We start from the raw sequence: 221,615 nt of genomic DNA, 5'->3' as shown, positions 1-221,615 counted from the left end.
CTCATATTTAACTGGCTGCCTCAAAGGCATCTTAATTGCTTTGTCCATTTTAATTATTTTATAGAACCAAAAAAATGGAGTACGTTAAATAAAGCAGCCAGGGTAACTTTAGACAGCACTGAATTCCTGTAGCATTTCCAAAGGCAGTGTCAGCAGAAGCTAGGCTATAGATATTGTAAGAAATGAGATGTGGGAGCCATAAGCTTTTCAGTGTGGGGACAATGTCTTTGTGTGTCCCTGCACAGTATCTAGTGAAATGGTGTCTCAACTCTGATTGGAGTCTTTGGATGCTGGTGCAGTACAAGTTCAGTATTATTTAATATGCACGTTATGATGTTTGTGTATTTGTGAAGCTTTCATAAAACGCAGTGCTCAATAGTTCCCAATGATCAGTGCTGTAGTATAATTCTATGATACATTGGGCTATGATCAGAATGTCTTTGTATGGGAGTCTAAAGCTCACAACCTCTGAAAAGATTTTGCTTACTCTACCCCTCTCAATTTGTTCATTTAAAGCATGTTTACCCTGAAATAAAAGACCCATCGCATGGTTGCGGCTGGCCTGGGTCAGCTGGCTCAGCTTCACAGGGTTCAGGATGTGGGAGCTAAAATTGTGGTGTACACATTTGAGATCAGGTTGGAGCCTGGACTTTGAGACCTAGTGAGGGGTTTGTGTCTCAGAACCCAGCTCCATCCCGAACCCAAATGGCTACACTGCAGTTTTTAGCCCCACAGCCCAAGTCAATTGACCCAGGCTTTGAGACTTGATGTTGCAGGGTTTTTTTACTGTGATGTAAACATACCATATCTACACCTCTGAAAGACTAACTTCAATGTGGGTGATTCTGCAGCCACGTGTGTTGCCAGTAACCATAGGTGTGTAATCCATAAAGTGGTGGTTGTAATGCTGCAGTGATGGGTAAAGTACACACAATCTGTTCATCCCAAGAAGCACTTGTGATGCTCTTAAGAGCACAGATATCTTTATAGTAGAATCATAGGTTTATAAAAGCAGCTATTCCTTTAAACTGAAAAAAGAATGAAATGGGCACATTTAACAGGGCCCAAGAGAAGAACAAGTGCAATGTGATACTTTTACCAGAACCTAAAATATAAATGGATTTTCAAAAGCTGGCCAGACTCCTTTTAAAAAGTCCATTTAAAAAGTGTAGTGAACGTTTGTGGATTGTAGGAATTCATATTGATGGTTAAACAATCAATCTGTTAAGTAATTCCCAACCCTATGTACCTGAAGGATTCTGACAATGATGTATGTTGACTTGGGTCCTAATATGGTGTATAGTGTAGAAGAGTCTAGACCTCAAAGGTTGCTGACCCCTGAAGTGGTGTGCTGAGTCTTCATTTATTCATTCTAAATTAAGGTTTCGTGTGCTGACACATTTTAACTTTTTTAGAAGGTCTCTTTCTGTAAGTCTATATTATATAACTAAATTATTGTATGTAAAGTAAACAAAGTTTTTTCAAAATGTTTAAGAAGCGTCATTTAAAATTAAATTAAAATGCTGATCTTACACCGCCAGCCTGCTCAATTCACTGCCAACCTGGGGTTCTGTTCACCTAGACTGGCAGCAGGCTGAGCAGGGCCTGTGGCCAGGACCCCAGACCTGGGGCGGGGGGAGTTCAGGGGTCGGGGCAGAGGGCTGGGGGAGGGGGTTCAGGGCAGAAGGCTGGGGTGGGGGGGTCTAGGGTCAGGGCAGAGGGCTGGGTGTGTGTGGGGGTCAAGGGTCAGGGCAGAAGGCTGGGCATGGGGAGGGTCAGGGCAGAGGGCTGGATGTGTGGGGGGTGCAGGGCAGAAGGCTGTGTGTGTGTGTTGGGGTAAGGGGATTCAGGGCAGAGGGCTGGGGGACGTGGGGGCTGCAAGGCAGAAAGCTGAATGTGTGTGGGGGGTCAGGGCAGAGGACTGGGGTGCTCTGCTCGTAGGGGTGCTCCCAGCCCCCTGCCCTGAGCGGATCATTGCAGGGGGCTGGAAGGGATATGCCTGTTTTTCACCCCCCCCCTTTCCCCAAGGCTCCGTCCCTACCTCTCTCTGTCTCCCCTGGGGAACTGCCTGCACGCTGTTGCTCTTCCCCCTGCCGCCTCGCTAGGGCCATCAGCTGATTGGCGCAGGGAAAGGGGGGCAGGAAAGAACCACGCTGGGGGAAGAAGTGGGGGAGGGGGAAGCTTGGCTGCCGCAGAACCAAGCTTCTGCCTCCTGCCCCCGCAGGGGAGAGCGGTGGGCGTGGGGGCTGATGGCAAGGACTGTGGTAGGCGGCTGCATGCTGCTCAAAATCGGCTCGCGTGCCATGTTTGGCACGCGTGCTGCAGGTTGCCGACCCCTGGTCTAGACTCTTTCCTGTGAAAAGTAAAGACCCATTACCTCAGCTTTCTGAGTAAGGTACATTGGTGGTGACCGAGTTCCTGAAGCTGTGTGAGTGGAAGTGTCTGTCTCCGACATTTTTGGTTTTTTGTAGACTGGTGTTAGTAAAATTAGTGCTGCTCAGGCAGAGGCGCTGGAACAATTTGTATAGTTGGGGTGCTGAGAGATATTGAACCGAACTGTAAACCTTGTATATGATGGAAACTACTTCAAGCGAGAGGATGTGGTAGCACCCCTAGTTCCAGCTCAAGAATGGGGAAATGGTTCTGCTGCACCTAGAGTCAGCTCCCCCAATGACAGCAACCAGAATTCCCTGTGAGGCAGAGAGTGTGACTTCAGTACAAATTGGTGATCCCTCTGAAGGTTGGTAGTTTTTGTTTAACTGGGGCTCATGTGAACATTTTCTTGCCATCATCTTTTCTTCCAACAAACTCAAAACGAAACAGTCAAAATTGCTGAGTCAAGCCAGGCTTTGACACTTGATCATTAACCAGTCAAGTTCATGCAAACACTTAGATAAACTTCATCTGAGTTGGTAACAAAACCTGAAAGTTGGGAAAAGGTGAGGTTTGGGTTTGGTTGTGAATGTTTCATACAGCCATAGTGCTGAGTGACTCTCTGTTCCTGTGACTGGGCACCCATCACAGAATATCAGGGTTGAAAGGAACCTCGGGAAGTCATCTAGTCCAACCCCGTGCTCAAAGCAGGACCAATACCAACTAAATCATCCCAGCCAGGGCTTTGTCAAGCCTGACCTTAAAAACCTCTAAGGATGGAGATTCCTCCACCTCCCTAGGTAACCCATTCCAGTGCTTCACCACCCTCCTAGTGAAAAAGTTTTCCCTAATATCCAACCTAAACTTCTCCCACTGCAACTTGAGACCATTGCTCCTTCTTCTGTCATCTGGTACTACTGAAAACAGTCTAGATTCATCCTTTTTGGAACCCCCTTTCAGGTAGTTGAAAGCAGCTATAAAATCCCCTCCCCCACTTCAGAAGAGAAGAATGAGACTAAATAATCCCAGTTCCCTCAGCCTCTCCTCCTAAATCATGTGGTCCAGCCTCCTAATCATTTTTGTTGCCCTCTGCTGGACTCTTTCCAATTTTTCCACATCTTCCTTGTAGTGTGAGGCCCAAAACTGGACACGGTACTCCAGATGAGGCCTCACCAATGCCGAATAGAGGGGAATAATCACTTCCCTTGATCTGTGGCAATACTCCTATTTATACAGCCCAAAATACTGTTAGCCTTCTTGCCAACAAGGACACACTGTTGACTCATATCCAGCTTCTCATCCACTGTAACCCCTAGGTCCTTTTCTGTAGAACTGCTGCCTAGCCATTCGGTCCCTAGTCTGTAGCAGTGCATGGGATTCTTTCTTCTGAAGTGCAGGACTCTGCACTTGTCCTTGTTGAACCTCATTAGATTTCTTTTGGTCCAATCCTCTAATTTGTCTAGGTCCCTCTGTATCCTATCCCTACCCTCCAGCATCTACCACGCCTCCCAGTTTAGTATCTTCTGCAAACTTGCTTAGGGTGCAATCCATGTCTCCTCCATCCGACACTTAGGGCACTCTGCTTGATACCGGCTGCCAACTAGACATGGAGCCATTGATCACCACCCACTGAGCCCAATGATCTAGCCAGCTTTCTATCCACCTTATAGTCCATTCATCCAGCCCATACTTCTTTTACTTGCTGGCAAGAATGCTAAAGTCAAGGAATAACATGTCCACTGCTTTTCCCTCACCCACAGAGCCAGTTATTTCATCATAGAAGGCAATTAGGTTAGTCAGGCATGACTTGCCCTTGGTGAATCCATGCTGACTGTTCATGATCAATTTTCTCTCCTCTAAGTGCTTCAGAATTGATTCCTTGAGGACCTAGTCCATGATTTTTCCAGGGACTGAGGTCAGGCTGACTGGCCTGTAGTTCCCTGTATCCTCCTCCTTTTTCTCTATTGTCTTTTATTGCCAAGTTTATTCTCTCCACACTCTGCATATTTTGTATTTACTCTTTGTAATATTCTTTAAATGTAGTAGGATTCCTGGAGAAAGTATTAGAAAATGGAGGTATTAGGTTTATTCCAGGTTGAGTTTGTTGACCAATCGATTCTTTAGGCCAAGAGGTGAGAGATTAAAGATTTCTGGGTTTTTACAGATAACATGAATTTTGATTTTAGTTTTAAAAAAGAATTGATTTAATTTAAATTTTGTAGGTGTTTTGGTGAGTGACAGGATGGCCTTCCGGTTGGGACATTGGGCTGGGTCCCAGAGGATCTGGGTTCAATACTTTCTTTGCCACAAATTTTCTGTATGACTTTGGGCATACAGGAAATTGACCACAATTGATCCAGACTGTAAACCTTGTGTAACGGAAAGCACTTCAAGCCAGAGGGTGCAGTAACATGCCCAGCACCTATATGCTCAGAAATGGGGAAATTAAATGACATTGGGCAGTCACTTAATCTTTCTGTTTCTCAGTTTCCTATCAATAAAATAGGGATAATACTTCCTTTCTTGTCACCCAGCCGTGTGTCTTGACTAGGTAGATTGTAAGCTTGTGGGGTATACAAATAACTGTGCAGCTCCTCTTTCCTATTGGTCAGTGTTTCCACATTGCTCAGTGGATCACTTGCTGGTAATCTGCAGGTGCTAACTCCTTATTTCCAACTGCTACGCGACATTCATAAACAGTTAAATACATTTTACATGCTTTCCTAATATTACTTGAGTTGTGTGGTAGTTGCTGTAGGGTTGTCATTTGTTTAATGGAAGGGGAATGTTCTCCCTACTAAAGTGTGGTCCATGCTATGGAAAAGTTTTGGGAGCCGCCTCATTAGGTTTCTGTCTAGGGGTTGGGAGGGCACCTTTTCTGACTGTAAAAGTCAAGGAAATTTTCACAAGCTGAGGCAAGCGGAGAGAGGTCCCAAAGCAGGCCATTCAGATATGCATGTAAGAACCGGAAGATCTTTACTGTTATAAACTTTTTTTCTTCTTCCTGATTGTGTTTCATGTATTTTTTTCTCTCTTTTTATAATAAACCTTGTGTTCATTAAATACAAATGCCCCACCTCATTGGTGAAATTCTAAAAGAGCAGCACAGAACACTTGCACCCACCGGGGCTGCACTGTATCAGGCAGATGGCATGGCCTAGGGGTATCTTGGAGTTAGTCAGGCATGCTGAGACTCCCTCTCCCAATCCACCCCTTATTTAAACAACTCTTGACATTTACAGTCACTATCCTCTCTTAACCTAAGACACTTAACTAAATAAACTGACTGAGATGAAGGCCCAAGTTCTGTCCCAAAGACCTTGATTCTGTAACATGCTGCATGTGGGCTGACCTCTGCACCAGAGCAGATTAATTGTGCAGCACTGGGGCAAAATTTTGCCTATCCGTGGAAGGAAATGGCAAGTAGTAATACTCCAAATGAAGACATGAGAGATTTCTCCCTTTTCCTGCAGTTGTGGAAATGGCATATTTGGGGGAATTGGAAGCATTTTCTTATTAGCAAAAATTCCTTTTCTGTGTCAGATACCCCTCATTAGGTGCATCAAGAATATAACCTGTATATTCCAGTAATGTCCGATAACTGCTCTAAAAGTGTTAAATCTCTCAATCATCTCTTTGTGTGTGCCTTTTTTTTTTTAAAAAAAAAAGTTAGTCTCTCCTGACCCATCTGACTTGGTTTAAAATTGCATAGCAGAAAACTACTACGGAGACATTAAAAAAACGCACACCATGACCAGAGAAAACCTGAGATAAGGATTGACTCAGATACTGGAGTAATGGGTCCCATAGAAAATCCAGAGGTAGCTATAAATGGCAGATAAATTCATGAGTGGTAGCAGTTTGCTTCTCTAAGAGAGAACGCTTTCTCAGTTTACAGTATCAGACTCAAGTGGAATCCTGTAGAAAGATGATTTCAACATGCTTGGCAGGGAAAAAAAAAGCTTGTTTGAGCATTTCACACACAATACTATAATTAAGAGATGACTGATAACTGCTGAAGCTAATACAGGTTGTGCCTCTGTTTTTAGGGGTTGTGCATGCTGAATGGCTGCAATCTGCTATCCGTAGCTTTGTTTTTTCCCTCCCCCGACCTCACCCCTGAAATTCTCATGCATTTCCAGCCTGATCTGAGAGCCCCACTCCCTTGTGTGTGTCCTTTGTTTCCTCTTTTTAATGGCAATTCCCTGCCTTTTGGCTCTGATGCTCTTCATGCGAAATTAATTCCAAGGCTGTCTTGAAGGCGGTCTGGATGAAATTTCTTCTGCATCATCCTTTTGGGGATAATTGTTTATGATGTGACGTCAGTCCAATTGATTTTTCTCTTGAATGGCTGAGAGAGAGAGGAGAGATCAGCAGACGCTAATGTGATGCAAAGCTACAGCCTCTGTTTCAGAGAGATACAGAAACTGACATTCTGAATGCACTGATATTAGAATGTAATTGCACTGAATGGAGGGAGACATACAATGCTAGTAAAATCTGATTATTTATTCAGACTTGATTTTTTTTTTTCAGTCTTGCTTATGTGCACATTTCACGGCAGAACCCTCTCTTAATCTGACAGTGGCTGATAATTAATCTTGTTCGCCCAGCTGCTGCAATAGGATTATAAAGAGGGGAAGTGCGTCACAAGGTACGAAAAGGGGTTATGCATTTGGTGAAAGTGGGGAGGAAAAATGGGAAATGGGTTCTTGTGTTCTCGAGGGGTATTGTGTCAGGAGATGCAAGCAAGCTACCATGTGACGAGGTACAGAGCAGGAGGGATTGGCTGAGATGCTGGCAGGCGTGTGAGCCAAGCCTGCTCTCTTTCTCTCCCTTTCTCTTTCAGCATCCTTCTGTGATACTGTAGGTGATATGGATACAGCAGCATCCATGGCCTGCTTTTTGCCTTAGCATTCTTTTTCATTTTGCTCTGGCTGATGTACAAATCAGGGATCTAAAGCATTTATTTTAAGGACTTACATTAAGCATCTGGTAACTGGAATAGAATTTTCCTGTATTTTTTCAGGCTTCTTGGAAATTGAGGAATGCAATTCTGCCACCATGATGGAAGGTAGGTTATTTTCTGAGTATGTCTTGCAGTATTCCTAGAGTTTTAAATGCATTAATGGAGGGGGCAGGAAAATGTGCTCTGTGTGTGTGTGACGGAATTGTATATTTCTCCTAAAAACCATCTGGAAGCTTTTTCAAAACTGGCATGTTGCAAATGATGATGATATAATATACAGCATGTTTAGATTATTGCAGTCAGATCCTCAGTACTGTGTGTGGTGTTCAAGATGTGCACATTTCTGTTTAACCTGATCCTCTCAGGGTGATAAAATAGATAAAATTCACAATGGTTCATAGTAGTATAGAAATGTCCTGATCACAAAATAAATGTGAATATGGGGTATATTGCATTAAGCTCATTTGATTAAGTGTTAATTGATCACTTACATGGAAATTCATTTTCTGAATTTGATATTGGCACAAGGCTGGTCATTGAAAATGTTGCCCAGGCCAGATTCTGTAGGTTTTCTTTAAAATTTATCGGGATAGGATTTTGTTTGCCCACAATCTAGTTTTAAGGGTATGCAGCTGAATTGTTTAAGGGGGACCAAATGCATTTGAACCAAAGGGGGTGTCTGCCATGAAGTGTCTCTGGATTGAAGATGCAGGCTTTTTAAAATGTTTTTAAAATTATTTTTTATTTATGTATTTGAGACTCAAAGGAAATGTGGCCTGCTGCAGGACATAAGATACTTATAGGAATTTCGTAAGGATGCAAATCTGGGCGTATATGGCAAAAGCCTCATGTTGTTTCTTGAACATATTTCAACCTGTCGTTTTTTATTCAACCATATATAAAGCTGTTTTTATGCTTTATTGAGCAAGCTGCTAGGAAAAGGAACTATAAAACAGTAGATGCTTCATGGTCGTTAAAATGAGATTTTTCTTAATCACTTTACAAGCACTTGGATAAAGATAGGAAGAGACCACCTCCCGATACTGTAATTGATCAGGACATATATTGTCAGCTGTATTGAGACTTCAATTCTTCTGGTTTTCACACCATACACATGCAATGGTGTGAAAATACTGGCCTCTCTAAGGGTGACAGGGAGGATTTTGAATCTAGAATAGGTTTAACTATAAAGATTACAATCTGCTCTGGTACTCGTATCAACAATGAAAATAGTTATGTAGTTATCCTGCATATTGAATAAAGATCTTGAGGACTGATTTTTAAATATTTACTTTGAAATTTAGAGAAATTGGATCCTATAGTGCATATTGATTTGCACATAATACATATTTTGTTCCATAACTTTTTTTGGGGGGTAGTTAGCTATTAAAAGAATTAAGGTTATTGTTGTCTGATTCTTTAAAATATAGATATAAACTAGTATCAGGTATAATTTTAAAAAACACAGTCTTTAATGGCCTGAGGCTCAAATCCTTTCCATTACCTCTAATTCATCTATGGGTCATTGGTTTTATGGTTTGTGTTTTTTGCAGGGGGGAGTGTGTGTGTGTTTGGTAGTGAGACACTTAGGCTGCTGCAGGATTGAAAAAATGTAAATTTAGATAATTTGCTGATTACAACTTATGTATGTCACACAAGTGTGGCTTAATTTCAAGAAGAATTCATAGGAATAAATAGAAGTTGTTCAGTGTTACTACTTTCCTTGTATTGTTTAGCAAATCTCATGATTGTCTTTTCCCCCTGGCTATTTGTCTAGTGAATTATATGGTTAAAGTGTGTTTCTGGAGATGATACTAATGTAACTCTTTGATTCCCCTTATAGACTCATAGGTCAGAAGGGACCAATATGATCATCTAGTCTGACCTCCTGCACAAGGCAGTGTAGTCCACTGTGTCATCACAGACTGTCAGTTCAGTCCATTCTGATAAGCTTATCAAAGTGCTGCCTAAACTAAAATGTGGAATTAAACGAAGTCCTGTATTGAGCTTTATGGACAGCATTAGTATGGATTTAAAAGATGCATCCTACACAGGTTGCTTACCTTGTGCCTTACAGAGAAAAGAGAAATGAAACTGTAAATATTAGGGGGCTCTTGTTGACTCTATTGAGAGAAGAAAACATTTTATGAAACATTTCTGCATTTAGGGAAAAAAAAAAGGAATTAAAAATTACCGGTTGGATGTTTGTGACTCCTTATGAGATTTCTTACTGTGTTTTTCAATTACCTTAATGCTTCAGGGAGTCCAGAAAGGAAGCAAGACAATAGAATTAGTGGATACAATCATTAACAAGATTGATTAATTTAATAGTTTTAAAACAAGAGTTCTATTTAAGGACTACAACAACAATACAATCAATATCCTAATTCTGAAGACCATCATTTTGCAAAGAGTCATGTCTTGGTACCAGAACATTCTTAAAGTGTCACTGTCCGGTGAAACTTGACCTGAAATGTAGGTTTTATAAAACCTAAAACCAAGCTGTTTCTTTAAACTACAACTTTTTTAAGTTCTCTTAAGTCCTCTGCAGTGTTTGCCACCATGACATTGGATAACTGTGCTAGTGTCTGAGAACCTGAAAGAGACTTTAACTAGAAAGAAAAGTGAAATTTACTAATCGATTTTCATTATCCAAAGTGGGAAAGGGGCAGAGAACAAATGTGGCTCACCTCTAGCTAATAGCCCCTAGATTTAAACATCTGGGAGCCTAATTTCTTAATGGATGTTCCTGGGCTCTGTAATGTTTTCCTCTACCAGTAAGATAGAACCTAATTCTATTGACCTTTTTTGGTACAGTGTCAGACTCCTCTTCTGACTCTTGAGTGGGTGTCTTGCTGGATTTATTTTAAACAGGCAAAAGTTGTATTTATATATTTTAATCATATTTATTAAACTGTTGCGTGTGTGCCTGACATGTAATAGGGTACATTTGCTATATCTAAAAATACCTGAGGAAAAGCACGTATATTTCACAGTATGCTTAAAAATCATAATGAGCATCTTAAAAAGCAGCCAAAAAAAAAAATCCCAATATGGCAGCTGCCTTCAGAGAACAGTGGATCCTGAATATATGCCATAGAATGTCTAGGCTAAAAGGCACTGTGCAAACATGTAGAAAAGGACAGTCTCTTTCTCAGAGCATATAATCTCCTGTAGTTTGAAAATGTTGAGAGAAAACACACCTGTAAGAGAATTGCATCATGTGACACAACTACACGAATTGTATTCAAATGACTAAAAACCAGATGTGAAATTCCACCTTCTCAATAGTCTTTGGTATAATGGTTTGTTATAGAGATTTGGATCTTCACACTGAGTTGTCAAGTAACTCTGGGCCTGATCCTGTAACTCTTACTCAAATAATCTGATTGGATGGCGTAACAGAGGTAAATTGTGTGCTCCCTTTTCTCATAATACAAAAACAAGGGAACATTCAATACAATTGAAAGGCAGTGAATTAAAAACTTATAGAAGGAAATATCTTTATACAAAACATAATTAACCTGTGGAGTTTTCTGCTACAAAATATTACTGAGGCTAATAGTAGGGTTCCAGAAGGATTAGGCATTTATATGGATAACGAACACATCCACAGTTACATTAGACTGGATAATTTTTTTTATAAGGGATAGAAAACTTCATTCTTAGGAGCTGGTTTATTCCCTGATCTGCAGGGAGTGAGGGGAAAAACTTCCCCTCTGGACATGTTATTCCATAATTGTATACTACAGAGTTTCTTGCACCTTCCTGATGCATCTGGCACTGGCCACTGTCAGAAATAAGATAGCTAGAGTAGATGGATGGATCCAGTATTACAACTCCATTGTTCCATTGCCTTCAATGTGTTGCAGCACTTGCAGGACCAGACTTTCTTACTGTCATGCTGAATATACAGAATTAGGACTGCAGGTAATTAACAGTAGTTAGTAAAGTCTCCCCTTGGTTACCAAGAGGAGAACCAAGAACGATGCTTTCACTATATTCTTAGATATTGATGCTTTATTGTTCCATACATGAATTCCTCAATACTAGCAATCCTAAGGGCTCTTACATGGAAGTGTCTTTATGTGCGGTTTTTGTTTTTTTTTGTCTTCTGTAGTTTTCTGAGCAAAGCCACTGGTAGGTTTGGGGTGATAATTGATGCAACAAGTTCAGGCAATAGTAGCAAAAGTTATCTGGAAAGGTGTAAGGACTGAATGAGTAATGGTGACCAACAGCAGAACAATTGTGTATGCACAAGCAATGCTTCTCACAATTTTGCTTGGCTGATGGTAACTAGTCAAATACTCTGGTTTCATGAATAGGCTGGAAAATATTACTAATAGGAACACTTGTTGTTGTTGTTGTTGTTATGCATAGTAAGATATATAAAGGGCATTTTTCTAGTTTGCTAGTGCACAACTGATAGGAGCTGCAGTAGCCGTCTCTAAAATTTCATAAATACATATTTAATAGTAATGTTGTACACTAACAAAACATAAGAGTGCCGAATATAGCCGCAGACAAACCAAAAGATCCTTCACCCCTTGATTATGGGAATGTTTGGAAGTGGATCTATATCTGGAATTTGTTTCATGCTCATTCATAATAAAAACAGTGTTGAAAAACAGTTCTGTTCACAACTATTATATCTGTATTTTGGCACCTTACTGTTGATACAGAATGTTGTATGTTACGCCTAGGTCTTCTACAAAGATATTAGAGAATCACACTATACTTTTAGGGTTATGCATTCCAACCAAAACCCTTGTTCTTTTCTAATGTGGCATTGAATCTGTGTGACCTCTCTAAACTACTGTTAGGTTTTTGTAGATGTACTGGCTGTTTAAAACAGCCTTGTAAACAATATTAATATTTTTACTGCTTGTGAGCATGTGGTCTATGTTGTTTCCCAAATGGTTTGATCAGTCACTATCCAAATCAATAACTAACCATCATCTGCAGTGGATAATTTGGTCCATCTTCTATTCTTTTGGAAGGGATGGTTAAGAGATGTATTTCTTTTCACTTCCATTCAGTGAAGATACTGCATTTGCAGGTAGATACATACCTACATTTCGAGTTTGTGTGGTATGGCTCTTTTAGTCATTGCATCCCTAGGGTCAAATGTGTTCAACAAAATATATCCAGGTTAGTCTCCAACAGAACAAACAGGTTTATTTAATCTAGTGATTGATTAACTATTTAATCTCCAATTTGAATCAGAGCATCCCCATCTCTGGAGGTGTTTTGGCTTTGATGTTCTGAGTGGGACCGATATCAAGATGCACTAACCTTGAGTGAGAAATTTGGTGTGAGGGGATGGCTAGTTAGAATATTCTGGATCAGGCCCAGCTATGTACAGTCTGGAGGAAATAACATAAATTTCCCTGTATAAAATAATTCTGCTTCTAGGGGTTACCCAAGTGAAGTAAACTGATTTTCCCATAGCTTGTAAGGAAAGGCAAAGCCAACTTGTGAGTCCCGTCTTATATGCATAGTTGAATCCTTTCACTGTTGGTTTCTGTTCCTCTCCAAATCAAAGTATTGATCCGTCTGTCTAGACCAGTAGCTTGGCAGATAGTCAACCTACTATGGTAGGGGAACACATTAGCAGAGAATGTGAGCTTCTTTTGATGTGGGATGGGACAGTTCTGTTTGGATCCTCATTTCCACTCTTCTCTCAAGCCCCCATGCACGTACACACCCCATTGGCCTTTGCTGCAAGGATAGTGTAGTGGGTGTAACTCATGGCTGCAGGGTCATGAAGAACCCTCAGATAGGTTTTTAAATCCTGAGACACCCACAAGCCCTATCAGGATAAGCAACTGAGGCTCTGATTTTCTAAGTGTTTCCCCTCTGCAACTTCACTTCATTGGAAGCAGCGAATCCCCAGCACTTCTGGAGATCCTGGGCAGAGTGGTCACATAAAATTAATGAGCACTTCTGAAAACATTTGGCCTTACATTTTGTGACTGTTGTGCTTCTCCTGCCACTTACAGTTTTTTTAGTCTATGTGCATAAAATCTTCCTGGTGGGTCTAGGGCAAGGGTGAGCAAACTTTTTGGTTTGAGGGCCACATCTGAGTATGGAAATTGTATGGCGGGCCATGAATGCTCATGAAATTAGGGGTTGTGGTACAGGAGTGGGTGAGGGCTCTGCGGTGGGGCCAGAAATGAGGAGTTCAGGGTGTGTGTGTGGGGGGGGCTCTGGAGTGGGGTGTGTGTGTGTGTGTGTGGGAGTGAGGCTGGAGATGAGAGGTTGGGGGTGCAGGATGGTACTCTAGGCTGGGACTTAGGAGTTCAGAAGGCAGGAGGGAGTTCAGGGCTAGGGCAGTGGGTTGGGGCACAGGAGGGGGTCAGTGATGCAGGCTCTGGGTAATGCTTACTTCAAGCAGCTCCTGGAAGCAGTGGCATGTCCCCCTTCCAGCTCCTATGCAGATGTGCGGCCAGGCACCTCTGCGCACTGCCCTTTCCACGAGCGCTGCCCCTGCAGCTCCCATTGCTGGGGTTCCCAGCCAATGGGAGCTGTGTGGGCAGCATTTAGGGTGGGAACAGCATGTGGAGCCCCCTGGCTGCCCCTATGTGTAGGAGCCAGAACGGGACATGCCGCTGCTTCCAGGAGCTGTGCGGCGCCATGGCATGCATGGAGCAGGGTAAGCCCCAGCCCCCGCCCCCTGGTGAGAGCTCGAGGGTCAGATTAAAATGTCTGAAGGGCCAGATGTGTTCCCTGGGTTGTAGTTTGCCCACCCTTGGTCTAGTGTTATCTTCTCCCCAGCAAAACATTACATTTATTGTTATATTTCAAAGGCTTTGGAAGAACCTTCATGAGGTAGGGATTCAAGTAGGTCCTGGCAGGTATGGGTTCATCAGAGAACAGGGGGGTATCTTCCAGAACAGGTGGAGAAATTCATCCCCAATTCAAACACTGTTAATTCTGCAGCTAGCTTGACATTTTATCATAGTTCAGATAGGTGAATGTAAAATAATACTTTTTAACAGTCAGTAAGATTTATCAAAGAGTGGGTCAAAAATGGACCTGGGACTGGCAGTTCAGGAAAGGTACATCTCTTGCTGGTTAAATTCAGTATTTGTGCCAACATGCTACAATTTATATACCTAGGTTAATGATTTAATGATTTAAACCCAAAAATATTAAGACGGCAAAAACTCATCAGTATGCATTGCACCTAAAGAATAGATATGGTGGCAGAAGCAAGCATAATGCAGCAAAATCCATTGTTTGTCCTTCAGGCAAGACAGCATTGTGCAAAGCGAAGGTAATGCAGCTGACACAGTATGTAGTTCAAATGGATAGTATCTCTCTTGTAGTGTATTCTCTTCTCCAGCCAAAATGGGCTGTTAACATATCTTTATTTGCTGTCCTTTGTACGGCATGTCACATGTTGTTAATTTTAATCACCAATCTTCAATTTTAAAGGCTTTGTGCCCTTCTAAAGCCTGAGGGGTTGGCTACTGTTAGAAGTTGGGTAATGGACTTGATTGTCCACTTTTGAGCTATGTCCTTATATATAACTGAGGCTGGCCTAGACGATACTTGATTCTATTCACGGCCAAAGATGATGGAAACCATGTGACTGGTAAAATGCATTTGGGGGGCTCTAGATTCTTTATAATAGCGTTCACCACCATAGCATCTGAGCAGCTAAAATACGTCGATGAATCTAGTCTCTCAATACTCCTGTTGTGAAGTAGTAAAGTTTTTTTTTATTACCATTTCATCACTGGGGAGCTGAGGCTCAGAGATTGTGACTAGCTCAAGATTATACGGGAAGCTTGAGGCAGAGTCGGGAATTGACCTCTGATTGCCCGAGTCCCAGACCAGTGCCTTTACCCTTTCCAAGACTAGCTTCCTAAAGGCTTACAGCAAATTTTTTTTTAAATGACCGCTGATTTTGGATTCCCCCCCTTTTTATTATTCCTGACTTGAATTTCAGATGTTCTGAGCATTATTGGCTCCCATCAACTTCAGCTGGCATTGTGGGGCTTAGCACTTCTGAAGATCAGGTCCAGGTTATCTTAAATTAGATGCCCATAAATTGGCATCCCTAAAATTAGTGGCCCCTCTTGAAAATGTTGGATTGCAGGTTGTACAGCTCTAGAACCATGTGAAGGACAATCTTGGTGTAAAATGTGTACAATTTTTTTAATTAGACTTGCTGCGCTTATCAATATGTGTTTGTGTAACAAGATAAGGGGCCCTGCAAGCCTAGCATGGAGTCAAAGAAGGAAGGAAAAACAGCTCATTTCCTCCATAGTGATGAAACCGGTCAGATGCTCCAGTAAAATGACATTTCAGAGGGAGTAATTTCCAAATGCAAAGCATTTGATCTTCACAGTAGATTCCCTATTGGTCAGGGGTGCTGGAACTAGGGGTGTTAGAGGAGCTGCTGCATCCTTTGGCTTGAAGTAGTAATAACAAACACCAAGTACATGATTTCCATGGTTTCCATAGTCAGCACCCCCACTACAAAGATTGTTCCAGCACCCCTGCTATTGATCCTAATACTCAAACACATCTGCAGCAAAGAGATAAAGATAGAAATGAAAACTCTATTTTGCATTTGCCTTAGTCTATTGTTTAGAGAGTTACATTTTGTATAATGTGAGCAAAATCACAAACTACCTTATTTTTCAATAGTGGGACATGAAAATGCCTGCTACCTATAAACATTCTTGCTGACTTTTGAGCACTTAGGAAAATGACGTGGTTTTTGTGTATTTTGTTGTCATTAAAAGAATTTGTTCTGGATTTTCAGTGGTGGTGCTGTGCATACAGGAAAGGTAAACATATAGCAGCGCTCAACAATGGCACAGATACCAAAGTATATGCAAGCTTATAAGGACCATTTTGTTTGATAGTTGGGCCCAGCCAGAACTCTGTTTTGGGCATATCTGATTTGGATCCAAACTTTATGGTTTAGGTTTCTCTGCTGAGTTTGAAGGCTCCTGCATGCTCTCAAATTTCTTTTGCGTGATTTCAATTTTAAAGTCACTTTGAATATGTTACTGCTTAAAATAATAATTTTTCCTATTTATTTTTATCATGTGAAAAGTATAAAGAGTCAGGTAAAACAACATGGACATGTGCAATAGTAGGTGTAAAGTAATAGTAGTATGAGCTAAGCTGTATCTTGCTATTTCACACTAATATCTGGGATTCCTAGTCTCCAATGTAAAATATTAAATACACATAGAAAAGCAAGCATAGTGCATCTCCAAAACACATTTGGTTCATTTATTTTGATAAGTTTTTGTTATTTACGGGGACATTTTGAAAGGCACAATGGCAGCTAAGTGTCCAACTCCCTTTGAAAGTCAGTGGAAATTGAAATTCAACTAACTCCCTTGTGTGCCTTTGGAAATTGCTAGTTTTGTCCTACCTCTCAGCTAAGATTTAATAACGGAATCTGTAATGAACTCATATTACTAATATAAAATGAATTATTTTTGAAAAATCTACATTAGCATAGAGTGAAGCATAGGGAAGCAATTGTGAGTGCAGGGCTCATAGAGCATGTGAGTTGGTAAAGTGCCACTATACTCTAATCTGATGGTCCCCAACCTTTCTGTAGCCAGTAGCACATTCATGTTTGGCGGGCGCCAAAAATTACTCACGTACAGGGCCAGCTCCAGGCACCAGTGGAGCAAGCACATGCTTGGGGCAGCACATGCTCCAGGGTGGCATTCCGTCCATTCTGCAGAGTTGGAGCATTTGTTTGTTTGGCGCCAGTTCTGGGCAGTGCAGAGAGAAGCTGAGAGGACAGAGAACACTGGCGCCCGCAGCCTGCATCCCCAGAGTACTCTGTCCCCAGCAGGCGTGGGCCCCAGCTTCTCTCCCCTGCTGGGCACTAGGCAGGCCCCACGCCTGCTGGGGACAGAACACCAGGGCCCGCAGCCTGCAGACCCAGAGTTCTCTGTCCCCCCCAGGCACGGGGCCGCGGCGTCTCTCCAGCTTAAGCCGCGGCTAGGTTGACCAGACAGCAAGCCGGAAAAATCGGGACGGGTGGGGGGTAATCCGTGCCTATATAAGACGAAGCCCCAAATATCGGGACTGTCCCTATAAAATCGGGACATCTGGTCACCCTAGCCACGGTCCCGTGCCTGCCAGGGACCGAGAACATTGGCACCTGCAGTCTGCAGCCCTGGAGAAGTCGGAGAGAAGCCGCAGCCCTACGTCTGCCAAGGACAGAGAACACCGGCGCCTGCAGCCCCGGAGTTCTCTGTCCCTGGCAGGCGCAGGGCCACAGCTTCTCTCCCCTGCTGGGCACTAGATGGGCGCACATAAATGCCCTGCTGGGTGCCATGGCACCCACAAGTACTGCGTTGGGGACCACTCTCTAATCATACAGCTCCAGGAATACAAACAAAATAACTTCAGCCATCTTTTCTATCTTTAAGATTATGCTGCCTGAAAATCTTTCTATCTCTCTGCAGTATGTCTTTCAAATCTTTTTGCAGACTTTCATTTTATTAGACCAATATATTTGAATTTCAACAAATAGAATAATAGCAATCAAACCACATTACTGATCTGAAATTTTGTTTTTGTTAGCTGAATATATTAATCACAGATGATACAGTGGCATTCCATTTCACCTAGTTTGCTTAGTAATCTATTGAGCATATTCCCCTATTTCCTTTACGATTACATGTTTAATTTTACTGACGTTCAATCACTGGCTGATTTTTGTTTAATGCTAGGAATAGGAAAGGCTGCCCCATTTTGTAGAATGGTTACAGTTTTTACATTTAAAGCCGCATAATATTAACGGGATGGCATTTTTTAATTTGAATATGCTTCACAGATGCTAAGAACAGCTATTATGATAAATTCCCATTTTAAATTAATGTATTTAGGAAAAAAAGAAAGGGAGCAGGAACCAAATGCATCACCAAGTTTTTTCTATTGATATAAGTTGGCAGAACTCTACTAAACTCAACAGAACTGTGCCAATTTGCAGCAGCAGTAAATTTTGCCTATTATCTACAAACCTGGAATAATAGGGATCCTGGCCCGAACATGGGAATGCACTTAAGCATGTTGGCATGTTTTCCTGAATCAAAGCTCCTGTCTGTAAATTCTGGTCTAATTTACTGATGTAAATTGACTTGCTTCCAATGCTGTTACTCCAGATTTAAGCTAATGTGAGATCACAATCTGGAACCCTCTTTGACATTTTACTTACTGAAGCACATATGGCCATTCAGTGAAGTTCCATCTGAGAAATACAAATACAATATGTGGTGTTCTTATTGTAGGCTCCAGGCATGCAGTTCATGTACCCTGACTGTTGGTGGAATGCACATATATTTTCTTGTACTGAAAATGGCATGCACAATGGTCTCTAAAATGCACAACGCACACACCATGTACATACATGTGGAACTACAAGGCTGAAATAAACATGTCATCACATGATATGATCACATTCTAGTTTTGCAAAACCACCCCTATTTTGCTCATTAAACCTCATTTGTGGCTTCTTATTGTGACAGCTTTGTGTATTCCTCATTAAGGAACATTTTCAATGTTGATGTGCACATAATCCCTTTTGCTGCAGTAAAGGCTGTGACTAGATAGATTGCTTAACTTGAGTGATTATGACATCTAGACCAATCATAGGTCCTTTTTAGTAGATGTTTAACTGCCATATTGTCAAGATATGGATTTCAGTGCAATTGCCTAAAACAATCTGTGTGATTGCTCTATAAATGGTCCAAGTGAAGAATGGCAGAAGATAACAAATTGTTTCAAAAAATTTAGGAAGCTCAGAAGGAGTGGGATGTCTCCTGGATTTGAATCTAGTTCAGGTTTCACTGGCTAATACTCTATGGCAGCGGTTCTCAAACTTTTAGCAATCCGAGGGCCCCCATTTTTGGAGGCGTGAGGCTGCTAGGCAAGGTCACTTGTCTCCCTATTCCCTTATCTCAAGACCCTTCTTGGCAGGGGTTAGGAAACATCCTGACTTCCCTAGTCAGGAAGAGAGCTTTTCCTCTAAGCCATAAAGAAAGGTATTGCTCCATTAGGCCTAGTGAACCTTTAGGCCTTCCTTACAATCACTCAATAGAATGATCAGCTCCCAATTCCATGGTTGCTATGGTGCTACCAGGCTTTGTGGTTTACTTAAGTTAGGAGAAGACAGCCAGCTTTCTTTTTCCACTGATTTTGGAAGAACAAGACCTGAAGCCATGGGCCTTCTGTGGTCAGGCCATAGGGGTGATGGATCAATGGCTTCACCTGGTGGCTCCCTGAACATGAAAGATGTGGGAGAGCAACCAGCTGGTACATTCCAAAGATTCAGGGCAGAGGGCACTGCACCAAATAGAGCAGAAGAAAGGGAAGAAGGCTACAGGGCATTCCCTCATAGCAGTAAGAATAAATAGGGAGTGGAGGTCTTGAGTGATGGGGGTGGGAGAAAAATGGGTTTTAGTGATATCTATGACATTCCCAACTCTGCCAATTTCCTTTACTCCAAAGATTGGCAGAACATGCTGGACCTGGAACTTAGGATCTAAGTTCTCTACAAAGGTCTCTCTCAACAATACAAACAACTTGACAGAAATGCCCTTCAGATTGACCAGAATCAAAACTAACTGATGGGAAGGAAAGAAGCAGCAGCAAACTAAATGTGACAAAATTTCTAAAGCTCTGACACTTTGGGATTTACATTCTTTTCTTAATAGAAGTACAGTCTGAGGTGGTGAGCAACTAGGAGACGCTTTGAGAGTCATTTTTTTGGCCTCTCTTTTAAACCTCAAATTAATAGGAACAATGTAGGGGAAGGAGGGGAAATGTGAAAAAACATCTGCTATAAACCTCTAAATGTTTCAAAGATTGCTCTGTTTTTTTCATTTTGCAATTTATCCCAGATCCATTTGATGCTCAGTAACTGCTGGTTTCCACTATCCTCAGCAAAGTGGCTGTTCAGACTTCTGATAAAGCCTTTGATGGCATGGCTTTTTCTTCAGAAAAAACACCATCTTGCAAAGGATAACATCTGACAATTTAAAAAAATAATCAGAGATTATTACTGTTTAGGCCCACAGCAGTCATAAAAATTATTGCTATTAAGTGCAACTCTTTTTGTAGATAAGTTATTGAGAAAAATACTTGTAAGTCCTACACCGACATGCTGTAGGGAACTTAAAACATCAACTTGAGAATTAAGCTTCATCAAGCGTGGGATGTGTTCGAGCACAGTTTGAAATAGGCTAAATGAAGAAAAAGCAGCATCCTATTCAGAAGGAATATGGAAGGCATTTAAACATCGTGTGATTGCAGCAAGGCAGCATTTCACATCTTTTTCTCTCTCACCCATTTGCAGCTGTCAAGAAAGCAGATTTAGGATTTGGTATCCTGACCAAGGAACCTTCAAAATTATGATCTGTAGAAGCAGGATGTGAACTCATTAAGCATGCACACTGCTATGCTGTTGAATAAATAATACACATGCATGCGGTTAAAGCATGCCATTCATGTATAAATGTGGTGTTCAGTTTTGTGATTTCCCAGAAACAACTTTGAACATTACATCTAATATCACACATTTTCTGTACATAAATATTTAATTACATTAACCATGTTTCATTCAGTGTAATTTTCAGTTCTCATATTCGGTTTCTTCTGAGTGTCTTCACCCCATCCCCCTACCACATACTCCACTCTCTCCATGATAATAATTGAAAACAGATATGTTCATAAATAGTTTCATCTCCAGCTTTTATGTCACCTGAAAGTAAAAATAGATTATGGCATCATGTGATAGCACTAGTAAAACACTAAAGCCTTTCCAGAAGCATTCAAAAACCATGCTGTGGCATGATTGGCAGAATTATGTATGGAATTGAAGAGTGGCCTCTGGATATTTTATTTTCTCTCTGCTGATGAAGACTGAGCCTCTGATAGACTCTACAGATGAATTGGTAGACACTGTCTTTAGTTCTGCTTTGATCATTACCAACATGTAATAATGGATGTGTAGGTGGTTTTAGAGATGTGGTAAGAAGTTATTTTTTTTCTTTCTTCTTAGCTATTCTTAAATGCCTGAATTTAATATACCCATTGAAATAACAAGAGGTTTAATCCTGAAAGTTTTACTCAATGCAAAACTTTCAGTGTATTAAAATGGGATGAAGATGATGTGGGAAGAAAAATAGTGACCTTATACTGGAAAAATCTCTGGCAGTGGCAGAAGCCCCATCCCCTGCGTTCCTTAAATCTACACTGGAAAAAGAAGATTCCGTGAGGATCTGCGATGGCATGGTATGAAATGCACTATTGGATGAAACTTTTGGATGAAACTTGTTTTGCCAAAAATGCAAATTCAGGCTGACTGACACTGATTAATTCGTGTCAAATTCAGGCTGATGAATTTGTGTTGATTTCAGCAAATTTCCAGTTGAATAAATTCACAAAATAGGAGGAGAAGGAGGTGCCCCTCCTCTTATGGATAGTGGTTGGAGCACTCAACTGGAATGTCCCTGTCCAAAGTAGGGATTTGAACCTGGATGGTTAGTATCCTAGCCATTGGGCTCTTGGGTATAAGGTCAGCTCTTCCTCCTTGGTTTTTGCATTTAGCCCTTCAGTTTCTGCTTTTATTCACTGTTGTTAATAAAGGGTTACTGGCCAAAATGAAAAATTTCAGACCTCTCAGTTTATGAAAAAAATCAATTTCTGGTTGACCCAAAACAAACAAACTTCTCAGAACTGCCAGAGAACTAAAAAATCAGTTATTCACACAGCTCTAAAGAGGATAGGCAAGAAGATAACAGGTCTCTTCTGTCTCTAGCTTTTATAACTTGTCTCCTTTTTACATTTTTAATCCATTAGTATAACTGATTAATACATAAATTCCCTAAGCATTAATTCTTAAGAAACATTTATTAAAAAGTTTTTTGGATTAAAATAATTCCTCTAACAATTGTTCTTAGTAGAGCCTTGTCATTTCAAAGGCAAGGTAGGGGCCAGCTGTATCTACAACACACTGATTTAGAATGTTCCCTATCTACGTCTAAATGTGTAGGATCTAAAACTCACTTCAAGCTTCTACCAGAAAGTAACAAGGAAAACACAGGAAAAACTTTGTATAGTTTATTTGGCTGGTATATGATGTTAAGATTTTAAGCACCGCCTCTTTTTTAGAAAGTATCAGTCACAACAATTTAAAAAGAGAGCATGGCAAATAATTCATACCAGTTCATTCCAATTTTGTTAAAAATTATGTGGGAAATTATTTCTGTGAATTATTCATACTGCTTAAGTTGTTCACATAAGTTTGTTGCAAATAGTGAATATTTGCACCTTTTTGATGAGACCTGCAGGTCAAAATGGCATATTTCTATTCCCTGTTTGGATGAGTCTATCTCTTATTTCCGGGGTGAATCTGACAATTGTTCTGCAACATTTGCTTAACATGTAGTTTTGGTGAATGTTCTTTATAGCAAATGAATATAAAGCAAACATACAGGAGCCATGAATGCAATAAAAGAAAAATGATTTTTTAAAATATGGATTTTTTTTTTTTAGTTTTTTCTCCCAACTTTGGCTAAAATCTTGTTACAGAACATGAAAAAGTGGCTTTTTTGCATTAAATATACAGCATCAGTGTCTAACTCTACAATAATACAACTATATAATGTTAATACTTTGCTTTTATAACTTTCCTTTCATCTAAATATCTCAAATCACTTTAAAGTTGGTAAGTCTTCCTACTCTACTGGTGGGGACATGGAAGCATAAAGCGATTTATTAACTGTTCTGAGATATTTAGTAGCAGAGTCTGGAACAAAACCCTCGTCTTTCGGCTCCCAGTCTCCTGCGCTATTAGTTAACTAAAGTTTAAAGCAACAGTGTTATTAGGGAGTTGGTATTTGATGATGATGGAAGAGAGGCCACTCAAAAGGCTTCGAGGAGGAGGAGGAGGAGGGACAGGCCAACCCTACATTATCTTGCTGGATACACCATATAAAGAAAAGCCGAATTTTGAGTTGAACATTCCATTATGCTTTAATGTAAATAGTGTTCAGTCATCACAGAAATAATGAATTGCCCTGAAAGAAAGCTTACTAGCAGTCTACCAGTGTAACGGACAAACCCTTTTAGAATAACAATGTTAAGCCCAGATTTTAAGGCTATTTGGGCATCTGCGCTCAGTGTTGCAATGCTTAACTGATTTAAGAGCCTAAATCTCATTTTCAGAAGGGATTTAGGCTCCTAAATCAGGTAGGTGTTGCAACGCTGAGCACAGCAACACCTAAATAGCTTCAAAAATCTGGGCCTTAATGTCTTGATAACTCATTTCTTCCCTTTAGTCTATAACCACCCAAGTTTACTGATCATCAGGCTGTGCTTCAAGGTACATCTTGTCTGTCTGGCTCATAGGGAGTTGGTGTGGAATGCTCTGGTGTTTTCGTTTGCTTGGGAGTCAGATGTTTCTACTCATGTTGTTGCTGGGTTATTTGACTTGCTCATGGGGTAACTGACTGGGCCATTTGTTTACATTTTCAAAAGCTTTTTTGTCAAGGGCAAGCAACCATAGCATCAAATGGACTCTCAAATTGTAGAAGACTAAAAGTGTAAATAGAAATGTGTGATCTCTGTTGGTACAAAAGGGTGAAGGGCACATGGATGTGGAGTCAATGCTTAATATGTCTCTATTTTTCACTTTATAATAAAACTAAAAAGTCCCAGCCTCTGGGCACTCTTGACAATATACTGAAAAATATGCAACATGCACTTGAATAAACCAGACTGCCCCTGGCAGCAGCAAAAATTTCAATTTTACAGTGAGATCCCAGCCAGAGTTGACTTTCTCTAGTGAAATGGTTGTCACACATGCCTCATGCAAAAAAAGTCCCTTATTAGAAACTGGGCAGAAAAAAGATAGTAAAGGGAGCCTGTCATAAACGGATAGTTAAGAGTTAATGGAACAGAAATACTTCATATCTCTTTTGCCTGTAAAGGGTTAACAAGAGCAGTGAGCTAGGCTGTCACCTGACCAGAGGACCAATCAGGGGACAGGATACTTTCAAATCTTGAGGGAGGGAAGTTTGTGTGTGTGCTGTTAGTTTTTGGTGGTTGTTCACTCTGGGGGCTCAGAGGGACCAGACGTGCAACCAGGTTTCTCTCCAATCTCTCCAATACAGGCTCTTATAAGTTCAGAATAGTAAGTACTAGGTAGATAAGGCGAGCCAGGCTTATGTTTGTTTTCTTTATTTGCAATTGTGTATTTGGCTGGAAGGAGTTCAAATTTGTATTTTGCTGAAAGGATTTTAATTTGTACTTGTATACTTAGGCTGGGAGGGTATTCCCAGTGTCTATAGCTGAAAGACCCTGTAACATATTCCATCTTAAATTTACAAAGATAATTTTTACTGTTTTTCTCTCTTTAATTAAAAGCTTTTCTTGTTTAAGAACCTGATTGTTTTTTTTATTCTGGTGAGACCCCAGGGGACGGGGTCTGGATTCACCAGGGAATTGGTGGAAAGAAAGGAGGGAAAGGGGAGAGAGGTTAATTTCTCTCTGTGTTAGGATTACTTTCTCTCTCAGGGATAGTCTGGGAGGGGGATTGAGAAGGAGGGGGGAAGGTGAATTTTCCTCTCTATTTAAGATTCAAGGAGTTTGAATCACAGTGATCTTCCAGGGTAACCAAGGGAGGGGAAGCCTGGGAGAGGCATTGGTGGGGGAAAGGGTTTACTTTCCTTATGTTAAGATCCAGAGGGTCTGGGTCTTGGGGGTCCCCGGGCAAGGTTTTGCGGGGGACCAGAGTGTACCAGGCACTGGAATTCCTGGTTGGTGGCAGCGCTACAAGTACTAAGCTGGTAATTGAGCTTAGAGGAATTCATGCTGGTACCCCATCTTTTGGACGCTAAGGTTCAGAGTGGGGAATTATACCATGACAGAGCCACAGAAGGATTTGGATAGAGGGCACTTTAAAAACTCTGTTTTTATCATGTGTTGTTTTTTCAATTTTGTAATGTTTTCATTCAGTCAGTTCTACTCCTTTTTTTTGTTTGTTTTGTTTTTTTTGCTTTTCACCTTCATAGCCCAGCATAAACTGCCATTAATACGTACAAAACCTTTGATCCTTAGAAAATAGTCCACAAACCCTGTTAGCCCAAACACAGTTCAATTACAAATGTTCATCAGCATAATAGTACAGTTTTTTGTTTTGTTTTAATGTTTTATTTTAATAACACCCACATTTCTTTATTGCAGTGAGACTGCAAGGGGCATCATAGAAATTTCTGCTGCATCTAGCACAGAAATTGAGTTTACAGGCCGAGGGTATCAAATTAAAAGAGAGAGTCTGTTAGACCTTGTAACTAGCCAAGGATCCCAAGTTTAACAGAAAGAAATAGAACATAAGAACGGCCATACTGGGTCAGACCAAAGATCCATCTAGCCCAGTGTCCTGTCTTCCAGCAGTGGCCAATGCCAAATGCCCCAGAGGAAATGAACAGAACAGGTGATCATCAAGTGATCCATCCCCTGTCGCTCATTCCCAGCTTCTGGGAAACCGAGGTTAGGGACACCATCCCTGCCCATCCTGCCTAATAGCCATTGATGAACCTAGCCTCCACGAACTTATCTAGTTCTTTTTCTGAACTCTGTTATAGTCTTGAAAAATACTGAAGTATTTGTGTAGTATAAATACTAAGACTTCTAAAATAACCAGTTCTGCATTGATGGTACACTGTGAAATTATCCAATCTATTTTTAATCAATAATTTTCAGGATTATTCATTGCTCGGTCTGCAGTACATGTATGTAAAGGTGAATGTTTGTTTGTTTTTTTTCTTTTCTTCTTTTTTAAGCAGTCATATCCCCTAAAGCTATGCCGTAACCAAAGAGTTAATTTTGGTTATGAGTACTGTGGAGAAGATTACAAGGATGCTATTGTGTAAGCCCAAAAGTAATGTCAGATCCATTGAAAAAGAAATGAAAGGTTTGCAGCATTCTTTTCAGGAGATATTGGCATGTATATTATAATGTGCGTGGGTGTCTGTAGATAGATTGTGTACAGCAAACGGCTCATCAGAAAACAGGCCAAATAAAAAATGTGTGTTGCAGCTCTTCAGCAATCTGCTGAGATGATGCACAGCTCAGTTCCCAGAACTGCCTCCCAACAGAAATGTGACCTGTTAAAATCTCAGCTGAGTATTAGTGATTGTTTTCTGTTAGCCATGGGGATGCGGGGGATTTTATCAGCTTTGTCCAGTTAGGATAGAACAAAGTTATGCTGATGTTTTCTCACATTGAAAGCTCCTTGTCTTCTCTTTAACATAAATCTGGAATCTTTAAGAACTTGATCCTTCCCTCTGAAACACGGATGTGCATTGTTGTGTATCTAAATCAGTTGCATCGCAGTTGATCCTCCAAGCAATGCAGTGATAGCACATGCTTGCTATCAGAGGTCAGGGCTGAGAATTTGGACCTGACATTTTACAGATGATTAACTGGGGGTGAGGAGCAAAGAAGCAGGGTCTAGCAGTTAAATAAAGGACAGAGAACCAGAACTCCTGGGTCCTATCCCTTCTGTTTTTTCTGTTTAACGCTGGTGTATTGGCAAATCACTTAGTATTACCTTTGCCTCAGTTTCCCAAGGTATAAAGTGACCTCACAGAGATGTTGTGTCTTTAACGTTTTGAGACCTTCACAGGAAAGGTGCTACATTGCTATTAGGTATTGTCTCAAGTGGTTAATTAGTCAACAGGGAAGAACAATAAAGTGAGTCTTGACCAGAGCTATTTAAAGGAGAAAGATCCTGTTCTATACTATTACTGTTCTGGGCACCTTTCTAAATAACACAAAACCTTTGAAAAAGGCATTTGATCTCTCTTATGCCAGCAGTCAATTAAATTGACAAACTTTATCCAAGTCCAACTTATTTTCCATAACGATTGGGCCACTTCTTTCTCTTGCAGAAAACAGGCAGGGGAAATCCCTTGGCTGCTGTGTGTACATACTGTAAGACTTTACATTAAAAAAAAAAATCTAATCTGCACTGAAAGCAGGTATTGAGCATTTGATATAATTACATTGATGAATAAAAGATGGGAAACAATTTATAGTTGTTCTTTATTTAATGCATTAAAACATGAAATTAATTGCAGCACCTTTATTGTTCACATAGACTGCTGCTCTTCTTAATTCTCTGTTAAATCTTATAGTAAGAAAAAAAATCAGATAGTCATTGGTTCCCCACTCCAGCTTACATCTGCTTCCTCCTATGGACTTTTAAAAACAGATGGTAATATGGTCTGCAGTCAAAATATAGCAAAGGACAAATATAAATCTTAAATGTGTCATTCAAATGTGTTTGATTACATTAAGCTCCCAGGCTTTCATAGATTTTAGTCAAGTGATTGCAATTCAGCCCCTCTGAAAACAAGAAAAATGCCACCCCTGTACTTGTGACCCCCAATTGAGAAACGTTGATCTAGATGAGTTGACGTATCCCCGGAAAACCTCTGCATACCCCCAGGTGTACATGTATCCCTGGCTGAGAACATCAGTTTAGTGGGTAGGGAAGCATTTTAATCCTAGAAAGCAGAACACATACTGACCAGGGTGGATAAAAATCAATGATTTAAAAATAAATCCACTTTTAAAAATTAAATTAGCTTTATTTTTTAAAAAACAAAACATATTTTAAAATTACATTTGAAATTGGAATTTGTGTTGGAGCCTATACTTACACAATCCATTAAAACCACTAAAATTAAATACAAAAATATTATTAAGTAGTACATGTTTGGCAAGTTTTTAAAGAACGTCAGCCCTCTGAATTGGTGGAAGTTACTGGCTAAGTACCTAGAACCGGAGTTTGTTGAAGTGTTAAATCAGCTTTTGGCAGCAGTGACCTCTTCAGCAGGTGCAGAGAGGTTTATTCTACATTTTATTCTACAGTTCTCTGAAAACATCCACTCGATGTGCGGCAGCAGTCAAAAAAGCTAACAGAATGTTGAGAATCATTAAGAAAGAAAATAGCATATTGCTTCTACATAAATCCATGGTATGCCCACATCTTAAATACTGAGTGCAGATGTGGTCTCCTCATCTCCAAAAAGATATACTGGATTTGGAAAAGGTTCAGAAAAGGGCAATAAAAATTATTAGGGGTATGGAATGGCTACCATATGAGGAGAGAGTAGTAAGACTGGGACTTTTCAGCTTGGAAAAGAGATGACTAAGAGGAGATATGATAGAGGTCTATAAAATCATGACTGGTGTGGAAAAAGTAAATAAGGAAGTTTTATTTACCCTCATAACACAAGAACTAGAGGTCACCAAATGAAATTAATAGGCAGCAGGTTTAAAACAAATAAAATAAAGTATTTTTTCACACAACACATAGTCAACCTGTGGAACTCTTTTCCAGAGGATGTTGTGAAGGCCAAGACTATAAAAAGAACTAGATGAATTCATGGAGAATAGGTCCATCAATGGCTATTAGCCAAGATGAGCCGGGATGGTGTCCCTGGCCAGAAGCTGGCAATGATGATTACCTGTTCTGTTCATTCCCTTTGAAGCCCCTGGCATTGGCCACTGCTGGAAGACAGGATACTGAGCTAGATGGACCTTTGGTCTGACACAATATGGCTGTTCTTATGTTCAGTTTGCTTAACAATCTCTATTCAAAACTTGTTCATTCAAAGTTAAGACACAAATTGGAAATTGAAAAAGCAGGAAACCTTGTTTTCCTCTCCAATTTATGAATTAAAAACGGGGTGTGAGAAGACGAGAGCTACTTGTTTCTGGTCACCATGTGCTTCAAGATTTTAGAACTATCAGCTCAATTCACTAATTACAGATAACACTTCCTTTTGTTTAATAAATCAGTTAGCTTTGAGTGTGAAACTCTCTCTCTATATATATTGTATATAGAGAATATATTTTAAAAGATGGCACATTGAAGGTGTAATTTTAGCTACAAATTCAATTAAAATGCACAAAAATAGAATTGTATTTTGTAGTATTTCCATCTGAATGGAGCTTGACCTGAATCATCTAGTAAATAAGAAATGTGCCATTCACCTTTTCTAAAATAATACATTTTAAAAATCAGAATCTGAATAAATGTAAGTTAAGCCATAAAATTGTTTAAGTAAATGTGTATAGTTTTAGTGAATCCTCTTGGATAGCAAAAAAAAGAACCAAATTTAGTGTAAAGTCTACATTTAATTCAAAGTAACATGTTTTAATAATTCCCAACTACTGAGAATCAACTTTCTATATTAATATAACTAAAGTACAAATGCAAAACATGATTCAAGTTGATGATGTAAATCAGTCCACCCTGATACCAAGGTACTGTGGTCTGAACCTGCCAGCTGCGGAGTGTTGAGTGACTATCTGCTAAAATTCAATCCGGGGATAGACCGAAAGTGGTGAGGCACCAGCAGGTTGTGTGTAATTCCCAGACTAACAAATGGCACTTCTGCCTAATCAGAGTTCATAGATAAGAGAACACAAAATAGTCAGTCTTATTTCCACTCCCAAATGCAGACACAATCCATTCACAAAACCCTCATGATGCACTACATACCTTGTGGCACTAGTGCAAGTGGCACCTTATCTTGAAAAGAGTAACGTCTAGAGGAAAATACCCCAGAGGGGATTGTTAATTCGGTTCCACTTTTCATTTGGAAAGAGTTGCTTAAGATTTAGTTCTAGCACCACACTTTCCTTACCCTTCCTCCGCCCCTTGGTTACCAACGGATATCCTAGAAGCTTCCTTCCCCTCTCCTCACAAATGGATATGCAGTCTTGGTTGATCCAGCACGATTGTAAGTTTTAAGGGGGTGGCTTGGTGTCCTGCATATTAAATCTGCAGCCTCTCAGCTCACACCTCCAGTGGAGATGCTAATTGGCACAAATTTTAAAGTTTCGTGATGTAGATCGTTGGCCATTGGGAATTGGACTAAGACAACCTACTCGCTTCATGTAGACTACCATAAAGCTGATGTATGGTAACAGCTCTTTGTTATGACCTGATTTGGTTTTGAAACATTGACCTAGTCCCTTTAGCTATCTGGGTCCCCTCTCACCCTTCAAATCCAGGTTTGTTATAAGTTGTGTTATCCTAGTTTATGCCCTATAGAAAATGATTGTTTAGATATTTCATGGTCTCCCACTTCTTCTGCCTTTTTGCTCTGTCATGCACATCCTAACCATTGATTTGAATTAATTTAATACTTATAACAGATGTTTGCCTCTGTAATAAATGAGTTTTATATGTGGAGGAATATAAACGTTTCAGTGTAATTTTTAAAATCTTAGAGACAAAATAATGTAGATGGAAACACATGTTATCTGACAATTGTTTAATATTCTTTGTGTGCCGTATAAAAAAAATCACAGAATATGAACATTTTCAATATTCCTCTGTAAATGCTATATAAATAAAAAAAAAAGATGAGTTCATAATGCATGTAAATATTTTACTGCAAATGGAACTATCTAGATAGCGCAACTTAAATATTTTAATGTAAAATTAGGGTCAACAATTTATATAAAAATCATAGTGAGAGGCCCACACCAAATTAACTCTCTTCCATGCATATGTGCCTTATAATAGGTATTTTATCATATAGTCATGTAATGTGTATGTAGTGGCACAGCATGCTCATTTGGTAAAATTGAATGCATTACTCAGCTACATGCATTCACACAGGGGTGTGCACAAGGGGAGCCAAGCAGGAGCCATGGCGGGGGCACAGAGATCCTCCAGCCCCCAGGCCATGAGTGGGGCACAGAACGTGCCCCTCCAAAAACAGTCAAATTTAAATTCCTGTGTGCGCCCCTGCATTCACATTTACAAAAATTCTTGGTGTTAAAACTTGTTTTGTGGTGACATCTCTCCCATTTCCTACAGCACCACTTAAGTCCTTGTTGTCTTGGTGATGGAAGGCTTTATTGAGATGCTTCTGTGGCTGTTTTGCTATGGTCAAAAGGTAATGAACTTTTCCAATGGCACTGATATGAAGCACCAAAGGATAAGCAATTTGGGTGCATGAAACTGTGCTGGGCATCTGTGGGCATCGCTACTTGTCAACACTTAGAAAAGAGCTGCTTCAGCAGTTAAGGGCTCAGGTCCTATCCTCAAAATAGAGTGGGAGGAGTTACTTGGACTGGATTAGACCTTCAAAATTTCTGGCTCAGTTTGATGAGTGTACAAAAGTTTTTTTTTTTTACCTCAATTCTTATTTTCTGAGTGAACCAGTGTCCCTAACCGTAATGCATACATGCAATGTAAGGAGGTAAGGTTAATATCTTCGCTAAATATATCCTATCCTGATTTCTTAACACTTAAATAGTTTACCTTCACTTTGTACCAACGAAGGCTTTGTGCTTTTGTTTTGAAAAGGAAAGCAGGCAGATGTGGCCAGAGGGAGGGTATAAAAATGCATAACCCCTAATTGGCTCATTACCACTGACATGTTCCTGACTCATCTCTCCCCTGAAGGTGCCAAACCATTCTAAATCTGAAAAGTGAATGATGGAAAAATAAACTGACTGTGATAAATTTAATAAAGAAGTGGGGGTAGAAGTGTAAGCAAAGCTGCATACTGTGTGCTGTGGGAAACTGAATAGCAGCTGAAGTCTGGGGTATAAAAGATTAATGTATTTCTCATTATTACTTTTTCCTTTATAGTCTCCCACATGGTACCAACAAGGCTCAATTTTGCACAGGTTGTAAGATCAGATAAGATCTGTCACAATGTGTGGTGCTATGGCTTCAGAAAAATGATCTTGTTCAAGTTTTTGTTGGGGGAGCAACTGAATTAATAGATTCTAAGGCCAGAAGAGACTTCTGTGGTCATCTTGTCTGACCTCCAGCATGGGGTTTCCCCAAATAAATTCTGTGTCAAGTCTAAAAGTTGTGTTTGAGCCAGAAGAGTTTTTAGGAAAAACATCCGTTCTTGATTTTAAAATGTCCAGCGATGGAAGTCCTCCACAACATTTAGTAAGGTGTTCCATTGGTTAATTACCTTCACTGTTGAATATATGTGTGAAAACTCTTGAGTACAAATTCCTTGTGATGAAGCTAAGCATAATGGTTTAATGATTAAGTTTACTGTCTAGACAGTGATTTTATTGTTGGCTAATATTAAATATATAATGCTGCAAAAACCAGAAAAGACCAATTATGCCATGAGCCTATTGCACTGTAGATGGTTTTTAAGGTTTTGCAAGTCAAATATTTATTTTTAAAATCACTTTTTGCACATTTGGGTACATCTTAAAGCAATTAGCCTCCGGCAGGTGAGCCCTCTGGACCTCACAGGAGCTTTCTCTCATTCTAAAAATATATCAGGAGACCCAATGAATTGTGACCTCAGTGCTACTTGACATGTGTGCAGGGCTAAAGCTGGATTAATTGATTTTAGGTGGCTTGTTAATGGTCCCTGAGGTTTCTCGTGATGGAAAATAACTTTTTAATACAATTTTCAAATTTATTTGCTTTTGAAGTTCCTTATAAAAAAAGGAACATCAAAACAACCCTCTTTTCTGTTATTGATTATATTAAACAGTTATGTGGATGCTACAAGAGTCACATGGTCTAGTCAACTGCTCACAGCACTGGGAATTTTGATTCTAAATCTTTATATTCTGGGTTCTAATTTTGGAACTGACACTAATTTGTTGCATGCCTTAGGTTAGTCACTTCACCTATGCCATTTTCCCCAATCTGTAAAATAGGCTAGTAATTATCAAATTCTTAAAGATGTTGGGGATTAATCAGTCCATGTTTGTATATGTATTGAAAATGTGAATTCTGTCTGAGCAGAAAGCATTGCCATTGATTCCAGAGGTGCCTGTACAGAGAGACTGAATAGGCAGCTACCTCATCCATCATGTCCCAGGAAGATATCATGATTTTGGGAAGAGTTTGACTGTAGGAAAACATCGTATAGTCAGAAGGAACACCCCCATGCATTGGGATTCTGTTCACAAAGTATGGGTTGCAAGAGAAGACTGGCTATCAGAAAGCAAAGTTCCTCACCCTAGTGGAGAGGCTGTGGAAGAAAAGGAAGAAAATAGGCACGCCAGTGGAAGGAGCAGGGAAGAAAGAGAGTTTCTTAAGTTATCTGAGGGTGAGGGAAGTTACCAGAAGTGTTCTAAAACACCTGTAAGTTATGGCTAGTCCTGGAGTATGAGTGATCCTTACAATCAGTTACATAGATACACATATTGCCCCAGAGCTTTTCTACACTGGCTGGCTCCCCACTGAATACAGAGTCAAGTTCAAGGTCCTAGTTTTCATCTGTAACACTCTCCATAGTACTAGTCTAAGCAAGAGACTACTTCTCTGAGCCCACTGTTTCCTTGGACAGCTAAATTCCTGAGGAACTATCCATTTGTGAGAGACTGGGGACACAACTTTATTGGTAGTTTGTCCTTCAGAAGCAGGTTAGAATGGGCATGGATCTCTCCGCTTTCCAAACAAAGCGTAAAACAGCCTGCTTTAGCTGTCCCACAGTGATCAATATAAACAATTTTTAAAAAAGGAGGATGGGGCAGAGCATGGGAAATGGGTAGGAAAAGAAGGAAATTCCTACCTCCAGGAAAGGAGGAAGGAAACTGAAGCACATGAGCAGCTTTATGCTTTGCCTAAATTAATCTGTACTAAAGATGAGTACTATACAATGTCTGCATGCACATACAGTATATCACATCAGAAATGGACTCCCTCATACAACTCCAGTAAACTTTTAGAAAATCAATGTACCTTTCTGAATACTCCTTATTTTCTGTTTGTCTAAAATGTAGCACAAGCCGCTTCCATAACATGACCAGATATTTAGCTCTTTGTTAGGAATTGGGAAAGAAGAAATGTCTCTCAATCTTAATTTTCTTGGGATTTGCTGTGTATATATTAGCCAGAGCAATGTTTACTGTAACTGTTTGCAAGAATAAATGCTGTTCTTGCAACCTAATCTCTAAAAATTCACTAATGCATGAAAAATCTCAGTCTGAATATTAAGTCTAAAGCCTATTTGATAACAGTATAAACTGATCAGGCAGTGGGATGTGTGAATTTCACAGGTAAGACTTGCTTTTAAAAAACATCACATTCAGTATTTTTGAGAGGTGCCAAATAGAGAGGCTCAGAGATCACATTCCTTCCAGCGGTTGAGTAATTACAAGCTTCCTCTCACTGTCCCACTAATGTGCCTGTATCCTGCATGGACCACTCTGTAGAAATAAGGGAGTTAATTCAGTTCCTCCAGTCTTTGACCTCTCAGGTGAGACTGTGAGCCAGGGTGCGACTTACTATTCTTTTTGTGATAAGGACACTTGTTCAATAGTTACAAGATTGAAACCAATAATGCATATCATGCAGGGACATCTTTCAACTGATTTTTTTTTCTTCTTCCTTTCCCTTTCCATCCCTCACCTTCCTCTCCTCCCATTCCCGCCAAAATATGACTTAGGCTTTACTTTGCCCTCAGATCTGTACTGCTGAATCTGATATCTGGAATAATCTATGCATTAGGGAGCAGCCATCAACTTCACTGCTAAACTGCCAAGTTTTTTCCATCCTTCAAGGAGAACAGAATTCCAGATCTGCATGTTTTCCACATTTAGACTTCCACTTAGTTTACTAAAATTGAAAGATCGGCATGGAGTGACAAAATAAGGTAAAGTTATCAAAGCACACCAGCTTTTCTTGTGCTATTGTTTGAAACAGGTGGACTTGGAAGAGTCCCACAATGTATGTATTATGTGACTCTTGCTAATAACATATGCTCTGTCTTCGTCAGTTCTATAGTCGACACAAAGCCATCTGTTTAAATTTTGTAATATTTTTCTATCCATTACAAAAATACAAAAGCTTTAATTTCAACTAGCTTTAATTAAACATATTCTTCAATCAAGTTGTGTGATGTGGCCCAGTGGTTGCCTGAGAGATCTAGTCAAGTAGAATATCAATTAAAGAGAGTAGTTTTGTCATATCTTTTCAAATTCACTAATGAAAATTGCAGGATTCCCGTTCTAAGGTGAAAAAGGAAGAAGTAAGGAAAGCAGCAACACTCACTTAACTTTATTATGCATCTGCCAGCTGTATCCCTGACTCTCCCAATCTTCCTAAATTCTCCCCTTTTTTAAATTACATCATATCCTAGCAATGTATCATGTTACGTAAGAGAGAAAGTGGTGAGAGTAAATCTGGTAAAACCAGTATATAATATCCTCTACTAGCAACTTGGTAAACCCAGGTCAAATTTCAAAAAGATCTAAGGCCCTTCTTCAGATATGGTTTAGGAGCCTGATGCTCATTGAAAGCCCATGGGACTTTGGATCCTAAGTCAGAAAAATTTGACCCTGGTTCAATTTAATGTAAAAAATGCCTTACTTAGATCATACAAACTATATTGCTACATATGAGCAATTTTTTATCAGTATTTACTGATTTCCTGCCTCCTCTCTAATTCTAGCTTTTGTGGTAGATTCTAATAATCAAAGTGCAATACTACACCGTAGCTTATGAAAATCTGAGGGTTTTTTAAACTCTTTTGTTTTCTTAATTTCTTTAGGTACACAATACTTGTTTCTCACTGCTCTCTTCATGTCCTCTGTCTGCCCCTGACTCAGCACTCATATCTTTCCTGCTACCCCTTGAACGGTTTCCCTCTCCCAGTGTACCAGGTTCCTTCCCTCTATTTTTCAAATCCCTCCTGAAAATTCCCCAAAGCCTGCTAAGGTTGGAATTTGACAGCCCATTGCCATTGCATTTCAAAACAAAAATTAGAATTTAACCTATACAACCTCAGTCTCCCCTTTTGATTCTGAGACTGCAAGCTCTTGTTATGGCACTGGTTCAGTACTTACTCACAAGGAAGAGTGCCTGGAGAGAGATGGTGAGCGTATGTAGCTCTCATTTAATTCAGTGAAAGGGCTCGTCAACTTTCAGGATCAGGCCTTCAGAATCACTTCCTGCTGCACCAGGGGCCTTATTACCCCCAGCTTCTATGGGATATGAAGAACTCCCATTAACTACAAATAGTAATGCACATTAGTTGTATCCTGCAATGGGACCAAAGGACCCCTAGGCTCTCATTTAAGGATTCTTGTTTTAAGTTTTGCCATGCCCTCACCCTGCTTAGCTCATGAAATTTGAAAGGTTACGATCTTAAGTGAAAATTGCACATCTGTCTCTTCTCGATCTTTGTTGCTGAAAGACAAATTCGGGACATTATGTGATAGCACTGCTTAGTGATTCACATTTAGACAGGCTTGGCTTCCTTTGAGAATTGCAGTTTTATTCTCACACTTGCCAGTAGATTAATAATGGAATTCTACTTGCTTCATTACCAAATGTAGCCTTCATTCTCTAGCCACATGCACAGCTGAGTCACATCTGAAGTATTAATCATATTCATTGCTACTTGAAACTAAGAATTAAAAATCATGAATATGCCAACAAGCTGCATAGTCAATGTTGGTCCAATTCTCGGCTTAGCGAGTGGGCATTGGTGCCATAGTTTTTGAAGAGAAATTTTTCAAACTAAAGAGCCTGCTAACTTTCAGGCTTCTTAAGGAAAAGGTGTTCAGTCATCAGCTTCTTTGACTAAAGAGACTTCACTGGTGAAAAGTGGGCAAGCAACAAACACCCCGGATCTCTCTAGGCAATGCAACTCCCTGTATCGCAAATGTAGCATTGCTTCATTCTTGCATTGCATGAACCTTCAGAGATGCTGTACACATTCAAGCTACACAAGATGGGATAGCTCAGTGGTTTGAGCATTGGCCTGCTAAACCCAGGGTTGTGAGTTCAATCCTTGAGGGGGCCATTTGGGGACCTGGGGTAAAAATCAGGGGATTGGCCCTGCTTTGAGCAGGGGGTTGGACTAGATGACCTCCTGAGGTCCCTTCCAACCCTAATATTCTATAATTCAAACATTTTCATCTCTCATCTTACCAGCATTTTATAAAGCTGTTGATCAAAATTAAGAGATCTCTACAGGGGAGAAAGATGGTAGAGGTGTGTAAAGCTCAAATTGTTGATCGCTGTTAGGCCATGTAGTTATATTTGCTGCAGTCCTTGCACTAGATGGTAATCAGTAACATGATGTAATAAAACTTTTTAAGGGTTTCTCTCTCTCTCTCTCCCCCCCCCACCCCCCGATGGGTGTATTATTTTGAAGCTGTTAAAGTAGTAAAGGTGTTTGCAGGAGTGAGTCTAATGGTAACATGTAGAAGACTGTGGCTGTTCAGATCCCATGGTGATGGGCATGGAATGAATAGATGAATAGAATAGGAATAGTGATCAACAGGAATAACCCACATTGAAAAATAAATTACCATGGGATGACTTGTTTTGGAAATTTTCCCCTTTTGATTCCTTGTTGGGAGGTGCCTTGTAGAATTCTACTGCAGTAAGTTACAAGACAACCCTGAAATTTACACTTTTATGTCTATAATTTTTTGTTGGTAGCTAGTCTCAATCTATAGCCTCAACTCCCGCTGAAATGAGAATGGTAAATGTCAGATAAAATGTAAGCTGATGTCACTGAGCATGTTGGACCTTCCTTCCCTCTGCCTTCTGCTTCCACTCCCCAAGCTTTAGCCCTAAGGATGGATGTTTCAAATATATGACTGCAGTGTGAGTTTTGTTCTCATGCTTTTTCTTTGCCAAAGAACAATGGTCCAGTTTATCCTTTTAACAGCTGTTACATTTTTATAGACTGCCTTTATATACAAGAATCAATAGATAAATTGTAAGAACTGTGCCTTTTCATTAAATGTTTAAGAGTATTTAAAGCTGATGGAGAGCGGTAAAATTCAAGAGTCTCCTCTGAACACCCATTATTTGATTTACAGCTAGTATAGGTAGTGCACCAAGTGTTGAATAATTCTTCCTGATTTACTGATTCCATCACCTGAAAAGCTCAGGTTGGTCAAACCATAATACTTGATGTCATATCTTCTAGGTGCTTGTCATCACAACTCGTGTGAAAAAATCGTTGATGCTTGATTAGAGAAAATCTAGAAGTCTTGACACATACCCAAACAAATTTCACAAGTATGAGTGCTCGGTGGGCATATGAAGGAAGCCTATATAGGTGATGAATTGTTGCACTTACTGGGACAGGGAGTTTGAATATGTTCTGGGAAATAATAAAAAATAAATCTAAATGTGGTAAGAAAAGGAAACTTTGAGAAAGAAGGGAAAATTAAACAGCCAGTCAAGTCAACAAGACATTTTTAAAGTAGCTCCTCAAGGGGATAACCAAGGTAATTATTGACGGAGAAGATAGACACTGGTAAAAAGAAATATAATGAATTATTTATTTCAGTCTTCACAGAGGAAGATAGACAGCAAATGCCAGACATATTTTCTTCTTCCTTGACTAGGAAATATGTCAGAGGAAATAAGGCTCATGCCAAAACAAATGGAAAAATATTTGCAAAATCTGAAGCCTGATAAAATAATACTGAAATTCAAATCAGAGACATCTCTGAATTCTTACAAGTGACACAACAAATTGGCAGGGGTAACTGGGGTTACCATTAAAAAGTCCGCATTTGCCAACAGTTACCCCACTATCGCAGCTGAGACACTAACGTTTTTAATTATACTTGGAATATAACTGTGACAACAGTGATGGCAATTGTATGTTGTTGATTGGCACTGTAGACCTTTTAATTAGCAGTGTAGCCTTGAAATCTGAAAATGTATTGAATGATACTAAGGCAGGTTGACTTAAAAAGCAGTTTACCCATAGGGAATATCCAGGAACTACAAACTGATCCGTTTTGGCTTCAGCAATGATGAAAGAAACTGGGAGAACTCATTAGGCGCAGAACAGAGGTGTCAGCTGCATGTAGTGATTTTAATACAATTGTGTTGAACTGTAGTTTCCATAGCACAATATCTGTTGCCGGTGAACCACAGGAAAGGCAAATAGTTTAGTAAGACAGAGAACATGCCTCCACAATTACATAACACTTCTTGAGAGTGTAACACAAGAGCTGATGTGGGGGTGGGGAAGGGAGAGCAATGAGCATAGTGTACCTACACTTATGAAAGCTGCAGCGTTACACAAGGTCAGTAAGATGGACTGGAATAAAGAGTGAGCTGCTTGAATGGAGAAAACTACAGTCAGCTGGATGTATAAGATAGTGACTACATGCAACTGGAAGCAGACTGAGCTGGTCAATAGCTAATCTAGTGCTACAAATGTTAGGATGAATTTTTGGTTTGTTGGAGTCATTTAGAAGAAACAACATGAAAAAAGGTAAAGAACTTTGCTGATTGCCTCTAAATGGTGGAGAAGGGAGGGTGAGTGTAGTAGTAATCACAGGGATAGTACTTGACACTTCTGTAGGACCCCTCCTCCCACACCATGGACTTCTAACGCCTTGTGAAGCTTTAATTAATGTTAACAAGTTCAACACTCTGTGAACTAGGTAAGCATTATTAGCTCCAATTTGGGGAAACGGGCACAGATTAAACCCATGACAGAGCTGGAAATAGAGCCCAAGTCTCCTGACATTCTGTTTTCTAATCACTAACCTCAGGGGGCGGCGAAGTCGTTATTTAAGCATTTCAGTGTTGTATAAGATAATAGGGTTCAGGACTCTTTAGAACAAGTGTGTGTGTGTTGGGGTGGTGAATACTCTTCATGTGGTACTAATACACTGAGCTGAGAGAGAATCTAGAAGATAAGAGGTTAAAACTAGTTTTGATGGCTTTGGTGTATGTTTTAACCAGAAATAATTTAAAATATGGAAGTAAATCCAATCACATAGCTTAGATAAGTAATATTTGTATTTGCATATTACAGCCTCCCTCCCCCTCCCATTCTGGCACTTGTGTAATGATTTTTTTTTAATGAAAATGGTGGAGTTTTTGGTTGGAGGGTGGTGATGGGAGAAAAGATTAATTTGATAGTAATTATATGTTATATATAGTATATACTTAAGCCCTGATCACACAAAGAGATCTGCTTACAAGACTGGGGCCATGCACAGTATTTGTCAAATGATAAATTCAGGTTGATGTATGTCTATGTAAATACACACACTCATGCACACAGTATCTTCCAAGTGCATCGCTTGGGTAGAATTTTGAAGACTGCTCAGAAACTTCTGCCCATGCAGTCAAGCCCTGATCTGTGGTTTTAGATGAGTTCTTGACTGTTGATCCATGTTTCTTGTCTAGAAAATGTAACTGAGATCACACATTCATTCCATTGTTTTTAATCATCTTTCTTTCTCTGACCCTCGTTGTGTAACATCTGCAATTATACTTGTAAATGAGTTCAGTTATAAATTGACTGTATCAAATTGCCATGTTCACTGTTTAGATCCTGATCGTATTTTTGGTATTTTTTTTCAGTTAATAAGCCCATTAAAGAGGTCTGGTTACATGATTCGATCCAAGGATTGGCATAGATCCATAATGGGCCGTGTCTTTGAAAACTACGGAATGAGTAAATCATTGTGCTATTTAAATTAGGTATATCTTCATATATTATTAATTAATTTATCTCACAGAACTGGAAGGAACTCTGAAAGGTCATTGAGTCCAGCCCCCTGCTTTCACTAGTAGGACCAAGGACTGATTTTTGCCCCAGATCCCTAGGTGGCTCCCTCAAGGATTGAGCTCACGATCCTCAGTTTAGCATGCTAATAGACTCATAGATTTCTAGTGCTCAAACCACTGAGCTATCCCTCCCTGCCTAAAAATAGAGGGCTGCAGTATCTTAATTTCTGAGACCCTGGCTTTCCACCATTAGACCCTGTCATAGACGGATAGTTAAGAGTTAATAGAACAGAAGTACTTCATATCTCTTTTGCCTGTAAAGGGTTAACAAGTTCAGAGAGCCTGGCTGTCACCTGACCAGAGAACCAATCAGGGAACAGGATACTTTCAAATCTTGAGGGAGGGAAGTTTTTGTGTGTGCTGTTAGAATTTGGTTGTTGTTCACTCTGGGGGCTCAGAGGGATCAGATGTGCAACCAGGTTTATCTCCAATCTCTTTGATACAGTCTCTTATATGTCCAGAATAGTGAGTAGTAGGTAGATAAGGCAAGTTAGGCTTATGTTTGTTTTCTTTATTTGCAAATGTGTATTTGGCTGGAAGCAGTTCAAATTTGTATTTTGCTGAAAGGATTTTAATTTGTACTTGTATACTTAGGCTGCGAGGGTATTCCCAGTATCTATAGCTGAAAGACCCTGTAACATATTCCATCTTAAATTTACAAAGAAAATTTTTACTGTTTTTTCTTTTTAATTAAAAGTTTTTCTTGTTTAAGAACCTGATTTTTTTTTATTCTGGTGTGAGATCCCAGGGGACTGGGTCTGGATCCACCAGGGAATTGGTGGGGAGAAAGGCGGGAAGGGGAAGAGAGAGGTTAATTTCTCTCTGTGTTAGGATTACTTTCTCTCTCAGGGAGAATCTGGGACGGGGAGAGAGAAGGAGAGGGGAAGGTGGATTTTCCTCTCTGTTTTAAGATTCAAGGAGTTTGAATCACAGTGATCTTCCAGGGTAACCCAGGGAGGGGAAGTCTGGGAGAGGCAACGGTGGGGGAAAGGGTTACTTTCCTTGTGTTAAGATCCAGAGGGTCTGGGTCTTGGGGGTCCCCGGGCAAGGTTTTGGGGGGACCAGAGTGTACCAGGCACTGTAATTCCTGATTGGTGGCAGCACTACAGGTTCTAAACTGGTAATTAGGCTTAGAGAAATTCATGCTGGTACCCCATCTTTTGGATGCTAAGGTTCAGAGTGGGGATTTATGCCATGGCAGACCCTGAATTAGGACAACCAGCTGCGCTGTCTTCCTTGCTACAGTATTTGAAAGTCTGCTTCCAAAATAAATAGGACATGTCCACTTTTTTCAGTCATAATATGTTTATTAATCTAGAGCCTAAATTTACACTGGATGTAGAATAAGTCATGATGCAGTCCTTTTCTGTGCAGGTGGTGGTCAGCATTCACATAATCCAATCCACCTTTGATGCACTAGGCCTCCTGTTGCCAGAACAGAAAATAGAGTTTATTAGTGTGGTCTTGGACTTGACGATGGCTAGGGCCTTACTATCTCAGGCAAGGTGTCATGCAATGCATAGCCTCATTCTGGACTTAAAGGCTTGTCCTCTCAGCATGGTGAGAAACTGTTTAAGGCTTCTGGGACACACTTATGTGGTCCAGTACACCAGACTGTAGCTCAGACTCCTTCAGGGGCTGGGTGGCAGAGATCTATACTTCTGAAAGCGGTCCACCACTTGGGGCTCAGAATATGCTTGCAGATCATCTGTGTAGGTTATTGGTGGATCACCACAAGTGGTCCCTTTGTCCAGACATATCAAGGCCTATTTTCAAGCTGTGTGGAGCTCCCCAAGGGGATCTTGCCCACACACCATTCTTACTATACTACCAAACCTAGATAGCTGTAAAAAATGTATCTAATTCTATATTTTAACCTTCCCCTAGAATGAGGAATGTGAAGGCCCTTGAGGCAAATAAATGGAAGTGGTCATCTTGTGCTCCCACTATCCCAATCCATAGTCAATGCATTATCAAAACAATTTTAAGATTTTCTTTTTTATCTTCCTTGTTCCTTCGCTATTAGTCTTGTAAGCATTCCTTCCTGGAACTGTGTTGGGCTATGCTCTTTGAAAGTGCCTGAGTAAGCTATTTTGAATACAATGCAGGCAGACAATGTGAAAACTTTGTCTTCTCATGTAACCAGATACCATGAAATGTCTCAGGATATCTTCCTTCACTTTCTCAGGTGACCCTTAGTTGTATAGTTAGCACACAATCTTGTAAAGGGGTTAGACACTTGTAAAGGAGTTAGGCTTGGGTGAGTTAATCTCAGAACGTGTAACCTCTATCAGAGAGAAATGGCATCCAAAATCACTATTTTAGCCTTCTTCCAAATGGGAAGATCATAATGCAGACTCCCATTGCACTTCCTTCATTATATTACTTCTAATTCCCTTGAATTGCAAGTGGGACAGACTGACCCTGTTCACTAGAATTCATGGGGTTCCCCTTCCCAATAGCTGACATATTCCCTGGGACAGTTGACAGGAGCAGAGGAGGAGTCTGTGGGCAGCAAATATCTGTAGATGACGTCCCTCTGTAGATGACGTATTTGTATTTTTCTTTTTTCTGCAATGGTCATTTAATGAAAAGAGCTAGTCTTCAGTTTTTCCAGTCTCCAGCATAGTTACTTTACCATATCTAAAAATATTGCTTTTCTGCTGTGAAGGTATGAACCAAATAACTATGCCAGAAGCAAGTGACAGTTTAGTGCTGCAGCAGAAAACCATATGGCCTGAGACCTTACCTCAGTCAGGATTAGCTGATTAAGTAACCTCGAAATGAAATAATCAGTGGAATGGAAGGTGAGTAGCTTAAAATACCTTCATGCAGCTAATCTGTATGATAGCTTTGGCATAGGCTTTGAAAAGAGAGCCACCTCCATGCCTGCTGGGCCTGCCTTCAAGGTAGGGTGACCAGATGTCCTGATTTTATAGGGACAGTCCTGTTATTTGGGGCTTTTTTCTTATATGGGCACCTATTACCCCTCACCCCCTGTCCCGATTTTTCACACTTTCTATCTGGTCACCCTACTTCAAGGTAACCATGTGTCAAAACAGGTGTCTGTAGCAAAGTGGGTAAAATGAAAGCCTTGCATTGTGTGTCATTACAGGTAAAACCCAACTGGGAGGAGGGACTTTTAATGGGTCTTGCATTTCCTATAGAACAAATAAGATGATCTTAATGTCAGGATAAACATTAAATTGTTGTGAGGGGAAGGAGGCACAGACTGTAGCCAGTAAGTATTTGACAGGAGATTTCAAATTAAAAATAGCTAGTTTGTGACCAGAAATAACATAAAAAGGGGAAAGGGAAAATCAAACAAATATGGATTTGCCTCAGCATGCTGTCTCCTGAGCAGGTTGCCTATCAAGTAAGGGCTGGGTAAGTTTGATTGGAGAACATGCTTCAACAATGCCATTTTCTATTTTAGTCTTTCATTTCATAAACCTTTTTTGCTAACCTTTATCACTTTATGCAGACTTTAGATAGTTAACCCACTGTGTTAACTGAGCAGAACACTAGGTCTGAATATTTAGTCAAGTCAATCATTGAGGTCTATCTTGACTAAGAATACAGATCACTTTGCTAAACTTTTTTTTCTTTCCAACCTTTAATGCATAGAGGATAAAGTTATGTTTGTGCAGTGGGATCCTTGTAAGTCTCACCTAGCTATTAACATACTCCATTATGAAAGAAGTTGACCTTAAACCAAAAACCAGATACGGTATAAGCAGTGCCTTACACTGAACAAATGCACAAAATCAAGGAAACTGAGTTTAGGTTGCCAAAGCAACTGTAACAGTTTCCTTTATTCAACTGTGCCTGTGCTCAGCATCATACTTGGTGTATGTAAGATCACACTGATCTGAGAATCTCTGCAGCCCTACATGATCAAACTCTTATGTAATATAGTCATTATGGAAAGATGCAATAAACATGTCTTAGAATGACTGACCCAGACCCAGAAGTAATTTTCTATGTTTAATGGTGGTATTATTTTTTTAAAGTACAACTGCAGAGAACAATCACAACAGAAAAGGCCTGCCTGTAAATATATAGATAGCATCCCATATGCTCCTCAACAAAGAGTGGGGGAGGGGGAAATGAGCTTTGCAGTGTGCCTATGCAGTTAACAAATCTGGACCTACAGCAGGTGCAGTTTCCAAAACTGACAACCTCTCACACACAGTCCCCTACCAGCAGCTCCTTCTCCTTTAGATGTGGGGCCAAAATGTTTTGTATTCAGAATAGTTGTAATTATTTGCATAAAGGACAAATATATTAATTCCCCTATAACTTCCTAGTGCTATGTAAAGAGCTGTGTTATGAGAGCCGCCTCTTCCTCTTTTTTTAGAATAGCTTTCTCGTGCCCACGTTCCTACCTTAGGCAAAACCTACGGTGTGTGGTTTCCAGAAACAGTAAGGAGATTTATTTTCCCTTTCACAGTAGAGAACAACTGTCTCAGAAGTTTCACAGTGTAGTAGAGTCCATGGGCATATTCTCAAACTCTACTGAATTACTCCTCAGAAAGGTGTTCTTCACTGTACTGATGTAATTTTAGCGCCCTTGTGGCTAAGCTGGAGTCTGCTCTGCAGGCAGCTCTGGCCAAGAGAAGCCGCGCGCAGGAATGGAGCAAGAAAAATCCCTTCCACCCCCAGGCACCTGTTCCAACCCTCCCCCACCCACACCAGAGTGAACACACCCACCCACAGAAAAAGCACAATGGATATAAGAAAGGGAAATATTTATTTTCAGAGGGATGAGAGGAGAAAAACAACAAGGGAAATATAGGGGGAGCAGTAAAACTGATTTGTCGTCTATAGCCCAGTTCTCCAGTTTATTCAGATCCCTTTGAATTTTAGCTCTATCCACCAAAGTGTTTCCAACCCCCTCACCAGTTTTGTGTCGTCTGCAAACCTGATCAATATGCTCTCTATTCCTACATCCAGGTCATTAATAAAGACGTTAAATAACATCAGACCCAGAATAGATCCCTGTGGAATCCCCCTCAAGACCACCTTCCAATCTGACATCATTCCATTTAATAGTTACTCTTTTTTTGTGGTTGTTTAACCAATTACGTATCCATTTAATGGTGGTTCTGCAAACCTGCATTTCTCCAGCTTACTTAACATAATGTCATGTGAGACTGTCTCAAAAGCCTTGCTAAAGTCCAGGTATATTATGTCCGCTGCATTCCCCCTATCCACCAAACCAGTTATTCTGTCAAAGAAGGAAATGAAGCTGGTTTGGCATGATTTATTCTTAGTAAATTCATGATGAGTCCTTAGTGCACTGTGGGAGACGTGGATTCAAAACTTGATGTAGGGGTGGTGGTTTTCTTTAAAAAACAAACAAACAAACAGATTCATATCACCTGTAGTATCATATTGTTGCTGCTTTTGTTTCACAAAATGACTATAAAATATTTTATTTACCCCATAGGGTAACTTAATAAAATCAGGGTTCCAGTGTCCTTCCTATATGCTAAGCAACTGTCTCATTGGGGCCCCTGCACAAGTCCCCTCTCTCACACATAAATATTGAAGGATTTTATAGTCCTTGCCTTGAGCCCTGAAGGTTGACAAACTCATTCTGTTGGATTAGAAGGTGCAAATTCCGTAGATGCAATCCTTCAGTTTTAGAAGTCCTGCCACCTGGGCATCAGCAGCAAAAGGTCCTGAGCACATCTTAACTTTCATGGTGGAGCACTAAGGAGAAGGCAGTCTCTCAAATACCTTGCAAAATCCATGTTCCATTGAGTCAATGGCAGAACTTCAACAGTAGGTGCCAGGATCTCAACCACAAGTTCTAGACTTTTCAAGTTAGCACAAAACTTAGTGTCTCATATAGAGTAGTACTGAAGTGTGGTAAATGCTGTTTCCTGTCATTGGTAATGATGCTGTGTTTTAAAATGTTGAAAGTAGGCTGATTTTTATACCACTGCAGTTCTTGAAATCTGTCACCGAGAATACTAAGAAATTAACTTAGTTTCATTTTGATGATAAAAACCAAGCCCAATGCTAGCCCATGTGATTTTGACATTATGCAAAGAAAACTAGTGTTTAGACATACTCACTGAAACTTGTAACAGCAACTATCAACAAATGTGCAGAATGTCAGGGAATATTGAAATGAATTGCAACTGAAGGACACATTCAAAGTAAGCAGTGTAAAGAAAAATAAAGCATCAATCATATGAGTTGAAAACAAGCACTTTGGCTTGTAGAATGAACATAATAAAAGCATTCCTTGGCTGGCTCTGCGCATCGTTCTCTGCACTAATTTTGTCATTTTAAATATGTAAAGATTAGATAAATTGAATTGGCTTCTGCAGAATCATTGTCAGGCCTTTCCTTACAGAAGAACATTATGTGACACACACACAATATTTGAGAACTGGATATGAAGGAAATGGTATCAAGAAGGGTGAATAAGATGCTAGAGTCTTTGGCTATCTGACAGTAGTCAGGAGAAAAACATTTCGTACAAAGAAAAGAGCAAGTGGCATTTTACTAAGGTTTGGGATTTCTCCTGCATGCCATTCACATCAATATCTGCACAAAAGGACCTGACGGCTATTTTTTAGTTCTCAGTTTTGTCACCTATAATATTATTCTTGATTCTCATATGTAAAATACCGCAGATATGCACAGTGTTTTACAGTAGAGACGAAAAGAAAATTTTCATGCCCCCAAGGGGAGTTAGTGTAGTGGGACTTATCAGATTGAGGAGGTGGGTGGGGAAAAAAAAAAAAGAAGGAGCGTGCCTAAAGTTAGGCTCCTACATCTATAGTCAGGTGCATAAATTTATGGCCAGGTTTTCAAAGGGAACTGTAGGATGCTCAGCATTTTTTAAATCTGGCCTCGTATTTATATGCCTGAATATGGAACTAGGAGCCTACATTTTGGCTCTGATTTTTGACAATCTTAGCCTATCCATCTAAGAGACCTGGCAGTAGTATGCAATAGGAAGTAACTCGCTGTGTCCAGTTATGGCACGTGTAATGTGGGCTGTGACTTTACTACAGTTCAGGTCTGTTTGTTGGAACCTGGGTTGTGCCTTCTTCTGTACGTTAGGGTTGCCGCCTCTGAGATTCAAATAACTGGGACATCTGGGACAATCCTGAGCCCATAAAACTGGACAGCTGGCAGTGTATACTGAGCACCCTTACAGATTTCCCAGGACAGCTACCTCGAAAAAGGGATGACCCTGGGAAAACCCAGAGAGGTTAGTGTAGCGGGGTGTTACCTCAATGTCTGGTAAAGCTCTCAATACAAAGGCAGCAATATTTATTAGAATAATCCTGTAGTTATGACATAGGACTGGAATCGCTAGATCTCCATTAAATTTCCAGCTCTGCCACAGATTTCCTGTGTGATCTTGGCAAGTCATTTAAACTGTGTACCAGGGGAGGGATAGCTCTGTGGTTTGAGCATTGGCTTGCTAAACCCAGGGTTGTGAGTTCAATTCTTGAGGGGGTCACTTAAGGAACAGGTAAAAATCTGTCTGGGGATTGGTCCTGCCTCAAGCAGGGGGTTGGACTAGATGACCTCCAGAGGTCCCTTCCAACCCTATGATTCTGTAAAATGAGTATAATGGCTGTATGCCTCACAGGAATACTGAGATGCTTGGATACTAATTATTACAGAGACTCTCATAAGTACTTTAAACAAGTTGACAGTCTGAGTGAAGACATGAGGAGGAAGGATGGTGAATATTGGTGTAGGGACAGAAAAGACAAGAGTTTACAGCAATAGGATTGCTGAAGCTGGTAATAATGCCATTAAGAGTCATATATGATTAACTTCTTTGTGAATTAATTTTGAAGTAATCTATTCTTTTGTGTACATGATTCTGCATATGCACTAATGACTGATTTTATTTTTGCTGAAAATGTTTCAGGACTATTTTAATACCCAGCAAAGCAGCGTATAATTATGGCTTCATTCATTATGTGCTGTTGGATTTACCTCCAGTTACTCAGTTCCCAAAGGTGATCATTATCATGTCATTTCCTATTTACTGGCAATAGCTTAAGTATTTTTATATTCCTGTATGCTGATGGGAATGAATTAGTGTTGAATAGCATTCTGCTACAGTGGTGTCCAAACATTTTTCATAATGTCAACCTAATTTTCTCTGAGGCAATCTCTGTATCAACACGTCATCCTATTTGCCATCCCATAACATTCTTGAGCAACTATAGCAATTACTTAGAAAAGTAAAGTTAGGGGGAAGCAGAGAATATATTTTTACCTGTATTTTAAGGCATCTTAGGAGCTGGAAGTAAGAAGGAAGAGCTAACTCCATGTGACCAACTGCCTCTCCTTTTGACTACAATAGACTCATAGACTCTAGGACTGGAAGGGACCTCGAGAGGTCATCGAGTCCAGTCCCCTGCCCTCATGGCAGGACCAAATACTGTCTAGACCATCCCTAATAGACATTTATCTAACCTACTCTTAAATATCTCCAGAGATGGAGATTCCACAACTTCCCTAGGCAATCTATTCCAGTGTTTAACTACCCTGACAGTTAGGAACTTTTTCCTAATGTCCAACCTAAATCTCCCTTGCTGCAGTTTAAGCCCATTGCTTCTTGTTCTATCATTGGAGGCTAAGGTGAACAAGTTTTCTCCCTCCTCCTGATGACACCCTTTTAGATACCTGAAAACTGCTATCATGTCCCCTCTCAGTCTTCTCTTTTCCAAACTAAACAAACCCAATTGTTTCAGCCTTCCTTCATAGGTCATGTTCTCAAGACCTTTAATCATTCTTGTTGCTCTTCTCTGGACCCTCTCCAATTTCTCCACATCTTTCTTGAAATGCGGTGCCCAGAACTGGACACAATACTCCAGTTGAGGCCTAACCAGCGCAGAGTAGAGCGGAAGAATGATTTCTCGTGTCTTGTTTACAACACACCTGTTAATGCATCCCAGAATCACATTTGCTTTTTTTGCAACAGTATCACACTGTTGACTCATATTAAGCTTGTGGTCCACTATGACCCCTAGATCTCTTTCTGCCATACTCCTTCCTAGACAGTCTCTTCCCATTCTGTATGTGTGAAACTGATTGTTCCTTCCTAAGTGGAGCACTTTGCATTTATCTTTATTGAACTTCATCCTGTTTACCTCAGACCATTTCTCCAATTTGTCCAGATCATTTTGAATTTTGACCCTGTCCTCCAAAGCAGTTGCAATCCCTCCTAGTTTGGTATCGTCCGCAAACTTAATAAGCGTACTTTCTATGCCAACATCTAAATCGTTGATGAAGATATTGAACAGAGCCGGTCCCAAAACAGACCCCTGCGGAACCCCACTTGTTATACCTTTCCAGCAGGATTGGGAGCCATTAATAACTACTCTCTGAGTACGGTTATCCAGCCAGTTATGCAGCCACCTTATAGTAGCCCCATCTAAATTGTACTTTCCTAGTTTATCGATAAGGATATCATGCGAGACCGTATCAAATGCCTTACTAAAGTCTAGGTATATCACATCCACCGCTTCTCCTTTATCCACAAGGCTCTTTATCCTATCAAAGAATGCTATCAGATTAGTTTGACACGATTTGTTCTTTACAAATCCGTGCTGGCTATTCCCTATCACCTTACCACCTTCCAAGTGTTTGCAGATGATTTCTTTAATTACTTGCTCCATTATCTTCCCTGGCACAGAAGTTAAACTAACTGGTCTGTAGTTTCCTGGGTTGTTTTTATTTCCCTTTTTATAGATGGGCACTATATTTGCCCTTTTCCAGTCTTCTGGAATCTCCCCTGTCTCTCATGATTTCCCAAAGGTAATAGCTAGAGGCTCAGATACCTCCTCTATTAACTCCTTGAGTATTCTAGGATGCATTTCATCAGGCCCTGGTGACTTGCAGGCATCTAACTTTTCTAAGTGATTTTTTACTTGCTCTTTTTTTATTTTATCTTCTAAACCTACCCTCTTCCCGTAAGCATTCACTATATTAGACATTCCTTCAGACTTCTCAGTGAAGACCGAAACAAAGAAGTCATTAAGCATCTCTGCCATTTCCAAGTCTCCCGTTACTGTTTCCCCCTCCTCACTGAGCAGTGGGCCTACCCTGTCCTTGGTCTTCCTCTTGCTTCTAATGTATTGATAAAAAGTCTTCTTGTTTCCCTTTATTCCCATAGCGAGTTTGAGCTCATTTTGTGCCTTTGCCTTTCTAATCTTGCCTCTGCATTCCTGTGTTATTTGCCTATATTCGTCCTTTGTAATCTGACCTAGTTTCCATTTTTTATATGACGCCTTTTTATTTTGTAGGTCTTGCAAGATCTCGTGGTTAAGCCAAGGTGGTCTTTTGCCACATTTTCTATCTTTTCCCAGCAAGCTGAGCAGATTGCACAGGCACTGCTTTGTAGATATTCTATCAGGGAGCAAGGTGAAGGAGCACTTTGTGTCTAGGGGTGGAATGAAGGGTATCTTTGTAGCAACAGAAGTCTGAGTACAAGAGGGTTGAAATTACTCCCTACCTAAAGCATCCTTCATACAATGTGGCAGGTTGGATACACAAACCTGGTTTTTTGGTTGTTTTCTTTGATGGCTAATTTACATTCTATAATACTTGTAATACAAGTATCTACTGTTCTTAATTTGTGCCAGGGCTGAGCCCCGACACCTCTAGGCTTGGCAGTTCATAGCCCTGGCACCTCTGGGCTTCCTGCATCAGTTATGAAAGTAAAAAAAATTACTTGAGCCCCGGCATCTCTATCATTACAAATTAAGCACTGACCATACAGAATGATGTATAGTATATTGATCTATTTGCAAGGCTGAAATGGTAATTGTGTATGGATATTTTTGCTTCCATGTGGCTTAAAAAAACAAAACTAACCCACTCCCCCTTCCCCCCACGTATAAAATGTTACTACGGATATATGAAGAGCATGATGTTGGTAGAAGTATTGTGTGCTCTTCTGAACTTCTGATACAAGCTAGTTTGTAAACTAGTTTGAGCATTTTACTCCTTAAAATGTATTTCAGTGGTCTTATAATCTGTCTTGGTGTACTGCATTTTTTATTGAAATTGTCTGTCTGTCTGTCTGTCTTAATACCAAAAATTAATATGATGATTAAAACTATTGACCATAATTGCTGAGTGACATGTGATGTTCAATAAATATGGAATAAAGTAATAGATATAGATGAACTGGTAAAAGGTATGTATTAGCTATAAAGCCCTATCTGTTTTAATTACAGCTGCTAATGGAGCATGTGACCTTTATTTTAGCATTATTTATTTTAGGGTGATATTAATAGCTCCCTCTGAGTCATCCTCATTTTGTTCACAGGATTGAAAAAGCGTACAAGGAAGGCCTTTGGAATACGGAAGAAGGAAAAGGACACTGATTCCACGTAAGTCTCTGCAATACAACTTAATGTATTTGTGAATGACTGAAATGTTTATACTAGGACATTGTATAAGTGCTATATACACTTGTCATATGTTGTATACATTACTATTCAAAACTGGCAGTGCAATATTCAACAATATATTTTAAAATATTTCCCTTAGCTAAAGGACAATGTTGGCACAAGAACAAATGGGTATAATCTGGCCATGAATAAATTTAGGCTGGAAATCCAGAAGAAGGTTGCAGAACAGCCTTTCACTAGGAATAGTGGGGTAAAGCAACCTAACTTACTTGAAGGTGGACCTGGACAAATTCATGAACAAGGATTATGTGGCAGGATTGCCTGCAGTAGCAAGAGACTCAAGGAACCAGGAGATCCATTCTAATCCTACGTCCTATGTTCATGTTAATCTAGTAGCCAAATGAATGTGATGCTTGTTTCCATCTAATGTTGTAGGGACAATTTAGTTTCATGCACGTTTCCAAATAGTGGCAGTGATGGTGTGCAAATTAGAGGAATATTACTGTTGTGAGTGTCTTTGTCTAAACTACCAACTTGCATGTTGTCTGCTGAGAATCCTCTTTAGATGCACCATCCATTTAAATATGCTGTTTTAACAGGTCAAGGCCAGTCCTTGGAGTAGTAAAACACTCAACTGGCTTTGTGTTTATGGGCTTTCAGAAGTAGTTATCGCTCAGGGAGAGAATCAAGGTGATGTTTCATTGCTGGGAGTAGGTGGTGATCATGCATAATAAGATTACCAGTTCTTAAGGGTTCTCGCTCTTAAGATGGCTTGTTCTAAGTACTGTTTTCGTGGAAAACATTCAATTTCTGAAGTCACTTGGGGAAGTGGCATATATTTTAGTGTACTCCTTTTCAAGTATATGATTTTGTCCTAATGCTGCAACATGCTGTAGGGTTCTTTGGAAAGGGATATACCATTATAATAAGTGTATTTTGGAAAAGTTATAATTGAAAACATACATTGTTCAACTAGAATCGTAAATGAAAGAGCAACAGAAGACTACAGAAAATGTAAACTGCTGTACAATTGAGCGTACAGCAACCTCTGAAGGAGTGATAAACTTATGGAAGAAAGTGTGGGTGGGTGGGAGTAGGGAATTAAGGCTTCTCAGATGTGCTTAGCTTTTGACAACGGAGAAATCCATATCTTTTTGCCCAAATAAAATGTGCCACATAAGGTTGCTACCTCTGAGGTACAAAAAATAAGGAATATCTGGGATATTCCTGAGCCCATAAAATTGGACAGCTGGCCATGTGTACTGAACATCCTTACAGACTTCCCAGGACTGTCACTCAAAGGGATGATCCTGGGAAAACCTGGATGGGTGGCAACATGAATACCACAGTCATTTGGTTGCTAAATTATCTAATACCGATGTGACCATCACTGGAACACTGTGAACATATCCAGCATTTCCTGGACAGATTGTACTTTTGATTACAACATCCTCCCTCTGACTTCCACCTAGTGAGGACCATTTTAATCTGCACTTGAGGCGCCAGTAGGAACCCTGTTGCTGAAATCTGCCCAGCTGATTCAATGCATCCCCAGCTACCCTGGCTATGTCCCCTTTTTAGTCACTGTCATCTCTTTAGGTGGTGCTGACCAGCTTCCCTGCTCTTTGATGAAAGGGAGGTTGTGGATAATTAGCGTCCCGGTGTAGCCCTTTGAGCAGTCTTTCCAGAAGACAGCTGACAGAATCTAGCCCCTATAGGTAGTTAGAGGGCTTTGTGCTGCTTCTGCTTTTGCCAGTTCTCCATTTCTGCTTAATGTTGCTGTGTTACTGAGATGCACATCGAAATGGGGCTAGTTGTAGGATTTTGCTGCCATAGGCAAAGTGGAGAATAATAAATATGTTGTTTCCAATTACATTTTGATGCCGCATGCAATAGCCTCTTCTGCCTTCAAAAAGAGGAGGTAAAGTTCCCGTACATCTTCATCAGTAACCTGAAAATACCTGTGCAAGCTGTTAATCTCTGGAAATCTGTGCTTCACGCAGAGCAAAAAGGCCTGTATTAAAAATAAATAAATAAAAGAAAATTGGGCCATTGCATCAGCAAAGTGGTAACAACTGTTATATTGCAACCTTTGCTTGTGAATGTTGCTTAGCAACAGATACCACAGACTCAAACAACTACTTAAACTCATTGAAATTGACTAGGGAACAGCATGTGAGCCGCTGAGCTGTCTCAAATAACAGCTATGAGGCAGGTGAGCAGGGTGACCAGATGTCCCAATTTTACAGGGACAGTTTCGATTGGGGGGGGGGGGGAAGCTTTTTCTTATATAGGCACCTATTACCCACCACCCCCTGTCCTGATTTTTTACACTTGCTATCTGGTCGCCCTAAAGGTGAGGCAAGTCGAGAAGAGATGGGATGAAGGCAAAGAGATGGGGAGGTAAATGACAATAGTGAGAAGGGGAAGGGAACAGACAGATAAAACTAAAGAACTGGGAAAAAAGCAAGTAGCCATGAGGTGGTAGAGGGGGGCTGGAATGGGTAGAACAGAAATAAAAGGAAAAGGCAGTGAATAAAAAGTGGATTGGAGTCAGAAATAAGAAAATCATATGAAAAATGGTAGATGGGTGGTTTAAAAACACAGAGAACCTAAAAAACAAAACCAAACCTGGAGTGATTTAGTAAGAGAACATGAGATGCATACTTAAATGCCTATTTGTTAGCCAGCCTAACTACGAAGACACCCACATAGGTCATATATGTAGTTTCATTTATAATTTTTCATAAAGATATAGGAAACAGACCATAAATATTTTTTGCTTAAAGAAAATCAATGAAACCAACATCTAGTTACTACATTGTATCTACCCAGTTGCACAACATAATTTGAGCAATTAATTTCAAAAGATGTATTTTTATAGAGACTGTAGGAACGCTGATGAAAGAGTTAAGATAATTAATCCTGAAGAGGATGTTTTTGATAATGACCTGGTAGGAGAGACTATATTAGGGAAAACACTTTAATTAGCAAGCTACGGAGGTGGCTTATCTTCCTGCTTTGATGGGGTGGGAGGGGTGATTTTTTTTTTCCTTTTGTGGGGTGGGGAGGAGGATGAGGGTGCCATAGCATAGAAGTTAGTAGGATGGAAACAATGGCAACCATAAGCAGTAATTATGCTAATACAGGGGTCGGCAACCTTTGAGAAGTGGTGTGCCGAGTCTTCATTTATTCACTCTAATTTAAGGTTTCGCATGCCAGTGATATGTTTTAACGTTTTTAGAAGGGCTCTTTCTATAAGTCTATATTATATAACTAAACTATTGTATGTAAAGTAAACAAAGTTTTCAAAATGTTTGAGAAGCATCATTTAAAATTAAATTAAAATGCTGATCTTACGCTGCCAGCCTGCTCAGCTCCCTGCCAGCCTGGGGTTCTGTTCACCTAGACCGGCAGCGGGCTGAGCAGGGCCTGTGGCCGGGACCCCAGACCTGGGGGGGGTGGGTTTCAGGGGTCAGGGCAGAGGGCTGGGGGAGGGGTTTCAGGGCAGAAGGCTGAGGTGGGGGGGTCAAGGGTCAGGGCAGAGGGCTGGGTGGGTGGGGGGTGGGGTGTTCAGGGCAGAGGGCTGGGTGTGTGGGGGGGTCAAGGGTCAGGGCAGAGGGCTGGGTGGGTGGGGGGTGGGGTGTTCAGGGCAGAGGGCTGGGTGTGTGTATGGGGTCAAGGGTCAAGGCAGAGGGCTGGGTGTGTGTATGGGGGTCAAGGGTCAGGGCAGAGGGCTGGAGGGTGTGGGGGTGCAGGGCAGAGGGCTGTGTGTGTGGGGGCTGCAGGGCAGAAAGCTGAGTGTTGGGGGGGTTGCAGGGCAGAAAGCTGTGGGGGAGGTTCAGGACAGAGGGCTGGATATGTGGGGGGTGGGGGGGTTCAGGGCAGAGGGCTGGGGGGGCGTGGGGGCTGCAGAGCAGAAAGCTGAGTGTGTGTTGGGGGGTCAGGGCAGAGGGCTGGGATGCTCCACTCGTAGGGGTGCTCCCAGCCCCCTGCCCTGAGCGGCTCATGGCAGGGGGCTGGAAGGGATATGCCCTGTTCTCCCCCCCTTTCCCCAAGGCTCCATCCCTACCTCTCTGTCTCCTCTAGGGAACTGCCTGCAAGCTGTTGCTCTTCCCCCCCTCCCTCTCGCTAAGGCCATCAGCTGATTGGCGCAGGGAAGGAGAGTGGGCAGGGCAGGAAAGAACCACTCTGGGGGAAGAAGTGGGGGAGAGGGAAGCTAGATTGCCGCAGAACCAAGCTTCTGCCTCCTGCCCCCGCAGGGGAGAGCGGTGGGCGGGGGGACTGAGGGCAAGGACTGCGACAGGTGGCTCCAAATCGCCGCTCCAAATCGCCTCACGTGCCGTGTTTGGCACGCGTGCCGCAGGTTGCCGACCCCTGCTATAGAGTCAGTAACAGGCCTCCTGTACTTAGTCATATACTTATTAATATGGACTATCATATCTGAAGACCCAAAATCAATCTAGCTAGCTAGGGTCTGACATTGGTGCCCATCACCACAGTGTCTGAGCTCCTGAGTAAAAAATTACAAGAGTGAGATCAAGTATTCCTTATAGATATTAAATAACAGGTTGAGTGTCTCCAGCTGAAGAGGCTCGGAAGATTCTAATTATGTCTGTAACTGCTTTGAAAACATATCACCCATGGGCTTGAGCAAGCAACGTCAGTGAAAACTTGGATGAAGATGACAACTCAAAATAGGTGACTTTAGTATTAACTAAGTTCAGCAGTGCTTTAGTAATCCAATTTGCTTTATCATGCTAGTTTTTTCTATAATTATAATCAAGGATTAATGGAATGAAATGTATATTTATAGCTAGATTTATTATAAAAGAATCCTGTTAACATTTCTTAAATATAACTGTGGATTGTGAAGGGATAATTAGCTCAGTCTGCAACAGCACAGGTAACAGTGCACTGGGGACAAAGAGCAGGTGGCTTGACCTTGCCTGCATATGCTCAAATAAGGAGGAAAGTGGAGATGTCAATCAACTCCAAAGTTTCCAAAAGGGAATGAAGCCATAAAAAGGGACAAACTCAATAAAGTAGAACTGCGGAAAGGAGAGGAAACTGAACTGATTGCAATATTTTAAGCTGAGGACAGAAGGGAGACAGGAATCTGTTGGCTGTATTGACATTGAATGCTGCTATTAGTGTAGCCTATTCTTTTATTTAAAGTGAATTTTGTAATGTGGTAGTGGGTTCGGCTCTGGCGACTACAGTTTCAAGCTTAACAGAGGGAAAGTCACCTCTGCTACTTGCTTCAGAGTTAGTCTGTCATAAAGATCCAAAGTAGTGACCACACATACATTCACAAGTACAAGGTCTAGATTGTTTTACAAGTTTTAGTAAAGTTATGATCATCCAAGCATATAGAAATTCTATACAGACCTATTCACTACAAATATAGTTATACATACATCCTTAACAACAGTGTTAGGGTCTGATGGGTCTCTCATGGCTTGATCATCAGTAGAGGCATGGTTCCTGCTGGAGTCTCTCAGAGGGAGCTCAATTTTCCTGTTCTGGGCATCCCCTTTTTATAATGTGATTCGGCGTATACCTACATTCTGCACATGTCCATGAAAGTGCCAACCTTCTTATTGGTTTGTGTCCCCTGGAAACGTAAGGGACCCCAGTTTTCTATAGACTGTGTAAGTTCCCTTTATTCTCAATAGCATTGACACACAACCTGTATTCTGTGGTTAAGATACATATCAGAGACAGATGTGCCTTTACAGTACTTTTATGATCTAATATTAATCTGGGTAACTGTCAGGGGCGGCTCCAGGCACCAGTGCAGCAAGTGCGTGCCTGGGGCGGTCTGCCGGTTGTTCTTAGGGCGGCAGGCAGGCTGCTTTCAGCGGTGCGCCTGCGGGAGTTCTGCTGGTCCCACGGCTTCGGTGGCGGGTACGCCGATGGCGCAGCACCGGTGGACCTCCCACAAGCACGCTGCTGAAAGCCGCCTGACCGCCATGCTTGGGGCAGCAAAAAACATAGAGCCGCCCCTGGTAATTGTTTGCCATCTTACTAGTTGGTTTCTCTTTGCCCATAATCCTAGAGCATTGGGTTATTTCCTGGTCACTTATGCCATCATTTCTTGTCTCCAAGGCCTAAAATATCTAAGCTAAAGTCTTGCAGGCCTCAACCTACAGGTTTTTGCATTTCAGCTTGTCTTACTCATATCTAATCCTTGGTTCTTCTAAATACTGATCAATCTTATACTTTTATAATCCTTCAAATTAGCTCTAATTAACATACAATAAATATATGTAATATAACATATTAATCATAACATCACACAATAAATAAATGATAAACTAAAATAATTGGCTACAGTAGGCAGGAAGAGATGTCATTTGGAAGAACATATAGGAATTGTCCATTGGAAGAAGCTGCAGCAACAGCACTGATTCTCTTACCATAGCCATATCCCAGGAAGACGTATGGGTGTGTCGGCAATCAGATACAATGCAGCTGTCATGGTTTCAGGATAATTGCATTTGTGTTTTTCCCCTCCATGGTCCGTGAATGGCACCCACGTACAGATTTCCAGCTCCCGGCCATCACCTCTCTTGGGGGCAGACCTAGGCCTCACTCCCTCCTCACCAGTTGTTTTAAGGCTACACAGCTCCCTGGAGTGCACTAAACAGAATGGTGCCCGTGCTTTGCTTTCTCTGAAGTTCTATTGCCTGCAGTTGTAAGTTACCACACAGCTCTTTCTAAGCAAGCACATTTATTTTTAAGGTAAAAACATTACAGAGAAAATACATTAAAACAATAAAAGATCCTACCGGCCTGCTAAAAAGCTTAGCGGAGGTCACCCCAACCTCTCGTAGTTTTCAGTCCTTCAGAAACCACCATTGGATTTTTCCCCATAATTACAAGTTCGTATCTGTCTTAGATCCAAAACCAGAACAAAGGCTGAGAAGAACAGCCATTTCTTTTTACAGATTAGGCTCATTAGGTTACCAGCAGACAAAAAGCCTCTCCTCGGAGCATAGCGTCAACAGGCTGGGTTTTGCATAATCCATAGTTAGGTAATTTTCATTAACCTCTCACAGGGATTCCCCAGGAAATCCACTTAAGGCTTATTGTCCCAAAAGTCTATACTTGTCTGGCACATTTTCAGAATAGAGTTTTGAACTTCCAGTTTTTTCATTGGTCTCATCTCTTCCTCCCCCACGAGAGGTTACATACAATCCTGACCCACAATTAAATTTGTTTTATACAATAAGGGTTTTCAAGGATACTGCAGGAAATTGCCATATTTGTCTCAGCATCCAACAAAGATACTGAAGCACAGTGAGCTTACATAGAGGACCAGAATCTATATTAATGGGACAAGTTAATTCCTGGAGAACAGGAATTCTGAAATAGCACAGATGTAATCCAGAGGAATTTGCAAAGCCTCCACATTCAAGAGCTTTAAGCTAAAGAAGAGAACGCATCTGGATTCAGATGGTCGCAGAGCCAGGAATCCAATGGGCTGCCTTGAGGCCATCAGGTCAGTGAACTTTGGAAACCAGCACAGATCAAGAGAGCATATGAAAAGCCTAAGGAGATGGGAACATTTGCTTGAGTGAGTGAAGGGAAATGGAATTAGAGGGAATTCTGAGACCAGGAAAAAACTCTAAAGTTACTTACTTAGTTGATAAAATAAGCTACTTGTCTGATATGGATGTGCACAGTGTTCATCATCCTAAGCTAATTTGAAAGTCACATTTGTTTTAATTGTAAGCGGGGACTCATCATCAAATGTGTGTGTTTCTAGTGAAGTCCTGCAGGGATTGGTTCTTGGCCTTACATTATTTAACATTTTTATCAATGACTTGGAAGAAAACCTAAAATCATGACTGATAAAGTTTGCAGTTGACACAGAAGTTGGAATGGTAAATAATGAAGAGGCCAGGTCAGACAGATCTGGATTGTTTGGTAACCTGGGCACAAGCACATAATATGCAGTCCACTAATACCTCTGAAGGAGAAAGAATTGAGCCATCTCTGCAGGGATTCAAACATGCAGTTCTAGGGAATCTAAATATTCCCTATCCAAAACCAAAATCACTAAGCTTAAGGAACACATGTGGAATATGGAATCTTATATTACATCTGCTGCTTTAGAAGAATATTTGGGGAACCTTGTGAAATGAGCAAAATTTAAATATTAAATCAGAGAATAAGAAAAGGCAAATACATAATAATTATCGAGCGGTGCAATGAAGGACATTGGTATGTTTAATTATCCTTGAGTTGGCAGTAGCTGCCTGTAGATTTTCTACAATGTCATAAGTCTTGACCGTCAGTCTTTGGAACATCTATAGCACTAGATGAGACTGAAGGATGTGGGGTGGGAGAGGGAAGAGCGAGGGCTGGATTTAATAATTACTTTTATCTTTTCACTCAACACTTGATCATATTTATATAAACATGACTGTCGTAGCTGTTCCATGTTTGCTGTAGGTTAAGGCCCAGTTCTGCAACGCTACTAAGCACAGACCTTAATATGATAACTAGTCCTGCTGACTTCAGTGCAGTTACTACTCTCAAAGAAAGGACTATGTTCAGTAGAAAGTATTTGCTGGTTTGTGCCCTAAATTGTCAATGTATATCTATTTCTACTGTGTCTTCTAAAAGAACATGAAACACGTCTCTAGTAAGGTTTGGGAGAAAGGAATATCAGAATGTGAATGTAAAGAACAAACACTGAAAACAGAAGTCCACATTTCTCCATAAGAAGGGCACGGTGTACAAATCCAATGAAAGAGATATTAAGACCTATGAAAATGTTACCACTGCAGTCCTGTGGTTCTTATCAATTGGAAGGTGGGTGACAGCAGCTGACCATAAAAACCGCAGCTCATGTGAATTAGCTGAGAAAATTGTTCCCAAAGGTTAAACAGCAAAAGCTGCATTAGACTGTTTTTTGACTGATATGTATTTTCTCTTTGTTGCAGAGGATCACCAGACAGGGATGGAATTGTAAGTACTGAACTCTTCTTATAAAATTATTCTTAATGGTATTCAGTCTGTGTCTGTCTAAAAGCATTGCCCTTTGCAAATCAGCATAAGGAAGTCGTACACTTTCTCTCTATTTCCATTTAATGTAGTAAATACATTAAAAATTCTCTTTACAAGATAGCTATTTGTTTAAATCAGAGGAATTCAGTCTGGGAAGATTGTTTTTGTCAAAAAATAAGCAGCCAATATGGATGCACTGCCAAAATCATCTGTGCTGTACATACAGCCACTTTATAAATCCTGTATAAAAATAGTTCAAAGGTAATGTTAAATAAAAACAAGCATTTAAAAGCTGCTTTTTTATTATGAATGTTTTACTTTTTATGGAAAAATGTTGTACAGCATTTTCTGCACAAAATCTGAAAGGTTATTAAGAGAAATGTGACAAATTTGATTATTTTCTGTGCAATTTTTATTTTCTATATTAAATTGAAAATAGGAGAGTCGTTACTTTACAATTGCGGCTGCTTTAACTTATGGTTTTAGGAATGAATGTCCCTACTAAAACTGGACTTTAGAAGGGTCTTGATTCCTAAATTTCCAGTTTGCAAAGAAGTATGTTGGGTTCAGATATCAATTTTACTGTAAGTCATGTGTTGTTTTTTTAAAGAGATTTTGTACTCAGGTTTAAAAAGGTCATGCCTAAAATAAAAATTAGGAACATATTCAGAAGGAAAACTGGTGCAGCTGGGAAACAGTTTGTAGTTGCTCTGCATCCTACTCAGAGCTCTGGAGTGGAAACTAAACCAGTCATTAAAAATATCATGTGTGTCTCCCGTAAAATCACACAAAAATCGGATGGCCTAATTACCGCTTTAAGAGTCTTTGGCATCTGACCCAAGATCCTTAGCTTCATGATAACACTGCACTCATACAGCCCTTTGTCATTAATTGTTAAGAAATGTCAAGAAATGAAGTTCAGAATATAAACTTTGAGTAACACTTCAATCAAGGCTCTATTCATCAGAAAAAAAGGGGGGAAAAATGAAGCTTTCCAGATTACATGAAACTGTGGAATGTACAAATCTGTCTTCCATAGTCTTCAACCTCTGTTTCTCCTCTTCTGCTCCTTTTCCTTTACTTTTCTTTCTGCTTCCTTCTGTCCTCTGCTTTCTGTTCTGCTGCTCTCAGACTGTTTCTTCTCTCTTTTCTATATCAACTGCAGTCAGGGATTTGCCTTATCTCTTCTCTGTGTGCAGTGCTCCTCGGGTTTCAAATGCAGTGCATCTTTCCTTTTCTCCCTCTGCAGTTTCTGAGGCCTCCTGTAAATGGGACGTACTTACCCAGAGATAGTGATATGTAGGGGAAGTCTGTTCATCGCTGTGTCATGTAGACAGACATAACCACGCTGTGCTTCTTGAAGCAAGAAAAAAAGTGTAAAGTGGATGCCCCCTATATAGGGAGTCTAAGAATAAAGAGTTAACTTAATACAGGGGTGGCCAACCTGTGGCTCCGGAGCCACATGAGGCTCTTCAGAAGTTAATATGCGGCTCCTTGTATAGGCACCAACTCACTGCTAAACCCCTGGCTCTGCCCGCATTCCACCTCTTCCCCTGAGCCTGCTATGCCCTTGCTCTGCCCCTACCCCCTCCGAGCCTCCTGGACACCATGAAACAGCTGATCAGGAGGTACGGGGAGGGCTGGGGAGGCGCTGATGGACTAGGCTGTCAGTGGATGGGAGGTGCTTGGGAGCAGGGGGGAGCTGACGGGAGGCTGCTGATGTATTACTGTGGCTCTTCAGCAATGTACATAGGTAAATTCTGGCTCCTTCTCAGGCTCAGGTTGGCCACCCCTGACTTAATAGTTAAAAGACCTTCTGAAACCAATGGCAAAACTACTATTGATTTCTGTGGTAGCAGGATTGGGTGCCAAAGTTGTGGGTAGCTTGTCAGACAACATCATGGTTTTTTTGTTGTTGATGCTAAAGAGTAGCAGAAGTAACAAATGTTGTCATTAGATCTAGTATTACAGGCACTCGCTCCCTAGCAGGAGTGTCAGGCTGAGGGGTGGGGCAGGGCAACCGGCCACATCCTGACCCCATTTCCCCAGCAGGAGTGCTGGGGAGGGACCTGGGAGGATTGCAGGCAAAAGGGCTGAGGAGGGGCCCCCCACTTGCTCTGGCCCAGGGCCCCACAAACCCCTAATCAGCCTCTGCAGGTTTGTAAGCTAATGATTGAGCTAAAAGTTCTGAGCGAGGGCCTTCTTCTCCCACTTTCCCTGCCCCCAGCCATTTTGCATGAGCTCTCTGATAAGCAGCCTCTGAACACTCCTAGTGGATTGGGTCCTGCAAGTGAGTTAGGCAAAGGAACACCTATCTTCCTCTAGTTTGTGCATCACATTGAGAGTACATGTGCATAGAGTACATGTGCAGTGGCAGAAACATAGGCACCTAGTAGGGCTGCCAACTTTCTAAATGAGAAAACCCCACCCCTACTCTGAGGCTCTGCCCCTTCCTCTCAGCCCTCCCCCACTCACTCCATCCCCCCTCCCTCCATCACTCGCTCTCCCCCACCCTTGCTCACTTGCTCATTTTCACTGGGCTGGGACAGGGGGTTGGGGTGCAGGCTCCAACTGCAGGTGCGGGCTCCAGGGTGAGGGGTTTGGAGTGTAGGAGGGAGCTCCGGACTGGGGCAGAGGGGTTTGAAGTGTGTGTGGTGGTGAGGGCATGGCTGGGGTGCAGGCTCTGGGGTGGGGCCAGGGATGAGGGGTTTGGAATGTGGGACGGAGCTCAGGACTATGGCAGGGGGGTTAGGGTGTGGGAGGAGGGAGTGGTGTGGGCTCCAGGTGGCATTTACCTCAGGCGACTCCTAGGAAGCAGTCGGCATGTCCCCTCAACTCCTAGGGGAGTGGTGGCCAAAGGGGCTGTGCAGTTCCTAGCCAATGGGAGCTGCGGAGCTGGCTCTTAGGGCAGGGGCAGCATGCAGAGCCCCCATGGCCAACCCCTGAGCAGAAGGGACATATTGCCACTTCCCAGGAGTTGCGCAGATCCAGGTGGGGAGCCTGCCTGCACCACCAACCAGATTTCTAATGGCCCAGTCTCTCTTTGACTGAGTGTTGCAGTCGAAAATCAGACACGTGGCAACCCTAGCACCTAGGGAAATGTTTACTGTGAAAACTTAAGCACTGTGCAAGTTTAGGAGGCTGCAGAGTTTGATAGAAGCTGAGTGGGGGTATTGTGAATCCCAGTGAGACCTGATGCTGCAACTTATGCACCTAAAGTGGCAGTTATTCTCGTAATTCCTGTTGTGAATCTAACCCTTGGTGTAACCTCTCTCAGTATGCTGTCTTCACGGTATGGTCATGAAATCCCAAACTACAGAATCCCAACCATTCTGACTGTATCAGTTGTTGACATGTGCTGATCATTTTTTATAGAGCAGAAGTTCTTGGGTTGTGGTCTGTGGACAGTTGGTGGTCAGATGGTGCTGACATCTCCTTCCCCATTTCCAGCTGCTAACATGCATTAATAGATAGGCAAAATGTAGTAAATCCCTTCCTAATATTACCTTTCCATGCAAACAACTGCTGTAGTTTCCACAGGAGTGATATGGTGATTGTAAATGGGAGGGAAGGTGGTCTGTGGATCAAGTAGAGCGGAGGCGTCCATGAGACAGTCAAGAAGGGATGTTTATTAAGAAGGAATACACATTACAAAAAGTGTGAGAACTTCTGATACGCTACCTGGTTCTTCCTGCCCATTTTACAGATTTAGGGCCTAATCCTGTGAGATCAGGCCCTTTAATCGCTTGCTGAACCAGGAATAGGATCTGATGCATCCTTGAGATACAAAATATCATAAAGCCTCTGTAGCCCAATATCCACCAAGCCTATTGTCTGGTGAATAGAGCCCTGGTATGAGTCCCAATGTTTCCTTTACACTTAAAGGAGCCAAATTTGGCCAACCTTTTTTAAACTGTATAGTATGTTTGCTAACTCCTTGTCATTCTGTGTGTGATTAAAACCCTCCCAATACTTTAACACTTTTTCTACAAAACCAAAATCCATTCCAGCTTCCCAGCCCTCATCCTCATGAGCCACCCTTCAATAACAAACCAGAGTGTGCACGTGAAGGAGGAAAAAAAAATTCGGTAAGGAAACAGATTTCAGTTTAAAGCTTCCAAAGGGTAATAAAAACAGTGAGTAACAAAATGTTTTAAAAATTGTTGAACAAATTAGGAAAAATACCTTTCAGACTCCCATATAGTGAGAGAATTCTGATATGTTAGCTATAAATACAAATTTACTACTAAAAATGTAAAGATTAACAACTATGCAGAGCACATTCAAAGCTCCATTTTTACTCGGCCTCTAAAATAAGGTACTTAGTTCTGCATTTAGGCGCTTTGATACTACAGTGATGAGCATGATATAAAACCAGAAGGACTTAGGGCTTGTCTACATGAACAGCTGGCACCAAGTTGGGGATGTGACTCTACCCCACACTGGCCTGCCATGGACTAACTATGGGCGTGGATCTTCTGGACACGTTAATAGTTTATTAATGTGCTTTGATTAGTCCTGTTTCAAAGAGGGTTAGTGTAAAAGGCATTAGAGAACTGTTAATGTGCATCAGCAGGGTCCACACAGACAGCTGGTTTGCGGGATGCTAGTTCAGGGTAGTGTCACACACTAGCTTGCTGCGAACTAAATGTTCATGTAGACAAGCCCGTAGGTGCTTTGTGGCCTGATCCAACTCCAACTAAAATCAATAGGAGTCTCTCCACTGATTTGAGTGGAGGTTGGATTGGGCCTTGAAATGTGGGTATATGAGTGTCCTGGTGCTACTGTTAACCCAGTTCCATTCTGGGTGCTGTCTAATTTAGTTGCCCGAGTTTGAAAACTGGGCCTATATTAAGTATCTAAATTAGAGGATTGTTTAAACATATTTAGTGCCTTAAGTGTGGCCTGACATGTTTAGCATGCATAAGTGTGCTTAGTTTGACATCTCTCAGACTGGTAAACACCTTGTTGATTTGAAAAGAGATTGGTTTGCTGCACATACAGTACATTTTAATTGTAGAGACTTCTTTGGCATTTTTTATTATGTGGCGAAGAGACAGTTGACTTTGCTGTAAGATGAACCTAACCATAGTGACATCAGAAATGCAGCGCAATTCCTGTCTGAACATTATAGTGGTCTTCATCTGTGCTGCTCTGTGGAAAGGTGCATTAGGGTTTTTTTTATAAACTCCTTTGGGTAAATGTTTTATAACTTTGCAATTAAAATTTACATTGAGAGTACAGGTTCTCAGGTTAAGGACAGAACTCTGCCCAGCTATCAGTTTTTGGTTTTGCCCTGGGTGGGGCTTGGGGGGTGTGTGTGGTAAATAATAGCAGGGTTTGACCCTAGATCAATCTGAGCCTCTTTAGACTTCCAGCACACACCCCAGGTGGAAAATTAGTCACTTTTGCTGTATGATTTAGCACCATTTCTGCAATGAATATAGTTTACTGCTTATAAGAAAGCAACATTACTTTCTGCAGAAACCAATAATACCTGTTGGTATATCATGATTTTTTTCCAGAAAAGACTAACGCAGTGGATGATGACTAAGCAAGGAGGCTCATTATATAAATGAAACATTACTTTTGACAGGGCTTTCTACATGTACACATACATATGTATCCCCAAAACTACTACTGTTACAATCCGAAGAAAGCTATGTATACTCAATAAGTGAAGGTGTTGTGGATTTCTGTCCAATACTTGGTGGTGATGAACCTGTAGTACTATAAATGTGCTGAAGTGTCTCAGCACAGCACAGTGAATTAATAATTTTACTTCTCTTCCTCACAGGAGTGTTGTGGATTTCAATTAATGGTTGTTTATAAAGGGCACTGAAATAGACGTGGAAGATTCTACAGAAATGCGAAGTATCATTTATTTGCTGGGCTGTGGATTTTGAATCGCCCTATTTGTTACCAAAAATCAGTCTTTTACATTATCTTAAAATTTGTATCATTTGTATGAAATAGCTGTTTGTTATATAGGGACATCACGATCATCTAACCGTACTGACCAGTTTCTTTAGAGGGTTGTTAGTCTGGCCATTCTGTGACAGATTTCAGTAGTTTGCTCCAGATAGACATTGTGTGATTCTTAGCTTTTCAATTTAAAATTTGTAAATTTGTTCTCAAATGTATTACAGAAGAAAAGTAATGGAGCTCCAAATGGATTTTATGCAGAGATTGACTGGGAAAGATATGTAAGTATCTCGATGATCTCTTCCCCCCATTTAATAGATGTCAGTGTTATGTGATGGGAAATTCATATACCTTCATATGCTGCAGGATTATCTCACTCTGGTAGACATAATTGTTTTCACTGATCCAAGTGTGTTTTGCTTCCTTGGCAGCATCTTCATTTCACTCTCTCCACTTCAGAATGAAAATCACATCCTGGAGTATTCACAACTCCAGCCTGGTTCAAATGTTACTATGTATTTCAGGCAAAGACTCAGTTTTCCTTTCTACATACTTTGTTACGTGGAAATGACTATTACTAGAGCAAGTGGGGGTGACTGTCACATTGCAAGGCACACTTCCCTCAGAAAATTTTTGCCTGTTGTTATGAGTTACACCTAAGATTACTGGAACTGGGAGTGATTCATCAAAACATTATTATCTCCAGGTTTTTTTTGTTTGATGTGAATTTGACAGTGTTTCATGTGCTGTCGATTTAACTATAGGTAGCTTCCCCTGTTGTTCATGTATTCTGCAGCAACAGGGAGAGAGAAAAACCTGCAATAAAAATAGGAAAATATAATTGTAAAACCACAAAAATTGATATGAGGGAACTATCCCATTTTTTTCATGCTGAGTACGCCTCTTTAAGTGATGGAGTGAATCTTACTGTTGAACTACATCACTGTGGAGAAAAAACTGAATTCAGCTATTTCATCACCCTACAAATGTGCAGTTGAAACCTAACCTTACTCTGAAATATATTTTATATCCGCATGTTAATTAGATTGTGTAAAATTGTCCAGATACTGGGGAGCTCAAATTACCCATTAAGTACCAATTACCCTGAGTAATAAGGAAAGGTCTATTTGAGACCGATTATACCATCAATATGGAATATGTCAAAGCTTAATTGGAAAAAAAATAAATTTCAATTGAACATTGAGAACATTTACTTGCAAAGAAGCGAACAATTTGAAACTATGTTAAATGCACCACTAATAACTTCTGCCTTAATTGCCTATGTGTCTGATTCTATAGCCTGTTCTACAGGCTCAAAGGCCTGCAGAGTCAAATGCTATTCTGGAATGTATGGGTTCTAGAGTAGAAGTCCTTCCCTAGAATGATTGTGTTTCTATACTATATGGCTTCTTATTTTTGGTGCCTGCCTTCCATTGTTTCCATCTCTCTTCCCAGCATTTTTAACCTGCCTAATTCTGTGGACCATATTGCAGTAGTTTCTGCATCCACCCAACCGAGACTGTTAAAGTCCTGTGTTATTCCTACAATCCTGCCTTTCTTTTCTCTCCAAACCCTTACACTTGCCAGGTCATCTCTGTGCAGTGGACTTGATTGACACTGCCAGAGTTAACAGCAATATCATTTACCTTGGCATGGTAGGGTAGTTTATAGATACTAGCAAGTGCATCTCCAGCCATGTTAAGCCTCCTATAAACAAGCCTTCTCTTCAGCTTGCGGTATTTCTTTCTAATTTTGGGTAAAGCTCACTTACTCAGCCTTTGACATATCCTCCTGGCAGAAGAACTAGAGTAAGCTGCTCTTTAATAAAATGTTTAACAAGGACTTAATTACTTTGCTTTGTTTATACCCCACCCAGAATTCACCTGAGCTTGATGAAGAGGGATACAGCATCAGACCAGAAGAACCAGGCTATATCCTTTATTGTTCGCCTTGCATCTCAGTTTGCAAACAGTAATATGATCATGGGTTCATGGAGTGGTCACTGAAATTTTCCTCTGATTTTTCTGTACACTGTTATTCCTCATCTAAAAGTGAAGCCCAGTGGAAAATCGCCTGATACAGTTAACCAGAGGGCACTTCTAATTGCCTTGTTTTATTCATAAGAAATTAATAGAAAGGAGTAAGTGAATAGGAAGCGCACTGAGAAATAATTATGTTCAGTTCATGCCACTAAAACAGATGTGATAATAATCCTTACAGTGAATAGAAGCAGATTTCTAGCCCTTTTCTCTGGGTTGGCAGAAACTAGAAGGGTTGCAGAAGCAGTGTGTTCATTCATTGGAGGAAAGAAGCAGTTTACATCTCTCTGCAGAACGCCGTTGGCCTTGTAAGAAAGAATTAAAACTAGAGGAGCTGAGCAAATGTTACATTTATGAGTCTTGAAAAGTAAGAATCATCATCTAATGGTCAGAACCCAGATCTCTAGATTCTCAATCCTGTTTTCAGCTCTGCCATAGACTCACTTTGGCAAGTCACCTAACTATTCTTTAGTTTCTCCATCTGTAAAATGAGGGTTCTACTACTTTCCTTCCCAACAAACTAGTGAGTGTTTATAAATCATGCTGTGATTCTCTGATGGAAGTTAATATAGAAATGTGCAAAGTACTGTATTTAGTCTCCAGCTTGTTTATGCTGAGCTAATAGCTGTTTAATTGTTGACACTCTTCCTTTCATCCATTTAAATGGACATAAGCAGGAGCAAAAGGAGACATCTTCTTTTTCTAAAAGCAAATCTAAGCACAAATGAATTTGCCTTTTGAAAATCGCCATCCATTTACATTGATGTATAAGAGGCTGTGAAAGTGTAGATACATTTTTTATTTAAAATACATGTGTCTACGGTGTGATAAGCACCATAGAAAACCCTTAAGATAGTTGTACATTTTATTTACTTGGTACAGAGGAGCCATACCATTTTAGATATCCTCAAAATGTAGAACAATATATACACACTGGCCCATCTACTCCACTATGATGCACAGGAATGAGGTGTGCAAACGAAGGAGGCTGAAAGCTCACATGTGCTCTCCCTTCATCCTCCTCCTGCTGGCCAGGACCTCTGCATTTTGTTTGAACAGACTGAAGAATTCTCTCTTATTCCAGGTTGTAACACACAGCTGAGGACTGGTGCAGTGAAGGCTAAGTCCCCTTTCCTCCAACCATATCCATGTTGCAGGGAAAGTTAGTGGCATAAGATTTGGTGCTGCTACAGCCTTTGCATGGGGGTGATCTCCCTTACTGGCTTTGCTCACTTTACAGGTAGTCTGTGTCAATGGTGCGATACAAATCAGCCACGCTGCATACAACAATCTGGCCTGTGCCATGAGCTGCCTTTAGTAAGTAGACCGTGGGAAAATAGGCTCATAACTTCGTCCTCTGCTGCCACTGAAACTTCCTGGTTATGTGTTACTGTACAGAGAGTAAACTGGTACAGTGCTAACTGGTGGGAAAAGACTACTCGTAAATTAATGCTATCCCACAGTGCAGTTTTACCTACTTTTATGAGCAGTCAGCAATTTACATTGTGTGTGTGTGTGTGTGTGTGTGTGTATCATATACAAATACGACAAAATGGAATAGGGGTGACAGGATTGGCAAAAATGTGTATCCTCTGTTACCCCTTTTTTGCTGGTGTACAGTTGGAGTAAAATTTTCAAAAATATCTAAATCCCATTTTCCAAAGTGACTTAGGAACCTAAATCTTACTGGAAAATCAGAGGGATTTAGGCTTCTAAGCACCTATGTCACTTTAGAACATGGGCCTAAGGCACTTTTTGAAAACTTTACTTTAGGAGTTTGAAAAGATGGGGATGGGGGTACTCATTTGCCTCCACTCTGTATAAAAAGCCTACCTCTTAGCAGAACAAAAAATTCTTTAACTGTGATCTACCTACCAAAGGAAAGCACTTTTATTCCTCAAGCGAATCAGAAGAAGAAGAAGAGTCACACAAGAAATTTAACATTAAGATTAAGCCTTTACAGGCTAAAGACATTCTTAAGAGTGCAGCAACTGTAGATGAATTGAAAGCATCAATAGGCAACATTGCACTTTCTCCATCTCCAGTGGTGAGTGCCTTGTGTTTTAATCTTTTACACAGTTGGGAGAACAATAACATCCTATCCTGGTTAATTGTATTAGTACTCAGCAAGTCTGTTAATTGAGCATCAAACTGATTTATAGTTAAATACAATTTTTTTGCACTTTGTCTAGTTTAGACACCATTTCTTAGTTTAGTCACCCAGCAGCCACAAATAGCTCTGGGAGATTTAGTCTCATGATTTTTTAATAGATATTTTAGTTCAAAATGTGCTAAAATATTATAAAGTTTCCTAAATATGTTAAAATCCTATGAAGAGTCTTCTTATAACAACCTCTCTATGTACTCTTTTATTTTAGCGAGCTTCACACATCTCCAAATGACCAAAACCCAACATGTATACTTTTTTCTTATTTTCTTATTTTAAAAATTTAGTACTTGCTATTACAGTAGAATCTGGACAATCCAAACTCCAGTTATCTGAAACTCCCCATTATCCAAAACAGGGTCACTTTCCCCTCATATCTGTTAATTGTGTGGAAATTTCCCTCCTATATCGAAACTTATTAGGGCTTGATCCTGCCAATCTTACATTGGGCAGTTCCGTACAATGAGTCTCCTTATTGAAATCAATGGGATGGATAATTCCTGTAAAAAATTACTACTCAGCATGGGTAGGGGTGGGAGAACTGGGCCCTCGGTATCTCTTATGACACTTGACTAACTGAGATTGTTCTGTAATAGCAATAAAACAATAAGGTGAAACTCCACTGAAGTTGTTGGTGCTACAAAATGTAAAAATGGCAAAAGCAAGATCAGAATTAAGCCTCGTGTGTTTCCCTGCTTTTACCTTCCTCCTTTCAGCCTCGCGTCTTAATTTTAATTTTTGATTCATTTTCTGCTGTACATAAAAATCCATCAGAACGACCTCTTGTTTTGATCCGTTACTTTGCAGGTCACAATCACACCTATGCATCTTTGTAATAACACTGATACACAATGTTACATGTACATTCCTTAATGAAGAAATAAATCTAGATTTCTAAAAGGAAGGACCATATTTAATTAAACTCTTACTCTTTTTCATTCCATTAGCATGTATCTTTTTCAAAGCTTACCAAGATCTGACTTGCTATCCCAATCTATTCAGCTGTGCAAAGCTCTGTGATTTCTCTCCATAGGTAAAGTTTTAAATGTTTTTGAAGTTGCATGGATTTGCAAGTCTGGCATCTTGCTTTGAGTTTGGGATGAGAATACATTCCAAAAACTCAAATTGAAAATGAACCAAAACTGCAGTCTTCGCCATCCCCCTTATTCTAGGCCAGTGCAACATCACTAAGTTTTGTGAGTGTCTAAGTAATGCCATTTAGCCTTCCCTGAAGTGGGGAGTTTTAGATCTGGGATGAAACCCAAACTCTGATGATAACCTGTCTGTATGGTTTCTCTATGGAAGTTTTACTCTCATAGTTGGCCCATTTTGTGATTTTTAAATGCTTTCTCCCCATTGTGACCAGGGAGCTTCCTGGAGTTTCACATTCAAAGCCCAGAACCTGTATTAAAGTTCCTAGGATCATACAACATTGTTTAAACCAAATCTGTTTGTGATTCTCTTTGCCACATCACAGCCACAGTAGTCCAATGTGCATATGTCTGTGTGTATCTATATAGGTCAAGGTATCATTTTGTGGGAAGAGGAAAAATGCAGGAAAATTTAAAAATAGAGAAAGCACTAAAAATATACCAAAGGGATCAACTGTTTACTGTCAGGTGCAGATATAGGGACAAAAAGATCTAATGGTCTTCTTCAATGTCTGATTTCTGCTTCTGGGATTAAAATATTTATCCTCATTTTAAGCAGCAGAAACTACAGTACTGCTATTCTTCACAAGTAGCAGGTGCTCTATGTAGAATTTTAAATCTATAAATTGGAGCAGTTAGCCCACAATGCAGCCCCCATTCTGAGGTACGTCACCCTCACTAATAACTCATGTCTCCATGATTCATGACTGTCAGATGGGTGGTACTAACTCGTCAAGTAATTCTGTACTTTGGTCATCTAATTGCCCTAAAGTTTATGAATTTGGGGTTGATCTCATCTGAAGAATATTAAGGACCATGAAATATGTTTGCAGGCAAATGAAGATACATTAAGAGAGTATCAAAATGTGGTCGGTTCTTGACAATCACATTTTTCTTAGCTGTTACCCTGCTTTTATAATCTTGAAAGAAAACTCACATGAAGCAACATAAAAGGAATTAGGCTCATGTGGCCACTTGCTCTCTTGTGCCTTGTGTTCCTGAAATTTGAAATAAGAAAAAAAAACTTAAATTCCACAGAATGACACATTCTACCAAATACACTGCAAGATCAAAGCCTGTTTTCACTTACAAATTAAATAAAAGTATCTGTTTCCTAGTTTCTGTGATTCTTTTTCCACTGAATGGGAGTTTTGCCTTTGATTGATATGGAGCAGGATTTAGTCCCTTTGCAAACACATTCATGTTTGTTAATTTGCTGCTGCATGAAGCTCTTCCCTTTTGCATGCAAACATGTCAGAGTTTGGTTTGTGGCTAGTCTTTGTTCTAGTGCGCTGACTTGCACAGTTATGAAACCGTAAAGATGCTGCAGCTGGCCTGGAGGCAGGACAGCAGTGTATTCTGTTGCTGAGTGCGGAAGCTGAGTTCAAGAGTCAATTTGGGACTCTCATTTCCGGGGCTGTGGGGACTGTAAATCACACAGAATGATGGCTTTATTATTATGTGAAGCATGTGGCTTCCTGATCCACTGACACTGCCTGGAAGAAATTAGACTTGAGGCTAGTTGCTGCAATGCTGATCATAAAAGAGAAATATGTGAATTAGAAAGAAACAATAGGCAGAGATGAAATGGGAGAAAGATACTAAAAGCCTGATCCTCAGCTACTGTAAGTCAGCATAGCTCTATTCAGTTCAATGGAGTTACACTAGTTCACATCAGCTGGAGGATCTGACCCTAAATATTAACATTAAATTAACTGGATTATATGTGGCCTGTCTGAAATGGGGGATCACTCATGGAATTATCTAAGGTAGAGGCATAAATCCAGATTCGTGGACACTCCCAAAATACATGCAGCAGAAGTCAAGGGGCAGTGTGCACAGCTGGCATAAAGCACTCCTTTGTGCTGCTCTGATTCTGGTGCTATTTTTAGCAGCTACCACCATATGGTGGGTTAAACTTGCCTGAGGGCTGGTTTTATGTACATTGGCCTATAAGAACCATGAAGGGCTGAATACTTAGGCCAGGACTGGATAGCAGATATGTGTTCTAACTATGTCCCCCTTTCCTGATATACTGAAAAAGGAAGGCATGTGTCATGTAAACCCTATGGTGGATGTAGCCCACTGCAGGATCAACCCTGCACACTGGTGATCTTCCCTGGCTCGCTTACTCAATTTCTGCAATCTTAGAACAGTGACAACTTGGCACAAAGCAGACACAGTGCACCTGGGCATCTGGCACATATAACTGAAGCCAGTGTCACCAGCATTGAAGCAATGATCATCACGCCCCAAATTTGCTGCGGTGGACATTGTGTGCAGATGCCAGATTCTCGCCTTCCAAAACAAGCCCACTGTTCTCAGCTCACCCATGGTCAGAGATCCCTTGATGATCAGAGTTCATGCTACAAAGACACACTGACAGTGTATCTCAAGAAAACTGATGGACATCACAAGATGGGAGGAGCAAGCCACCAACCGACCTCAATGGCACTGCATCCTCCTCCAGGCAGCGGCCTGATTCAAGGAGAAATGCCTTGCCCTCCAAGCTGAAAAGAGAGAGAGAAGAGGAAGGAAAAAGAAAGAACTTTCTCCCAGCAGGCAGCTGACCCGCTAGGAAATGTCTGTACCTACTGCAGGTGGATCCTGAGTCATCTTTAAACCCATATGTAAATCTCGAATTGAGAGATCACTGATGATGATGACCTGGGGATCTGGTGCATATACTAGAGCCTTTTTCTGGTTCAATAACTAGGTACACTTCCTTGAAAATGTAGCTTTATTTACGAGATAATATTGACACAAGTGTAGATGCTTCCGCATCCCCTGACTTGAAGTGGTTTCAATCATATACGGAGTTTACAGTTTAGTTCAATGGCTCTCAACACCTCCACTATAAAAATTTGTTTCAGCACCCCTGAACACCAGTGCATGTCCACAAAGTGAAAGGATTTTAGCCTGCATTCAACCAAACTATCTTCCTTTTAATCTCCTGCTACAACTTGTCTGCTTCACTCCAATGGGCAAACACAGTATCGAATTCTGTCAGTGCAATTCAGGGAAAAGAACACTGTCAAGTTAAAAATGCATGTATTGTAAAAGTTGCCTTAACAAGGTTGGTTTGTTTTTTAAAAGCTAACTTAGAGCAGTGTGGCCTAGTGGATTGAGTGCTGGAGTGAGACTTATGTTATATTAGAACTCAGGGTTCTATTCCTGACTCTACTACTAGCCTGCTGGGTGATCTTGTGCCTCAGTTTCTCCAACTGTAAAATGAGAGTAATGATACTGATTTCCTTTATAAAGTGCTTTAAGATCCACTGATGAAAAGCATTATATAAGTGCAAGGAGGTATTATTTTCAGAACTGAAGAAAACTGAACTGAACCTATACCATGGCGTCCTTGTACAAATGGATAAAACCCTAATAGTGACTAAACAAAAGTAAACTAACTAGTCTATTTTCCTTGTCATAGAACAATAGGGTTAGACGGGAATGCAAGGGTCAACCACCCTGACAAGATGCAAGATTTGTTGTTGTCTAAACCATGTAAGACAGATGGCTACCCAACCTCCTCCTTTTGAAAACCTCCAGTGAAGGAGCTTCTACAATTCCCTAGCTCCAAACTGTTAAAGGGATAGGATGCAGGTAAATATCATCATGACAGGATATCGGGGTGATATTTACTGTCAGGATGATATTTACCTGCATCCTGTCCCTTTTAGCATTTGGAGCTCTGCTGAAATGGTCTAAGGGGGTACAGTGGGAAAGCAGGAAGTGGGCTCAGGAGGGTCTGAAAGAATAATTAGACTTGTCTAGAAACACAAATATAATCTATAGAAATAAAAAGAACTGTGCAGTCACTAGGGAATGAAGCTGGAAAGTTAATTGCCACATTTTTCATAATGAAAAATAAAACTGCAGCTACTCAAGTAGTTCTAAGCTGTTACATTTGCTGCTTTGAGGTGAGAATCACAGATTTTAACAGTGGGATGTTGTCCTGTCAAAGAGCTAGTCTACACTGGCGGGAGGGGGGTCGATCTAAGATATGCAACTTCAGCTATGTGAATAGTGTAGCTGAAGTCGAAGTATCTTAGATTGATTTACCTTGGGTCCTCATGGCGCGGGATCGATGTCTGCAGCTCCCCCGTCAACTCCGCTACTGCCGCTCACTCCGGTGGAGTTCCGGAGTCGACAGGGAGCGCGTTCGGGGATCGATATATCGTGTCTAGATGAGACGCGATATATTGACCCCCGATAAATCGATCGCTACCCGCCAATAGGGCAGGTAGTCTGGACATACCCAAAGTCAACTGTATCCTTACAGAGATTCCAAACAAAACCTTCCTTGGCTGACCACAGCAGAGATGAAACTTCTGCAGTTATTTGGTGAGAGAACAGCTGAGAGCCTCCTACTAAGTTTTAATCACTCTGTTTTGTCAGATTATCAGAGGAACTGTTCTATTTGCACGTGTGATCGCTCAATTCTGTTTTGTTAGAATCTCTCAGTACATAAATATGGTCAGATAGATTCTGCTTTCTAGCTTGCTTGAATACACCTATTTTTTCCTGTTTGGAAGTAATTTATGTTTCTTTACTTGTTGGGATAGCTCATGATGATGATGCAACCTGATGACATCAGATACTATATCCCCATGCGCCAGAGTTTTACATCCCCAGCCTCCTTCCATTTTTTTTTTTTTTTTTTTTACTGGCAATCCTTGCCATGTTGCCTGCTGTTTTTACCACAGAAAATCCAGCCCTGAGTAGTAAGGGTATTTTAGTGGTCTTAAGCAATGTTCATTTATGCTAAAATGAGTATATTTTATAGTACAAGCTAATAAGTTAGGGTCCTGACCTAAATTTATGCATGCATGCTTGAAAAAGATAGAATCCCGATTCAATATTTCAACAACTGAATAAAAGTGGTCTGATTTTTCAGAAGTGTTGAGCTCTCACAGATTTTATAGATGACCCTGGGATGTGCAAGTGTTCCCTACCTCTGAAAATCATGTCACTTTTTTATTTAGGTGCCATGGCCTTTTATTCATATGTAGGGGAATAATGACCTGAATAAATCACTTTTTTCTGAACCTAACATCCTGGTAATATTTAAGAAAACCGGAGCTACTCGGGGTGACCCAATAAGCTGTCAGATATTTTTACAGGAATAGTATTAACTTTTTGAAACTGTCAAAATCATTAGAAAACTTTTGAAATCATTATTTTCATTGCATTGGAATCTTCGGATCTTTGTAAATGAACCATCTTTGCTAGAGAGAACTTGTTGTTAAGCCCAACGTGCAGCCATGTGCTCCTAATAAAAGAGAAATTCACCATTCACTGTAAAAGTTAGCTTCTCGATTTAAAAATTAAAACTCAACCATACACAGTATTTCTTCTATTTCTTGCACAACTGACCTCTGAACTTCAAGGTGATAGATCACCCTATTTGGTGCAGTAACATAACCACCCATTAAAACCTAACAGCTCTGGTTGCCTTTTCCAGAGTGGCCACCAATCAGATACACCTAGGTTGGAAGACAATACCTCATTTAGAGAGAGGAGGTTTTTTCCCAAATGTAATTATGTTTCATAGCTGCTGCAGCAGCCAGTCATGGCAGCACATACAGCGGGTTGAGTTGTTTCCGGTAAAGATTTACCATATTTATGACATATAAATAAATGTGTATTTTATGAGAGGTTGTTTACTCATTTGGGGGAACGTAGAGTGCATTCTCTGAGGTCAGTAACTGGTTGACAGACAAGAAATAAAGGGTAGGAATAAATGGTCATTTTTCAGAATTGAAAGAGGTAAATAGTGGTGTCCCACAGTGATCTGTACTGGGATCGGTGCTGTTCAACATATTCATAAATGATCTGGAAAAACAGGTACGTAGTGAGATGACAAAATTTGTAGATGATACATAATTATTCAGGATAGTTTAAGTCCAAAGCAGACTGTGAGGAGTTACAAAGGGATCTCTCAAAACTGGGTGATTAGGCAACAAAATGGCAAATGAAATTCAGTGTTGATAAGTGATCTAACTTAGTTGTACCAGTCAAGAAAAAGATCTTGGAAGAATAAGGTCATGGAGGATAATTGTGGTCACCTCCCTTGTGTCATGCGAGGCTCTGTTTCTCCATCCCAGTGGTCCCCAACATTTTTTGTCTGGCAGGCACCAGACAACAAGCCTCAGAGGACCATGGCGGTGGACGAGCATCCGCCAAAATGCTGCCGACAAGTGGCGTCATCTAGAGGCGTCGCCGCCGAAATGCCACTGAATTTCAGCAGCATTTCAGCGGATGGTCGTCTGCTGGCCAGTATGCGGGTGCACTTAGATGCCCCAGTGGGCGCCATGGCCCGCAGGCACCATGTTGGGGACCCCTGCTCCATCCCCTGCCTAAAATGCTAGAGTGCTGAGCTTAGGAGCAATAATTTTTTTAGAAGCCTGCAACTTTTTGAGATTGGATCCTTTCATCATTCTTGCATTTGTCAAAGCTTGTAGAGTATGGCACTTTATTTTCTTTTCATATAAACCCTTTTAAGAATTTAAACTTTTAATTGAAAATTAGCTTTGAGTATAGTTAGAAATAGCCAACTATGCCAGTAGCATGTAATCATTTCTGTAAATGGTTTAAATAAAAGTGCTGTGTTGTTATATATTATTTTTCACTATAATCTTATGTCTACCTGAATAATATTCAGACTATTTGTATAAAATATTACCACTTTGTGTCCATTTAACAGGTAGGCTTTTAATGCTGCTTTCCATAGATGTAGAACTTTTGTTTTTCCATGCGTTAATTACTTTTAGAAAATATCTTATTTTCTCATTTTTATTTTTTTTTATTTTGGCTGCATTCTTGTAGAGGAAAAGTCCGGTAAGAAATAATTTGCTCTTTTTCTACCTTTTTATAACTCTTTTTTTTAAAACAGAATACTTTGCTCTGGTGTTTTTTCTGTTTCCTCTGTCCATTTTTCACTTGTCTGTAGAACTGAGATGTAAAATGCAAATGCTGTATATCATTGTTTACAAATGATGGTGTCTATTCTTTCTCCTGTGGATTTAATTCAAAGGTATTTTTTAAATGAGCTAGGTTTGGCTTCCATTACATTTAGTTATTTTCCCTTTTGGCTTGTATGAGAAGAGGAAAGTTTGAGGGTGTTTTTTGCCCAAAGATTTATGGGATGAAATCTTGTTCACAATGTAGCCAATGAAAGTTTTCCCATTGACTTGGGTGGGCCAGGATTTCACATGTGGTATGTTTAATGCACATTACATTGCATGTCCAGTTATCAGATGATGGGGAAACCAAAAGTTCTATAGCATGACCTTTGCTGCTGTAGTAACATTAACAATATGAATGTGTTCTTGCCAAATACTTGGTTATAAATTTTGATGCCATAGTGTGTAGGCCTATACGGAGTTTTGAACATTAAATGAGTTGTGTGGTCTGAGCACCAGATCTCAAGAGAGGAACTTCTAAATTCTAGTCTCATCTCTTATAATTACTCCTCCTATTGCCTTGAGCAAGTCCCTTGAACTTTCTGCCTCATTTGCCATCTGTAAAACAATGATTCTTCCTGACAGCCAGGAGTCTTGTGAGTTTTGTTGGCGAATGTTTGGACTGAGAAGTGGGTTGTAAGATAGGCTGAGTGATAAGTTCTAGTTATTTAGGCATATTAGGTAAATGTTCTGAAGACGAACTCTCCTTTCTTCACTTTGCTACCTTACAGTATCTCTTATTACTTACGTTTTCTTGTGGCATATGGTAAATATTTTTTCTACTAAAATAGTTTTGAATAGATTTGAAGTAAAGTAAAAGTCCACTTGTTTCATCATTAAAAGAAACCAAATGTTTAAGAAATTTTAGTATCTTAGTATTTTCTTCCATATTAAAAATTACCTTGATCAAATAAATCAACTATAAGAGGTCTTGCTAACTAAGAAGAACACTATGCAAATTGACCTTGTCATTGTAGAAAAAAAATGTAGGGCCGGATCCTTAACTCACCTAACTTGGTAGTGCTCCACTGAAGTTGGTGGAGCTATTGCATCTTACTCTGGCTGAGGTTCTGGTCTATAAATGTCCCACTGTAACAGAAATACCTTTCTGATTCATTTTCTCCATACCACTGCAACTTCAACTTGAAGTTAATTAGTAAATTTTAGGCGGAACTTTCCTGCAGTGTGCCTGTATTCCAGGTGATGTGTCTGTATTGATGTGGCTTTTGTTCCTCTTCCAGAAATCTGGGACTTTTTGCTGTTAGCTGTCTGCATAACCATTCACAAATAAGTCAAGTTTATTAGAAAATCTAAATTCGATTTTGAATGCTCTCCTGGCTTTTAAAAAAACACTCATGCCTTTAATTATCTAAGATACTTTTATTTACCCAGTGACCCCATGGGCTTTGTCACTGGTCTGTTGAATTTCACATGGTTTTTTTTCCTGCCTTACTTATTTCCCTTGCTGGACAGTATAGACAGCTGCATTCATACACATCAAATGGCCTACCTGCTGCAAAATGAGAGATGACTGGTCCCATGGTAGGATAAATGAGCTAACCAAAGATACAGAGGTCTGGTCTAATCTTCATTGTGCACATAACTCCCATTAATCTTAATGGAAATAATACGTGCAGAACAAGGGGAGAATATGGATCAGGGAAAAGACCAAAATATGAGATGGCACTTGGATAATGGGGAGTGGAGGGTTAGGGGGATGGAGAATGAGAGAAGCACTCTAAAAGGTATGCAATGGAGGTTTCAGTTAAATCTGACTATTTGTTATGTAAAACCACTGAAGTGCTCTCTGTTTTTTAAACAAATAAAATTCATCTCAAACTTGCAAAAATACATAAAATTATGACTGTGGAGCTTTGCAAAACAAGAAGAGTATGCCCAAGGCAGTTGTGGTTTTGACACATCTGACTGATAGCATGTGAAGTTCCAAAACCCTACACCATCTGTTTGCAGAACACCTAGATAACTGAAACACAAGTCTGAGGTATGTCATGAGTAACTTCAGTTTTGATTTACACATATGGGGTGATAGTAAGTTGCAGTTGTTTATTACAGGAAAAAGATTTTTACCAGTTGGCTACACCAAAGGAAAAAACAAAAAACTCCTCAAAGGCAGATTAGGAGGTTTCTTGGAAAACTGTGGGAAAATGACATGCATCCCTTCATTTACTTTGGCATAACTGGCCATAATGGCACATTTACCATGGCTTTTCCAGTTTCTTTTTACACAAGAACCTCAAACACTGAGAAATGTGAACATCTCAAATCCCCGACCTTATGTGGCAGCGAGGTCATAAGAAATTGTATGGTTCTTGATTTGGAACATCACAGTTACTTCTAAAACCTTAGATGAATTTAATTGTACTTGATTCCAGATTACAGGTCCCTGAAAAATACCCCCTCCACTTCTGATGTGACATTTGACATTAAGAATATGTGTGTGTATTGGCAGAGAAAAGGGAGATGTCCTTGCCCCAGTTCCATAACTGTCGATTATTATGTGCAGTAAATACACCATATTCAGCTTAGCATTGTCTTCAAAAATGGTTAATGGTTTTGAAGAATATGTAGTACCTTACTCTCAACTTTATCACTGATTTCATGACACTGTTAATTTTATCCAAACGTTTTAACGTATCTCTGCTGTAACACACATGCTGTATATGTATATACACAGGGCCAGCTCCAGGGGTTTTGCCGCCCCAAGCAGCCAAAAAAAAGCTGTGATCGTGATCTGCGGCAATTCAGCTGGAGGTCCTTCGCTCCAACTGGGAGTGAAGGACCCTCCGCCGAATTGCCGCCAAATACCTGAACGTGCCGCCCTGCTCTGGGGTGGTCGCCCCGAGCACCTGCTTGCTAAGCTGGTGCCTGGAGCCGGCCCTGTATATACATTCAATTATATACAAGCGCACACAATAGGCCATATGTTCAGCCTTCCTCTGGTTGCTTTGCTCTGGCAGCACACAACAGCCAAAAACCCCTGCCAATCCAGCCCTCTGTGGATTCCTATGTAGTAGCTCTAGGAGATGTGGACAGGAACACCAGTGTGCTCTCATGGTTCCCAGATACTGGTACAGCACTTAGGAGTCATAGACAGCTAGGAGCAATTTAAAGGATATCTGAGGTTGCTGGAGTTCCTAACCCCAGGATCAGGGAGCTTCAGAGTACCAAAGCATACCCCACCTCCCACCCACTGCACCAAGCTTGTCAGCTGCAGCTGAAGATCTATGCTGGTGGCATATTTATTGCTTGTATCAGCAGGTAAAGTTATAGTGATACCAAAGCAAATCCAAGCCAAAGAATTAACATCCTGTGTTGTCCAAACACGGTCTGTGAAGCTAGTAACTTAGCTGATGGGTGCACACATAGGTTCTCATTGGGACTTAATGTCCTTTAAATAGGGAAGGGATTTTCATAGAAATGTAGAAGTGAATCATAGAAAAGTAGGACTGGAAGGGACCTCAGTAGGGATGTCTGACACCCTGGACATCTAGTCCAGTCCCCTGCACTTAAGGCAAAACTACATAATAACTAGACCATTCCGGACAGGTTTGTCTAACCTGTTCTTAAAAATCTCCAGTGATGGAGATTCTACAACCTCTCTAGGGCTTTCATATTCATTGGAAGACACTTAGGAGAGAATACTGATGGACTCCATGTATATGTACAACTTTCTACCCCATTATACTCTGAAGCATACACTAAGGTGTTGGCTTATTATATTCTTTTCTTGTTCTGCTACTGAGTTGCCTTTCTCTGTACACTAGTAAGGACACAGGAGTACCCAGAACCACAAGTTCAGACTTTTTTGGGGTATGTGGGGGTAATTGCTACCCCATTATCCATTCTTCTTGTGCTCCACCTCTGGCTGAGTATTCTCACTCACTCTTTTTACATTGGCTCACATTAACAAGTATTTTTCCTTATTGGTAATAGGTCATCATTCAGCTGGGACAGCTCAAACCCTGTGATTTTCATTTCAATCAACTGAAAATTTCCAAGGAAATATTTCCTCTTTCTGTTAATGGCAATTGTTTCTCTCCTGAAAATAACCTTTTGTAGAGTTTTTTCTTTTTATTCATTGTTACCTTGGCATTCAAAACCAACTGCCTCTTAGTCCATTTCTGTTTCTCAAATGCATATAGAATGTACTCATCACCATAGTATTTAGGTGCCACACGTTTTGAAATAGTTGCTGGTCTGCTGCAGTTTCTTTATCCTCACAAGATTTGGGTTTGAAGAAGCTCTTCCCAGGGAAGGTCTTGTCGCTTGTTTTTGGCAGTGTTCTCAAAGTTTAAAGACAACTCAGAGTGAGACGACACCCTGCATACATGGCATAACCCATTAACCTGCCTTGTAGAGTTGGATGGGACTTGAGGTGTCTTTAAAACACGTGGGCTCCATTTGACACCTGACTTAGCACCCAAAAATACTAATTTCTTTTAATAAAAGGCTTCCTGTAGCCTGGTAAATTAAATATATTTTTAAATAGGGAAATGTCACTTCAAATCTTTTGGGTTTATGCTTATATTAATATTTTTTTTTAAATCCTGTTTTTCCCCCTCCTCATGGAAGGGTCCTGTGAGCTCCAATGATGCCTCTTCCCTGATTTTTCCTCTTGAGAAGAAACTGTCAATCTTTCAATCATCATCAATTGCTTTGTAGCATTTTGTGATTTACAAATGTGGATTAAAATTAAACCAGCCAGCTGCTGTTCATTTGGAATCGACTCCAGATGTCTTGAGCTGAAAGGCTAGTGCCCCAAGCTAGATACTCGGTGCTTTTTATATCTTATTTTAAGCTTAGTGCTTCAGTGGGTTGTTGGTCAGAGATTTGAACTGTGACATACAAGTGCCTCTAACTCTAGCTTATTAGTCTCATGGTGTAAGGGAAGCTGAAGTGGCTGAAAATTGTGCAGAGACAATTCCAGATGCTACAGAAACCAGGAACAAAATGAGCTTATTCTAATAGGGCTCACTAGGACACGCTGTTGTTTTTTCTGGCAGATATTTTTACTGTAACAGAGCAACATGACCTAGTGTTCTTAGTTTCTGACACTTTAAGCTTGGTACTACTGAATTCTAAAAGCAGCTCATCAGGACTCTGGGCTAATCATGTGCCTGCAGTCCTGCAGTGAGCTCCAGTGACTCTAATATTGGCAATACTTAGCATTCTTACATCTCAGCTCAGAGGGAATTAAGGTTGCTCAGCACCTCAGAATCATGCCCTAATCCTCTGTCTCTCTTTATTTTCTGTAAAACTTGGATAAGAATATGGTACCTCCTTCCCAGGTGCACTGAGCATTGATTGTGACGCACTTTGAAAAATGTAATATATAAAATGCTCTACACATGTTGAGTATTAGCTATCCCCTGTAGCGCTAATATTACTAGCTCAGAGGGAGAGAGAGATCTGTATGTCTGGACTGTGCCTGCCCTAGAGCGTTGGTCTTCTTGAGACAAGGACAATCTGGAGGGCATTGTATGCACCAGTGTTCAGTTCTCTCTCTTTCTCACTCTGTAGTTGTGATGACTCTCAACAATAATTAAAATAGTGCATTTGATCATTTTTAATTTGCCTCTTCTTGAAAAATTATCCATTGACTCAGCTTTATTTTATGGCATGGTCTTAAAGAACTGAGAAGTTATTGCAAGCAAGAAAGACAGAACAAGAGGAAGGGAACTTGATCTTGAGATCAGATGCACACCTGTTAAGTCTCCACAGGTTGGATACCATCTCTCAGGCTTCCTCAAGAAATCTCCTGCGTTTTCTCCCATGGTTTTTCTCTTGAAACTGCTTATGTGGGTGGGTTCAGACAACTCTTCTCCATTGTGCACTCTCCCAGCTCCTCTGCTCTCCATGAGCCAGTTGTATTGTGAGGAATATGGTAGCTGAGAACAGAGGAGCCTGGAGGACAACATGAGCAAAGCAAATCAGCCCATATGCTTGCCCATTACTCCCGAAAGTGGGAAGGTGCTTGTAAGGAGGTTTCTCACTTCAGAACTGAGTTGTGAGGAGGAGAACTCCATTGTCATGGAAATGAGGGGAAGGAGAAGATGCTCATAGAGATGCCTGAGGGATGTACTTATTACACTTAAAGTTGGGAACTTCAGGCACCCTAACAGACATCTTCCATCCCACTGTGATTCTGGAGCCTAATGTTTATGTAGTTTACTCTCAAAATTCCTGACAGCCTTGTAAATCTCTAAAAAGGGTATATAAAGCAGGTTCAAGGTCATCACCGTTAATGAGCAAAACCCAAATTTGGGTGGGAGTAGGGGTGCGGGAGTTCACTTTTCAAAACACTGTATTTATTTAATTAGAAAAATCTCATATTACCCAAGTCTGTTTACTGATCTGTCATTCTCTGACTAGGTGTCTGTTCTCTCTTCCTTCTTGCTGATCACAGAGGCGCAGCCCGGTAAGAACTCTTACAATTTTGTAGTCCTTACGTTTGTTGTCAAAATGGCAGACTAGTTGTTGGGGGGGGTCTGGTTTATTTAGCCTTAAATCATTTTGTCCTGGGTATCTGTAGTGAAGTAAATGAATATAAACTTTATTTGGTGTAAGGTTTTTGTTTGTTTGTTTTGTTTCTTTAATTTAACCTTCTGAATGATGTATCAGAGATAAGTCAATATACATGTTTCTTTGTTCAAATACATATGTGTTTGTATTAGTCACTCTGGGTTCAGTCCAGCAGCAGTGTGAATGAGTTATGGCTATGAGAGCAGGCCTGAGTCATCAGTGTTTTGTTATTGGGCTGCTGAGCATGGTGTAGTGTTGTTTCACAGTCCAACAGGGTGAAGAAAACCGAAGGGAGAAGGTGCTTCAGGCTAATTGCAAGAACACTGTGCCCAGCATACACACTAAAGCATTGAGCAGCTTGTAGTGGAAGATGTTCCATGAGAGCCTCCTGAAGTGTTCTCCCACGGCTGCCCCTGCCCTGTTGCTTAAAAGCTGGCCTTAAAAGAACACAGGAATAGGTGCTACCCCGATAGGTGGTAGGAATAAATGAAAATCCTGAAAATGGCTGTCATTCATATCAGTTGCATTTAAGTACCTATTCCTCAACCATGCCCTATCCTTGTCTCCCCTGCCATTCTCTTCAGGAGCAAAACTGATTCCATAACGTGTACATGAGTGTCATAAAGGTAATTACCAGCATAGATGGTGGACTGGAGTCAAATTTCATTTACTCCTTAGTATTGATGCTTGTCTTCTCAATCAAATTGAGATGTCAGCTTTGTTACCTGTTTTAAATATAAATTATGCTCATCTGGTCATAAACCTTAGTGTTTGTTTCTAATTCCAGGGTGCAATTAAAAGGAATTTGTCCAGTAAGTATATTTTTTTAGCTTGCAGGAACGGATAGTGTCTCAAGAAGACTGATTCTCTCGTGAACTTTAAAGAAGGCAAATTTATGTCAAAACATGTGCTCCTCTATGTAGTTTTCAAAGTACACTTAAACTTTCATTTCCCAAAGAGTAACTCTTAAAGGAGAACTCTAGGTACTATATTATTAATGAGTGAATCCTTGAAATGGATGGGGGTTGCAGTGCATGTGCCATTGAACTGCTGTACGTAGTGTTCCACCCTTCAAGAATGTGTTTCTTACAAAATTAACTTAGTCTATTAATGTAGGGTGACTGGATGTCCCGATTTTATAGGGACAGTCCTGATTTTCGGGTCTTTTTCTTATATAGGCTCCTATTACCTCCCACCCCCTTGCCGGTTTTTCACATTTGCTGTCTGGTCACCCTACTATTAATGTAATATGATGCCCCTAAAGTCACATGGAACATTCAAAGTTGGTGGCATACAGCCCTGTTCAACAGACTGTATTTCTTAGAATGTCAAATAGTCCCAACCACAAAATTTTTAATGAGGAATAAAGAAGGAAAAGCCAGTGCTTATGCCTTTATACTCTCAGGTCAGAAAAAGTAGATAGCAGACAATTAGATTCTGCTTTCTATGCAGACAGCTATACAATGGGCTTGGTATGTGGTGATTTGCTGAGTTACACACATACTGTAAATCCCTGCATAGAGAGATGAGATTAATATATCTGTATGTATTGGGGATCTGAATTACACTTCATCACCTTATTATAGGTTGAGATCACTCAGCCTCTGACTTCTATGTCATAGTGCCCAAGTTTAATTTTTAACATGTAAGTGCATGCTAGTTTCATGTAGTTGATGTGACCCACATCTCTGAGTAGTTCATGTGAAAAAGTGAGATAGAGAACTCAAGTGAGAACTGATCTAAACAGAACTATCATATGCGACAGGTGAAGAGATAGCAAGACCTAGGCGTTCAACACCAACTCCAGAACTTGTAAGGTCAGTATGAAAGAAATTGTAAATTAATCTAGATATTGCACAAATGTTAGTCTGGGATCCTTGCACCAAAGGTAGAGATGAGCAGTTAACTTATTACCTAACCTACAACTACTTTGGGAGTGGATACCCTGTTCGTTTGTACATGAAAATCTGTGAAACTATCTAGATTTGATACCATTCTTGGTAGCAACTTCAGGAAAGAAGCATTTCTCAAAAACACCATCTCCAGCATTTCATCTTACTTCCTGGAACCAATCATAATTGTAAGAATGGATGTAAAAAAATGGAAGTGCCCTCCATGAAGTAAAGTAAATCATATTAATATATTCTCCTGCCCACTGGGTCAAGATGACTCAGTGCCAGCCTGAAGAGTTCACTGTGTGCTTTAAGGCTGATAAAGCTTTCTTATTTATCTAAATTTAGCTCCCTACCTGTGACAATTTAGCTGTCTGGTTATCACTAACACAGCCACCTTCCATTTCACAGGTGGCTTTGCTGTATTTCAATGATGGGTGTCTTGTGTGTAATCAGACTTTTGCCTGTCTTGTTTGTAATCCATTTACCAAGCTATATTATTTGGGACCTTTGGCTGAAAGGTCAATCAAATCTTATATAAATGTCAGTGATTGTATTTATTCATGATTCTTCCTCTCAAGCTCACTATAACAACTTTGTAAAGATATCAGATGCCATGGTGATAGGCACTGTATAAAAATATCAATAGATATAGAAGCATACCAAAAGCAAATGCAGAAATAATGGCCTGCTGAGGCCATTTATATTAGTTTTCTTTATTCATGTTGGGATGATGCCATGATACTATAAAACAATCAGGTCTTTTCTAATCTTTGGAATAAAGCTATGGAATGTATGGAATGAAACAGAAAAAAGATAGCCAAGCCAAACATTTAATGTTAAATATCACCCTAAGGGTAATGTTCTGCCACTGATGTGCAGGTAATTGATATCCAGAATAATACTTATTTGTATTAACAGGCGTTATCTATGCAATCTGTCAATATTAGTTATCTCTCTAGTGCCTAGCTCCTGTGACACCTTAGAGACTAACATATTTATTTGAGCAACAATCTAATGGTTCCATGGCCACCAAGGTTTGGCACCTTTGCTATAATAACACAGATCCTTGTCACCTGAACTAACTAAGAATCTTCACATTGGCTGTGTCTACAGTGCACCTATGGGGTGTGTGTGTTTGTGAGAGAGAGAGAGAGAGAATCGCAGCACACATTGAAATGCTGCAGTGCTCTGTAACTGCCCTGTGTGGACAGTGCAGGCATGAACTAAAAGGAACCTAGTTTGTATTAGCATAGTCCTTTTCAAATAGGACAACATTAACGCAAACCAGGTACTTTTTAGTTTGTGTCAACAGCATCCACGTGGGTCAGTTACAGCACTTTGGTGTGTGCTGCACCTCCCACCCCAGAAGTCCAAACGACAGGACAGTACAGACAAGTTCTCAGTAGACCTAAGAGTTTTCCTCTTCTCTGTGGGTCAGCGGCTTGCAGGCTATATAGTCAGATACTTGATCAATGCTGGCAGTATCTCCAGTAAAGAGTGTGGTATGCATGCTAGTTAGCCCTTTAATCCCACACATAGCACTGAGAGGCTAACACCTCAGGACCTCTTCATCCTTTAAGCCTAATTACAGTTTGTTCTTTACATTTCTTATGCTAATATTTGTATTACCTTGCAGCAAAAAAGCCCCAGATGATCCTTCAGCCCTTGCCCCACTGTTTGGCCCACCACTGGAGTCAACATTTGAGGAACAAAAGTTGGAAGGTATGAAAATTGACAGAGGGGTGGGTTGCTTGCTTGCTTGTTTACTAGTGTGGCTATTTTTTAAAAATGGGAAGCTTAGTTTGAAATAAACCTTTTTAAAAAAATAAGTAAATTCTGTAATAAGGTCATATGTGCAACAAGTCTACTTGATCACTCTCCCTGTGGTTGAGACATTGCACCCTGGGTAACTCCTTCCTGTACAATACATAGAAACTGGCACAGTCTGCAGATTATAAATTGATGATAAACATTTAACTAGTAGTTACAGTGCATGCAAAATAATTACCCTCTCGCAAAATAAAATGTAATCAGTGATCAGTTTTGTAAGTAACTTACACTTCTGATACAAACCAAACCATAGTCATAGGGGATATCATATGCTCTTGGTGTAGGCCCCTCAATCCAGTATACACAGAACGACAAGGGATATAATTTCCTGGAGAGTATCTCTGTTAAATATAAACATCATCCCAGAGGATGTAACATCATGGCATTTTCTCTGTGAATGTGATTTTCTATATTAAGCAGATAGACCAGGTGTTTGAAACCCTTTTAAAAGGAACATCAGCTCCAGCCAGACATTGAGTCAGGGAGAAGCATGTGCCAATCCAAGTATCGATGAAATGTTTGTATCTTCTATCTGGTAGAAATTGATATTCATAATTAATTAGTGGATTCTATAATTGAAATTAAGTATTTTATATTGCTTTGGTGTATGTGATTTTACTTTTGTATTTTTAGCTCCTTTAGATCAGACAGAGATATGGGGTTCTGTCCAGCCAGTGAATTCCAGTCTAGATTCTCCAAAGCTACCAAGACCTTTTCCAACTGGAAGTAAGTTAAGTGTAGATTATCAGTCTGAAAAATCAGGTGTTTCATTTTTATTATCTGGGCTAGGTATACTATGAAATATATAGGTATACTAAAACACTGTAATCATGTGGCAAGTTAGTTTGTTTTTACTGGACTGACTTTAACTGCAACAGACTAGAATGGAAAAAGCTGACATTAGTTTAATAATGTATTGGATAGACAACTTTCAGAATGAAGGAGACAATGCACTTCATCCCTGGGGAGAGAAGCTTCTGCCTGTTATGTATCTGAATTTGCAAGGCTAAATTTGACTCTATTTATCTGAAGACAGAGAGAGAGAGAGAGAGAGAGAGAGAGAGAGAGAGAGATCTAGGAACAAATACAGCATATGATGGAAACTATAGCTCCTGCTTATCTCCAAGAAAGATCCCGCTATCCTAAATTTGATTCACAGTTATATCCCCAGAGGAAATTGTAGAAATGTTGGGTTGGAAGAGACGTTGATAGGTCATCTACTCCAGCCTGCTACACTGAGGGAGGACCAAATATATCTAGATATCCCTGACAAATGTTTGTCTAACCTGTTCTTGAAAACCTCCACAACATCCCCTGGAAACCTATTCCAGTACTTACCTGTCCTCAGTAGTTTGAAAGATTCTTCCTAATATCTAACCTAAATCTCCCTTGCTTCAGATTAAGCCCATTACTTCTTGTCCTACCTTCAGTGGACATGGAGAACAATTGATCACCCTCTTCTTTATAACAGCTCTTCATGTATTCAAAAATTATCAGGTCCCTGCTCAGTCTTCTTTTCTCAAGACTAAACATGCTCAGTTTTTTTTTTACCTGTCCTCATAAGTCAGATTTTTCTGAATCTTTTATCGTTTTTGTTGCTCTCCTGTGGGCTCTCCAATATTTTTCCACATCTTTCTTAAAGTGTGGTGCCCAGAACTGGACACTGTACTCCCAACTGAAGCCTCACCAGTGGTGAGTAGAGCAGGACAATTGCCTCTTGTCTTACATGTGGCACTCCTGTTAATACGCCCCAGAATGATATTACCCTTTTAGTAACTGCATCACATTGTTGTATTATGTTTCATTTGTAATCCACTGTAACTCCCAGATCCCTTTCAGCAGTACTACTGCCTAGCCAGTTATTCCCCATTTTGTAGTTGTGCATCTGATTTTTTTTTCTTCCTAAGTGTAGTTCTTTGCACTTGCCTTTGTTGAAGTTCATTTTGATACAGATAGCGGTGATGCACACTAATTTCCCTATAATCATCATTTAATTATGCAAGAATTTTAAGATAATCTGCCATGATAAAAAGCAGTCATAGTCCTATCTCTGTGCCACATTGCTGAATCTTGGGACAAGTGTGCAATTAATTTTTACCAACTCTGCACCTTCAATGGCATTAAAAAGAAGACACCCTGAACAGGGGGAACCTACAAAGAATCAAACACACAGTTTTTTGTCAGGTTAATGCATCTCTTGAATTTATATTCTTTCCTCTGACCTGTTTTTCAGCACCTCCACCACTTCCACCAAAAAACATTCCAGCTACACCACCTAGGACTGGTTCTCCCTTAACAGTTGGAATAGGTAAGAATGAGGTATTACATTTATTAGCTCATGAAATAATACTGCATAAGATATATACCATGCATAACTGAGCATGGGTCTGTAACTACTGACTCCGGAACGCCCCATCGACTTCAGTGCAATTTCTGCATATGTAAATGCTTACAGAATCAGGTCCATTCTGAGGAAATCTGCATAATGCCCATGTATTTGAACGTACTTGTGTATGTTTAACTCACATGCATTTTATGTTTCCTTTTTATTTCTGCTATTTTAGCATCTATTGTGTTCAAAATTATACCACCTAAGTCCTACATACAGAGCCCTTGGTTTTTGAATGATTTTGTCATCTTTACTATCTGTTGGTTTACTTCCTCTCCCACTTTTTGGTTCTGAGCCATTTTAGTAAAGAAATGTGACACTAGTTCTAAAGTTATACCTGAAACTGTTATAGTAGCTCTTTAAATTGGCTTTTCATTTTCATTTTGAATGTATTTTTAAGGTTCAATTCTTGTGACATATGGGTGAAAAACTAACATTCCTTTTTCTAAGAGCAATTTGGGGTCTGATCCTGTAATTCTTGCATCCCAAACTCCTGTTGCTTTTCAATGGGAGGCTTGGGTGCGAAGTTGGGATTTAATCTAGAATTAGAAAATCTCAGTGCTGTTCATGCAGAGGTATGCCAAATAGCTTTGCTAACTATAATACTTGTAAAGATGTATGGTGAAAGAAATCTAGGCTATGTGGAATGCAACAGGAGTAAATGAGGTGCTTATAGCCATATGTGGCTAGCAGACATAAATTTATCAACTAAAATCAGAACTGTATGTTTAAATAAAGAAATGCAATCATTGTTCTTTGAAACAGATGCATTGTATGGAAAACAATAGTTACATTATGCAACATGAACATTCAATGCAAATGTGGTATATTACTGAGCCAGAGCCATTTAGTCATACAGAATCTCTATGCAATGAACTTAGTGCTCTATTCATCAATGTCTTTATTCATACTCCCGTATCTTCATTTTTCCATTTTATAGCTGTGCAGTCAGACGGCACTTGTCAACCTGCATAAAATAGCATTCATCAACAAGAGCAAATGAAATATGCAGCCATGTGTGACTATATATTTGCTGGCTTTTGGCTTGCAGCATATTTCAGTATGTGTATCAAATGTGGTAATACAGAAAGGTCTCTTTTAAAAATTAATACATTTTACTCCCTAAAATACAGCATGAGTCCTCTGTGACAACAGAGTCAGAAGATGGTTTTCTAAACTCTAAGAATATGCAATAGATGTAGATGGATGTACACAGGAGGGTATGTAGTCATTATAGTAGTGCTGTAGTGGGTATAGCTGGGGACTCCTGAGTTGGACCATTTTTTGCCACTGACTTTGAGACTTTGGACAGATCACTGTGTTAATCAGTGTACCCCTTCATTAAATAGGTATAATACAATCTCCCTGGGATGTGGTTAGGCTTGCTTAACTTTGAGATCTTCCATAAAAGATGCTATACTGTGTAAGTGTCAGGTCTGATCATCAGTATTCCACAGTGAGAAGGACAGACAAAAATCTGAGTACTAGAGGAATATGTGGGGCTTGTTTCCATTGGCTGCAATACAGCTTTGTTGATGAATTCTATTTCCACATTGGTTACAAGGCTAGATTTGCTCAAAAATTAACAATAAATGGTGCATGATGACTCAGTTCATGAGTAAAGCCTTTAAAAAACCCTGTATCCACAGTAGGTTACAACTGAAATACACTCTGTATGCTACAGTATATTGCATGTACATTGCCAGTATATAAGTGTTCCAAAATAGCATATGTGCATGTATAAATATGCAGGTTATCTCAAGTGAATCTCAGGTTACTGTGCTGTGTGTGTATTTTTAAAATTTAGTAATAATTCACACAATGTTAAGTTATTTAGACAATGCATAATGAACATCACTAGCCAATTATATATTACAGCAGGATGCAGATATGATGTAAAGTAATATACAAGAAAGGTATACATATGGTGTATATAATGCATGCTTTTTTCATATAATGTATATATTTTAATCCCATATGTGCTTTTGTACATTGTGCACAACCGTATTATGTAGATATTTTCATGCACATGAACCATGTCTCGAATAGCTAGTAAGAAAACATGCTTTTTAAGTATCTCTGCTGGAATGTAGCTGACTTTGCAAGCCCCGTATAAATGTAGAGTATAGTGCAACTTCAGCTATGCCATCAATATTAAAGTTTAAAATAAACTACTTTGACCACAGGAAGTGACCAGACAGCAACAGAGGTCAAAAGTGACAAACTACCATCAATCAATGACTTGGACAGCATTTTTGGCCCAGTATTGTCCCCCAAGTCTATTGCTGTTAACGCAGAAGATAAGTGGGTCAATTTTTCTGATCAATCCCCGGAAAACGTAACAGCAGAGTTGACTTCAAGGGAAAAAGTGGTGTCCCCACCTGTGGCATCAGATATCCCAGCTGAATCTCCAGCTGTTGAAACCTCCCGCAATGTTCCATCACCTCTCAATTTAGAAGAGGTTCAGAAGAAAATTTCTGAGCAAGCCCACCTTAAAGATGATAACTTAGAAACAACAGCATCTCCTAAAGATTTTGGGTTGGGACAGAGAGCTACACCACCTCCCCCTCCACCACCTACCTACAGAACAGTGGTGTCATCACCTGGACCCAGCCCTATCAGTGGCACAGGCAGCACCAGTGGTATGTCTTATGGCTTGAGTGTGCTTCAGTGTGCCCATGAATGCCTTTTTGCTGCAGTGTGAACACAACCGTTTAGCTGCTCTTAGCTGGCTTTTAAGCATCAGTCCTTCCCTTTTGTTTGATTGTACTGTGCCCCCAGTGGCGTCGTCTTTTCATATAATGCACTTGTGGTCCGAGTCGAGCTTGTACGCTGGATATCATGTTTCCTTTTACCTTGTCATTGTTGAGTGTCTGACATGAGGGGGAGTTGTGACTCTGCAAATCAGACTCCAAGGTGTAAATCTAGACAGCTTTTCACCAAAGATCATGTTTATTGCCTTAAATAAGTGCACGTGCTCAACAGTTTGAACTTCTCTCCCAGATATCCACCTGTGATACATGGGTATTTGCAGGGCCCCAAGCTGCTGACAGCCCCAAACTTCAGCACAGTTGCCAGCCTGCCATAATATCCTCCAGGAACTGCAAAATGAACAAAAATAGTGGAACAACAGACAAATCTTTGCTGACTTTTCAGAAAACAAAACTGTCACTTTTAAGTAAAGCAGGAAATTCTTTGAATTCACTGTCTGTTCATATGAGGCACTGACAGCATATGTGCAGCCAAGTCACCTTAAAGGCTAACAAAGCCAAATAAACAGAAGCCCTGCAGATATAAGCTGTGATGCAATTAATTCAGTATATCTCTCCTTCACCATTCTGAGAATGTCCTTGAGAATCCTAGATGGTGCGAGGCTGAACTAGGCTTTGATAAATGGCTTTTTAAAGTTAACACTGTAGAGTAAAACATGGATTTGTTTGAAGTTTGCTGGTTGATTGGCTTCACCAGTTTAATTCTAAATTGGTATACGTCCATTAGGTCAAATGACCTTGTTGGAGGTTGGTTTTCCCAGTGTCTTTCATGTTGTTCTCAAGAGGGGTACAACTTGATCACCTTATTTGTAATGACTTAAAGGCTCATCTACGTGGGGAAATTTACTGGCAAAACTATCCTGGTATAAATATACTGCAGTAATTATACCAGTACCTATCTCCACAGGGACATAACACCATAAGCTAACCCAGCAAAAGGCACTCTTTTCTTGGAATAAGAATGTCCACATGGGAAGTTAAAGCTGTATAATGACAGAAATATAATTATACCAGTGTAGTTCTGCTGATCAACTTCCCCATGTAGACAAGCCCTAAGCAAGATAGAAGTTATTGGTATTTGGAGAAAAAGAATCGCATGTTTTACCCTGGGCACTGATGCTAGTACTGAACATGTTGTTTTGAAATTCTTTGTTTGCATTAGTGCATTTCCCACTTAAAACAGATATTTTCTAATTACTTTAATTAGGCCATGGTTTTAATTGTATGTATAAGCTTTTCTGTGGTATTCAGCAATGTAGTTAGTATCTGCGGGCATGAAAAACTGGAGAATGCTCCTGAGTTAGATTTTTGCATCCTTTTCACATTCTCATCTTCACGTGGCAGAATGTAACTCTCAATGAAATCCCCCAGGTGGGGAAGGTTTTTTTTGTTTGTTTTTTTGTTTTTTTTGTTTTGTTTTAAACTAATCCTGACTTCTGCTCTGGAGGTGAGCATTTCAGTGGTGGGTAAAGTGATTTTTCTGTGTTGGGTTTGTTAAGTGCTCTCTACTGTAAGGTACTGATCACACTTGATGTCTGTTGGAGTTGAGGGTGCTCCACACTTTGTGAGAGAGGGACCTTAGTCACTGGTGATATTTTTGTTTAGCACCAGCTGTTTCCTGAGCTCTGTATAATGCACAGAAATACAGACGCTCTCTGCTCTGAAGTGTTTGCACTCTAAAAGCAGACACACAGAAGATGTAGCCCATCAGAAAATGTGGGACTACCTCCTGTAATAATTATAAACCCCTTATAAACGCTGCAGAATTGAATTTTTAGGATGGATTTCTATGAGGAGAGGGTGGTGGCTTGCGGGGGAGGCACCAGCACACCAAGTGTGTCTCTGGGACAGCAAGCTGCGGGGGGCAGCCTGCCGGTCGCCGTGAGGGCGGCAGTCAGGCTGCCTTCAGCAGCATGCCTGTAGGAGGTCTGCTGGTCCCGCAGTTTCAGGAGCAATTCAGTGGCGGGTAAGCCGAAGGCACGGGACCAGCAGACTTCCTGCAGGCACGCCGCCGAATCCCTGTTACCAGCGGACCTCCCACAGGCGCGCCACTGAAAGCCGCCTGACTACCATGCCTGGAGCGGCAAAATTCATAGAGCCGCCCCTGGTGTCTTGACGGGCTGGGATAAATAGGATGTTCCACACATGAGGGGTGAGGGCGGGGGGGGGGGCGGCAGCATGGAACATACTATGCAGATGGGAGTGAGAGGAACTTAAAACCACTGTCATCTGACAGTACCCAGTGATGACCATACTAATATGGGGTAAGGTGAAATTCTGAACATGCCATATATATGGTCATTAAACAATGTCTTCCTTAATTTTGCAGTGGTTTTGAAGATCCATCCTCTTTTCCCTGATAGCTTTTGTGGTGGCTTTTGTGTGTGTGTTTAACTGACCACTATTCTTGTAGCATGTGATCAGTCAGCATATGTCTGACCTCCTTGATAATGCTGATGTGGGAAGCCACCCTACAGGAATGTAGGATGCAGAATGCCTTGTGTGACTTTTAAAGGGCCAGCAGTTGGGAAGATTACCATTGGTGGAGGGCAAGTTTGACAGTTTGGGTTTGTATAAGTCCTTTCCCTACTCATTGCAGCCACATCCTTTTGTTCTCCTGACTTGTGCTATACTAAGTACCTCTCCAAACTCTGAACAGGCCTTTCTCCCACGCCATTCCAAATCCTGTGGTGATATTCCTTTAGTTACCTGGTCTGCTAGGCTCTGACTAACTGGGCATTCAGGTTCCACCTGCTTTGGGATGTCCTCTGGTCAGAGCTGTCCCCAAATGTTTTGTCTTTCTATTCCTGGGAAGTCCTGGAAGCTGTGAGATTTGAATACAGCAGCAGGGACTCCTGGCTCTGCTCAAACACCAAATGGAGGCCTGTTGGTGGTCATAAGAGGAAAAAATGGAGAGGTCCTTACCTCAGCCATCTAAACCTTTAAAAAAAAAAAAAAGGCCGGGGGGGGGGAAAGACGAGGGGACAGGGATTTGGCTTCTGATCCTTATTTGAGGCAGATGATTGGGTTGGTTCTTTTTGCTCCAAATTAGTTGGCTAATCTCTAATTTTTAACCCTTTCAGTAGCTCATCAAGGAAACACACACATGTGCTCACCCATGTCTGTTATGCATATCTATTTTTTAGTTTCTGTTTATGCTTTACTTTTAAGTAGAGTGATGTTAGTTGGATATGTTCCAGAGCTATAAAATGGTTTGATGGCAGAACATTTTTTTTAAAGGCAAAGAATTCTGTAGCTCTGCAGCTATAATTGGATTTTGCAGATGTGGGATTGCATTCAGTTACATGTTGATTAGTGGAATTCTGCTGCATATACTTGGTGCAGAAATGGTATAGAAGCGCAGTGGAATTCAAAGGATCCTGAATGTTTCAAGAACAAATATCTTCCATTTAAAAATTCTTATATCTATAATATTAACAGTTGTTGCTTCTCTAACTACTTAAAACATTAATATGGATAAATACAAGTTTTAATCCTGTCCCCTTAGAATTCCTGCAGTCCTGTTAGAATAATTCCCTTCTTGAAGGCAATAAGTTTTTTATGGTCTGAAGTGGAAAATTTTCAAACACAGGTGCCTCAGGTTAGTCTCCTAAAGCCACTTTTAAGCTCCTAAATAGAAGTGGCTTGATTTTCCAAAGTGCAGAAATTGGTGGCCAACATTTTAAAAAAGCAGAACCTAACTTTTGACTCAAGATTTTATGTAACATAGGGGCAAATTTTTGTATTTATAAATTTCATTTTCAAACTTCCATGTTTTTAAACTAACCAAATTTTAGATTCTTATGGCAAATGACTGTTTTAAATGGAAAAATGAAAAACAAAGCAGCCCATACTAATATATAGTTAGAAAATTAGACAGTACAGTGCCAAACAGAATGTGTTTTCAAGTATTCTGGAAAACTCATTAACAGTCCTGAAAGACCTAGAGTATGTGTCCTTAATCTTAGGGCTTTTCTATTTAGAGGTGTCGGTTTAGGGGTTGAAGGAGTTTTAAAGATATTTTTTGCACAATACACTATAAAATGTACTTTTGTACAATATCAATTATTGCTGAACTTATCCTGGTATATTAATTTTCTTAGTTAAATCAAAATAGTATGTCAAGTATTCTGGTAAGTACCTCATCTCATTCCTTTTTATTAAGTTGCGGCTAGTCGATCTTCACAGCAAGGTGACAGTGATCAGTGACAAAATGAAACATTTGAGCTCCACAGTTAGCTACTTAAAATTTCTTTTATGGTAACTATATATTTTTAAATAATTTTCTTAAATGGATTTTTTGGGGCTCCCCAGAGATCTTATAATATTCTGCACTTTCCCCATTTTGGTCCTCACTCTTGTTTAATGATTGCCATCTTACAATAATAGGCAATGAAATTAAAATTAAAAGATTTGTGCAAGGTTTGTCCCCATCAAAACCACTTCTACCAAGGACTCTGGGGTTTTTTTTTTGTTATTTTTTAAACCAGATATTCATTCAGAGTTAGTTATTTTAAATGTCATCTTTGTTAACCTCAGCCTCTATATCAGTTGTATAACCAGGATTTGATAGAGCCTCCCTGTAATTTTGTAACAAAGATCAAAAAGGAACAAATCCGAAGTAAGACTTGAATATATCCTGTATTCAGCATCAAGAATTAAGCCCAATCTTACAAACTGTTATGGTCACCATAGTGCCTACTGCAGTTATTTCAATCCCCTCCAAACTACTGTGCTTACAATGAGAAAAACTGAGAGAAATTCAATCTCTCCAGCTATAAAATAGGATAAATTCTTCCCAGTCACTTATGTTCTGGCCACCATACTAGCAAATAATGCTGGCTGAAAACATTTTTTTAAAGCTGTTTCGTAGCATGGACCTTCTCCCTCCCACCCACCCACCCACCCTCTCAATGGTTTGGACAGTGCTACTGTTTTAAATGTTCAGTGAATTCTAAGAAAATGTGTCTCTCTCCTGCCTTGCATTTACGGTCTTTCATGTAAATCCATGAAGATGTCTGAAATAACAACTGTCTTACACCAATGATAATGCTTGAGAAAAGCAGGCCCCCACTGCATGTACATACGAAAATTGTCTCCTTACTACAGGAAATATATTAGTAAATGTCAATTACTAAAAGTTTTTTCCCTCATCCAAAAAACATGTGAATGTATCAACATTATGAATTTAAAACATTCAGAGGTAGAGAAGGGAGACTTGCATACAAATAACCAGAAGAGGAATCAGGGGCTAAGGGAAGAGATTGTGAAAGTTAAATTGAAAAATATTGTTGAGCTATCAGTAGTTGCTTCTCATAGTAACTCACTGCAATAAACAGAAGTACAAAGCAACCATTTGCTCCCAAACTGTCAGCATGTAGTTTACAGACATGATACTGGTGTTCATGAGAGAAGATTTAAAACTTCTGATACTTCAAATATAAAAATGAAATTTTTCACCATGGAGCAAATTTTAGCCTCTGATTTTGTGTTCAGAAAATCACACCAACAAAGTCTGCATTACCATGTGCATGTGCAAATTTAGAGCTTGGTATGAAGTCAGCTCAAACCAAAACTTTCATTCTGTAATTCCACAGCAGATCATTGAGTTTTGGGTTTTACTCTGGCCTTCTTGGTTATCAGCTGTAACTTACTCTTCCACACTGCCACGTTTATAGATTGACTTGCAATGCGGTAGCTGTGAATGTGACTTGGAAGCTGGATTAGTGTTTGTCTGCTTGATAGCACGCAGTACGCTATGGGGAGTTCAGTGCTGAGAGAGCGGCTTGAGCTTCATCTTGTATTTATAGTCTGTGTTTATTTCAGGTTCTTCATCTCCGGCTCGCCCAGCGACTCCATTGGCTGCCTGCAGCAGCCCCACGCCGCCGCCGCCTCCACCTCGGCCCCCATCTAGGCCAAAACTGCCTCCAGGGAAGCCTGGAGTTGGCGATGTGGTATGTTCACCCTTTTCATAACCACTAATGAGAGAGGGGATTCAAAATTAATAGAACTGAGCAAATAATTCATAGCAAATAAATGAGTCTGCAAATGGTCCCTGACCAGTTCAGTTTTCTATAATTTATTCATCATTCGAAATTACACATGGGAGAATTTCTGTGAATGATTCTTGATTTGCTGATGGCTTGCTAACCGTTCACTGTGAGTATTCAGTATGTGCGGTATGAGCTGCTTGGTAGTTTTGATTGGACACAGTAGACTGTCTGTCTGTTCCCTGATTTGGATACACCCTAACTCTTAGCATCAGGATTTTTGGTGCAAATACTCATGTTTATGAATTCAAGATTCACTTTCCTAACACGTTTTCTGACATTTTCCTTAAAATGTGCTATTTGTTGAAACATTCCTGCCACTAAATTTGTTCAGTAGAATGTTTGCAGAAAGCCAACACGAAAGGACACCAGTGCAGCCCAAGTGAATTATTTTTGAGTTAATAATTTTTTTTCAGTTAATTATTCAGTCCTACAGGTTAAAAACCAAGGGTATCCTGCAGTAAAGTGTAGATTGTCTTTAAATAATGGAAGATGGCACACTCACGCACATGTTTTACATATCCTAAAACTTTCATTCAATTGAAGATCCTCAGAAATAATCATGTGATTATAATAAGTTGCTGCTCTTGTACCAACAGAATTAGCAAGTATTCTACTTTGCATGGGACTTAGTATCGTTCTTACAGTATTTTGCTTAAGTGTCTTGTCATAGGAACACTGGGAAATCCTGATTGGCTGGTGAGGAGGGGAAGATGTGTTCTAGTCTTGGTGATATATCACACTACAGTAGTTATCCTGTGTCCCCATTTTTAAATGCTGTATAAATAAGAACAAAATGTATCATTTAAAATGGTATGATTTGTAATGCTGTAAAATGTTGCTACAGACCTTCTCTGTATTAATGAATTGTGGAATTAAGGCCCATTCCTGAAAGCACATTGCATGTAGAACTCTTAGTACTGTTTAGAACTCTACTAGCCAGCGACAGTTTGGCCTGCAGAAGGATTCCAGAATCATGCCCTGAAAAAATTATTTTTTTTTCTTTCTTTGAATTTATACATATATCTTTTCATCACAGTGAGTTGGCTCCACTAGGACCTAATGGACACTTACTGCTTCAAGTGGGTTATCACAAGGTTTAATGTGTGTGAATCCAGCCACACGTGGCAACTCATTAAATATTTACTTTGTGCAGTATTTACCCATGACATACCATCCGTCCTGCATTTTCTAGCCTTAAATTGCCATCTCGTAGTTAGATGGTGTTGCGGGGTCTGAAGCAAACGCTGGGCCTTCCATGTCTAGAATTCTCCCATCTCTCTCCTGCTTGTTTTAAAATGTTATAGCACTGCCAATTTTTTGAAAATTGTAAGAATAGTTTGTGGCCTGAGAGGAGAAAACAAACGTCGAGTTGCAAGACAGAATTTTTCATCGATTTTCCTAGGCCCTATCTTCTTTAAAGCCTCATTTGTATTAAAGGTGTGAGACCCATTAAGATCCACATTATTTACTGCGGGTGAAGAAGGTATTAAAATTACTGGTGTATAAAAGCCTTATGTCTGTGTTCAAAGGCATCTGTTTATATTTGGTGTAAATGTTACAGTATGTATATTTTTAATCTTGCGTTATTTTATGTTTTTCTACAGTCCAGGCCTTTTAGCCCTCCTATTCACTCATCCAGTCCTCCTCCGGTAGCACCTTTAGCCCGTGCTGAAAGTACTTCTTCCATATCATCCGCCAATTCCTTGAGTGCAGCCACTACTCCCACAGTTGGTAAAAACCACAGGTTTCTTTTGTAATCTTTTATAGAGTTGAATGGCTTTTTTAAACATTTGAGTCTCTGAAACCCTTTGCTTTGTTATATCATTATTATTTGGTAAAAGTAAAAGATATCACCAATGAGGTATGCTGTTAGTTTTAATTGATATCTATAAACGTAGTTAAAAGAAGAATGGGAACATTTTCCTTTCCTTTTTGGCGGGAGGCGGGTTGGGGGAGCCAAGATTTGAAATTGGATGGTGGCATCCTGGAAACAATTACTCCTAAACCATGTCGAGTTTTCAGTCTGATATTTGCCTTTAAAGTGGTAGACAGCAAAACTTTGGGGTCTTGCAAAAGCTTTAGAACTTTTCAGAACAACTAGGGTTTCTGATACATCTTAGAACTTGGAAAAAATTGTGCAGTTTCCTTCTGGGGGAAACTAAAACACTCTTTAAAAACGTGATTCACTTGCTAAGTAGATTAGGTAACACTTTCTGTAGTGTGAAAAAATAAATACCAAAATGATTGTAAGGCTGACAGCTCCTAGGTTTGGATGCTTTTGAGTCATGGCTTTCTTCCTGTGGGTCTCCTCCCTCCCCTTTCTTGGTACAAGAAACTCTTTTATTCTCTCTGTCTCTACCTCTTTCTCATTTACGAGGTTTTTGCTCAGTCTCCTCATATGGACTCTTATCTGCTGCAGACCCAGGTCTCTCTCTCTCTCTCGTGTATCCCCTCCGTCTTCATCAAGACATCTCTCTCTCGCTTCTGTAGATCTTCAGTCCCTTTTCTGTTCCAGGTGTTCTCCTAATTTTCCATTGTTTTTGCCCCTTATCTCTGTCCCACTGTCATCTCCGCCATCTGACTGAACTATGTCTCACCAGTTCTCCTATCGCTTGCTTCTTACAGTCTCCATTTTCTTTCAGGACGATTTTCAGTTCAATTACTGTATGGGATTTGCTTCATGGGGGAAGGGGACTTGCACTGCCACTGAAATTGTTTTTCCTGGTTAGTCTGAAATAAACAGTGTAGCTGTCTCCCATGGAAGCCAATTTGCTATTGTTGGATGTTCAAACCCAGAACATCTGAAAATGAAAATTAATTAAGTGTGTGTGTCGTCTCCACTTTGATATTGAATGGCATTACTTTTGGAGAGCTTTAAAGTAAAACAATAGGCTTTATTCCTAGGCTTTATTCCCAATACAAAGAAAGGATTTTAGGAATCGTTTGTTTGAAAATGGAGGTAGTTTGAACTGAACCCTAGATTCAACCTTTCTTCTCAAACGTGGAGAAAGTCTGGATCTGAATGTTTGCAGTTTGCATCCGTCTCTGGCTAAAACCCAAGGGCATTTTCTTTTCTTATTTATTGTTTGCTGTAGCTTTGATTTATTAAGTCTCCATTCTACCTTTTTCACTTTCCACTTGCCTTCTTTACGTTTGTATCCTCTATTCCCACTTCCTGGTGATCACCATTACATAGTAGCATGTCCCTGAAATAAATGCATTTCAACCAGTCAGCATATAATTTATTAAATCCAAATTAGAATGTATTTTCCTCTAATGCACAGAGCAAGGATCCATGCTCTGTATGTACATGAGGACTAAATGGCAAAAAATGTGTGATTTGTAATTCTCATATAGCATCTCTGAAATTGGTATTCATTAACATAGATTTTCATTTAATATTTGGATCCTTATCAGTGAGCACACCTTTGAAAATAGAATAGCAGATAGCATAAATAAAGCAAGAGTAAATAAAGAACAAGCTGATTTGTGTTTCAGATATGCTAGGAAAAGTTTGAATGAAATTTAGATGAGTCTCCCGTCAGGTCAAACTGTTGAGATAAATATGGTATGTTTTACCAAAACTTCAGCATTCATGAACAATCTTTTCCAATGTAAGAAAAAAAATGCTTCCCCTCAGTAATCATGTTGAATTCCTTTCTACTTTATTTAATTTCCTGGACACACATACTTCGTCAGTGGAAAGAAAATCTCTCTGCTTCTCTCATATATGATTTTCATTCCATTCCTTCAGTCGGTATAGAATGTACCAGGAGGAGAACACAGGACAATGTTGCAAAAATACTTCCTTTAAGGTTCTAGCACAAAAAAGCAGCAGGTATTTAATTACCCTTTTCACTGTTGGATTGTACTTTTGGGGGATGAAAGCAATACTAGTTGAGGTGAAGGTTACAGCTTTGAGCATCAGAATCAAAGTTATTGGGGTATAACTTTGGTATGAGTTAATTACTCTGAGTGATAGGTGAACTGCAAAAGGTTCAGAGGTTTGATCAGAGCAGCATCCGAAAATGAGATGCTTATTATAACCATCACTGAAATATCTAAACTTCTTTTGTTTAAAAATCAGGTTGTTAATCTCACAAGAAGTAAGTAGCTTTTGTCTGAATACAGGATTTAGAATCTGATCTTCCTAATCTACTGAGATAGTTCCCACATCAAGATAATAAATTAATTTTTTCTTGTGCACTATGAGCACACACTACAATTACCTTCAAAATAAGAGAGCCTGCACAACTGCATATCACAAGATCTATGGAATGTTCTCTTGGGTGCCATCTTGGATTTGTTCCTTCAGAAAATTAATCCCTGTGGCTGCTGCTTAAGCTTTTAAAGTGTTGGGTTTTTTCAGTTTTAGTAGAAGTAGGCAATGCTTCCAATAAACAATATTTAAATTGCTTTGAAGATGCACCCTTCTAAAAGCTGCCTAAGTGACCCTGGGCACTGACACTTCACCTGGAGCAAATTGAAAATTGTGGCTCCTATATTGCCCCACAAAATTCCACTCTGTCCTGTAGGATTTCAACACTTTTAAGAGGTACATGTGCAGGGAAGCTGCTTCCTTTTTGGTAAAGCAAGTGCAGAAGGAACAGTTCTGTCAGGACTCTTCCCTCCCTTGCCCCTCCCATTTTTTCTAATGGCCCCTGTGTATGGTGGATCTCTAATTTGAAAGAAGTAATATTTTTGCAGCAGGGAGTATACATACTAGAAAGGGCAAGTCTAATTCCTTCATCGGGGGCTCACTCAGCCAGTCACAGTATATCTCTACATACCATGGCATCATTACAGGGTTCCTATTTTAAAACAGATGAGTTGTTACTGAATAAATTCTTCAATGCACTAGCCACAGGCAGGCTTTTCTTTAGCATTGGGAATGAATGTCTTCTCCCTTCATCTTTTTAGTATACAAATGTATTTATTGTAGTCGTTAACAGGACAACCATGCACTCCATTTCACATCCTAGTTCTTCTGTGTCCATATGAACCCTTTTCCTGAATAGTGCTGGAGTGTGGAAGCATATTCCTCAAATATACCTTTGTTTTGCCAGAGTCCCTCACATTTGTCCCGTGTCACGTGGGAATGCTGATTGCCTTCTCCCAGAAGCAGAGTGGTTCTGAGGGGTGATTGAGATTATCTGTTCATTTCAAATTTAAATGTATCCTTGTCATGTTACCTGGAAGCGTGCACAGATGTTAGCACAGAAGGCAGAGGTAGGAGGTTTTTTGAGACATAGCAGCAGTTCAGAAGCATGGTTAAACCTTTCACGGATTAGTGTGTTGTCATTTCATATAAAAGTGATTCAAGTGCCACCAGAAAACAACTGCAACCCACCCCAGAATTCCCCAGTGTAATAGAAAGCTTAATGTGTGACTCTCTCTATGGCAGCTGAATATGCCATTGGCTGCTTCCATTTTGACTGGATGTTGATGTTTTTGCTACAAATTAAGAGGGACAGAGGCAGCGGGTAGGCCTGTGCTAAAGCAAATAAAATTGTATGTTTTTGCTGCCAAAAGAGTGTTGAATAAGAACATAAGAATGGCAATACTGGGTCATATGAATGGTCCATCTAGCCCAGGATCCTGTCTTCCGATCGTGGACACAGTCGGATGCTTCAGAGGGAATGAACAGAGCAGAGCAACTATCAAGTGATCGTCCAGTCTCAGCTTGTGACAGTCAGAGGTTTAGGGATGGCCAGAGTATAAGCTTGCATCCCTAGCCATCTTGGCTAATAACCATTGATGGACCTATCCTCCATGAACTTATCTAATTATTGTTTTTTAGCCCAGTTTTACTTTTGGCCTTCACAACTTCCCCTGGCAATGAGTTCCACAGATTGACTGTGTATTGTGTAAACTCGTACTTCCTTATAAACTGCAGCAGAGAGGCAAGCGAACAGTGGTTGGCTTAAGGCAGCTATGTGTCATCAAGAGAAAAGAGCAGTAGGTGTGGAACATTCATAGCTCAGAGCCTACATTAGCAGTGACTCGTAGTCAAAGCTACATCTGGCCACTCCTGAACTAGCCTCTTAGAAGGGGATCTCTGTACTTACATTTGACAACCCCACAGGTTTACCTTGTGGCACAGTAAGAGTATTGGACTTGCACTGTGTTGAGGAACAGATGTACTGACTGCTCTTTAGACTCATAGCCATAAAAAAGACATTCCCTGTCCATTTGTCCATCCACTTGAAATACATATCTGTGCAAGTCCAAATATAGTAATGAACAGAGCTTTTAACTAGCTCCACTATGCTGTTGTTTCAGAGTTGCAAAGATTATACCATTTGATGGCCCTTATGCAAAAGAATATTGAACGGAATGATTTTATTTATTTGTGTCTTCTTGTGATTTGGTTTTCTTTCTTTGTTGTCGCTTGTGCAGTTTGAATAACACATTGTAGGAAAAAAGACTCCATTGTTTCTATTTCAGTGATCTTTAAACTATTTTTCTCATTTAAGTTCTTGTATTTTGTTGATATAGTGCACTGCTTGATTTCATTTGGGATTTGTGTTTTCATTCTTTTGTCTTTTACGTTTCTTTTGCTCATGGTATCAGAAGATGATGCTTTTATTGACAAACTGCCCACGTTTGAAAGGCGCTGTGAAACGCCTGCAGGTACTGTATTAGCAGAGTGATTTCAAGAAATCTGGATTAAAACTCCAAGCCATTGTCTCATAAGAATGCCTATAAAATTTACGGACATGCTTTCTCCTCAACCACCATGAATGTCCAGTGCATATGACATACATATGTTTAAAAATGGAACTCGTTTCACAAAAAATAGCAGCACATTGCATGACAGTTTCTCAGTGACCAAAAAGATTAAGAGAGGTGATATGCTACTGTTTTGTGAATTTAAATTGAAGGAATAAATTTAACTGTTCAAAAATAGATTTTAAAATTATTTCAACAATAAATAATATTTATAAAGTTTTGTTCTCCGGTACTTTCAAGGTGGTGTGAGTCCAAGTAAACTGGTAATTCTGGTGGAAAGGGTAAAAAATTCAATTAGAACTTTCTACTCCAGGTGCTCGACCTGGAATTTTATGTCCTAAAATACAATTAAAAAAAATACATACATTTTATGAAAACATATTTTTAACACTAACAGACAATGCAAAGTACAGCCTCCTGCCCAATACAGTTTGCTAATCCTATTTAAGCACCATAGAGACACCACTGGAGATGAAGAGGATAATGCTAGTGACAAAGTTTGTCAAAACAAGTGCAGTTAAATATACTAACCCAGCCTGCATGAACAGGAAGCCTCTTCTACTCCACGCATAGGCAACTACTATCAAGCCGGCAAAAACACCCCTCCATCTAGTCTTCCATAGCTTGCTTTTTGCTTTCTGTTTTCTAAACCAAAAAACAGTTTTAAACACCATCCCCCTTTTCCTTGCACGTTAACGGCTTGCAGTGCTTCTTCCCTCCCCAATAGTGAGATAAGTTACCTGCTCTGTGACTCACACTGTGTCCTTCTCTCTCCCTCTCCTTAACCTTTCCCATCCCGCTTCAACTCCTGGCCATACAGAGAATGAACAGCCTTCCCTCGTTTGGTTTGACAGAGGAAAGTTTTATTTGACTTTTGAAGGTAAGTAGTACATAGCATACCAGCTTGTAACTTACTCCCCTTTGCTCTTACTATTTAAGTCCTAGGGTTTCCTTCAAAAGTTTCCCTCTAACTTATTGTATGAAAATGCTATGACTACTTAGATGACATCATATCACAAGTTCAACAAGGATCATTTAAATTTGATTTGTACATTTGTCTCCCTTCAATTACTTTTTTTAAAGAACAAAAAGAGACTATTCTTGTGTAAATCATGAATATATTCTACAGAACAAAATCACTTATATTGCCAAAGAACTTGACTCTGTCAACCAGGGCTTCTTTTTACACACTTCTGCAAACCACTTGGTACACTAAATGTATCGCTACACAATATGATGACTGAAACCTAAATTACTATTTTATTTTCTATTGGCCTTTACCCTCTTCTGAGTGATTTAACTAGTATTAGCACACTGCCCATTTTAAACTTCCTAGAAAACCTGTGACATACTTAAGGTATATTGGAGAGTAATGTGAAAATAACATCTATATGATTATCTTGATGGTACTACTCGTCATTTTGTAAAAGTAGCAAATCAGGAAATGCGTCCTACAACTGCTGTACAGAATTCATCAGCATCTGCGTAATCCCAGCATTGTATCTAATTAATTTTCAGTCAGTCTATAAAATTGAGTTATCCTTCTGAATCAGAGAGCTGTGCAATTAGTCTGTTCACTTTGAATTACCAGTAACCTTTACCAACTCTTGTATTATTGCTGAGTCTGTAAAATCTGTCCCTTATAAATTTCTGCTTTCAGAGATTTATTTAAGTTAATTTTAAAAACTCACTTGAGGCTAAAAATGCAATCATTTATCCTGGGAACAAATTAAAACACAATCTGTTTGGCCTTTAAGTTTTAAGTGTGTGCAAAAGAAAAAAGTCCACTTGGCTGGTCTGGGTGGTTTACGTGAGTTCATTGCTAATAAGAATTACCAGGTTGACAGCACTGGAGACTGAAGTCGTCTGTCTATAAAGAGAATAGGCACTGTGGGCAAAAGGAGTGCAAGCTGCTCCCTCTACTAAGGATCTGAAGCTTGACCTGGTGGGGGACTAGCTTTAAAAAGTGAAAGAGTAATTGAGTCTCTGTGCCCGTTCAGCATTTAGTCTGCCATTAGAGATGACTATACGTGGTGACAAATGTGATGGTGGCTTAGTGAATTGAGCACCTGTCTAACAGAGAGTGGACTGAGTCCATCAATTCTCCCATAGGCAGCAGATTAGCCATCAGATGGTGGTAACTGTAGGACACTAGCAACTTAACCAGATGGTGTATCTATGGTTAATTTGAATAGAACAGGATTGAGTAATCCTCTGAGCCATCCAGTTCCTCGCTTTTTGATATTTAAAAAGTTTTGGCTGAGTTATTAACATTGGAATATCATCTACTGCTTACACATCATGCCTGTTTTACAATAAGACACTAAAATGCCTGCACTACAAGTTTTATGGTCTATTTGCCTACTTGGATGGGGGCAGTCTTAGTGCTTTTAAATTATGCTGCAGAGATGTGAAACTTATGGTGCGGTGTTTAGGGAAGTATATCGATTATATTTTAACATTAGTTCTTGAGCTAGAATGTGGGTCAGGGAGATGGGCAAGGAGGGATAAAATCCGATTCCTAACTTATGGCAAGCTTCTCAACATTTCCAGGGTTTTAAAATACAATTTATATAGTACTTATACACAGTATTTGAGAGGAGTTTTAGTCCTTGCTCAGCATTTTAGAGGCGGGCATATTCTAGCCAGGACTGAGTCCAGTTCAGGAGCTCTAAGGTAGGCAAAGGGTGGTAGGCAAACAATGGACAGTGCGTCTATAACCTCAGTAAGTCAATTCGATTTTAACTAAAACTAGGAGTATCATTCTTAAAATCTTTTCACCTGAACATAGATTGGAAGGTGCCAAAGTTAAACTCCTTTAAAGTTTACAAAATCCGTAATGGAACTATTTCCTTCCTTCTGCTCATTGACTTTATCCCAAAGGTTGTCGTATCAGTGGGTATGTGAGATCTGGCATCTTATTCTACAGTTGTTTCCAAGTGTCTGGATTAGAAAACATCCAGAGTGAAGACGTGCCAAGTCTTGTTTCTTAAATTAGAATCCTCAAAAAAAGGATAATAAGGAGGAGGCAGATCATAGGAGTCTCATCACCATCTTGCTATCTGAAGTCTTCTGTGATTGTGCTTATGTTTGCTGAAGCTCTCTTTCCTGCTAGCTGCTTCTTTGAATTCACTAATTCTTGAACAGATCTTTTCACCATCAAGGAGCCAAGTATTTGGGGGAGTTACTACTTTTTTTTGTTTGTAGATAACTTAGAAATGTTTCCTCTGAATCAGAGCCAAAAAGCATTCTCTTTCTTTTCCCTCTAGTAAAAGTTCCCCAAACAGAAAACTCTTTGGCTTCTGTACGTACTATTTCAGGTTTCTTATGTAGTAACTCTACTCTAGGTAAACAATCCTTGAATCTGCTTTCATCACTCAGCATTTAGATTGTTGCACACATCAGCTGGCTTTCAGCATCTTCTATGATTAGAGTTATAGCTGCCAAGCATTTCCTTTAAGCTGCTAATATCTTGAATAATCTGATGTGGCTCAACTGAGGTAAAGTGCCAACATTCCATCTCCTACCAGATATTTTCTTAATGATGTTGTTGCCCATATAATGCTGAACTGGTTCTGAAACAAGGTGTGTGTCTTGGAACAGAGAGTATTCAAGAAGGGGGGGGCTGCAGTTACCCTCTTGGCTAAAATCAAGTGCAGTATACAATCACTAGACCACTGTTAAAAATTCAGGCAGATTGATTATTAAACATTCCTAGTGGATCATCCCTAAATTGCACAGAAAAAGGGTTTTGATAATTGTGATCCCTTAGCCTTGATGTTTAGTGACATTCTTACTTTAGGTAACAGTTCTGTACTGGGAAAGGGAATGGACGCAATAGCCTAATGGGACTTCCCTGATTGGTTTCTATGATGAAACATCAGAAGGGTATCCATGTTAGTCTGGATCTGTAAAAAGCAACAAAGAGTCCTGTGGCACCTTATAGACTAACAGTTACTCTCTTCACTTATATGAAGACTGACTACAAAGTTCTAAGGTGTATATTCTGCCATTGTCATTATTTTTTAATCCCTATTAGTTTATTTTCCCCCACTCTCATTCTTGATCTTCAGTATTACAACAATTTTCATAATCTGATTTTTGTGTGCTTTCTTATAGTATTCCAACATACTTTAACTTGTAAAAATTCATTGAAAGAAAAACATAAAATTGTAAAAATGAAGAATATTATTGCTGTCACAAATACTACATATGTGGATCAATGTAATCTCCTAACTGGTTTATGGAGACCACATCATCTGTTTTTTCCCCTAATAGTACAAAAGCAAGGGGATAGCCAGTGAAATGGAAAAGCCATGCATTTAAACCTGCATTTACACAAATCTAAAGCCAAAGTGTTAAGACCACCACTGACTGACTGACAGGGTTTAGGAAGAAATTTCCCTATGGGCAGGTTATTTCATAATTGTCCATAACGGGAGTATCTGGCATCTTCTTTCAAAGCATTTGGTATTGGCTGCTGTTGGAGACAGGATACCAGGCTAGATGAACTACAGTGATGCAGTTCCTTTTTCCTAAATTAGAAAAGGAAGAAGAAAATCCTGTACATAGCTCCCCTTTGGATATACATGTCTGCAGATGCAAGAGAATTACATATTCCTTCAAAAGTTAATTGTTTCTAACATTTGTGAAATTGGCTCAGTAATCCCCAAATTAGAATACAATACATGACTCAGCCAAGTATCTTGGGCCATTTCATCTGGAGATAATAGATTGGCCATCATAGACACAGAGAACATGCAGGCTTGAAGACTCACATTTTGAAGAGCATGGCAGAGTTCTATTGGATCAAAAGTTAAGTGCTGCTGCCAATCCTATACACACGCAACCATTCGGTTATTCAGGTAGTGTGGTGGAGCTGTTCTGACCAGCTGACAGTTTGCTAAATATCAGATGCCTCTGTTCAGAATAGTCAGATCATGTTTACTGAGAGAACTTTCCCTTTGTTTCATCGACAAAACTAGATGTGGCCCAGTCATGGAGCTGGATTTTGGGGGGATTCGTGTTTGGAGGAGACTATTGGGATTTCTTCTCTGAAGCAACCTGGCAGATTTCCTCACCTTGGTTCTCAATGGGCTGAGGGGAACCATAGTCTGTGGCCTGTGAGGTGGATCTATTGTGGCTTGTGAAAGCAATTGAGGTATTGGGTCCACTGACGTTAAACAGAGTTGGCTTCCTCAATCTGTGTGAGGCAGACATGTGCTTTGGTTCCCCAGATATCCTCAGAAGGCCTTCAGCATGTAGGCCCTATGATTCTACTCTGTCTCGTGGACTCTTATTCATTTTCCTATCAGCAATCCCCTTCCTCAAAGAGAGGGTGTTGGTGGCATGGATGGAGGGGCTTTGTAGATATGATGGTACTACTTTAGGCAGTATTGTATTTTTCCAGAGATTCTCTGCTGGTTGTCGATAGGAAAACCATGTACACATGGTATACCCATGCCCCAGTCCTTGATTCACTCTCTCTCAAACTAGTAGGGTGGCAATGTTTCAGTAACAGCTGACCCACCCTTGTTCACCCTATCCCTGTTCTACATGCAGATCCCCACTGGGTAATTTGGACCTTTTTGTATATCTTGGTGAGTACCTGCTGGAGATAATAACATAGGTAGTTTGAAATTAATACAATTGAATAAAGCAATTGCACTTCCACACGTTACAGCTCTAATTTTGCAATATTCCTTTATCTATCCCTAAGTTTTGGAGTCCTGATTTATTTTTGGATTTGACTTATGAGTTGTTCTATAATGGTATAAAAGGAGATCTATAGCATTTGGAATTTGTTAGCACTATTAACTCAGTGAATGATACACCAGAAAAAAAATGGATTTCTTGCTAAAGATGAAGTCAGCTGCTGTAGATTTGGGAATCAGGTGATATATGAAAGGGTTCTGCATGATTTTGTTCTGATGTTATGCCATCTCATTGTTTGTTCCAAGTTGACTATATTGGACTATCCTGTTTGGAGACAGTATATATTCAAAATTATGTATTCCAGTATTCCAGCAATTGCAAACAGTGGTGCAGCTCAGTCATTCTTACCTATGTGTCATGAAAACCCATTTTCTCTACCACTTACAATGTTGCTACCAAAGTTACAGTTGTTGAAGGTTTGAGTGCTTCTTTTTGCTAGTGTAGACAAGAGTAGGGGAACAGACAGGAGGAGAGAGAAACATGTATGATTCCTTTGGAACTTGTATGGTGCTGGTATACTCACTGGATGAGTGTCAACTAGATAGGGAATATGGTCTTCTGATTAATACTCAGGAATTGGTGTTGGAAATCTTGGTTCTGTTTCCGCCTATGCCATGGATTTTTTGTGTGACCTTGGCTTAGTCATCTGAGCATCAGTTTCCTTATCATAGAAAGGGAAATAATATTTAACCCTCAGAACACTTCTGTGAGGTAGTTAACTCATTAATGTTTGTAAAGTGCTTGGAGATCTGTTATATCAATTTAAATGGAATATATGGGCCCTAAAAGTCAAAGGTGTTAATATGACCCTGTCACTGTCCAATGTTAAACAGTGTTAAACAAGTTTCAGGGTTTGGTATGTAGAGACTTTAGTTCCATGGGGGAAACACCACTAAAATCTTTGTGACCCTTTATTAAAGATACAGAAAAGAAGGAAGAAGAGTTAAAGCATTTGACATGTAAAGTATTAAATAAGACTTTCATTTTAACAGCATCCCTTGTTCCGTTAGCTGGAGAGAATGTTTAGAAGGGGTGGGGGGAACCTGGTCTGACAGTCTCTTAGATGGCAGTAAAGGTTGTCCTTTTGGGGAAACGAGAGAAGTTGGTTGAGCTGGGCTGGAGATGTGCTGTTGCTGTTGTTAAAGTCCAGTCCTGTTTCCTAGAAGACTAAGATAAAACACCCAAAAGGGGAAAGAAAAGAACAAAAAAGATACAAAATGCAGCTTCTGTCTCTGGTATTGACTCTCACTTGCAGCTTTGCTTCTGGAAAAACACAGACTGTGCACACAGTCTGATTAGCTAGTCTGAGACCTGGCAAACTTGTGCTGGTATCGGGCTATTCAAGACATTGCTTTTAGCTGCCTTTCCTGTTCACAGGCTTACAGCAATGTCCCCCCAAAAAACCCAAACAAACAGAAACAGTTTTGGCCAGCTAATTTCTATTCTTATTAGATAAAAGAAAAAAAGAGAGAGAGAGAACTAGGGAAGGAAGAGACAAAGTCTCACATGCAGATGGTCTTTGGGATTGAGCTGGTGAAGGTGGCAGTGCCACCAGAGATGTCTGGTCAAGACATCTCTCAGGATTAGGATGAAGAAGGTCTAGGGTCTCAGGAGAGGTGAAGCTCACTCCTTCCCCTTCTTTCAGTCTACCAGTATCATGATAGCCTCTGTCCATCTGTATTTTCCCCTCTCCAACTCTCCCTTATTTTTTTTAAGAACCCCAAAAGCTAGTGATGGGCGTAATAGTCTGTCCCCTTGTTAGTCTGTCCATCAATTAGACCTGATTTCTAACACACCAGTTTTGGTTCATTAATTTCCAGTCCCACACTTTCCTTGTTTACTATGATCTTAACACAGTCCTTGAGTTACATCAGTAGGCCATTTTGGTTGGACTAATTCAATCTTTCTGTGTTCCTTTATCCTTCGACTTGTGGTGTTATACTTTATAAACTGGTGCTCATTTTTTACAGTTGAGCTCACAATTAGGTAAATTTGTTGGCCCAATTATCACAACAGATGCTTAGATGAAAGGTGCCACGTTGTGTAAGCACAAAGTCTTATTATTTATTATCCAAACTAGTTAGACCAGCTGTAGTTTTTCAATGCTTACTTCTCCCTGAGTGCTACAGAAAGTTTGTAATACGGTTTTGTTATGAAACTGGAATGCTAAATTGCAGATATACACCTGCCAGTTGTATGTTTATAGTCCTGCCAGTTGATGTTTGTGGTTACCAGTTTGTTGTAGCTAGAGTCAATCTAATGGCCAGTTAGATTGAGCAAGAGTGTGGAGCTGGGCTTTGTCGGTCACGATCCAATGCTCTGAGGCTCTGCAGGACTGAACCCAGAGTTCCATGGCAAAACACCGCAGCTTTATAGTTGTAATTTCCCATTTGAGTCCATGCATTTTGCAATGTCATCCTGTAATCATTAGTCCTTAAGTGGTGTTAATCTTGGGGTTCTTCTTCGAGTGATTGCTTATACCCATTCCAGTTAGGTGCGCGCGCTGCGCGTGCACATTCGTCAGAAGATTTTTACCCTAGCAACTCCGGTGGGTCGGCAGGTCGCCCCCTGGAGTGGCGCCGCTATGGCGCCTGATATATACCCCTGCCGGCCCGTCCGCTCCTCAGTTCCTTCTTACCGCTGTGTCGGTCATTGAAACTGTGGAGCGCGGCATCGCTGTCCTCCATGTACCTAGCTTCTCCTTGTTCATTTGTTCTATATAGTTATTGTTAGTGTATAGAGTACTTAGTTCTTAGTTGTCAATTAGTTTTTGTATATATAGTTTAGCGGGTTCGGGCTCTAGTCCTTCCCCGCACCCGGTGCCCGGGCTCATGCCATGGTCGCCGGGATTCAAGCCGTGTTCAGCCTGCAAAAAGCTGATGCCCACGAGCGATCCCCACGACGCCTGCCTAAAGTGCCTTGGGGAATCGCACATATCTGAGAAGTGCCGCATTTGTAAGGCTTTCAAGCCGCGGACCAAGAAGGAGAGAGACCATTGGCTGAAGACTCTCCTCATGGAGGCAGCTCTCAACCCTCCTTCTTCGGCACCGAGTGCCGACACGGCGCCGGCACCGGACTGCGCCGGCACCGCAAAGACACTTCGGCACCGACCTTGCCCGGTGCCGGGTCCCGACAGAAGAACATCAGCGGCTTCCACTCCTGCGACGCAGACTCCTGCGGACCACCCGGCACCGAATCCTGCCGCGGCCCTGACGCCAGTAATACCGTCGACTCCGGGCCCAAGAGGTCCGTCGAGTCCGGTCTTGGTGAGCTCCCCGGTGAGACCCGTGGTAGAGCTGATGGTCCCATCTACGCCAGAGACATTCTCGTGGGCCAGGGACTGATTGCGATGACCGAGTCTGCTCTGCCTCAACCCCCGGCACCGCCGGTACGGGTTCTTCAGTCGAAAGGCAAACCAGCAGCCATGAGACCTCCGTCCCAGGAGTCGACGAGCCGGCACCGATCTCCACCTAGGTCCCGGCACCGCTCCAGGGCCTGTGGAAGATCTCAGTCGAGGCGCCGCTCGCAGTCCCGGCACCGCTCACCACGGCGGTACCGGTCATACTCGTGGCGCAGATCCACCTCCCGGTACTCTTGGCACCGTTCTGGTTCTAGTCATCACTACCGGCACCGAGACTCCCGCAGCCGCTCGCGCCGTCGGCGTTCCCGGTCGACCTCCCAGCACCGAGCTGGTGGCAGGTCCCGATCGCGGTCTCGGCACCGTTACGACTCCCGGTACCGGTCTCCGGCACTGAGAAGGTCTCCACCAACGGGGACAAGGGGCCCGTACCAACCTCGATCGGCCCGCCCCCGGCTGTCTCGCCAGCCGTCTGTGTCCTCCCAGGCAGATAGCCTATATGCCCCGGACACGGATGTCCCGGCCACGTTGTTCCACGAACCCCAGCCCCGAGAGCATGAACCGCAGCAGTGAGGGTTCTGGACACCTTGGGCGTACTATCAAGCCCAAGGCCTTCAGCCGGGACCCCCACGCTCCAATGTCTCGGAGCACAGGGTCCCTGAGGCCACGATTTCCCGTCCTCCTCCTCCTACCGCGGAGGAAAGGTTGTCCCAGCCTCAAGACCCTGAACCCCCTGTGCAGTTGGACGCAGTCCTTCAGGCAGAGCCCTCCACAGACCCACTCCTCCCGGGTCTCTCCTCATCATCTGTCTCCTGACGAGGCTGTGGCTGGGACATCATCTACCAGCCCGCCTCCACTTGACCTTAGGGCGCACCAGGACCTGTGTGTTGCACAGAACATGAACCTGCAGGCCGAGGAAGTCTCGGAGATACAAGATCCAGTGGTGGACATATTGTCAGCGGATGCCCCCACTCGGGTGGCCCTTCCGTTTATTAAGACCATCCAAGCCAACACCACTACCATCTGGCAGTCTCCGGCTTCTGTTCCCCCCGCTGCGCGAGGGGTGGAACGTAAATATATGGTCCCCTCAAAGGGGTATGAATACCTGTATGTCCACCCTTCCCCTTGTTCCCTCATCGTCCAATCTGTGAACAAGAGGGAGCAACATGGTCAGCAGACCCCAGCCCCAAAGTCCAAGGAGGCGAGACGCATGGACTTACTCGGCTGCAAGGTCTACTCTGCGGGGGCCCTCCAGCTCCGTGTCTCTAATCAGCAGGCCCTCCTTAGCCACTACAATTATAACACCTGGGCCACAGTGGACAAATTTAAAGAGCTGCTCCCTCAGGACGCACGTCAGGAGTTCTCGGCGATCCTGGATGAGGGCAAGAAGTTCGCGAGAACTTCCCTGCAGGCTGCCCTAGATGCTATGGACTCAGCCGTGTGTACTCTGGCATCTGGCGTTACTATGCGCCGTATCTCCTGGTTGCAGGTCTCCGGCCTTCCCCCGGAACTCCAATATACCATCCAAGACCTCCCATTTGAGGGCCAAGGCCTGTTCTCTGACAAGACTGACCCTAGGCTACAAAGCCTAAAAGACAATAGGGTCATTATGCGCTCCTTGGGGATGCATACACCTGTAACCCAGCGCAGACCCTTCCGGCCACAGCAGCAACGCCGGCCCTTCCCCCAACCCCGGCAGAGGCAGGACTTCGCCAGGCGGTGAGGCAGGAATGGTCGCTGCAGACAATCCGGCAACCAAGGGGGCCTGAACCAGAACCCCTCCAAGTCTTCTTCCGGGCCCAAACCTTTCGTTTGAAGTTGCGCCCGAGGGTGTTATACCAGTTTCGTTAATGGATCCATCCCCTCCCTTTTCCAACCGTCTTTCCCTTTTCCTCCCTGCGTGGTCCCAGCTAACATCGGACCGCTGGGTCTTACGCACGGTGGAATCTGGATACCGCCTGCAATTTGCTTTAACTCCTCCCTCCCACCCCCCTCCCTTGTCCCTCTTCGGGGACCCCTCTCACGAGCAACTCCTCCTACAGGAGGTACGAGCGCTCCTTGCCAAAGGAGCCATAGAGGAGGTTCCCGAGTTCGAGCGGGGCAAGAGGTTTTATTACCGATACTTTCTAATCCCCAAGGCCAAGGGAGGTCTCAGACCTATTCTCGATCTAAGGGAACTCAACAGATACCTACTAAAGTTGAAGTTCCGTATGGTATCCCTTAGGACCATTATCTCATCCCTGGATCCTGGAGACTGGTACGCCGCCCTCGACATGCAAGATGCCTACTTCCATATAGCCATCTTCCCACCCCACAGGAGGTTCCTCCGGTTTGTGGTCAACCGGCAACATTTCCAATTCGCGGTCCTCCCGTTCGGCCTACCTACAGCCCCAAGAGTGTTCACCAAGTGCATGGCTGTAGTCGTCGCCCACCTTCGCCGCAGTTGTATTCACGTATTCCCCTACCTGGACGACTGGCTTATCCGGGGGACTTCCGAGGCGCAAGTCCTCAGGCACATCCGCAGGGTCACGAACCTGTTCGTAAGCCTAGGCCTACTGATCAATGTGGAGAAATCAATGCTAATCCCCACACAGCGGATAGAGTTTATCGGCGCCACCCTGGACTCCACTCTTGCCACAGCCTCTCTGCCTCCCTCGCGGTTCCAAACTTTGGCAGCCATCATACGGAGACTGCAAGCAGCGCCCCTAACCTTGGTGCGCACCTGCCTTACCCTCCTGGGCCACATGGCGGCCTGCACTTTCGTAACGAACTATGCAAGGCTCTGCTTAAGACCCCTCCAGTCCTGGCTCAACGCCCAATACCGTCCGGCCAGAGATCCAATCGACATGATTGTCACAATTCCGCAGGCGTCTTGGACTCCTTTCAGCGGTGGCTGGACCCTTCCGTGGTGTGTGCGGGGCTCCCGTTCCATCCACCCCAACCCTCGGTGTCCCTGACAACAGACGCCTCCTCCCTGGGTTGGGGGGCTCACGTCGGGCTCCTGCAAACACAAGGCCTGTGGTCACCTCGCGAACTAGCCCTCTACATCAACGTCTGGGAGTTGAGAGTGGTCCGCCTTGCTTGTCAAGCATTCCGTCACCATCTGCAGGGCCGTTGTGTCTCCGTGCTCACCGACAACACGACAACCATGTATTATATAAACAAGCAGGGCTGCACAAGATCCTCCCCCATGTGTCAAGAGACCTTGCGACTTTGGGACTTCTGTATAGCCCATTCCATTCACCTCATCACATCCTTTCTCCCGGGGGTGCGGAACACGCTGGCAGATCATCTCAGCAGGTCCTTCCTGTCCCACAAATGGTCCCTTCGCCCAGATGTTGCTCTTTCGCTCTTCCGGAGGTGGGGGTTTCGCCAAATGGACCTCTTCGCATCCCGCGGGAACAGGAAATGCCAGATGTTCTGCTCCTTCCAAGGCCTCTCACCGGGTTCGGTGGCGGACGCCTTCCTTGTTCCATGGACGATGCACCTGCTATATGCCTTTCCACCGTTTCCGCTCGTCCACAAGGTCCTATTGAAGGTGGGCAGGGACAGGGCCCGCTTGATCATGATAGCTCCAGCGTGGCCTCGGCAGCACTGGTACTCCATGCTGCTGGACCTTTCCATAGCCGACCCTGTCCCGCTGCCCCTTCACGTGGACCTGATGACTCAGAACCACGGCAAGCTCCGTCACCCGGACCTTCAATAGCTCCACCTCATGGCGTGGCTCCTGAGTGGGCTGACCCGGTCTGAGCTCCGTTGCTCTAGCCCAGTGCGGCAAGTGCTCCTAGGCAGCAAGAAGCCTTCCACCAGAGTGACGTATTCAGCCAAATGGAAATGTTTCATCTGCTGGTGTGCGGAACGAAGTTTCATTCCCACCGAGGTCTCCATTGCTCAGATCTTGGACTACACATGGTCTCTCAAGCAACAGGGCTTGGCGATTTCATCTCTCCGGGTTCACCTGGCAGCCATCTCCACCTTTCACCCAGACGGGGATGGCCGCTCGGTGTTCTCTCACCCCATGGTGACCTAGATTCCTTAAGGGCTTGGAGCGTCTCTACCCCCGGGTTCGCCGCCCTGCCCCTACCTGGGACCTTAACCTGGTTCTGACCCGGCTCATGTCCCCTCCATTTGAACCTTTAGCGACTTGCTCCCTTCTCTACCTCTCATGGAAAACCGCTTTCCTGGTGGCCATCACGTCAGCGAGAAGGGTCTCGGAGCTTCGAGCCCTCACGGCAGATCCCCCATATACCGTGTTCCATAGAGACAAGGTGCAGCTGAGACCACACCCAGCCTTCCTCCCCAAGGTCGTATTGGGTTTCCATGTTAACCAGGAGATCTTCCTACCTGTCTTCTTCCCAAAACCCCATTCGTCTCGCAGGGAGCAGCAGCTACACTCGCTGGACGTCCATAGAGCGCTCGCCTTTTACATAGAGAGGACTAAGCCATTCCGCAAAACCCTCCAACTCTTTGTTGTGGTGGTGGAACATGTCAAAGGGTTACCCGTCTCCTCCCAGAGGATTTCCTCGTGGGTAACGTCCTGCATCCACGCCTGTTATGAATTGGCGCACGCCCCTCGGGCCACGTGACTGCGCACTCCACTAGGGCTCAAGCCTCATCGGCTGCTTTTCTGGCTCATGTACCCGTTCAGGAAATATGCCGGGCAGCAACCTGGTCTTCTGTCCACACCTTCGCTTCCCATTACGCCCTGGTCCAGAAATCTAGGGATGACACAGCTTTCGGCTCCGCCATGTTGCACTCTGCGACGTCTCTCTCCGACCCCACCGCCTAGGTAAGGCTTGGGAAATCACCTAACTGGAATGGATATGAGCAATCACTCGAAGAAGAAAAGACGGTTACTCACCTTTGTAATTGTTGTTCTTTGAGATGTGTTGCTCATATCCATTCCACACCCGCCCTCCTTCCCCACTGTCAGAGTAGTCGGCAAGAAGGAACTGAGGAGCGGGCGGGCCGGCAGGGGTATATATCAGGCGCCATAGCGGCGCCACTCCAGGGGGCGACCTGCCGACCCACTGGAGTTGCTAGGGTAAAAATCTTCTGACGAACGTGCACGCGCGGCGCGCACACCTAACTGGAATGGATATGAGCAACACATCTCGAAGAACAACAGTTACAAAGGTGAGTAACCATCTTTTTTCTGCTCTTATCATTTAACGGTTGTTGTCGGGCTTCCCATTGTTATCTTCTATTTGTTGTCTCGCCTTCAGGGGTGCCTGCCTCACCTCCGAGGTTGTTAATGCTGCTCGCATGTTTAGCATCAGATAAAATGGATGTTTTCTGATTGTCTCTTGGTTTTTCCAAGTCTCCCACTTTTTCTTGACCATCTGGACATTTGTGATGGCTTTCACACCTTATCTTTTCCTGATGCCTCTATTCCTCATTCACTCAAACAATCTCTTACAGAAACCTTCAAAGGTATACAGACAGCAGTATTTTATATTCAGCAGAATACATTATAAATCAAGCCTTGCTAAATCTTATAGCGAAAACAATTCACATTGGGGCTTCAGGCCCTTAACATTCCTCTAATCTCCTTAACATAGATACAATACAAGATCCTGTCTCTCACTAAAACCTTAAAACAAAGAAATGTATATTTAATTAGAGTGCCTAATTTGTAATACATACAGGGAACCATAGAAGACGTTATAACTTATCCTAAAACAAAAGGGTGACCACAATCAATCAGAAGGGTTGTTCTGGTCTGTCATTCCTTTCTGTTGTTCAAAAAGGGTGGCTGGCAAGATGAAATCAAATCATACATTAATTCTCATAGTACAATTATAAAATCCTGCTCCTACATTATCATATGGTGATGACAGCACTCTTTCCATTCCACTAATCTCTCTGGAGGATGTTAAACATAAGCTACTAAAGGTAGACATTTTTAAAATCACCAGGTTCAGATAACTTGCATCCAAGAGTTTTAAAAGATCTGGCTGAGGAGCTGGCTGGACCTTAATGTTGATTTTCAATAAGTCTTGGAGCACTGTTGATGTTCCAAAAGACCGTAAGAAAGCTCATATCAACTTTTTAAAAGGGCAAACAGGATGACCCAGATAATCAAGTCAGCCTGACATTCATTCTGGGCAAGATAATGAAGCATCTGAAACAGGACTCAGTTAATAAGGATTTAAGGGAGGGTAATGTAATGAATGCAAATCAACATGAGTTTATGGAAAATAGATCCTGTCAAACTTATCTGGATATCTTTTTTTTGATGATATTCCAAGTTTGGTTGATAAAGCTAAAATACTATATTGACATAATATACTGGAAGGCATTTGACTTGGTACCATGCAACATTTTTCTTTAAAAACTAGAATGAAATAAAATTAACATGACACATATTAAACAGATTTAAAAACTAGCTGATAGGTCTCAAAGTGTAACTGTAAATGGGGAATCATCATCAAGTGGATGTTTCCACTGGGGGGCCCACAGGGACTGATTCTTAGCCCTACGCTATTTAACATTCTTATCAATGAACTGGAAGAAAACATAAAATCATCACTGATAAAGTTTGCAGATGACACAAAAATTGGTGAAGTGGTAAATAATAAAGAGGACAAATCACTGATTCAGAGCGATCTATCGTCTGGATTGCTTGAGTAAGTGGGCGCAAGCAAACAATATGTGTTTTAATACAGCAAAATGTATACATCTAGAAAAAAAGAACATAGGCCATGCTTACAGGGTGAGGGATCTATCCTCAGAAGCAGTGACTGAAAAAGATTTGGGGTCGTGCTGGATAATCAGCTGAACATAAGCTCCCAATGTAATGCTATGTCCAAAAGATCTAATGTGATCCTGGGATGTATAAACTGTGGAATCTCAAGTAGGGGCGGAGAGATTATTTTACCTCTGCATTGGCACTCATGCAACTCCTGTTGGAATACTGTGTCCAGTTCCTGGTGCCCACAATTCAAACAGGATGTTGATAAATTGGAAGGGGTTCAGAGCCATGGGAATGATTACAAGATTAGAAAGAAGCTTTACAGTGATTGACTCAAGGAGCTCAACCTGTTTAGCTTAACAAAGAAGTGACTTGATTGCAGTCTATAAGTGTCTACATGGGTAATAGGCTCTTCAACCTACCAGAGAAAAATATAACACTATCCAATGTTTGGAAGTTGAATCTAGCCAAATTCGGACAGGAAATAAGTCATAATTTTTAACAGTGAGAGTAATTAGCCATTGGAACAATTTTACCAACTGGCATGGAGTATTCTCCATTGCCAACAATTTTTCAATCAATATTGGATGGTTTTCTAAAAGATACATTCTAAGAATTATTTTGGGAAAGTTCTAGGGCCTCTGTTGTACTAGGTTAGATCACAGTGGTCCCTTCTTGCCTTGAAATCTATGAAAAGAAATGGAATGGAATGCTATAAAGTCCTCCTAAAAATGGATGTTTTTCATCTTCATTGTCAGACGATCCTGCCAAAATGAAAAGTTGATAAAATATGGACCTTGAAGCAACAATTAAAATTTCTGGAAGGGATGCCACAGTACGTATATTAGCTAGGCCTTCCCCAAAGCCCCCAGTACATGAGTGCATTACTGATATTAGTGCTTAAAAATATGTTAAAGCATCATTAAACTTGAACCTTCTTACATAAAAGTAGGTATCTCAAATCATTAATAGAAAAATCTTATAGATTTGTACACAAAGTAGTCCTTTTAAAAATAATCTAAAACAAGAACCTTGAATCCTGTGATTTTGGTTCAAAGTTGAATCTAAAATATGATGGAATTTATTTTCTTATTCCTGTTCAGAAGCACCTGAATTCAAAAGGGGACTCTTATTCTGAGTATTGTGCTGATAATTGTGGAAATATGGGAGGAGCTGATTTTTATGTGATTTTCACTCTTCAAGATGAGTGAAGTCTCATAAACTCATAAAACCGTGTGGAAATCTCATGAGATTGCCTGAAATCTTGGGGAAACACCTCATGAGATTTTGGCACCATCAAACCTGAGTCCTCATTCTGACTTGGTATCAGACCCGAGCCCAATTCAGATCCAGTCAATGGGATTTAAGCTCTTAACTGCATAAACCATTTTTGAAAATGTGATTTAGGCTCCTAAATCAGTTAGGTGTTGCAACACTGAGTACAGCAATGCCTACATATTTTTAAAATCTGGGCTTGCCTGCTCAGTCCACCTCTGATTTTTCAACCAAATGTTTGGAAACACTGTTGGGGGTCAATCCTGACAATAGTAACAGGAACGAGCAGTATTCTTTTGAAGGGACAATTCATATGCATAAGAGATTGCAGGATTGAGCCCCTGAATGAGGAAAGTGTTTCCAACTATTTTGTGACAAGTGACTTGTGACAAGACTTGATCTGAGGATTCTCTGCACCTCCAGCTACAGTTCATGAGGTCCATGAGTGCAGGGACAGAAAACTTGGCAGCTAAAAGGCTTTGTTTCACCCTTAAGGAAAATGCATCTTGTCTGGAGTTTAGAAAAAGAAAAGATGTACATTATCTACTGATTTAACTTAATTCTATAGGTCTCCACACTGTAGTCTCTTATAGATGTGTACAGAATGGAATATATAACCTGGAATGATTAAACAACTGAGGTATGCCAACAGCTGGTTGATAGAGAAGATGATCAGTGAAGGAGGACCAAAATATCCCTCCTGTCCATAAAAGAAACACACACATGCTTTATGCAACCTGGATTTACCTATGGCATGGTGTGACTCACTTAGATTCCTTTAGACAGACAAAGCCACTCTGGTTCTTCTAAGCATACTAGGAAGAACATCCTCTATGAGTACATTGTTCTCCAACTATCCTGACTATTGTTCAGTCTGCTCAAGTAAATGTCAGAGACTCCTATAGCAGAATTTATGTGGAAAGCAGTTCTCATTAATAATAGTATGGGATTGTATAATCTCCTCCTGCACTGCAATTTACTAATGCCTCTAGGATCTGTTGCCTATGAGCAGAATCTACATGCTACTTAACCCATTGTCTAACAAATGAACACACACTAGTTTCCATTGTATGTATGTAAACCCTCAGCGCCAGAGTCTTAAAAATGTGCAAAACCTTACTCCTACTTAATTTTTGGTGTGGTTGATCACTGATGGTTTGGTGGCCCAATTATACCCTTCTCGACATACACATTAATTGAGTTACTAAAATAGATGGCCAGATAAATTACTCAAAAAATCTTTATGCCATTAATTATCTTGCTTCCCAAGTGCAGATTGTTTTTCTTCAAGGGATAACAATTGCATGATAGCTTCTGCTTCTTAGTGGCTAAAGAGCTTTAGTCCCTCTTTTCCTGTCAAGATATTTTTGATGTTTCTGATTCTGACGCCTGATAATATTTTTCAAATGTGTGTCATATTTGTATAAGTATGGTGGGGATGTTTGCTGCTATTCTTATGTGAGGTTTTACAAACCCATACTTGTTGCTGTTGTCACTGCTCCAGTTTTGAGGGACCTGAGCTGAATTTTCTGGTTTCAAACAGTAAGATTTCCTCTGTTAGTGCTCTCGATTTATCCTGGGTCCTGTGTCAACCTGAACAACAAGTGAATTGTTCCCTGCTAGGTGTTTGCATGAAAATAAATTATAACAAAATAACATCATCCACACTCTACAACCCTCTGGTGGCCACTATTGCCTAAAATTAAAATGTTTTTTGTTGATTCACTGTTGGTTCTCTGTACCTTTGTTATCGAAGCTGTCGCTACCTCCACCCACTCTACTGTTTTTATCGTTCCCTTTTTAGAAAGTGCTATATCAGTGTGCAGGCTGCTAATAGAATAAAGGTAAGGATCAAAGCATGTTGACTGTTGTCAGTAAAGATAACAATAATGTTTTGACCAGAAGGTCATCTTTCAGAATAACTTGTAGGTGGACTGGAGTGCGCAAAGGGGTTGGTAATAGGAAGAGATAGCCCTACTCTAGAAATGTCACAAATTTTGTCGGACATTGACTGTGTCATGAGGAAAATAACTGCAGAAGGCAAATGATCGATTTTATGGACAAATGATAAAGCACAATTGGATGACCTTGATTTTGCTGATGACATTTTCCTGCTTAGTTCAACATATCGTTTAATGGAGGAAAAGACTCAGCTTTTGGCAGTACAGCAAAACCAGCTGGGGAAGGTAAAAGATCAGTGTCACAAAAGTAACCATTAGAGGGGCCGAAGAAATACTAAGAAACAAGTAATTTTACCTATCTAGAGTGTGAGATGATGTCCCATTATGATGACACCATGCTAGAAATCAAATGACAAATATAAAAACATTGAACAACTTTCATAAACTTGAAAAGATTTGGAAAGGCAGCATGATTGGCACTGACACAAAAATACAAATTTTTAACACTAACATCAGGCCTGTCCTCCTTTATGGAGCAGTGTCATGGAAATTGATAAGATCAACTCATTCCAATGTAAATACCTGTAGAAGATCTTCAGAGTCCATTGGAAAGAGTATCTTGCAACATCAGATTTCTAAGTAGAGCAAAGCAATCTAAAGCATCAAATATGGTGTAAGAAGACGACAAACATATTTTGGACACACTTTAAGGATGTCCCCAACACAACTTCCACAGGAAGTGATAACATAACCACCACCTGGGAAGGGAAACATAGAGAAACATTATGCAAAACAGTAGCAAAAGAAGGCAAATCGAACAGCAGAACACTCAGAAGCCTGAACAGACTAGCACAAGACTGAAAAATGGCATAAACTGGTGGATGCTCTATGTTCCTGAAGATGCAGGATGAGAAGAAAGAAAGAGAAAGAAAGAAAAATGTTGTAGAGCTGAAATCTAATCTCCTATCCCCATCCTGACCAAACCAAAATCCCAGATCAGTATACCCCTGAACGCTGAGTCTCCTCACGCCAGGTCTGATTTTTATAGTTTGATTCTATCTGTAATAATAAGCTCTGTGTAGCTTTTCACTAATATGCCACCAGTTTGAGTCCAGTGGAAGACACTAGTGTATAGAGCAGGGCTAATAATTTTCAGCAGATCAGATATTTGATTAACTTTTTGCCTCTTTTTTGTTTACGAATTGTCTGTGAAAAGCTTACAATTGTCTGAACTGTATTCAAATTATTCACAGAATTCTAAATCTGTAGCTCATTTGCTGCAAGCGTCTTGACTGTGAATATTAAAAATGATGTTTAGTTTTGATTGGACATAGGGTGTATTTCTGTTACCTGGTTATATGAGGTTAACTCCTAGTGACTATTCATATTAATGAATTCACTATTTGCTTTCCACAAACATTCTCCCCAGTTCACTGAGAGTTTTGTTTCAATGAACATTCCTGCCGGTAAACTCATCTACTCAAATAGTCACAGAAGATGAACACAAAAGGAGATGTGAAAACAATCCAAGAAATTCATTTTAAAATGTGACTGAATATTCATAATTGTTTACAACATTCATTCACCTTACTCTGTGACTGAAAGTTGTTGCCAGCTAATGGCTGTTCACTGGGCTCTGTGAAATGAGTTGATGGTCTCAGTCCAGTTCCTGGTGAGCAGTTGTCCATATCACAAGAACTGTATCTTAATTGGCATTTCTGTACTTTAGTTTTCGCTAAGAGGACAAAGACTGAATGGATATGGAAAGACTGAATGGGCATGGAATAAACCCTGTTGATCCTAGAAGATGATCATTTCAAGCCAGACTTCAGGCACGTTAGCTGGGGAAGTCTGGGGGAAATTGTATTGTGGATACTCATGCTGAACTGGTTTTGAAAATTAGTAGAGAATGCACCAAGTTCACCAATAAACATCAGTCAAAGACTAGCATTACATCATTTTTATGTTTAGGGACTGCTGAAAATCCAAACGTAGAAATGTGTAGCCACTATTCTCAAATTCACAAAGCATCATTTATATTTAAAGTCAAAGATAATCTGCTTTTATCCTACTTTATCATTTTATATACACACCCAAAGCTATTCTAAAGATATCAGAATTTCACTTCCAAGAAGTTCAGTTCTTCAGCTGTAGTATCAATGTAAAAATCTTTTTACAAGTCTAATTTCTTCCTCCAACAGAACTTTGATTTTTTACATTATGGAACATGTTTATAATAAAAGCTGTGCTTTGGAAGTTGGAATAAATAATAAGGGGTTTAGAATTAGATGTGCAGAGATATTAAATAATTTCTACCCATTGAAAACTAAGATTTTGGAAATAGGAAATTAAGTGCTATCCTAGTTCTGTATTTATCATTATATATGGAAGTGGTTTCCGCCAAATGTAAGCGTAACTCTTCATCATATTGCAGCCCTTCAGTATCCCATTATTCTACCTGTTTCATCCCTATTCTAATGGTTTCACATGAGCACAAATAACTCTCTGTGCTGCCTTCATGAATGTCATAACAGATACTTGCCTAGGATGATTTGGATTGATGCAATGCCCAGTTCTCTCTCTTCCTAGGTATCTGGATATTTTAGATCTTTTTATTGTTCATTCTTCGTTTCAAATCCTGTCTATGAGTACTGTCTATGAAAGGAAAATGCTATTAGTAGACATTCCTTCCTTCAGGTGCAAGGGATCTTGTGATGTGTCAGCCCATCTGCTTTCCAGATCTGGCTATTCTCTATGATGAGGATGGGGTCTCATACATTCACCTGTAATCTTCTGTTCCAAAAATGTTGCTCAGTGCAGAGTTGCCAAGTTGGAGATGTGTGTGTGATAGTGTAGGGAAGCTGGAGCTGCCACCCACAAGATTACTTAAGCAGAAATAAAATATCTGCCTTTAAAATGAACTCTGCAGTCACAGACTCAAAACAGCGTTTGGGTCTGCAAAATGCTGAAAACTAGGGAATGTTTCCTCATGACCAAGAAAGGTTTAAGCTTTAAGGATCTAGCTGCTGCTGTTCAGACTTTTTTCTCTGTATCTAGCTGCAGAGATTTTATCAGATCTGTTACCTGCTTGGCTGGTATTAGGGATGTCTGGACGGGTACAACATATCTGTTGACTTCAGTAGCACATCGGTAGAATGTGGCAGCATGGAATTTTGAATGAAAGTGCAGAAGTGAAGTTTGTGTGAGAGTGCAAGAGGGCTTGTTTAATCTGCACAGCAATCATTTTCTGCAGTGGTTGTTATTCTAGTAGATATAGCGTGTTATCGCACAATCATGCAGTCTTCACACTGCATTGGAAAAGCCACTCTGTAGTTCAGTATGATGTCTGCTTCGGAAATCAAATCTTTTGTTGAATACTTGTGAATATATTTGCTTTTAGGGATGAATTAGTTTGTCCAGAAGGGAACAACTGGGGATTTTTACTTAGGCCTAATTATGGACTCAGGTTTACATGGTGGATCTCTGAATTGTGGGTAAACTCATTTAAGGAGCTTCTAGCACCTTTGCATTAAACTGTAAATGCACTCGTTTTCTGCCCTCATCCTAAAAGAATCATATTCAGATGTGTGTTTGATGCATCTTTCTGCACAGTGCATGTGTATGTATGTGTGGTTAACAAAAAGTGGGCCAATTATCCAAATGTCTATTCTGCTTGTCCTATAGACTGAAACAAGTTGATCTGGTGCAAATTTATTGAACATCTTTTATTTCAGACCTTTGCTGAAATAACCGACTTCCTTGAGCCTCTTCAGAAGTCCAGTCGAAGAGGAGATGCCTGGCTACCTTAATTTTTACACACTTTTAAACTATATTAGAAATTAAAAGGGAAAATCCCAGCAATCAAAATAAGCAACGGTCATTTGTTCGTGTTACTTAGCTACCTAGTGGTGTGCCTTAGGTACAGGGTATGAGGGAAATGTCTAAAATATTTTAATATTTTCTTATTGAACATATGTTGTCTAAATTAAGATATTTGTTTCATCCCAAGTTTACTTAATTATTCCTTTAATGTTAATCTCAGTTACAATACTATTCTGATCCAGGTTGTATTGTAAGATTTGCATAAAGATCCAGATTTGTGGGGAGTGGTGTCATATAAATATATAATCAAACCCATAATAAAAAAAATGGGTTCAATCATAAGTGTTTGAGAGAAGTGTGGTCATGATGAAAACCCCTGCTTACATTCAGATCCAAGGACAATCAAAAGATACAATGAAGGTATAAATGTGTTTGCTTATATAGCGGTTCTGGACTAGATACGACAATAAATGATATTTTAAAAGCAGTTGATAGAGCCTTGAAAACTTTTCACATACCTTTTCTTCAAGAAGGATAGACTCAGACTCTCATATTGTTCCTACAAAGGAAAAGAAAGCTTCAGATGAGCACAGCATATAGTCCAGTCTCCTAAATTCCATATCCTCACTCAGTCCATTGAATAGCTGAGGACATTGAGCCTTACAAACACTCCACAGTCTCCAGTTCTGAAGCAACTTTGTTCTCCCACTTTTTTTTGTTTGGTTTTTAGTCACAACATTCTGATGTTTCTCAGCAATGAATATATGCCTTTCAGTTCAAAGTCTGGAATAAACCTGTGGAGGTGTATCCATTTCTAAGATTCAGAAAAGCCAGGGTGGTGGGTAACGAATCTACCAGCTGATCCCTTGCTGTACCTGTTTTGTGTTCGCACTGATAGGTAGATCTCTGGGCCTTTTCATGGGGAGGAGATCTAAAAGCTACAGCTATCTGACCTGTATTTCCCTTACTACTGCTGCTTCTGCATGGGTTTGATCCTTTCCCTCCTCAAGAACTCTAAGTCAAAATGCAGCAGTAAGGATAACTGTTCCACATGGATGATACAAGCATTTCAATGGCAGACAGGCACTGGAATCCTGCTCCATACTAGGATGCTTAAATCTAGTGCTGCCCCCGTTTGTCACTTTATCCCTATATCTCAGCATCTCCGCTCAGTAAATTATGGGTGGATTGAAAACTTCCAGGGATTTGCTGCTGCATTTACACTTGCAGCAGGTGAATGAATGACCTAACCCATTAACCTTTATTGCATCAAGGCCTTGGAAGCTCGAATAAACTGAACTGCATTTGCAAAATATATTAATGCCAGCAGTGCACAAACTTCCTACTGCAAAATAAAAGCCCCAAGGTTTGGTAGGCATGGTTTGATATCTATATTTTAAAATCCCATCTCTAAAACACAGCCTTACCTTTGAAATAATCCATATTGTTTTTTGTTTTTGGGAGAGATTTAGCCAGGGCAGGATAGAGAACTTAACGGGCTGATTTTAGTTAAAAGAAAAAAAATACAAAGCTTGCTTTTAAGAGATGTGCTGAGCACCTCCAATTCTAATTAAACTAATGGGAGCTGACTGCTCAGTACCTTTGAAAATCAAGCCAATGCTACATTCCCCACCCCCCACATGCTGTCCCCATTCTCATCCCTAACTTATTGATTTGCATAGTCTATCACGATACGGATTGAAGGTTTGAACATGCATTCAGATTACCAGAGAAGGAATGAAAGGTGTAAGGCATTCATTATTATTGTCTCAAAGCTTTAGTATGTCATGCCATTAGTAAATGACTATTAATTAATGTCATTCTAATCTATTAGAATTTCCATTGAGAGAAACTAGATCTTTGCCAAACAATATTTGATGCCCAAGGCACTTGTTATTGGAAATACTCCTTTCTATTCTTGTTTTCAGTAAACAAGGCACCTTCGTTAGCTGTCAGTGTGGAAGGTAGTGTGTAAATTTCCGACATGCCCATCTTTGATTTATATGCAAATTCTGAATTCATCTACTCTTTTCCCCTAACATTACTTTATTCAACTTTTACCCCTTTGGTGCTAATTCAGGATTTCTTACATAGAAGCAAGCTCATTGCCAGCAAAGGAAAAATCAATGGCTGCAAACACCCAGGGGTTAGTTATTTTAGTGTTCATGTGAGTATGCCTGGTGGCAGCTCTCTGCATAGAATCTCCATTACAGAACATGCAGTGTATGATTGGAGCAAATATCTTAGTATATTAATCACTGAAATCTTCATTTCTTCTCATTTATATGACTCTCCTGAATTAACTGCTGTGGATTTGCATCCCTGCATTTCACTCTGAATTTAATTTAAACCCCAAACTCAACCTAAACTGCCAAGTTTTGTCTGATTCCGGGTTGAATTCAGAACTTCGTGTGGGTTCCACTAGTCTTGCTTGTAAGTGGGCTTAGCCATTCCGAAAGGATCACCCAGGCTAAATTGTATCCTCCTACAGATGTGCCTATGTCGGGGAGGGGCTGGAAATTCCCTGAGGTGAACGTCAAAGGCCCCAGTTCAGCAAAGCACTTAAAGCAGATCCCTATTTAATGTCTTCAATAGGACTTAAATATGTGCTTACGGTTTTGCTGAATCGGGGCCAGAGTTTCTCTGAAATATTCCCACAGATCTCCAAGACCCAAAAGGAAAGTAATCCTCATTGTCATGGAAGCTTGGACTCCTGCATTGTTGCTCTAGGTTACCCCTCCTCTGTTGGCCATGTTGCTATGAAAGCCTGGCTGCAGCTGGGCAGGCAAACAGTGCCTGTACAAACCTCCAACTCAGAAAGGCATGCAGGTATTTAGTCTGTGTGAACGCTGCTTGGAGAAACGTGTATCTGCTTCCTGCAGAGGAAAGAATGTTGCAGACAGCAGCTGCAGTTAGGTTTGGGTAGAGGTGGGTGGGAAGGGAACTGCAGAGCCAGTGCTGCCTTGGAATAGATGCAAAGGTTTGTGCTTCCCATGAGACACAAAAGTGAGAAGAAGGCCTTGGGCCTCATCCCTTCAAAACAAAATGGTGCCAAATGCTTTACTGTAAATTGTGGGGCGATTGAGCTTTTTGGTTTAAAAAAATCACCCAACTCTCTTTTGTAGAACACAGATATGTACTGCACAAACTGTCATGCAAATACTGCCTTATTCATAAAGCATCAAAGTTCCTACAGATGTGTGTCACTACCTGTGTTTTTCTGCTTTCACATGCTGTTCACAGTAAAGAACTTAAATTATTTTGGTTGTATAGAGAGTAAATGACCATCTTTAAACATATTCAGTTCCATTCTGAACACCAAGGGGACTTTTACTGCTCTCAAATAAAAGCAAAATGCCAGACTTGACTTCTTATTTTCAGTAAATGGTTCTTTATTCCCCCACCCCAATACAATTGGCTTTGAATAATTGTAATGTTTTATACGCACATAACAAGTGAAAGTTTTTCCTCTGTTGCAGGCTCTTCTAGGGGACCCAGTCCATTGACGATGGGAGCACAGGATACCCTCCCCGTAGCGGCAGCATTCACAGAAACTGTTAATGCATACTTCAAAGGAGCGGATCCTAACAAGTAGGTACCCCACCCAGTGGAATAGTCAACTTCAGGTACAAATCTTTTCAATGTAATGTCTGGGTCATTAGTCGTTATTTCCAGAGCTTTCCAAGGCCATGAGTCAACTTAAACATCTAGCAGGGCTCTAGCGCCTCTGGATGTGTGTAAGTCCCATCAATGTTAAAGGAAATTATAGGTGTAAATCAAAGGAAAATACCTTCTTTATTGATGGTTTTCAGTAAAACTTATCAGTTACTGTGAATGCATCTTATTGTTCAACTAGTTAGTGTGTGTGGTTTTTCTAAAAGGTGAGTGAAGAGTGGAGTGGTGTCATGATCTGAGCACAGAACAAAGAGCCAGGGAAGGGTATCAGCACTGTCTCAATAACATGGCTGACTCTGACTCGCTGTGGGGCCAGGGGCGGCTCCAGACCCCAGCACGCCAAGAGCGTGCTTGGGGTGGCATGCCGCAGGGGGCGCTCTGCCGGTCACCGGGAGGGTGGCAGGCGGCTCCGGTGGACCTTCCACAGGTGTGCCTGTGGAGGGTCCGCTGGTCCCGCGTGGCCTCAGTGGAGCCATGGGACCAGTGGACCCTCCGCAGGCACGCCTGCGGGAGGTCCACCAGAGCTGCGGGACCGGCGACAGGCAGAGCATCTCCCGCGGCATGCCGTCCTGCTTGGGACAGCGAAATGTCTAGAGCCGCCCCTGTGTGGGGCCTTGGGAAAATCACTCAACCTCACTTTCGCTCATTTTCCACACCTATAAAGTGAGGAATATGTTTGCCTGCCTGCCTACTTTACAGGAATGTTCTGACAATTGAGTCTGGATAGCATTTTGAAGGTCACATTTTATATAAGAATCTTGAGTGCGAGCTCCAGATGCTCATCACCTATAAAAATCAGATTGTAGAGTGCTACATGTTGATAGGTGCTAGGTAGAGCTATACTCAAATACACAAGTTCAAAAAAGGATTTAGGTATGGATGTATCTGAATCTTCCCCAAAGTCAAAGGGCATTCAGCTCTGGGATTACATTTTATGCCCATTTCTAGCTGAAAGTATGCCAACAAAACAGAAACACACTGTTCTTGAGTGATGATTTTATTGGCTAGATAGGAATTGCCAAAGTTACAAGGTCTAGGGTAAAATCCTATTTTAGCAAAGTGATTGATTTCAGTGGGGCCAGGATGTCACCCCTCGTATCTGTGTCTAGAATAGATTTCCCACTGATAATGGAGATTTTATACAGCATGTCTATACTGTAGACAGAAATAGACCATCTTGTACTGTTGTTCACACTGAGAGATGTGACTGCTATTACTTTCACTTCCTCAAAGGTAGTGCATAACTTGTCTTTGTAAAGTTTAATGGGAAATCTTCTACTATCCCTGAAAACCTGGGTAAGTATCTATCTCTCTTTTTTATTTTGGACAGTGAACTAGAAAATCAATTTCAGTTTCTGCTCTGTCTCACTCTTCACTGATGTCTCTTATCGCAGTGGTTCTCAACCAGGGGTCTGGGGCAATGAGCAGGTTTCAGGGGGTCCACCAAGCAGGACCAGTTTTAGACTCACTGGGGCCCAGGGGAAAGCCTAAGCCTGCTGCACAGGGATGAAGCCCAGGGCCGAAGCAGAAGCCCGAGCAGCTTAGCTTCATGGGGGCCCCTATGGTGTGGGGCCCCAGGCAATTGCTTTGGTTGCTATCCCTTAACGCCAGTCCTGGCTTTTATATGCAGAAAACAGTTGTTGTGGCACTGGTGGGCCGTGGAGTATTTATGGCATGTGGGGTGGGGGCTCAGAAAGAAAAAGGTTGAGAACCCCTGTCTTATCGGGTTCTCATTTGGCCCTTTGTCCATTTCCACAAGACAGGTAAGAGGTTGTTGCTCCTGGGATAATGCTTTTTAAAAGGAAACACTCTTGAAGGGCATCAAATGTGATTCTTTAGGAGAAGAGAGAAGGTCAGGCTAAATGGTTGCTTTTAGCTTCTGTGATTCAAGTCTGGTTTTTCAGCACAAATGAACACTGGTGGGTGTGGGAGAGAACAAAAACAAACACTACGGGAAAGAGAAAAGAACAGCAAAAGATAGGAAAACTTAACTTCTGTCTCTGAAGCTCGCAGATTAGTTGCTGGGAAACTGCAGCACAACTCATGTCACACAACCTTATTAGCCATTCTGTGTCCAGCCAAGCTTCTGCTGGAATCAGGCTGGTAAGGCATTGTTTATGCCAGGCTCCCTGTTCACAGCAAAGTGTTGCATGGTTAGACAGAAGGATAAAAAAGACAGGGGAATAAGGATGAGCTAGAAACATATATTGTCATAGAGACAGTGGTGCAATCTGGTTCCCTCATCTCACCTGATAATGCCCAAACATCTTTCCGGATCAGGTAAATGACTTACCGATTATGGTACTCCAAGTCCTGTCATGCTGGTCAGAGTGATGGTGCTAATGTTCCAGCACCCTGTCATTCTCAGAACTCACTGCCATGTTCATGTGTATACATTGCCAAAAGTTTCTCAAAAAATAAACGTGCAAAAAGGGCAGAATTGCTACCCTACCACATCAAACTGCCTAATCAAAACTGACTTCTGATTGTCCCTGAATGGATGGTTCCTCTCATTTTAAGAAGGTTCTGGTCTGTTATGACTGTTTTGTAGCCTCACCAGAAGCCTTGAAACCCCCTGATCAACAATTCTTTTAGCTCTAACAAGCTTAGTTTAACACTTCTCTGTCTGTTTTATGATAGTCTAACAACAATTCTAAATAATACAGTTGCAAGTAAAAATTAACTTTCTTCCACCTTTCACCCACGTTGAACAATTTAAAAATTCAACCTTTGGAATAGGGTTTAATACAACAGGTATAACTGAGTAGTTTTAAATTCATTATTTAATTGTTTTATCAATATAATTTATGTGGGCTAGTTTTAATGTACTTATATACTATGCACATTAAATATGCAATACTGGTTATAAAAGATCTTACAGATAAGAGTGAAATAATATTCTCTTAAGGGCTATTCGTAGGCTAGAGATGCACAGATAATTAAATTCTCTTAATAGGTTTGATTTTCCAATGATAAGAAGATAACCAGTTTTCTCATGCCCACTAATAACTAGAGAAAAGTTCTCCTTCTGTGTTTATCTGTTTTATGGCCTGAAAAATATTTTTAATTAAAATCTATTTCTGTTCATCAAGGAATTAATTTTAAATGTAGTTACAGAGAGCACTGAGTGGAGTGGGTAAAACTCAGACAAGGTGAGGCATGTTAGTTTCCTTTGGTAAGTTCATTGATATTTGCGATCTGGCTCCCAGAAACAACACTTTCTAGTATCTTCTGTATTCCTCTTTCAAAATAACTATCCCAGCATTTTGGACATTCACTGTATCTGAACTGGACTCATTCCTTTTCCTTGCTGATTGACTGCGGGAATGGGCTGAGCTGGAGCTGCTGCTAGTAAGGGTGCTGATGGCTGCCCCCCACCCCTTGTACAAGCAGAGACACTGAAAGTGGGCTGCTTCTGCAGCCACAAGCCAGCAGTAAATATGTCTGGATCAGGACCTGCAATGAAATTTACAGCTCAGTTCCAGTTCCCTGGGTCAGAGAGCAGAAAGCTAGGGCTGTCCCAAGCAAAATTAGGCTGTTGGCAACTGTTCAATTTAAGATGGTTGGTTTTGTTTTTCGGTTATGAAGAGAAAAGCATATTGTTTCTAAAAGCAAGTCCAGAGGCATTCACAGAAAGATCACATTTCCCATTTTTCTCTATTCAGACTAATGCTGTTTTAGGAAGAAGATGATTTTCTTTCCAGTATAATAGGAAAGGAATGAAATGTCACCATGTCCATCATGCCTAGCTTGATCCAGATTATTCATTTCCTGGGCTATATTTTAAGCTGCTTTCTGTCTTCTCTCCCTTTGTCTCCTTTTATTTGATTTTGCAGATGTATAGTGAAGATAACTGGAGAAATGGTGCTGTCGTTTCCTGCAGGAATTACCAGACATTTCGCCAATAATCCAGCCCCGTCTGTTCTAACCTTCCGTGTGATAAATTACAACAGGTTAGAACACGTCCTGCCAAATCCCCAACTTCTCTGCTGGTAAATATCATTTCACAAAAACTTTGTAGAGACTTACAAGAAATGTTACTCTGCATTAGAAGGAACATTTCAAGGGAATAAAATACTGCGATCCTATGGAGGTTTAAACCTTGACCTGTGGAATTGTTCATAAAACCATCTCTCTTAATAGTATTGAGAATAAGGCTAAATAGGATACAGTCCATTTTAAAATAATATTTTAGCTTGAATTTTTTAGTTATTTGAATAATGCCTAAGATCAATGAATCCTCCATTTCTTGTTCATTTGCTTTGCGCATTTGACAAGACTTAGTTTATAGTCAATTTGGCAATTATCCTGGATATGGATCAGATCCTCAGATCTTGGCAATCTGCACTCTGTGCAGGACCCAGCCACCTCTCTGCTTCTCTAATTGTGGGGCTGGCTACCAACCAAACTACCCCTCTTTCCCCCCCCCCCGGGCTTCATTTAGAAGAGCCTCTAATATTGTTGATGTTAAACCAATTTAGTGCTCTTGGTTGGAGACTGCATATGGAAGAAGCATTGTGATACTGCATTAGGCTTTCACCACTGGTTATGGGTTCAAAACTTTAAAGTAAATTCAGAGGTCAGTTATTAAAAGCATCTAGATGCCTAACTCCCATGGAAATCAAAGGGGGATTATGCACCTAGGTGCTTTGGAAAATCCCACTAGGTGCTTTTCTGCATCGTTAAGCACCTAAGTCACTTTTGAAAATGGAACATAGGTTCCTAAGTCACTTGAGTACTTTTGAAAATGTTACCCTGGCAATGCTGCAGTTCTCTCAAGCACTAAATTCACTTTGGATATGTGTCCACTTTGAACTGAGGATGCAATTCCCAGCTTGAGGAGACCTATTCTCACTAACTCTCATCCAAGCTAGTGCGCTAAAAATAGAATGTAGCCTGTCCTGCAGTGCAAGGTAGCCACCCCAAAGACATACCCGTCTGACAGATGAGTAGAAGATTTTAACAGAGCTTTCTCTCACTATGTCCAGCTCTAGCCAGTGCTTATTAGGCCCTCATTCTCAAGAGAAATTAATTTACAAAGTTATATATACATAATACATCTGTGGAGATGTTTACAGTTGAGGCCAAGGGAGAGTTCTCATGAAGCATTTCAAAAAATGGAAGGGCATTGTTTTGTAAGTGTAGAATTAAATCCTGTTATACAATATGCCCAAGATTATGTCCTCTGATCATTTTGAGAACTTCCTTTTACAGAGTCTGTTTATGAAAATAGCTCATCCTTTACCTTTTTATAAACCCATAGTGACAGTACACAAACTGATACCAACACAAAGGAATTCTGGGTAAACATGCCAAATCTGATGACTCATCTAAAAAAAGTGTCTGAACAGAAACCACAAGCAACATATTACAATGTGGATATGCTCAAATACCAGGTAAGCTCTTTTGCAAAGTAAAATTTTGTCAAAAATGTAATTAACATTGTAGCATTAATAGAACCTGTCTCTAGTACAAAAAAAGTAAATTGCCTGAAATAGTACAGGAATTACAAGAAGTTTTGCACAAGTCACTGGACTGGGTGTGACCCGAGTCCCTTACAAAAACTTTCTGGGGAAGTGCGGGGAGTTCTCTGCTCTAAAATCAACATTTATATTTATAGATGCAGATTTCTCCCTCTATCCTTGAGGAAACTAAATATTGTTTTTCTGTCATTTTCTAAGGTATCTGCCCAGGGTATACAGTCTACTCCATTAAACCTTGCAGTGAGCTGGCGGTGTGAATCTACAAGCACTGACCTTCGCGTTGACTACAAATATAATACAGAAGCAATGACTACACCAGTAGCTCTAAACAATGTCCAGTTCCTAGTTCCCATAGATGGAGGAGTAATGAAAGTTCAAGCTGTGCTTCCACCTGCTGTTTGGTATGAAAGTCTAGTTCAACAAAGCCATTCCCTGTTGTTTGCCATCCCTGTCACTTTCGTGATTGTAACAGTACTTCATCCCCAATAGGTATAGAGACATGCTGATATTTATAAGGCTCTAGCTGAGGCATGCAGGATCACAATGGGGATGCTAGACATTAGAATCTACATTTTGGAGCAAAGGAAGACATGAAATGCTACTCTTTTTTTTTCTGCCATTTTCACAAATGAACAATCTGATCTTAACCAGCATGCATTAAAGTGAAAGTCACTTAAATAATCTTAATATTAATGATATTTAGCACTTAGAGTGCTTTTCGTCATAGAACTCAAAGCATTTTATAATCATGGGTAGGCATTATTGTCCATATCCTGCAGATAGGGGAACTGTTGCACAGAATTTGTGATTTGCTCAGGGTCACAGAGTAAGTCATTGGCAGAGTTGGGGCTAGAACTCAGGTCTTCAGATTTTTCAGGTCTGGTCCCTATCCACTTCACCAGACTGCCTTCTAGTAGCTTATTATTAGTATAATTTTTTGCATTTATTTGAATTAACTCAGCAACTAATACTGTACATTGGTAACAGCACAGATAACTGCCAGAATGGCAGTTACATTCGTTTTGGTCCCAAACCTAAAGTACAACCTCATGAGACTCCTAACCAGAAGAAAGCATTTTCAACAAATTTGATACTGCTCCCACTACCTATTCTAGAATGCAAATGACTCAGAAGGGCTCCTTCATTACCTCCATTGTCTCCTACAGTTACACTATTTTGTTCCTTTTTTTTAGGAATGCTGAACAGCAAAGAATATTGTGGAAGATTCCTGATATCTCTCAAAAATCAGAAAATGGAGGTAATAATGCAAGTTTACATTGAATTGATGTCAGTTGTTAATTGTTTTTAATGAAAGACATTGACTAGTTTATCTTTGTTCACATCCATCAACAAATCAGTTCCTGATGAAACTTGACATAGGATACTGTTCACAGCCCAGGAGCAAATTAGCTATGTAAAGTGTGAACAATATCAGCGTAACTGTTTGGTCACACATTTTCCTGCCCATTTTAGGAGTGTAAAGAGAGATGTGTAATGGTTTGGGCTCTAATTTCATCAAAGAAAAACCAGTTGGTTTCTACAGTTGAGTGTCTTCAGCCCCTGGAGGTCCTACAAGTCTGTCTCCAAGATTGAGTAATTCCCATTATTTTCCCTCAGAACATTTTCTATTCTCAAGGTATCACCTTGGGCCAACTGCCCTTCAGCATGTCATATTGCACATACTAGGGATCCAGCACACTTGCATGTACTTTGTTTGGTGTGACTCCTGCAGTATATTTACTATCTGAGTTATCTCTCTAAAGTCTGAAAAGGTAACAGTCTGCTGAAGTATGATTTGATGAAATGCTCACATTCTTATCCATGTACATTTGCTGCCATTTATATAACTTGAGGAACCAGATTTATTTCTGGGCACTTTTGGAATAAAGAATGTTATTTACTATTCCACTTGGATTCCATGCTAAGAGCCATCCCAGAAGCAGTGTATGCGTTACTCTCTTGTAATGATCTTCTGGAATTCTTAATCGAAAGGTGTGGGTTCTTTGCTGGCAAGATTCCAGCTATCTGAAGGACCAAGCAAACCTTCGCCATTGGTAGTGCAGTTTACGAGTGAAGGGAGCACTCTCTCCAGCTGTGATATCGAACTTGTTGGAGCAGGATACCGGTTTTCACTCATTAAAAAGAGATTTGCAGCAGGTAAGCATGTCACAAACCCCTTACCTGGGTGGGGGTTGTATCAGTAAGAGTCACAGGTGCTGGCCACTCGCCATACATTTATCCCTGTCGTGAGGAAAGAGTTTGCAAGATAAGGTACTAAGAAGAGGGGATAACGCCTGTACATAGGGCTCTGATAAAAGGTGTCTGTATAAAATACCTATTACTGTTTTACCAAAAACCTACATTTTGTGCCTTAACCAACGAGAATATGGAGAATTCTTCCAAGAGTTCACTCATGCACAAAGTATAGTACAATCTACACTTGGAACCATCCCCAAAAGCTACCTCTTGTCTTAAGAGGCTGCTTTAAAATTTCATGAAGATTTTCTAGAATCGTTTTGTTCAGGGTTTAATTAATTACTACTTCCAAGTAATTGATTTTTGTTGGCCCTTTGGATGACTACTTAAGACCGGTTTTACTGTATCCTTCAAAGGTCTATTTAACTATACACAAGCTATTAGAAATTAAACATTGAAGAGACATCACTGCTTTGCCAACTGAGCGAGAGGCAGATATTGTTCTGAAAAATTGCTAATATATCCTGCTGAACTTCTTCAGCTCTTTGAGTTTGGGCTCTGTTTTGCTCTTGGTACAGGTTACTGACTCTCAAAGGCATGAAGGACAAGATTGGAAGGGGATGCGTGTGTGTGAGCGTGTGTGCAGGGGAGTGCTCAGGAATAACATTTTGATGGCTTTAGGAGGGGCACATTTTGTGCACCCGCCATAGCCCTCAGAGCTCTGTGCCCCCATTGATTATTGGGGGGCCATGCCCCTGCTTGCCCCCTTCTTGTGCATGTATGTATGTGTCCATCCAGGGAGCAGACCTGACCGTCATGCATGTACATATTAAAAAAAACAATGATTGAGTAGTTTTCACTATTGTTGCCTACACCTAGTAAAAGTAAACTCTGGCCTAATGTTTTGATTCACTCTCGAAGGCACAAGAGAGGCAAGCAGTGGTATCACCACTGGTCTCCAATGAGTTTTACGCCAGGGACAGCAGTTTTAAGTGCCATGAAGGAATCTATAGGCGTTTCACTGACAGAATCTTCACAGGATATGTATTGAATAAGTACAGCTCCCAGCCAGGCTGGCCCAACCCCACTTCTTTCATGTTTGTGAATAATATTGTCTGGGTTCAGGCCCCTTGGTGGAGTAGAGGGAGGAGGTAATGTGCCACTGGACCCCTGCTCTCAGTGGACTTCCTGCATCTGGATTCCTCTAGGACAGAGAAAATGAGCAAGTGTGTGTGAAATGTGGCATTTGGTAAATGGGTGAGACAGATGCATATTCAAAAAACACAATCAGAGTGTGATTTTGCAGTGATCAGTGTAAAACCAGGACTACATCACTGTGGAACCAGGGTGGGATCATGTATCACTGTTTAACTTTGCTATGGATCTAGTTACAAAATAGATGGGAGAAATCATATGCCCAGTAACCTGTTGTTTTAACACATTCTATTTATAGGAAAATACTTGGCTGATAACTAGTAGAAGCTTATGCAAGTATATGGAAAATCCATATAACCAAGGACTTCTGTGTGGAACGGGCTTGAATTATGGTTTAAGGGAATGAACTAAATCCTGCACTTGGGGCACTTCTGTTGGAAGTGTCAGCGACTTTCAGCATTTTTTCCTGAGAAGACACCGTCTTGACCAGTCCTACAGTATTTACTTCTAGATGTAACATTGTTAATGGTTTTAAAATGTAATTATTGTATTTGTAAATTGTACTCATTCCAGTAAGGCTGTATTTTGGCAGTTAGACACTTGAGTTTTAGAATTTTACCATTCATGAAATGGATGTAATTTAAACTGTGGTATACAAATTTAATAGTAGTACTGTTGAATGGCACAATGCTTACAGAGGTAGATTACATTTTGTCAATATATATACGATTTAAATACAATACTGGTAGCTGTTAAAATGGGGGTGCCTCATGAAAAAAAGAGAGTTAAAGAGAACCTTCAAACTGATTTACTTTTTCTTCAGTCCTTAGTATGTCTTATAATAGTGCTAAATAAAAGCACTATCTTCATTTGTTTAGCTGGTTTAACTCCAAAAGAATATTTTAATAAATGCTGAGGTTCTAACATATTTTCCCCCCAAAAACCCCAATCAACCCAAATACTAAAACCCAATGTCCATACTTCTTAAAATACTTATTTCAAACTTCATAACAAATAATGCAACTTTTCCAAACACTATCTTCTACTTTTATGGACTCTTGTTTCTTCTCAATATTCTAACACTTCACAAATGTATAGATTCTTAAAGAAGCAGGCCGTTTAAGACTCCGAGCCTACAGGAGTCTGTATGTCCACAGATAGTAATTGTATTAAAGGGCACATTTTCAGCAACCACCTCCACTTTTGCAATGCTGTTTTTTAGGGAATTTTGGAGCACTCTATGCAAGATGCTTCACTGACATGTAAGAAAAGTTCCTTGTCTCAATAATCAAGAGCCTGAGCAAGCAAGCAACCCCCCCACAAAGATAACGAGAGAGAGAGAATGCAATATAACCCTACTATGTAGCCCTGATACTGCACTTCTTATCCCTAGATCATAAAGTGCTTTATATAAGTGAAGAAGGATTTAGCTCTATTTTACACATGGAGAAGTTGAGGCACTGAAAATTTAAGTCCTGCCCAAGGTGACAGAGTTGAGTCAATGGCAGAGTCAGAAATAGAATACAGGTCTCCTAACTCACTGTCTTTTATTTTGTCAACTGGACGATTTTGTGTTGTGCAAAGACTGAGTAGTTACAATGGTTATATTTCAAATATTTTGAACTGAGAGAGCTAACTCCTGTGTCTGTAGTAGACCAGACCAGTAGAACCAGTAAAAGCTTTTAAAGTGCTCCCACTGCATATTTGTCACACAGCTTGTCAGGTCTGTGGTTTTATTTATTTTATATATTCATTTATTTTGGTAATCAGTGTTAAAAAATGCTAGAACTGTAATGTGAGCTAAATTACAATATCATAAAGGGAAACACAAAAATGAGGTTAACAGTTTGGCAGCTAACTGTGCCTATTGTCTATTTTGTGTGCACAATGTACACATTTATACATGCAGATCTTATACCCAGTTTTCTCATTTGCATAAGAAAATAACTGTACTTGGGGGAAATAGTTGCATGCGTAACAGTAGGTATTTAAAATTGGAGTCTGTGGCTGAAAATTTGGCCCTATATGTTTCTTCAGAGATTGGCATAGTCAATTTCAGTTCCACTATACTACTTTGTGCTTGTGGAACTGATTGACATTCTGCTCTCCTTACATGCATGAAAATCAAGATTTTCTCTGGGGTTCTAAGATGAGAAATTTTTCTTTTGGATAGCAAACTATTTTAAAGAAAACTTCATGAAACTGCAGATTTAACAATGTGCAGTCTTAATAGGTGAGCCAATCTTCAGCAGAAAAAGGTGATTATGTTTGTCTTCACAATTCTCTTGAGTTCTGTCATACTGGAGTGTGATAGAATATTAATTTCACAAATCTTCATCTGCTGTGATAAACCAGGTGTCTACATCTTGCTTTTATACTTTGAAAAATCACTGAGTGAGGAACATGTCTCATCTTGGATGAACTGCAAAATTAAAGATGGGCCTGAATCAAGCCCTTGATCCAAACACCCCCAGCTCTAGACAAAGTTGGGATCCAAATGCAATTTATATTTTGTGACACAGACCCACTACTGTGTGAAATGCAACTGGAAATTTATTTTTGAGGTAAAATTGGCCTGTCTTAGCCTACTGCTGGCAAACATAGTGATGTCATTTGTGACATTAATGGCTTGTCAGCTGAAATGGTAGAAAGGTAGTTTCTGTCCTGTTTTAATGTAAGAATTGTGCTGTGTGAAAATGAAATATCTGTTCAAAATTAAACATTCAAGTTGTTCTAATGTTGAGGTACACAGAGAACTACAGGAATATCCATTAATAATGATGTATTATAGAAATATGTGTAATACCGAATAATGCTAATTTTCAGCCTCTGAATTCATTCCCCATATCATTAGGGTCCCAAAAGTTGCCAGCAATAGGCTCAAAAATGTCAATCAAAAATAAAAACATTATTTTCATGTTCATGTCCCAGATCATACATATTGATAAGTGCTTATTAGCAGCTGAAATTTTAGTGTTTTTTTTAAAGTGCACCTTTATTTTAAAATTACTGAGACCAAATAAAGAAACCTGGAAATATTGACACTCTGAGCAGAGTCCTAGATTAATAACTCAAGATGTATGTTAAAGATAATCAACTTTTGTTGGTTTGTGCATGTTCACAAAAAATAAAATGTAACAGGGTAGAGATTAAAATACAATTAAGTTATCAAAATTCATACACCCTCCAAAGATTTAAAAATGAACATGATAGTATTCCTAAATAGGATATTTGCCAGTCTGGTCTGATTTTTTCCCCTGATTGGAAATATGACTGTATTGACTATACAACCAACATCTATTTGAAATAGGAATTGAATATAGGGCTAGTAATTTAAAAATAAAAACCTACAAGAAAAGAGAAGTTCTTCAAATCAGTTTATGAAATATATAATACATAATTTGCAAACCAAGCTTCAAAAATTGTAATCCATACAAAAATGTTTTTTTAAAAATGTATATATTACTGGTACCCATGTAACTCATTTTATATTTTATGTTAAGGAGATTTAGAACTTGATAATGATGAACACAAATGGCAGCTTTTTAAAATGTTGCAAAAAAGAACTTGCTCTATATATACTATAAAATGTCCACTAAAACTAATGTAACTTTTGACAGGAGTACAGTGTGTGTATTGTAGTATGACACACGCATCTTCAGTAACTGTACTTAAACTGCATAGCCTCCCTGATGTGAACTGAATATGAATAGACCAGATTCTAGGTACCTGTACACATATACACCTCTACTACATCAAAAGTATAAAAAAAGTAGTAAATGCTAGCTCTTTGTGGACAGAGGTTATCCATATATTGCAAACTCAGTTCAGTTCAGGAAAACTCTCATAGCGAGTAGCAGAAGAATCTCCTACACTGACTAAGCTGTGGTGAGGCTAACAGGACATTTTCACAAAGAAAAACAAGTATGTGCAGTAACCATAACTTTGTTTCAAGAACTGAAAGACTGATTTAACCAAATCTATAGTTACATCCATCACTACAATTTTCATTATTAAAAAAGATCATGTAACTAGGGAAGTTCTGTTGAAAAGACCAGTCTTATACACTGTTCTGCCCAAGCTTATGTTCAGCATATCTCAGATTTTCTGCTCTTTGAATGAGTGTCTTTAGCACTGTGCCAGGCTGTCCAAAATTATATTATTTAGCAATTATATAGTCCTGTCCTTCAAAACCCTTTACCAGCATCATGTATCTGATTTCCAGCCTTTGAGTAAGTGTGCATTTGCACCCTTGTTCGTACATGGCTAGATACTGGCTAGATACTGCTGAGATGAGCTTTCGACCAAGTGTGTATGCATGCAAATTGCATTCATATGTTCAGATGTGAGCAAGCAAAGTATGTAGACAGCAAACTGAGCCCTTAATCACAATTCTCATAATGTGCAGTAGGTAGAAATGTATAGAAATTCTGGGCTAGATGGATACGTTTCAAGTCTACTTTCCTTCCTTCCTTCTGTCTTTCAAGAAAACAAAGGCTCCAGAGTTTTATACATTAGGTCTGTGTTCTGCATCTCGAGTTTATAGCATCAGACTCTCCAGCCTGTTACTCTGCTTTGAGGTGCTCCAGTGGAACAAAGCAGATTTAAACCTGGCTTGACTGTATACTTGAATTCTCCAATGCTCCAAGGCTGCCATAGTGGTACCTAAACCACTCACCTTCCTACCCCACAGTGAAAGAGGCACATAGGCTAAGGATCATCTTGGCTGATCACTATTTGCTAGAACAGAGCCTGTGGGCTGTTGGCAACTGATGTAAAAGAGAGCAGCCTAAAGTCTGGGGACTGGGGCAAAGTTCCAGGATCAGAGACCCACAGAGATGGCTTAACATCATATTTGGCTACCCATCCCAACCCCTGACTTGCATCAAGCACAGCATGACTGGTTGGAAGGATTTGGGCCAGAGTGTCCGAGATCACCAGGTTCTCCCCTCTACTGGCAGTGTAATTGCCAAATGGAGAAATTGTTCAAGAACAGTTTGTCAAATATGTTAAGGACAAACAGGCTTTTCTTCAGTATCACTTACTTGTGTCGTCTTTTTCCATCCAAACAAATCAAACCCTTTAGTTTCTTTTGTGAGAATGCTCCATCAATATATGCCTTCTTACGTCCCTGTTAGCGCCTCCTCATCAGGGCCGCCCAGAAGATTTAGGGGGCCTGGGGTCTTCAGCGGCAGGGGGCCCCCACTTCAGCAGTAATTCAGCAGTGGGGGGTCCTTCCTCTCCGGGACCCACTGCCGAAGTGCCCCAAAGACGCGGAGCGGAAGAAGCTCCAGGAATTTTCCGGGCCCCCCCCGGAGCGAGTGAAGGATCCCGCTCCAGGGGCCCAAAAAACTCTCATGGGGGCTCTTGCGGGGCTTGGGGCAAATTGCCCTACTTGCCCCCACCCCGGGCTGCCCTGCTCCTCATAGTGGTAGTAAAAGACTAGCGTCTAGGTTCAGGTCTTTGTTTGCCATTGCCATTGACGCAACTGGCAGACTTTATTACTTTTCCAGCAGTGGGCCTGTTCAGGGTGGAGGAATTTAAATGTGTTAATCATATCTTGATATTTGATGCTTAAGAACACTTGACCTTCTCCCATGACTTGAGTGTGAGCTGACACTAACAGAAAAGGATGTATGGGCAGCAGTTTTGGAGATATTAGATGCCAATATTGAGCATGAGGGGAGTATAATAGTCCTACCACTTGATTTATCATGTTACATTAGCAGCTAGTGGAAGCTTCCTATTCATGGCAAGAAACTATACAGTAAGATATGACATTACCTTACAAAGTCAAAAGAATTCAAAACCACCAAACTCCATCTCAGAAGATGGCGTATAGTTAAGGTATTATTTACATATGTATACCTCTGTTCCATTCAGGAAATACATTCTTTTTGCTACATACAAGCTCCCTGGAAGAAGAACATATGTGAACATAAGATTTGTTTTAAATAATGTGATTTAGTTTTCAATAACTAAATAGCATCCACATTTACACAAATTTATTAAAATATGCTCAAGTAGAATATTTTTTCTCTAAAGGTGGGCTGAAGCTGCAAACCTTGACTCTGATTTCAAGTATCCCAGAGTTATTAACTGGGAGTAAAGTTCTTTTAAGTTCAGCAGCACTCGTATCCAGGGTTTGGTTTGGCCCATTGTGAAGACAGCGACCATTAGCAAAATTCAGATCTGGATCCAGGTTTGGATTTGGGCCCATCTCTTTGCCTGGTTAAATAAAATAGCAGAAGTAGACTGTCTTCTTAAAAGGATGTACTCAGCTAGTTGTCACTGTCGGCTTTTTCTTCCATTGTTTCTGATAGCTTGAGCCTGCAAAATCTCAATACAGGCAAGACTCCCATTGAATTGAGCTGGAGTTTTTACCTCCATGATGACTGCAGACTTGGATCTTTTAGATGTTAAGAATATTCATTCTTTTCTTTTTCAGTTTGGTAACCATTGTATGTGAATGTGTCACTCCAGAGTTCTCGTTTCCCTTGTATGGTACGTAACAGTATCAGAAATGGAGATTTTGCTAGCTAGGAGTTTTTTTTGGTGGTCCCACCTCAAAATGAAGTTTCCATTCAATCGTAATGACAGAGTTGTGTGGTTTTATTTTTTTAAATAGAACTGGGTAGCATTCGTCATCAGAGTATATGTCTAAGGAAAGCCAAATATTTGGCCTAAACACATTGACTGTGGGCATACATACTATATCAATTTTCAGCTAGCCTACAGTCCTCCTTATGCAAGTCTTCTTTAGGCCACCTTTATGTTTCCCTTAATAGCTATGGAAAATCATTCTATATTATGAAATACTACCATATAATAAGTACCCGACTTGGTTTTTGATTATTTTTCTTCTCAAATACCACTTCCTTTCTGTGTAGCTTTTTGTTTTAAGGCTACTTGCCACAAAGCTCCTATTTCTGCTCAGATCCATTAAGGTCCCTTTGTATAACCTATGCAACTTAAATGACACACAAAATATTTCTCCCAGAAGCATAGCCTTGTTGACAGGGAGTTATGTTCAACCAACCAGAAAGTTATTTCAGCCTGCTAGAGACAGGACTGGAAGGGAATCCCTTCACTCTCTGATAGGGAGTGACATTGCAAAAAAAATTCAGGATTTATTTCCCTTTGCCATCTGCTGGTAGGATGATGCAATATTTGCAGTCTGGGCTGGAGAAACTGTCATTAAAAATGTATAACTGAAATTATGTACATCTGCACTTTTGACAATGAAGGTCCAGCTTTTGCTTTGTTTAATGTTATCAAAGATAAGTATTAGATATTTATTTTGAACTGCTAGTGTTGAGTTTTAAAAAGTGGTCTCACTCATTTGCTCTTGCAGTTTTGTACTCGTAAATAATTAGCAGAATTAATTGTAGGTGCACATCATGGCATTTAGGTATTTACATACCCACAAAAATCAAGTTGTTGAGTATTTAAATAATATAATTTGGGTTCACAATTTATTGCACCTGCTGTCCTCTAGATAAGCAAAATGGAAGGCTGGCCTGAAACCCTTAAAAGGTTTTGGCCTTAAAGTGAAAAATATATTTTTAGTTTTTTACAACACAGTTGTGGACTAACAAACACCTATTAATAATGGCATTTTGTTGAATTGAAATACTAATGTTAAAGAGCTACACACAAGATGACACCGGTGAATGACCCTGTGCAAATGTTTTAACAGTTCTTTCTAAGATCTTTTCAGCATAAGCATAATACGAACAATCACTGCTTAATGTTTTGAACCAAAGACATTTTAAAATGACTGGATCACAATAAACAGTAATTGTTAGCCTGAGAGGAACAATGTGAAACATCTTTTACTGAATGTTTACAATGCAACATAAAAAGGTAATGATGGTTTTCCTCTGATCTTTCATGCCATTCTCGTTCCTCACTTTTCTAGCTGTACAGTAACTTGACATTAAGTTGAGTACAGTTCCTGTCTGTATGCACTTCACTGAGAGGTACTCAGAATTCTGCATTTACAGAACTTGAAATAGCTTGACAATTTTCTAAATACAGTACAAAATATTGTCACACTTAAACTTCTGACATCTGTTTTGGCATAGACTTAACAGAACCAGTTCGATATATGGAATATAGATTTATTTCCCCAACTCTTATTAATGGTATTTGTTTTTACATAAGATTTTGTTTTAAAATCTTCATTTTAAAGCTTACCGTGACCAAAATATATATTATCACACAAAATGCTATTTTCCTAAAAGGAAATTACTCTCTCAAAAGACTTCATTCCAAAACCAGAGCTTTTGTTTCCTTACAAGTTTACTAGGAAGGGAATTTTTGTGGAGTTGGACATCTTTTATGCTAGTCAGGATTTTAGTTATTGCACCATTAAACATGGCTAGAAATGAGCAATAGAAATGTTAGGCAATGGTCTCTCCCTGTGCGATTTTCCCCTTTATCTTTAAGAGTGGGAGTACAGATGTCGCTGCTTGGTCAATTTTTCTTGACAATTTCAAGTATTCATTTGGTGACATTATTCAAAGGTTTACATATAAGCAGGACTTCACTACAAGCCAAAAGGTATGTGAAATTCAGTCCAGAATCAGCATTTTTAATGAGAGGGTCTAGAATATTATTGATCCTCTGTTTGAAATTAACTTACTTGTTTCTTACAAGTTGCTTGGCAAATCTTTGTGTAAATGACATATTGAAGTTTAATTCTTAAGCCAAATGTGCAGTGTTTAAAACCACATCTTTCTCCCCCACTGTATACCTAAGAAAGTAGAAATCTTATAGGCATCTTATAGGAAGTCCAAGATTTTCCAAAGATGATGATATCAACCAATTACTTCAGGTCAGAGAAATTCTGTCAAAATGTACATTGTCACTGGGTGGATTGAGTCAAATTAAGATATTACAGTGTAAAGCCCTAACCCTCAAACATTTGTGTGTGTCTCCAGTGGAACTTCACACATACTTAACTTTCAGCCTGAGTGCAAGTATTTACAGGATTGGGCCCTATTTACTAATTCTTATGTTGTTAGTAATGCTCCAAACACCCACACTGAGTCCCAGAAATGAATTGGATTTCCAAGTGTACTACCCTATATATTGTTTTATAAAATACCTTGTGTATAAAATGTTTAAACATGTGGATTAAGTTTCACAAGTATATTTTTAAGATTTAAGTTAAAAAGTTAGTCTGGCCTTTTAGCCTACACATGCAATTAAATATACTGTATCTTCAGGCTATGATGCCCTAGTTACTGCTTAGTCTGTGATGAAAACTTTGCTGCTTACCTAATGTTCTCAGAGAAAAACTGTAAAAGATACAAAGATTTGTTGCATTTAACATATTGCAGCAAAGCTTTGTATTTGACCACTGGTAATATGAATGTGTTGTATTGACTTGTTGAGGATAATCATGAAACAACATATTTTAAATGTTACTGGCCTTATAGATTAGGATACAAATATGTGGATATCATTTTTGTAAATAATGTTTTTTTATAAATGTCTTTCCTTCATATTTCCCAATGACCCATTTCACAAAATCCTGAATATGCAATTATTTACCATATAGACTATTACAACAAATAAGGTCCCAATTTCAGAACAAAGTTTATTAATCCTATATATAAGAACAAAATTAAGTACCTGATTAAGTTGTAATTTAAATGTGATTTTTTTTCTTGAAAATAAATGAAAAACATTAAAATACTCTTTTTTGTTTTGGATCAGTTTCCAAATGTAGTATTTGCAATGTTATTACCACAAGTTTAAACATATGACAATGAATCAGAATTGTCTGCTGTTATCCTTGGCACCATAAATGAGTAATGCTTTCCCTTGTCAAAACATTTATATGGTTTTATTTTAGTCACTTTTGCCAATTTAGTGCTGAAGAAAGGTAAGGGTCCCTGGCACTGCCCTGTGTTTTACATATATTATAGGTAGTGATCATGCAATCAGATGTGAGAGATAGTTTTTGGTAATGTACTGTTTGTTAATAGTAATGTATATGTAGCATTTATAAATGTTTAACATTTATCATATGTATGTGGATTTGATTTTGAGGCAAATGTGTCACTAATGTGTAAATAACTTGTATTTGGAAAGGATATTATGGTGTTTATATTATGGATAAGGCTATGTTTTAGTCATGGGCAGTAAATAAAAAGAACTCTGCGCTGCCTCTGCCAAGAGCACCGGCTCCACAGCTCCCATTGGCCGGGCACCATGGCCAATGGGAGCTGAGTGGGTGGTGCCTGCAGGCAGAAGCAGTGCGCAGAGCTGCCTAGCCACACCTCCACCTTGGACCCGAGGGAGGGGGATGTTGCTGCTTCTAGGGAGCCCCTCCAAGGTAAACAACACCCAGAGCCCTCACCCTTTCCCGTGCCCCAATCTGGTCCTCTCCCACACCCAAACTCCTGATGTTTCTGGGGGAGGGGGGCATGGTGACCTGAGACTATCCCAGTGCACCTGACCCAGGGGCTGCCTGAGCTGCTCAGATGGCCTCTGGGCCAGGCATACCAGCTGCCGCAGAAGTCACAGAGGTCACAGAATCTGTGACTTCTGTGACAAACTTGCAGCCTTAATCATGAAGCAATGACTCCATAGTTAAGGTTGAATTTTGCACTTAACAGAGACCGAGTCCCTCAAAATACAGCATGTCCTCCTTCCCTTCTCCCCAAAATACAGCAGTTACTTTTTGAGTACAAAATGAATTTTCTTCTCAGAATTCACAAACAACTCAACTAGTTTTAGGAATTAAAATTATTTAAAAATAGATCCTTCATGAAATTTATCACCCAGCATCAGACCAGTTTTTCCCATAGTGCTCTCAGTAACACAATAACACACTCTTCCCTCAATCTTTCCATGTAGTTCAAACTCATTGGAAACTTGTACATAGGCTACATTTGAATAATTTGTTTAAGGTTATTGGGGGAAAATGAGTATTCTTCATAACTGAAAGTTTCTCCTGCATCAGAGGTTCCTACTCTACTCCTGAAGTGTCCTGCAGCACTTGTAAGGGTAGAGTGCTAGTCTGTGTGGTTTTGGCATATTGGGGCACCGCTGAGGGCAGAATTAAGGTTGCAATGTGGGGGTGGTATGTATCTATATCATAGTTTTCAGCGATATAAGTTTGTTACTTTAACTTATTTCCCAATTTTCAGAAGCTTAAGTTTAGCCATTCCCCACATTCTGGAAGAGAACAAGGCAGCACTGGGCAACCTTAACTCTATGTTAATGATGTTTCTGGGCCATTAATTTCCTTGGTTTTGTTTTTTAAATATTTTCTCAGCACTCTCCTATTCCGCAGGCCAGCTCTGCCCCTAAACTCCCTCAGGCTCCTTGACAATTATTACTCCAGCCAGAGAATGCACTTGGCTGGAATGGTCTCCTCACTGCCTGTCCAACTTTTTCCTGCACTGCTCTGACCTCCCCTTTATCACTGGAACAGCAGCAGTGGCGGAAAAGAGAGACCTGGAGCCCCCTCCATCAGCTTAGGCATGGAGATGAACTGTTAGGGATGAGGGGTATTTGTAGGAAAAGGCAGGAGGGGAGGGCAGGAGGGCACAGATGACTCCACGTCCTCTCCCCCAGCCAGTATGTCATTGCAGGGGAAGATGCTCTTCTTTCCCTCTGATGTCACTGCTGCTGAGCTTCAACAGCGTAAAAGGGCCCTTTGATGATGATCTGAAAAAATGACATTTTTTAAAACCTAGCTCTTCATTAAAGCTCTAGTCATCGAACAGGGTTTCTGAAATTCCTTATATTATTGAGGATCATCATCTAGGGGTGTACTGCCCTCTCAGAACTCAGCAACTGTGCCAGCATACAGCACTGAGGGGCAAAAGTTGACAAAAGGGCAGCAATACCCTCCTATAACCTTCCAAACCCCCTTTACTGTTCCAATGCCCCCATACTTCCTTCACTGCTCTAATTCCTCTGCCATGCCCATTGCTTTTGACCACTCCATATCCACTGCTGCTGTGAACCCATACACCCCATACCAGTCACCTTTACCTGCCTGGTAAAGTTGGAAGGGGCATGGGGAGGAGGAATTTTGGTGGTGCAGTGAGGAGTTCATGTATCAGCTAGACCCAGGACTGTCTGGCCTAGTAGGTGGAAAAGAGGCGCTGCACTTCACTTTCAGCACAGGAAGCTCAGGGAGTTATGAAATAGACCATTAATTTCAAAGAGATATTTTCAGCTGAATGAGAACAATGCAACTGGGGTACTAAGGCTTTTGTAGTGCAATGACTTTTTAAATACTTCTAAACTGGTCCTTGTTACTGTTCAATAGTTGATCTTGGGGCGGTCCATGCTATTAATTTCACACTTGAAAATTAGATTGAGCTAGCTGCATCTATACTATGTTAGGTCAAACTAACTACAGAGCTCAAGGTGTGAAATTTTTCATGGCCTAGGTCAATCTAATTTTTAAGTGTCGAACAGTTTATAGGTTTTTTTTTTCCCCCTAGCTCTGCACCAAAAAAGTTGTAAGAATCTGAAAATCTTATAAGAGCATCTTATTTTAGGGGTGATTGAACAAATGACCTCAACTCTTCAGTACACACCCCTCATTAGGAATACTACTTTTCAGGTGCAGTTTATTAAAATCAACTCCTTAGTGGGAGACTATATCTGAGGAACCCCTTAATAGACCCCCACCAACTTTTGTACCACTAACACAACCCAATGACAATTTTTTTATAGTGTTTGCCATTTCCTTGAGACCCCTTTTTACAGAAACTAGTGATGTGAGGGAAGAAACTGATGTCTGAAACTTTTGTTTTGTGTAGCTAGAATGAATTATGGAAGGAAACTGAAATTTGTTTTATTTTCCACAATAAACTTAAGTTACTGCTTTGACTGACAACAGTATCCTAGCTCAGTATTAGTCAATGCTGCTGGCTCCTATAGTCTTTCAGCTTCCTTCCATTTAATGTTATATTCTTTGACAGGACTTCTACATGCATATAAAGATTTTACTTTAGATTTTAGAGCACTTTTAAGTATTGGCTCTTAAACCAGAAAAAGCTTTGCTCTCTCAGGGCAAAACTTGCAAAAGATGCTCTTGGGGAATAGCAGGCAGACAGCACATAATAATTCATAAAGCAATTAACTGTTACTTGTAAAAATTAACTTTGTACTCAAAGAGCTTGTTTGCTGTAGTTTGGGGGAGGGTGTGTTTTATTTTTCATACATAGCAAAAAAGTTGAAGCTCTGCTACCTTCAGCATGGAGAGCTGTAACATGCACATAATTTACATGTGTGGTGAATGGGGGTGGGAAGCATGAGATTGTAGTTGAAGTTATTATATGTAAAGAAGATGGCGTTGCCGCAGGGCCAGTCTCCAGGGCAGCTCTTCCACCACCTAACCCAAACTGCGAGCTAAGGCCTGGGCTACACTACACAGGGTGACCTAAGGTAGCTTACACTGACAGAATTACATCGGTGTACACACTACAGCCTTGCTCCAGACGATATACGGGACCTACACCACCAACACTAACCCCACCTCCACCAGAGGCTCGCAGCAGTATCAAATACTTTTGTCAAATGCCTTGGGCCAGGAGATACACTCAAGGTCTAGACTCCCGAGTAGATACTACAAAGATGTGGGGGTCCATTCAAAAGTATCTGGCTGTGGCCTGTTGGCTGCCTACCGACCACACCCGCGGTGCCGCCAGGCTGGTCCTGTTTGAGGCAGCGGGACGAGCCTGAGCCCCTCGATCTGGCCGGCGCAGAGCGGTGTCTTGCAGCGGGAAAGGCAGGGAGGGAGCCCGCCAGGCACAGCACCGCTGCCCCTGCTAGGGCTCCACGGCCGCACTTCCGCGCCCGACAGAGCCTCTCTCCGAGGGCGTCGCCGTGCCCAGGGCCGGCCGGTCCCAGCCAACCCCTGAACCTGCGCACCCCACGCTGGAGCCCTGCGGGATGTGGCGAGAGACGGAGCGGGGAGGGGCCTAGTGTTCCAAAGGGGCGTGGGCAGAACGCGGCTCGCGCGCCAGGCTCGGCGCTCACGGTCCCTACACCCCCGCGAACGTTCCCAGGCCAGCCCCGCCCGAGAGGGGAGGTCAAGCCAGCAGCCCCGCCCCCGCTCCCGGCCGCCATCCAATCAGAGGCGGAAAGGCCGAGCTGAGCCGCCCGGGTAGAATCCGGCTCCCGCGGGCGCCCCTCTCCGCGCCGTCTGGGCTGGGCCCGGGGTGGGAGCCGCCCCTGGCGGAGGAGGCCCCGGAGGGGGACTTGTTTGGCCGTAACCCTGGAAACCAGCAGCGGCCGCCACTTCTTTGGCAAGCGGCACTTCGGCTGCGGGTGGGGGTGAGTGCGGGGCTGGGTCGGCGGCGGTGAGCTGGAGATGTTGCGGGGGAAGCAGGGTAATGGGACTGGGCTGCCCCAGAGCTCCCCTCTGTTTGCTCAGGGGACCCGTGCTCGCCATCTAGAATCATGGCTAATGCCTCTGTAGCCCTTTTCGCCCCCGAGAGCTCGCCACGCACTGTGCCCGGGGTAGCCCTGGGCTGCGCTTGGCCGCCGTGGCGGGATGAGCGTGGCCTGAGTGGAGTGTGGTGTGTCCCGACAGCAGGCCGGACCACACCACAGGCTGTCAACGGTGGCGCTGCTGTGAAGACTGGATGTAAAAAGAGACCTCTTCTTACTCAGCGGTTCTCCCCTTCGTGTGTCAGGCACTCACCTCTGCTGGCTGTGCTGACGAAAATGTTACTGCTTTTTACTCCAGTTAGTCCCGCGAGATGATAACGGGTTTGTAAGCGATCCTTAACTACAGCGTGGCTATTGCTACACAAAGATGAGGCTAGACCATCTTAATTCTGCTGCTAAAACCCTATCCGTGCCAGTTTTTTACTGCAAACTCAAAACAGGGGTACTATTTTGTAGTCTGTTATCAGAGGGGTAGCCGTGTTAGTCTGGATCTGTAAAAGTAGCAAAGAATCCTGTGGCAGCTTATAGACTAACACAGGTATTGGAGCATGAGCTTTTGTGGGTGAATACCCACTTTGTCGGATGCATGTCGGATGCATGCATCCGACGAAGGGGGTATTCACTCACAAAAGCTCATATCCAATACGTCTGTTAGTCTATGAGGTGCCGCAGCACTCTTTGTTGACTTTGTAGTCAATGATGTCCCAGTTCAGTTGTTTCTGATCGGGTATGTGGAACAAACGTTAGGCCAAAGATTATTAGTTTACTGTCGTATTGTAAAATCTCCTTTGGACCAATTAGTTTTCAGTAGAGCACATACCTCCATATGCTTAATTTGCTAAAATAGTTATATTGTTGCTACAGCCACCTGTATGCTTCAGGGTCTCTATCATACTATATAAATTCTCAGATTTAATAGACATGTCGGACATAGCTAAGGATAAGGCAGCACGCCTGTTAAAGAAAAGAGGCAGCGTATCCTCTCTGAGCAGTCATGATGTCAGAGCAAAAGAAATCCTTGGAAAAAACAAAGAGTAAGTAGTTTTTCTAATTTGGATTATAAAATAATGTAAATATATCAGGAAAATGTTGCATTGAGAAATAAAAAAAGGTAATGGATGAAGGGATGTTTTGAATCTAACTCCTGTTTCTAAAGCATTATGAGAGAGCTTCTTTGCATAATAATTACAAAGGAAAAATATCTGGGATTTCACTCTTCTAATTATTCCTTCCAGTGTGCATTCTGAACACCGCTTCTGTTTTCAAAACTAATGTGCATTTAAGAAAAAAAACCTTTTAAATTTGCTGGCTGTGGTGGGTTGAGAAAAGTAAACCAATCATTTTTTTAAACATTAATTTGGTTTTACTATAGCAAACACAGTAATGAAGCCGAGAATTTAGAATGGATTTGGAATGCAGTGTTTCTTCAGTCACTTTCATAAATGCATAGCTGATGGATGCCATGTTGGAGTTTGAACCAGGAACCTCCAGAATGAAAACCATGAGCTGCTACATCATTAGCTAAAGCGTGGAGGCTATAACAACTCATCCCCTGTGGATTTACACAGTGGGGAAACAATAACACATTCACCAGTGGGTTCCATTTTGAACCAGAAGGTAGATTTAATCTGACTCCTGATGAAATATTCTAGAGTATTCCTTTAGGGGACACCTCAGTCCACAGACTTGCTTGACAGTAGTTTGGATACAAAGAAGCATGACAAAGTATTTACCAAAATTATATTTTGTTAAGCTCTATTTTTAAGGTGAATTTTGTCTTATATTGTACCCAATTCTGTGGTATTAGAGTTCCTATCAGATTGATTTTTATTTAACTCAATCCCACTCCCCCACCATCCTACTTAAAATTAAGTAGTTGGCCACCTAGCTGCTTCTAAATTCTGGGCTTCATTGGTGTATTTCTGTTCTAGTAAAACCAAGTTAAAGTTTAAAAGTGATCATTTTGCTTTCCTCTGCTCAACCCCATGCAGTTAGAAAATTCAATTTTTTTCTTAAATGCATATTAATTTCCAAAACAGAAGCTCTGTTTAGAAGGCAGTTTGGCAAATTAATGCATTATGTCCTTTGAAAATAGTTAGTTTTACAAGGAAGAGCAGATATTTTGTTTCCACTACTCTTTAGTGTTTAACTGGGTGTAATGATGTGTCCCACTGAGTGGCAGCATATTTCTTTAGCACCTAATGTCCTGAGAAAAAGCATTCTTAACTGATCCCATTTTGACATAAACAAGTCCAAAAATTATCTTAACATTTTCTGAGAGAGAGAGCCATGTTTTTGCACCATCTAAAATTTTGCATCTATTTTTATCAACATAGTTTTCAATATACACTAGTTTATACAGTCACTTTTTGGATTATTTTTAGCTCCATGAGTACAGTGTCTTATATGGATGAACCTGGCCATGATATTCCTCGTCTTGCCGTTCATTTGGAGAACACTTATCAGCTGGGTATGGAACACTTCCTCCTCCATCTTACACTAAAAAAAATAAGCTCAATACAGGTGATTGGGTGAAATGTAATGGTCTGTGATATATCTGTTAAAATAATTGCTCTAATGATCCCTTCTGGTCTTAAACTCTGTGAATCCGAAATGTAAACTGCATAACCCAGATATTGCCTAAATCGAGAAACAGTCAAAATGTAGTCAGTTTTGAAAAGAATTGAAAACTACTGTCATTTCTATTAATACATTTGCCCTTGAGTTCTCTTTACCAGTTTTTCAATCACCTCTCCCTGTTTAGAAAAACAAAACATAACAAAAAAAAACAAAAAAACACATCACCCCTCTCCCTGTTGCTGTGTAAAAAACCTGCAGGGGAAACACTGAAACAGACATGATGCCAAATTGCAGGTTAGTGCATCAAGTTGTCAAATTAACAATTTAAAATTCAGAGAAAAATGTTTTTCTCTAAACTTTCAGTTATTATAATATTAGGTGCCATCTGTAACAATGGTAAGTTGAAAATGTTCAGGGAGAAGTAGGATTTTGAAATTGATAGTATCTCTTTAAGATAACTGTTTTATCAAGAGTGCTTCTCTTAATTTGTAGACTGAGAGGCATAGTAATTTATCTGTTTGATTTATTTATGTTGAGGTAATACTCAGGGCCACTCTGTAGTAGGTACTGTACAAACTCATAACAAAAAAACTGTCCCTGCCCCAAATTGTTATGGTCATGATGGCTCCCGATAAAATAGCTTTATCATAATAAGAGTCTCTGCACAAGAGAATATTGGGGATCAACATTTGTCTTAGTTTAGAATCGAAAACCGCATAATGTATATTTTGACTGAAAACAAAATTTAGATGTCTAAAGTTTGGCGTGTGTAAGGTACTACTAATCCAGATAATAGCAAGAGAAGTTTATCCTTTATGGCAAAAGGTATAGGAGCAATCCATTTACAGCGTGGTAGATGCATAAAGCTTGTCCACTTCGTGTCGTTAGAGCTGGGTGGGAAACAGTTTTCCCATCCCAGTAAAATATTTGAGATTAAAAAAAAAAAAATCCCATTCTGAATTGGGACAAAAAGTTGCAACCTTGAAAACTTTTGTGAACTGACAAACCAAAAAAGATTTCAGTTTAGGTCAAAATTTTGTTTTGATAATTTCAAATTGTTTCAGTTAAATTTCAACCATTTTCCATTTTTAATCTTTTACTTTTTTTTTAATTCCCATCCATCAGCTCAACACCAATGATGCGCCAAATGAAGTCTTTCCTCCACTTTCTATCTTGAACAAAGCTATGAAGCTGGTACATCTTTAAACATTTTTGTTCTGTCATTCTTCACTGCATTTATCTAATGCATCCTCTGTCTTCCTGTTTCTAGTTCCATGCACTCTGGTATTGATTGCTATGTATGGTATCCTTTCTGAGTCCATTCTTGATATGTGTGCAAACCATCACTGTTGTCTTTCTTGAGTCTTCTGTAAGTGTATTACACCTCTACTCCAATATAACGCGGCCCTCGGGAGCCAAAAAATCTCATCATGTTATAGGTAAGGCCACGATATATCAGAGTAGGGAGGAACCGCTCCTCGCCCAAGCTCACCTCCACCTCCTCCCTGAGCATGCTGCCAGCGCTCCGCTTCTCCCTCCCTCCCAGGCTTGCTGCGCCAATTAGCTGTTTGGCGCGGCAACCTTAGGAGGGAGGAGAAGCGGAGCTGCAGCACTCTCGTGGGAGGTGGAGGAGGCGATGGCAGAGTGGAAGTGAGCTGGGGCGGGCAGTGGAGGTGAGCTAGGGTGGCGAGTGGTTCCTCTGCGCCCCCCCCTTATTTGCTGCTGCCCCCTTACCTCAGCTCACCTCTGCCTCCTCCCACAAGCGCGCCGCAGCTCCGCTTCTCCCTCCTCCCTCCCAGGCTTGCCATGCCAATCAGCTGATTGGTGCAGCAAGCCTGGGAGGGAGGAGAAGCAGAGCTGTGGCATGCTCATGGGAGGAGGCAGAGCGGAGGTGAGCTAGGGCGGGGAGGCCCAGGGAGGGCCACGGCAAGTAACGGGTGGGCATAGAGGAACTTCTTGCAGTAATACAAATTTGGATATAACGAGGTAAAGCAGCCCTGTCCCCCGGAGCACTGCTTTACCGCATAATATCTGAATTTGCATTATATCGGACCATAGTATATTGGGGTAGAGGTGTATATCTTGCCCTCGCTGTTTTCTTCTCTTTTCATTTTTCTTTTTCTGCAGTCTGGAAGCTCCGTATTCCCCTCAGCCAGTTCATTTCAGCAGTGTAAAATCTTTCGTCCTTCTGATTTCCTCATACTAGCATTCCAGTCTGTATAGCAAGTATCCGCATGACAATTGTCTCATATATGTTGATTTTTGTTCTTATCAAAATGTCTTTAGCCTTCCAGATCTTGCAGTTTTTCAAATACAGTAGCGGCTAGTCCAATTCTTGTTTTTTATGTCATCTTCACAATTCCAATTCTTTGATACTCTTTCCCATTCTACCTTGTCAATTATTCTCTGTAAATCCTCCTTAGTCAATTCTGGGAGGTCCATGTCATCTCTGAATCTAAGATTCCTCTCTTTTCATCTCTCAGTGCCACAGGCATTACTGCTTCCAGTACCAAGTAAAACAAATCTGGTGATAGCATGCACTCCATTGCCGTGCTGAACCATTCCATCAGTTTCTTGTCTACTCTCACTGCACTCATTGATTTGCTGTAGATATTTTCTATCTGCTTGATCAATTTTTGAGGGCTGCTATACGTTGTCATAACTTGCCATAACCTTTTCTGCTAAACGAAAAGCCTCTTTGAAGTCTATAGAATTGTAGTAACAGATTCAGTTGTGTTCTGTGCATTTCTTTGATATTTATTTTATCACAAATAACTTATCTGTTGCACTTCGGTCTGGTCTAAATCCAGTCTGTTCCTTTGCAGGTGCCATTTCCTCTTCATTCTCTTCTGCAACCTTTTGGTGAATGCTATCTCTGGTGCTATTTTACTGTAACTAACTTAAATTTCTAAATGAAATGTTTCAAAACAGGAAACTGCAATCTTTCATTTCCAACAGTTTAAAACAGAACTTTTGATCAATTTTGAAACTTATTGTCAGTGTGGATTTAAATCACAAGTCATGAAGACTTGATTTAATCATGGATTTCTACATAAAGTGCATTTTTGTTGGTTGTTATAACCTAAATACATATTCTTCACAACTCAGAGATAGATGAAAGTTTCATTTTAGAAGGTACACGCTATACATTTTTAAAGTGATTGATTTTGAAAACTTTTCAGATTAGTTTTACAGCTATATCAGAAAATGAATGATTGGTTATTTCATTTACAAAGGTAATTGAAGCAGATATTTATGAAGTCATTGGGAGGTGAACTATCTCCAATTCAATAGGTTAATCATTAATATTTGGAGGATTTTCTTGTCATGCTGTGTTAGGAGGGGAACATCACCAGACAGAATTTTAAATTGTTTTTTTTTTAACTAAAACAACAGCATTATGTGTTCTGGATTTTTTTTAACAGCAAACATATAATATTCTAACAAAACAGGCATATGAATTTTTGAATTTAGTTAAACATTCAAGTTTTTTAAAATCAGGTTTCTTTTTGTTAAAATTGTTTTTTAACTTAAATAATTAAATGAAATATTAAAAAAAAAATTAAATCGACTATGTCAGCCAGGCCATCATGAGAAACTTAAAATATTGGCTTCTGCAGCTAATGCAGTCATCTTCAGCTTCATTTTCCTGTTTGTTCATAATCTGGAAAAGAAAAACAAGCTTTCCTGCTTTTTCAGGTCCCAAACGATTTCTCAATTTGGAATGAATTAATCCAAAGGAAGAAAATATTCTTTCTACACCAGCAGAAGAAGCTACTGGTGTAGAAGTGAGATTATCACTTCAACAGTCTCTGAATCCAAGTGCTTAAGTGACTTCTGCCAGTTCACTGGTGTTACTTTCTTTAAAACATCATCAGCAAACATATATTTCTTCAACAGTTCTTATTCTCAAACTGGGTCCCTTTTGCGGCCTGCTGCCATTACAGGTTTTCCCTTCTAGTGAGAGAATGGCATGGTGGATCTCAAGTCAATGAAGGCTACCCTCAGAAAGACCTCAAAACTTCTAAAATATTCTGCTCAAACCGTTTCACTTTTGTTTCTACTGCCTGTTCCTCCCTTCTCACATTTATCTCCAGACTTCTTCTCCTTGTCCAGATCTGTTCCGGCCCCAACAATCTTCTATTCATTAAACTTTTTGAAACTTTGCACTTTTAGAGCAAGATAGGGGATTGACTCTGTGTACACAAATTTGCAGAGGAACAATAGGGTTGAGGTCTGTTATTTCTCACCTCTATATATTATTTATTTAGTTATTTAAAAACATTTTTGCTGTTAACAAGCATGTTCTCTCTGGACACAAATCCACCGTTTGAGAACTGCAAAACTAAGCATCTCTAATGGTATTTTCTAGACTGAGCACTGAATCCCATTGGGTAGATAGAAAGATTAACCTAAATTATCTATACAGAAGCCCCTGGAACCCCATAAGATTGGGTCCCTAGTCCATGAACTATTGGAACTCATTTTCTTAAACATTACATGAATATATTGTCTCATACTATAGAATTAGAATTTATAATCCCTATTCCATGATGAGATATCTTTGAGCTACAATGTATCTTGCTTGATTAAAATTATCGTTAGGCAAGTTTTTTCCCTCAAAAAGCATTTTATCAAAAAAACCCAATTTTAAATAAAAATCTTTGTTTTGTTTTTTTTTAAATCATTGGTTTTTATCTACCCTGCTTATTGTTCTAGTCAAGAAACTTATTGAAACTGACCTTTTCCTGCAAACAATTTCAGTGAGGACTATCAACATTTTTCAATGGGAAGATGGTTTGCTGAAAAATTCCTGACTAGCTGTACATGGCTCGCTTATAGATCTTGCAAATTATCTTCCAGTCTTTTTTTTACTGAGACTTGTGCATAAGAATGTACTTAGAACCACTTTATAGTATCAAATAAGTCTGTGTTTCTGCCACATAACTGCCTGATCCACAACCACATTTTTCCAAGGAGATGATAGAATATGTTTGAATTTTGAGGCAAATGAGGAAGGAAATAATCCAACTTCTTCCAGTACTTTGAAGGGTATTACATCCATGTTCAATAGATTTCAGCATGCAAGAGATATAATAATCTGTAGGTATTTTTCGTGTAGGTATTTTTTGTGTGCACCTTAGTTAGTTAATGATCAAAAAACACTCAGATACTATGGAGAATAAGCTAAAAAAAACTTAGATCGAAATAAACCCAAAAAGGAATTGTGGGGGAGGGGTCACAAGGTTATTGTAGGGGGCAGTTGCGGTATTGCTACCCTTACTTCTGTGCTGCTGCTGGGGGCAGCACTTCCTCCAGAGCTGGGCAGCTGGCCAGGAGCCCAGTTCTGAAGGCAGAGCCACCACCAGCAGCAGTGCAGAAGTAAGGATGGCATGGTATGGTACTGCCACCCTTACTTCTGCTCTGCTGCCTGCAGAGCTAGACCCTTCATCAGCAGCCGCCACTCTCTGGCTGCCCAGCAGTGCAGAAGTAAGGGTGGCAATACCATGACCCTCCTAAAATACCCTTCTGACCGCCACCCACCACAACTCCCTTTTTGGGTCAGGACCCCCAATTTAAGAAATGCTGGTCTCCCCTGTGAAATTTGTATAGTATAGGGTAAAAGCACACAAAAGACCAAATTTTACTGGGGGAGACCAGATTGCGTGGTCTGTGACATATTTTTCTTGGCTGTGAATTTGGTAGGGCTCTTGTCATAGCATTTGTTTCAAGTGATGGTTAGCAGATCACAGCTAGCCATATATTTACTCTCCAATTAGAGTGGTAGCCATGTTAGTCTGTTCACCTGCATGTCTACCAATGTGATATATGCCATCATGTGCCAGCAATGCCCCTCTGCCATGTACATTGGCCAAACCGGACAGTCTCTACGCAAAAGAATAAATGGACACAAATCAGACGTCAAGAATTATAATATTCAAAAACCAGTTGGAGAACACTTCAGCCTCTCGGTACTCTCAATTATAGACCTAAAAGTGGCAGTTCAATGAAAAAAACTTCAAAAACAGACTCCAACTAGAAACTGCAAAACTGGAATTAATTTGCAAACTGGATACCATCCAATTAGGCCTGAATAAAGACTGGGCATGGATGAGTCATTACACAAACTAAAAACTATTTTCCCATGCTAATTTCCCCCCCCCTACTGTTACTCACATCTTCTTGTCAGCTATTTGAAATGGGCCACCCTAATTACCACTACAAAAGTGATTTTTCCTCCTGCTGCTAATAGCCCACTTTAATTGATTTGTCTCTTTAGAATTGGTAAGGCAACCCCCATCTTTTCATGGTGTGTGTGTGTGTGTGTGTGTGTGTGTGTGTGTGTAAATAAAAAATAATCTTCCTACTGTATTTTCCACTTTATGCATCTGATGAAGTGGGTTTTAGCCCACAAAAGCTTATGCCAATATAAATTTGTTAGTCTCTAAGGTGCCACAAGTACCTGTACTCCTCATTCTTTCTCCTATTAGAAAGATCCATTGCTCTCAACATGATTGTCGTTCTTGTTTTAAATGTCAGTTTAATTTTCTGGTAAAAATTCTGGAGGGGAATGAGAACAAACAAGGAATCTCATTAAAAATTCCCAAAGTGCTACAAACCTTAACTTGTTTATACTTAATTTCCTGGTAAATCCATTACAAACTTGTTAAAGAGAAAAAATATGAATTTGAAGGTGCTTTATTTTCCAGTAATAAAAATCACTCTCTGTTTAATTTGTGGGTGAATTAATGTTCTTGAAATGAAATATTATAATAGCACTGGCTAGAACCAGAGATGTTGTGCAAGATTAAACGAAGCACCTCAGTCTTGATCTTTAGCATCCCTCCTGTTTCAGTTGTGGGTCAATTTTAAGTAGACTTAAACCCATACCAAATAGTGTGATAGCTTTATAATTTGAGATCATAAAAATATTTTTAGTTTTCACCTGATCCAGGATTTGAATTCAGAGAGAGAGAGAGAAAACTAGTGTACTAGTTCACTGTTCTAGTTAACTCCCTTTCATTGGTCATTTTGATTAGTCGGGTTAAAAGAGCAGTTTACAATGTGTTCAGTTATTCTCAACATGGATTTATAAATTAAAGCATTATAAAATATCTACATATACCAGGTCCTGCAAAACGTTTTCCAGTGGTCACAGTAAATAATATTTTGAAGGATGTGCTGACTAATTATCTTCAAGAAGAAAAATATGAAGCGGAGCTATGCAGACAAATGACAAAGACCATCTCTGAGGTATAAAAAATAAATTATTAGTACAATTAGGCTTTTGGAGTAAATGATGGGTCAGATTCACCCCCTTCTCAAATCCATGCACTGAGGGGTCTTTCATGCACAGTCTCCCCACTTTCTCTGCTGGACCCTTTTCTGTGTGTCTGGGGTATGCATTGGGGAGGGGAATGTGACTTGTCAGGCTTGTGACAAGTGGATGGGCCAGAGACTGCACATCATCCTTCCTCTGGTCCTCAAAATTTACCCAGAAAATGGAACAGTCCCAGGCTGTAATAACTTTTATGCATAGCCTCTGGGATGGTCACAGGGACTATTGTGACCAATGGGACGTCGTTCCATTGACCTTGTCCTCCCAAGGAACCAAGTGAGTGGACATTAGGTGTACCAGAGGCAATATGAGAGCATAGTGCTAACTCTCCTTCTGTGGATCCCCAGCATCCACCAGATTTGGGGATAGGCAAACCCGTACCCCCGGCAGGACAATGCCTCAGAATTTTTTTTTCCTTCAAAATCTTCTTTCCTTGGCTTTTCATGTCAGAAGAGACAATATTAGTAAGTAGAATATAGGACTTACAGAAACTAAAATGAGTGAACTAAAGGTATGAAGTTAAAATCTGTTAAATCCCTGTGTGGATGCTCTCATTTACAAGCTAGGGGGCCTCAGTTCACTGAATTTAATCCTCCAGAAACATCCAGAGTAGCCCCTCAGTGATACTTATGCATTTGTGCTGTCGCAAATTCTGCTTGGTAACGTGCAAGTCTTCAGTAGTTTGCTTTAGGTGTCATAGAGTGAAACTTGGGCATCATCAACAGATTTTTTTGTTGAGAAAGAATAGCATATGCAACTTATTCTTTTACCAAAAATGGGTCTGTAAGGCTAACAGGAGTAAAAGGCAGTAAAAACTTGTGTGTTTGGGTATTTTTGGTTGGTTGGTTTTGTACATTTTAGTCAACGATTGATTACACACATGGAGATGATTGCTTAAGAATGAAGGTGCCATCTTTTTCATAGACAGTTTTCATATTTGAACTGTTCTGTCTCTCACTATTCAAGAAGATGCCACCACTTTTTTAAATGCAACTTCTAAAGTTAATCCTTTGGGGAAATGACATTTCCAAGAACTGATATCACTATCATCAGTGTTGAATATACTGATTCATTGGTGCTGTAACCTCAGTCTCACATATTCCACCCTCTTGTGGTACTGGAATACTTACAGGATGATGTTGCAAGTCTATGGTTAGGTGATTGCCAACAAGATTCTTGAAAATGTCTAGTAATACTGTACATAACATGTTTATACTACACTGTATCAATGCAGTGATTTTTACCTGTGAACCTCCTGAACATGTTTCTCTCTTATAGGTTATTAAGGCTCGGGTAAAAGACCTTATGATACCAAGGTACAAAATTATTGTGATTGTACATATTGGACAACTAAATGAACAGAGCATGCGAATTGGAAGCAGATGCATTTGGGATCCTGCGAGTGATACGTTTTCATCATATGCTTTCAAAAATACCTCACTATTTGCTCTTGCAAATGTCTATGCTGTTTATTTTGAATAATGAAAAGCTCTAGTTTATCAGTGAAAGAAAAAGATCTAACTTATCATGTTTATATTGTAGAAAAACTGTTAGAAGACAGTCAGCTTACATTTGTTTTAAAATGGGAGAAATAAGCCTTTCAGTGGTAAATGTAATAATCATGCACACTTAAACCATTTTCTGCTCTTGTTCCTTTCCACAGGAAATTATTCATACTTAAATGACATTTTGCACCTGTTTTTCAGAACCACATATCACTGTATTAGCTTATATCATTGTTATTTGCTCTAATTAAATCCTGGTCCTCAGTTTCAGTCCCCAGTAAAAGGGCTTTGTGCATAAGGCCAAGATGGGATTTGCAGAAGTAAAAAAATCCTTCCCTTCTGCCCTCATCTTGGAGTTAAAATGTTGGGCAACTGCCCAACCATGTCATGAGCTGTGACCAGTACTCTGAAAGGTTTTACAAGTGGGAGATCCACACAACTCATTGTCTTTAACCTTCCTCTGACAGAGGTACTGTCCATGTCTACCGCCTTCTCACATGGCATCTCTGGTTCAATTTCCCCAATGGAGTCTTCAGCACATTTTAGTTATGGATGTGGCTTAGGCCTCTTGCCAAGTCACTGAGGAAGATCTCCCTCTTCCATGGTAGTAAAGTCCCCAAGTCAAAGTTCAGCGTAAATACAAACCACAAGAATCTTTGACCTTTTGGGCTCAAATTTCACCCCCCTTCCTTTTGCGCCGATCCCAGCTGTAGCAGCTTGTCTTAACCACCACCAACAGGTTCCAAGTAACAGATTAAACTGTCCTTCCTGGTTGGTCCCCAAGTAAGATGGCTTTCTCCTTTTAACTGCCCCCTCCATGCCTGACAGCCCTTGCAGGTGAAGCAGGGTAGGGCTAACTGAGTATACCCCATCAGACCTTCTTTCCTTTCCTCCTGCTCCTATTTCCAGTGTTGCAGAACTGCAGATGTCCCACTGCTTGTTTGTTTGTGGGTTTTGTTTTGTTTTTGCAATGGGAAGATTTTGGCCCTTAACTAGTAATAATTAAGAGCTAGAGGAAAATCTGGATAAGTATCATGACAGGTAACAACAGTTAATTATGTTCAGAAATGTTTTATTGTACTGTAAGCAGCAATGTGTCTAATCTGTGCTATGTATATGAAATTCCGTTTCCATTTTACTTAAAGTAAATAGTTAAAACAGTACTGTGCAAGAGTTGAACTTCATGTTTTTAATTAAGGTGGTTTTATTTCTTTATCGTTTCTGGATTAATATAGAAATCCTATTAAATCCTTGTCTACTCACTTTTATCTTTTAGGCTGTGTCTGCACTACAGACCTTACAGTGGCACAGCTGTACCACTACAGCCTTGCCGCTGTAAGGTGCGTGTAGCCACTCTATGCCAAGGGGAGAGAGCTCTCCTGCTGGCATAATTAAGCCACCCTCAATGAGCAGCGTTAGCTATGTGGGCAGGAGAACCTCTCCCACCAACGTAGCTTGTCCACAGCACTTTTGCCAGTGAAACTTATGTCAGTCAGGGGTGTGGCTTCTTTTTTTAAAAAAACCCTGACCGACAAAAGTGGTAGCGTAGACAAAGCCTTCGTTTCTTAGAAGGCTTAAATGTGTTATCTGTTCTGCTCCTTGTCATTTTTATACCTACAAGTACGCACCTTGAAAATAGTTGATAAATTACCCAGAAAAGTTGAGATGCAACATTCAGAATAGAAGAGGAAAACACTTTTGTTTAAATAGCATAAGAAATTTGACATATTGCCAGATACCATTTTCTGCCCAAACATACCAAGCGATTTTTAATTGGTACATTAGGGTACCACTAAGGCAGACCATGAGGTTATCCTAAATGCTGAAAACAATATATATAGATATTAGGGATATTTTCTGCTCTGGATTCACTTATAGAATCCACATTGATACAAAAAGTGTCGTGGACAAAGATGGAATTTATACCCTTTATATTACATTTCTGTGGGCCAGGTTCCAAACTTCTGGTATAGGGAGAAGCACCATAAAAACCTTTTCTTTTGGCTCTATGGGGCCTTCTCCTGAAGGGTGGCAGGAGATGCTTCCACCTGGGGGTAGCTTTACCTCACAGAGAACATTGAATTGGCACACTCCGCAGAAATCATCACAATGCCTTCTTCCCAGTGAGCACTGCATATTCTCCTTCCTCTCCTCTGACAAGTCCTTATAAAGTGGCATGTGTTCTGGGTGAAGCTAGCTTTCAGTCCTCAAATATGTGTGTCCTCCTTACCCCCCCACAACAAAATAAATCATATGAGAGTGCTCTTGTGTTACAGATGAGTCTGAACTCTTTTATATACTTCTCTAAATCTAACAGAGCATGGTACAATAAATCCCCTTGGGATTTATCATTGGGTTCATGTGCTATCAGGGAGGTGCTCTTAGAATGTTCTTTGTGTAGTATTTGGAAGCCAGAATGTTGCAGTTTAAAACCTCTAGCCATTCTTGCTAACTCTTGTAATATTTGTTTTTGAATTATTTTAAACTTTCTTTTCTATTTGAAGAAATGTGGAAGAAGAAAAGTAGGAAGCAAAGTTAAAGGAATTAACAGTCTGATCCCTGATAATGCTATCCAGATCTATGTCATAAGAGCTCTGATAAACTAGCTCTTAGACACAGGGAGTTGTGGAGCACAGAATCCAGTGGAGACCATTTGGATGAATGCTTTCACACTCCTAAACCCCAAATAGCTGGGTAGCCCAGTTAGTTTTTGATTTTGCAGGGGTGGGGTTTGTGACAGGTTCAGTCACAGAGACCCCCTTGGTACTGCCACCTGATGTGCTGAGATTACCTCTGAGCCCGTTTTTCCTGCTAGCTTGGGACTCCAGAACTCTGCCTTGTTGAGCCATACACGCAAGCCTATTGCAACACAGACCCAGGTCTGGTCCACGCCCCCAAAGCTACAGACATAACCAAAAACAGCTTAGCAGGTTACCTGCCTCCAGCATCCAGCTCCCAATGGGAGCCCAACCCCAAATAAATCTGTTTTAGTCTGTATAAAGCTTCTACAGGGTAAACTCATAAATTGTCTGCCTTCTATAACACTGATAGAGAGAGATGCACAGCTGTTTGCTCCTCCAGGTATTAATCACTTACTGAGTTTATTAATAAACAAAAGTGATTTTATTAAGTATAAAAAGTAGGATTTAAGTGGTTTCAAATAATAAGACAGAACAAAGTAAGTCACCAAGCAAAATAAAACAAAACCACGCAAGTCTAAGCTAATACATTAAGAAACTGATTACAGGTAATATCTAACCCCAGTCATGTTCCAATAAGCTTCTTTCACAGACTAGACTCCTTCCTAGTCTGGGCCCAATCCTTTGCCCTGGTACAGTCCTAGTTAGTTCCTGCAGACATCTTAGGTGTTATGCTGGGGCTTTCTCATGACTGGCCGCCCCCTCTGTTCTGCTCCACCCCCTTTTATAGCTTTGGTACAAGGTGGGAATCTTGTCTCTCTGGGTCCCCACTCCTCCTCTTAAATGGAAAAGTACCAGATATAAGATGTATTTTGTTATCAGGTGACATGGTCACATGTCACTGTAAGACCCCAGCCTCCATTCTACTGGGGCTGGACCATACCTACCCAGGAAGGTTTGCAAGTAAACAATTCATTGATTCTGAAGTACCCTTAATGGCTTCCACTTAATATGTTTACATCAGTAATACAAGTTTATATCTTACTCTCCAAACTTCAGACATAGAAATAATACATGCAAATAAATAGGATGACCACACTCAGTAGATTATAAACGATACCTTACAAGAGACCTTTTGCATAAAGCATATTCCAGTTACATCATATTCACATTCATAAGCATATTTTCATAAAGCATATGGAGTGCAATGTCACAGCGTTGTGGGAGGAGGAGGGGAGAAATGTCCTTATATGGTATGCAGGTCAATTTCACCTGATTAAGTCCACCTTCCATACAGCTTGCATTTTAGATCTGTGCACTTTAGAGACCTGTTGATATATTAGATGGATTAGATCACAGTCATACACATATCACTCCCATAACAAGCTTTACCCAGGACTTTTCATGGAAAATCAAAATGTATCATGATTCCAAGCAGGTCTGCTTGGGTTTTAATTTTGTAGTAGAAAGCAAATATGTGGAACTTAGGTTTTAAATTAAATGACTTTCTAAAGTGTCAAAAATAAATCTCTCTCGGCATTTGAGAAACACTGAGCTTGTTTCTATTTATTTTTATACATAAAGCCATGTGAGTTTATACTTAATGTTCCATCAGAAGTGGCTATAGTTTAGCAAAAGTGAAAATAGCACAGCAGCATCTGCAATATGAACCAACTAGTGTTAGCTCTTGATGTTAAACGTAGCTTTACAACATCACAAATTGTATACTGCAGTTATACTGAACTGTTAAAAAAAAAAAAAGGCCCATTACCCAGATATGACAGGGGATTCAGTTTTATCTTGCAGTAGAGTGGTCAGGACCTAACTTTTACAGCGCTGAAATGGCTCGTTGCTTAACCAGCTGATGTACGTTACTCCATGGATCATTTACTTTTTTTGAGGTTTTCATCTCCTTTTTTTATAAGATGAAGCAGAGGTGTTTCCAAAAGATGGTAAAAATCTGGTAAAAAAGACTTTTGTAGAACAGTGGTTCTCAGCCAGGTGTATGCATACGCCTGGGGGTACACAGAGGTCTTTCAGGCGTTACTCAACTAATCTAGCTCAGTGTTTCACAACCTGGGGTGTGGGTCATCGGATGGGTTTAGGGGGATTGGAAGTGCAGGGCTGGCATTAGGGAGTGGGAAGAAGGGCAATCACCCAGGGACCCTGCAAAGCTAAGTTACATGCTTCAGCCCCGCAGACAAGGCTCACAAGTGAAAAACCGGCTCAAGTATCACACTGAAATGTAAGTAAAATATTTATATTCCAGTCAATTTATTTTATAATTTATTTGGTGAAAATGAGAAAGTAAGCAAATTGTCAGTAATAGTGTGCTGTGACACTTTTGTATTTTTATGTCTGATTTTGTAAGCAAGTAGTCTTTAAGTGAGGTGAAACTTGGGGATACGCAAGACAAATCAGACTCCATAAAGGGGTACAGTAGTCTGGAAAGGTTGAGAACCATTGCTGTAGAAGATCTAAGATCAGGACTAATTTTCTTACATATATGAATGTTTAATCTTAGGCCAACTACTGCTAATACTGTAAAGCAGGGGTTCTCAAACGGGGTCGGGACCCCTTGGGGGGGTCATGAGGTTATTACATGTGGGGTCACAAGCTGTCAACTTCCACCCCAAACCCTGCTTGCCTCCTGCATTTATAAGGGTATTAAATATATTAAAAAGTGTGTTTAATTTGTTTGTGAGGGGGGTCGCACTCAGAGGCTTGCTGCGTGAAAGGGGTCACCAGTAAAAAAAAATGTTTGAGACCCACTGCTGTAAAGGAAAAATACCTAATATTTGATTATACATTTGATTATTATAAATGTACATCTCTTCTGAACCAATATTGCAGCATTAGATTTACTACTTAATCTTTAATGCAAATTTTTTATGTTCTGAACTTCTCCTTGGCGCTATCTATTTAAAATGGGTCATTCAATGTGTTTTGTTTTTAAAAACACTAGATAGAAAAAGCAGAAGAGGTTTAATAAACCCTGTCTCATTTTTACCCCGTTTCAGAACTTGTTCCAAGGTAAAGGCGTTCGGCCTCAGTGGAGCCCTGCAGTTTGGCTCAATTCCTCATTCTCTGCTCAGGAGAGTTTCGCTGCAAGAATAGCACAGATATTACAGATCAAGGGCAGTAACTGAATCGACCATTGTGCCATATTGTCACAATTTAACTTCAGGATTGTCTGCTTGTCAACACTCGCCTGGTCCAACTACAATACAATTTAAAAATTGAAGTGTGGGTGGGACCTCTCCTGGTTTCCTTATAACTGGGCAGAAGCTTTGAACAGTCCAAGGCTTTGGCCTGGTTATGGGGCCATGAGTAGGTACCATCCATGCTACAAAATTTAATTGTGTTACAACCAGGTCTTCTGACTGGGTTATAATCCTAGCACCAATGGTGCCTATCTAACTCCCTGGGCAAGCACTGTTTTTTTCTTCTGTGTTGGAGCCATCCTGAGAGCCCGGCTGATCCAGGGAGTTAGAGCTCTCTGTACCATTATCTCCAATAGCCCAGTCAGAGCGCAGAAGTTAAGGCTGCCCCCACACCTTATAAACTAGTTCTACTACCATGATCTTGAATCAAAATGCCCTCAGGGTAAAATTTCAAGAGCACAAGTATCTTAGGAGCCTAAGTCTAATGTTCAAAAGTGACTTAGGCACTTTGAAGCCTAAGTCTATGAAAGTCAATGGGAATTGGGTTATGTCTACACTTTGAACAGTCCAAACAGCTGGGTCAACCTAACGTTTTAGTGTAGACCTGGCCATAGGTTCTTAAATGCCTATGTCACTTTTGAAAATTAGATTCAGTCTCCTAAGCCACTTGAATACTTTTGAAAAATTTTACACCAGATCTAATGATCTTCAGGGCAAATGGCCAGCCACGTTTTGTTTATTCAAGGGATTTGAAAGTAGGAGAGACTTGGGAAGCTGATGAATTGCTGCAGAGAGAGAGTAGTTCTAACTTTTTGTTTGCTTGGCTTGCTGGTTTGGGTCATACTGGAGGATATAGCTGTTGTCTCATTGCAGTGGAGGGGTTTTGATACGTATTTTTAAGTAATATCCAAAATGCTTAGAGCTTTTGCATAAATGTTCTTTTTTAAGGTGCATAAAAGTAAAAAAAAAAATATTTTGACTCTGGGATCTTGGTTGAAGTCTGTCTCTAGTTACAAGGGGAAATGTACCTCCTTGAACTCGGAACTGTATCTCAATCTCTCTGTAAGGGGGCGAATTTGACCTTGTACCTAGAATTGACCTTGTGTAGACTTTATTTGGAGAACTGTGGGGCCACCAACAGCTCACAATAAGATACAAGTATAAGGGTCACAAACCCTTATGCACAGGGCAAAAGCCAGCTACTAATTGTTGGGGTTTCGAGAAAGAAACTTTGCTGAGGGGCAGGTTATTCCATAATTATCCATTAAGAGAATTCTAGCAACTTTCTCTGGAGTTTTTGGTACTGGCCATTGTCGGAGACTGAACACTGGACTAGATGGATCACTGGTCGGATCTGATATTGCAAGTCTGATGTTGTGCATGGGTGCTTGAATCACAGTTTTATTCTGATACCCATATTGTTAAGGCATTATGGATACTACATTATTATGATTTTGATCTCTGAGTGACAGTATTAGCTATGTATACCCCCAGCTTTGTAATGCTGCTGGGGGTGTTCGTAAGTGAGAAAGTACAATGAGAAACATACATGGTACATTGCACGCTTTATTAAAATTTAGCCACAAAAACTGAAACTAGTACAATAATTGGACAGGGGAAAATATTAGCACATGTGGTTTGAAATTTAACTATTTAAAACATGTTAAGTGCCTTGTACAAAGAGCTGAGCAATCATCACAAAAAGGCATTTCAAAGCTCCTTTGCATTATACTATTTAAAATTTAACCTTTAATTCTTGGTGTGATGCAGAAAATAAAGCTAGAATTCAAGAAACACAATTGTAATAGTCTAGTTTCAGACAGTTACATGTTGTGATTATTTTAATGTATTAAAGGTATTGGATATAATCCGTCCAGCATCTGATACATTTTAGCACAGTGAACTTATCTCTCTTTCACTGCAGCCGATGCTGCAGCAGGATGTAGTAAGCAGCGAAACCACTTCCCGCCTTTCTTGTGTAGACCTTTGCCTGATGCCTCTTAAGTCTCTCTGAGCCTGGGGTTTGATGTTAAGGGTTTCTTCCCTCATGGGTTCTGGATTCTGAATGCCATATTCCAAGGGTTCTGCTGAATCACTGTTTTCACGTGGCAAATGCAGGTGACTTTCTCTGTCTTCTGCATAAAAATTAGAAACAAACAAATTTGAGGGCATAGAATCCTTAGTAAAGAGTAGCCTTTCAGCTCTAACAGAAAAGATAAAGTACCTACGCCAAAGAAACTAAAAGGTCAAATGTATTCTCACCTCATTCTGGTTCATTGTGCATGTCTATTGTGGTCTGAATGATTAGGATTTACCTGATCATTAACATTTATTTCACCAGAATTGCGCTGACACAGATGTCTGAGAATTAAAGAGCTTATTAATATCCCATTAAAGAATCTGTACTTCTTTTATAGCTTCTCTGTGCAGCTGTTTAAGTGAGGACAAGAAATCTGTTATCTGTTGGTGCAGTTGCTTTCATGGCTGAAACTAACTGTACATTTGTTTCAAAGGACTAACGGTGCCACTTCATTCTGACCATTGCATTTAAAATCAACATACTGTTCCATGATATGCTACATTCCTTCCTAAAGTTCAAGTGCCATTGCTTTATGTATCAGATATGAAAAGTTCCAAGATTTTCAAAAAATTATACCCTAGTATTGCAAATTGTTTCCCAGCTGTTTGTAATTCAGGTGCATTTTAAGGAATACTGTATTTTGAAGCTCTCAATACTATGTGGTGCGCTCTTTAAAAAAGAGAATAAGGATCATAAAGTACAGCAACATCCACTCCTTGCCTAATACAGAGTTAAGTGATTTCCCCATTTGGCTAGTTCTCTAAAATACTTTGCAGAAGTATTTCTAGCCAAACCTTTTTCTCTGCGTGTAGCCATGAGTGTCAAGCTTTCACTAGTATAAGAGTTTCAATGAAAATAGATGCTTGACTGGAAAACATAAAATACATAGAAAGAATGGTTTCCTAAAACCAAACTCACTTATTTAATCCTTTATAATTAAGGTCCCAAATTTTGAGTACAAATCGCTAGCAATGCGTATTACCCTGGTATGACTTTAATGTCTATTGCTGAATTTTCTGAAATTTCCCAGTAATTTGCAAATCAGTTTATACTGTAAAACATCTTGTGAGAAAGCCATGCCTCTTGAAGACAATGGCAAAACTTCCTTTCACTTCAAAGGGGGTGCGATTTTCCTCCCTTGACATAAAAACTAGGGTTGAAAATTTTAAAACTAAGTGTTTAGCACATAATTGGCTTGAAAATCTCAACCTAGATCCCTCTTTATTTAAAAAACAAAACAAACCTAAGCTAGGTAAGCTTCAGAGAAACATAGTGCAAAGTTGTGCAATTTCACTTCCTTGTCTGAAACAAAGTCCCCACAATACCGACTCAAGAAATACATTTTACAGAGATAAAATAAACAAAGCATCCAATTGTGCCCTTAGAGGCATCCAAGTGACACCACCCCCTGCTGAATTCAGTTAGATTTGTGAATGCATGTGAGGAAAGAAGTGAGCCCACTGCATGTAACCCAACACTTACGAAATAGATCTTGTGGATCGTCAGTCAGATGCCTTCTCCATCGTGATCCCCCACATGTGAAGACGACAGCTCTTACGAAGTCTCTCCCACAAAGCTTCATATAATTCCCTTCACCTTTTACGTCAGAGACTGCTATCAGGAGAGAGATTAAAACCAAACCCAGGATTGCACCCCTCATTTTGCAGAAATGGCACCTATTGGATCAGAATTCAGTGGGGAAGAAAGAGGGCCAGCAAGCCAAGATCTGAGGATTCTGCTGAATCCAGCCTATTTATATACTATGTCCATTGACTCTATAGGGCAAGGGCTCATTTTCATGAGGCTTTAATGTTTGTCAAGCATGTGAGTTAATCAGCTGTTTCTGGTAACATTTTAAGTGCTTTAGGATTTCCACTTGGATTCTGAGCAAACAATTATTAAAGGGTATATTTAGGTAGCACTATTGCTTAACAATGGAAGCATAACCAGTAGTGCAGCATATTTATAGAGCACTAGCTTAGATCAACACTACTGATGAGTACTTTCTGCAAAAATGAATGGAAGTTTTATTGCATGTTTCACACGTTTAACTGTGTATGTTGTTTTTGATTGTGGAAAACTCAGTCTACAGCAGCCAATTTCACAGCTGTGCTAATTATGACCATTTAAATAGAGATCTGGTCATTTGTGTTATACTGAAAATGGCAAGCTACAGAGCGATGTAACTTTTTTCAGTTATTTAGTTCTCATTTATTTAATCATATGCTAATCATAATTTTTGCTCTTGCTAAGTGTTTCTTTATGTCATTTGGCAATTGTGTTTAAAAATATGGGCCAGATTTTCAAAATTAGGCACCCAGATCCATTTCACGTACTGAATTTATTCATGTGGATACTTTTTGTGCACCAGTAAATCAGGTATTTGCGCATGCACATGGCAAAATAGGCACCTAATTTGCTTCTGCACACAAGATATCTTTATGCAATCAGTCAGATGTGGCTAGTTTTGAAAATCTGACTCTGTAGATGTATGGTGTTAAAAGGAAATTTAAATTTAAAACGACAGGGAATATGATGGAAAATGAATTATTTCCACAGGCTCAAAACAAACTGCAAAATAGTTATAATTATTCTATCCATCCTTTTTAGAACATAAGAATGGTCCTACTGGGTCAGACCGAAGGTCCATCTAGCCCAGTATCCTGTCTTCCGACAGTGGCCAGTACCAGGTGTCCTAGAGGAAATGAACAGAACAGGTAACCATCAAGCAATCCATCCCCTCTTGCTCATTCCCAGCTTCTGGCAAACAGAGGCCAGGGACACCATTCCTGCCCATCCTAGCTAATAGCCATTGATGGACCTATCCTCCATGAATTTATCTACTTCTTTTTTGAACCCTGTTATGGTCTTGGCCTTCACAACATCCTCTGGCAAGGAGTTGCACAGGTTGACTGTGTATTGTTTGAAGAAATACAGTACTTCCTTTTATTTGTTTTAAACCTGCTGCCTATTAATTTCATTTGGTGACTCCTAGTTCTTGTGTAATGAGAGGTAGTAAACAACACTTCCTTATCTACTTTCTCCACACCAGTCTTGATTTTATAGACCTCAATCATATTTCCCCTTAGCCGTCTCTTTTTGAAGCTGAAAAGTCCCAGCCTTATTAATCTCTCCTCATACGGAAGCTGTTCCATACCCCTAATCATTTTTGTTGACCATTTCTGAACCTTTTCCAATTCCAATATACCTTTTTAGAGTTGGGGCAACCACATCTGTACACAGTATTCAAGATGTGGGCATACCGTGGATTTATATAGAGGCAACATGATATTTTCTGTCCTATTATCTATCCCTTTCTTAATTATTCCCAACATTCTGCTCGCTTTTTTGACTGTCGCTGCACATTGAGTGGATATTTTCAGAGAACTTATCCGCAATGACTCCAAGATCTCTTACTTGAGTGGTAACAGCTAATTTAGACCCCATCATTTTATATATATAGTTGGGATTACACTTTCCAATGTGCATTACTTTGCATTTATCAACAATAAATTTCATGTGCCATTTTGTTGCCCTAACTCCACCAGAGAGGTCCTGTGGGGCTATCTGCCTGTCCCAAGTCACGATAAAGGAGGAGGGTTAGGCGTGGGGCTAGCAACTCCACCCCGTAAAAATCAACCTGCTACAGAAACGCCAAAAATAGAGATAACAGAGACTTTTACCCTGGAAAAAGAAGGGTCTTCAATTCGAAGATGCATGACGCTGGGTGGTAAAAGCCGTGAGGAAGCCACTAAGCCGATTACCCTTCTTGCAACCAGGAGGATTACCATAGGCACATGGAATGTGAGGACCATGTACGAGTCAGGAAAGACGGCGCAGGTTGCAGCAGAGATGAGGAGCAACAACCTGACTCTATTAGGCATTAGCGAGACAAGATGGACGCAAGCGGGACAGAGACGACTGTTGACAGGACAGCTGTTGCTGTATTCAGGACATGAAGAGAGCGACGCACCCCACACGCAGGGAGTAGGCTTCATGTTGTCCAAGCAGGCACAGAGCGCACTGATTGGTTGGGAGGCACATGGTCCCAGGATTATCACAGCATCCTTCAGAACTAAAATGAAGAGGATTAAGATGAGTGTTGTTCAGTGCTATGCTCCACTTAATGACAGCGAAGAGGAGGACAAAGATTATTTTTACAACAGACTCCAGAAAATATTAGAGATTCTCCCAGACAAAGACATCATCATCCTTACGGGAGACTTTAATGCCAAAATTGGACCTGACAACACAGGATACGAACAAGTCATGGGGACCCACGCTCTGGGAGAGATGAGTGAGAATGGAGAGAGATTTGTGGATTTGTGTGCGCTTAACAACCTGGTCATAGGAGGTAGCATCTTTCCTCATAAGCAGAGCCACAAGAGTACCTGGGTATCACCAGCAGGCACGACAGAAAATCAGATCTATCATGTCTGCATTAGCAAGAAGTTTAGAAGATCCTTGCAGGACATTAGAGTTAGAAGAGGAGCAGACACGGCGTCCGATCATCACTTAGTGGTGGCCAGATTGAAGCTGAAGCTGAAAAAGAACTGGATAGACACGTCAGACAGAAGAGTGAAGTACAACATCAGCCTTCTGAAGGACCATAAGATCAAGGAAGATTTTGGACTGAGGCTGAAGAATAAGTTCTCAGTATTACAGGATCGGTCTGAGGAAGAGGAAGACAGTGTACTAAACAGATGGCAGAAAGTGAGAGAGACACTTAGGTCAGTATGCCAGGAAGTGCTTGGAATTAAGAAACACCAGCAGAAAGAGTGGATCTCAGCAGAGACCTTGATCAAGATAGAAGACAGAAAGAAGAAGAAGGTAGCAGTCGACAACAGCAGGACTAGAGCAGCAAAGGCCAAAGCTCAAAAAGAGTATGCTGAAGCCCACAGAGCAGTGAAGAGGAATATCAGGAAGGACAAGAGAGAGTATGTGGCTGAACTGGCAGCAGAAGCGGAGCAGGCAGCATACAGCGGTAATATGAAACAGCTGTATGATACTACCAAGCGACTGTCTGGAAAGTTCAGCAAGCCAGAACGTCCCGTTAAAGACAAGCAGGGAAAGTCTATAACAGGAATAGAACAACAGATGAACAGATAGGCAGAGCACTTTGAGGAACTCCTGAATAGACCAGTACTACCAAATCCACCAGATATCAACTCAGCTAACGAGGACCTCCCAATTAATTGCGATAAACCAGCCAGAGACGAGATCAGAAAAGCCATCACCATGATGAAGAATAGGAAGGTGGCTGGACCTGATGACATCCCAGCAGAGGCCCTGAAAGCAGACCTGGATGCTTCAGTGGAAATGCTGTACCTCCTCTTTGAGAAGATATGGGAAGAAGAAGTGATTCCGGTAGACTGGAAAGAGGGATATCTCATCAAAATCCCCAAGAAAGGAGACCTTAGCAACTGTGCCAATTATAGAGGAATCACACTCTTGTCGGTGCCAGGGAAGGTCTTCAACTGAGTTCTCTTAGGGAGAATGAAGGATGCCGTCGATCCACAGCTACGAGATGAACAGGCAGGTTTCCGGCAGAACAGATCATGCACGGACCAGATAGCAATGCTTCGCATCATAGTCGAGCAGTCTATAGAGTGGAACTCCTCGTTGTACATCAATTTTGTTGACTATGAGAAAGCGTTCGATAGCGTGGATTGAGAGACCCTTTGGAAGCTCTTTCGGCACTACGGCATCCCAGCAAAGGTGGTCCACCTGATCAAGAACTCATATGACGGTATACACTGTAGAGTGATCCATGGAGGGCAGCTTACTAACAGCTTCCAGGTGCAAACTGGAGTCAGGCAAGGATGCTTGTTGTCACCTCTTCTCTTTCTTCTCGTCATCGATTGGATTATGAAGACATCCACCTACGAGCGTAGGAACGGAATCCAGTGGACGTTGTGGACCCAGCTTGATGACCTGGACTTTGCTGATGACCTTGCACTCCTTTCGCACAGTAAACAGCAGATGCAAGAGAAGATCAACATAGTGGCAGCCACGTCATCACAGGTTGGCCTCAACATTCACAAGGACAAGACCAAGATCCTTAGGATTAACTCCACTAGCAATGACCCAGTCACACTGAATGGAAGCCCCCTGGAAGAAGTGCAGTCCTTCACCTACCTAGGTAGTATCATCGACCAGCAGGGTGGCACAGACGCAGACATCAAAGTAAGGATTGGTAAGGCACGAGCAGCCTTCTTACAGCTCAAGAACATCTGGAGCTCTAGAGAGCTGTCTTTGGCAATAAAAATTCGACTGTTCAACTCCAATGTGAAATCAGTCCTACTGTATGGAGCTGAAACCTGGAGGACAACCAAAACAACCATCAGGAAGATCCAGACCTTCATAAATAGCTGCCTCAGAAGGATTCTCCAGATCCGCTGGCCAGACACCATCAGTAACATCTACCTCTTGGAGAGGACCTGTCAACTCCCAGCAGAGGAAGAAATCAGAAGGAGAAGGTGGGGCTGGATAGGACATACACTACGCAAGCAGCCAACTAACATCACCAGACAGGCACTGCGGTGGAACCCCCAAGGCAAGTGGAAAAAAGGCCATCCAAGAAACACCTGGCTACGTGACCTTCAGGCTGATAGCAAAAAAATGGGCTATACCTGGAACCAGTTAGAACGAATGCCCCAGGATAGAGGACTCTGGAGATCTGTTGTTGGCGGCCCATACCTGATTGGGGTGACGGGCATGAGTGAGTGAGTTTGTTGCCCAGTCACCCAGTTTTGAGAGATCCTTTTGTAGCTCTTTGCAGTCTGCCATGGTCTTAACTATCTTTAGTAATTTTGTATCATATGCAAATTTTGCCACCTCACTATGTACCCCTTTTTCCAGATCATCTATGAATATGTTGAATAGGACTGCTCCAAGAACAGACCCCTGGGGAACACCACTATTTACCTCTCTCCATTCTGAAAACTGACCATTTATACCTACCCTTTGTTTCCTATCTTTTAACCAGTTACCAATCCGTGAGAGCACCTTCCCTCTTATCCCATAGCAGCTTACTTTGCGTAAGAGCCTTTGGTGAGGGATCTTGTCAAAGGCTTTCTGAAAATCTAAAACCACTGGATCCCCTTGGTCCACATGCTTGTTGACCCCCTCAAAGAATTCTAGTAGATTGGTGAGGCATGATTTCCCTTTACTAAAACCATATTGACTCTTCCTCAACAAATTATGTTTATCTATATGTCTGACAATATTGTTCTTTATTATAGTTTCAACCAATTTGCCCAGTACTGAAGTCAGACTTACAGGCCTGTAATTGCCGGGATCACCTCTGGAGCCCTTTTTAAAAATTGGCGTCACATTAGCTATCCTCCAGTCATCTGGTACAGAAGCTGATTTAAATGATAGGTTACAGACTACAGTTAATAGTTCTGCAATTTCACATTTGAGTTCCTTCAGAACTCTTGGGCGAATACCATCTGGTCCTGGTACTTATTGCTGTTTAATTTATCAATTTGTTCCAAAACCTCTTCTAATGACACCTCAATCTGGGACAGTTCCTCAGATCTGTCACCTAAAAAGAAAAGCTCGGGTTTGGGAATCTCCCTCACATCCTCAGCCATGAAGACCGATGCAAAGAATTCATTTAGTTTCTCTGCAATGGCCTCATTGTCCTTGAGTGCTCCTTTAGAACCTCAATCAACCAGTGGCCCCACTGGTTGTTTAGCAGGCTTCCTGCTTCTGATGTACTTGAAAAAAATTGCTATTACTTTTTGAGTCTGGCTAACTGTTCCTCAAATTCTTTTTTAGCCTTCCTAATTGTATTTTACACTTCATTTGCCAGTGTTTATGCTCCTCTCTATTTTCCTCTCTAGGATTTAACTTCCACTTTTTAAAGGATGCCTTTTGGCCTCTCACTGCTTCTTTTACTTTGTTGTTTAGCCACGGTGACTTTTTTTTGGTTCTCTTATTATGTTTTTTAATTTGGGGTATACATTTCGGTTGAGCCTCTATTATGGTGTCTTTAAAAAGTTTCCATGCAGGTTGCAGAGATTTCACTTTTGGTACTGTACCCTTTAATATCTGTTTAACTATACTCATTTTTGTGTAGTTCCCCTTTCTGAAATTAAATGCCACAGTATTGGGCCACTCTGGTGTTTTTCCTGCCACAGGAATATTAAATGTAATTATATTATGGTCACTATTACCAGTTATATTCACCTCTTGGACCAGATCCTGTGCTCCACTTAGGACTAAATCAAGAATTGCCTCTCTACTGGTGGGTTCCAGGGCTAGCTGTTCCAAGAAGCAGTCATTTAAGGTGTCAAGAAACTTTATCTCTGCATCTTGTCCTGAGGTGACATGTACGATGTACCCAGCCAATATTGGGATAATTGAAAGCCCCCATATTCCACCAAGTTTCTGTGATGCCTATTATTATGCCATTTTATTATTTAGACTTCTAGCATTGGTATATAAACACTTTAAAAACTTGTCTCCTTTTAGATGTCTGCCATTACACGATATAACTGAACGGGACTCTTTTTTTATTTGACTGTTTCTGATCAGACCTTGCCTGTATTTTATTTTGGTAACATCTGAAAAATGGGAGTTTTGAAAGAACAGGGCTAAGAAGCTTTATGACTGTGCTGCATAGGCCCTATAAAGAAACATTTAGAAATCTGTGACACTGCTCTATGATCTAGCTGTATTATTTTGTTGGTATGGTATTGCTATGCCCGTCGTGTCTTTAGGTTGCTAAAGCATTATTTTGCAATAACACACGCTTAAGAATATTGCTATGGTTTGGACAACTGAGGTCAGAAATTCATTATTTAGAAACAAACTACATGAGCAACCTTGAAGATCTTTACACTTCCTAGCATCACAAGTGTTTCCCAGCACCGTGACATTAAACTTTAATTGTTTTGCGCAGAGTGAGTTACTGCATGTTATGGGTGTGATGGAAAGGGCATTTTCACTACTAATACCGGTAAGTAAACAACTAGCTACATTGACGAAAAGAAATGGTGTATTTTTTGTCATATTTTTAATAATGATTAACACATGATTCACCTTAATGGTTGTCATCTCATAAACATACGTGAATTTGTTCTCTGTCAAGGGTCAAGCTTGCAGTTTTGTCATAAAGCGTGTAATGTCAAAGGAAATGAATGGTAATGGGTCTCTAAACGGTGTACAATTTTGAGGTTGTGTTTAAACATTGAGCTTTCACTGTAAAACAAATGAGACAGACTTAATGTTCTGTACATTTAAAAAATAAGGCCCACCGCATGACAACACTCAAGGACAGAACAGATATTGAATTCATCATTTGACAGGCAGAGCATTTCACTTCAAGGGTTTGATTATATTTTTCCTGTGCCTAGAGGGGGATCTCTCCCTTTCCTAACTGCAGATAACGGCCTAGAACTTGGAATAATATTGTTAATTGGTCACATGAGAAGATGATCCATTTTTATGGACAACCAATACCCCAAATCCCCTAGGATAATATAGTTGTCCTCATGTAAGGACCCCCAGGTCCAGTATCATTATTCACTAGAACTAGCAGTGTGGTCTACAGAGAGTGTAAAGTGCCTCTGTACAAGGAATCCATGCTCAAATCTGGCCAGTTGTTCATCACTGTGGAATGATTTGGGGGGTACTGTGTATCTGCCTTAGTAGCTTTTACTGGCTACTTGCTGAAGTTTAGTTGTAACTGCTTGAGGAGCTCTGCCTTTATCGTTAGCTGTGGTTTGAATGCAGATGACATGGGATTTGAAAACGATCTTGCTCGCTCACTATACAATGTATTCCCAGGCAAGAGAACACCAGGTTGAGAACAAGAGAGGGGAACATTGACTACTTCTAAGTAGACTTGAGGCAATGTCTTGATTCCCACTGGGATGGCCTAAATAGGAGTTCTCTTCCAGATTTTTCCTCCTTCTTCCTCTAATAAGTTAGGGCCCGACCAAGAGCCCAGTGACTCTAGTGGGCATCTTTCTCTTGCCTTCACTAGGTTTCGGCTCAGGACCTTGATGTGCCACATGGTGTTGGCAGGAAGGCAAGGCTGAGGGAGTATGTGTGATGTTTGGACCTGAACATTGTGAGGTTCATGGCGGTTCCTTCAGGGGGACAGTTTCACAGTCTCAGGCCAGCCCCAAGGAAAGCCCTGTCTCTTGGATAAATGAGCTTTGTCTTTCAGGCCGACAGGTCTGTTGTCTCTGAGCAGAACTGTTGAGGTACTGAAGGATAAAACACTACACTAGGTGTCCTGGACATAGGTTGTTCAGTGCTTTGAAAATAAAGAGTGGGATGAAATCCTAGACTGAGGGTAAAATCTTGGCGCTGGTGAAGTCTATGGGATTTTTGCTATTGACTTCAGTGGGGCCAAGATTTCACCCCACGACCATAAGTATAATGCAATGTCATAATTAGAGGAATGATCGCTTGGATGGCAATCACATATGCTTGGAGAAATTCTTTGTGTTTCAAATTGTATGTTATGAACTTAGTTTTCTGCCATTGTGACTCAAGTTTCCAGCCCTCTCTTTACCTGGAACTTTACTGAGAACTCTGGGGATCCATATGGGTAATGAGGAAGGACTGGATGTTTTCTTTGATTTATGCAATTGACTTTTGCATTGATACAGGAAAATATACTGGAAGCATAACTTATACTTAATTTGTGTGCAATGATGGGCATTTCCAGAGGAAAATTCAGGGCATTCAGTTTGATTCCACAGATACTTTAATGATGGAAAAACTATTACCCTTTATTTAATACAATATAGCATTTTATGTGATTTTTTCTGCATAATTAAATGACAGGCTTCAGGTTATAAAGACACATAGGACATAATTATTTGTTGTCTTTTCCTTTGTTTACTGACTGAGAAGTATTATCAGTAAACTAGTGTTAACTGGCTAGAGCAGAGCCAATTATGTCATGTAAAGCATCCACCTGTAAAAGAAGAAAAAAGATACTATATTGCATTGTAATTGTGCTTAAGAAAAGAAGTGATCTAAAAAGCCCCACTTAGTCCTAGATTAATGATAGCCACATAATGGGTATCAAGAAGAAGGGAGAAGTAAATGGTTAAGTTAATTGTATGATGCTAGTTGCTTCCTTTTACAGACCTACTGTTTCCTAAATAGCACCTTTAGAAATAACCTGTGTGGTAGTTTAAAGAGATTTCATGGCAGGTAGGACTGTGCAGCGTGCATTTGCAACATCATACTTGATGGCATAAACTTATTCAACCATAGAACCCTCTATATAAGAAGAGGCTAGCCTGCAAGGCAGTGCCTGTTCGGTAGGGCAACGTACACCATGCTGTAGTCTATTCACTTTATTAGTATTAGAGTGATCTGAGTCCACCATGCTAGGCACTGTATATAACCCTAGAAAGACACTCTTGTCCAAAGAGCTAACACAAGAAATAAGCAAAACAGACAAAGAGAAATAGTATCCGCATTTTACAAACAGGGACCTGAGGCACACAGCCTAATTAAGAGACTTGTCCAAGGTCACACAGGACATCTGTGTCAGAGATGGTAATTTAACACAGTTCTCTTGTCTCAGTCCAATGCCTTAACCACAAGACTATCTTTCCACTTAATTTACTGCAGAATAGTCTGTGCTTAAAAATTTAGAGAAGTTTTGTACCTTATAGTGGTGATTGTGTAATAATTTTTTTTAAGTGTAACAGTTATTACTTAAATTCTAAGCTTTTGGGGGCAGGAACATCTTTTTCTTCTGTTTGCACAGTGCCTAGCACAAGAAGATTCTGGTCCATGACTAGGGCTCCTACGCACTATGGTAACACAAATAATAAACAACTATTGTTTAATTCTCCAGGTGAGGCTCTCATGAAGGTTAGCATTTTCTCACCCCCAGTATTTACATACTGTTTTACACGGAAATCAGTGTGCTTTACAAAGGTGGGTAATCACTCTATTTTACTAATTAGGAAACTGAAGCACAGAGCAATGAAGTTACTTGCCCAGTGTTGCACGGAGAGTGGGAGAGCTATGAATGGATTTAAGCAGTACAGTATAGTTCAGGATCCAGGTAATGAATTTGCCAGAGCACATGCAGACCCCACTGTAACATGGATGCACCAGTTATTAGAATACCCAAGACCTTTGCAGACAGCTCTAGTAGGGATGAGGGAGCCAGGGTTGTTTGATTTAATCAGCACATCCGCTGCCCACAAGAGAGCTTCAGGATAAATTGGCACAGATGTGGCTGTTAAAATATAGGAGCAAGGTGAGCAGCAGGGATTCACTTCTGGGTGCATCTCACTTGAACATTGCTGCCTTGTTAGCATGAAGTCAACAGTAGCTGTACTGTAGGGAGATTCACTCAGTACTAATCCAAGGAAACTGGAGAGAGCTGGATTTTGGGACAGGAAAGTCCTTGCAAGAGCAAGGCAATTATTTTTCTGCCAGAGTAAAAATAAGGTGGGGAAAACAGGCTAGTGAGTTTGGTAAGGAGAGGACAGCATTAATGTGAGCCTCTATTCTAGATGGCTGGGAGTGTGCATGCAATCCCTGCAGAGCCAGCGGGGCATGGAGATTACTCACGCTGGGGGGGGGGGGGGGGGGGAGAGAGAGAGAGAGAGAAAAAAAAAAAACGTGCAGACCACACTTCTGACTCCTTCCTCTATCCCGGAAAAAAAAACAAAAACCCACCTTCCTTTGACTCTGGCCACAGAGAATCAGTGGCATATGTGAACTCTACAGCTTTTAGGAGAAAGTTCAAAAATTGTACCCAGTGGTTCCCCTCCTGGTTGCAGCTTTTCAATCAAGTGGAGTCCAAGTCCTGAACTGGACCTCATGTATCCCTCTAGTTCAGAAATCCTAGTGTTTATGCATGTATAAGAGCAGGAGACAGCTGTGCTCTGAATCCATTCAGCCATTCCATGTGTTGTTACACAAAACATCTTTTATTAGCTAAACTTTTTTCAACCTAATTATTTAAGATAAATGCTTAAAGAAGGAAGAGGGGCCCAGATATGTATATGGGCATCTTAGGATCAACCCACTTATTCTGTCAGTCATACCTTATTACTATCTGAAGCAGTCATGTTCCTCAGCTCATACACACTGACGATTCCATTATTGTCCCCTATTAGAATGCAGTCTGTGTTTCTAGCAAAAAGCACAGTTGTGAATTTCACTCCTGGGTTGGCAAAGGTCACAATCAGGGGGTCCAAACTGAAACCAAAAAATGAGATGATGTTAATAGCTACTAGAAATGAGACCAATGGAGCATTTGTCTAGAGGACTATTGCAGGAATTGGCTAATCCTAGTATGGCTGAATCTTTACTTTTCACTTTTATTATCTGGGCAAACTAAAATCTAAAACCTTAAGTAATGGTGAAAGTGCATTTTGCTAGTTCTCTGATAAATACAACTCAAATCCCAACCCTTGCTAACCAAGGTATCCTGGCTACCTGAAAAATCATCTGCTCTACTGCCTAATAGCTGGACACTTTAAATTTTTTAGAATAGAAATCATTTGCTTTTTAGTGAATGATACACTGGACCTAGTTCTCTGCTGCATTGCACTTGGTACAGTCATTTATGCTGGGCAAAGTAGTTGTGCAGTGCTATCACCAGTGTAAGCGAGTAGATAATTCTGATCTGATACCCTTTTACACTCACTTTTCATCAAAAAATGAGAGGAGAAGGGGCAGGTGTCCCAACCCCCACTGGCCTCTGTTGCTCATGTGCAAAAGACCCAAAATGTTAAAGCTCAAAGATGTTTTTAAAAAACTCATGGAAGTGGTAGAATCTAGGACTCCTGTGGCAAAAGAGCAACCCCCAGTTCCCTGAGTCATCCAGTCCCCAGCCCTGGATTTTCTTTAAACACTTTAGTAGATGCTACCTGTTGCCTGTAAAGTGAACATTTTAGAATGCAATACAACGTTATTACGTCTAAATGCTTTGTAATTATAATGGTCAGGCACCAATTCCAAATGGGGCCTTTGGCCAGTAGCATAATTAAATATTTTATCTTTCTATTATTTCAGAATCCTCCTCAAGAAAAGTTATTACTTACGTGCTGACACTCAGGTCCCAAATTTCCACTCTGCCTTCATTCACTGCTGCAAATACAAAGGCTGATTTTGGAGACCACATAATGTCATGAACAACATTAGTGGTGGAACTGAAAGTTAAAATGGGCCTTACTGAATCTTGGCGCCATAAAATAATACTCCAGTCCGCAGAGCAGCTTAAAAACATGTCAGCACTGAACGGATTCCATGCTATCTTGTACACAGGACCCTTAACATTGGGGAAAAGGGAATTGCATGTTACTCCAGAGCTAGAAGGCTGGGATTTTCAAACTAGCTTGAGCAAACTAGGTGCCCAACTCCCAATTATTTTAAGTGCGAGCTGGGTGCCTTGCTGCCCTTTGTGTCTTTGACAATCTGCCCCCCACAATACTGACAATACTATTATTTCATGGTCATACACAGCGTATTAGGACAGCAAAGATCACAGGATGTGCTGTATGTTCTAAGGCCAAAAATATTTTATTGGTGATGATTCAGTAGGGGTTTCATTTTTCCCTCTGAGTCACTGCTGATTCAATGCCCTGTCAGGATGTTAGAAAGAACTACTCTTGGGAGTGCAATCTGCTGGACGAGACAAATCTGAGGTGCAGAGCAATAGGGGTTGTTAAAACTCTTGTGGACATTTCACCATATTAACCCATGAGTTCCAGGTCAATGAGATCACTCATCTGATTATTAATTTTAAATAAAGCCAGGACTACATTTAAATTAGTTACAATCAAAGCTTTAAGAAAGGATTAGTAATTCTTAAAGAATCTATATACTGAAGAGCATAATTTCAAAAGAGTTTTGATGCTTTATATCTTGTAGCCTTCTTACTAAGCTAAGAAAAGAGGTTTTGGTTTTAAAATCTGTGTTGCAAGTGTGTTGTCTATTGAATATAACAAATAAATTTATTTCATGTAATCAAACATTTCTTCTGAGATCTAACTGATCCAATCACTTTTTCTGTTGTTTAATTTTACCTACCTTATGTGCTCGGTAGGTCTCTAGGAACTGTTCATTATATGAACAAGAACATTTGTGAATATGCCCTTCTTCTGTTCCAGCCAGGTATATATTAGTATTCTGAAACAAAAATCCAGATATTGTAAACTGGGATTCACCCTGTAGGGTATTTATCCTGACATATTTAAAGAGCTGTGTGGAGTTTAGGCTGTGAAATTGCTGGGAGATGCTGAGCACTCAAATTCCCACTGACTTCAATGAGAACTGTGTTTGTTCACCTGCCTTTGCGATCAGGCCCAAATTCAATCAAAACTATAAAACTCACAAAATATAGGGGTTAGCTTGCTTGGTTTTCTCTCTTATCAGTTTTGGGTAATATTGTTAGCGCTTATGTACATCAGAAGCATTCTATAGCTACTGCTGGAGAAACACGGACAACTGCAGTGCAAGCTTCCCCTATACCTGAATCCTGATCTCCATTTTTGAACTGTTTGGGCGCTTTCATTAGAGAGTGCCTACAATGCAGAGATGCATGCAGTGATCTTATGAGACAGGAAACATTCACTTGGGAAAAAAGAGATTTCCAAATGTGTTTCACTGGTGACGTAAACCAACCTTGAATAAAATCAGCTAAAAGTAAAAGGCAAATGTATTAATCTTCTGGCACCATAAGCGTCTCTTCTGAAATTTTCATTCATTCTTATGTGAATAATCACAGTTAGAGCAGCAGTTAGGGCTGGTCTAGCTTTTGTCTCCAGAATCCAGAAGACTACTACAACTTAGTGTTTGTTTAAACACATGAGGTGAAATCTTCAGCTGTGATGGTATAGCTCCATCAGTGTACACCAGCTGAGGATCTGACCTATAATGTTTTGTTCTAATCAGGGCTGGCTCCAGGCACCAGCGCAGCAAGCAGGTGCTTGGGGTGGCCAAGGGGGAGGGGCGGCAATTTGATGGTGGGTTCCTCAGTTCCTCTCTGAGGGAAGGACCTGCCGCCGAATTGCTGCCAAAGAATGAAGCAGTGGTGGTAGAAGTGCCAATTGTGGCCCCACCCCCACCCCCCACTGCTTGGGGCAGCAAAAACGCTGGAGCCGGCCCTGGTTCTAATATAAAACTTCAGCCAACTGAATTTGAAACATTACTAATCACAATGGATTTCCTGAGCCTACCCTTGGATGAAAGTCAAAGCACATTCCAGGTGCCTGTCGAGATATCAGAGCTTCGCTTTTCTTTTCTTTTTCACCGGTTAGTTTTTTCCTTTCACTTGCGGTTCGCTTCAGTTTCATCAGATCTATGCAAACAGACAGTACATGGAATATGAATTTTACATGAAAGAGATAGTGACATATTAGAACATTCTGAATAACTCATACGTACTTTAGATATTTAACAATTCTGAAATGTTTTATCTATGGGCTGTTTACACAGGGAAATTGCCTGGAATAAAGTATTATGCAATAGCCCAGTGTAGAAAGTCCTTAGAGAGTATGCTTACCAGTGCAGCCTAGTCCTTTGCGTATAAGCCACTTGGTTATTCTGCCATCTGCTGAGATAGAGATTAATATCTCTCCTTTGTCATCTCCCGTTGTGCCCCTGTCCTGTTCGATCCACTTCAGCTGCCATACAGGGCCTATATGCTTATCAAAAGATTCACTGAAATAAAGAAACGTGCAAACAGAGCTATAAGTTAACAGAAATAAGGGAGAATGCATTTTTTAAAAGTTACTACATAAGCAACAAAACTGGTGTGTATATAACTTTGGAACAAACACTTTGGAGTGTGGGCATGTGTTAATTGGTTATTTTAATTTTCATGGGAGGTACTGTTTTAATTTTCATGGGAGATATGAATTATTTTAATTTTCATGGGAGGTGGGGAAGGTCTAGGTTGGATATTAGGAAACACTATTTCCCTACGAAGGTGGTGAAGCACTGGAATGAGTTACCGAGGGAGTTGGTGGAATCCCCATCCTTAGAGGTTTTTAAGGTCAGGCTTGACAAAGCCCTGGCTGGGATGATTTAGTTGGTGTTGGTCCAGCTTTGAGCAGGGGGTTGCATAGATGACCTCCTGAGGTCTCTTCCAAGCCTAATCTTCTATGACTCTATGAAAAGTTAGAGTTTTAAGACATGTATCTATTGTTTTGAAAAGTTGTTTTAAAAGTACATTTTAGAAAATATTTTTACATATTTAATTATAGAATAATGTTTAAATGACTGAAGCACTTTTCTTTAGGTATTCAAATCGTTGTACTGGTGCTGTTTCATGGTTGGCCTAATCTAGTCTTTCACGGACATTTATATATATATCAAAGTCTTTATGCCTGACAGTTTCTTTTCAAGTAAGTCCCAGGATTGTAGGTGGATACAGTGTAAGGGCTGGTCCACAACTACGGGGGGGAAATCGATCTTAGATACGCAACTTCAGCTACGTGAATAACGTAGCTGAAGTCGAATATCTAAGATCGGATTACTCACCCGTCCACACCGCGTAGGATCGATGTTCGCGGCTCTCCCTGTCAATTCCGGAACTCCGTTGGGGTTGATGGAGTTCTGGAATCGATATAAGCACGCTCAGGGATCGATATATCGCGTCTAGATGAGACGCGATATATCGATCCCCGAGCAATCGATTTTAACCGATTAAAATCGCCGATACGCCGATACGGCGGGTAGTCTGGACGTAGCCTAAGTGTTTCAAATCAGAATTGAGAGACATTAGCAAAGCTGGGAAGGGGGAGAATTATCCAGCACTTCCCTGCATTCACTGAATCCACTTTTTCAAGAGCACTAATGTTCACTCATTTATTTAAATTTTAGCAATGGAATGAATGTCCACAACTAACAAGACATGAAAGATGTACAACAAAGTGGGATGTTTGTAATCTTACCTGCTGTCCAAAAGTGCGGTGGTATTATGGGTCTGTACATTATAGATGGCTACTGTGCCATTGTACGTTCCAACTGCTAAAAGGTTTGGGTTTGCCAGAGAGAAATCCAATGCAGTAACACCGTGATCACATTGATAAATACGCTCTGGCCACTGAACAGAAGAAAACAGCACATTTATTTCATTCTTCTGAGTATTTGCTAAGTGCTAGACTAACCACTTTTTCTAACGCTACAAATGCTTTAGCAGGTTCAACTTTAAGACAATATTCTAAATAACTGAGACTATTATCTCCTGCTACGGTTGTCAAATTTGAAAGGAGCGCTGGGCAGAAATGTGACTTTTGTATTGTAAATTGAATTAGAGATGGGCTTAAAGTGAACCGTATAAGTGCCTAAAATTTCCCTGAACTTTGGAGGGTTGGATAAAGTGGGATGGGATCCAGAGCCCCACTACTACCTAAACCTGACATTTGAAAAAAAGCAAACCACCACTTCTAATTTTTGCCAATCTCACTATTTAAAATCTAATCTTTTCTGTGTTTTATTCATGTGCTTTTCTAATCAGCAGAAGTTTAGTTGGAGGTAAACTGTAATGGAAGGTATCTTAGGTAGTTTAAGCCAGGGTGCTATGTTCATGCAATGTACCTTTTATAGACTGCAGCTAAAGAATTGCATTGCCTACATGGACCAAATTTAGCCCGTGTTGTAAGAAGATGCAACTCTACTGAAGCCATTGAATTTAACCATTGTCATCAGGGTATTAGTCTGAAAATAAGCATGTTTCAATATATGTCAGCTCTTAATTCTGATGCTTATGCACTCAGCTAATGTAGAGACAGGAGCCATATAAGTAACTTGATTATCGTTGATCTGTACTGTGTTAATTTCATGGTACAATAAACAGTGATGTGACAGAACATCTAAAACATTAGAGGGAGGAAGGCACCCGTTAGAAGCTGATTCTGTACTCCTTAACTCGAGTATAACACCTTGGTTTTAGCCTGAGTAATATTTATAGCAGTACCATTATTTGAATTTGATTGTGAATATTCATTTTTACTGTGTATTTAAAATATGAGATTTTCAAGAATCAAAAATGTAAAACAAATATTGAGCCAAATCATTTTAGACCTTTACAAAACCATCTAGTACAGAGGTGGGCAAACTTTCCCCAAGTTTCCTGGTGTCCAACGCAGCTGCGTAGTTTGCGTATGGGTAAGGACAGCCCTATAGCCAGTTATTGTCTGTTCTTTACTCCCATTCCAGATGTATCCGAATAAGAGCATTTTCCCTGATAGGTTATTTTCTTTTTTACTTGATTTAGTAATGAACTCAAATTTGAGTTGGTGACATTACAGAGTGTTTCCATGGAAATCTGCATCATGGCTGGGGCTGTGTGAAATATTTACAGTGAAGTTTGAAAACTTCAGAATGAGGTTTCTGCATTTTGTTTTGATTTCAGCAAATGTGATTTTGTGAAAAATTGATAGTTTTCACATTTCTGGTGAAAATTATTCTATATTAAAAGAAAACTCTCAATTTTCATTTTTTTAATTAAAAAATTTGTTTTGGCAAGGGTCACTATTCTCATAGAAACATCAAATTTTTAAATGTTATCTTTGAAATCTGCTGTTTATTGAAAATATCGTGAAAAGTTACATTCTGCAGATGTTGAAATTAAATTTAAAATACGTACTCTTTTTCATACAGCGCAAAATTTATTGCAGATGGGAAGATGGCCTAGGAAACCCTAAATTTAAAATACAAATATCCTCAATTTGCAACTGTAGGAAGATTATGGGAAAACAAATGCAAGGTAAATAAATTTGTTTTTATATTTGAAATGCTTAAAAGTGCTTTTCCCCACAGTATGAAAATCTTTATAGGAGGAACTACACACCTGGATCTAATCCAGGTAATAGCTAAACTGATTAATTCACAATTTTGGCTAGGGGATTGGAAACGGGATACAGAGCTTTTCATTCTTAGGTTGTCCAGTCTAAGACTATGGCCACACTATCCATGCTGCTAAAGCCTTGCCACTGTAAGGCACATAGAGTAGCCACTCTTTGTTGCCAGGAGAAAGCTCTTCTAATGACAAAATAAAACCACTCACAATGACGGCTGGTAGCTTCATCGGTAGTAGAGTGTCTCCTGTCAACAAAGCACTGTCCACACCAGCAGGTTTTGTCATTCAAACTTTTGTCCTTTTTGGAGGGGTGTGGGGGTGTTTAACGACGAAAGTGCAGTGTAGACATAGCCTAAGTTGGTTTAAACTGATTGTTTTAACCAGCTGTTTGATGGTCTTTGTGACATGAGTTCAGTTCCCTGTGGACAGATATCCATATTACAAAACCACTGTACAGAGGCTGAATGGGCACAGAGGCTAAGCTACTATCTACAGATACTTCTTCCAGGTCAAATCTGAGGCACGCTGGCAGGCTATTGTGGAGGAAGTGTGCAGTACCCTTGTTCCCTTTGCTGTAACTGTCCTTTTAATAAGAGATCGAGATCTTTAGTCTCCAGTGTTTTCTAGCATCTTTCACCAGCAGTAAGGTAGTTGAGACATTTTTAAAATAAGAAGAATTATTAATTATTATCCATTTTCCAGAAGGGGTTTAGTCTGGGCCAACAAATCATTACTGCTATATGTCCTGCTTTCTCAAGCAACAGAAAACTCAATGATCTGCTATTAAATCATACAAAATTATTACAGCAAAAGAAGTATTAAAGTAACTATCTCTAGCTCTACTTGTGTTACCATAGGGTTTTTGAGTGACCAGCAGCAAGCCAAGCCTTTCTTCTGTTCTTGAAAACCAAACTGCCCATAACCAACAGCCAAAAGATCCTAAAACCCAAAAGTACAGATTGGTGGATATACTTCAATTAAACCAGAAATTTTAAGCTAGAATTTTAAGTGGCAGCTTTCTGCCAGCAGTTAAGTGTGCAAATCTTCTACTTAGATAACTTAGTACCAAGTACAGAGTACACAGTCTCAGTAACGTGGTCAGATAAGCAAAGTAAGGTAATTAAAGTAAATAAGATTTACTCTGTGCATCAGATTCTAATGCAGTAAGTGCAAGGCGCTACTCACTAAGCATGAATGAAAATTAATTGCAAGTGCAATTTTAGTGAACACAAATTGTGCCCACAAAAAAGGGAGGCCCCTATAAAAATCTGTCCATTTTACAAAGATGCATATAAAGTGTTTTATAAACTTATGTTAATGTGCAGGATTTGATACAATCTGGTAAATGTTTCCACGGCTTAATATTTTGAGATGGGAAGACAAATAATATTTTTATCATTGCCACTGCTCTTTACACCTTGTGGCTTATAAGTAACAAGCAAGGAACTTGGCAGCAGGGACCTTACTCTTCAACTCCTTTAAATTGTATTTCTCTACACAAAACCACCTTTTTTTTTGTGAAATGAGCATTTTGAAAATAGGCATCTAATAGTCTTACAATTCTTAGTTTGTGGCTAGTCAGTATAAACATATGGATCAGTACCCAACAGGCCAACAAATTTATACCAATTTACATCTGAGGATCTGGCCCAAAGACTTTATGCGTGGCCATATTTCCTCCCTTTTCCCCCTGAGGCAGTCTGATTTTTTTATATTCTTCCTCCTCCATTTTTACCTTCTTCCCCTACGTTGTTATTTTTGTTGTCGCCATGAGAAAGCTAAATCAGAGAAGTGAGATGTATACTGCTCTGACAGTAGAGTGCTCTGAGGTCATTCTGACCTCCAGAAGAAGTGAGTTCTATAATCTTGTACCAGCTGCTGTGAAAGCTGTGCCTGCCATTCTCATGAGTCTTGCTCTCAAGGTTGTTGGGGTCCTCATTCCTGAGAAATGCAGTGGTCTAGGGAGATCATTGTCATAAAGCAAGAGGTGGTCTCTATACCATCTTGGATCAAAGCCATGAATGGCCTTAAAGACTAGTACATAGATTTTTAATTTGACCCAGAATTCTATAACTGGTGTAGTTATCTGAACATCCTGGTTAAGTGCCCTTGGAGACCAGTGCTGCTGAGAAGGTAAGCTGCCGCATACTGAACCAACTGAAGATCTCCAAGGTAGATTTGTTCATTCTAGGAATGGTGAGGTGCAATTATCTATCCTGAAGATCATGAAAGAGTGGATCAGTGCGGCTAAGTCAGCATATGGCAGAGGAAGATATAGACTGCAGGAAGCAACCACCACCTGTCTGACCTCAGGGATGAATCCCTACCTGTCACACATCTACCCAGCATCTGAAACCCTATTCCCGAGCTAGTATTGTACCTTGACAATTACCCACCCAATACAAGAAAAATGGTTAGAAGAATACATTCAGTAACTCACTGGGTTTAACTTGTTCCAAGCCATGCTGCTCACATTGTGGCCATTAGTCCACTCACATGTATAGGACCACAGTCGTTCCAGACTGGGCGGTAAGATTTCTTCTGGTGCTTCACTTAGATCTAACAAAAGTGATGAACTAACTACTGTTTCCTTTTTTATTTCCTCCTCTTCCTCCCCCTCTTCTGCTTCCTCTGTTTCTGCTTCCTCTTTGCCAGCATCAGATGTAAGAACTGGTTCTAAATGCAACAAATACAGTAGAATCATTGTAGTACTCCACTAATCAGCAAACTTGCTAATTCTGGCCAGAAACACAGTGATCTCATCCCACTTCTCAGCAAAAATTTCATAGCAGAGCACTGTAATGAAGATTCAGAGAACTAAGATTTCATGACTTTTTCAAAATTTGGCCAACATTTTTGTAGGATCATAGGAACTAGCCTTCTGGATCAGACTAGTGATCCAGACAGTCCAATGTCCCATCACCGTGTCCAGTACTGGATGTTTCATAGGAGGGTTCAAGAACCCTGCAGGAGGTAGTTATAGGATAACCTACGCTCTACCCCTCCACACCCCCAAGACAATTTCCTCCTATTTAGTGGTTAATCTAAGTAGTAAATTTTTCAACTTTGATGCCAAATTTTATGGACCAGGTTTGAAAATTATCACCATAGCACATTTAATGGTTACTATGAAATGTTATAATTACAGTAAAATTGCATTTGTCTATATAAATGTGCAAAGTATACTTATATTTAATTTGTTAGGAGGTTTTTTTTTTGTTTGTTTGTTTTTTGCTTACTTGCCAGTTAACAAAATTTGCAAATCTGGAAGGGATGTCAGGTCATTCTTGGGAAGTAATATGGATCCACCGTAGACTTTCAAATAGGAACTGGGCACCTAACTCTCATCTGAGATTTTGAAAATCTTTTCCTTATCTACTTCCCTAATTTTTAAAGCATCAAACAAGAGCAAATACCACTCTGGGATTTACGCTATTAGAGGATGCAAGATTTGAAATTTTTTGATGTGGGGATAAGTGGGGTAAAAGCTAAGTCTGCAAGCTCTTCTGGGCCCTTTAAAATGCAGGATGTGTGTGGTGGTGGATTTCCCCCCTCTCCTCCCTAAAAAATTGAATTTATTGCTTGTGGTCAGTGTTGGATTGACAGCTTGGGAAACTTGAAGCCCTCTGTCTGGTGAACAGATATAGCATAGGCCATGGCCATGTGAGTTTCCTCACTTCATATGTTTTTAATCCCTGTTTTAACTGAACCTCCCCTAAGGGGTAAGATGGTAGTTCAGTCTCTCCCCCCAGTCAGTTCTTGGCTTCTTTACTGAAGATTGCCAATAGTCCAATAAGTGCCACTTATGATCTGCAGTGAATCCACTGTCTCATTTTACATAGCCACTGAACAGCCATCAGATGATTACACTTTTACTACCAGTCTGGCCTGAATTTTAATCTGAGCTGAGCTGAAAGACTGTATTCTAGTGAAGAGCTGTAATACCAAGAAAACATACTAACCAATCATATCTAGCACTTTTCAGTAGTAAACCTCAAAGTGCTTTACAGAGGAGGTCAGTATCATTGTTCCTATCTATCAGAGGTATAGAGTGGGGAAGTGATTGGCCTGCAGTCACCCAGCAGGCTAGTGGCAGAGCTAGGAATAGATCCCAGGTCTTTTGAGTCCCAAATCCAGTGCTCTGTCCATGAAGCCATATTGTTTCTGGAAGTGCAAGATGCAATGTAAAAACTAGTTTGATAAATACTGTGGAAACCAGTCTCAGTTTACTGCTTTTATTAGTGGAGATGAGCCAGCTCAAGAACCATTTATCCAAACCTTCCACAAAGCTTTGTGTATATTTTTGGGGGGTGTTGGTAAAATGAAGCATAGGACTGAACAACCCCAGTTTGGGTTTTGCAAATCCTTCTCCAACCTTTGTCTTTTATTTAACAGAATTGGTTCCTCTGTCAAGACTTCAGAGTAGGGGCATCTTTACTTGGTATATTTGTTAGCATGCAAAACAGGCTCCTTCATATTGAGAATGACTTATCTGATGAGAAGTGTACCTAGAAGAACAGGAAGTTGACGATAAGCTGCAAGTTTGGGCTGAAAAACATTCTCCATTAGAACCCTTTCCATAAAAAATAAATCCTGCTGAAATTTTTCTGATTTCAATATAGCTTCAGAATGGTCTTTCTCTTCTTCGTGGATTCTGGCAAGAATAACACTTTCCAAATCAATTATAGAACTTGAGGTTATGCTCTCTGGAAAACAAACAGATAATATTGAAAAAGGCAGGTTTAGCTGGATAATCCAATACATTTCGCAGGCAAAAGCCGGAAGAAGAAAAAACCCAGAAAATCTTGTCATCAATAAATATCTCCATTTTCAGCTTTTTTTAGTTCTTTAGTTCTGTTTTCTTTGTATTTCCAAAACTCTATCAAATAGCCGTGTAATACAAAGTGTCTACACTACAATCTCTTAGGACTAAATTCTGCCCTTGTGTCTGTGTGCATCCCAGGTAACGGGACCCATGTGCACGTATCCAAAGGGCAGAACTTAGTTCTTATTTAGGATATACAAGTTAAGGTGATGGGATAGACCAGCAGCCTCTATCAGGCTAGGTTCTCATTCCTCATTTGGGTGGGTAGTGTGGGTTGCTGGAATGGAGCCAAAAGAGGCTCCACATGGTCCCTGCATCGGGCTAAACTCTGGGAGCTGGGGAATGCTGGCCAATCAGCCCCTCTCTCCCCCTCTGGCCGATGCGTGCTAGAGATTCCCAAGGGGAAGGAACAGGGCCGGCGCTTCCATTTAGGCGACCTAGGCAGTCGCCTAGGGCACCAGGATTTGGAAGGGTGGCAGACTGCTCCGGTGGACCTCCCACAGGCGTGCCTGCGGACGGTCCGCTGGTCCCGCGGCTCCGGTGGAGCATCCGCAGGCACGCCTGCGGCAGGTCCACTGGAGCCACGGGACCAGCAGACCGTCCGCAGGAATGCCTGCGGGAGGTCCACCGGAGCCGCGGGACCGGCGAGCCAGCCCTGCACCTAGGGCGCCAAAAACCCTGGTGCCGCTCCTGGGAAGGAACTACCTATTATCTCTTGGCAAGCGTCTCCCTCTCTTGCTACCGGGACATCCCTCTTTCACTGCTGACCCCGTCAGTTCCCCCCATCCATTGAAGTGCCTGGGTGGCATTTTTGTTTAAAAGTGAAAAACAAACTAATTTTAAGATTTTTTCCCACGTTTTAAAAAGAAACTGTTTTTTGTTTGTTTGTTTAAATTTAACTATTCCCCAACAGTGTTTGCAACTCAAACATTGCAACACGAGGCCCAGGACATAAAACCAATTAGAATATGACCATAAATACAAGTGAAGATGACTATCCATTTCCATTGTCCTGCTGAGTGATGAGCAAAAAGTAAAGTGCATACATGGTGGAAAGTACATTAGATTTTTTATTTAGTATGTTTTCCAGTTTTAATATTCTAAGGTAATATTAAAACTCTAATAAAGGAAATTTGATTTGACAGCTATTGTTTTTATTTTGACAAGTGTCCCTTTAAATAAGGTGATAATCTTATGATTCAGCCTGTAAAGCCACACCAGGCCATGAGGGGGATGGGTTAAGAGTGCTTTGGAGGCAGCATACTGAGCATACCCCACAGAGGAAAGTGTTTCACATCATTCTGTACCCACATCTCTGGTTGATTAAAGGAACAGCTATGACAGGCTTCTAAGAGAGTTCTATCTGGGTCTTAGCTGGGGTAAAAAAATGATTAGAAGGCTTTGATGGATGTCCAAGACTCAAGGGAAGGACAAATGCTGTCCAATCTGGTTGGATTCGTTTTGTTAACTGAGGACCTGGATGAGCTGCAAGACTGCAGCCTATTTCTTGTAATGTACATTATAGCCTTTATATCTGGTAAAAGTGAGCTTTGGAGTTTATGGTCAATAATTGCTGATAGTTTTATAAAAATTGTACAGTATTGTCTGAGAAATAGTATGTGACCCTGTTTGCCCATACCCATGTGTACCATCCTGAAGTATATGATTCTACAATGCGTAGCTAAGGTTGCAGAGAAAAGTGTAATATAATATTGTATTTTTTAGGTGTGGTAGTGACCATGTAATAAAACACGATCGTAGTTCTTACACACAAGGGAACAGAGTTAAGGTTCTGCATGCCACCTTAACCCTGTTATTTTTTTACTTTAACTTTTCTCAGTATAATTTTTATAAAAATACAGATAATCACAACTGTATAAGGAGAATAACACTATAGAAATTTAAACCTAGAAAGAAAAGTTACCTCTATCTGTAGAAGTCGTAGACATGGTTCGTTCACGGTCTTTGGTCACATTAGATTTACTGCTACTCACACTGGTTGGTCTGCTACTTCTTTCCATTACTGAAGATGTAAGCATTGGTTCCAAGGCATTAAAGGAATCATACAAGTCCCAAGAAGTGGCCATTATCCCTAAAAATGAATTACACAATACTATAGCACAGTAACTGACCAGTGAACCACACACCTCATTTGGAACTGGAAATACGCAGTCAGGCAGCAGCAGAGACCAAAAAAAAAGCAAATACAGTACAGTACTGTGTTAAACATAAACTACTAAAAATAAAGGAAAGCAGCATTTTTCTTCTGCACAGTAAAGTTTCAAAGCTGTATTAAGTCAGTGTTCAGTTGTAAACTTTTGAAAGAACAACCATAACGTTTTGTTCAGTTACAAACATTTCAGAGTTACGAACAACCTCCATTCCTGAAGTGCTCATAACTGAGGTTCTACTGTATTGTGCTTCTAAACATTTACTGTAAAGCACTAAAATTGAGGGAAATATTAGACTTTTTATGGGAGATGCCAAATCTCGTTGGTAAAATGGTACAGAAACAGTGTCAGACAAGTTTGCAACAACAGCAACTGTGGGGCTGTCATGGGTGTCCTAACGTCATCTGTGTGTAGGGTCTCCCATCAGTGTGTGTGTCCATCTCCTATTAAAAAACTCTAATAATACTTAGCATTTATATACCCATGAGTCTTTATGTATTCAACTTTACAAAACATCAACTAATTGGAATGTAGAATAATCAGAATTACAGATGCATATAATGTGGGGAATATATTGCTAGTTAATTTCTGTATCTAATCTATACACATATATGTCCTCTCTACTTTTTCTACAATACTATCCTTTTATATTTAGTTTATATACATTAAATAAATCAAAGAAATAAGATTTAGAGCACCATTCCCCACAGCCATTCTTTTGCCTTCTTCATAACGAAAATGCCGTAAGTGGGTGCTGAAATTTGGATAAACATCTAAAAGGCTGCATACTTGTCCAAATTTGTCTAGAAAACTGAGGCAGAAGTCTTGTAAGACAGTCTTCTCCTATGTTTGCCAGGACTTCCTGGTTTGACTGAGATTTGAAATCCTGTGAAAGAGCTTCTCCCATGCTACCATACTGTGCTATCTTCGCCTAAAGCTGAAACCAGAGCCACTGGAAAAATTAAGGACAAAAAAGGAACAACATTTTCAAACCTCAGAAAGATGTTTAGTTTGAGTTTTGGATAGTTTTGCCTTGCCTGAAGTACTCTGACTCCGTGGTGCTGAGACAGACAGAATACAAAGGGGGAGAGCTCTTAGAAGGAGCAACTACTATATCCTTTCTATGGATGAATGTGCTGCTCCCTGGACCAGTTTCTAAATGCTAGGAGTAGGAGGTACAGAAGTGTGGCAAGGGCCCTGTTGATGCCGCTATCCCATCTCTTGCTGCCACAACTCTGTTGGGATGCAGACTACTTCAGGCCACTCTACCATACCTTTATTTTATGCTCAAGAAATGCAAACACTTACATTCTGGCTGGCTGCTGCATGGGTATATAAGCAGGGAAAGGACTCCCTGACAGAGCTGCTCAGGAATTTTTTGACAAAAAAAAATTATGGAAAAAATGCTTATTTAACTGAAATAAAACTTTCTGCAGGAGAGAGAAATTAAGACATTTCTCATTAAAAAGAATATTTGTGAGGTTTAGGAAGTGTCAAAACATTCCACTTTGACATTTTCTAAACAAAAAATTCCAGTTTTTCCAGTTTGAAACAACCCTTCAAAACATTTTGATGGACCCAAACCAAATTTTCTTTTCAGATTTTCAGACTGCAAAAATTTGAGACTTTAAATTTTCATCCCAATTTGGGGCAGGAAAAATTATTGAAATCACAAAAATTTTGGCAGGACAGGAAAATCATGTCCCACACAGGTCTACTTCCTGAACTCTTCGTTAGCCTGCTTATTCACCTTCACAAAAGTAGCCTCAACCAAGTCGCATGGTCTTTCTTTAATTTTAGTGTTCTCCTGAATATGTTTCATAAGTAATGAATAATCTAAGTTTAATCACTAATAAGTCACAATAATAACAATTAGCAAATATACAAAATGTTTAATGGAAAAGGGCTCTTAAGCAACATTTGTTATATTTATCACTTTTTTGAATGGTAATTTACCTTTATCTTCCATGAGGATTTTCTCACATTGCACTTCTTTAGTCTTTGGTGCTCCATTAAGAGTTTGCATCATCCTTTCCACAAAGCGATCATTACCAACTTTATTTTTACAAAGCTCAATATAATCCTTGTTCCGTTCCCTTTAAAAAATTACATGCATGTTAAAAAAACCCAAATCTATCCATATGAAAACTACACATTGAACAAGACATAGTGTTTTTAACTAAAGTCTACTGCTTCTGTCTCTTTCAATTAAAATATTCCCTTGCAATGGTTGCTACCCCAACTTTGCTACATGGTTTAGATCAGAAAAGTATTATAGAGATGGGCCTGAACCAAAACATCAGATATAAACATCCTTGAACTTTGGCGAAATTCAGATACAGTTCTGAAATTTGTAGCTCTGGCCCATCTCTACCACAGAGTGAAACTAACTAGATGCTGCCTAAATACAAAAGTGAAAGTGATTAATCTATATTGTCTAGTTGCTAGTAACTGCAGAAATAGTGAAGAGGAAATGTCTTTTTTTAGTTCTTTCAGTTTTAATACTCAAAAGGCAGAAATGGATTATACTAAGCCGGAATCTACCAACAGTTTGGTCACCCTCCACCCCCAGTCAATCCACAATGTATGCTGTGCATACATACTAAATCAGAATCATATTATTCTCTCCTGCTTCCCTTCCTTCTTTCCTTGGATCACACTGAATTAGGCACTTAGGTTCCTTATTAAATGACTAGGGAGAGATACGTGTCAGACTGTGAGTCACAAAAACCAACATACTACAAGGGAGCTGCCAAGAGGTGTGCCTGCTAAACCTCTACCTCTCACAGAGAAAGGTGCCTGGCATTAGATGTCTAGCTCTGCTAGTGATTCACAGCCAGGCACCCCTCTCCTGCAGCCAGGAGGCTTAAGCATCTAAGGTATTTTTTGTGAGAATGACTCAGGCAGGCACCCAACTCCACACACACAACGGTGGTGGCACAAGGAGAAGGTGGTGGAGCTGCCACCACCCATGTTAACTTTTAGCCCAGTGGTGAGAACAGCCATCTGGGCTGTGGAAGACCTGGATTCAACTCTTGTAATTATTTATCCGCAGTGGAACGGCTTTCACTGGTGAGACTGAGGGAGCCCCCACATTAGAATATCCCATAGTTCAGTGGGTAGAGCACACTACTGAGGGGTGGGAGATCCCTCTTCAAATTCTTTCTCCCCACCAGGCAGAGAGAGAGTTGAACCCAGGTCTCCCACATCACAGGTGAGTGCTCTAATCGTTGGGTTGCTAAAATGTGTAAGATGAGTAGCACTATCACCATCTGCTTTTCCTCTGGCCAGATTTTGAATGGGACCCAATCTAGCAGGGAGTCTCTGAGCATGCCTACCAGGTAGGGCCTCGCAGGCAATAGAGGTAAGCCTATCTTCCCTGGTTCATGACTCATCATGGGGCTTAGGTGGGAGATAAGCACCTGAACAACTACACTGAGGCAGCAGTGTGCATACCCAGAGGCAGACATTTAGGCAGAGGAAATATCTACTCTGAAAATGTAGGTGCCAAGTTCGTTTAGGCACCTACAGGAAATGGCTGGTGTTTGTAAATCACGATGGAGACTAAAACTGGAACTTAGATGCCTAAATTTGGATTTTAGGCACCTAAGTACCTTTGTGAATTTAACCTAAAATGCCAAAGTGGGAATTAATTAGGTGCAGAGAAGCCTATTTAGGCGCTACACTTTAAAAGCGGTTGGGTTACTTTAGTAGGAGAAAGAGACAGCAGCCTCAGGGAAACATAAAGATTATCTAGTTTGTTGGTTTATACTTTGTTTAGCAATTACTGACTGAAAAGCTGCATGGAAAGCATACATCCAGAGTCTTTTGCCAAACTTGGGGGTGGAAAGTGGGGAGTGTTGTTTTTTAGTAAACCTGAACTGCTGTAAATAAACCAGAAATCCCAGAACAGTTTTTCTATATCAAAACCTAACTCCTGTAGGCTCTCTAGCCATCTAGAACCTGATCCTCCCACAAACGTACTACCAAGCACAGCATTTACTACAATGAATAATTGCCTTAAATGCAAGTATTTGCAGAATGAGGCTCTAAATCCTCTCCTTTCTACAGGTTGTTGGTTTGGTGGTTTTTTTAAAGAAAACAAACATCCTTTCCTGTGTTACTAATACCATATAATATTTATCTGAGTGTGTCCCTTTAATGTTTGGATTAAAAGTCTGCTTTTCCTATGTTTACATAGCACTGCTACAAAATAAATGCATTTTAAGCAATAAAAACTGCTCCTGTTCTTCTATTCCTGGCATGATAATGGGGCTCCAATTGATGGTAAATAATTAAAGATTGACATTTGTTTTTTAAAGCCTTTTTACTTGAGTAAAGGGAAATGATTTTTTTAAATAAAACATTCATTTTAGTAATGGGTTTTGTTGTCACTAGGATACGACCCACCCCTGCTTTTCACCAACTGCTTTATCTGCCCCAGTAGGTGAAAGGTCTAAATTCAATCAGCAAGACAGTGTAAAGGAGACTAGCTTGCCATGTTTAGAGATGGAAGCGAGTACAGTATGGCATTTAGACAAAAGGCATCTTGTGAAATATAGGTAGTAAAGACCTTGATCCTGTATGTTCATGAGCCCTTTCAACTCTCTCAAGTCAATGGAAATTGAGAGCATTGAGCATATTGTGGCTCGGGATACCGAAGTGTGTGTGAAATTGTACATATACATACTGCACTTTTTCAGCATCTTCAGATTCTACGGACATCATGACAGTTGGCATGTCCAATAACCAGATAGTTTCTGTCTCCGTGAGGTAAATATCCACTCTCTTATCAATGTCTTCTTTTGTCAGCTGTTCTTTTATCTCATCTCGCCTCACCTGTACATCTGTCAAATTACATAATGTGAAAATGAAAATATTTTTCTGTTCTAAGATCAAAAGAGGAAAACTTAACTGTAAAAAATAATAGTGTTGACTTGGAGTCACATACTGTGGGGCACCGAGCTCCTCAAAGAGTGCTCAGCACCCCTTAACTTCTACCGACTTCAGTGTCCCCCAGAATCATGCTTCAAAGCCAACAGTATGAATCTCTGTAATGACAGAAGCACATTTTCTTTACCAGATAAGCTAATAGCTGTGTCTCGTCTAGAACCAGGCTCTACTATTTCATCTGCCATAGACTCAGTTGTAGATGTGGTTGATTTAGAAATAGTGCTGCTTCCATATGTCCTTTAATAACAAAGAAATATACAGAAATAAAGTCCAGATATGGCAATAATCCAAATAATACAAAAATAACGAATTACTGGTAGTAGGATCGCCAAGTCACATTACATAGTGATTGTGCATACAGCAAATGCTTGTGTCACAGAAATCCTAGAAAGACACTGGAAAGAAAATAATGAAGTTGTTTAAGAGTTAAGAAATTAAGACTTCATCTTAGAGAATATCCTATGGTACTGAAAAGATGATGGGGAAGAATTTAATAAGATCTGGGGTCCATTCACCACAGCAGGTATCAGGCAGTGATCTCAAAGCACAGTGGTTGTTGCCATTTCACGGCTGGGGATGCTGAAACTCGGAGAAGCCATGGGACTCACCTACAGTGACACGGAAGGGCAGCGGGACTAGATCCCTGACTTCTTGAACTCCAGCCTCCTCCAATCTCTAGGCCACACAGCCAACAGTGCTGTTAGAGCAGCAAGGCTGGCTGGGAAGTGTGGAGCAGGGATGCCGGAACAGGAGGGGACCAGGGAGCCATGCCCCCACACTTTTTAAAAGGGGAGGGCCATGTCCTCCCACTTTTTACTAGCCGTAAGTGCGAGCGATGTTGCTGTGTGATGCTATGAGCCCACCACTGTCAGGTGAGAATCTTCAGCACTTTTTACTATCAATCCTTTGAAATGTCTTTGAAATATATAAGAAAACATATTGAAAATCATAAACACTTAATTGTCTCGTGTTTTTTCATTTTGACTTAAAAGTGATAATCTATATGTATGGAGTGGTTGTGATGAAGGTTTTTTAAAAACATACTTGTGGATAACAGTTTTCTTAGTATACTTCCTTTTCCTCAAAAGGTGTTTGTCTAAAAATATATAAGAATATAATGCAACATAGGAAAATAGGCTAAGGAAGGTATGACTGAGAAATTATAGATAGATTCCATTCTATTGGTTATTATTCCCAAAATATAAAATGACAAAAATGATAGTGCAAACCCTTAAGTTTGCGCAGTACTGCAATGGCAACTGGGGGCTAGATGCACAAAGCGGACTGAGCCTCAGTGTTGCAACACCTAACTTTAGGTCCCTTCCTGCTTAGTGGAATCCGCAGCCCTGAATTAAGCACATAGGCTCCCTATACAATACATAGGGAGAGGTTAGGTGCCTAAGACTGGGATCCACAAAAGCCAGCATGCTGTGCAGGGAGCCACCTAAGCTAGCTGACAGGAAATGCCAAGGAGATGGGAGGGGCCTTAACATAAATTGAGCAGGGACTGGAACCCAGAGCTCCAATTATTCCTGGTACTAGCACTGCTGAAGTTTACATACATGGCCATTCTGGAATCCTGTATAGCATGGGCCAGGATTTGACCCAAGGAATGCAACAACATACCTTGAGAATGGACCTACTAAACTAGCATTAACTCCAGATGTCTGATGCATGGAGAAGGAAGACAGAAAATCAGATCCAGTGGCGCCAGAGAAATCCTGCGTTGATAAGATTTTGCTTTGTCTGTGTAGTGAAGCACTTGGTTCTGGACGATAGAGTGGACGAGGTGTTACATCCTTCCCTTGCTCATCAAATACCTGAATATTTAAATAACAATAATAAAAATTATCTTATGTTCTCTAAACAAATGAAAATATGTAGCTATGCAAGATGGGTGCGGTAATATCTCTTATTAGAACAACTTCTGTTGGTGAAAAAGACAAATGTTTGAGCTACAAATGCAGCTATGCAAAATTTAACTTTATTAGGTACAGGAACATTCACCCTAGTAGTCAGCATAGGGAGGGGCAACAGAACCTCTCTGTGCCAGCATACATTGAGAGGGTAGATGTTGTTTGTACTGCCACTCTCCCTCAAGGGGTTCAACCATGAGAGGATATCTTTAGTTTCTGCCAAGAGCTTCTTAGGAACTCTGCAAGTGGAGGCCGTTTAGTAATATGCTGAGAAACGACAGACACCAGCTACCTGAGGCACACTTTCTCCCTGATCATCACTGCTGACTTTTCAGGCTGTGCTGCTTTATAGTAACTTTCATGATGAAGAAATCTAGAGGACCTAAATTCTGCTGGTATAAATCAGAGGCTAGCTGGTTCACAGTGCTAATATTATTAAATTATTGTGCAACTTTATTAAATTTTATTAGTCCCGCCCCTAAAAAAATTTTCTTCTGCAAGAAAATATACTGTAAGTGGATTGTAAGGTTTCTAAACAGAATTTTCTTGATACTTTATATTGGAATTTTTTCTCTATGTCAGGTAAAGAAACACAAATGCTCCTGTCAATATGTTTCATGGATTTAAACATAGGTTATTTTCAACTTAAGAAGAAAACTGTTGCTCTAAATGGCTGATTTTTCAAATTAACACAAGGAAGTAACGGAAAAAGTAAATTTCACTGCTCAATAAATATATGTATTCCTTGACTATTTAAGGAGTTATTGTGTACCCCTGTAAGTCACTTAAATCTCCTTACCCTAGTCTCCCATTTATAAAATGGAGATAATACCTCCCCACATTGAGTGCTGTGAGGCAATTACGATTTGTCAAGTGCCTTGACAATAGTGGATAAAAGCTCTATAGTAATTTAAAGCATTATTATTACAAAATCGAAAAAAAAATGTTTTTTTTCAAAAGAACATTTTCTCCACTTTTTGTTTAATTAGGAGAACAATTCTTAAATGTTTGTGAAAGATGGCATATTAACAGAACTGGAACCTGACATTCTCTAAGGGTAAAAGTCATTCCTGTGCAGTGTCTTATGCATAGCCTTAGTGTCACATTCAGGGCTAATGAAATGGATTGGGCCCATGTAAGACCCCTGCACTAACAGAGAAATGCACGTATGTAATATGCTTTAGCCTAGATTGACAATTTTTATCAATTTGCATGCAAAACCTTAGTTGGATATTAATATAACATGCTGAATTTTTAAAAGTTATCTTTCATTTATTTTATCTGGAATCAAGCTTTCCTTGAGCATGTAGCTGTTTGCATACAGCCTACTACCAAATCAAGGCAAGCAAGTAAAGATATGCTAGATGTAGCAAATATTTGCTATATAAGAGGTGACAAAAGAAATTTCTCTTTTTCTTTATGATGGATGAATGCATAAGATTAAGGGGGGGAAATCCTCCTTGTTTTTTCAAAAGCAAATATGGTGGTCTCATCTACCCTGTTTTTCCCCAAGACTGCATGGACATGACATCAAAAGTACCAGTGCCAAGGGAATGAAACCTGTGCACCTGCATAAGAAATTCATTTTAATCACTATTTTTTTAAATCAATTTAACACATATGACCGATGTCCTTTTGGGATAAAAGATCTTTTGTTAAAGATTAAACATCCCTGATCCTTAAGAGCAAGGGAATCTCCTACACTAGTTCTCTGGACTTCCAAGGAATCCTCCAAAGTGTCACTTAGAAAAAAAACAGGGAAGACAAGGCAGAAACTCTATTTGTAAGTTAGAAAATAAAGGGGGGGGGGGGAGAATTTCAGCCTTCCACAATATATCGTAAAGAAGCAAAAAGGACACAGATACTTTATTCCTTTGAGGGTCTCTTTTTAAACAGTGATCATCATCCTTTCCAATGGGTTTTCTCACTTTCTGGAATATCTTCACTGGCTTCCCCTTTTCCTAGAAAGCCTACCTTTGTCACATTCAGAGTCAGAGTTACCCTGTCACACTGCCCTCTTTTCCCCCTGCACTCCACCCAAGCCTCTTTCCAGACAACTTTTAAGATTAACAATTAAACATAATTAGAAATGTTTGGTATTGAAAAGTTCATTACCTGAATGGTATGCCTACTCCCTATGAGAGACCCCTTATCCATGGTTTTGCCATCAGAAGCTATCAGTATGCTTCTTCGACTCAATGATTCAACTCTGTTTGGGTTGACACCACTAACATAGCTCATTCGTCTTTGGCTGCTAGTTCCTGAAATAGATGTCCCCTTGGTATTTAACTCCATCTTTGATGTCCTATTTCAACCAAACAAAATGTGATCAAGAAAGGTATATAGACTATTTAGCAGATAATGAACAGTATAAAGCTGTAGTGAAATCGTGGATTTCTACTACAAAATGTCAACTTCATAAACACAGAAGCAAATGTTTAACTGTAAAATAACAGCATTGAAGAAATGCTAAAATTCTTGTCTCTTTATGAGGCTAAGTGTGTGAAAGGCAACTGGTATGGAAATGAAGGACCAAGAAGCACAGTCTTTGGATTAAAATGTAGGACTCGGATTCAGGCCACATAGGTACAGTTCTCAACTCTATCAAAGATTTTCTGCTTGAGTTTGGTGAATCATATATCTGTGCTTTTGTTTCTCTAGCTGTAAAATTAGGCTCCTACCATTTCCCTCTTTCACAAGGCAGCTGTGAGGTTTAGCCCATTCACTGCTCTAAAATGCTCTGAGATCCTTGTGTGGAAGAGGCTACGTGCAGAGAGAGCTTACTGGGAGCTAGGTACCCCACGGATGGGTGCACTTGAAACGTGCCACACAGATCAGCTAGGAGAGAGATCTTGTAAACTAAGGCGATGGTAACCAAGCGTGGCCAACAAAACCCCACATTCTCAGTGCAGATTTATAGCACTGGGATGGAGCCTGGTCTGCCAGGATTAGCAGAGACAACCAGCACCCAAGGCCTGTGGAGAGCGGGGGCCCCCGGCCTGCCCCGTGTCCTCCTGAGCCCGCTGCCCAGCGCCGGTGGCCAGGGACCGACACAGGGCCGTGCGGCGGGGCACTCACAAGCTGACGCTCTGCCTCCTGCCCTTGCCGGCCTGGGTGGAGGAGGACATGGTGCTGGCGGGGCCGGCGGCGGCGGCTCGGTGCCCGTGTCGCGGAGGGGGCGACTCTCGATACAGCTTCGGTCCCAGCGGCCCTGCGCGCTCCTCCGCGAGCCCAGAGGCAGCGTGGTTACATGGTAACCATGGCAACCGCCGTCCAACGTGCGCCCAGGTGATTGGCTGGCGGAGAGGGACGGAAACACGTGGTAGGCGCCGCGGGCTGGGGTAAGTTGTTCATGACTGGAGGCGTCGGTGCTGCTGGCTCGCGCGGCTCGCGATTCCCCACCCCGCTCAGTCAGAGATAGGAGCCCCGCACACCAGGGGTCAGGCGCTCCCCCCCAGCACCGGTCAGGATCCGGACCCCCGCACAGCAAGAGCCAGGAGCTCCCCCCACAGCACCGGTCAGGATCCGGACCCTCCCCACAGCAAGAGCCAGGAGCTCCCCCCACAGCACCGGTCAGGATCCGGACCCCCGCACAGCAAGAGCCAGGAGCTCCCCCCCCTGCACCGCTCAGGGTCCAGACCCCCGCACAGCAAGAGCCAGGAGCTCCCCCCCCCTGCACCGGTCAGGATCCGGACCCTCCCCACAGCAAGAGCCAGGAGCTCCCCCCCCCGCACCGGTCAGGATCCGGACCCCCGCACAGCAAGAGCCAGGAGCTCCCCCCACAGCACCGGTCAGGATCCGGACCCTCCCCACAGCAAGAGCCAGGAGCTTCCCCCCCGCACCGGTCAGGATCCGGACCCCCGCACAGCAAGAGCCAGGAGCTCCCCCCCCTGCACCGGTCAGGATCCGGACCCCCGCACAGCAAGAGCCAGGAGCTCCCCCCCCTGCACCGCTCAGGGTCCAGACCCCCGCACAGCAAGAGCCAGGAGCTCCCCCCACAGCACCGGTCAGGATCCGGACCCTCCCCACAGCAAGAGCCAGGAGCTCCCCCCCCGCACCGGTCAGGATCCGGACCCCCGCACAGCAAGAGCCAGGAGCTCCCCCCCCCGCACCGGTCAGGATCCGGACCCTCCCCACAGCAAGAGCCAGGAGCTCCCCCGCTCCCCAACACTGGTCAGGGTCGAGCCAGGAGCTCCCCTCCCCCCTCCCAGCACCGGTCAGGGTCCGGACCCCCGCACAGCAAGAGTCAGGAGCTCCCCCCTCCCAGCACCGGTCAGGATCCGGACCCACACAAACCAGGGGCCATGAGGTGCCCCCCCCCCGCCCAAAACCAGTGAGGAGCTGAACTCCCCTAACCGCTCAGGGCCCTGTAACCCCCTTTTCTCATTGAAACACCAAAATCCTTGCGAGAGGGATGTTAAACACTGCCTTCAAATTAACGGTGACTTGGGGCAAGTCTATGTTCTTCTCTCTCTCTGTAAGGAAAGCAACAATGCATCCATGTGGCTAAACAGTCCACGAGAGTAACAGAACTTCTTAAAGTATTTAAAATGTGAGTATTGAAAAACTGGTGGCATTGGAGTCTGAGTGTAATAATCATAGGTTATAAATATTATATAACACATTTGACCTAAAAAAGGTAAACAAACCCAAACCACAGACTAAAAAAGTCTCACCTAGGGACAGCGTGGATGCAGGTTTCCCCCTCCCCAACATTTTGACAGAGAGAGAGAGAGAAAGTGTGAGGCATGGGGAGATTGGAAATTTACAAAATTAAAAAGCTTACATTGTTTAGCTATTTTTGGTATTAATTTAGATTGTTATAGGTAGTCGGGCAACTTTTAGATAACGGGATACAATGTATAGTCAAGAATGCTCTTGTGGTTGAAGCACTAGACCTGTGTTTAATTCCTGGCTGTCACAAATTTCCCATGTCACTTAAGCTGTGTCCCCCCCATCTGTAAATAAGGCTAATAACATTTCCTTTCTCCAACACTTCCCCAGTCTTTCAGTTGGTAAGCTCCTTGGGAGCAGGGTCTGTCACTTGCTATCTCTTACAGTGCCTACCACCGGGGCTTTGGGGCGGAGCCTGGAGCTGTAGCGCAGAGCAGCTCCAGAGCAGTGGAGCTGCAGGTTTTTGCCTGGAGCGGAGCTGGAGCACAGCTCCAAAGCCTTGCCTACCACAATGGAGCTCTGGTCTTCGTCAGAGCCTCTAGGTCAGGGGTGGGACTTTTTGGCCTGAGGGCCACATCTGGGTGAGGAAATTGCATGCCAGGCCATGAACGTAGGGCTGGGGCAGCGGGTTGGGGACTGGAGTGCGGGAGGGAGTGCGGGCTGTGGGAGGGGATGCGGTGTGCAGGAAGGGGCTGAAGGCAAGGGGTTGGGGTGTGGTTGTATGAGGGGGCTGAAGGCAGGGGGTTGGGGTGCAGAATGTGGGAGGGGGCTCAGGGCAGATGGTTAGAGGCTCAGGGCATGGGGTTGGAGTGCAAGAGAGATGCGGGATGTGGCAGGGGGCTCAGGGTAAGGGGTTGAGGTGCAGGAGGGGTGCAGCAGGAGGTTGGGGTGCAGGAGGGGTGCGGGGTGCGGCAGGGGGCTCAGGGCGGGGGTTGGGGGCAGGAGGGGTGTGGGGTGTGGCAGGGGGCTCCAGGCACGGGTTTGAGGTGCGGGCTCTGGCCTGGTGCCTCTTACCTAGAGCAGCTCCAGGGTGGCAGCGACACGCAGCGGGGCTAAGGCAGTGTCCCTGCCTGCCCTGGCCCCACGCTGTGCCGTGCCGCTCCCGGAAGCAGCCGGCACCACACCCCTGGAGAGAAGGAGGCAGAGGGCTCCACGTGCTGCCCTCTCCTGCACGTATCTCCCCTGAAGCTCCCATTGGCCACAGTTCCCCACCAATGGAAGCTGCTGGGGGCAGTGCTTGCAGGCGAGGGCAGTGCGTGGAGCCCTCTGCCCCCACCTTCCCCAGGGGCCGCAGGGACGCAGTACCGGACACTTCCGGGAGTGGCTCGGGACCTGTGGTGCCACGGGAGTGGCAATCTGCGGGCCGGATCCAAAGCCCTGATGGGCTGGATCCAGCACATGGGCCATAGTTTACCCACCCCTGCTCTAAGTACTACTATTGATAATCAAAATGCTTCGGTTGGACTTTGTGGTTAATACAAATTTATTTGCTTTTATAGAAAAGATGGTGCCCTTTGCACATAGATAAATTCAGGGGAAAACGGGCTGTAATGATCTACCTATCACTCGTTTATAAGGGCTGTAGACAGCAACAGAAAAGTAGAATGACAGACTTTTCCAAAGTACTGTACATAATACAGTGTCCCCCTTTCTAAGATTATTCCTAATGCCAGCCTTCTGGACCTGTGGCATGTATGCTCTAACGTGCCTTTCTGGAAAGTTTGTGTGACATCTCACCATTCATTCTGGTGGTGACATTATACCCACTATTGAACAGTGCTGGAGCCTGCCTAGGTAGATCTGAATGGAAGATATGACTATTACTTAGACCTCAGCTACACTTAACAATTAGATCAACCTAGCCATGTTACTCGGGGCTGTGACAAATTCCGCACCCTAAGCATTGTAATTAGGTTGACCTAGTCCCTGGTGTATACTCTGCTAGGTCAGTGGAAGAATTTTTCTGTCAACCAAGCTGCAGCTTCTCAGGTCTTGTCTATACATAAATCCCTACAGCTGCACTGCTGCAGCTGCGCTGTGTTAGTCCTTCAGGGAAGATACTACCTACACTGACAGGAGAGGTTCTTCCATTGGTGTGGGTATTCCACCTCCCCAAAATGTGGTAGGTAGATTGACAGGAGAATTTTCTTGTCAATTTAGCGCTGTCTATACCAGGGATTAGGTTGGTTTAACTGTGTCACCCGGGGTATAGATTTTTCACATCTCAAGTGACATACCAACCTAATTTCCTCATGTAACCAGGCCTAAGAGAGACGGATTAATTAAATCCACAGAAAACCCCTTCTGTTGATGTAGGAAGTGTCTACAGTATGACAATAGCTGTGCCACTGTAGCAGCTGCAGTATAGCCATGTTCTCAGAAACTTTAGGGCAAACAGGCAGTACTGGGACTGGACAAATGCGGGATCCAGAGGTTTCCTCTGCTAGTTATATCCCATCCGACACTGTCACATAAAGCACAAGATGGTGAACACCGGTTCTTAGAAGACCTATTTGCTTAATCTTCAGTGGGACTACTCACATATGTAAAGTTAACCTGTGAGTAGGAGCATGTCTACATTACAAACTTTTGTCAACAAGTTATGTCAGCATAAAGCTGTCGCAGTTAGTATATTGCTAATGCTCATGTACTTGGCTCTTTGTGTCAGTGGTGCACATACTCACCAGGAGGGCTTGTTTCGATGTATCCCAGTGTGCAACTTGCCACCACCAGAACACTGGGTTTTCAGCAGCTTTGGCAATGCATGGCAGGGCAGAAATGAGTAGCGCAGAGGTGACTGGGAATGCAGGATCAGGTTCCCATCATGCAATTTTCTCTAGCCTATAATGCCATCTCCATCCCATAATTTTTACACCAGTTTTGAAAATCTCACAAACCAGCACAGGAATTTTCACTGTCTACCATCTCTAACTGAAGCATGGAGCCTGCACAGCTCTGCACTGATGTCATGAGCACTGCAAGCACAAGATGCACGATCCTTGCAGAACCGCAACGAGAAACTGTGGGGAACATGATGATTTCCTGGAGGGCAGATTGCTGTGGGATATAGAGACAACCAATTCAAGATTGGTGGTGGTGCTCACAGAGCAGCTGAAAAGGATGGAGCACCACTTCTGGGCCCAAGAAGCAAATGCAGCCTTGGGATGATAAGCAGTGGCTGCAGAACTTTTGGATGTGTCGAGCTCACCCCAGCCCTGCAGCGCAGGGACACCAAAAATGAGAGCTGCATTGATAGTGGAGAAGCAAGTGGTGATCGGACTGTGGAAACTTCCTGTGTTGGATTGCTACTAGTCAATGGGAAATGAGTTTGGAATTGGAAAATCTACAGTGGGGGCTGTTGTCCTTCAAGTCTGCAGGGCCATTAATTGTTTCCTGCTACATGGCACTGAGACTCTCAGCAACGTGCAGGACATAATGGAGGGTCCCCAAACTGATGAAGTGAAAGACAGTGCACATATCCCTATTTTGGCACAAGATCACTCACAGAGTATATCAACAGAAAGGTCTATTTTTCTGTGGTTATGCATGGGGGACACTTCACCCACAATGCTGGCTGGTCAGGGAATATGCATGACACTTGCATCTTTAAGAACACAGGACTGTTCAGAAAGCTACAAGCAGGAGCCTTCTTTCCCAACTGGTGAATTATCACTGACAAGGTTGAAATGCCAATAGTCATCCTGGGGGACTCGGTATACGCCTTACTTCCCTGGTTCATGAAGACATATATCAGCCATTTTGACAACACCAAAGAAAGATTCAACTACTGGCTCAACAGTTGCAGAATGACAGTTACTTTTGGTAGATTGAAGGGGTGCTGGTGTTGTTTACTCACAAGAATGGATCTCAGTGGGAAAAAAAAATCCCAATGGTTATAGCTGCTTGCTGTGTCCTGCATATTATCTTGAAGTACAGGGGGAAAAGGTGCTGCTGGGTTGGAGAGAGAATGGCTGTCTGCTAAGTCAGAACAGCCAGATGTAGGGGGCTCCCGGAAGAGCTCAACATGGAGCTATACAGCTCAGGGAGGCTTTGAAAGAGCATTTCAACAGTGAGGTGCAGTAATATCTTGTGGTTTACTGTGCGCTGCCTGACCCTGCAGTTTGGGGGCCTGTTAGGATCTGTATGTTCTTGCTGTACATCTGCGATTGTAACACTGACAATGCACCCATTAATGTTGTGGTGCTTGCTGTAAATTTAAGATTATTATACTGTGTTTGTCACTGGTCCTATGTGTTGTGTCATAATGTACAATACCACTGCTTTCATTGCCACTAGGCATTATGCAGATCTGTTGGAAAGTAATAAAGATTAATTATTTTCCAAACAAAAGAGTTAGAAGTAAGTACATTAAAACCTTAATAAATTTAGGAGAGAGCATAAAAAAAAGAGGAAGGAACCTTCATGTCCATTTTAGCTATACATACACCAACTGTGGCTCCCACAGGTCAGTTTGTGTGAAGCTGTGATTGTCCTTACTGTATCACAGGATGGAATGGCAGGGATAGGGATGCGGCCTTTGATGCCACATGGAATGCTGATGGGGGGTATGTAAGGAGCTTCTATGCTTCAGTTCTCCATGGACTGCAAAGGGAGGCAAGCCGGGCATTGTTGAACCTGCAGGTCTACAAAAGGTTGCAGCATTTATGTTTGCTGTGGTGCATCTCCCTCTCCTTTTCCTGATAGGCCTTCTGGACCTTGCTGCAGTCAGCTCTTTCCCATGCTATACAGTCTGCAGTATTCATCCTCCAAGCCCCTCTGTTCATGGTCTAATGCAGCAGTGGCTTGCAGGATTTCGCAGAACATGTCATTGAGTCCTCTTTTTTCTCCTCCTTATCTAGCTCATGGGTGCAGAGGGGGAACTCCTCAAGGCTAAAATGGCCTCACCTACAAATAAAACACACAGAATTACCATTGTCAGTATAGTCATAACAGAAATCAGAAATTAAAATTCATAACTCTTTTCCCTTGATCCTCAAAAGTTTTAAAGAAGACTTGCTCATGACACTTCTGCTTTGCAGTGATTGTGCATATTGCCACGCACAGCACCAGCCATAGTGAGTATAGCCTGCCAGGCGTGAGGGAAATGAGGAGGGAATTGTTTGGTTGCATGAAACTATATGGGAATGTGGGGCAATGGCACTGAATACTGGCACCATTTTCCACAGTTGATGGTGATTTTAACTGATACAGTAACTCCTCACTTAACATTGTAGTTATGTTTCTGAAAAATGAGACTTTAAGTGAAACAATGTTAAGCAAATACAATTTCCCCATAAAAATTAATGTATATAGTGGGGGTTAGGTTCCCCCTACTCTGCAAGCACCAGGGGTAGGGGGCTCAACCCTCAGCCCACCCACTCCACCCCTTCCCCCAAGCTCTGACACTTGACCCGCCTCTTTTCCCCCTCCACCTCCTCCCCGTTTACTTCACACACTGCGTCCTGGCTCCTCCCTTCCCTTCTAAATGCCTGAAGCCAGCTGATTGCCGCTTTTGGGAGGCAGGGAGAGAGGGGAGAGGCACGCTGAGTCGTTGCTCCTCCCTCCTGCCTGGGGCAATCAGCTGGCTTGCTGTGTTCGAGAGGCAAGGGAGGGAGCGGGAGCTTGCGTGCTGAGTCCTCGCTCCTTCCTTCTCCTTCCTGCCCGGAGCAATCAGCTGGCTTGCAGCATTCGGGAGGCAGGGGAGAGAGTGGGAGCCTGCGCGCCAAGTCCTCGCTCCTCCCTCCAGAATGCGGCAAGCCAGCTGATTGCCACAGGCAGGGGGTTGGAGGGGGAAGGCGCTGATCCGTGGGATCTGCTGGTGGGTGGGAGGTGTTGGGGGGCGGCGTAGGGAGGCTGCCTGCTGTGGAGGAAGCAGGCAGCCAAACAATGTAAGAGTGAAGAATTGCACAACTTTAAACGAGCATGTTCCCTAATTGTTCAGCAACGTAACAACGAAACAACATTAAGCGGGACAACTTTAAGTGAGGAGTTACTGTATCTCCTGACTCGGGTAACAAAGGCACAGTGAGAACAGCTGCTGCTGCTGCTGGTGTCTCGAAGCCACCCAGGGCCTATATGTTGCTAGCCTGTTTTCTGCAATGGTGCCTGATAATGTTATCTCTGACTGGCATGGGTAAGTGTCTTACCATGGAGAAAGAAAAAAGGCTGCTATCCCTAGAAACCTCCGGGAGAGTATTGTAGAGTACCTCCATGGAAGTTTAATCAAAATCTCTCAAAAGGATTGAAGGGACATCCTTGTGCACATATATAAACTGCTCCACAAGACCCCCTAACTCTTGAGGAGAATGAAAAGCAGTTAACTTTAACTCTCTTTATTGTACCTCTTCTAGTACAAGTAAATTAATGAAAAATTGATAGCTGTGTCCTGCTAAGTTGGGGGTACCAGCACTAATGGGAAATGAATTT

At 40.9% G+C, this 221,615-nt stretch overlaps 4 protein-coding genes and 2 long non-coding RNA genes across 11 annotated transcripts; 2 read left to right on the top strand and 4 right to left on the bottom strand.

Annotated features, from left to right (window-relative positions):
• The first annotated feature begins 7,148 nt into the window (after nucleotides 1-7,148).
• On the top strand, nucleotides 7,149-145,190 carry SGIP1 (SH3GL interacting endocytic adaptor 1). The gene is made up of 25 exons (XM_050962939.1): nucleotides 7,149-7,447; nucleotides 52,255-52,318; nucleotides 61,297-61,321; nucleotides 67,510-67,566; nucleotides 69,162-69,216; nucleotides 71,196-71,371; nucleotides 79,474-79,485; nucleotides 86,038-86,049; nucleotides 86,941-86,965; nucleotides 87,919-87,970; nucleotides 89,685-89,770; nucleotides 90,512-90,604; nucleotides 92,112-92,186; nucleotides 94,454-94,909; nucleotides 100,865-100,992; nucleotides 102,696-102,822; nucleotides 107,665-107,724; nucleotides 108,644-108,703; nucleotides 134,068-134,179; nucleotides 138,100-138,255; nucleotides 139,527-139,659; nucleotides 139,945-140,147; nucleotides 140,940-141,004; nucleotides 141,739-141,903; nucleotides 143,396-145,190. Exons 1-25 carry the CDS (start codon nucleotides 7,438-7,440, stop codon nucleotides 143,416-143,418), a joined length of 2,430 nt encoding a protein of 809 aa, XP_050818896.1. The 5' UTR covers nucleotides 7,149-7,437; the 3' UTR covers nucleotides 143,419-145,190.
• LOC127055725 (uncharacterized) lies at nucleotides 67,573-76,789 on the bottom strand. The gene is made up of 4 exons (XR_007775589.1): nucleotides 76,708-76,789; nucleotides 75,087-75,152; nucleotides 73,580-73,640; nucleotides 67,573-68,101 (listed from the first exon to the last, which is right to left on the bottom strand). It is a non-coding gene; the product is annotated as an uncharacterized LOC127055725 (long non-coding RNA).
• Nucleotides 145,191-157,243: 12,053 nt separating the features above from the next.
• Nucleotides 157,244-170,107, top strand: DYNLT5 (dynein light chain Tctex-type family member 5). 3 transcript variants are annotated; one of them, XM_050962937.1, is made up of 5 exons: nucleotides 157,244-157,413; nucleotides 158,395-158,564; nucleotides 159,915-160,000; nucleotides 167,240-167,364; nucleotides 168,728-170,106. In XM_050962937.1, the coding sequence occupies exons 2-5, from the start codon at nucleotides 158,452-158,454 to the stop codon at nucleotides 168,929-168,931; spliced, it is 528 nt and encodes a 175-aa protein (XP_050818894.1). In that variant the 5' UTR covers nucleotides 157,244-157,413; nucleotides 158,395-158,451; the 3' UTR covers nucleotides 168,932-170,106. The 3 variants fall into 3 exon arrangements, with proteins under 3 accessions (XP_050818894.1, XP_050818893.1, XP_050818892.1); XM_050962936.1 differs by having other exon boundaries at nucleotides 157,317-157,413; nucleotides 158,441-158,564; XM_050962935.1 differs by lacking the exon at nucleotides 157,244-157,413 and adding an exon at nucleotides 157,713-157,851 and having other exon boundaries at nucleotides 158,441-158,564; nucleotides 168,728-170,107.
• Nucleotides 170,108-176,647: 6,540 nt separating this feature from the next.
• Nucleotides 176,648-178,609, bottom strand: INSL5 (insulin like 5). Its single transcript, XM_050962938.1, has 2 exons — nucleotides 178,320-178,609; nucleotides 176,648-176,892 (listed from the first exon to the last, which is right to left on the bottom strand). The coding sequence occupies exons 1-2, from the start codon at nucleotides 178,495-178,497 to the stop codon at nucleotides 176,648-176,650; spliced, it is 423 nt and encodes a 140-aa protein (XP_050818895.1). The 5' UTR covers nucleotides 178,498-178,609.
• A 6,227-nt stretch (nucleotides 178,610-184,836) lies between these two features.
• Nucleotides 184,837-213,754, bottom strand: DNAI4 (dynein axonemal intermediate chain 4). 3 transcript variants are annotated; one of them, XM_050962917.1, is made up of 17 exons: nucleotides 213,594-213,754; nucleotides 212,631-212,820; nucleotides 210,226-210,419; nucleotides 208,727-208,836; nucleotides 208,337-208,493; nucleotides 205,603-205,742; nucleotides 203,400-203,567; nucleotides 201,159-201,356; nucleotides 199,091-199,326; nucleotides 197,503-197,589; nucleotides 194,741-194,892; nucleotides 193,348-193,505; nucleotides 193,022-193,143; nucleotides 191,874-191,972; nucleotides 190,886-191,112; nucleotides 189,884-190,037; nucleotides 184,837-187,779 (listed from the first exon to the last, which is right to left on the bottom strand). In XM_050962917.1, exons 1-17 carry the CDS (start codon nucleotides 213,641-213,643, stop codon nucleotides 187,735-187,737), a joined length of 2,487 nt encoding a protein of 828 aa, XP_050818874.1. In that variant the 5' UTR covers nucleotides 213,644-213,754; the 3' UTR covers nucleotides 184,837-187,734. The 3 variants fall into 3 exon arrangements, with proteins under 3 accessions (XP_050818874.1, XP_050818875.1, XP_050818876.1); XM_050962918.1 differs by lacking the exon at nucleotides 197,503-197,589; XM_050962919.1 differs by lacking the exons at nucleotides 184,837-187,779; nucleotides 190,886-191,112 and having other exon boundaries at nucleotides 189,890-190,037.
• Nucleotides 213,755-213,947: 193 nt separating this feature from the next.
• LOC127055724 (uncharacterized) lies at nucleotides 213,948-215,043 on the bottom strand. 2 transcript variants are annotated; one of them, XR_007775587.1, is made up of 3 exons: nucleotides 214,482-215,043; nucleotides 214,266-214,320; nucleotides 213,948-214,047 (listed from the first exon to the last, which is right to left on the bottom strand). It is a non-coding gene; the product is annotated as an uncharacterized LOC127055724 (long non-coding RNA). The 2 variants fall into 2 exon arrangements; XR_007775588.1 differs by lacking the exon at nucleotides 213,948-214,047 and adding an exon at nucleotides 214,175-214,211.
• Nucleotides 215,044-221,615: the final 6,572 nt, after the last annotated feature.

Source organism: Gopherus flavomarginatus, chromosome 7 (assembly GCF_025201925.1).
Source record: "Gopherus flavomarginatus isolate rGopFla2 chromosome 7, rGopFla2.mat.asm, whole genome shotgun sequence".
NCBI classification, from domain to species: Eukaryota; Metazoa; Chordata; order Testudines; family Testudinidae; genus Gopherus; species Gopherus flavomarginatus.
Note: the sequence above shows the minus strand (reverse complement) of the source record. Positions and strands in the feature narration are given on the sequence as shown.

Bases quoted from the DNA above. Each gene is read 5' to 3' on its own strand.
- INSL5 (XM_050962938.1), bottom strand. From the start codon at position 178,497: ATGAGGGGTGCAATCCTGGGTTTGGTTTTAATCTCTCTCCTGATAGCA. The intron at 176,893-178,319 runs GTAAGTGTTGGG...ATTTTTATGCAG, and splicing joins CGATCCACAAGATCTATTTC to AAGACAGAGAAAGTCACCTG.
- SGIP1 (XM_050962939.1), top strand. The intron at 67,567-69,161 runs GTAAGTATCTCG...TACCCCACCCAG, and splicing joins AGATTGACTGGGAAAGATAT to AATTCACCTGAGCTTGATGA. The intron at 139,660-139,944 runs GTAAGCTCTTTT...TCATTTTCTAAG, and splicing joins TGGATATGCTCAAATACCAG to GTATCTGCCCAGGGTATACA.
- DNAI4 (XM_050962917.1), bottom strand. From the start codon at position 213,643: ATGTCCTCCTCCACCCAGGCCGGCAAGGGCAGGAGGCAGAGCGTCAGC. The intron at 193,506-194,740 runs GTAAGATTACAA...TCTTTATTTCAG, and splicing joins ACCGCACTTTTGGACAGCAG to TGAATCTTTTGATAAGCATA. The intron at 191,113-191,873 runs GTAGGTAAAATT...CCCAATGTTAAG, and splicing joins AGACCTACCGAGCACATAAG to GGTCCTGTGTACAAGATAGC.
- DYNLT5 (XM_050962935.1), top strand. The intron at 158,565-159,914 runs GTAAGTAGTTTT...GATTATTTTTAG, and splicing joins ATCCTTGGAAAAAACAAAGA to CTCCATGAGTACAGTGTCTT. The intron at 167,365-168,727 runs GTATAAAAAATA...TCTCTCTTATAG, and splicing joins TGACAAAGACCATCTCTGAG to GTTATTAAGGCTCGGGTAAA.